The following is a 288,358-nucleotide window of genomic DNA, read 5'->3' as shown; positions in this document are numbered from 1 at the left end:
TCTTGGCCACCTGGGCACGCTGCTGGCTCATGTTCAGTTGGCTGTCAACCAACACCCCCAGGTCCCTCTCCTCCAGGCAGCTTTCTAGACAGACTTCTCCTAGTCTGTAGCACTGCACAGGGTTGTTGTGCCCCAAGTGCAGGACCTGGCATTTGGCCTTGTTAAACCTCATGCCATTGGACTCTGCCCAGCGGTCCAGCCTGTTCAGATCCCTTTGCAGAGCCTCCCGACCCTCCAGCAGATCGACACTTCCACCCAGTTTAGTGTCATCCGCAAACTTGCTAAGGGTGCACTCAATGCCTTCATCCAGGTCATTGATAAAGACATTGAACAGGGCTGGACCCAGCACTGAGCCCTGGGGAACCCCACTTGTCACTGGCCTCCAGCTGGATTTCACACCATTTCCCACCACTCTCTGGGCCCGGCCAGCCAACCAGTTTTCTACCCAGGAGAGTGTGCGCCTGTCCAGGCCAGAGGCTGACAGTTTCTCAAGCAGAACGCTGTGAGAAACTGTGTCAAAGGCTTTACTGAAGTCCAGGAAGACCACATCCACAGCCTTTCCCTCATCCAGTAGTCGAGTGACTTTGTCGTAGAAGGCGATCAGGTTAGTTTGGCAAGACCTGCCTTTTGTGAACCCGTGTTGACTGGGCCTGATCACCCACTTCTCTTGCATGTGCTCCATGATAGCACTCAAGATCACCTGTTCCATGACTTTCCCTGGCACTGAGGTCAGACTGACAGGCCTGTAATTCCCTGGATCCTCCCTGCGACCCTTCTTGTAGATGGGCACAACATCAGCCAGCCTCCAGTCCAGTGGAACTTCCCCAGTCAGCCAGGACTGTTGGAAGATGATGGAAAGAAGTGCTCTGGGGTTATAATAGAGCAGTCCAGATAATGCCAGCAGAGAGATGGACTCCAGCTTGGATTCCACAGATTCTTCCTCTATGTGTCCTCCTTTCCGATCCTGAAACAGCCTCCTTGGGCGGTACTAGAGATGCTTTTGAATACTCTGGAGTGATTAATCCCACCAAATGGTGACTGTCTGATTCTTTAACCCAAAGATTTTAGCAGAGGGGTGCCATATTAGTGAAGAACAATACGTAAATGTCAACCATGAGAACTATTGAGATGCAAGGAAGAATAGCAAGACCATTAATCACTTCATTTACACAGAAGAATATTTAGAAACCCCTCAAAGTAATTTGATAGCTATTTTGTGGCCTGTTCCCTATTTCTGCAGTATAATCTGTCTGTCTTTGAAGACTGGACTAGATTTGCCACCCTGAATAAAAAACTCTGCCTCATGTCTTCCTAATGTACAAGTTTTAGTTGAGTATAGACTTAGGTTTACAGTCCTGGCACCTACGTAGGGCATATCCTTACTCATGGGGACCTCTAGTTGGCTGTACAATATTAAACTAACTGTATGATGATAATAAAAGCAATTAGATAGCCTTAAGCTTTGCGGAAGACTATTTGACAATGGAAAATTTTGGAATTAAAAAAACCCCTACAAGTTAATTTCACATTCAGACACATTCAGAACTTCTCTACATGAGAGAATTTCCACCGAAATTAGAAGCTTCTTTTTAACTGCTTCACAATATCTGGTCTGGAAGAGGTAGAGATAAAGAAGCAGTGGGCTTTTATCCTGCTATAAGTCATTGTTTCATTGTAGTGTCGATTTCTTTCAAAGTACTCCCTCAGTGCTGCAAACTAGGATTTTGTGCTCCTTGGTGCTGGTGGAGGACCCAGTGCCTTTTGGGACTGTGCCACTGGAATTATCAGCATATTTTATTGATGGTCACTGTAAATCCACATTTTCCATACTCTTTCTCATAAGTGTAAAAATCATTTGTCTTTGGCCACAAGAGTTGCTGTCTGACTGTGAATTTGTAGCTTGGGATAAAATAGTGATTGATGTGGACAGATACAGGACACACTTCTCCTAGGTACCCTGGTCCTGAGCAGTCAGGAGGCGGCAGCAGCAGCTCCAAGCTTATCTGCAGTGGAGTTTACCACATCACAGGCCTGGAAGGAACTTCACAGCTCCCAGATTCAACTGTCCTATCCCAGTCTGTTCTCAAGCCTTCTGGAGTCCTGCATGGGGCAAAACTCCATAGCGGCAGAGTAAGAAAGCAAAGAAGCATCACTTGCCTCTGAAAAAATGTGTGTTGAGTGTGGCTCTTTGCAGGATTAGGAAATGCAAGAAGAGAGGCAATTCTGCAGTAGGGTAGGTCAAAGGTCTGGCTAACTCATTACTGAGTATCTAAAATGTACAAATAGGGCATATATGTTAAAAAATACCTTATAAGGAATTTCTCCAATGAAGGCTGTATTCAAACCATCTTACTTAATAACATTGATAGATATATTTTGCATTCTTTGTAATTATTTTTTTTTAATTTTTTATGCTTTTGAAGTGTACGGTGTCCTGTGCCATTAAAGTTTGTCATTCAATTCTGAGCTACATGGAAACAAGCACTTCATTTTCTTTATTTGAAATTAGAGTCCTGAAGTCCTTTGAATATTGAATTATGAAAAAATAGTGAAAGCCTGTTCCCTGGTTAACTGTCACAAACTATTTGGAAGCTGAAGATTCTCTCAGTATTTAGTCTGCTGTCATCTAGGAACCAGTCTACGCATTTATTTTTTTGAGATCTTCACCATTCCTTCCAGTGCTCAGAAAAACAGGTGATCAGAAATATCTGCTGTATTCAAGATGGAAATTCATGATAGATTTTTACAGTGGCGTGATAATTTTTACTGTTATTTACCTCTGCTCCTTTTCTAATAACACTTAATATGCAATTCGTGCATTTTTAACCAAGAAATTGCTCCAAGTCCACTCTCCTGAGTGATAATAGCTAATTTTTTCCCATCACAATGTATGTGTAGTTCATGTTATTTTTTTCCCATGTGTGTTAAATTGTTACACTGCATGTATTTGCACTGAGTTTCATCTGGTGAATTGTCACTGGTTAATAAAATACAGCAAGAATCTTTTTTGCACATCTTTGTAGTTAGCTTCACTATGAACATCTGTGCCATCTGCAAACACTGCAACTTCACTCTCTGCCTTTTTGCTGTGTAGCTTGAAAACATCTAGTACAGCACAAGCTCTAGCGTGGATGTCCATAGCAGCATTTGGGAACCAACCTTTGCTGTAAAATCCGGCCATTTATTCATGTCTTTTATGTCCCACCTTTTAAATGGTGAGTGTGACAGTTTATTAGGGCAACTTCTCTCTTTGCAAGAGACTTAGCTTTTTTTGGTGAAGTTTGTTGAAACTTAGACAATCAAAGTGTACTATATCAAATAAATCACTCATTCATGTTCTTATTGACTTTTAAAAAGACTCTAACAAACTGGTAACTAAAAAATTATATTTATAATAAGCATCTCAACCTTTTTCCCGGTGTGTCATATTTTGGCTTTATGCATGCTAAATGTGTTCATTATTTTAGTTTCTACTAGTTTGCTTTGTACAGGCAGAAGTGGAGATTGGCTGGAGGGGATTTTTCAGCAGAACTAGGGTGACCAGTGGTGGTTGAATGACTTCAGACTGTTAAAGGATATTTTCCTGGAAATAAGCATGTGGGAAACTCACAATGTCTAGTTGCTTCTAATTGATTACAAGGAGGTTGACACTGAACAGACCACTGTGGCTGTGTTGCATGCTGCCATGAAGAGGTATCTTCTCTGCCTATCATAAGGGTTGTCCAGCATTGGAAAGTTAGAGACAGCTCTGCAAAAATGCTGTTCGCTGTTTTCAGTTTGTCTCCATACAACCCACTGAGTTTAGAAACAAAGGCAATATTGCTCTGGTAACTCTTAAGCCTGACAGTAACGGCAATGTGAGTCTGTTTGGGAAAGACTGCGAGTATTCATAAACCATAATCTATTTTCCCCAAATGAAAACTAAAAAAAAACCCAACTCAAAAGGTTTTCCAACATGGTTACTAGTCTGAAAATGAATGCTATTACCATTTGCTTTCTTATCCCTCTACAAGCATGGCTAAGGGAACCCTTTAATGGGAAAAAACCAATCCCAATGTCACCATTATTGAAGAATCTGCAGTGTGACAATAGGTTTTCTCTTTAGGAGTTATGATCAAGTGCTATGCTGTGCATAACAGTAAAACCAAATGTTAGAGCTCAAGGTTGCTTGTCAGATGTTTAGAGACTTTCAGGACAGGTTGAACAGCCCACAAGCTGCCTTTCTGAAAAACACCTGCCAGCAGCACACAATTTGAAATGCCTGGAGCACCTGCTTCAGAGAAGGAATACATTGGTTTTGAAGTACTGCTTAGTAATTTTAAGTTGTAAAGCGTTCCCTTTTTGTGCTCTGCATGTCCATGTGAGTTTTAAAATGGGACAGTGTGCCTCAGCCTACCAGCTTCACTATGAAGGTGCGAGGGGCTCTGCGTGATAGATCAGAGGGACTATTTGGCAGCCTGTGTGTGTGTTTGTGAGTGTTGATTGTTGTTTACCTGTAGTGCAGAGTGGATGATCTATGTGAAAGCCCTCACTGACAGGCCCAGAAGGGTTTTCTGTGCATTGTCCAATTTTTTTCCCCTCAGTAAGATTTTACTCTTCTATTTCAAGCTGCATGCTCAGTGAAAATGCTTTGCCGTTCAGAATTAGCTGCTTCACTTTGTTGTGAATGGATTTGTTGTGAATTTTAGAAACAACTGATGAGAAAAAAACAGAAGATGCTTAATCAGTAAACAAGATATGGCTTCACTAAATAAATAAAATGAGACTGTTGTCCTTGATGTGCATCAAAACAAATATAACCAAAGGTGCATACACACATATTTGAGATAATTTTGAACTATGCAAAGAGGGAAATGAAGGGGCTAAGTTGTAGGACTATAGTGTTGTAGTTAAGGATGAGTTAAATTTGAACATAAAAAATTTTTGTGGGAATGCTTAGGGTCTTGATGAACAGTCTTTCTTATTGGGAATCACCTACATACTGAGGATCTGTATCAAATTCATAGCATCTTTGGGAGCTGTTTAGTCTCTGCCAGACTGAGCTATGCTGTGGCTGGGGAAGCCAAGTGCCTGCTGCTGGTAGAATAAGTACTAGGGAATAGTAGGATCTGGGCTTGCAAAGTTTTGTGATGTTTCTCAAAGTTTTGAGGTGTCTGAGGTAAGGAGAGGCAAAGGAATGGCAGCTTTGACAGGCAATTCATTACATTATTAGTAATGGCCTATTGATAATGCCCCTGTGCTGCCACATTGCCTCCATAGCCACTCGTTGACCTCTGTATTATGGCCGGACTGCGCTCTGTTATCTCAAGCCTGTTTTCTCATAGCTGCCAGGTCAGCTTGAAACCCTCTTTCTTTCTCTAGCACTTCTATGCATTCCATTTTTTGCTTCCACCCCTTTTAATTCCAGTTGTCCTCTTTGCTTTCTCTTGTCTGAGAAACTCTCTGTGTATCAGACAGCTGGAGACTCCCATGAAATCCCTGGATTTTGTTTCACTTTTAACTTTTCAGTTCACTTTAAACTGCGTGATGTTACGCCTGATGCCTCCAAGGGGTTTTATAGGTGCTGAATTGGTAAAACTATGGTGCTGTGTGAAATCTTGGGAAAGTTTGGAGGTATGCCTTTATCTCTGAGGTTTCTTAACACAGATACTCTTCTCTGACCCATGAAACTATTGAGGTTCATCCTGAGTCACAATAGGGAAGAGATGACCATACCTTACCATGAGGAACTTTGCTGCAGCATTTGTTCTTTGCTGTACCATTCTGACTGTTTTGCTCTTGGGAATGACCATGGGAGGTTTGTGCTTTGTACTTGTGCAAGGTATTGCTTGTATTTCAGATGTGACCACCACACAAAACTCTTAAAATGCATGGGTGAAAGCTCGGCTACTGCAGAAACCATCAGTAGCTACTTAAAATTCCTGCCAATCTAAGAAGGGAAAAAGAAGAAAAAATTAATTTTGGCTACTCTCAAGTAGAAGAAAAAAAACAATTTTAAAATAAATAAAATCATAAATTTGGTACAAGGAAGAAAACTGCTGAAAAAATTTAACAGGGACCATTTCTCACCACTGAACTAATAGATGCAAAGAAAGAGAATTAGTGATGCTTAAATGGAAGAATTATTTCTGTTGCTATAACGTTGCTCCCAAAACATTACTTAAATTTAACATGATGATGTAATAAGTCAGAATTTTGGTATTAATACCCTCCTCATCAAGTCAAACATAGGATAATCATACATGGTTGTTCTTGATAAACTTAAGTTAAGCAACTTAGAAAATAATTTCATAGAATCACTAGGTTGGAAAAGACCTCTGAGATCATCGAGTCCAAAAATCATTTGATATGATGAGAACCAGAATAAGTGGCATGGGGGACTGAGATCAAGGATAGCCTATACTGTTGAAAAACAAGAAGCCAGCTGAGTGGTAAATACATGTGATGTGATATGGGGCTTATTTGGTCAGGGAAATAGGAGTAAGCAGGGGATTTTCATGACTATGATGAAGAAGCATTTTGAAGACTCAGAGGGAAGCCATAACTTGAGGATGGTAAGGAGATGGAGAGAAATAAAACTCTCATCAGGACTGTTGGTGACCTGAATGCTCACGCAGCAGAGATGCAGGGCTGAGTGCCCAGGGTGATGTGAGAAGAAAGTGGCTCACTGTTTTGGGAGACAGAGAATTCCTGCATATACTGTTAGAAGGCATCACAGTCTCCTTGATGTCCTAAACTCTTGCCATGTCACTGCCAGAGCAGCACGTCAGGGAACTCTCTTTGTAGCCTGGCCGGGTGACATGAGAATTGCTGGGTTTGTTTGTGCTGTTACCAGGGGACTTCAAATCCAATGAATTTAAACAGTCCTGTAAATCATCCTTCTCATGCAATGTTCAGCTTGAAAATTATTCTCTATCTTCTACACTACCTTTTCCCATAAATCAAGAGGGTTCAAATTTGGAAGATGTGTCCATCAGAAACATGGTCTAGCACTGGAGTAGACAAAACACTCTGGTGGGCTAGCAAGGTGATGATTCAAGGATTTAGGAGGGCACAAAGGGAGAACAGATGAGCATAGACAGACCCATCTACACGCCAACATGTGAGAGCAGGATAAACGGAGAAGCCAGAGAGCAATAAGCATCAAAACACAGTGGTCACAGTGTCTTTTCTCTCTCTGTGCATGTGCCTCATTGCTCATTGGCTGTCAAGCAAGTACTATACAAACCCATTCAAATAACTAGAAAGGTAAACACAACCTGGTTAACTGTACCGTAAACTCAGTGCAGAGGGAATTCATTCCTGATGCATATGCCTGTTTGTTTTTACATTATTGATGTGGAAGACAATCCAGTATTAAGAAACCGAGTAAAGGATTTAGACAGTGACGGTCCTGAGATGATTTCTCCAAGTCAGTAATATCGGCTGAGCAGTAAAGAGTCCACCCCTCAGCTGCTGTAGACTGGTACAGCTCCACAGCCACTGAAGCTAACGTTAGCTAAGTTTCAGTATTTTTGCAATACAGAAGAAAAACAAGCAGTCAAAGAATCTGTATGAGGTAAGAGACTTCTTAAGGTTTGGTTTATTCATGTTGGTAGCACAGTTGATAATGTTTGCTTAGTCCACTGTATTACTGTTACATATATGCTTAATATGCAAAATAATACTACCAGGAACATTTGCAGGTGGTGGTAACAGTTCACTGGATTCAGAGGCTCAGTGTTCCAGCCAATACACAGCAGCAGTTGCTCATATTGTTCTAAGAAGTTTGCAGTGTTTTAAGTCCTGTTTCCACTGACTGGGATATCGCAGGATATCCCAGTAAGGGTGCACCGGCTGTGGTGCACTAGGTTGTACCACAGATACTGGTTAGTATTGCTTGTTTGGTGTAGGAAGTGAGAGCTTGCAGTACTGATGACAAAAGGTTGAGGCATCCAGCGCCAAGATACACTATCCTTGCTTTTACTGACAGCTCCTTTCTTCATTTCCAGAGAAGCATTTGCAAGACACAAGATTTGTGTCTCACTGCTACATGCTTTCTGCACACAGTGCTTAAGGGATAATCCCCAATGCACTGTAGTATACGAAGCAATAAATGGCTGCTGAGATTAATAGACTGAGCAAAGATGAAGCATTTAATCAATCTCCAGAAAGTACTCATTGCCAGAATATTACAGGCAAGAGAATTTATTCGTTGTGTACAATGAACCTTAATAGGGAACAGCAAAATTTCTATTCACTCGTAAGAACTTAAGCTGCTGACCTGTCCTCTTTCTTATCAGAAAGAGGTATAGGGTGGAGATGAGTGGACTGACTGCAGTCATAACCAAGCAGGGAACATGTAGAGGCTTAGATTTGACTGGATAAACATGATGCTGGTAAGATTTTCCATGCCTCACGTGGAAGGGATAATATCCTATTTCTCTGTGCTATCATGTCTTTATTTCAGAGAGAAGAATAATAACAAGTATTAGAGTCTTTTCTTGATGTAAGAAAGAGCAGAATACAAGGCAACTTTAGATCTTATTGATCCAGCCTAACTAAGATACAATGTACAGCAGCTGCCAGGCTGCTGCCATTTATAGTGCTACTTTAAAGTTCTTAAATGTGCAACAGGATTATGGAAATAAGGTTTACTCTGACGGACCTTGATGGACACCTTACAGTTTCTAGGTGCTAGAACACGAACACGACAGGCTCCCTGCCTGTCTGACAGGGAGCTCTTTTACGAACACAACCCACATATACCTTGCCAGCACAGAGATCAGCAACAGCTGTCAGGCTTCTTGTCTTCAAAAGTTGTCTATAGTCTCCTAGTTTCCCATAGAAACACATTCTTTGACCAGCCACAGAGGGCTTTATGCTATTCTTCATGGCCTGAGCCACCAAAATAATCCACAAAGAGTTCAGCAAATCTCTCTCAAAAGAAACACATTTTTCATGACAATGATTAATCTAAAGATGTAAGCTCTGAAGAGGCAGGAAGAAGATGGGAATAACTTTCCTTACATCTCCTCTCTTCACTCACGTGCTTTCTTCTGTACCCTTACATTATACATTTACCAATATCTCATCAAATGGAGAGATAGAATTTTCACTATGAAACCACTCACTTATTTAAATTGGCCTGGTACTGCATAGCATCTTACACTGCACTATTAACTCACCTCTGTTTGTACCTCTTCCCTAGTGGCCATATGTTTTTATCCTCTTCTCCTCCTCCAAACTATTGCTCCTGATTGTCCCAGCTGTATGTGTCCCCTGCTCCCATCTTTTCCAGCTCTTCTTTAAAATTTCCACCTCAGCACTTAACACTTCCAGAAAAGTCATACATTTTAAAGGAATATGTAATTGTTGGGCACTTTTGAAAACCTCCAGATTGATCAAATTGCATCAGATCTGACTCAGGGAGCTAAGACTCATCTTTTCTTTTCAGCTTCATAAAGAGGGGGAAACTATAAAAGCACAACAAAAAAGGTGATGGCTGTTTTATAAGCTTTGAGAACAAACAAACAGATAATAAGCAAAACCAGATTTACCTTGCCAGAAATCCAAGGTAATCTCCTTTCTCTAGTATCTTTGTAATGAATTCTCATTAGTTTACAGACGGTGTAGTGCCACATAAGTGGATAATGCTGCATACCATCATTTATCTTTTTTTCACTCATTTGATGGATGCCCAGAGTGTCTCAAGGATGTTCTTACTTTTGAACTCCATGGGACTGAAATATGTATCAACTTTCAGTCTTTCATAGAACATTTTAAAGTCATGATGATTTTTAATGAGTGCAATTAGGAAATAAGTTATTTGAACAATACACTGGGTAAGTTGAACTGAATGTTAATAGGGAATTGTCCTAGTAATTTAGATGGTGAAAAAGACTTTCTTGAGGCTTCACACTGGGTTTCATTTACACAGGCTTTACACTGAGGAGATTCTCCAAAATTATATTTACATCAGCATAAACTTGGAGTAAGCACAGCATCAGGTACTTTGTTTTCATTTGCAGAATAAGTTCTCCAGAAACATTTCCAAAGCAGAAGGAACTCTATATGTACTTATCTTTCGTGAATGTAGCACAGTAGGAATAGTTGCAAATGTTTTATTTCTTTCACATAAGAAACATATGAAAGCCTTCAGGAGATTTCTGCAGCCAATCAAGTTCATTAATACTTATCATTCCCAGTTCCAAGACTTTTGGAATGCCTTTTGGCGTTGCTAAGTATAAAATAATGGCCTAACATTACATTTTTTATTTTGTATTTCTGATAAATAGTTTAAGACAGTGTCAACATTTCAGACCTGTTCAGATGTGTATTTACTGAGTTTTCTGAAAAACTACCATAAAGATTGACATGTTCCCAGGAGAACTTAGGGACAGAAAATGTCATGCTAATGTAAAGAAATAGATTTTGACTGTGACAATCCATAACTAATTTGAAGGAATATTAGCAATTAATTTGAACTCAAAGCTTGACTTGCCTTAAAAATATTTTCCTATGACAAGAAATGTGGTTTTCATCTTAAAATCACATTTTAACCTTTTTCTTTTTTTAAAAAAAATTCACTGCTTTCTCTCTGAAAAACAAAATAAGCTCTAAGGAAGAAACCGTTTAAATGCATGATATTTGAAGTACTGTTGCAAAGAGAAGAGCTATTCATGTGGAGAAAACAAATTAACAAATGGGAATCCAGTCCAATTCTTCATTCTGTTGATGAGTAAAGATATTTAGATGAAACTGTACATCCTATTTCCAGAATACTGTTGACTTTACTGATTACACTGCAGATACTCATGACAAAAACCCCAAAATAAACCACATCGTATGCTTTTGGCATATGATCCATAGAAAGAACAGAAGGGCAAAACATTATCCCTATTTACTTCACGAGGAAGAGGACTTAGGTACTTGAAGGAATAGATAATAGTGTCAGAACTGAGGTCCCTCAGTCCTTTCCCTCATATTCAAAGGACAGTCCTGCCTTCTGACAAGGACATAATTTTTTTTCTGACTGATTTCTTTAAACTGTACTTAAATATCTGCAGCAGGAGATGTGGATCTGATATTAACATATGCAGAAATTTACAACATAGTAAAGTAAGTGTGAAGCTCACAGCAGCTGTAATCATGGCATTTTATTCTGACTATGCTATTAGCATTTTATAGCTACTTTGCAAAAGATGTAATACAGCAAGTATAGGGTGACACGAGCACCAGAGATATTTCCCTATTCGCTGCCTTTATCAATTCAATGACCTAAGAGCAAGTCCCATTCTGTGTTAATGCAGCTGATTTTCAGTAGGGGTTTGCTCTGACATAGTTACTCTAATGGGAAGTATTTAAAAATTGAAACACATCTTTCTCAACTTTTTTAGGTACGTATATGACCATATAATTGTTCTGTGAAGAGCTTTTTGTGATCCAAGATCTGTTCTTACCTTGAGGCTCTGAAACTAAATAATTCCCTTCTTTCATTTATGCTGTTGGCTTAACACTATTTATAAAGCCTGCTTGTTTCTCCCTTGAGATTTTACTACACCAGACAATACAAAGTTTACCTAATATATTTTCCCATGTAGTACAACTTATTTTTCAGGTCTAAATTAATTTTTGTTGCCCTGCACGATATTTTTTGGGTGTGTTTTATATGGCTGCACAGATTTTTACACTGTGTGAATTGGAACTGCTCATAATTCTAGGTGTGGCTGCTACTTGAGCCATGCTTAATCATCTTAACTCAAGATTTACATATAATCCTCTGCTTTGATATATAACTATGAATACCTTTGAACTTTGTTCTAATGGAGCTGCACTGCAAATTTTATTTGGTTTTTTACTGTTCAGGAAAGTCCTGATACAACCCCAAAGTCTCAATGTTAAAGCTACTTAGCTGGTTTCCTTAGCAAAACAGAAAACTGAGCTGTGCTGTAGTCAAAATAGCATAGATGTGCCAAAGAAAAGAAAGGAAACAAAATGTAAGGGAAATATGGAGAAGCAAAGTTAGAGGAATTTAAGGCAATTCCATCAAATGCTACCAGGTGAATGAGAGACTTCCTTACTGAGCAAATTCAAGGTTTCTCCACAGGACAGACCTTGCTGAATTTACCATCTCAGGGCTGGGAAGCAACAGTCTGCCTTGGCAAGCACCCTCCTGGAAGATAAAATAGTCAAGAATTGTAATCAAAATGTAGTGTATGGGGTAAAGGGAAGGACAGAGCAGCTGCGGGGTTCATCCTCTCCCCTTCCTTTATTCCCCAAGCAGTAGCTACTGCCTCAGACATCCTTCCACCACCCCTGTAACACCTGCACCAGGTCTAAAGCTTATGTTTGCAGGTATTTTGCCATCACCATTTTTCTAGCAACAGCTTCCTTTGCCTGGAGCTGGCCATGCTTCTTCATGCGTGAGAGCTCAGAATGGCAATACAGACACATTTGTGTTTGAACGTTCAGCAATATTTACATGGGAGATTTTGCAGGCTGCTCTTTATTTACCTGCTTCCTCTACTTGAGCTTGAAACACCCGTTTGAGTTGGCCATGCCCAAGCAGTGAACCTCCAGCCAAATACCCTTGCTACACATCAGGCTGGTTTGGTTTGTGTAGCTTACATAACCTTTTAGGAGAAGAACAAAAGGACAGTAAAATCTAAAATAATAAGTAGTAAAGTACTGCCAGCAATTTCTGTTGCTCAGTGGAGTTTCATATGCAGAAAAAATAGAGGTGGAGCTTGAGCACATGGCTGAGAGTCATTCTGCTCTTCTGTTCTGTGAAAAACAATTTGAAAGAAGATCATCTTTGACCTGTGGGTATGCAATGCATGCACTTTTACTAATTACTCCACCTTTGGTATTTCCTGCAAACCTTGCACTGAGATCCAGGCCTCACACAAACTGGGAGGAAGTGGCTACTTCTCCACTTACCCCATTGACAACAGAACAGCAGACCTCTGCAGAAGACAAATAGACACTCCTGGATAAAGTATTTCTAATGAGCATGACTGGAAATCACACAAAAAGTGTCCTAATGTTTGCACACTGCATTACAAAGGATGTAATTTTGGCACCAATTAAAAAAGAACTTATCAGGCTTTTTAAGATACAAACATTCTGCACACTGCAGAGAGATTTCTCCCTAAAAGACAGCAGGAGAAAATGCTCAGGTACAGATACAGCAATAGTCTAATAATTATGTTTCCTACTCCATACCCATCAAGGGTGTTACTTCGAGTAATTAGTTTTTGTCACAAGGCGTTATAGCTTCTTGCATATTTTCAAACCACAGAAACATTAAGCAACATAACATCTTTCACAGCTGGCTCATGGGGAGATCGATCTGTTCCCCTTGACCACTGAGCAATGTTTCTGTAAGAGCCCTCACCCCTGTGTCACTGCAGTTCTTTCCACATAACCCCTTCTGGAAGCTTATTTAGAAACCTGCTTGCAGGGCAGGTAGCAGTACACTTACCTATCTCAGCAGACCTCCAGTGTTTCTGGGTGTCCAATAGCCTTTTAATCCTTGAACCCTCAGCAGACGACAATTCAGCTGCTTCAGAGCAGATTCTCAAAATTGTCTCATTTAATCTTATTATTGTGTGCAAAGGTCCACTGATCTTTTACGGCCCAGACAGAGATTTCTGTAGCATATAGCAGCTCAGCTCAGCACCCTCTGTGGGGCAGACGTACAGGGAACAGAAATACATGGTGAATTACTGATATATGTTACTTGGTATTGTGTTTGCAAGGCTGCTGGCCATCCCTTTACAGCCTGCTACTGGCACAAATCAAGCTTGCCAATGTTATCTTTATCAGTCTAGAGAAAGCACAAAACCATCAGTCAGTTTTTCTAACCCACAAGGGCAAAAGAATACACATTAGATTTATCTCTAGCTAAGGATAGTTTCCAGGACCTGTCACAGCAAATATTGCAGTCCTCTTGGTAGTTATGTTACAGGTTTTTCCCTAAATTGGGTAGAGGGAGAGCTGCAGTTACAAATAGCAGCTCAGGCAATCAGTTCCAGCTAAAGGGTAATTCAGTGATTAACAAAACTCTAGGCATTACTGAGTTCCCATTTTGGTGAAAGAACAAAAATCAAACACCAAAACTTCCAAATATATGAGATACACTTAGATTATATAATTGCTATCAATTAGGAAACTCTGACAAAGCAGATCAAGCCTTTATTAGCTGAAGCAGCAGTTTGGCAGTGACTGGAGTTTTATTTCTCATTGATTAAGCAATAGATACAAGCTGAACCAGTAACCTCATGTGAAGGGTATTGGAGCTGAATGCGTAGCAGATTCATGTGAAGTCTTATGGCCATGGGACAGATAGATCTATATATGTTGTCTAGGGTAAAAAATGCATTAATGACTCTGAAAGGAGGAGGCTGCTGCATCATATCATGGCAAATAATTGTTAATTCAACTTAGTGTGAAATCTTTTTACACCTTATGTAAAACAGGCCACCTCTGTGGGAGGGTTGATGCAAGAATACTCCCCTTCAGTGAAAGAGTGAGGCTAAATGCCTTTGTGTGGAAAAGATGGACAGTTGTTCAGTGGACTTCAGAGGAAAACCTGCCCTTCCTTTGCTAATCCCCACTCTGCCAGAAATACTGAGCAGACAACTTAGAGAAGCCTCTTGCCACAGATGATAGCACCCAGTCCTGCACCCATCAGCTGCACAGCACCCACAGAGAAGCTCTGGAAAATCCATTCCTGTCGTCCCCAGATGTCAATCTTGTCCCGGTGTCTAGAAATAACATTTCTGTAGAGGAGTTGGAAGAAGAAAATGTTTGTTCATGGCCTAGTGTGGAAATGATGGTTTGAACCTCTGATGAAGATGAATTTACAGTAATACATCTGCTCTGGCATTGCAGCTGAGGTGCAAACATTTTATTGCTGACACTGCGGTGAAAGAACTAATCTGCAAAATAGAGCATCCTAAGCCACAGCAGCTCTTCGCCTCAGGGAACATGAGTCAGGGTGCTTAGATTGCACTGGTTTCTATTAATTGCCTACTTAACTCCAAAGAGCCAGACATGGCTATTTCATTTAAACTTACATCATCACAGAGTTAAAATTGAATAAAATATAGGTTATAGCAAGAGTTGCCTAAAAACTCATTAGACTTCATTTCCCCATGTTATGATGTGATAGGAGAATGAAATGATGGCAGACATGGAACCACATGTATAAAGGAACTTCTCTTTAACATTCCTTTTGCCCAGTATTCAGGCCTTACATTTGACATGACTGTCACGGTCTTCATGGAACAGCCTTTGACCCAGAAGTTCAAGCTCTGTCTTGCATAAGCATAAAAATATGTTATAGCTAACATGGCATAAACTCTTAAGCCAACACTGTATCCTGCTTAATTTTCCTGAAAAGCCAGGAGTGCAAATACCTCTCTGGATGTGAAGAGGGTTTGAAATGGCTACAGGAGAGATTTCCTGGGCAAACAGAGGCATGCTCTTTATTCGTGATCAGTGAGTTTTCCTCTTGGTTAAACCCTATAGCTGGGGCCAGCTATAACAGTTTTTAAAATGCACTTTGTATTTCAGAGAGTGCATGATCTTGGTCAGTAACACTTGGGACTTTAATTTATTGCATGCTGCAAAAGCAGCCTGGGATGCAAACAAACTGTTGAGGCAGAAAGCAGATATTTTCTCCATATCTGATTTATTGGTTGTAGCATGGCAGTTAGCGGATCACATTTTGCCTTATGATTTCTAAGTGAAAATCTTCTTGATTGGAGCCTAATCGATGCTTGGGTTAGCAACCTGTGCAAACACAGGCAGAATTTCACACTGCAATAAATAGCCTTCCATGAGCTTTTAAGAGATGCAGTTGTTGAAAACAAACACTGAAAGCAATTTTTAAATGCCCAAAGATGCATTATTCAAGCTTTAAAAGCCCTGCTTCACTACAATGTGATAGAGTCACCGACTGTTGCAGCGCTGTGTGAGAAAGCAGAACATTTTGATGCAAAAATCCCATTTCCTGGCCTGAGCAGGGGCTCTCCAGTGCACTTGTTTTACAGCGATTCAGGGATTGAGCCTGAGAGCTGCACAAGGTCTGTTTAACTTCATTTTCTGCAGGCAGAGACTGAAGAAGCAGACTGCACTGGCCTGTAGGAAACTCAGTGTTGAAGGTTTTTTTTTCCCCACCGCCTTCCGAAGTCCCTGACGTCCAACTTAACCCCAACAGGGAGACAGAGGAAGAAGAGGGAGATGTAATGGCAGATGGCAACCCGCAAGGAGGCGAGAACTGCATACTGCACTTTGGCACTCAGTGACAAGGACAACTTTACAGTAACCTAGTTTGGTTATAAATTGGATGAGGAATATTTGCCACCTTTCCGCTCCCCCAGTCTTCAGTCAGAGGCACGCTAAAAAACATTTACTTAATTCACTTAGCTCTGGGATGCTATATTTCTAATGCTGATGAGACATAAGAAAACTGATTTTAATATAGTTAAGCCAGACAGTTGTGTCATTTCAGGCTTTGATACAGTTACAATGTGTAGATGAGCTCTGGGACAAATTTCCTTACCCAGTAAAGCACCAATGAGTTTCTCAGCCATCACTGTTACCTAACCTGAATGCCCCAGAAATCTGCAGGAACTCAACAGAGGTTTTGCTGTGCTTTCTGCATGTCTTTGCCTTCCAACAAAAGCGTGTTCGATGGAGGCAGACAACAGGTAAGAGCAAAGGAAATTTTATTTTCTCATAGTTTTTCAAAAAATAGTTCTTGTGTCTGCTTCTATCTGTTAAAATTAACTTGCTATCTAAATGGATCTTGTCTGAATTAATCTTGCTGTCTCTGTGTTTCCCCAAGGAATGCACTGAAATACTGTTATGTCTTTTCCTGCTCTTGGCTGATTGTGATATTAATTAATTATATGAATAAGCCTATGAAAATGAAAGTCGCTTTCTTGATGCGTGACCTGGTCCACTTCTCTGTAATGCCCTGGTTGCTTGGGGCAGCTGCAAAGAAGAAATGGAGTTGTGCTGGGAGGTGAGATGAGTGTGTGGTGTGAGGCACCGCAACTGGCTCCCAGCAAGTGCCATGCAGGGACTGGTGCTGCGATGGGCACAGATACCCTCTCATGTCCTGGCTGCAGAGTCCTTCTCTTTGTACAGTGCTGCTCTGAGGTTAATTCAGCTTAGTTTTTCAAGAATCTGGGTTTAGTGCACTGATGCTGCTACCTCGCTTTTTGCTCAGGGCTTGCTCCCTAGGTGATCGGCTGGGGACCTCTGCCCTCCCTGAGGTAGTTACATCCCACACATGCCAGAGACTGGCAGAAAGACTTTGGACAAGTAGGGAGCCTCAGGGGCTGAAATGTTGCTTTATTTTTTTTAAACTCCTGGACAAACAAACAGGACCCCTTTTCTGATCCAGCAAATGGAAATGTGAATGCTTTGCAGTGCTAGCATATTCTTTACAGTCAAGACGGACACGATAGTTTTGTTTTCTCCTTAGTCGGTTGTTATTTGCTCTTTTTATGAGGCCTTTCCAGGATTTTTAGCTACAGGAAGAACTTCCTTATTGACAGCCCTGTTCTTCCCATGGTCTGGGAAGTGAACATCTGAATCCAGGTGCACCAATACAGGTTATGGGTTGACCAGCTGGAAAGCAGTTCTGTGGAGAAAGACCTGGGAGTTCTGGTAGACAACAAGCTGATGATGAGCCAGCAATGTGCCCTCCTGGCCAAGAAGGCTGATGGTACCCTGGGGTACATCAAGGACTGCGTGGCCAGCAGGCGAAGAGAGGTTATCCTCCCCCCACTATTCTACCCTAGTGAGTCCACATCTAGAGTACTGCGTCCTGTTCTGGGCTCCTCAGCTCAAAAAAGACAAGGAGCTACTGGAGAAAGCCCAGTGCAGGGCCACAAAGATGATCAGGGGACTGGAACAACTCTCTTATTAGAAAGGCTGAGTGAGCTTGGTCTGTTCAGCCTGGAGAAAATAAGACTGAGAGGAGATCTTAAAAATACTTATAAATATCTAAAGGGTGTGTGTCAAGAGGATGGAGCCAGACTTTTTTCAGTGGTGCCCAGTGACAGGATGAGGAGCAATGGGCACAAACTGGAGCACAGGGATTTCCACCAGAACATGAGGTAAAATTGATTGTGATGGAGCATTGAAATAGGCTGCCCGGGGAGTTTGTGGAGTCTCCTTCTCTGTAGGTATTAAAAATCCACCTGGACATGGTCCTGTGCAATCTGCTGTAGGTGAACCTGCTTTGACAGGGGGTTGGACTAGATGATCTCCAGAGATCCATTCCAACCCCAACCATTATGTGATTCTGTGATTCTGGGTATCGTGTAAGCTTAGCTTTGGTCTAAGCTGCGGGGACGAGAAAAATCATACATTTTCTCTGCCACTAGCTTACTTAGAACATTACATATCTACATATGAAATCATAAATATTTAGTTAGAACAAGAAATGAGTACTTAGTATTTTTAAAGAAGGCTAAACTTGTGTATTTAATAGTTGCAATGGCTATTTTATACTGCTCACCAGTGAATGCTTTCTGCTTTTGCAATATGCTATTTCCAGTGTGCCTATTAAAAAACAAAAAGCATTTAAACATTTGAAAAACAGAACTTTGTAATTTAGCTATGACCAGTAACATTTACATTTCAAAACTCAGAATTGATTTGAAAATAACCATGTTCCAGGAAAGCAGGTGTAAAATTGCTTCTACATTCAGTCCAAAACTTACTCTCTTTGTATGCTCTACAAGCTTGTGTAATTCATATTCAGACAAATACATCAAGAAGGGTTCAGGTGTTTGCTTCCCACAACAGGAGAAATTCTTTCAGACACAGATAGGATTTACCAGGTCCCTCTGTTTCCATCATAGGGTTGGTGGAGCCCGGAGCCCACAGGAGGAAGGCAGCACTGTTTGTAACAACCAAATGCCTCAGAAATGCTCAGGCTCTGCTGTTGGCTCCTCTGAATTAAATGCAGAGTAACTAATTGACTTTGATACTGCTGTTGCCTTGTAATGCCTCTGACTGACTGAGTGCCCAACCTGGTTCTGTGTAACCATCACCTTGCTGATTTCTCACAATCACTTTGCCTTAAACAATGAATAATGCCCAGGGAGCGTTAAGTTCCCTGGGGAACATAGCAGATGCCATCAACTCTGCCAGTGAAGCATCTGCAAAATCCTTTCCTTTACATAGTTTACAATTTAAGAACTTTGACACTTGATGACAAAGGAGTTTGCTTTAAGAGACTGCAAATTCCCAAAGACACACAGATAGCACTGAAGTTTTCTCAGAAAATAAATAATAGAGACTGAATAGACTTATGAACAGGAAGGATATTCTCCTGTCTGTAATCTACACAAGGGAAAAATAGATTCACCTCAGCATTAGCATTCAATGTCTATTTCTCATATGCCATCTATTGACTGTGGCAGGGAGATCCTACTCCCTGCCAGATATTGACATCCCACAAGCAGTTCTTATTTTTGTGAGTAGTAAAAACATTGAATCATAGAATTATAGAATCATTAGGTTGGAAAAGACCTCTAGGATCATCTAGTCCAACAATCCAACTATCCATATTCAACATATCAACATATTCAAGCCCTGATGACCCTGAAACTTTGCTTAAGAGTACAGTAATTAGATCTTGTGCCTCTTTACTTTAAGCTTCAAATCTGCTTAGCAAACCTGGAGGCTTGGCTCTAAAACCAGCATTTGTGTTAAGATGCTGTGCTTGGTACACTCTAGATTTGTCAAAGCAATCTAACAAACACTGATAGGAAGCTAGGAACAAGAAGGAAAAATCTGGCCAAATTCCTATTTCCAAACATTTTTACAGCATGAGAAATTGAACTAATAATGCTTCTGTCTGGTTAACAGCTGTCAAAGGATGAAAAATAAGCTACTGGGAACGTAGTCAATCACTCACTCCTTTTAATGTGGTGTGAAATCCATAAAGGCATTTATGCTGAATCTTAATGTATTTTGTAGAAAAATCACTCGTAGTTGTGTTGAAAAGATGCCAAATTTTAACAAGCAGCGTCTGGTGCTTTCCAGGCCACTCTACGCGTGTATGTTCTGTAGGGAGAGATGAGTTTGCACTCTGTTTGCCTCCAGGAATGTATGTTTAGTAATCTTCCCTCTCTTCCCCCTCTGCATGAGGTGCGTCACCAGGACAGAACCTTCATTCACAGAAACACATCTGAGCTTCATCCAATTCTTCTCTGTCGGCAGCTGCAGTTTTACCTGCATGCAGCATGGTGGCTCTTCTCCCAGCAAAGCACATATGCTGCAGTCCTAGAGACGTGCCAGCGCCCAGGGATATAACCATGACAAGTCCTACTGATTTTGCCAGACTATTTTTCTAAAAGCAGGTGCATCACTGTTTGCAGGGCTGTAGCCCTAACTTGTGTGCTCTATTCTTTAACCGGTGGGTAATGCTAACACTTCCCTGCATGACACAATCAGATATTAATGTGTGTGAAGAGCACAGTGTTGAACCACACGCAGAGCAGCATATATATAGTCCTAGACAGCAGCTTTTAAAATCAGAATGACAGTTTTTGTGACTGATAGCATTGGGAAATGTGCTCAGCAACTCTGCACAGAGACTGCATGGCTCAGGTTGTTGAAGGATTTGTGTTTCCCTGTGGCCCTGCCCTTCACTGGGGTTTGTTGGATGGATACAGCTGGATACAGCTGTGATGGTCACGGTCTGGGGCATCTTTCTCATGCTGCCCCAGAGGAGATAAACTGTATCAGGTGGTGCTAATGCATGGGCTAAAGCCCCCTCTGGCTCAGCAGACTCATGCCAGGTTTTAGGCCGGTGAGTCCTGAGTGACTACAGGGAAGCATGTCCCTCCCAAAGCACTCATCCACAAAAGGAGAGGCAATCCCAAAGTTTTGTGCCATTGTTTAAGGTGAAAACAGTATGTGAAACATAACTCACAACACTCCCTTCTTTATATCTCCACCAGTTCTTCCAACTATCAAAAGCAAGCTAGCCATTAAGGGCCAATCTTGATGGTAGCTTTACTCTATATAAATCAACAGTCCTATGGGCCTGAGTAGGTGACAGCTCATTTCCTATAAACTCACAATCACTTGAACCTCATTCCCCTTTCTCATGACACCGTATCATTTTGTAGTTTGAGGCTCAGCTGCTACGCTCAATCCAGGTGATGTTTTTAATTAATTTTATAGACAGACAGGAACAGAAACAAGAGGGTACCTCAGCTATAAACTGGCATATAACTTCCCTGAATGAGAACCGTAAAAAAATAGGAAAATACTAAATAGAGTCTTGCTGTTTGCTTTTCTGTTGGTTACTTTTACCTAGTGATCTACAGAAGTGAGCAGTTCCTCAAATCAATAATTTACTCAGTTTCATAATGTGTCTTTCATGTGTATTTAAGGCCCTGGTCCACACTTTCTCAGAGCTCTACAGAACAAATTATACAAATCGAGGCAATAGATATGCTTATTGGTGGGATCACACTCAGAATATCTTCCTGACATGTTGTCACATTGATTCTGCTTTCCAGATTGGGAGGGGCATGGGCATAGTCATAACAAGTCAGTCCAAAACAGAAAATAAGTGCCTCAGGATGGCTGTAGGGCTAACGCTGGTGTCATGGTTCTTGACCAGCCTGAAGACATCAGTATAATAAAAACCATGGTTTCAGCTAAGTTCTTTCCAGACATTAGTTCAGAATGCCAAAACTATCCAGCAGAACTAGGCACTGTGGAGGGAATGACCAGGGCTGAACAAGCACGATGGTTAACCTTATTCAAAGAGAAGGTCACCTGTATAAGGCAGATACACATTGTACAGCTGTCTGCAGCCTGCTAAGCCAGTGAACAAGTAGAAGCATTGGACTTTTAGTCCTTCAGCTCTTGGCAACATAACTATTCCTGCATTGTCTCTGAATTTAAGTAATGTGTAACACAGGACTACTAAATACATTATACCAAACCAACACTCACGCTTCCTTTGCTCTATTAATTAATTTTCCTCTCTTAACTTAGATCAGCTCCCAGCCTCCAGAAATTTGATCTTACAGTAACATTGTATATTCATGATATACAACATTTGGAGGCTTTCTTAATATAACCTTTGAGTTTCAGCGTGCTGCTTTTTTATTCAACTAAACATATTATGGCCCTGTGCTTCTCCCGTTCACTCCTGTTGGAAAAGACACATCATTTGTTTCATTAAGATCATACCTCGTAAAATGCTATCTTTCCTACTCGACGATAAGTTCCTGCAGCTTCCACTGAATTCAGTAGTGATGAGGGTTGCTTATGAGTCTGAGCCTGAATTCTTAGTTAAGTGAAGCATTTGGGATTTATTCAGTCCCACTGAAATCAGTAGGACATAAATATAATTTTAAACAAATACTTTAGCACTTTGCCAAACACAGCTAGACAGCTGAACATAGGTCTCAACAAGAAACTGTTTTGTATTTCTTACCATGATAACATATTTTGACATTCTGTTATGGCACTAAGACAGTCATATCATCTTTAACACATTACAACCAAGACAGAAGTCAGCCTGCTGTACTGAAATTCATGAATAAGAATTATCTTTGAGTTGTAGTTCCTGATTTTATATTAATAGTGCAATGCTCCTATTTCCCAAGATCACTTTCACTTGGATATCTCCGAGGAAGATCAAACCATGATTTAGGCAGCCACTGAAGATACCAGGCACACAGACTTCCAAACAGATGTTTTGCCCATGTGTGGAGAAGACAGTATTACACATGAGATGCCCATTAGGTGCCTGAGGGCGTGAGCATGCCTAAGGAGCACAGGGGCCCACTTACGCACCACTAAATCTCCAGAAGACCACTGTGGTGTTGACCAGAAGTTTTATACAGCCAAGTGTATCTTCTCCCAAATACATCCCTTATTGTTTGATTTTAATTATTCATTTCCTTTAACTTGAATCTTTGTATCCTTTACAGACTTACAGCTAAGGTACTGAACATTTTCTTGTTGTTCCTGCAGTTACTTTTGTCTTGCCAGCTTTGATTTATTTTTGGGATTTATGGTTTGTGGTCATAAGTCATTGTCTAGTTGTTAGTTTCTCCCCTCACATTCAGATGCTAAAGCAGAAGGTTTTCCAGAAATGACTGTGAAAGTAATACCTATGATGGTTATGGATACATGAAACAGTTTCCAGTGATCAGCAGCACAAGCTTGTGGCATGTAGGACAATTAAATTAATTCAATCCAATCATCTCCTTAGACACCTGAGATCCTTCCTGTATGCAGACACCTAGACCAGCAAGAGTTCCCAGACTCCTAAGCCTCAAAAAGACCTGTAAAGAGACAGCTTTATAGACAGCGACCAGCAGCAAGCCCATCTATGCACATTAAGGGTGAAATAGCATTCCACTACTAACTCTGAATAATCTCCTTCACCAGGCCATTGAGAATATCCCAGATATTAACTCTTGGTTCCCATGAAAGAAGGTTGTAGAGAGGAGGGTGCTGGCCTCTTCTCCCAAGTGACAGGGGACAGGACAAGAGGGAATGGCCTCAAGCTCCACTAGGGGAGGTTCAGGCTGGACATCAGGAAAAAAGTTTTTACAGAAAGGGTCATCGGGCACTGGCACAGGCTGCCCAGGGAGGTGGTTGAGTCACCTTCCCTGGAGGTGTTTAAAGGACAGGTGGATGAGGTGCTGAGGGGTATGGTTTAGTGATTGATAGGAGTGGTTGGACTCGATGATTCTGTGGGTCTTTTCCAACCTTGTGATTCTGTGTGACTCTGTGATTCCCCCAGTGTGAATTCACCGCAGCGACACAAACCCCTTTTCTCATGTCCCACCGTCTCTCCTCCATCCCTGAGGAGCTCCCACCGCCCAGCAAAGCTCAGTGCCGCGGTTTTGCAGAGGTACCCGTTGAGTCTCAACCCGAGTCCTCTCACCGCTGCCTCTGCCACCTTCATCTTCCACCGCGAAGCCTCCAAGGAGGAGGAGGGAGCGCAGCATCCCCGGCGGGCAGGGAAGAGCTTCCCTCCGCCGGTGCTTTGCCCTTTTTACCAGGAGAGGGAGCAGGTATCTGCACAGCACCCTCCCCCCCCGGAGCTTTTGTTCAGCCTCTCCACAGATCCGATTTTTAAAACTGCAGGGTCACATTAGTCTGTTTAGCGTTTCTCACACAGGCACAAATGGCTTTTAGGCGATTCTTAGCTGGCTGCGCAGTTTTGCATCTGTGAGTCATTAGACACAGTCCTGCCACCCTTACTCATAATCCCGAGTTTCACAACGGGTTTCCCTGGAACCTGGCGACGTAATTTTTAAAAAAGAAGAGTTCCTGGAATTAAAGAAGGCATGAGTGGGCTGTCCAGAGTATGGAAAGAAGAGTTACACAGCTTTGGTTCCAGCAAGCAGAAGTTAATGCACTCAATTCAGGAATGAAAGACAAAAAGAGAAATAGGAATAATTTTTAAAGATCATGGAAAAACAGCACTGCAAGAGGAACTAAGTAAGGTTTTCAATAAACATGTGAGGACAGCTGGGTTCAAATAGCAATGCAGCAACAAATGCCTGTGCTGCTGTTTATAGCAGCGAGTACTATGTTCTAAGACTCCAATTAAACTCAGATTTAAGCAAAGCACAATGTATTATTTGCCTTTTAGATGTAAGGCATATAAAGCTTTTCTTGCTTTAGATTCTAACTACAAAAAAATTGCACAGCAGACAGTGTCTCTGGAAGGAAAGCTGTTACGGCTCCCGCACAAGCAGGCAGGGCAGTGGTCACTGGTCAAGTCACTCCTAACTGCACACTGCAAAGTAATATTGTGAAAGACACTAAGTATAATTTGAACTTGAACAACTCTATGAGCCCCCACAACTGCATTTCATATTTACCTGTCCTGGGGAGCAAGTTCTCTCTGTATTGCACATTTACTATGTAAAAGCATCCAGTCTGTGTTTACACAGTTACCATTTCTGTTAGATTCATAGTCCGTTCAACATGATGGAAGATGCTGGCTTTATCATGCATCTTTTATATCTCGTGCCAGAGACAATATCACCTGCAAGTACTACAGGGCAGACTATTCCTAGCAGTCCAAAGAGGGGGCAGCTCCTCTCTCAGACTGTTTGTGCTTTTGGCAACTTCATGCCAGTGCCAAGAACCTGCAGGAGCAACCCCAGCACTGCTTCATGGTGGCTACCCTTGCTCCGGAGTGTTGCATTCCCCAAAAATAGCTGTTTTCCACAGCAAGCCATGAAGTGGGATCACCTGATGTCCCAGCCCACCTCAGACAAGTTAGACAGCACTGCAAGCGTAGGGAAACAGAGAGGCCTCTACTTCTCTGTCACAATTTCCTATCGATATAATGCTAGTTCTTCCACAGCTCTTTGGTTATTTTTCTGTATCTACACTTCCATCATCAGAAAACTTGGCTGTGCAGGATCTGCCAGAGCTAGAGACTATGAGATGTCTGTATGGCTTTTTGAAGGCTGATTTGCTCTGAGCTGAATGGAAATAATAATGCAGGTGCCATGCCTGTAGAAATAAAAGCAACCTGAAGAAATTCCTTGAGTCAATCCCAGTACTTAGAAACCAGAGACAAATGGAAAGCAAAGTGACTGCTACTGAAATAGGTCACGCAACAGTTGAGTGACAGCATTGTATTTTCTTCTTTTCTTCTTCATTGACTCAAGACTAGAACTGAGTTCAAGTGGCAGTCCTCATCCTGCCATTTCTGCCCACATTTGTGTCCACCTGTCCAACTTCCCAGTTTCACAGTAAGTCATGTCCAGGGATGAGAGAAGAAGACAATGTCAAGGTCAGTGGCTGTGAATATCTTCCTTAAACCCAACAGTTGTCCTAATTTCCTGGTTTCATGCTGTTGTTAGAAAGGAAAATCAAAGCTAGGTATTAAAGAAGTGTCAGCAAGCAAATCGGTTAAATCATGCCCAAAGCCCATGAATGCAGATGGGTGAGAGCAGAACCTGTTCATAAACTGCAGTGACTGCTGCCTGGAAATGGCTTCATGCCTCAAGAACTCCTGTAACCTTTTTCAATCAATACCTTTTTTTTTTTTTTCTCTTGCATGAATGTCATGAAGGCCACAAACTGCATGAATGAGAGAGATAGCTGCCCTAAAAATGTGCTTTCCTTTTACTTCTCTTTTCCTTCTTCCCTCAAAAGTGAGTCCTTCCTTTTTGCTGCATGTGAGCAAAACCAGGAATTGATGACAAAATCTAATCTTCAATCAAGTCCTCCTTTAATAGTAAAATTTTCAGAAGAGATAATAAGAAGACAGCTCTTTGCTGTGAAGATCACAGAGGAGTATCATGAAGACCAACCATCACTTTATCAAACTGTATCAATTTTCTAACCACCTTGATTAAACAACATCTTAGATTCTTTAGAATTGACCAGGCCAAAAATGTGCCACAGTGACATGCTGACATCTTCTCTTGCCTGGAAGCCTGATGACAGTTTCTTGCACGTTCTCCACAGAGGAGCCAGAAGCGGTAACACAGCAGTTAGCTCCAGTCTGACTTCTATGCTAAGGGCTTCACTGAACCGAGAGTTACCTCCAGTTAACCACCTTTCATTAATTCCTGAGTAGACAATCTTATTTCAGAGCAAGCTTACCTGCTTATGAACTGGCATAACTCATTTTGCATGCAGGTATAAAATAAATATTCCTTCCTGATATATGTGCAATGTCATATCACTTATGTATGCCTGTGTGTGAGGCAGTGGGTACAGATGGGACTGGGTACACGGTGAAATTTGGGCAGGCTGCTCAGGCTGAACAGGAGATATTTGAGGCTGGGCAGCATCTGCAGCTCCCTGGTATCCTCATTCCCACGTTCTTTGTAAAATTGGCTGAACAAGGAGGAGGGGAAGCATCTGGGTTCCAAGGCACTGCTTGCTCCCACGCTGCTTGCCCAGCCTTCTCTGTGCTTCTGCCACACTCGTGACTGCCTGGGCCCACTGCACAGTATTACAGGTGCTCCAGCCTCCTCCAGCCTCTCTGCTGGCTTTAGACTGTGGATGTCCTCCTGGGGTAAGGAGGGCTCCCACCACACTCTAACATCCCAGCAGGGCCTTGCTGCTGCCAAGGCATCCAGCAGATACTCAGCCCACCTATGAGTGTCTCACAAAAACTAGAATACATTGGAGCTATGAGCTAAAAAACTACCCTGGTTTAAGAAGACAGGTTTATTCCAAAGCATGAAATTCCCAGGCCATAAAATATTCAAAGCACCATTTCTGCTCATCCTTACAAACAGCCTTACCCAGGTGGGAAACATCCAATTCCACCACTTTCCCTGTAACTGGGTCGGCTGGTGGGCAGTGCCTTAAGACCCAAGTTGTCAGGCCCTCAGCATTTCTTTACCATCACCGTGACTAGTGAAGCATGTACCTGTTGTTGGGATAAAACCCTGAGGAGTTGGGCTATGGCACAGACGGGCACGGACAGATGGTCAGTGCCCAAATGAGGACCTTTATTCCACCGAATCAGGTGTGGGCAAAAATAGTAACATCTTTTCCTGTACCACCGCTAAGAGTGAATAACAGTCAGGAATAGGTTAAATACAGATGCGTTTTTTCTGGAGGCCTCAGTTTGACAGTCACTAAGGGAGCAGAAGGACTCCTGCTGTGTTTGCTGGTTGCTGGTGTCCCTCCCGGAGCATCTGCTGTGACCCCTGCCAGGATAGGGACCAGAGGGAAGCCTGAGAGGCTGTCCCCATGCTCTTCCCACAAAAGCCTGTGAGATATGTTCCTGAAATTATTATCTTTAATATTACCTAGTATCTTTATTATGTCTTTAATATTATCTAATATCTTTTAATATTATCTAGTATCTTTATTATATCTTGTTTATTATCTTTTAATATTATCTAGTATCTTTATTATATCTTGTTTATTATCTTTAATATTATCTAGTAATTGTGGGATATTTAAGTCTGTTTGCCCCTGCTTTACTCTGAAATAACTTCACCAGCAAATGCTGACCCAAGAAGTATTTAGAGATTGGCTTGACTGAAGACGGACTTTAAAAATGCACATTTTTGACCTCCTCTTTTAAATCCGATAGATAATTTAACTGACAATTCTGTGTCTCTCTCACATCATATACTACAATTTAATGCTTGAAAATAAAGAAAGCATAAGCTGCTCTGAGAGATTTCTAGGCCTCTTGACATGTCTATTTTCAAGATAATATTAGGAGACTACAGAAGGGATAATCATTGACTACCTGGTAGTGATGTCAGACCTTCTGTTCTCTTGGGTTAATGTATGATTTAGTCACTGCAAATGGAGATCTTCAAGATGCCCTTTAATGGGATTAAGTTCTGGTTACATTTTGACATCCATAAAGACTTCAAACAAACATTTATGTGTGATTTATATGCATAATATGCTAATTGTTATAACTTGAAATTGAGAAAGATATTGGTAATTATACATAGGAAAAATGGCTCATGTCAACCACCTGATAGCATTGCACGTTTCACTGATTAACAGCACTAGTTAATAAAACTCCTGATGACTTAAATCTTACCTGTGCCTTATCTTAAGATACAGAGAGGGAGTGAAAATTAAATACATTAATGTTTTATATTGCAAATGTGACACAGCTGGCTGTCATTTTTGGCATGATATATGTGCAGACACATCACAAAGCAGCCAAAATCAGCACAAAGCCCAGTGTTGCATATATTACAGACTAACAGTGAACCATTGCTTTATATTGTGACTCCAGGTCCCCTGAAAATAACTGTATTTTATCCTGATTTCCTTTCTTTAGCCCATCCTTACTTAAAGTATACTGTACTAAATGGGAACTGATTTCTCTTATTAACGATGCTCCAGAAAAATCACAGGAGAGAGAAACCCTGTGCAAATTTGCATTGCTTTGCTATTATTTTTATTTATACCAAAACGCGTCTCATGCTCTCGGAACCGATGGTGCTGGAGACCTATGTGAGCTCTGCAGCCTGCGACTGGCCCCACCAGACCCTCATTATCGGCTGAGAAGGCAGCTCACTCCCATCTACCATCTTCACTACTTTAGCTAATTGTGGTATAGATAGTTTTCAGCAGGACTTAAAGCAAAAGCATCAAGTCATTTCCTTAGGTTAGTGATTTACAAGCAGATAACAACTTATGGTCATTTTTGACAAGGATCAGAGCTGAAGAAGTGACCCAGAGTCAAACAGTAATGCATCCTATTACCAATATGCATCTGACTGCTGCCTTATAAGCCTCCCCTTGCACTCCCTAGGAGAAAGCAGATGTCTTATTAGCTGCCATCCTTAAGTGGCTTTTGTCATCATGTCAGCCTTGAAATAAGAAAGGGTGAAGAGGAGAAACAATGGCCCAAAGTGAGCTGCCAGACAGTTTAAACAGAGCAAGGAAAGACACTAGTGTTGAGAAAAAAAAAAAAAGGAAAACCGCACAGAAATATTTTTTTCTAGATTTGTGGATAATAAGGGAGTAAGACTTGCACCCGGCTATCACAAATCATTCTGATACTTAAAGTGGAAGATGCTTTTATTAAGGATGGACTAAAGAAAGCAAGTTGCAGGAAAATTGAGACTCAACACCTGTACATTTATGAAACGCATAGTTAGTGTAAAAGTCTATCCCACAGGTAACTTACCTTCTCTCTTAATATCTGATATAATTGATGTTTCAGGATTGTGGATGTTCATGCAGACTTTGACATGGCTGCTAGAAAGATATTCTTCATATCACTGAAAATCACTCTTTTAAACCAGGAGATTAATTTACTGGTGCTGAGGTAAAACCATTGATCCCTCTTTTCTGTCCAGGAGAAGAAAGGCAGGTGAAGCAGAGGCTGGATCCAAGCTAATCTCAGGCTCTCCTGCTGCCATGTGTATTTCAAAGCTGAGGAGGAGCATACTCAGCTTGTGGAAGAACATCAGGCACGGCGAGGGCCAACGGCTTCATGGTGAGGGACAATCTGGGAGATGAGGGCAGCCACAGACAGGACACTGGCCAACAGGGTCTGGACATGGTGAGCAGAGCTGGGTGCTGGTAACAAGGTCCAGTTGGGGAGGTCTGAGCACCTGGTCTGGCACTTGCCAGTTTCTTTTACCCACAGAAGTCGTTGCATTCACGCTGTTGTGTATGAGAGGAATGAGGTTCACAGTCACTGGACTGGTTATTCTTCTGGCTCCAGAGAGTGCGTTGGCCATGTGTGGTCTTGGAGGAGAAGCTATCAGCAAGGAAGGAAATTAGTGATGGAGAGGCTCTGGAATGAGACTTAATGCTGGCCTTGGTTTAGTGGTAGAAGTGCAAGGAGGGAGGTAAAGCAGAACACTGTTGTCACCAGACTAGGAGGCACTGCCAACAGAGCAAGGGCTGGTGTATGCAGGAGGACTGGTGGGGCAGAAATGGAAATTTATCTAATTGCAAGGTAATAGTCTCCATGTTTTAGGATTAGTCATGGAAATTTCTTTGAGTTCACCAGCTCTGAATGACAGAGGAGGAGTAAGTCTTGGTTTTATTAGTCACAAGGTGACAATTAGCCACTGAGGTGTGTTGGCTGTGAAACAAAAAAGGCGACTACAAAATCTATTAGGCAAGGTGCTTCCTACAGAGAGCAAGACTTATTAATGGTATCACAAAAATCTCTAGAGAGTTCTCATTCCTGCTGCTTTATACCAGTCGCTTTCAGTCAGGAAAGATGTGGCCAGACTGGAGCAGAGGCAAAAGTGATGGCTGGGGGCAGTCACTTTCCTGTGAGAGATATGCAGAAGAGTAATGAGCTCAGCAGAAGACTGAGAACTTATATGATTTCTCTTCATAAGTAATTCAGAAGAGTTGTAGGAGGAAGGGAAAAGGGCTATTTAATTTAAGCTAAAGAGCAGTTTTGGCACAAGAACGAGTGGTGTGAGAGGCTGCAGGGACTCCACCGTGCCAGCAAAGGAGCTGAAGGAAGTGAGAAACACCATTAACCTTCCTGGCCGTCCTTGGCTGAGGGCTGAGAAAACTGGCTTGGTGGCAGGGGACTTGGTGGGCTTTAAAATGGGACTGGGAGGTTAATGACAAGTTCATTGCAAGAGAGATCTCAGTTCTGGGTAACTAGGGGTTTTGAGCTGGGGTAATTAGTGGATAATATAAGCCGGTGTTTGCATTTCTAATAGGGTATAGCTATTTCGAGAAGCTCAGAAGTCTGAGATATTGAAAAGGGTGAAACTCAGTTTGGCCAGTGCTGAAGAATGAGGTCATAAAGCCGAAGGAGGTGTTGGCAGTAAGCACAACATCTCCTTATCTGGGACTAGGGTCTTCTGCCTCTGGGGCTTGTGAATGAATGTTGGAAAGGGTAGGGAAAATGCAAATGACGAATTGAGTATATATGTTACAAGCAAATATGTTAAGAGCAAAGAAGAACAGTTGTTCATTCACACTTTCAAGATAAAAATTACTGTGGACAAAGCACAGTTCAGCTATTGGTAACTTCAGGCATGAAGTTAGGCATGAATTCTTTCATCTTCCCTGTCAGAAACTAGCTGGACAGATCACTGCAAGAGCAGAAGTTGTGTTGTACAGCTACACAGGGTAAAACATGCACTCTAAAAACCTGTGTGCTATCTACAGATGTGTACACTTCACTTCCAGCCTCCAGAAGAACCATAGAATCATGGAATAACCAGGTTGGAAGAGACCCACCGGATCATCGAGTCCAACAATTCCTATCAAACACTAAACCATGCCCCTTAGCACCTCGTCCACCCGTGCCTTAAACACCTCCAGGGAAGGTGACTCAACCACCTCCCTGGGCAGCCTGTTCCAGTGCCCAATGACCCTTTCTGTGAAGAATTTTTTCCTAATGTCCAGCCTAAACCTCCCCTGGCAGAGCTTGAGGCCATTCCCTCTTGTCCTGTCCCCTGTCACTTGGGAGAAGAGGCCAGCACCCTCCTCGCTACAACCTCCTTTCAGGTAGTTGTAGAGAGCAATGAGGTCTCCCCTCAGCCTCCTCTTCTCCAGGCTAAACAACCCCAGCTCTCTCAGCCGTTCCTCATAAGGCCTGTTCTCCAGCCCCTTCACCAGCTTTGTTGCTCTTCTCTGGACGCGCTCCAGAGCCTCAACATCCTTCTTGTGGTGAGGGGCCCAGAACTGAACACAGTATTCAAAGAGCAGTCTCACGAGTGCAACCATTCCCTTTCCTTCTTATGTTGGCAAAGTCAGTGAAGAAGACATCATCAGCACCAAGCTGAGGGGTGTTTGTGGTGGGGAGTGTTGCACCTCTCCAAGCCGTGGTGATCTGAAACTGTGACATTGTTATAGGGTGAGCCCTGATGTCCCTGCACCCTTTTTGACTGATACTGTAATACCTCTTGAATACCTCCTTTTGGAAGTGCTCAGGGCAATATCTGTACTTACAGAAGTGTCCTCCAGGTGTGCACCACAGAATGAACACCAAATATATTAGCTTTTTCAAGCTCTCCACCATTACACACTCAGTACCATTCATGATTATAAGCAATGCTTTTCCAAATCCCCGTGCAGCTCCCTCCTAGGTGCTAAAAGCCTCCAAGCAGAAGGAAGCCTGTTCTCTCTACCAGCAGCACAGCTTCCACAGTGCAATGCAAAGCTGGTTTTCAAAAGTTTTGTTTGCTGCAGTGGAGGTGTGGTTATGGTGCAGGACACAAGCAGACAACTTTTCTCTGTGTTAATGGAGGGGTTCTTTTTGTCTTTGGCCAGTCTGAGAAAGAGCATGTCCACTGACTGTGCTCCTTGTGATGGCTACAATACAGTTCATACGACTCTGTGTGGGAAGGAGAGATCCCAGTGCTACCTTAGGAAAAAGAACCCCAACAAATCAGATACTTCCTAGCAACTCTCTCTCTTCTCCCCTCCTTGTCACACATTTATTTTTACAACAGAAAATCAAAAGTCAGGGAGCAAGACCTAGTGTAAAACTTTGTGGCACTAAATCACAGGAAGGCAGTAACTATCCTGGCATCTCTGGATGCCTTCTGAAAGCAAATACTTGCTCTTCTTAACACTACTAGCCTGAATATAAGATGTCAGTATTGAAGATTAGCTTGGTATGTTGACACAGAAGATGCCCTAACACAGCAAGACAGAAAGGGAGAGTGGCAGCAGGTGATCGAGGACAATCGCCCTGCTGAGTGAACAATAAGGGCTGATGGAGAAGCATGAACTCCATAGGGGTGGGGGAGGAAGGAGTTTGAAGAAACACTGATGGAGGTCAAGAAGATTTCCCTCTTAAAAGGAGGGAGACAGAGGAACATTAAACAGGTAATGACAAAGTAAATGGAGGAAAGCTGCTGCACAGTACAGGTGCATGATAATCAGAAGAGGTTATACATGTATTCACTAGCTATTTACACTGATCAGCCCAGGGATCTGGCGCAAGAAAGTATCTGAGCATACAACAATTAAAGGAGATTTCCCAGGTGATCATAGGCATGATCCAAAATGAACTGTCTTAGGGACAAATAACTTCCATTGAAGCCTGTGGGACCTAGTTACAAGGGGTCTGAACAGAAATCCTTTAAAATAAGTGGGAGACCAGAGCCCTATTTGCTTCAGCTTGCTTTGTTCTGTATTTTTTCTGAGTCAGGAAAACAAGATCTCTGTTATTTAGGTTTAGAGAGAAGTGATATTTGTATTTTTATTAGTGTTAAAAATGGCATTTTTCCTCTAGTGTAGAACAAAATCCTGGTCAGTTATATTTCAAAAATACTACCTTTTGGACTAGGCAGGACTAAGACAGACTTGTTAATACCATTGTTTGTAAAAGAACCCTTCCAGTGCTTACATGTGAGACTAGGCTCCCCTAGAATATCTATCTGTATCCTCTTATCTGCACCATCATACCACAGCCAACTCTGGCAAATTTAATTACCACACAGCATCCTGTTTTCTCCCAAAGAGAAGAAAAATTCATTTGCCTCTTGCCCTGGGCTTTCACATGTTGTTCGGAAAGCTCCCATGCACCAGCACGGTCTGGGTGAGAGCTCTGCGAACACAGGCCAGCTGCCAGGAGAGCTGCCTCCAGCTCTGCTGCTCTCATTCCTGAGCTGTCAGCCCTACGCTTCCAGGGGAGCAGAGCTGTCAGGGGCAGCTGGAGCTGCACCACTCTGCTGTCCTATTGTAATTACAGCACATCCAGCATGCAGGCTGGTAGGAATACCTTTATTAAACCAGTGTGCTGGTGGGGCTTTCCCTGCTAATGCGTAACACTGCTGATGCTTTAAACCTGAATGTTTCGGAAGCATCAGCAGTGGCTTAGCTGTTTCAATCACTGTTGCTGTTAGCAGTGCAGGTGGAAGGGTGGGAAAGAGCCTGAAGCTGATCCAGAAGAAGGCCTGCATTGATAGCGCTTTTCCTGTCTATGTGATGTGGGAATTGTCAGTCCGCCAACAATTCTGCTCCTTTTGAACATCTTCTAGCAAAAGAGACTTCTGGTTTCTGTTCCAATTGAAATGTTTCCACTGTTTTCTCTTGGTTCTACCTGAAAAATAGGCTTTAGAACAGAGCCTTTGGGCAACTGAATTTCTGGGGTTGTGGTTCACCTGCAGAAACTGTAGGAAGATTCCAGTGGAATGTCATCTGTGAAAGGTGAACTTGACCTGAAAATAGATTTCAGCTTCAAATATCAAAATTAACTATGATGGTTTAATTTCCTGGGCAGAGAATCTGTCTTTCTGATGGTTAAGAAAAAACAGCACAGCAGACACTAGCCAGAGCTTTTTATATCCTCAGAAACTGCCTCAATCTGCTGCCTTCTGCCCTTTAGTAGACCCGTGTCCAGCTGATGCCATCTGTCCATGGCCCTAATACAAATACATTTACACCAGCCATGGCTCAGAATGGGAATACGTGTATTTTCACAGCAGTGCCTCACATCAGGCAGCGCGTACAGATTAGCATGAGCCTTACAGTGCCCTTACATCTCCCGGAGGTTCTCCAGGGCTGAAGACTCTTCATGTGTTACATCAAGCAGATTCTACAGTTTGTTTACATATCATAAAGCACAGTACCATAACCAGGCCGGAGAATCTGCTCCCTACACCATACAGAGCCCCAGCCCACAATATTTCTGTTCACTATCCACTATATGGGACTGTGTCTCACTTATAAAATCAAGATGAAAATATTTCTAGTTAGTACAATTAGGATTCAAAGAATATTAAACTATTTTTCTGCAATAGTTTAGACTAAAAATTTTAATCCAACTAGAATAATAACAGCACTGATGAAATTTTAGCATACAAAACACCCTGTCAACTTCTGCTAAGAATCACCATGCTTCTCAAAGAAATCATTGCTGAATATCAGAAGCACAAATTACTTTACCATATAAAGGTAATAAGTGCATTTCATGATGGGTAGAAATGCCTGTAAGGACATTTCTAGTTCTAGGAATTTGCAGGCTAAGGAATTAGAAGATACAAAATGAAGGTGCTGGGTTAGAATAAGACACTAAAGTTACTTTTACCGATATGCAATGTGATGGACTCAGCAGTCACTTGAGCCTTTTTTAAACTGTAATTGATTCAATATGGGTTAAAGCTGCTTTCACTGCTCCAGTTTTAACAGTTAGTTTAGAGGGTGAGTGGTTTTTTTCAGAATGAGAAATTTGCTTTCACACGGACCAGGGTCAGTGCAGCTACTTCAACCTTTATGTCCAGTACAGCAGGCTGGGGCTATGCAGTATGACAGGGATGTACCAAAGACTGTTCTGTGTCCTATGCTATACCTTCTGCTTACACAGGAAGAAATTAGTCAGGATTTCTTTTCTAGGCTGGGACACATGTGAATGATCAAGTGAGCACCAAGCCCCTGTCCAAGAAGGCTGTATAGAGTGGCATTACCTCTGAGCATAGACCAGGGAGACTACAGTGTAGTTTGTTGCAGGCACAGTACCTGTACTTCTATTGTACAGAACAGAACAACTATTATTTAATTTGTTTAAGTGTCCTAAGAGTCTCTCAGAGCAGATGCTGGGTCTTCTTGTGGGCAGAACCGAAAGGAATCCCTTCACTGCAAGGGTTTTACCACACCAGGCTCCAGTCACGCCAGTAAACCTATGAAGTCAATGGGACAACTTACACATTCACAGCTATGGATGTATGCCTCTGTTTGTAGGATTTGGGCCTCCTTTTTTCCCCCCTTTCTTTCAACTTCCTGGGTCACTGGAAGTCTTTATGTGTGTGACAGGCTGATTTTCCTTACACTGTTACGATGAGACTCCTGAGATATCCATGAGTCTGGGAGCACAGTGACTTCAGGTGCTTCACTCTATACTTTGCCCAAGCATTGTTGATCACCTCTTAGGCAGCAGTGCTCTCCTTTAATTTCTGGCCTTTACCAGGGAAACCATTGATCTAACTGGCAGCTTAAATTTATCAGATACTGATCAGATGCGTATTTTTTTGAAAACAAAGGTCTTCTTGATCAATTGTATTGGGAATTTTACCTGGCATTCAATACACATATGGTCTCAGAAGGCAAAGATTTTCACAGAATCACAGAATAACCAGGTTGGAAGAGACCCACCGGATCATCGAGTCCAACCGTTCCCATCAAACACTAAACCATATCCCTCAGCACCTCATCCACCCGTGCCTTAAACACCTCCAGGGAAGGTGAATCAACCACCTCCCCGGGCAGCCTGTTCCAGTGCCCAATGACCCTTTCTGTAAAGATTTTTTTCCTAACGTCTAGCCTAAACCTCCCCTGGTGGAGCTTGAGGCCATTCCCTCTTGTCCTGTCCCCTGTCACTTGGGAGAAGAGGCCAGCACCCTCCTCTCTACAACCTCCTTTCAGGTAGTTGTAGAGAGCAATGAGGTCTCCCCTCAGCCTCCTCCTCTCCAGGCTAAAGAACCCCAGCTCTCTCAGCCACTCCTCATAAGGCCTGTTCTCCAGCCCCTTCACCAGCTTTGTTGCTCTTCTCTGGACACTGAGTTTTATCCTGAAGTATAAAAAGCCATTGACTATAATTGTTTTACTAATTTGCAGTCATGTCTTTTCCGTACAGACAAGATTTCTAAGTAAGGATATGTTATCAAGATCAGATTCAAGCAACGATAACGTTGCTGCTTACTTTCCTGCTTACAACACAGCTTCTTCTCTTCCCTCCTCAAAGGGATTTAGTTCTAATAGAGACCCTTCTGTACTGCAATAGTAATTATTCTGTCATCTGTAGTTCACCTATTAATGTTTTTACTTCTCTTCAGGTACATTTATTTCTTTTGGGTTGGTGCCTTAACACTTTGTTCTGTAATTTACTTGTTGTTTTCTCCAATCTTATTGCAAACTATAATATCAATCTTTGAGTTGAAGAATATAAAACCAACTTCTTCAAAGTAAAAAATGAGGGATTTTATAGTTTATTTGATATTTAGAGCTAAGAAATGCAAGTGACTGGAAAATGCATTTAATTTCTTAAAGCTAGGCTTTAAATTTCCTTCTTTGTGTTACAGGTAGTACAGAGATTTACTTGATTTTCTGGAAGTCTTTGCACCATATGCCTCAAAATGCTGCTAAATGTAAGTTACATACCCAGCGAAAAGGTGTGGGGGTCATACCTACAGAATAGATGGTCACACCTTAGGAATCAGCAGCATGGAAGAAGATATGAGGGTTCTAAGAAATGTGAAATGTAGTAAAAGCTACTAGTGACCTGCCTTGGCTATGGGCACTGTGTACAAACTGCCACCTTGTGAGGAGAAAGGATTTTACCACAAAATGGGACATTTCAATCACTATTACTGGAACAGTACATGTCATTCTGATGGTACTTTAAAAAAGAAAACATAGGAAACAAACATGAAAAGTCCAGAACTGAAAAGGACAAAGACAGTGCATGGCCGAATGCTTTGAAGGCTGGAGGAAATGCCTTGCATTGAGAGGCTTTGAGAACTGAGCTTGCTTAGCTCAGCAAAGAGAAGACAAAAAAATGACTTGGTATCACTGTAAAGAACTTTCACATAGGAGAAGCACAGATCCAAAAGGCAGTAACCTAGCTGAGAAGTCAGAAGGATGAGGCTGATGGAACAAGGGAAGCCAAAGACAGGCAAATCCAAACCCACGCATGTTTGCAACGTTGCAGAGAACAAACTGTGCCCAAGGAGCTAGGGGGCATGGCTGATTATTCATCTCTTTGTGTCTTCAGTCTTGCCTAGAAGGTAAGGTTCAGTCAAAGATCAGTAATTTTGTGCAGTACAGCCTTATTGGGTAACAGTTCATGTCCTCTGACATACCAAGGATTAGCCTGCAAACCACTTCTAGTGTTAAATGTCATGCTACTACAAATGAAGGGCTGCTTCAAGTGGAAGAGAGTCTCATAGAGTTGAGGTCTATTTTGTAATGTCCTACTGGCTCAAACAGAGATAACAGGCAATTTTTTTTCCCCCTCTATGCTTTTCCAGCTTTTCTATTTCTGAAATAGTGGATAAGTAACAAGTTTCAAGTCATATCTGGGAGACAGATTCGCTGTTTAAGTCCAGAGTGTTTTGACATCCTTGGATAAAGGGCTGAAGTATTAAAATGATAAAGGGGTACTTCTGCCTTGGATAAAAGCCCAAAGTTAAAAATTTCATATTTGCTCTGATACAAATTTATGTATATTTCCAGTTGTGGTTGAGCAGAAGAGAGACTGGAATATTTGCTTCTAGAAGTCTCCCAAATACCAGCAAGTTACAACTTGTGGGGAGAAGAGGTACCCATACCTATCTATACATCAGGTGATTATTTTCACCATAAGAATAATCATAAAACTGGGATAAGCCATCACTAAAACTGATTCCCTCACCGCTCTGTTCCAAGAGAATGCAGTTGTTTTATAAGTTTCTTTTTCAAAAAGTTCACATAGTATTAACTACCTGCTATAACTGCCATCTGAGACCATGGTTTCTCAGACGACAGCGACTAAGAGATCTCTGATCTGAGAACTGCCAGAACAGAGACTTGAGGTGCTCTGGAAGAGTAACCCATGACAGACTTGCAACTAAATTATCTTTGGCTGCTTACTCCAATCTCAAATACTGGTCTTGTATAAGCCCTAGCTAAAGGAAGAGCTGAGAGCTATGAAATTATTTTCTATTTCACTTGGATCATTTGTTGTTGAGAGGGCATATTCCCTAAAGAGAGGTGAAATCACGCCTACAGTTCATGGGTGGACATTTATTGGTTTTCATTTATTGTGGGTAGGAGTTCCCACCTACACTACAATCAAGCACGGAGAAGCTGCGGCATAGTAGGATACTGCTTGTAAAAAATGCTGTTGCTATTGAGTTCCAGCAAAAAGGCTTCTCTGGTAACAGCTGTTCTGAAGAAGAGTATTCCTGTGTTATTCTGTGAAAGGAAGATTGTTCTGGAGCCATCCTTGACAGGCTGCAGGCTGTGTTATTTTCTTATTTGCACACAGTGAACAACTTTGCTAGTGAGCCAGGGTGATTTTCATTACTTTCACAAGCGTAAGCTGGTCAGGTGACCCGCAGAACATGTTTTCTCCTTGTTTTTTTTTTTCCCCTGTGCACATAGATTTTAAAACAACTCAGGAAGCTTGAAAGTAGCATAAAATTTTTCATTGCCCACACACATGGTTAAAAACTTTGTGGACATGTTAGTAGTCAACTATGTTTAAAAGTTTCTTTAATCATCACTTTGAAGCTTGGGATATCAATGATGAATTGGGCTGCTCCTAGCTTTGTAAGGAGGAGTTTTCTCTGATGTGATGATGCATAAATATCAGAAAAAAAGTTAGGTCTAGCAGAAATGCATTGCAAGGTAGTTGACAGTAGTTTGAAAACCTAGCGCAGAGAAAAATCTAAGGTTGGGCCCTTCTTGTTTATATAATTAGTTTAGTATCATTTACTTCCTAAAGTCTAGTCCTTCTAATTTTAGCGCAGACAAGCATTGCATCAGTTTAGGTGCTTCAATGAAGTGTTTCTTAATGGCTCAGCTTTACCTCAGCAAATGCATGGAGGTGGTTGTGACTCACTGAGCAAAATGCTAGTGCATCCAGCAGAGAGAGAGTTGTGTGCTGAGCATGAAAGAAGGACAAATGAGAAATATTTGGCTGAGGCCAGTTCAACCATTCCTGGTAAGGCTTTAAATGCCTATTCGAAGTTAAGGGTGGATTTTGGATTTTATGATTAGGTCCCTATCATCATTTTGTAAGGCTAGGGAAGACTAGAAACATGTTACTAGTTTTTTTTCCCTATTTTATAGCATTTCAAAATATTCAAAAGAATCACATCTGAAACCTCCAAGACCTGTATTCTCAGTCTTTTGTTTCAGCTTTATTTTTCTAGTCAAAAGGACTGCAGACATATAAACATTTTTAAAACAGGTATGAAAATTGTCACTAAAAACAAATTGAGAATTTGAATGCTTTAGATGCTAGTTGTACCTCTGATGCATTAGTAGAAGGACTGGAAAGGTTACCTCTATTAATGCTTTGATACGTCAATAAACCTAATTTCCCTGCCTGTGAAATAAGCATTTACCTACCTCTTAGGCTGCTGTACAAATCAAGTTCACGCCTTTGAGAAGATGGCCTGGACATTTGCAAAGTGTGCTATAATTTACAGGCAGCATTCTTCCCCTCTTCCTCACTTATCCATTTCACAAAACAGGAACCACTTCAGCACCAGTAATACACCAGTTACTCAGTAGAAATCCTGTGACATCAGCTCCAAAAAGGGCAGAATAATCCAGTACCATTTGCTATGTAAGCATAAACCGTGACTGTCCAACCTTACAGCCTTGACTGTACCTTTCCATCCCCTTACAAAACTTTTGGTTGAATTTTTTGGATTTCCTGATAAGGAGCAGAAGCAGCCAAGCTGCACGAGAAGAGCCTTGGTAGCCAGTGGTACTTTATTAGCTTCTATTTGCCAAATATAGTTTTCAGCAAGTTGCCCTCTTCTATTACATGGAGTTTCCTGGAGATAATGTATGTGTATGCCAGATATATGGAAGAAGCATGTGAGCATACCAGCGGTTGAGACCATATTACTGGTGTGTCTATAAATTTGATTTTTCATTCTTCCATGACAAATATATGTTTTCCTCCCTCCAAGTCAGGTCGCTTGCAGTCTATACAGCCAGAGACGCTGCTAACAAAAACTAAGACACCAAGGAGTAATGGCAAACTTGGCAGGACAGTCTCAGTGAACCGCAGAAGGTGAATTTATTTCTCACTTGTTTACTGGAATTATGTAGGTTTTGTTGCACAGTTAATATTGACAAGTGATGTTGCCAAGGTCTGAAGTGGGGGTTTTTTGGGGTTCGTTTTTGTTTTTAAACAGGGCTGTTCTGTCCTTTAGGAAGAAAACACCTAGCAAGGGAGCCAGCCCAGAGCACATTGCTGGCTGTGCAAAGAGGGCTTGGGGATTAGCGTTCCCTCAGGCCACCTCACTGCTGGGCTTGGTGGCAGCTCCCACAAGGCAGCATCTGCTTCTCAAGCTGATGTAGTGTGGCCCAGCCTGACTTTTCTATATGGCACTTTTCTATGCCGTGCAAGCCGCTGGGACACTTAAAATAGCAAATATGAGCTTCTGAAAGGGAGAAAACATTAAGGAGAAAGCTATTTCCACAGACAACAAACACGAGAGTCATCTTGTGTGATCCACTTCCCTCTCTCACATTCGTACAAACACAGAAAGGGAGAAAACTCAGAAGAAGAAAAAAATAACCATTAAGACCACCAAAACTATCTGCTCTCAGACTTCTTATGTATGTCTATGTTTGTATACAATGACACATTAAGAGGAAGGATTTTGAGAAATGTGCATCCCCTGGCAGTGAGTGCCTGAAAAGCATTCGTGATGCCTAGTTTTTGTTTAGTACACGCTTTTGGGTTTGTGAATCTATCTAGACAAGACCACTACACTCTTACCATGCTCTTTTAATAGCCGGCAGAGATATGAGGTACACATCATGACTGATGCACAGATATATATATATTTTTTTCAAATAAGATATAAATCCCTTCTTACACTGGAAGTTGATCTCCTTTAGGGGATAGTTTTGAAATCCTGCTTCAACTCTTCTTTTTAATTTTCAAGCAGCATGGAACAGAAGTCTGCGGTATGAGGCTGGTGCTGCCCCCATGCTGTGGAGCATCCTCAAGGTAGCTAGTACTTTATGGCTTTGTCATTTAAAACAACTTTATTAATTGACCTTTAAGTTTTTAGAAAGTGTAGACTCAACATTCATTTAGGAAGTCAGTAAGGGAAGAGAGAATGGGGAAAAATAAAATCAAACCATATTGATTTCAAATAGATGATTATTGATGGTCTGTGGCCAAAAGAAAACTTAAATACTACTTTGCAGTATGAAAAATAACCAAGCAAATCTTGCAACTCACAGAAAGCTAAAAGTATTAAGGGCTACATATAGCAAATACTCTATAAATTTTTTTGACTGTATAAGCAGCTCTCAAAATTATCTGTTTAGATAGCTATAAGACTTTTATAACTTATTTTTTATATGAACTTGTGATACCTGCTGCTTACATAAAAGGCACAGGACTAAGGCAACCCCATTACTGAGCCAGAGTAATTTATTAGCTGCAAAGTGAATAATTAAAATTAACTTTGGGCTCTGCTGTAAATAAAACAGATGTACCTTTGGACTGAAAATCAGTAATATTTTCATCATTTGTATACGAGAAAACCAATCTGAGGCGCTGGGAAGACTAAGCATTGCCTCTTTGCAGCACCTTAGCATTTACTGCTTTCTCACTGCTTGTGCTTCACTCCTACCAAGAATGAGTGTTTTGCTGGATAAGCAAGAGGTGGTCCTTTAATTAGTTACTTTTTGAGAAGCGTGATATTATCAAGAAGAAAAAAATGCAAAATCTCTGTCTAGGTTTGTTTCTACTGGGTTTCAATCAAAACAATATTCCTTCTTCAGCACAGTTACCTTGGTGAGTTTGAATGGCAGTAACTCTGCAAAAATAGAAGTTTTGTAACACTAAATACAGGGCATAAGAAACCCAGGCAAGTTCCTGTACATGCACTAAAGCTATGGGTAGTATTTTAAAAAGTACAGTGATCACTTAGGAAAAAAAAATAAAAACTGCTATTGATTTCCAAAGGGATTTTCACCTGTAGGTCATTTAGAGAGATTTTCAAGATATATTTAAGCAGGCAAACATCTAACAGGATTGAGAGAAACAAGGAGGTTATATTCTCAAGGGCTCTTTGTTGTTTGCAGTGGCCAGCATCTAGTTGCCCTGCCATCCACCCCAGCGCTTGCCCAGGTTCAGGGCAACCCTGATTTGACTCATATTAACTTGGGGCACTTGTAAAGGAGCCTCAGAGATCAAAGAGTGAGGGGCAGTGTAAGCAAAGAAAGCACCTATCTGAAACACCCACGAGGTGCCCACCCATCCTCCTTCTTATCCATAAATCACTCAACTTCCTATGTAGAAATCAAGAACAATGGTATGAAAGACAAAAATATTTCCTTTTAAAACTACTTTTTAAGGTAATATTATTTCCTTAGAATATTTTCCAAGTGTACATTCATATCATCTTCAAATACAACTCAGTTATGCCTCAATTTATTGTGCAAAATGGTACTTAACATTAGTTGAAACATACATTAAACCCTCCTATAAAACTCACTGTACATAGAGCTAAAATTTATTTTTACCTGAGCTTCAAATTAAGGTTTAGCAGGCTTCTGTCATCTGTCCAACAATGTTCATAGAAGAAAAATACTCTTTCCGTGATGCATTTGAGGCTGGTCATAAATTCCACAACACTTAAACTGTGACAGAACTAAGGTTTGAAAACAGAACATGAGCTCATTTCCTAATGCAAGGCTCCTCAAGTATCCATTCACATCTCTTACTATATTTCCAGTTCACAAAGCCCTCAAATATACAAATACATTCATATCCAACTTTTCTTCAGTTTAATCACATCAGTAAGACTTAACATTTAAAAAAAAATCAGCATCTCATCTAGATAAAAAAAGGACTGAATCACAAGAAAGCTTCTTTGTTTTCTGAAGAAAAAAGGATGAAAACTTTTTCAGACTTGACTTAACTTGAGACATGGCCCTTTTTTGTCTCCTTTGCCATGTTGTGATTAAGGAATATGAAGTTTTTTATTGCATTTTAATGTTGGCAAAATAAAGTACCTCATGGAAATCCGATACAGCAGGCAAATAAGAAATTTGACACGACTTTCTAGATCAAATTACTCCTCTCTACAGTTGTTTACTGAATCATACAGCATATGATGAGCAGTCCCACATCAGGATTATCCAGCCCTTTCCAGCTTGTACTTCCCTAAATATTTTCAATGGAGGAATATTCTCAAAATAAAATGAAACAGAACAAGAAACATAATAATTCCTTTCCTAACTTATGGGTTTGGGATAGCCAAGTTATTCTGGCATTAGAGTGACTCTGGTTTTCATTCTTCTTTAGGTTAGCCACACAGTTCCCAATTTACCTCTTCACAGCTGTGAAAAACAATTTCTCCCCCAATCAGGGTGATACCCATCTTAGGGCCCCTGATTCTCAAGTTTAGGCTCAAACCTGGATGGGGAATCCCAGAAAGCTCAATCTATGCTTTGCTGGTGTAGAACTCAGTTTGTAGCCACACTAAAAGGTTTAGTCTACATCTGTTACTTACCTAGCCACTGAGAAAAAAATCCAATGTGTAAATGATCTTATTCAAAGTATTATTATTTAATTATTAATTATTTCCAAAAGTCTCCTTCCTTTCTTACTCTTTCATAATCTGGATTAAAAGTGTGACAAAAAATGTATAAGACTTCAGGGGGGAAGTCTTGAAAGTACAACCATATCTGTGATTTTTTTTTCAGATGGGCAATTCAGCACAGCTTTAAGGAGAAAACAAGAGCTTGGACATCAATAAAATTGAAAGCTGGGATCTTCAAAATAGAGTACAAGCCTTGTCAGTTCACCAAATCCAGGATGTGGAGTTGCACATCTGCATCTTTTAAATGAAACTGTCAATATTAATTACTACTAAATATCATAACAGAAAAACAAGGCAGAAAGGAACTACTTAGTCCCTCTCACTGTTTCAAGGCAGGATTAACTATACCAGTGAGCTTTTACTCATATCAGCCCCTAATCTTCCTTGCACAATTTAAAACCATTGCTCAGATCCACCACACCTGAAGAGATAGCCCCTATCTCTTTGAAACAATCTCTAAGTACTTGAAAATTGTAATAATTCCTTTACTCCCACTCCCAGATTTTTCTTTCTCCATTTAGATAATTTTTTTTTTTAAATCTTTTATTTCTAGATTATGTTCTGTACTAAGGAGAACATGTTATTCTCCTCTGGGTACTCTCCAAGTATGCCACATTGCTCTTAAAGTATAATATCCAACACCAGCCACAGTGCTCCAGCTGAGGCTTGATCAATGATGGGTGGGAAAAGGATCTTTCCATGTGTCTTATAATCTATATTTTTGTCTCCATCCCCTACTTTTATGAGATTTAGGGGGAGCGTTGGCAACAACACAGTTATGATTGATGTTTAGTCTACTCCCAAGGCTCTTTTCTTGAGGAAAAAAAAACCCAACAAACCAGGCCACCTAACCATTTATTTTTCATCCTCTATTGAGGAGTAATAGTCAACTAACCAATGCACTGCATCTTATTTATCTTTATTGAATCTCACCCAGCATTTTTCATCAATTTTTCCAGATATTTTAAGATTTTTTTTCCAGATATTTAAGTTTTCTAAGTAACCCTTGTGTGCATTTGCAATTCTTCCCACCTTGAGGCATCTTCAAGTATAACTCTCACTTCCACTGCCTAAGCCAGAGGCCAAACAGATCAGCACTGAAACAGCCAAGATGTCTCTGACACTTCACACCAGCTAAAAGCCCTGTTTCAGTGTCAGAGAAAGAAAGGTGGCCTGACATCTCCCTGAGGAAACAGCATAATCCTTTACTTATTTCTTTCTGATTCCCCCTGTTACTTTCAAGTCTTTTTATGTGTGCTCTTTCTAGGAATCAGCATCAGGCTGGCTGGTCTACGGCTACCACAATCCTCCGCTTTTCCCATTTTTTCCTGAGAAGGCTATCCCATTTGCCCTTTTCCAGAACTTCACACACCTTCAGAAATATTTGTGGTGTCCTAACACAACTTTCGTCTGGTTTTAAGTATTCAATCCCCAGCTGATTACAAAGAGCAATTAGCTATCCTTTCTCTTGGTGGAGATGAGTACTGCAACTAACATCTGCTTTTACCACACACTGAAGTTAGGAAAAAAACTATACACTAGCCAGGAAATTTGATGTTTGACTTTTGTAAACATACACCATATTTCCAGAAGTACATAAAACACTAGTGGGACTCTATGGCTTCACGTTTTAGATACATTCAGTAATTTATTAGTGAGTGGAATGCACAATATAGGATTGCTCAACAGAATTCCTAAGTTTTGATCAGAAGGAAGCTTGCAAGAATTAAGCTTCAGAATGAGCTGAACTCTGAAAGCAGAGATGCAGTTGTTTACCACCAAATCTATAGGCTATTGATGAGAGCAAAGAAATCTGTTACTCCAAAGCTAGTCCTCCCCCCATATTTATTGATCAGTATCTAACAGCTGTATTATCACTTAGACTTCTTGCTTTGCGAAATGACTAATATATCCTATCAATGGCTTTTATCGCAGTTACAAGGGAAAGGAGACAGAGTTGCTAACAAAACTCAAAGATAACGTCAAAATTCAATCTTCAGTTAAGTGTCATTTCTAAAAAGCTCTGCTTGACCCATTTATTAGGGCAAGGAGATGACCTTTGCACAGGTTTCTGACAACCATTACTACTACCTTGTTACATGACTACTCCAAATACCTCCCTGCAGGTGATCCTGTCACCAGCAACCAGACTAATAATGTCACAGCTGTAGAATGCTCCAGATCCAAGGAACAGACAGAGCAGACAGGACGTAAACGTGAGTATTAAGCAGTGCCATCTAGTGTAGTGCAGGCACTCATTCACGGAGAAGGCAACCGGCCTCCAGGCACTGTTTAGCCTTTAACTGGTAGAGAATCACAGGACTAAACCCATACACACCACAGAAGGGTTTTGATTGCAAACACAAGTAGAAGATGCCAGAGTGCTTCTGTGCATTTTAAGTTCTGCCCAATTTGCACCCTGGATACTCAGTTTGGGGTTTTTTTTTAATTTTGGGTTTTTTTGGATCTTTGCCTGAACTACGAAGGGGGGAAACATGTCTGCAGAAGCGTCTCTATAGATTTGAGCATTCATACTGCCAGATTAAGAGACCCGTTTGAGCACTGCAATGACAGATGGTAAGAACTTGGTTGGAGGGAGCTACCAAACCAATTTGTGTACAGCACCTGGTACTGCAAGGCTTTAAAGGCAGGCTCTAGCAAGATTTGAAGCCCCTGATGGTACAGATGCTTTGACTAGTGCATTAGAAGAACTCCTACAAGGAAGTTAACACTCTTCTGAGTTTAAGGAATTGCCCATCCTATACAGAGCTCTGCATTGCTTGGCAGTAAACTCTCCACATTCCTTATTAGAGCTTACAGTTTAGCCATAGTTCCTGAACAAAAATATAGATTAAATACTCTATGAAATCACATCAATTGCAGTTAAAAGACAATGGACGCATGACACAATCAGATCTCTCACACAGATTAGCAATGGTTGCTGTAGTAAAATAACCTTTCCTTCAGCTGTACATTTTCTACTCAGCAAGACTGTTCTCAACCCTGTTTCCCTTGAGCAAGCTGGCAGACTAGCTGAACTGAACTGAATACAGGCAACGACTCCTGAGACTTCCTAAAGGGACTAAATGAATCACAAGCATAACTCAGAGCAAGGTAAAATAGGTAAGCCAAATCTTACCACCTGACTCCTTCCAGCTCTCTATCTCAGATAGTAGACAGATCACTCAGTTTTGCATAACAGAGACTTATCCTTAACATGACCCAGGCTCCTTAGCTCCAGTGGGCTCCCTCCCTTAAGTAAGCTGCCTTATCACATCAGCTGGGCAACAGCTGATTAGTTACAGGTGGAGGCTAAACCCATCATCTGAAAGCCCCATCTCACATGTGACCTGATGAATATATTTTTTTTAAATGTGTAGAAAATGCCCACCTTACTAAGCACATACTTTGAGAGATACAGGTTACTAAGAAACCAGATGAAATTATATGACCCGTGCCATATGGAACAATGGAGTAGATAAGAAAGTGACTTCTTCCTTCTTAAAAACTATGAGTGCATTTTGGTTTGAGCAGTACAAGAAATACTTCAATTTGTGCCTGAGCTGTAAAACCGTGTGCTCTCCTACATGAGAGCATTATTATCACAACAAAACTGTCTCTTTAAAGGAAATAGTTTATTTATAAATTGTTATCTATAGAAATGGACAAATTAAAACTTTTGAAGTTTTCAGTTCTGAGTTTGGGTTTCTAAGGTAATCATCTCTGCAGATAAATATGTCCCTGCTGTTGCTCACAATAAAAGTATTTGGAAGTGTACTGAAAAGTAGAAAAAAGTGGGAGCACGGGACACAGGGATGGGAAGGGCGAAACATGCAATGGCTGAGCGCTCCCCACATCCTGCTTTGACCCAGCCCCACCTCTGCTCTTGCAAAGTAGGAAACTACAGGAGAGGTTTTTCCTTGATCCTCTGCTCTTCTGCTCCTCTATCCTAAATCTTTACAGATTTGCCTGGTATCCAGAAGGCCTGATCTCCACACTGGAAAATGCTGTGTTAACATTTCCCTGGCCTTGGGACATGGAATGACAATATCACCAGCCTTGGGAGAGGGAGTGGCTGGTGCGTGCGAGCTCTGCAGAGGTTTTTCCAGCAAGTTGTAGCTGTCAGTGTGTGACCTGCCTCCCTTTCCCCTCAGAGAAGGTGCATCCCTGCCTCTCTGCCTTATTCTGCTAGAAAACTGCGGGGGAGGAAGCTCCATGTGTCCCTCCAGCACCAGGCTCATTACACTCGTCTCTGGCTGAGGCTGGCAGCAATTATAAAAAAAAACCAGAAGAAAGTGACCTGACTATGCTGCCCACTCATTAAATCCTCTCTCCTTTACAGCAAGATCTTTGAAAAGCACATGTAGAGTCGGACTATGTGTGTCTCTTTGCCTTAATCATTTTGTCTGAGGACTACCCATTTGTGGCACCAGGTTGTCTGTAGGGCCAGGTTCAGCAGAAGGGCAGTGCAGGAGCAGGAACTGCTCTCCCTCACTTTGCTGAGATTGGGACACAGAGCTGGCCCTCTCTCTTTTTCTTTGTGTCCCCCTGGAGCTTGGAGCATCATCACCTGCACCGCAACCAAGCCAACCGCACATCGCTGGATTCGTGGTGGTGGTAATTAGCTGTGCCTCTACTGTTTTCTTGCTTAGGGATTCTGACTTCTCTTTCCTTTTCTCTCTGTCCTATCGCTGTTATCAGTTGTTCTAGAAAATAAAGCTCACAAGATTGTATGGCATCTGACCTCATTTGTGTCTTAATCTCACTCTTGGGATCGTCTAAGAACCCTCCCCAATATTGGATCGGGACAGCGCATGCCAAAATTTCTGGCTGTATGTCATTTACTGTGAAATCTGGAAAACATGTCCCACAGTATTCCATCACGGATCCTCCATCAAAAGTCTCATGATGAGGAAACAGAGTCGATTGTCTTACTGTGGGCTCTTAGAAGCTGCTGCTAAGAGCAGGCAGCTTTGGCCATCCTGATGCCTCAGGGACTGCCTGATGGACATGCCCTTAGATTTGGCCCTGTGCATAGACCCAAAGTGCAAGATAAATGTGGTGATGATTTCAACATTTTATTGCTGTGCGATTTCAAAATGCTTTTTCAGAGCCTGTGTGAAGCAGCTAGGCATAGCAGTCCCCTGAGAAACTCTGCTGTACAATAAGTGATTTTCACCTGTATTTGCTAGTGGCAATCCAGTTCCCAAAGCAGGTATGACAGTGGAGGTCTCAGAATAGGTCAATCCCTCATACCCAGTACATCTCTCACATGGTTCAATAAACCTAAAATGTAGTTTGTCTAGCAACAGTGATTCACATTAGAAACAGGAGCAAGCTTCAGGGTGGTGGTGATTGCAAAATTCCCATATTAAAAAAAATGTTTTTAGAAGTTAAGTGTGAAGCAGCTAAGTGTTAGCAGTGGTAGATTCCAGCCTAGCAGGGATCTTTCAGTACTGCCCTGCTTCCATGGTTTTTTTCCACTAACTGAAGAGTTCTGAGCATGTCTATCTTAAATATCCAGACCGCACTTATTGCATTGAGCACAGGGATGGTTGTCCCTTGCTATTAGCAACACTTCTGGCTAATTATTTAGCGATTGTTGTCATAAAAATTAGCTGGAGAAATAAAAGTTCAGGTAATAGTGGACAGTCTTAGCAAAATTATGCAAGATGTCACGTCAAAAGCAGGAACTACCCCAACAGCACCCTAATCTGTGCTCATGCTCTAATCACCTAATTGACTCAATATTGCAAATAAGTTAGATTCTGAGTGCTTTTTATTCCTCCAAAGTTGCTGTTACCTGTTAAACTGCAATATAGACAGGAGTAATTTTCCCTCCTCCCTCGTCCTCCAAAAATCTCTAATGCTTTACAATGCATCGCTACTTATTGCTCATTTTGCCACCCGAACGCTCGCATAGACCTCACTGACTAATCTCTGCTGTTAATGCACATCAGATCACTCATATCTGAATCATTCGTACCCTGTGCAAGCTGAGTCTCATTCAGGTGTTTAGCATGCTAGTCCAAGTGCAGCTCTACATTACAGTCATTTAGTAAATAAGTGATTCTTTTGGTCTCTAGAAAGGAAGGTGGGAGAAGGGAATATTTTTATTTTCTGTTACATTGTTGCTGCCACCTAAATTGCTCAGAAAACAAACATGATCCCTAGGGTCTAACTCTTCTTCCCCTACTTTTTGTTTGGTTAAAATTAAAGATATTTTATAATTGTCTTTATCGTATCTTGACATGAAGTTAAGAAAAGCAGTTATGAGTAGATTCTTCTTAGTCCACTTGATCATTCATAGAATTCATAGAAGGATCTATTCTGTGAAGTAAGTAACTGACATTAATAGTTCAGCCTGTGGATTCATTTAACTGTTTTTTTCACTGCTATTTCTACCCAAACCTAATGTGAAGGGAAAGGGCATTAGTTTTTTGAACAAATTTGTCATCCTATTTTGCTAAAAAAAACCCAAACAATAAGAATATCTAACAATTTGCTCACCTATGCATTAAAGTGCATGTTTTACTCTGTATGATCATAGAATTATAGAATGGTTTGGGTTGGAAGGCACTGCAAAGATCATCTAGTTCCAAGACCCCTGCCATGGGCAGAGACACCTCCCACCAGACCACACTGCTCAAGGCCCCATTGAACCTGGCCTTGAACAACTCCAGGGACAGGGCAGGCACAGCTTCCCTGGGCAACCTGTTCCATTGCCTTACCACTCTCATCGCAAAGAATTTCTTCCCAATGTCAAATCTAAATCTAAATCTAAATCTAAACCTAAATCTAAATCTTCCAATATAAAGCTGCTCCCCCTCGTCCTATTACTACATGCGCTTGTAAAAAGTCCCTCCCCAGCTTTGTTGTAGGCCCCTTCAGGTACTGGAAGGCTGCTATAAGGTCTCCCCGGAGCCTTCTTTTTTCCACTCTAAACAACCCCAACTCTCTCAGCCTGTCCTCATAGCAGAGGTGCTCCATTCCTCTGATCGTCTTCATAGCCCTCCTCTGGACCTGTTCCAACAGTTCCATATCCTTCTTATGCTGGGGATTCCAGAACTGGACACAGTACTCCAGGTGGGGTCTCATGACAGCAGAGTAGAGGGGGAGAACCACCTCCCTCAACCTGCTGGCCATGCTTCTTTGGATGCAGCCCAGGATATGGTTGGCCTTCTGGGCTGCAAGCATGCATTGCCAGCTCATGTTGAATTTCAAATCAACCAGCACCTCTAAGTCCTTCTCCACAGGTCTACTCTCAATCATGTTGTCCCCCAGCCTGCATTGAAACCACGGATTGCCCCAACCCAGGTGTAAAACCTTGCACTTGGCTTTGTTGAACCTCGTGAGGTTCACACAGGCTTGCTTCTCCAGCTTGTCCAGGTCCTTCTGGATGTCATCTTGTCCATCTGGTGTGACAACTACACCACTCAGCTTGGTGTCATCTGCAAACTCGATGAGGCTGCACTCAATCTCACCATATATATCATAGATTAAAACATTAAACAGCACCAGTCCCAGTACAGACCCCTGAGGGACACCGCTTGTCATGGATCTCCATGTGGACATTGAGCTATTGATCACTACTCTCTGAATGCGACCATCCAACCGATGATCACTGTTTTTGTTTTATTTCTCAAGTATTCTGCTGTATATGTAAAACCAGTTCTATTAACAACACTTTTCATGCAGAAAGAGTGATAGCATTGTACCTGTGGCAGTTCAAAGACAAAAAATTTGCAGGAAAAACTAACCTCTTTGATTAGAACAACTATTATCTTCATTTTTCCAGCTGTAATAGGAGACAGTCCCTCCTCTATCTTGACTTTTTTTGTATAGCAATGTATGTTGTAATGACTTCAGATGAACTATACAGAACTGCCCAGAGCTACACTTTGAAGTAATGTTTATTTACAGCTCTCTGTATAGTTGGTCTCCATGACTTACCATCAAAATATTGAAAGGCTTCTCCTGTTCCTTGTAAGCAGTAATTTTCTAGGTCAAGTAACATTTGCATTGAGCACCTCTCAGAGACAGACACTCTGCTGGATTTAGATGGTACAGTTTGATGCAGTGGCTAGGAAGACACTGAACAAGTGTTGAAACAAAAAATTCTCTGCCTATTTTAAAGTAAATACTTCCTTCTTATTTCATGCACCTCAGTGAAATGTGATCAGGAATAGAGAGGTTCTGGTCAGAGAGGTCCAACTGTGCCTTATTTTACATTTAGTTCTGCGTAATAAAATCCATGGACAACTGTTAATTGATATTTTGGCAAATGCAGTACCTTTGTGGCTCATCCAGTGGAATTCACTGAAACCCATGTCAAGGTGCCTGGTGGCTTGAGCTATGGCAGAACCTCATTCTTTAAATTGGATTTGGGGTGTAATTTACAAAAGAGGCTGGAAAAATCAGGAGCTCACATTCCACTGAGACAGAGAAGGAGTGAGACATCCAGCTTCCTCCTGCACCTCCGTGGCAAAATATAACCCACACATCCTTTGAAAGTGGCTGCCATGAATTAGATGATAGCTCCTCAAGTACTAGATGATGGTGGGGTAAGATGTGATGCTCTGTGCTGGAGGCACTCAGCCTAGTTGGTGACTAGGAATTTCCCAGCCTTAAAATCTTTGAATCCATATGACAAGCAGAACGTCCAATATGAACAGCAAACATGTATGAGGTTATAGTCCTTCACTGTAAATTTCTCAAGCAAATGAAAATACAGGGAAAAATGTTTGAATCATGCTTACTAGTTACAGTAGGAAAATATAAGACACAGACAGCTATGCATTAGCTATTTGATCCAAGTTTATAGATCATATATCTGGAAAGACAATTTGTGATCATCTATTTTTTTCCTGTATTACACAGGTAACACAACTTTCTCAAATTAACTCCTGAAGGAACTAGAGCAGTTCTCTGAGAAAATCAATCATTTTCAACTCCAAAATGGTTCATGATGGAGAATCCATTACAATCCTCGGTAAATTGTTCCAATAATTAATTACCTACCATGTTAAGATGTTTCTAGTTTCAAATTCACTGGTTCTTGTCAGACTTTTCCCCACTTGACTGAAATGCTATATATTATCAAATTTCTACTCCTGTATTCTACCTCTACAGGGAAATGAGACATTTATAAATTGTAACCAATTCTCCATTTAATCTTGTCTTTGTTAAGCTGAATAGATCGGTCTACCCAAGCCTCTCACTGAAAGATATCCCTTTCCCTCTTGTAGCCCTTCTCTGAACCCAACTCTATTGGCTACCAGTACCCAATGGTGGATGCAGAAGTGAACGCCACTTCAGTCACCACTGCACCTCTGACAATACAGAGCCAACACTGCTTGCTCTGAAAAAATCTGCAGCAGATATGGTGTGTTGACCCTTCGACTCACATCCCTGGATTGAATAGTTATGTTCAGCAGATTATTCACAATTACTTTTCATTTTTTTTTTTTTTAGAGCCTTTGTATACAAGGGGACAAGACCCTAGTACTATAATTATAGATATAGAGCCCTGACATGAGTCTGGAGAGCCTAAGCATAATTATGCTTCATCTGAAACAGGGCTGATAATCTCCCCCCAATAATGCAGGAGGAAGCAGTTAATGACCTGCTACAACACCTAGACACTCACAAGTCTATGGGGCTGCATGGGATACACTCAAAAGTACTGAGGGAGCTTGTGGAGGAGCTTGCCAAGCACTCTCCATCATTTATCAGCAGTCTTGGTTAACAGGGGAGGCCCCAGACAGCTGTAGGCTTGCCAGCGTGATGCCTATGTACAAGAAGGACCTTCTGGCTCAGGGGAGACCTTATAGCTCTCTAAAACTATCTGAAAGGAGGTTGTAGTGAGGCAGGTGTTGGTTTCTTCTCCCAAGTGACAAGCAATAAGACGAGAGGAAATGGCCTCAGGTTGTGCCAGGGGAAGTTTAGACTGGATACTAAGAAAAATTTACTTACTGAAAGAGTGGTCAAGCATTGGAACAGACTGCTTGTGGCAGTGATGGAGTCACCATCCCTGGAGGTGTTAGAAAATGTATAGATGTGGCACTTTAGGACATGGTTTAGTAGGCATGGTAGTGTTGAGCTGACAGTTGGACCTGACCTTACAGGTCTTTTCCAAACTTAATGATTCTATGATTCTTTGATCTGGCAGGAGTTGTGAGCAACAAGGAAATTGATTTCTTTGAAGAACTGCCTCAATAGATACACTAAACTGCGCCTCAGACACAGAGGAAAAAAAGAGCAGCAACTCCCTTAACAGACTATTTTCCTCATGTGCTCCAAGATCTATGATTGTTGCTTGGGTTCTCACACAGAATTAGAGATGTTGTGATTTTCTGCAGCACCCCAGGTATTCTTTTTGGATATGTCTCTTTTAAGTGAACAGCAAAGGAAGATAAAAATAACAGCAGTGATGATAATAATAAAAATATATACAATGCAAGTACTGCACTGTGCAATCACTCAGAACCTGGAAACTGATACCAAGCCAGTTCCCAAGCAGCAATCTCCATGCCCCCAACCCTGGCGAACTCCTCTGGTTATATCCTACTGTGCATGTCATCATGACAGGCTGCTCAGGGAGGTGGTTAAGTCACCTTCCCTGGAGGTGTTTAAGGGATGGGTGGACGAGGTGCTGATGGGCATGGTTTAGTATTTGATAGGAATGGTAGGACTTGATGATCCAGTAGGGTCTTTTCCAACCTGGTGATTCTATGATTCTGTGATATGGCATGAAATATCCTTTTGGCCAGTTTGGGTCAGCTGTCCTGGCTGTGTTGTCTCCAAGCTTGGTGTGCATTCCTTATCTTCTTGTGGGCAAGAAGGCCGTTATGAGAAGGTTAAGAAAATTAACTCTATCCTAGTCGAACTCAGGACGTTATCCTTTAGGATATATTCCAAGCTCACTTTTTAAAACAGTCTGATAAGGGAACTTCTGGTGTTGTGCCTGTACTCTGGGATAGGTTTGAGAACAAAAAATAAGTGATACAGTTTGTCTTCAACACACCATAATTATTCCTTGCAATATGTTTCCAAAACTGTTGTCTGTTCTCTAGGGATACTGAATCTACATATGGATTTATTGTATTTTAATTCATTCTTAGAGGCTTGTAGCAAGTCATAGGCTAAGAGATTGCTTCTTTGACGAATCCAGATATGTAAATAAAAATGACAGAAAAAAGCAAAGTGAACAATTGGGCCAGCCAGCATGAGCTAACGTATGATGGACAAGTTTTGGTCTAGCCTATGTTCTTTTTCTGTTTCCTCTGATTAATTAGCAAAATGAACACACAAAATAGAAAGTCAGTAATATGCCAACAGATAGCTTTCTGCCCATGCTAAGCACAACAACAGAGTGTGTGATTACAGTGGGGAGTCCTGCAAGCTTGGAGGCAAAGGTTGAAATTGCCTTTTCCTTCCCATAAGAGACTGAGAAATACCATGGCCATACTTGAACTTACACAGAGAGTAAATATCTTCTAAAAAACCAAAACCAAACAGTGGAAACAGTAGAATATCTTCTTAAGCTACGCTGCCTATGGCCATGAACATCTCGATCTCCCCAGTCTCTGGCATGACTGAGAGTAACGAAGGCGAGATGTTGCTTACGAAGTTGAGTGCATTACGCATGAGTAGAATTCCCCTACTGAGCCATCATTTCTGTAGCATGTAGTATCTGTATAACAAGTTGGCCAGAATTTCAACACCGCATATGGCTTTTTCACACATGAACACATTTTTTATTGCATATTTGTTTGAATGAGGATATCAACTTCAGAAAACAGAGTACACCTCTGGTTCAAAAAATGGCTGTGGGAAGCTTCAGTTTTACTTTCTTTCACAAGAACCATGATGCAAAGTTCAACTAGAAATGTATGAAAATACACAGAGCTTAACACTGCAAAGTTCAGATGTGTTAAACAGAGTAAGGATTTTGCTTCAACAGCATTATTCTCTATAGGCTAGTGGTCATAAATACAAACATTTGTGCAATCCTTCAGATTTCAAGCAGACTGCTGTCACTATTAAGGTTCTTCACTAATAATTCTTTTCTTTTTCAGAGCCTTGAAGCTTTATCCAACTGGCTGTTTTTTCAGATGGTCTTTTACTTTTGGGAAGACAGAAACCAAAATTTTATAAGAGATCATGCTGGTTCAGGTGAATTCCTCAGGCTTTAGCAGTGACGGGCGAGACCTTGGAAACGTGTAAGCATCCAAAAGATAAGGCATCAGGATTGATTTTGTTACAGCTGCTTTTACAATGCTTTATATACTAGAGAGTGGTCATTAAATGGCTGAGGACAGAAGGTGGAGAAATGTCACTGCTTAAAATAAGTCCTTCCTGAAACAAACCGGGCATTTTTGCTGCCTCATGCTCCATATCTACCTCTCTATTTCCCAGCTCAGCATGAGGGGCTCTATCAAAGGGCAGAGTGATCATGGTGATGTTTGGCTCCATCTACGCTGTTGTAAGACTCTGTGGATTTCATTCTGAGTAACAAGAATGTGAGAATAAGGAAACACACAGGCACACTGAGGTCTAAATAAACCTGCTTCTAACAGCAAATAACCCACAAGGTTTGGATAAATGCTGTGATTCTGGCAGATCTCCAGAGACAGAGCACAGAGGGGCAGTCCTGGCCTCCTATCTCGTTTAATTCCTGAGTGCTGTCATCTTTCATACTTAGTGCCTCCTTGCTGAGCTGCTTGTGGTATGGCACAGCTGGTTAGAAATCAGAAAGCCACGACTCTTTCACTCCCGTTGCAAATTACTGTGGATTTTTGTCTCTTTTTGCAGGTTTCCAGAAGACATCTGCTGGGAGAGCCCTGGAGTGTGGGGGAAACATGGAACAGGTCTTTTACATCCTAGACTAAATGTTGGAAGGTACTTGGAGTAGGTGGGACCAGTGAGGAGGTCCTGTCCAGGCCTGTATTCCTAAGCTGGGAGATATGCAGGACACAATGACAACTATCCCCAGCTCCCTATCCTGGGCATCATCTACATATAATGCCTCAAAATTCTCCACCTAATTGATTTGTGGTAGCATCTCATTGCCTTACAGGTGGCAGGGTCCATCCCAGGTCAGAGATCCTCTCCTCGCTCCTGAGGGATGAGGGATAACCCATTCAGGCAGAGCACACAGAGAGTAGAGGACTAACAAACAAACCAAACCAACCAGCCAGGGGAACACTCCAAATCAAACCTGCTTCTTGGGTCTGAACCAATCGTATTTGCCACAAACTAATGGCTATCTGCACCCCACTTCTACTTATAAATCCCTAGCTGTTCTGAGAATTTTTTATCTAATCAATTCAGTTGTTTGCATTTGCTGTTTAAAATTAATGACCTTTTTTCTGTTTTTATTGTTCAGAATGGGATTATTCTGAGCAAAATTTATTCAGTATTTTAACAGGAAGAAAGAGACCACTATAATGAGTGTGCAACAGATAAACAGCATTTGATGAGTGGGGCAAAGTCACACGAGGGCAGATCCTATTTATACTGTTCTGCTGCTTAAAGTTGATGCCAACGGCACTGACTTGGTGTTTTGATGATAACTTTATTCAGGATATTGAAACGGTGCACGAACATTACCAAGTCAAAAGCTACCAATAATGACAATTTCTGAAAGGGCAGTTCTTTAATGATCATTCTGGGACTCTACACATATTACTGCAAAATGTGCATGGTGTTTTCATTTAAAGAACACGGCTAGCTTATAGTAAAACTACAGTGGCAAAAATTTGAGAAGTATTTTAAGCAAATTTCACTTGTGAAGCAAGATCAATTAGGTTAAGGAGCTGAAACCCATAAAATATTCTAGGAAATGAGGAAATAATATCTGCAATGGGAGGTAACGCTTCTTCTGTTTCAGTCTTTAGCCAGCAGTCTCCTGAACTTTGTGAAGAGGCAGGAGGACCCCACGCTGCTTATACAGAAGCAAAATGTAGATTTTACTTTTACATCAGATGCAAAATTATACCAGGGAGGGATTAATGTTGTATTTTGCCAAGTATTTCAGATCGACTAATTCTCCTCCTCCTTTCTTCCCCTTCCTCCACAGTTTCCTCCTGTCGTAAGGACAGTGCCAGCCGGTTAGCCACACTCTGCTCGACTGCTGGCTCTGACTAATAGTGCCTGACGCTACTAGATGGCTGTAGAGCTGGATCTGGAACTTTCTGGAAAAATTTCCAATTATCACATTTTCCTCCATGGCAATAAAGTTAAGAACACTAACAGGGATAGGCTGTTAACATTTTCAGTACCGCCTTGTGAGTCCTGGCTTGGTTTAGACAAGACATCAGGTGATATTCCAGTAGCTGGTTTATTAGCGTTGCTCTGCTTGAGAAAGATACGCTGCTTGTAGAAAGAATAAGAAATCCTACATGCACACTCCAAAAAAATCCTTTGTGCACGCCTTCTCTTTGAAGATAAAAGCAAGAAAAGTTGAGTGCAAGGCATCATTATAACATTAAAAACCATCCAATGCCCATATGTAAACCTCAACACATTAGAAACATTCCCTTTTTTCCCACTGTATGTCACATATTTACTCCCTTTTCCTTTCTTTATTACTAAGGAAATGAGGACATTTGCATGAAAACAAGAACTTTGATTCTTAAAAGTTTCTCTATTCCTGCTTATATTTTCCTGCTCTGAAGGGATCAGACCCTTCTGTAGAGGGTCCTGTAATCGCTTCCAACCCAATGAGCTGTGATGAATAAGAAGCAGGGTCTTTTAAACAAAGATCCTGTTTTCATGCAAATATTCTTAGTAATAAAGCATAAAGTAAAAGAAATATGTGAAGTTATGGTTTGCAGAACTGCTACTTAAAGCAAAGCAGTTTTGTAGAATGAAGCCGAGACTGAATTTTTTTAACTGCAGTAAGGGAGAGTGAGTTTGAGTATTTTCCATAAGAGATTCCAAATGTCTCCAAACAAGATCGTTAAGAGGCAAAGATCGAATATATCCCAATATTATTCTCATCAGCATCACCAAGACCACTCTGTGTGAAAAGATCCTAACCAGAATTACGTCACTATGCTTCCACTTCTTTATAAATCCAGGAACATACAGCCTCTTTCCCCCCAAAGATTTAACAATCATCTAGTATGTTTCTGTAATCCATCTTTGAGTCATTGCCTTGGTCTACCCCTTCCTAATTTTCCAAACTTCAGCAGTAACTGACCAAAACGTAATGGAAAAAATAGAGAGGGAATATTGGAATTTGAAACAATAGAAACTTGCAGGAAACATTTGTATTCAACAAAAATGTAGAGTTTAGGCTTTGCTCCATGATAATTCACTCAGTAGATAAATCAAAAACCCGGAGGCATTAATTTGCTTGCAGTTTTCATACATTAATACTACCAAGTATCCACCTCTAGTTTGTGATCTTCACAGCACCTAATGCCTTGGAGTTAATGTTATTAAGAACAACTTTCTAGCGTGGTCCTTTGCCAGTAATACTAGTAGGTGGAATGGTGACTATTTTCTCTTCATGAAAGCTGTGTCGCAGCAGAATCGCACCTCCTCAAACATAATGAGGTGACTGATTACCCAGCCGCTCAGGGGATTTTGTCAAGCACGTGAGACCAAGGGAAGACAGCACAGACAAGCCCATGCAGTGCACGAACACTGACTTCTGTCTCTACCAGCATTAGGGCTGGCAGTACTCCTTGGTGCTGCCATCACAGGGCTGTAAAGAACGTGACAAGAGACCTCCACGGGAATTCTCTCCAGAAAGGAGGGAAAATGCTAGCAGAAACAGTTTAAAGTAAACCACCGGGAGCTGTGGTTTCTTTATTCCTAACCGCACCTTCTCTCAGTTCAGCAAGGAAGATTTGCAGTCTGCACTGAAAACGGACTTTCCATAGTAACTCATGCACATGGCAAATTAGAAGCGTCAAAATTATTTTTCTAACTATGTCAGTGAAAAAAAAGGCTAGTGACAGAAAATTCTTACCCTCAAAGGCTACTCTCAACCATCCAATAACTCTGTATCAAGCACTATGCTGAAATGCAGTGCATGTTTTCTCGATATTCTTCTATGCCAGAAGTTGAATGGTAGATTCCAGCCAAAATCCTTCTCTTTTTTTCAGCAAGTTTTAAAAACTTGAAAGTGTCTTCTCAGCTTTTTCTATGGACTCAGTGCTGTGTCACCAAAATACTGTCATTTCATCCAGGAGCACTAGTAACTTAACTTTAACGAGAGACATCAGGCCACATTCTGCCTAAGTCTTCGCTTTCTACTGACAGTGGACTTGTTAGAGCTGATAATTCCAAAAATACAATATTTATAACTTATTCATGATTTATTTTAAACCTCTTTCACAGCCTGATGCACATGAGGCAATTTAAATCGACAAAACTCTGTTTTGCAACTAACACTTCATTACACTGAATGGAAAAGTTCACACATCTGTTGGTGGTGTATTGTTTTGGGCTGGCTGCAGAGCAAACAGTCTAGCCAGGCACAGATTTGCCACAGGAAGGCTGTCTCCAAACTCGAGGACAGAAACTTTCATTTTCTGACAAAGGCAAGTGGGTTCTGCAGAATCCAGAACAAAAAAAAGAGTCTCAGTCCATGGCACTGAAGGACCGACACAGCCCCTTTCTCTAAGGATGGTAATGGAGTTTCTTCAAGTTCAGCTGAGTAATGGCGTGTCACTGGAAGTCTTTACAGAAGGAAGGTCTGTGCAAGGCTTTTTCAGCTCAAGGAGATTCCAGTCTGTGTAATTAAAACCTGTCAATTCTGATACCGAAAAAAGCCAGAGTGGTGAAGCATAACCTCATGCAATTTTCCTTATTGAAATATAATCTTATGCTACTAGTTTCGGAATCTCAGATAAATTAAAAGCTGGGGATTAAAAATCTGTATTCTAAACTCTCCATATAAATTCTGCTGAAACTACTGTATACACAGAAGACATATTTAATAAGTTACGTAGATATATCCTACAATGTACATTTATAGAAAAGCAAAGTTATGCACCACACAATCAAACTTATTTAGATGACCAATTCTTTATGGTGAGCATCACTTTTGTGTCCTGTGCTGATCCACGGCGGGGTTCCAGGATGCTCCTAGGACTTCTGGACAAGTGATTAACGGAAGCAATAATAAATGTCTGCACCTTTCACCAAAGCTAATAAAAAATCCTAACAGTAAAACAAAGAGACAAATCCAGCTGAGTTAAATATTATACTGATTTCTACTCTCCATCCGCACTCCCCGCCGCAGTTGGTTTTCATCCACTTTCCTTTCCTGTCATTAAATAGTTTGAAAAAACAATGAGTATTTCTGGGTTTTTTTAAGGCATGGTCCAAACTCTACTGAATTTAAGATTTTTTTCTCTGCTGAGAAGGGATATAGCTCTTTACAGGATCCAATGTGGTACTGCTGCATATGGAAATATTTTCTGAAAGACTAAAATGCTCCTGCCTATTTCAAGCATTTCACTCATCCATGCTAGAACTGTCTGGATCACCATTCCCAGCTACATCATGTCGTCCTTTCCCCCTCCTCGTTTTGTGGGCTTACTTTGGATGCACGCATAGCACGGTATCAGTGTGATATGGACGTGATGAAGACCCTCAGCGGGAGACTGGTTTGAAAACAATTATCTGACAGGATTGTTTAGCAGTGCAGCCCCATCTATGTTGTGACCCCTTTTCTAAATGTAGATATAATGGCACATTAAAGTAATGCTACATCTCACAAAGCCTGCTGGGTGAGGGTTCAGCAAGGTTCCCCTTGTTTCCCTTCTCCACAGCGGTTCCTTTGTTACTGCCTCTCCTCCAGATCCTGTGATGGACAGGAGTCCTGTGCTCCTCCAACACCAAAACGGAGCTGCCAAGATAATTTACGGACCCCGTGGCCAACAAAAAGTCTCAGACCTCCTTGGGTTATCGCTAGGTCCTACTTTTCTCAGCGCATTGTGCCAGCTTGTCCCCTCAGATTTTACAGATGCCGGGAAGGGTTTTGGCGGCACAAACATCCTTCAGCGGGCTGCTTTTAAACAACAGTCGTCACCCAGCTTCGCCTGCTTTTCCGCGCCTGTGTTTCTAGACAGAAAGCAGAAAAACAGAGAATAAACACGGGACCAGGGGGAGGGAGAAAGGCTGGAGAGGCGCAGAGCAGCGCGGCGGGGCGTGCGAGGCAGGGGTCAAGCAGGGAGACTGATGGAGGCCGGGTTGAGGTGTGGCCCGATGGAGCAGCCTTGTCTAGCCGGGATGGGCGAAGAAGGGCTCCTCCGAGCTCCCTTGGCACCTTCTCTTCTTGCCTCAGAAATCCGGGCTCGGCCAACACCGTTTTCTTGGCACCACAGCCCGCGACAGCCCGTTGCTGCGGGCTGCGAGGTGATGCGAGCGGAGGCTGCTCATCGCCGCCCAAGCCCGGGAAGCAAAAAACCCGCCGCAAAAACCCCTTCCAGGCCCCGAGCGGTCGGCAGCCCGGGCGCGGGCGAGATTTCTGCGGAGGACACCGAGCCGACGCCTGGGAACCCCGCATCCCGCTCGCTTCCAGCGCGGCGGGCGAGAAAAGGGCACGTGCCCAGGGTTTAAGCCCGGCCCGGCCTCCCGGTTCCAGCCGGAGCCTCCCGGGGCTGCGGGGGAGGCGGCGGAGCGGCTCCGCTCGCCCGTTTCCAAGGGGAAGCCCACACCGGCGGCGGCCACGTGTCCCCGCGGGGACCCCCGGTGCGGCGCCGAGGGCGGCGGGGACGCGCATCCCATCGCATCCCACCCCATCCCATCGCATCCCACCCCATCCCATCCCCCCCCCGCGCCGCGACCCCGCGCGCGCTTCTTGCTCCAATAAGCAATAATTAGGTCCTAAGCTAATGATGCGTCAGCTGATCCACTCGCTCCGTCTGCGCGCGGGGAGGAAGGGAAAAAGGGGGGTTGCGGGGTGTGTGTGTGTGTGCGCGGCGGTGGCGGTGGGGGTGCTGCTCCCGGAGCCATCGCCATGGAAACGCTGCCCTCGCCTCTTCTCGCCCCTCTCCCCCATCCCTCCCTCCGTCCCTCCCCCCCCGCAGCCCGCGGCGGGGTCCGCGCCCGCGGAGGCGGGGGCGCCCCGCGCGCCATCCCGACATGGGACAGCGCTGCCCGTCACCGCGCCGCCGCCGCCGCCGTCGCCACAGAAACTTTTGTCCCGGCGGCCAATCAGGGCTCGCGGGGCGGAGGGGGGGTGGGGGGGTGGGGGGGTGGCGGCGGTGTCGGGGCGGAGGGCCGGGTTGGGGTGGGGGGGGGTGCGGGGGTGTGCGTATCGCGGAGAAGGCGCCGGGGCCCGGCCCGGAGCGCGCCGCGGCCACCGCAGCGCAGAGCGCGGCGCCCCGGAGCGTGGGAGCGCGGAGCCGCGCACGGCGGAGGCGGCGCGGGCGGGCGCGGCCGCGGAGACCCGGCGAGGAGAAGCGGCGCGGCGGGAGGCGCCGGGGACGGCGCGGAGATCTCCGGCGTGAGCTGAAACTGACACCGGGAGGGGGACAAAAATCAAGATTGCCAATTTTTTTTTTTTCCTTCCTTTTCCCCCTTTTTATTTGGGGGGGAGGGGTTTGCTCAGCATCCGCACGCAAACTTACTTGAATGCGTTGTAGCCAGTTTAGCCCAGAGAGCAAAGGATACCCCGCACCCGAGGAGTCCTACATGTGTGAGCACCATCGTTACACGGGCAGAGCAGCCGAGAGCCGCCTCCTTCCCTTCACCAACATCCTCCTGGGGCTGATCTCTCTCTCCTCTGGTCCAATATCCGAGCCTGTCTCCTATAGAATCTGGTTTGGTGTTCCTTTTTTTTTTTCTTTTCGCTCCATCTGCTGGGATTGCCAAGTAAAAAAAAAAAAATAGAGGAAAAATCCTAAAAGGGCATCTGAAAATTCAATGGGACCGAATATGAGGAACTGAAATGCTCACAGACCGGGTTTTTTTTTCCCCTTATAATTAAAAAAAATGTCCTTAAACCGCGGATCGGATGTATTAGGCTTAGAAAATCGCAGGTAAGAACTTTCTTTCTCTCCAGTACCTTCATGCCCGGAGCGGGGATACCTAAAGCAGAGCCGCCCAGCCTTGGAATAAAGGGGGAGCAGGGAGACCCGTTTGCCCTTCAGTGCCTCCTCCATCCTGCGCGGAGAGGCGGCTTCGGGAAGAGGCGCAGCCCGCCAGGACAGAGACAGAGAAGCCTCCGGAGCAGGCAGCCGGGTCGAAGGAGGGGGAGCCTTTTTTCCCCTCTTTCCTTTCCTTTTTTCCCCCCACCGTCACCTGCACCATCTAGAGTGAATCCGGGTGCAGCTGATGTATGGAAAAGAAGAAGGATCCGAGTCGATGTTTTTCTTTTCTCTTCGCTAAGCCGAGGGATAGGATTTTAATTATTTATCCACCCGAACCCTCGCCGGGTAAGACGCTGCTGGAGCCAGCGGGATAGTCCTGCCTTGCACAATTATTAAAGGAGACTGATCACGTACAGTGGAAGGATAAGAGGAGCCTCTACCAGACCCGTTTTGCCTCCTGTGAAAAAAAAAACCAAACAAAAAAACCAAAAAAAAAAAAATGAAGGAGAACATTGCCACACTATTGAATTGATCGCTGCCCCCCTCATCCATCCCCCTCCCGCCCCCCGAACCCGCCCGAACCACCACCACAACAAAAAAAAAAAAAAAAAAATCCCACCAGAGCCGCTGGGATCTGCCTGCAGCGGGACCTCCTTCGCTCGGGCTGGGAGCTGGATGCATTTTTCATGAGCGCCGGGTGAACAGGTGCAAAGTGCGGCGGGGCGGCCCCCGGCCCCGCACCCGGGAGCGTGTGTCCGTGTGTCCGTGTGTCTGTGTGTCCGTGTGCGGGTGTGTGCGAGCGCGTGTGCATGTGTGCGTGCGGGTACTAGGGGATTATGGAGAGCGGCGACCGGGACATGTACCGCCAGTTTCAAGACTGGTGTCTCAGGACTTACGGGGACTCAGGAAAAACCAAGACGGTGACCCGTAAAAAATACGACCGGATCGTCCAGCTCCTGAACGGCTCCGAGTCGAGCTCCACGGATAACGCCAAATTCAAATTCTGGGTCAAATCTAAAGGCTTCCAGCTCGGCAACTCGGACGAGGTCAGTGGTGGTGCTGGAGGAGGGAAGCAAGTGCTGTACGTGCCAGTCAAAACCACGGTTAGTAGAGAATTGTCTTCCTTGTTCTATGTCGGCCGCCGCAGCCCCGCTCCGGGGGCGAGAGGCACCGGGGGAGCCGCAGCCACAGTTGGCTCCTTCCTCCCTCTTCCCCCGAGTCATCATCACCATGTCGCGTTTGCCTGTCACATTATACACCGCCGAGCTCTTTGTGGGTCCTTTCCATTTAAAGCGATCGTGCGCACAACACGCCCTGCCGGGGCCGTGTCGTTCTCCTCCTCGTCCCTGTGTGTCCCCCACCCCCGCATCTCCCCGTGTCTCCAGCGCGGGGCCGGGCGGGCTTTGTCCCGGCCTTTGTGCCGCTGCCCGGGCACCGCTCGGTCCCGCTCCGGGGGAGCCTCGCCTGGCGCCCGGCCAGCCCGGACACGGGCCGGCATCTCTCTCTCTCTCTCTTATGTGTGTGGATTTCCTCGGGATATCGGTTGTCTCCCTCCCCCTCTCCCGCTTTTAAGATGTATTTATTATTATTATTATTACGGTGCGGGCCGGCTGCGGTGGGAACGGCGGCGGGGAGGAGAGGATGCTCAACAAAGGGGGAGAGAGAGAGAGAGGGAGAGAGAGGGTTCCGCATGACCGAGGGAAACGGTGCGCTTGGTTCTTTCTGGGGATGCACCAGCCTCGCAGCCATAAGGCTGGGAACTCCATTTGATGGGCTGGGGCAGCGCGGCAGCCCCCCCGGCAGTAGCGGGGGAGCTCTGGTGCTTGGTGGTGGCAGGAGCGACAGATTTTTCCTATTTGAGAAGATGGGGACTGTTGGCCGCAAGTACGTTTTGCCTATTGAACTCTCTTCGTGCATCATTATTCTTACTTCTCCTGGTCTGGGTCACGCAAGCTAAGCTTCTTTTGTCTGTGCGTGGGGTGAGAGGGGAGGGGGAGCTGGGAAAGGAAACCCGGCAATTGAAAATATTCCTGCCTGGGCATTTGGCTTGGAGGAGAAACATTCCCCCCCCTTCTTTTTTAAAAAAAATTAATTATTTTTATTTCTTCTTATTATTATTTTTTGGATTGAAAGCTTATTCTGCCCATGGCAGGGGGGTTGGAACTGGATGATCTTTAAGGTCCCTTCCAACCCAAACTATTCTATGATTCTGACCTAACGGGAAGGTTCCTGGGTGGCGCAGCAAAAGGGGCTTCTTGGAAAGTATTCTGGGTTGGGTTGTGACGTAGGCTGCTGGGGAAATCTGCCTCCCTCTGCCTCGCTGAAGTCATAAACCTGGGCATTCCCGGGGGCCGCCTCGTATTTGCCCCCTTGTCATCACCACCACCGTGGCTGCAGGGAGGCAGAGGTTGGGGAATTAATTTTAAGGAATTTATGAATATGAAGATTGAAAGTTAAAGAGCAGCCCTGCATAGAGCTTGTTCCCTTCTCTATGTTTTTTATTCACTGGAGTGTTCTAGGTCTGCCTATAGGTTCAGGCTATACAGGTTATTTATTTGGGAGATTTCTCTTCTGCCGCTAGATGACCGATTGCTAATCTCTGACCCCAGAGGGTACTGTAGGTACAATTTATAATGAAAACGTAGTCTAAAGCAGAAGTTTCCAATGAGGTCGGTGTTTTTTAATATCTCTTCTGCTTACTGGAATAATAATTTTGGGGAGCCAGCAGGCAAGATCGTTCACCTCTAAAGGTATCCTTTTCACTTCAAGTTCAAAACCGTAAGCAAATTAAGTATTTTTTAGAATGACATTGACTACGCTACTAAATAAAAAGGCTAACCTTAATTTTGACATGATGGGATTTAAAAATTAAGTGCTGTTCTGGGCTCTGAAACACAAGATTCAGCGATGATGATCAGCTTATCTTGTGTTCTCTCACGTTTGCTAGGCCATGAAAGCCTGGAGTCCGACCTTGCATTCCCTCCTCAATTTTATTTTCAGACCAGATAATCAAAATTTCTCTCTCTCTCTCTTTTTTTTTTTTTACTTCAGAGATCAAGCTTTTTTTTTTTTTTAAACTTGCTAGCCTTACCTTTGTTCATTTGGGGGAGTCATACCCTCAACTGTGAATGTCTCTGTTTGTCCTTATATATGTATTTTTATTCATATAGAAGTAACTATCTTTAGCGTAAGCAACCAAACTGACATCCCAATAAAATAAGGATGTCTGCTAATAAAATCAAGAAAGGCAAGTTAGTATGATGTTATCTGTAAGCAATTCCTGAATATCTGTGCATTACTTGAACAATGACACGGAAACCCTTCCAGAATAGGTCCTGCACGTAGGTAAGATTTCCTTCTGCTGGCCAATATAAATCTGCTGTCTGACATAAATGAGAAAAAGCGATATTTAGCGTCTTTATACAACAGTCAGCTCTGAGAAACAAACGTTGGCCCCCTCTTAAACCTATGAATCTGGTGTCACTATCTCATCACAAAAGGCAGAGGAGTATTTAAGTAGACCTGCAGGGTGGCAAGGGCTTGTATGAGCCATTGCTAGGGCAGCGGCAGCACCTGCTGGGCTCTGAAATCACCTATTTGACAGAACAGGGATGCAGCCCCTGGCCTGGAGAAGGCCAGTGGCAAAGCTCCTGTTGACTTCAGGAAGCCTAGGAGTTCAACCAGAAAGGAAAGATAAGTTACAGGGAGAAGGCCTTAAAAGCCCATTATTTCATTTCTTTTTGCTAATTATTTAAGAGTTTCTTAATTTCTGACCGTTTAGAAATGTGCCCACTGTTGTTTTCTCTCTCTCTCTTGTTGTTATCCCATACTATTCAGCTCATCCAGTCCACAGAGAAAGCCACAAAAAATACCAGATACCCAAACTGTGAATCTCTCCCTCATCTTCCCCCTCTTCTTGTCCATCACTTGATCTCACCATAGGTAAAAGTAATTTCAATTTAAAATTAATCACTGCTGGCAGCATGAGCACTCTCTTTGCAGTAACAGGGCGGATGAAATTGCAAGTTGGACCCTATAGTCAGAAGCTGGTCAAAAATAAGCAAATATTCAAATACTTCATTAGGAATTATTCTCTCCTTGAAGCTTTAAGATTTGCTACTCAGCTTTGCTGTCAGCCAGAGAGATTTGCTCCTGATGGTGCTGTAATCCACTGCTGCTGGTAATTAGACATCATTACTGCTGCGTTAAAGGGAAAGAGAGAAGGAGAGAGGACAGGCTGGGGCTAATTAACTACTTGATTCTAATGAAAGAAAGAGAGCCTGATAGCAACTGGGAGGTTGCACTGGAACAGGATAGATGTACAACACAGACTTAATTGAAGCAGGGGTGTCTTGTAGTCTCGCAGTAGCTGAGGCTTGGTCTACTTTCATATTCTGTGGGCAGTAGCGCATGAGGCATTATTCTATTTTTCCCTTGCCTGGTTGGTAAGTAGCTCAAAATCACAGGCCTGTCTTCAATGTCTAGTTTAAGCATGCCAGCAAGGAGAATGCATAAATCATTATGTGCTGGTTTAATCTGTTTTATGGGTACGGTCTCCTCAAGAGCAACAGGAACAAATCAATTTCTGAATGTTCACATCCCTCTGTGGCCTAGGAGATGCACTTTTGGTCACCAAGCAACAACAGCCCCTGCAAACCAGCCATTTTAGGTCCAGAGTGGGACAACACACAGTAAGGTATTCCTATATGCAGCCCAGAGAATATCTCGCTTCTGCGGCTTTTCAGATTGCTGCGATTATCATCCTAAAGTCTTGTACTTTATAAAAGCAGTGAAATTATGCCTAACCTAGATGCACTGTAAAAACTTGTCAGGCCAAAAAATATGTCAAATGGCTGACAGTATTGACTTTTAATGGTTGGTGCTCACAATCCATAAGGATGAGTGGAACTAATATTTCTAGTATAATATCTTTTCCAATGATATACATGATTTGTATGGGGTTTTTTTTTGTATGTATTTTTTGCATAGTTCTTTAACTGGAACTCTTTATTGATTGGCAACTTGAAAACCAATTTCTTTCCACCACTTTTCTTTCTCTTGCTTGATGTTGTCTGTAGACACAAATGTGGCTCTTAAAATCGGTCTTGATTTAAAAATAAGTTATAAAATAATGGCCCAGGCTGTATCAGTGGATTGTGAGTAGAACTTTCTTTTACAAGAGAACTGCAGGATATGTCTCAAATATAGAATTTACACGGTATTAGCAAATTAATAGAATATAACCTCAAAGGCCAAGTTCACATTGCTTTCATGTCATTATTAATTTGGAATGACTCCCCTGACTTTAGTGAAATGACAAGCCTAATGTATGAATTTTCCTGTCTTCTCTTATATTGTCCAGCTATAGGCATAGAAGGAACTTCCATTCAGAAACCAAAATTTGTTCAGTTTAGTTAAATCTTTAGCTCCTCTATGAGGATCCAGTAGTTCTTGGATTGCCGCTAGCAGACCAGTGAGGCTTTCTGCAGGTGCAGGGCTGTACTACTGAATCTGATTACAGGATTTAGGGCTTAAAATTATAGGCCAGTCATTTCTATGGAACAGGCTATATCCCAGCCCACCTCTTGTTCTGTTAGTGATGAAGAACAGTAGATGGACATATGCATTTATGGTTAATTTGATTTTTATATAAATTATTTTATGAACAACAGAAGAAACATCCCGGTACATATAGCTTATATGTCAAAATATGGTGCTTTAAATTATCTTGTGTTTTAAATTGCTCAGTATTTTGGGGCATTTTATAGCAATCTGAAAATACGCAACTTTGCCTCACTGCATTTCTCCCCATTTTTGTAGCCGCCAGTATAAAAAATGAATTAAAGAGTTTGTCAAATGTATATTGGTAGTTCTGTAGCCTGCTGAACTGCCAACACATAATGGCATTAAGTACCACAGAAAGGTGATGATGAGGGTGAACTATAATTCATCTCAAGGTACAATTCTGTGGTAGTTTACAGACCCTTCAAATGCACCTTCGAGGCTCAGAGGTGGTATTCGAGCCCTGCCGTATCCATCTGTCTTAGCTGCCCACCACATTTTCCTTAACCCCTGTTCAGGTCTGCAGAGCTTCGTCTCCTCCCATCACTGGCAACCTCTGCCCTGCTGTTTGCAGACCTCCTGGTGGACTCCGTGAGGAGGGATGCTGGTGAATCAGAGAGATGATGCTGGAAAATGGTCACAGCAGATGGAACAAAACTGGTTTAGTTGGCAAGTCTTAATGCAGGCATTCAACAAAACATTCATGAATACAGAAGATAACTCTTGTCCTGAAATTAAAAAATGTTAAGGTGGCCATATGTAAAATGCCATCTCTACGCGCATGTGTGAGAGACAGGCAAAAGGAGAGGAGGATCTTGAGATTCTTGGTAACAATGTTGAGCTAGAATTTTCCAAAGGAACCTGAGCCAAAAAGAACAAATTTTTTAAAAGGGCACATTTAAAAGTGGTCCTCTGTAAAACTAGAAAATGTTATCATTACTTCAGAAACATTAAATAGGTGTAGCAATACCATAATAAAATTTACTACTGATAAATCCATCCCATATATACTCACATATAGTGAGAAACAGGATGACAGATTCAGTAGTAAAGGCTGGGCTTGTAGCTTGAAAGCCTGAATCTTTCCAGTGATCCAACATAAAACCTCCCCCTTTCATTTTTGTGCTGCTGGGAAGCTTTGCTGAGAATACTGAGGTGAGAGTGAACTTGGTTCTCCAATGCCTTACCCTCAGCCTCTTGTGAGTGAAGCTGTGCTGTATTCCATCATGATGCAGCATGGTAGGGACTCCTGCTCAGACATTTCAGCTCTGATTTTCGTCAAAGGTACTGAGTGTTGTTTCTGTGGCTGCACAGCTATGTGATCAGTGAGAAGTACACAGGCATTTGCTAGCAGGTTACTGCTATATGCCGATAGGCTGATATACTTCAATGCAGCATAATGGGACTTTTTCTGATCTTTTTACAGAGATAGTTTCTTTTCCTAACTTTTGAGATGATCACCATTGCTCTTGCTCAACACTCAATGTGTGCTTGCAGCCCAGAACATCAACTGTATCCTGGGCTGCATTAAAAGAAATGTAACCAGCAGGTTGAGGGAGATGATTCTGCCCCTTTATTCTGCTCTTGTGAGACCCTACCTGGAGTACTGTCCAGTTCTGGAGTCCTCAGCACAGGAAGGACAGGGATCTGTTAGAGAGAATCCAGAGGAGGGCCACAATGATGATCAGGAGTCTGAGACAATTGGGGTTGTTCAGCCTATAAAAGAGAAGGCTTCAGGAGGACCTTACAGCAGCCTTCCAGTACTTAAAGCACGCCCACGTCATGCCTACCTGTCTTTGGGTACCAGCATCCACAAAGGGGGGTAGAAGGATCACCAAAAAAGAGCTCTGTACACCATGGCAACCAAAAGCAACAGAGGTTCCTTTGGAGTTTCTCAAAAGGGCGATTCTGCCCCTCTACTTTGCTCTTGCGAGACCTCACCTAGAGTATTGTGGTCAGCTCTGGAGTCGTCAGCACAGGAAGGACACAGATCTGTTAAAGTGAGTCCAGAGGAGGGCCAGAAAGATAAAGAGAGGGCTGGAGCACAGGCTGAGAGAGCTGGAATTGTTCAGCCTGGAGAAGAGAAGGCTCCAGGGAGACCTTATAGCAGCCTGCCAGTACTTAAAGGGGGCCTACAGGAAGGCTGGGGAGGGGCTCTTTATCAGGGAATGCAGTGATACTACGAGGGGGAATGGTTTTAAGCTGAAAGAAGGTAGATTTAGATGAGATATGAAGAAGAAATGTTTTACTGTGTGGGTGTTGAGTCACTGGAACAGGTTGCTCAGAGAAGTCGTGGATGCCCTATCTCTGGAGATGTTCAAGGCCGGGTTGGATGATGCTTTGAGCGACCTGATCTAGTGGGAGGTGTCCCTGCCCATGGCAGGGGGATTGGAACTAGGTGATCTTGAAGGTCCCTTTCAACTCAAACCATTCTATGATTCTATGAAAGGAGACACAATCTGGAGAGACTATGCACACAAAAACTCTTCAGTAGAGAGGGTTTACCATGAACCCAGGCCTTTGGGGCACAAGGGCTAGTGTTTTTGCTAGATGAATGTGGGAGTTAATGATTCAAATTTCATTTTATGCTACAGAAATAAATTAAAAGTGGCTGACGTTGAACCATGAGGTCTGTTGTTGAGAGGATGCAACCAGCAGCTGTTGGGTTTGGTCTGAAGGAATCTATTTAGGTCCTGGTCTTTCCAAATATGCAGGATACACCTGCTGAGAGATTGCTGGTAAGAGAGGAACAAAACAGGCAGGGCAAATGTTGATGAGAGGCATCAATGAGGCAGATATGGAGAAAGATTATGAGACAGTGTGTCAGGAAACACTGTCCAGGAGGATCCCACCAAACTCTGCAGAGCATCACCGGAATCTTATATTCCTTATTGAGTAGGTTGATCCTGATCAACACAGCCTCCAAAATAAGTAGAGCTTTGTAGGATGTAAAAGATGTTATTATCTTGTAGATGCTATTTTAAACCTACCTGAAGCCTCTCTGACTTTACAAAACTCAGGAGAAGTTAGCTGGTGCATGACAGTTGTTTGCATTGTCCTGCAGGAGTACTGAAAGTGCTTTCTTAAATTGGCTTTTTGTTCTATTTAAATAGATGAGCCTCAAAACCTTGCATTTCCACTAGTGAGGTATTTTTAAATGTTTTATAAACCTTAAATATCCAGACAGGCATTGCTGTAGCAAGAAAGACTTGCTGCAAGTCACGGTGTTGAGCATTCTTCTGTATGCAAAGGGGTTTTCTTAGCGATGGTCAGCTTTATCACAGGTAGTTGTACAGGTTTCTAACTGCTTATTCGATAACACTGCAAGCTGCAAAGCCTGACAGTTACTATGTGCATCTGCAGGGATTAAAGCTAGTTGTTGAAATTGAATCGTAGGGGTTGAACGATTTAGTTGTATATGTGGGTTCTCTTCATCTTAAGGGGCTATCTATAGTGAACGTTTTAGTTAATAAATCTGATCTGTGTTACAGTTAACCTCAAGGAAAGACTTTTTCAGAAATAAATATTCTGTATAGACTTGGTAGGACAAGTTTTATTAAATGACCTACTTGAGCCTAGGATGAAATGCATTCAACCTTTTTCACTGGAGGGCCTGTAATTAAGCTCCTCCGGGAAATGAGAGGTTATATATATTATATTGCTGCTAAGATGTGTGTATCTGGAAGCTTTGTAAATTTTGTTACCCCAAAGTTTTTAATACAACAAGAGATGGATACGATAACGTTTTGCTTGTATTTTAAAAAAATTAGGGGATGAGATCACTTGCATTTGAACAATTTATGACTCTAACTCACTGTACAATTTTAAATGAGTACATCTTCTGAATTCTTTCTTTGTTGCCCCTTTACTCACCCATACCACTACCAATACTGCTAGGTGGACTGTAGAAATTAAAGGAAGATCCAGAACTGAAGTAGCTGCTGCTAAATTGTGACCTGTTTGTCAGGTAAAGCGGCATTGTATTGGCATGTGGGAAATCAAGCTCTTGAATGGACTAATGCTCACTTCCCCAAGCTGATAGAAGATAAGTAACAAGCAAACCATTATTAAAATACATAAAGAGAACAGCTGAAGTACGGCCAAAGGTTTCAGCAGACAGGAAAGATCAAGGCGTATAAAAAGGTTCCACAGATTTTGTTTTTCAACATGTATTTTCTCTGTTGTGGGCGATGAGGAAATACCCATCCTGGCCTTACATTTTTCAGGTGATGAAACTGAAGAATGGTCCTGTCCCTGCATAGGACAACCCCCAAATTCACACCATGTGTCTGAATGCATTTTCCAAATGCTTCTTGAATACTGTTAGGCCTGGCTCCATGACCACTCCCCTGGGGAGTTTCAATACTGGATGGAAATGCAAATTAATCAGGTTAAGCAACTCAAGGAAGAATTGGGAGGGAAAATAGAAATATCATAACAATATCATAACAAAAGAAAAAAGGAGAAATCATGGCAGGCAGAATTCCTGCAGACCATTGCCAGATAATTTACATTTTATGCCATTGTGACATTAGCTTTTTGAAAGGAAAGGAATAATTCAAGCTTTTCCATCATGTTTAAAATGTATAGAATTAGTATAACATCTCAAGGGAAACATCTAGGAATAATTTCAAACAAATCAATAAGTGTATCTTCAATAAGGATAGCGGGGGTAATAACAATCATCATTTGGAAAAGTATAGAGAATAATATTGAAAACTTATCCTTCTCATTAATTAAATGCTATGTCCTTTCCTTTAATAACATGCTTAGAGTATTTACCTCCTCTCTAAAAGGTCACGACAGATGAAAGGTCCAGGGAAGGTAACTGAGCTAATTAAAGAGAAGGGGGTACTTAAATGAAAAATAGATTTTAATGGTTCTATCACCCAGAAAGATGAATGTTAAGAGAAAATGCACAGTAGAAAACAGACATATAAAGAGGTAGAAAGAAGCTGGGAGAAATGATGTGGTGTAAATACTGGTGAACAGCAGAGAGAGAATACTGAGCAGCCACCCGTTTTAATCATATTCCATCTTCTAAGATATGTTTGACAACCATCTCAAAAGGTAAATTCAAAGCTAGGCCATTGTTTTATAACTTGTAGTGTTGGGAATGTAAAGTCTGCATTGCAGCCCCTAGAGAAACTCTGATTGATTCAGCCAAAATTTCTGCCAAGGATTTTACAAGAGAATGATAGCTCTGTGGCTCTCCTAAGGATGTAGTATGCTCTTTACATCAGTCCAGCTTTGCTGGCTGGAGCATAAGTGAGGACAAGGTCAAATTCCTGCCCTTCCTGCTCTATGCCCCTGGGAGCATGGGCATTGGTGATAGCACTTACCTGCCTTGCTGTTACCTGTTTTCTTGCAGCATCTCCCCAGGTACTTTCCCATAAAGCATCTGTCAGGCTTATTCACGTTCCAGCCCATACAGTCAATGCAGGGAAAGACTTGTGGAGCATGGTGAAATCCCAGCATCTTCCCTTCCCCTCTGTACTGAATTTTAGGTTTGCTGGTGGTCTTAGTTTCATGCTCTTGTTTCATAAATAGATTATAAAGTTTTAGGTATGCATTCTTAGGTTGGCTAAAGCTAGCAGAGGAAAATAATTTGGTCATTATTGAACCATGCACCTGGATGCACCATATTTTGTTTAGAGATTTGTTTTGTTTAATTACTGACTTCTGAAACATGTTTTGCAGACTCTGAAACATGTTTTGGAGACTGGGGCTAGATGGATTGTTGGTCAGTTTGACTGTAGCACTTTCTGTGGCTCATTGCTGTAGTGAGATTACTAGTCTGGAGGAAGGAAGGATACCATTATGATTCTGAGCTCTGTGGAACGGTGTATGAGATTACGGTGATTTACATGGGAAGGTTGTGATGAACCACTTCTGTTCTCCAATTTACTCCTCTAGCAATGACAAGAAATGTGCTGTTTTCACCTCCATATTTTTGTCTACTTGTGCAAGGATTGTAATTTTTTTTTTTTGGTGCTTGTTGCAACTATTACCAATCTCTTGCTGTGGTGAGAAGAAAAGAAAAATAGAGCAGGATTATTAGAGAATTAATTGCAAATAGGAGAGGAAATTAGTTCACTGAAATAATGACAATTTCTGGAAGACTTAGCTTTTGTCCAATCTGACCAGCAAAGGTAGCATATATTTAATTCGATGACTTGTCCCATTACATTTCTCGAGAAACAGCAGTGGAAAACAGGAAAGAATGTAACTTGTTCTTTTCTCCCTTAAGCTAGACATAGTCATATTTTTTTTTTATGATCTCTTGTGATAACCTTTATCTTTTTATATTCTGCGAGTTCAGCAAAGCCCAATGGCCATCGTTGCCATATTTCATTTGTAGCAAGCAAACAGCTCATCTTTCTTTTAATAAGTGCTTATAATCCAATTCCAGGCATCTGTCTAAAACCTCTAGTTCAGACAGACCACATGTATTTACCTGGTTTTCATTTCAATTTGGGCTTATCCAGCAAGAAGATGGGATAATAAGTTCTGTATGGATGCAGCAGCAAACCCCAGAACTTCTCAAAAGGACATATATCGCAAACTCACTGGACTTCGACCTCGCTTTTTTAGAAAACCTTCACAAATCCTTGGCTTTTTACCAGTGCAAAAGGCCTGGTTATCATTGTTTTGGTGCAACTGAGAGCTGAATTGGGCATATGGTGAGCTTCCAGTGAGTTAAACATGAACCAAAACAATATAAATAAACCTAGGTCTAGTGGCAAATAAAGCTGGTTAAAATAAAACTACTTTATTCCCTTTTAAACTGCCTTTTTGCGTAGCAAATGCTAATATTATTCAAATCAGCCCAATTTTGGCAAGATACATAGGACTTTGAGGAGACTGTGGAACTGAAAAGATTGTTTTACCTGTGTTCCTGATTGAACCCCTACCTTTTCAACCTGAATGAAAGGGACTGTTTTCAAAATCTGAGTAGGAAAAAAAGCATTCTTAAATAGGTGAAAGCGGGTCAAATTTTATTAATCTTAATAATAAGTAGAACAATTTAATTAATAGAAGTCTAATGAACTATGTCTTTTCTGCTACTTATCATTGGTAATTACCAGATTTTTTAAAATTTAATTCTTAATAAATGTAAAGTCAGGAAAATTTTCACATATACAGACTTGAAAAAAATTCACTAATTTGCATTACAATTCTTGCTGTAATTTCAAGGAAATAAAGTACAATATAGATGGTTCTGTGGACATATTTTAAACTGATTTGTTAACTTGTCTAATAGATACAAAAAGTAAACTAACAGATCTACAAAAGAGATGAAAAACTAGCTGTAGGAAGTTGCAGCGAGTCAAGCTCGTGAAACCTGTGAGACTTTGAAGGACCAGTTCTGTCATCCTAATTTGTGCTGGATGAAGTCCCTTCCTGGGATGGGACCAGCAGAAGGTCCGAGAATCATTTTTTGGGACAGATTATGCCCCTATTTTGAAGACATAATGCAGTCCTTGGGTGATGCTCAGGCTGTATAATGACCAGTGCCCAGGTGAGGAGTCCACCCACAAAGTATCTGCCATGCGTACTCAATACCCCGACCAGTTCGTGTCAGTTTACAGGGTGGCAATAACAGAGTTCTCGATAGGATACATTCAGAAAAAGTTCTCTTATTTGTAAAGAATAATATACCTGTAACTGCTATCTGGTTTTGCCACAGTGTATTCCAGTATAGACATGTTTATAAAATGTGCGGGAATATCTAGAAAGGTTTTATTACAGCAAGGACAAATTCAGCTGTAAAATAATACTAGGAGCGTACTGCTCCCACCTCTTTGGTTATAATCTTCTGCAGTGGCAGAGCTGCAGTCATCACAATGCACTGTACAGACAGCTAGCTTCCCATTGTAGAAATCCCCATATTCTGATTGTTTAGGGAGGGAAAAACCAAGCTGCAGAAAGAACCTGATCTTAGTCCTTTAAACTCTCTGTATGTTTAAGTCAACTAAAAGTGCATCTCTCATCCTTTCCCCTTCCCAACAAAACATACACAACATATACGCTTGTCCTCAGTTACACTCTGGAGGTTATTTTTTGCTTGTTTTTAAGTATTCTTCCCTGCATTAGGACAGCTGCTATGGGGAGAATTCAGAACTCTTTCCCTTTTCCCTATCTCTTTGAACTGTATTTGCATTAGAGCAATCCTGCTTCTAATAGGAGTGGAAGTGAGATGAGAGAAGAACTGGAGTGAAGTGTTAAAGCCAATCAAGTATAAACAAACTTTGCCTTAACTGCTCCCTGTGAGCTCATCCTGAAGTAAGAAAGTAAGCTTTGGGAGAGGTGGAGGCTAGGGAAAGTAAAATAAGCACAGAAAACAGATACTACCTGTTTCATAATAATAAAAGTAATGGTGTAAACCAGGTAAAAGAACGCTGATGTTTCCTGTTAATTTGGAAAGAAAACTCCTATTGATCTTCAAAACCAGCATCTATGCAGCTAAGCATATTTTTTGGCCACCTATAAACACAGAACAACCTTTAGATATTAACTACCTAACAATTAAAACTGCATGGAAAATGTGAGGAAGATGAAATGTGATGGTTTAATTTCATTTTGCTGAATTTAATTGCAGCAAAATTTTCAACAAATTCTATGTATATTCCCCAGCATTTATTTCAAATTGGAGTTTATTCGTCAACACTTAATTTGTGTGTCATGCCATGATATAGTAGAAAGTAGCTAAGCAGAATCCTGATAGACACTAAAAATCTTGTCTTTATACATATTTGCAAGCAATTGATATAGGTGCTGGATACACCTTGCAATTTGAATTTGAATATGTTTGCCGGTGTGTCATAGCCCCAATATCTGTTTGCAGTCCACAGCACTATGCATTTTCCTCGATCCTTGTCTTTGCTGCTGGAGATTATTAATTACTAATAGGCACAGAAGAGGATTTTTTCTTAGTGTTGCCTTTATTTCCAGACCTTGTTTCTCGTTTTGAATTCCAGTCCAATGGCAGGTGCCAAGATTCAAATGTATATTATCTATGGGCAGTAGGATCAGCCTGCTTGCGTAATATTGGTTGAACTGAACCACTCACTGTGCTGGCTGCATTTTAATATATCTAGTCTTTCTTTGGATAGGCATGCTATTTTGGTGAGCAACCAAATGCAGTCTAAGCTGCACACAAGAGGAGATCCACAAATGATTTCTAAATGTAGGCTTCTGTAAAATTAAAAAGAAAAAAAGCCCTGCAAACAAACAAAAAAACCCCTTAAAAACATGAAACTGGAGAATGTATTCGGTACAATCCACCCACAACCATCCAGAGAAGTAAGTTATCTATCATATTTATCCAAACAAAACTTGGGACACAACACGAGCAGAAATGCGGTGAATAAGTTGAGCTGAAATAATTTATACATTAATCTTTAAAATGTCCAAGGCTAAGAAGGCTGATTTTGACATTACCATAATAATGTGAAATAGACCATTTGAACGGCAAAAAAACCTCTTCCCACAGAAGTCAACAGCAGAATCCCGACAACTACAATAATAGTGGGATTGGTCTGCTAAGTAGCAAACCATGCTTTAAAAAAATCAATACTTCCATTTTACAAGGTAATATGGATAGCAGGGTAGTTGCCTATTATCAAGACCCATGGTCTCTGGATTTTCTCTCTCTAATAATACCGAGGTTCAGCACCCATCTTATGAATCATTGAGAGGAAAGGCATAAGCCCGTTCAAAGCATTTCCCCTGCCTCTCGCCGAGAAAGCTCTCTAGAGGCCGGACGCGCTGCATGGAACGTGCCTTCATCAGCACCGCGCAGCAAGGATTATTCTGAAATGAACGGCTGCCTCACTCGGAAAAAAAAATAAAATAGCATTAATCGCGGTGGATCTCGCCATAGCGTTTGATGCCCGGAACTTCAATTCCAGCTCTTAATACATGTCAACAATAAATAGAACGTGCCCTGAAAGGGGTCATGTTTTCATCTGAAACCAAATGACAAAAAATAGCGGTGACGCGTCTTTTTCTTTCGTATTTTCCTTTTCTGTTTGATTTGCCATAGAGATATATTCCATATATTGCTCGTTACACAAAGGATATACATAGATTTTATCAGGGATGGACTCGAGGGAAGGGGCTGTCTTTTTCCTAGGGGATCCAGGCCTCTCTTTATTTCCTGGAGCCCAACCCCCCCCACCCCGGCAATGAGGCCCTTTCGGGCGCGGTGGGAGCCGAGGCGCGGGGTGCGGCGCGTGTCCCGCGGACACAATGAGCATCGCCTCCTCCCCTCCCCCCGCCGCCATATGGTGCCGTAAACAACCGCGGCGCCTGGCGGGGAGGCCGTTCCGGCGTTTCCCCCCCCCCCCCCCCACCTCCTCCCCGGCGTCTCCCGGGGCGGCCCCGCTGCGGCTCCCGCCAGGGATGCGGGGCCGAGGAGCGTGCCCCCCCCCCGATCGTTCCCATGGGGACCGGGCAGAGCCGGCGCGGGGGCGCGCACACGCAGGCACCGGCGCTCACGCACCCACGCCCAGGCGCACGCGTGTACCCCCCCACCCCCCCCGCACACGGACGCACAGCCTGCGCGCGCGCACGTGCACGCTCCCGGTCGCGGGGTGGGGGTGCGCGCCCCCGGCACCGCCGCCCCCGCCGCGCCGTTCCCATGGCGACAAGGGATGCGGTTGCACCTGTCCGGCCACCGCCTCCTTCCCCCACTAAACTGTGCTCCTCAGCACCTCATCCACCCATCTCTTAAACACCTCCAGGGAAGGTGACTCAACCACCTCCCTGGGCAGCCTGTTCCAGTGCCCAATGACCCTTTCTGTGAAAAATTTTTTCCTGATGTCCAGCCTGAACCTCCCCAGGTGGAGCTTGAGGCCATTCCCTCTTGTCCTGTCCCCTGTCACTTGGGAGAAGAGGCCATCACCCTCCTCTCTACAACCTCCTTTCAGGTAGTTCTAGAGAGCAATGAGGTCTCCCCTCAGCCTCCTCTTCTCCAAGCTGAACAACCCCAGCTCTCTCAGCCGTTCCTCATAAGGCCTGTTCTCCAGCCCCCTCACCGGCTTTGTTGCTTTTCTCTGGACTTGCTCCAGAGCCTCAACATCCTTCTTGTGGTGAGGGGCCCAGAACTGAACACAGGATTCGAGGAGCGGTCTCACCAGTGCTGAGTATAGAGGGAGAATAACCTCCCTGGACCTGCTGGTCACGCCGTTTCTGATACAAGCCAAGATGCCATTGGCCTTGGCCACCTGGGCACACTGCTGGCTCATGTTCAGTCGGCTGTCAACCAACACCCCCAGGTCCCTCTCCTCCAGGCAGTTTTCCAGCCAGACTTCTCCTAGTCTGTAGCACTGCACGGGGTTGTTGTGCCCCAAGTGCAGGACCCGGCATTTGGCCTTGTTAAACCTCATGCCATTGGTCTCAGCCCATAATAGGAGCTCCGGTGTATTGTAAAAATGTGTAATGTAATGTAAAAATAGGAGCTCCAGTGTATTTTCAATGCAGCAAATGCTCTGCCTGCCCATCGTGGTGGTTACTGCTGACACTGGTAGCACTGAGAACGATGCTAGTGCTGGAGATAGATGGGGACACCCTGCCCTAGCTGGAGCGGTTGGGTGGGCAGCTGTGGGTGGATTTCAACCCCAGTCTGCTCTGTTCCAGGTAGAGGGATCTGGACAGGCAGGATTGATGGGCCAAGGCCAATTGCATGACATTCAGAAAGGTCAAGAGCAGGGTTCTGCACTTCGGTCGCAACAACCCTGTGTAGAGCTAAAGGTCTGGGGATGAAAGGAAAGGGCTGGAAAGCTGCCCTCTGGAAAAGGACCTGGGATGCTGTTTGACAGCTGGCTGAACATGAGCCGTCAGTGTGCCCAGGTGGCCAAGAAGGCCAACAGCATCTGGGCTTATATCAGAAATTTTGTGACCAGCAGGAGCAGGGAAGTGATCGTGCCCCTGTACGTGGCGCTGGTGGGGCCTCACCTTGAATACTGTTTTCAGTTTTGGGCCCCTCACTACCTGGAAGACATTGAGCTGCTGGAGCATGTCCGGAGGACAACAACAAAGCTGGTGAAGGGTCTGGAGCACAAGTCTCACACGGAGCAGCTGAGGCTGTTTAGTCTGGAGGAGGCTAAGGGGAGGCCTCATTGCTCTCTACAACTACCTGAAAGGAGGTTGTATTGAAGTGGATGTCAGTCTCTTTTCTGAAGTAATAAGTGATAGGATGAGAGGGAATGGCCTCAAGTTGTGCCAAGGGAGTTTTAGATTGGATATTAGAAAAAAATTCTTTACCAAGAGAGTGGTCAGGCATTGGCCCAGCCTGTCCAGGGAAGTGGTGGAGTCTCCTTTCCTAGGGCTTTAAAGAAAATACGTAGATTTGGCACAGGGCTGACAGTTGGACTTTATTTTAGAGATCTTTTCCAACCTTCTGTGATTACAGAGATTGCATGCTGGTGTGTGTATGTGTGATAAGGCTGGTACGTGTTTCATCAGGGCAGTCCCAGATGCCTGCAGCACGCTTGCCCTATGGCCTTACAGCCCATGGATATCACAGACCTCCAGGAATTAATGGTTTAACTTAGGGAAGTCCTTATCTTTGGAAACAACTCTTAAATAAATTCACTGTACCGTGTCGTGATGCCACATGAGACCCTGCTAGGAGATGTAGGTCTGCCCAACAGCATGGCAGCTACAAACACATGCTGTAAATAGTGACATGCCATGGTTGGCAGGACTTGGGAGTGCAAGGATGGAAATAAAATCTTGTGCCACTGCTATTGTTCACCCTTGCTTTCTGCTTTTGCCGGAACCCAGCAGTTGAGACACCTCTTGTTTACCAGCCCTGGCACTCTGTTACCGTGTGCAGGTAGCTATATGATATGTAGTGTAGTATATAGGAATAACTATCGCTGAAAGGTAGTGTGGCTCAACTTTTGGCCTTCAATGTGCCTAACTGGCTATTACAGGCAATACAAATATTTGCATATAGTTATGGAAAGGTATTCTTGGGTCCCTGGAGTGCAAATATTAATCTGATGTATTTTGAAGCTGGGTCTGTCCCTCTGAAGAAGGCTTGTGAGCCCCTTCCTCCAAGTAGACTAATGGGGCAGCACAGGAAGTGGGAAGAAAGGGTAAATGGCAGGAATGTCCTTGGCCCCAGGTACCAGAAGAGGTTTCTCTTTTAGCTGTAATATGAGAAAACTGTTCCTTATCAGCTTCACTAAATGCTGGATTGAATGACATCACATCACATCATGACATTGCATGTCATGTCATGCACATCATTGCATGTGGTTCTGTGATTCTGTGATTCATCCAATACAGCTGTTCAATAAAACACAGCTGAAACCTAAAAAACCAGTAAAATAAGCAATAATAACATCATCCATGAAAATAAAAAATGAATTCCTTTGTGAAAAACTAACCACAAAACTGCATCTGTATCTGTGCTGTTAATGTAAAAAAAAAAAAAAAGAGCAGGAAGCTTTCTCTTTCTTTATAGATGTTCAAATAGCTTAAAAATGGAGTGTTATCAACTGTTACAATTTCATTGTCAGTCTCATGGTGTTTGTCATATTTTCTTGAAAAGTCCCTTCTCCAGTCAAACGCTTGTGAAAATTCTGCTTTTGTGCTAAAAAAATCAGACAAAAATCATTTAGTAATCCCTATCACTGTACAGAATAGATTGTCAGTTTTAGCAACAGCTCCCTGTCAGTTCTCAAAAATTTCTCAAGGACCATGGTATGTAACTACCAGCCTTTTGACTGCTAAGTGTGTAAAATTCTAGTGGTTAGTGTGGTTCTAGGGACTGATACTGCTGATTTATAAACTCTGAATGGTCTTGCAGGCTGCTGCTTGAAAACTTTTACTTTAAACTCTGCAAACATCCCAAGTAGAACCTGTAGACTTAGAAAGCAGGAAACAAAGCAAGTGTGCTTTTTTTCCCCCCCTAAAACATATGATTTTACATACCCTATTTCATGAATTCAAATATCAGTTGAACAATTATTCTTAAAAGCTGTAAATAAAATATGAGAAAACAAAGGACGAAATGTCAGTAGAATCCATTCAATGCCTGGTAAGGACTTTGAAAAAAATTTCAGATGGTGTTCAAAGCAACAAAAACAATCTAAAATTTTATTACAGAGATAGGAGCACTGAGTACATTTCAAATTAAATAAAGCTCAGCTTTATAACAGGGGAATCTAGAAGCTTCAGTTTCTCAGGTTTACAAATCAGATTGTAAAAGCTTAATACGAAAAGAACTGTATGAGTATGCTGCACCAAAATGTAAGCTCTGGAGAAGGAGAGCGTTCTAGTAAATGGCTGGCTGAAGACCGTATTTCCCAGGTGCCGTCTCACCACAACCAGGAAGCTTTCTTTCTGCTGCAACACAGAAATGCAGGAGGATAAAATGTGAAAGCAACATCAATGCTGTTATTTCTTGGCCCCATGATTCAACCCATAGATTGACTTCTGTGGGACCAAAAAATGTAAAATAAATTGCTACAATACCTACAGCATCAATAACTTGCAAGAATTAATTCGGAGAATTTGTATGGCTTGAGTTATACATAGCATCAGTTAAGTTGATCATAATATGTCTTTCTAAACTATTATAATCATCACCACCATAAAAAGAAGTGTGGTCAGAAGGTCAGGGCAGGTGATTCTCCTACTTTACTTCGCACTCCACCTGGAGTACTGTGTCCAGCTCTGGGGTCCCCAGTACAAGGAGGACATGAACCTGTTTGAGCAAGTCTAGAGGAGGGCCACAAAAATGATAAGAGGGATGGAGCATCTCTCCTGTGGAGATGAGCTGAGAGAGCTGTGCTTGTTCAGGTTGTAGAGGACAAGGCTCCAGGGAGACATTATTGCAGCATTTCAATATATAAAGGAGGCTTTTAAGAAACATGGGGAGAGTCTTTTTACCAAGGCGTATAGTGACAGGACAAGGGGCAACAGTTTTAAACTGAAAGGGGGAAGGTTTAGATGGGGCATTCGGAAGAATATTTTGTGATGAGGGTGGTCGTACTCTGACACAGGTTGCCCAGAGAAGTTGTGGTTACCCCATCACTGGAAGTGTTCAAAGTCGGGTTGGACAGCGCTTTGAGCAATGTGACCTAGTGGAAAGTGTCCCTGCCCATGGCATCGGTGTTGGACTAGGTTATCTTTAAAGGTCCCTTCTAACCCAAACCATTCTATAGTTCTAGAGTCTTTCTCTGTAACTCATGATAACAAATATAACTGAGGTCTGGGAATCATAGAATAGATTCATAATATCATTAAGGTTGTAAAAGACCTCTAAGAACATAAAAGTCCAACTGTCAGCCCGACAACACCATGCCTACTAAACCATGTCCCCAGGTGCCATGTTGGCACACTTCTTGATCACCTTCAGGGATGGTGACACCACCACTTTTCTGAGCAGCCAGTTTCAGTGCTTGACCACTCTTTCAGTAATTAATTTTTTCCTAATATCCAATCTAAACCTCCTCTGATGCAACTTGACTCCATTTCCTCTCATCCTGTCACTTGTCGCTTGGGAGAAGAGACCAATACCTGCCGCACTGCAACCTCCTTTCAGGTAGTTGTAGAGAGCGATAAGGTCTCCCCTCAGCCTTCTCCTCTCCAGACTGATCAACTCCTATTCCTTCAGCTGCTCTTTAGCCAGCTTGTCATGCCAGTAGAGTGCTATTGAATCAAATTGAATTTAATTTCATACAAGCTCATATGTAAAAAACAAATACACTTATTTACCAGATGTGCATCTGTTCTTGGTGCCTCCCCAGAAAGTGAATTCCAGGATACATGCAGAATATCCCCAATGCAAAGTTATTGTAGAAGTTATTTGATTTAATAGGAAATGGCTGCGTCGTTTCCTTTTAAAGACTGTAGAACACAAAATACAGCACTGTAATAGGCTATTGGCACATAACAGGGCTTGTCTGTGTAGTCTTCATAACATGTTTTTGGTGATCCATGCTGATTTGGCAACTGTAGACATAGGGTGTTGAACTTAGAATTTTCCTAGCGAGAGAGAACTGGCCTTATGTATGGTTTGCTTCACAGGTGTGATTCATCAATGAAGTAATAGCATACTTATCTTGGGCTGCATAAAAAGAATGGTGGGCAGCAGGTTGAGGGAGGTGATTCTGCCTCTCTAGTTTACCCTGGTAAGGCCTCACCTGGAGTACTGTGTCCGGCTATGGAGCCCGCAGGGCAGGAAAGACATGGACCTGTTGGAGTGAGGCTACAAAAATAATCAAAGGGATGGGAAACCTCTCCTATGAAGAAATGTGGAGACAGTTGGAGTTGTTCAGCCTGGAGAAGAGAAGGCTACGGAGGGACTTTGTTGCAGCCCTTCTGTACCTAAAGGGGGTTGTAAGAGTGATGGGAACGAAAACTTCAATGGAGTCTTTTGTGACAGAAAAGAGGTAATGGTTTTAAACTGAAAGAGGGTAGATTTAGACTACATAAAAAGAAGAAATTTTTTGCTGTGTGGGTGGTGAAACTCTGGCACAGGTTGCCCAGAGTGGTGGTAGAAATCCCGTGTGTGGAAACATTCAAGGTCAGGCTGGACTGGGCTCTGAGAAACCTGATCTAGTTTAAGATGTCCCTGCTCACTGCAGGGTGATTGGACATTAAAAATCCCTTCTGACCCAATGTGTTCTATGATTCTATTTCTCTTAGAGCAGACAGGGTTTAAATGATGTAGATAAAGTACATATTCAGTCCACGTAGCTGACACCATCTCTTGGTGAAAGCGCTGCAAAGCCTTTTAGGTTATTTGGAGATAGCGGTTGCCATAAAGTGCAAGCAAATGAGTGGCTGCAATGTATTTACAAAGAGGGGAGAAATGATACAAGGATTCCTACTCTGTTGCCATCCTTGATTTTACTAAATGCTTAACACAAGATCTCCTTCTGCAGTGTGTCTTAGGAAATGTAGTCCAGGAAGAATCAAGCCTAATGTAAAGAAAAGGTGAAGGTTTGAGAAAACAAATTGTAACTTCCTGTAGGCACAGCAGCATCTTAGAAGATACCGTTTAATGTTAAATTGATGCAGAAAATAAACAAAATACTGCATTTTCAGATTCTGTCCTTGTTGATATTTTGTTCAGCAGAATAAAAATGTTGTTGTTCCTGTTGTAAGCAAGGAAAAAATAGATGTTGGCTGTCCTTGTCACATGGATTTGAAGCTTTATACCCTCAGCCATCTTTAACGTGTATGTAAAACTTACCTCCATATCTGTATCAGCTTTGCTGTGGAACTGAAGTTGATGGTGGCGTGTCCCTAGTCCTTTGCAGGCAGAGCATAATTTTAGAGAGAAAAGGACAATTTGGGAGGTTAAGCTGTAGCTTATTAAAATCAATGTGAGTCTTCAGTGGGATTTTTAATTATGTTATTATTTGTTAAGGAAAATTTTGTTGAAGCCCTTGCAAGGGAAGCTGGTTTTGGCAGGAGCAGAGCGGGAATTGGTAGCTGTGCTGGAAACAAGGCAGTGATCTGCCAAAGCTTTAGGGAAGTGATCACCTATTTCTCACTGCCACTGAGAGGCCCTTGCTAACTCTTTCTCAGCAGACGTTATCTAGTACAGCAGAGAGACTCTGTTCCCCAAATGAGTCCCAGGCTGTTAGTATCAAGTCTGTCTTCCAAGTGAACATAACTAAAGAACAGTAGCACAGCACTCTGAAAACCTTTTGCACCAGGTGGTTGGCATAGATTCTGCATTTACCTCTACTAGTCTGTAAAATAGTCTCTCAAAGGCAGTGGTGGAAGCTACCTCAGAAGAGTCATTTAAGACAAGACTGAAGGAGTATGTCATGAGCAACAGAAGACAGTACCTGTACTGTCAGGGATTGGGCTAATTGACCACTCGATTCTTGAGAGATCCAATAGCACATTGCAAGCTAAACCATGACTTAGAACTAGCTCTGCGTTGGATGGCTGTATCCATCAGTCAAACTGTACACAGCATGTGTATGTAATGAGAGAAACATCGTTGTTATTATTACTGAAGACATTGGAGTGCTGTATTTTAATACAGACAGTACACACAGTGAAGCGAGAAAATATGCTTAATATTGGTGAATTATAGCTTTGCTGCAGTTTGCACGCACTAGTTTAAACTAAGATATTAGAAGACAGAGCACCAGATTGTAGTAAACTAGTTGTATAATATAGTCTGTCTGCTGTATTTAATACACAATTGAATTCTAATGTTATGTTTCAACTTTTCTTCCTGTTCCGGTAAACAACTGTGAAATTTAATATTTTATTCTTTTTATATAAAGAGAGAAAGTGCAACAAGGATACGTATTCAAAGGACAAAAATGTTAGAGTGCTTGGTTTGTGTTTTGAACACAGAATTGTACTGATAATTACAAAGAATCATATCGTTTTCACATTAACTGTTGCAGATATGAGAGAATAATCATGAACTTTAATTATACAGAGTGGACTATTTCATAGAATCATAGAATGATTTCCTCTTCATCTTTCATTTTCTTTCATCAACTGTGCTTTACATATACTAATATTAGCATGCAAAACAATACTATGTGGTGGTAAATTTATGGGCATGCCTAGATTAAGTCAGAGACTTGCAAACATCTAATTAATAGGGAGTCTAACTTGCAAATACTCTGATTTCCTATCTTCTGTCATACATTTGATGTTGGGTAAATCTGGTTACCTACTAATTCAAAACATCTGTTTTTTGCAGTGCTGTTGAGGAAGCAGTTTTCCTTGTTATTTGACTGGTTTTTAGGTTCTGTTAAAAAAGAGAAAAGGGATGGTGGATAGCATCATTAGTGATCAGAACTGGGGTGTACTTTTTACTTTCACTAAAAGTTTAGAAGCTGATATTTATAAAAATTAAGAAGCCAAATTTACCTGGAAAAAACAGCATTTCCAAAATCAATATAGTAATTTACAATTACCATTGTTTTGAACTGTTTTCTGCTCCAGATTTGATGCAGAGAATGAGTAAATGCCTTTCTCCTAGGAGTTCAGGACTCAGATATCCATGTCCATTTCAGCTTCAAAGGAACATAATCATAGACTCATAGACTCATAGAATTGTTTGGGTTGGAAGGGAGCTTAAAGATCATCCAGTTCCAAACCCCCTGCCATGGGCAGGGCCACTACCAGACCAGGTTGCCCAAGGACCCATCCAACCTGTCCCAGGGAAGGGGCATCCACAATATCCCTGGGCAACCTGTTCCACCGTCTCACCACCCTCATAGTGAAGAATTTCTTCCTAATGTCTAATCTAAATCTCCCTCCCTCCAGTTTAAAGCCACTCCCCCTCATCTTATCACTACTTGCCCTTGTAAAAAGTCCCTCCCTAGCTAGTTCACCCCCTTCAGGTACAGGAGGGGTAGGAAAATACTTAGGTTTATGCTCCTGTTTTGTAATCAGTGATACATGTACACGATAGGCAAGACTGTAATACATTTAAAGAAAATTCATATATGTTTTACGCATAGGCTTTAAGTACAGGCCAATATTTTAAGTATAGGCTTTTGAAGAAGGGGTTCTCTATGAAGTAAAGGCCTGAATGAAGAACACAAGAGGCATGAACCCACTGAATTTCATTGCCAGTGGCAGAACAGACACAGATTTTGATTTCCAGCCCTCAGCTGTGTGGTGCCTGAACATGCCTGAAAGAACATGCACGCAGTCCCTGTGGAAATTGCTAACCATAAATCTGTTTAAGCCCTGAAAAAAATTATTTGGACTGCATGAGGAGTTGCAGATAGACTGAGAGAGGAGCAGGGTGTAGAAAAAAAAAAGTAGTGGGGAAAACGCGTTTTGTCTTACTGCTTTTGTAAGAAGAACCAATATTGCTCACACAGGCATTTAAATAGAATATTCTCACTGCTTTCAGAAGAGTATTAATTAAAAAGAAAAGCGCACACTCTTATTGTGCATTTTGAAATTATTTAGAAAAAACCTGAGTCTACTGAGCCTTAAAAGAAGCTCAGGCAACTGTTTTAGGTGGTTATATTCTCTTTGTGCCTAAACATACAGTCCAAGTAGAGATTGGTGGGCTTTTATGAAGGTTCATCATGTGTTACAGTAGCAAGTGTTTTCTGTCACATAAGCAGCTTCAATCTAGTATTTCGTACGGAATTATTTTCCTCCTAAAGGAGATTAGATTCATAAAGGTTCCCTGTTTAAAAAAAACACCGCTATTTCTCTCTTAGCTTCTTTTTAGATATGTTTCATTTACGGCACTGTAGCAAAGATTAATTGGCAAGGTGAAACTGCAGCCCAGTGTTGAAAATTTCTCCTAAGCAAAGTCTGGCTAATATTGACTTCAGTGTACAGTAGCAGCATGTTTGTGCTGAATGGTAACATGAACTCTCCATCTGCAGATGTCAGCCTCCTAACTATCATGCCGGTCAGGACTGAACATATGGTTGAGCAGTGTTTTTCAAAACTTGGTTCTGCTGGCAAGGATTGGCCTCTTCATGCTGTGGACTTTGTTTATGGTTGGAGAAGGGAGGAAAAAAGGAGAAAAAAGGAGAAAAAAAATTGTGTAAATGATACTAACTACCTGTAAGAGTGCTTCCTCACAGAAATGCAGGTTTTTGCATCTGGCACTTGCTCTTACCCAGCTTGCTTAGGAGGGAAAAGTACTGTTGTAGAGTAAAAAAAAAATAGAAACGGGAAAACGTAATTTAATTGTAGAAAAAGGCTACAAATAAGTTGTTAAATAGCCCCACATGAGTATGCTCAGGTAATTTTATTTTGTAAAACTTGGTCTATGTGCGCACAAGTATTAACAAAAGTGATAGAAAAAGGGCAATATTCTTTGTTTACCAGCTAATTTAGTTTGATGGTACTTTTGAAGGCATAAGCCTTCCCACAGGTCTGAGATTGGATAAAAACTCTGTTTTTTTAATATATTTTTAAAAGGATAACCTTGACACCCCTCATAGTGAGTTTTCCTGAAGGACATGGTTAGATACCTGGTTCGTGGCATTTGCTGGCTACACTAATGACTTATTGCCAACACCTGACATGACATTTTCTGTTTCTGTTTCAGACCTGGTGGAGAGATTGTGCATTCAGTGTTTTGCCTTTTGATGTGATACTGCTTCATCTGAGAACAGACCCTAATTGTCTGTACAGTTCCTACTTTGCTTCTGTTCATATATCGTCAGGGCTGTAACACCACTACTGCTAAAACTGCTTGCAGACAGAAGTCTGTTTGCCAAGCATATACCTATGCATTTAGTTTTGTACTAATCTGACCCTGTATCTGTGGTCAGGTAGCATTAGCTGTGCAACGACAGCGAGTCCCTTTGTAATCCCTGTCTGTTTGTCCTTGTGGAAGCCTAGAGGGTTCTCCTTTAGAGGCTCTTAGTTTATGCTTCAGGAGTATTTAGTTTTGGAAGTGCCTCTTTGTCCCCTGCAACAAACAGGTTTCTTCCAACGTGGGAGGTACATTGGTACCGTGGTCAGAGAGGCAGGCCATGTGTGGAGAACAGGGTGCCTTGGAGACTCCCATCCCTTTTGGCACCGGAGCTGGGGACAGTTGTTGTTATTCTATGCTTTGCCTTGCAAGCAAGGTTGCTGAACCAGCACATGGATTATATCAGCACCGAGGTTTAGTACGGGTGATGCAAAGCTACTAATGTTTTCTCATCTGTCCCTGCCATAAGCTGCCGGTACAGCACCAGTGCAGCTTAACATCTGATCCCCAGTGTCTTTACTGATGTTGCTAATGAGGTTACCAATTAATGGCACCTAATGGTCTGTTGTAGCAGTGGTTTTGGTGATGGAGACAGCTGTCCTCTGGGAACTGTGCTGAGACCATGAACTCATTTTGTATAAGCAAGTGAACAGCTGTTGCAGAAACATCGATGGGAGAGATTAAGTCACACACTTCATCTCCCTGCCATCCCGGGGCTCTTCCTTGCAGTATGCAGCAGGTGGAAGGTGTAAGCAACTTTAAGGGACAAAAGCCCTTGCTCGAGCTGGAACGAGAGATCTAGGCACAACACCATGATGTCGCACTAGCAGTCTCCTAATTCATCCTGTCCCCTGACTTTTTGAAGTTTTTTACCAATTACCTAGAATTTTGAGATAGTTTATTAGTTTTTTAGGAGTTTTGTCATTAAGCTGTGCTGATCCATGGTGCGGCATCTTCTTGGAACTTGATTATAATTTGTAACTCTTAGCACTTGCATATCATGCTATTTATTAAAAATGTTCCCTTCTGCGACCTCACTTGCATCAGAGGCTTATGATTATTTGGAAAACAACTTAAAAATATACGTTTAATTTCACAAGCAGCACTTTGGGGTAATGAGTTCTCATCGTTTAAGCTTCACTTTAGTCCTAGGTTACTTTTGGCATAGAGTAGTTGCATTTCATCGGTCTGAAAAAAGGTGGCATTATAGATCTACGTTGCATTCCCTAGTGCGTGAATACCTGTGTAGCACACGTAAAATATAATTGTGAAATTGTTCATTTTTGGAACATGACAGGAATGTTAAGAGTTAACATTTAGTTAGTAGCTTACCCATTTCTTTTTGCTGAACTGATGACTATACTAAATATTATAATTTAGGAAAAAAGCCCAAACAGGTCCACTCTAGGATTGACACTTGCTCATTTTAAAATCCCCTGCAGTCATAAGTATTTGAAGAGAAGTTGTTTTATCCTGCTAATCTTATTTGAGAAAAGCATATCTTTTCATGCTCACCAAAGTGCTATATAGATACAAAGAACTGTCTATTTTGAGATGAAAGTAAAACTAACTAACTAACTAATGCATTGTCATTGCTAGTAACTTTTAGAAACAGAGTTTAATGGAAATGAACGTACAGTGTGCTGAGCTGTCAGAGTGGGCAGCTGAAGTCTCCTTCCCTTCAAAATACTCAGCAGGAGATTACTTGTGAGACTGAAAAGGCAGTTCCCTTGCTAAGCATTTAGCTTGGCATTGCAATCTTCTCTGGAAAAGTCTTGTTCAAAGCTTGGCAGATACAGTTATCTTCTAAAATATATGAAGAGTAGAAAGACACGAAAAAGTATTTAAAGGGAATGTAATTCAGTATTTGTACGCTTAGTAGTCACTTGTGCTTCACTGAGTTGTTACCCTTCTGTTTTGTGGCTTGATGGTGTGTTTAGGATTTTTTGAACAACTAAAGAAATCTGTACACAGAAAGGTTACGAGCAGCACCAGAATCTCTACTTTGAACTTTTCTGTGTGTCTTAGTTAGGAGAAACTTATCTATCCTCGTACTTATCTCTGTGTTCCCTAGAGGAATAACATGTTACTTTAACAGAATGGATTTTCACACACTTTTGTCCCGTTTCCTGATAGAACTGTAGTCTCAGCAGTTTTGTAAGTTTAAAAAGTGCAGTTTCTTAGAATTCACACAATTACAGAAAATTCTGGTAGAAATTCTTCATACCTTGATGAATCCTCTAATGAGTCATCCAAAAGGAAAAAATGCATTAAAACTTTGGTCATTAATGTGAGCTCAAACAAAAACTTCAGTTAAATTTGGCTATGTTGCATTACTCCTCTGTTCAGTTATCCTTCATGCCCTGGCTAGGTTTATTAGCTGTGCTGAATATTTCTGGAACTTTAGTGGATATTTTCAAAAAAATAAACTTCAAAGTGAAAACTTAATTATTTCTAATAGAAAACTAACTCACTAGAAAAGAGACAGCATCCTTCAGGGAATGCGAAATATTACAATCTGGTTATAAAAAAAAGAGAAATAATTATTGTGCTTATCTTTTAAAATATAGACTTCTGAAAAAACTAGTCAGAAATGGCCTAAAATCAAGAAATTTTTTTATATTTTTTTAAATGATGAATTTTAATTGGTAAATTATAACTAAGTTCAAATGAATCACAAAAAAATGCAATTTGCTGAATTATTTTAGGGATTTGGTGTTAGAAATTGACCTGCAGGTTTTATGTGTGCTTTTCCTTTCTCTCTGTCCAATTCTAGCTTTGGTTCAATTGGAATTTCTCATACTTTGTGTTTAATGCCTGGGGTGGTTGTTCCTATTAAATATACCAACCTAACATACTTTTGTAGACAGAGCATAGCATTAATTTGAAAAAAAACCCCAAAACCAAAAAAAACCCCAAAAAACAAAAGCAAAGAAAGGCCAGCTGTAAAAAGACTGTGCATTTAATGATGGAAACATCATCTATCATGGTAACAGGTGAAGTAGGCAGGAATTTCTGGAGAGGAAGGCAGGTAGAGGGTGTAATGTGGCATATATGGTTTTCTTGTCAAACAGTGTTTGTTCGGCTTCTTTCTGCTCTCCACAGTCACATAACACAGTGTGTGTCCCTGAGCTGGATACCTAAGTATCATCCTCATTGTTTTGGATAATGCTCATCCCACTGTGCATATGTAAAAAATTCCATCTCTTTGCCTTACTAAGGAAACTGTGACTACATCTACACTGAGATTCTAGTTTGGAAAAGGAATGTTGCTTTGAACCAAGGCTCCTGCCATGCTCACTATGCTCTGTTTCATGTTGCAGTGTTTTTTTAGTGCATGAACTGAATTCTTTTTGGTGGAACAAAACTGGAATTTCAGGTGCACACCTACTGGATTGCAACCAGAAGTGGGTGCCCAATGGAGGGGATGAGGTTAGGACCAGCCTGAAATACGTGTAATGTGGAATCAGCTCCCTGATATCAACTCCTCTGCCCTACGTATCCGCTGCTCCTGTGGTGCCCCAGTTGCTCATGTAGATGCAGCTCATGGTGTTGGGTTAGCCTGCAGACACAAGCTTCACAAATAGTGAAATGTGTTTTGTCTTGTGACCAGTTTTTTTTTGGAATGGTTGTGTAAGTGTTTAAACACCTAAGGAAAAAAAATAATCAGGTATTAGTGTGCAGAGGGAAAACAGTATTGAAACCTCAGTTACAAAGTGACTCTTGGCTATGAAGAGTGAACTGCAGCCAGGGCTCTGCCTGTCTTGTACGCCTCACTGGGGTCTTCCCTGCCATTCTTTCAGGGCTCTGAGTGCATTTGATCTTGAGGTAGCTTTTTAAAGTTGTCTCTTGCCTCCCACATCCATGCTTATTTTCAATAGGAGAAGGTAAGAGGTAGTAGACATGTTCCATGTTTCATTTCAAAGCTCTTAACCTGCACTGATGCTGATGATGACAGATCTGCCTATCTGTGCACACTTCTCAGGAAGATTGGAAAGTGTTCGCTCTATGCAATATGGCAAGAGGTTTAACTATTATCTCAGAGACCACTGGCTAGGTTATCCTGCTCATGCCAAAGGGGCCTCTGATGGGGCTTCTAAAAGAGTCTTGTCGAACATGAAATAATTTCCAGGCCCACTTTACAAGGAAAGAAGGCTGACAGACATTCCCTTTGCAGTCTGGCAAGTGAGTTTCACAACCTGTTCTCTTGAATTCCTTGAGCTTAATGTAATGGAGCTAAGGATTCACACCAGGTGATGGCCTCTCCTGAAATGACTCAGTAGGACACTTGTTTTAGGCAGGATCTTGTAAACTTACATGGCAGTGAGCATTCATCTCTTACTGTTTGTGGACAGAGATTTTGCTTTGGTGCTTTCTCATCATCTGGGCAGGTCCAGGAGATACCGGAGAAAGGGACTTGTCAGCTGGAAATGGTTCTGATGTGTATTTCTCTGCCTTAGTATAACTGATTTTTCCTATCTCCATCTGCTGGTAAAAGATGAGATTTGCTCTTCAAACATCATATGAGTAGCAGAAACTATAAATATCAAATAATTAATGCCTCTTTTGTTGTTACATACATTTTTCCATTAGAAACTGGATAGAAATGATCTATTTATTTTTAGGCAGCTTAATAATAGCTATCAAATGCTAGTAACTTTTGATCAACTATGGATTTGTACTGTACTGACAGGAATTAGATATTGAAATTGATGTACTAATAACCTGGGAATTCAAATCAGTCTGCTGATGAAAATAAACTTATTCATTACTATAGGAGTAAAAGACATTCTAAAATGGTCGTCCCTCTTCTAAAATATTAATATTTTACAGTTACTGACACAAGCAGATAAAGGAAATAATGTATAATGGGATTTTCGATCTGATAATTTATTTTAACTTACTTTTGTGGACAGGTATATAAGGCTTATGTTATGCACAAGCTACCATTGGTTACTCCTAATAGTTGCAATACAAAATTTTCCATTGTTGAATCCAAAAGGAGTAAAGCGTCTTTGTACAATTGTGTTGGGAGCTCACTGTGTATAAGCTAACAAAGCGAGGGTTTACATGCAAACCTTTTTGTAAGAATATAGTTAATTCAGAGCCCACTGTTTAAGTCAGCAAAAGACTTTGCTTCCCATCCAGGGGAAATGCATCGTCAGGACAGCAAAAGGCAATACTAGTCAGCAGAGGTGTGGTGACGTAAATGTGCTGTACCTCTGCCGTAGTCTGAACTAGTGTATATCAGAAGGTTATTACATATTGTATTTCTGCATTCAAAGCAGTCTTACATTTCTGTGTGATTTATGTTATGTAATGAAATATTTAGGTTCAGTGTTATATCCATCTACTCCTAATGTTTTGTGGATGCTTTTGGCTTTGATGTTTTCATGACAGAGGTTTTTATAGACCTGAACATTTTCTATAAAGCCACCGACCAAACCTTTACTTTTATTTTCTGTTTCCATCTGTCGCATGTTTATAGGAATATTTTTCAAACACTGTAAGTATGCTGATAGCTATATTCATTCATGAATCAAGAGAGTGTCTTATGAGACCTGTTTCCCCCAAGAAATTTCAACATGAGATGGTATAGGTGTTCTCAAGAAACAAACTGCAAGCACTTCTGTTTCAGTGGATTTAATTTTAAAGGCTTGTATTATTTTTTTCTCCAAAATAACTATAAAAATGACAGGCTTCCATTTAATAGATCTTTTCACTGTCTTGACTAAGAATTTTATCTGTTCGCTTCACTGGCAAACTTTTTCCCGTCTTTACTCCCACTAGCCCTTTAGATTCCTCCTCATTATAAGAAACTGACTCTCTCCTCAGCAGTCCTTGTTCAAAGGGATCCTTAGCACTTTCTGAGAGGTGCAGAACTCTGTAAAAAGGTAGTTTCTGTTCAGAAATTTATTCTTTGTGTACATATCTGAAAACAATCAAACAACTTTAATCTCAGAGTACCAATGAAATTTGTATGGCTGAAAATGAACAGAAACATGTATTTATTTGTATCCTAAGAACAGCAGAACACTGAATAAACATGAAACCAAGTGTAAACAGGAAAACTTGCAATGCAAATAGTAAAAATAAGAAACTTCTTTCTGGTGGAGATTGAAACCATTCCTGTGGCTCTAAGGATGACTTGTTTTTTTGGCAGTACCAGTCTTTGTGCTGACCAGGGAGCAATCTGAGACAACTGGTTTAGGATAAGGGCATACCTCTGTGATGGCTGGAACAAGGGGGGTGAAACTTAGACTATATAAAATAACTTAGACTATATAAAATAACTTAGATTCTGAAAGAGTCTAAGTCCCGTTTTTGAAGTGAAACATTCAGTGAGGCTTCCATTCCTAACTTATTTTTGAAAGTGGAGCTTAGACTCTTGTCATGATGAATGAAAGTCCTAAAAATGCTCCAGTGATGTATAAATATCCTCCTTGCTATTCCAGAGTTCTTAGTACCCAAGTTGCTTTCAAAGTGTCATTTAAGCTTTTCAGTCATAGAGTTATCAAAAAGGAACTCAATATCAAGTCTGTCCAAGACAGGATTTACTCAAACTGCCCCTGACAGATATTTGCTTAGCCTGGTCTCAAAATCCTGCTGTGGCAGAGATGCCACAGCCTCCCCAGGCAAACTATTACTGTACTTGACTATCTACATCAATAGTAAGTTTTTCCTAATGTATAATGTAAATCTCCTATGCTGTGGTTTAAGCCTATTATGTGTCCTGTCCCTTGTGGACATTTCATAGCCTTTCAGACATCTGAATAGCATTATCATGTATTCCCTCATTCGTCTCTTTTTAGCCTTAGTTGAGGCTAAAAAAATATACCCTTAGGCACTGTGAAAATTTTTACCCAAAGCCGGCTTATAAAGTAGAGCTACTTTGTTGATGCCTTTATCGAATAGAAATTTCAAGGTAAAAGTGTAATGTAATGACATATGGCCAGAAAGGCTGATAAAACTGTCCACTTCACAGACTTTATGATTTAAATGGAGATTTGGGGTTGTATCACTTGCCCAGCATTTTACTTATTGGGATGTCTGTATTGGAATATCAAGTGTCTCAGTAAGTAGCTACCTTATTCAAGTTACTTATCTAGTTATTGCTTTTGCTGCTAAGGCTTTATATCTCTGAGCAGCGCTGCGTGTTGCCAGATGAGCTGAACAGTTTACTCACAGCAACTCAGTAGCTTCTGCAGCGCTGTAGGCTTTCTGAAACATGGTCTGCCTTGTTGGCTTATGCAACAACAAGCAGAACAGAGCCCTCCCTAGTCAGGTTCAGGCCCACACGTAAAGTTATGATGAAGTATGGATGTTACAGAATAGTACTGTCTTCCTCTGGAACAGTTTCCACTCAGTTTAAACCATTTTTTCCTTCCCTTTTTGACTGAGAAGATTTGGAAAGTTTATATTCAGTTTTTGGCACTTCAATTAGGAGACATGACAGAGAGTTTGTGCAGGTTTTGCTTTCTTGTATTTTCAGACGTAATAGCAATGCTTACTGTTACATTCAGATGGATAGAGAAGTGCAGCTTCATGAACGCACCCACATCATGCCTACCTGTCTTTGGGTACCAGCATCCACAAAGGGGGGTAGAAGGATCACCAAAAAAGAGCTCTGCACACAATGGCAACCAAAAGCAACAGAGGTTCCTTTGGAGTTTCTCAAAAGGGCGATTCTGCCCCTCTACTTTGCTCTTGCGAGACCTCACCTGGAGTGTTGTGGTCAGTTCTGGAGTCCTCAGCACAGGAAAGACACAGGTCTGTTAGAGCAAATCCAGAGGAGGGCCAGAGAGATGAAGAGAGGTCTGGAGCACAGGCTGAGAGCTGGGATTGTTCAGCCTGGAGAATCCTCCAGGGAGACCTTATAACAGCCTGCCAGTACTTAAAGGGGGCTGTACAAGAAAGCTTGGGAGGGGCTTTTTATCAGGGAATGCAGTGATAGGACGAGGGGGAATGGTTTTAAGCTGAAAGAAGGTAGATTTAGATGGGATATGAAGAAGAAATGTTTTACTGTGTGGGTGTTGAGTCACTGGAACAGGTTGCTCAGAGAAGTCGTGGATGCCTTATCTCTGGAGATGTTCAAGGCCAGGTTGGATGATGCTTTGAGCAACCTGATCTAGTGGGAGGTGTCCCTGCCCATGGCAGGGGGATTGGAACTGGATAGTCTTGAAGGTCCTTTTCAACTCAAACCATTCTATGATTCTGTGGTTCTTGAACGTGTACCTAATGCTTACACGTGTCAGCTCTGCTGAGGTGGCATCTCAGGTTTTAAATAAATGTTGTTGTAATGCATTGAAACAAGAGTGCTCCCCTGTAGGAAATCTCCTAAACCAAAACTCATTAGTAATAAACAGATTAAATCTTTATCAGTTAATCAACGCTATAAACTTCTGAGTGTTCAGAGAGCAGCGTGAGATATCACTGTCATCACCATAAGAGTGTTTGAAGTCATTAAGAATCCCACCGTGCCGTTTGGGTGCTGAGAAAATAATGAGTGAAGATGCCCCCCTGCCACCCCCCTGAGCTCACGTAAATTCCCCTACCCTAAAGATTAAAACTGCAAAGATCTGGATTTCATGTTGGACCCATCTCTAAATCATTTCTTAAAATAGTGGGCATTGGTGGTGGGCAATACCAAGTAAATTATTAATGATGCTGATTGCAGAACCTGTCATGATGCCACAAAATTTTTGAGCTGGTGGTTAGTGAAATTTTGGGGACTATTCATGGGATGGGAGACTCAGCACCTTCTCAGAGCATCTGTTCTCAGCTGAACTCTTTGAGGGTTTAACCTGAAGTGGAGACTGCATTGCAAGTTCCTCACCTTCCTCCACCCTGAATCCTCAACATGGTTACTTCCATCATGACTGTGGCAAGTCCTCTGACCACACGTGTGGGAGTTCTGCTCTGGTCCAGCTGTCTCCTGGGGATAAAGAGCACAACCTGTGCAGGTGGAAGGGTCCACAGAGCTTTGGGGAGGGAACTGCCTGGAAAAGGTTGGGCATAGTGGAGCTGGACAGGATGAAACTCCTCTGGCTGGTGGTGTATCAACACCTCCTAGCCCGATATAATTTGGGGTCATGAACATTTAGAAAGTGACGCTATAGAGGCACTGACATTTTCTCCATCACTACTGGGAATGTGTCAGAGCTCCTCTGTGTCACCCTGGGGCATTCTTTGGAATCATTGGTATTATTTGGGTTCTTTCCGGTAAGTGGGTTGAAATAAAAATAGGGGCAGTGAGAAAAATTGTTTGTTTGTTAGCATCCAATAAATGTGCTGGAATGGGTTAGCAAGAAATTGTGGGCAGGGGCATGGCAACTAGGAGTCATACATCATTATTTTCTTCTTATTTTTTATATTTTGTCTTTATTTGGTTAACGCAGCCTTAATTGCATGCATTTTGTCACAAAAGGGTCAGTGTAAATCAGTTTTGTTGTGGCACAAATTACAGCAGCAGTAATGGTATATCAAACGCGTTAAGTTTAGAGTGCCCTTATTGCTTAAAATAAATATTGAAGGTTAGGTGGCACTGCTGCCTCCAGAGGTCTAAATTCAAATACTATGTTGGAGTACCAGTGAATTTGCCATTCTTATCTTATTCTTCATATACTTATGTTGTATTACTAAACACAGCCTGCTTGATAGGTGCCTGGTTCCTGCACCTTCATTAGAACTGAATCCATAGACAGCTATAAAACACCTTCCCCCGCTGCCCCCCATAGAGATGATCCTGTTTAAAAGGCAGGAAGTGAACAGCACTGATTCATTTCAAAGACATTGGGGACTGTCTCTCTTTGTAAGTCTTTAGCTAGCATGGCACTATCACTTTTGAAAATCAGATGGTAAGTGTCCTCAGTGTTCTGTCACTTGTTCCAACTGGACATCTGCATGCAAAAATCACAAATCTTAAAACCACTCTTTTCTTTTATTCATGTAGTGTATTTTCAAGCAGGTTTTGCAGGGGTAAATTGTTTATATCGACTTCCTTTGTATTCTTTATTACAGTCAGCTCTGTCACCTGTGAATTAAAACCTTTTATTAAATACTTTTATTGTATGCTAGGTACAGATTTACTTATGCAAGGATAGAAGAACTGTTGCATTGTTATTGACAACTGCATAATGCATTTCTATGCCATGTGCTTGGGGCTGCTTTTGCCTTTGAGTCTTGTTTGTGCATTTGGAGAAAGAAAGAGACATGTTTTATTTTTTAAACACTAGAGTGAATGACCACTTTCTGTCAGGAGACCAAATGCCCTGGCTTGTCAAAATGAACTGCTTGCAAGGGTCCATGGGATCCATATGATCAGACAGCTTTCCTACAATACTGTTTTTGTCATTCACAGGGTGGTTGACCTTCAGGTCTCAGTGGAAAGGTCTTTAACTCCCTGCTAAAAAAGGAGAATGCGTCTCATGGTTGTCATCATTTATGTGTCCATCCTGTCCTCCTTACTTTTCTCTCTTTTTTTTTTTTTGTCTTTTCAGGATGGAGTAGGTGTAGATGAGAAGCTGTCCTTACGGCGGGTAGCCGTCGTAGAAGATTTCTTTGACATTATCTATTCCATGCATGTTGAAACTGGGCCTAATGGAGAACAAATCAGAAAACATGCTGGACAAAAGAGAACATATAAAGCAGTAAGTAAAAAAACAATTGAATAACTAAAAGTGAACATCAGTCTCAGAAAGTGTAAATTATTTGGCTTAGTCACATGTCATGCTATTTATGTTTTTTTTTTCCCCAGCTGATTAGTACTGTAATCCTCACCTGCAAACTTAGTTCAGAGATTTTTCAGTAATGCATGAAAACATACAGTTTATAATTCACATTTTTTGTGTAATAACGGCCAGATCCTTTGACAAGCAGAGAATTTATTATTTCTATAATGGTTTGTCACTTTCTTTAATAACTCTGTATTGATTAATTGTTATTAAAAGGGTGGAGTCTTAAAGAAGACTTAGAAAGTATTGCCACAATTTTGCTAAACAAGGTGCCATACTTCAGCATATGAAGTTGGCTTAAAGTTTGTTGCTGGAGGCGAAATGTACTTGAAGATTTAATGGTATGAAAACTTGTGAATATCCTAAATTCAAAAGGCCAGAAGGCTACTGGGTACAATGAGAGAAGTTCTGAGAGGACACTTCTCACACCTGCATAAACCAGCTAAGTAGAGAGACATGATTATTTCTAAGATTTTTAATTACACATTGTTGCTTGACATAACCAGTTCAGCCACTGCCTTAATATAGTTATAAATAGCTTTTGTGGTTAATTGCACAAAGATAACACTTTTTCTATGGAGAACTAATGAAACATTTACTGCACTTCCCAAAGTTGCTTAAAATACATCTGCTTGCTTGGATCTGGAGGGTGAAACTTCCATATGCAGCACTGTGATAGTGCCAGGCATGCTCAGCAGCTGATCCTGATCCACCTGCCCAGCTGTTTCCAGCTGCTGAAGCACTGAGGGCTCCCCCAGGGCAGTAGGGCAGGGGCTCCCAGCCAGGGCCCATCCCACTACCCCATCCAGGGAGCAGGACACTTGGGGCACCTCTCCCCATGGCCCCAGCAGGACATGTCCAGTGGAGGGCACCAGGGCCCTGAGGTGACCCATCACCCTGAACAGTGTTTTTCACCCTAAAAACAACCAGTAGGTGTATCAGGCATTTTTCATTAGAGGTCACCAAAATGTGTGGAAACTCAAGGTTTCTGGTACCCACACCTGCAATTTTAGCCATAAGAAATAGTTGGTTTTCCATGGCTTGCTTTTTTTTTTGTTTTTTTCAGGTATATTGCAGCCTTTACTGTGTATCTATGAATCCCTTCATGGGTATTTTATTTATAGGCTATTTGAGATGGTTTGTTGTGGGATAAGCTCTTGGCAAAATTTCTTATAATTTGTTCCTGATGGTATTGAGCATAAGATAGATGTATGAAGGAAGACACCAGTCATCTGAATGTGCTTTGTAAGGCTTGGAGTAATATTTCAGGGACAACAAACACAAACTGTCTAAATTAATTTAGTCTGTCATCATGGCCATTTTGATACTTGGTCTTCTCTTCTAGAAAGCGTTAGGAAAGCAAAATTTTCATTGATCTTTTTGTTTTGTTTTACTTCAGCAAGCTGTTCAAAGGTATAGGTCACAAACTTTGTAGAATAATACGCCAACTATAAATACAGTACTTCATGTCATCATCCTACAAGTATGTGCCAAGTATAATATTTACTACTGTAAAAATCCCATGATTCCAGGTCAGATAATAAATTTGTTTATTGTAAACATCATGAAAGACAACTGGTGTCACTTCTGTGAGGACAACTATTGGTGCAGATTCAATAGCCTACTTGGTAGTTTCATTTGATGCTAACTTTTATTGCAGTTGAGACCTGAGCTTATTACGTTGTTATGAGCAGAAGGTAAAGAGGCCCAAATATAAGTTTGTGTCATTACCAGTGTCTGCAATATTTGTGCATTTGTCTAATTGCATATTTGTTTGTGAAGGGCATTGAGTCAAATTTCCCAAGGACAGGATTCACATATATAATTTTTAAATATTTCTGTAGATTAAAAAAAGGATCATAGAGCAAAATCATAGAAGCACTAAGGTTTTAAAAGACCTCTGTATCATTCAGTCCAACTGTCAGCCCAACATCACCACGCCTACCTGAAGTGCCATGTCTACATGCTTTTTGAACGCCTCCAGGGATGGAGACTTGACTGCTTCCCTAGGCAGCCTGTTTCAATGCTTGGCCACTCTTTTGGTAAAGAAACTTTTTCCAATATCCAGTCTAAACCTCCCCTGGCATAACCTGAGGCCGTTTCTTCTTGTCCTGTTGTTTCTTACTTGGGAGAAGGAAAAGTTAAAACCGCACCAGAATAAACAAATATCAACTCCTGCTCACTATCTCAACCTGACAATTATGTTGAATAAACTGGCCTCAAACTCTACTAGACTAACTGGGGAAATGCATGCTCATTTACTGGACCTGCCCGTGAAAATACCTTCACTAGAAATGATGAGCTGTGTTATTGGTCTGTTCCAGCAAGCCACTAAGTATCTATCTCCTCTGTGGCACTGCAGAAGGAAAGAGGTAGTGTCTTGGGTAACTGTCTCACAAAATGTTATACTCTAAAAGCTTTATAAATCAAACTGAAGTACTTTGGTGGAGTTTAATTTTATTAAGTGAATTGAGAACAAGATTAATTTAGCCTTGTTCTTTAGTCACATGTCAAAAGTGAATCATCCTTGAGATCTGTGAATGTATTTGTCATGCATAAATATTCACCAAATAGTATGAGTGAATAATTTTTACAGGAAGAATGGTTCACAAACTGTATGCTACAACTCCTATTTGTTATTCATAAATCGTGGCATGTGATGATCACTTTGCTTCTGCTCTCTGACTGGATAACCAAAACATTTTAATAGAGAAATAATAGGGAGAAACCCACAACAATTTTGGTACAAAATGGCTAAATTTTTGAAGTTCATAAATATTGTAATCGATTTTCTGTAACTTAGTACTAAAAAAATAATGCTACATCCCTACGAATTGCAACACATTGATTTCAAGTAATTAATTTGCTTATCTACGTGTTAGTCTCTATTTTCAGTAGTGAACCTGCTGCACTTAAAATTCTGAATAGCGCTCAAGCATGATTAGAAGGGCAATGAAATTGTCAAAGGTGGTTTAATTAACTACTGTTTGCATTTATATGGAGTAATAAACTTGGAATAGGTAGGATTTTTTAAATTTTTGATTGAGTCTCCCCAGATGCTGGAGTGCTAAAATACATCAGTGTGCCTCTCTGAAAGCATGTACAGAACAGCTTGCAAACTGAACTGGTGAATCTGTAATCTGCACTGACTTGTTTCTATTAACTATGTGGAAATGAAAGGCATTTTTACAACTGATTTCTGTGGGACTTCCCACAGTGGTGCTGCACAGGAAAACAAATAGGATGTTGTACTTGGTACCTCTTAAAGAGCAGCATATTGGAAGCAAGCCTTTATATTTTGATTGAGACAGCAGTGTACCAAATTCAAACTCAAACTTTACGATTTCTTGTCACTAGCCCTCTAGATTAATTAGGAAAGCATCTGTGCTTCAATGTTTAAGTTTAGTATAACGTTCCATTTTCTTGTTGTCTGCTCACTAACAAATGAGATGGGAATTGCATAAAGTCTATGTAGATTATTTGGGAGAGTAACCTTGAAAATATGCAAAAAAAGAGAGAGCTTCCTGTTTACCTGGGAGGTTTTGTGCTCACTTCAAGTGACCGACTTGTATGCAGTACAAGATTGATGGGCTGTGTTCCTTGCCAGCATAACTGTAGGTAGATCTTAAATAAAAAAAAAAAAAGACCTGGCTTAAATATATAAAATGGAAACAAGAACTTTAAATCATATCTGGAGTGTTGCAGCACTGACATACAAATATGGCAGACTGATGGAATGCTTAATATGATGTTTTTAATCCCAGCTGGTTCCCAGGGAAGTTTACAAACAAGGGAAACATTGAGGGCCATGATCTGGGAGCTAATTTCTTCACGAAGGCAGGATGTCTGCAACAGAGCCCAGCTGAGTTGGTTGCTCAGCAGGGGCACAAGTGACTAGGAAGGTGCAGAAGGGGAAAAGAGCATGTTCCTTGGTTCCAAGGAAAGCAGCAGTGCCCAAACAGGTCCGTGTTCATCCTGCTTTCCTCCTGGGTCCTCTGCTGGCCTCCACAGGAGATGGGGTGAAATACGCTGATGCAAGGAATTGGTTAAGTGGTTAGGAGAAAGTACCAAGGATCCCGGTGGAGGTGACTGATAGCACTTGCTGGTACAGCTCCGTGTCCTAGAGGAACCGCTTTGCTTTGGGATAGTAGTTTTCACTCTCTGTCCTAAAGGATTTGTTTTTAAATAGGCATCCCACCCCAAAAGGAGAACTGTGGTATCAAAGTGCAGACCGATTCATGGGAGAGAAGTGTTCAGGAGAAGAATCGGTCTGGTCTATTAGGAAAGATGTTCAACAAGTGCATAGCTGGCTCTCTGTGCCTTTGCAGAGTTGCATTTCTCAGTTTAAACTGTTCATCTGTGTCTAAAATTTAAATTCAAGTGCTCAGAGATGTATCAGAAGTGGGAGTAACTGAGAAAAGTTGTGGCTACAGCAGCAGCATAATGCAACAGGCTCAAGCTGTTAGGGCAACTCTTTGTGATTCAGTGCAAATCAAAAAAAACAAAATTAGCCTTAGTACATTTTTCAAGAACCTCAAATGGTCTGTGATGAGGCTGAAGATGGAAAACATCTGTCTCTTCTCAGGCCCAGCTGTGGGTACAGGTAGGCCAGATATTGTAATCAAGCCATGTATTTCAGAGTAGATTTTATTTTCCTGTAACAGTCTTAAAAAAAAATGTTAGTTTTTCATTCATTTAAATAACAGACTAGGAAGAGTAAGTACCCCACCTTTGCAAGCTGTATCTGGACAAAGTTGCTGATAACTAGTGAATCACCTGTCTGAGAAGTCTTTGTGTAAATTCTGTAGCCAGCCTTAAACACCTTAAATTGTATATGGATATTCTACTTGAATACTTTTACTTTTGAAAGATGATCTAATATCTACCTGTTGAGCCTGTGTATCTGCTGTGCAAAACCTTGAATGTTATAGCTGTGAACTTGAATTGTGAGTGAGGTTTGTGATGTCTGAGCAGGAGAAATGGGTCAGTTAATAAAACTCCCAATCCATGAATGAAAAAAGAGCACTGGGCTGATGAGCTGGAAGAGAAGCAGGCTTGTAAAACATGAGGGAGATATTGATGTGTCAAGGGAAAGTAGCTTGAGGCAAGACTCTGATCAGATAGGTAGTACATAAATATATAACATCTGAGGCATAACAGGAGTCTGTTAGGTGTAAGGTAGTATCTGGGGCCCTGTGCTTCATCCAGCTATTACAGTAGGGAACGTTTCTTGGTTTGGGACCAGGCTGTTGAATCACCTGTCGTTCCTGTTACCTTAAGAGAAGCCTTGTTCAGATTATGATACATGCTGTGATGTTTTTACCCTCCCAAAACAAGAATGTGCAAGTCCTCTCTGAGCATCACAGTGAATGTGTTTTCCTTGGTGAAGAATTTTTTGACAGGTTGCACTGTGCAATAGTATTGTCTCCTTCCAGTACAACTTCTCTGATCAAACAGGGTTAAAGTGGGTTTGGGGTCTGGCTGGTTTCCATCTAAGGCAGATCTTGTCCTTGTGGAAGTAGAAGAATATGAGATTTTTACAAGGTCTTATCATGCTTAAATACTTGCATCTGCGGTGTTCCCTTGTGCGTGGCGAAACAGCCAAGTCCTGTGCACTTCTACTCTTCGGACTTGTTCTTGCTTCTTTGCAAAGGGCGAGCATTGAGTGTTCTGGTGCTGGTCCCACTAGCAGGAGCTCCCCATCGCTTCCCCTGCAGAAAGCAGCTTCTGCTATGCAGGAGGGAAGGGAAGGAAGGAGAGCTGCGAAGCACAAGTTTAGCACAAGAGAGAACAGCGTTTTCCTCAGTGTAGCAGGGTAGCAAGCTCTTGATAAAACTCCCAGCAATAACGTATCTACTTTCCCATGTCAGCCTTCTATTTTGACCTCTTACTGAGGGAAGAAGAGGACTTTCCTTGGCTGGTTTGCCCTCCTGTCATCAGGAAACCAATTTCTGCCACCTGGTTTGATGGCTCTGGGCCCACGACAGATTACCATCTTCACGCTCTCTCCCTGTCTCTCTCCCTCATCTTGGAAGTCTTCTCTGGATCATCTCCTCATCCCTCCCTCCCCCACCCCATTAATTAAAAAAATTTACACACACAACAAAAAAATATCTCTATTCTGACACATTATATCTTCCAGACTAGACATCCTCCATGTTAATGCTTTAGGGGTTAATAGGTTCACTTGCAAAATTTCACTCCCTTTCCTCACACTTGTCTTTCCTGCTTTGCCATATGTGTCTTAAAATCTGCCTTTCAGTTTAAAGCTTGTTAATTTTCCACACAAAAACGTGGCTCTGAAAGCTACACCTTCACAATACCCTAAACTTAAATCATCTGAATATTTGAGAGCATAAAGGAGACTTTGTTTTCTCTGCCTGCAGTGATGCAATAGGAATGCAATACGCTTCTCATAGACAATTAGGAAATGCATCCCTTAGCTCCAATGTAAATCAGATGACATGCTTAGGTACTGGATTAATTGCCTTGTGGTAGTTGTGCTCTTCGTGGGATCCAGTAAACAGCATGTAGGTTATTAATAGTTCTGGAAGGCCTTTGTTGTTAGGCAATGTTATGGATGGTTTGATATGTGTTAAATTCTATTATATTGTAGACTTTTTGTGAATGGTGAAATAAGACCATTAAAGTTTTGACTTTGAAACTGCTGAAGTCAACCCTGTTTCTATTTTCCTCTGAGTTCACAGTTTAAACAAAGTATGCGTAGGTGCACGTGGAAATGTTCTGCTTCTTAACCTGTGACTTTTGGGACTAAAACAAACCCCTTATGATTTTGGCACACATTGATTAATGCTGCAGATATTTAGTTTCTTCTTAATATAATTTTTTCCCTTTATAATGTAAAAAGCATTCAGCTGTAAGAGCTATACATAGTACAAGATGCCTGAACACCATTCTACTAGAATCTGTTTATTTTGTGGTTTGTTCATGGTACAGAATACATCCAGATACAAGATAACACACTTCTACAAGCAACAGAAGTTATACTAAGGTGCAGTAAAACTACTGGTAAGAATAAGGAATCACATAAGGATACTTATAAAGCATTGTAGTTGAAAAAGACCATAGATCTAAATTTTTAAAGCAATCAGAGTAATTTTATCAATATGGTAAATCTACAGTGATTTTCCTTAAATTAGAGTAGGCATGTGCATGAGTTTTTTTTAGGTCATGCATTTTTTTGTAAGTCGTGCCATGCATTGTCAGTGTGTGGATGTAAATAATGCAGTATCCCCCACTCAACTCACTTTTCTGGTTTTATTTTTTCTTAACATCTAGAGGTGTGTGGGATTGGCTTTGGGTTTTTTTGTGTGTGTGGAATTGCAGTAAGAAATATTCTTTTATTGCAGCACATTGCTAAATGAAATGATCTGGCTATATTTTTTGTTAGTTCAGGTTCTTGAGAAGATAGCTAGGAGCAGAGCTGTTGAAGGCAGCGTGAATAGACAGTGTCAGTGATGACTGAGTTGTAATTACTTGCTTTCAGATAGAATAGATACAGAAACAAATTTTCCTGATGAAGTCAGTCCACTGTCAAAGGTATTTCTGTACAGTTACTTAGAAAGTGCCATAAACATCAAAATTGTGCTCTGAAATACTCACATGCAAGCCAGCTCCATATGCAGCATCAGTCCAATCTTGCATACAAGCTGATGGTAGGATATTGTGTTCAGCCTTGTGCTTATTTGGTTAATGAGCTTCTCAGCTACAGTTGTTGCTAAGCCAGCAGGTTCGGAGCATGGCCAGAGTAAGCAAGCGGCTACCTGTATGCTATAAAGTAGATGTTCCCCTCTTCCATGAGAAAGGCAAACACGAGTCTGCAGTGTTGGGGGTGTGAGGTTTGAGGTGGGGCTTGTAAGGTTTCTGGCACTAAAAATTGGGAAAAACTTTTTGTATATATTCAAGGAGCAAGAGTAAGGAAAGCTGGGAGTTACGTCCTCTACATATCTCTTCTAACTTGATGCTACTTGTGTTATCCCAATTTTTAAAAGCTGAAGTCTTGGACTATAAATGATTGATTCAAATGACAAAGTAAACAGGGGAGGAATTTGACAGAAACTGGTGTTATTTAGGGAAGGGCATCCTTAAAACTGTATTGCAGTGGGAGGTTGCAGACACAAGCATCTGCTATGTAGACAAATTTAGGTATAAAACCTGGTTCCCTTATAGTCAGTGGAGCATATCTATCAAACCTGGGACCTGGCTCACTTCCTTTCCATGGAGGATTTTTCATTTTTTTGAGCAGAAGTGAAATTCTGACAGAGGTGCTTGATTAGAATAAATGGAGCATTCCTATCAAATGTAGGCAACTAATGAATCCATGGGAAAGCTCCATTAATTTCAATACAATATTAAATGCATAAAACATTATGAGAGAGAGGTTGCTGTGTATGTGCACTTAGCAATTTTATTAATGCTAAATTCTAGCTGCTTTTAAGTTCTTTTTTTTTTAAGATTCCTTGAAAAAATGAATATAGCCAGTGTTTTCATATTTATAAAGGTAAATGAGCATATGTTCTGTGGTATAAAACCCAGGAAAAATAATCTGAAAATGCTTTTTTTAATAAGATCTTCCATTCAAAAGTGGCTTTATTAGTGCCTTCATTTTCAGGTAAATTATTTCAGGCCCAGAAAAAAATCTTTCATCACGGAAAAAAATTTACTTTTCTACTAATCCCTGTCTCCTCCCCCAGTAAGATTTTTGTTGTATATGAAATCAACAATAAACACCCTAAACAACAAAGCCATAAGCAGGTTGATATAATTTGCATTGTTGTTTTACAATGCATCGTTGTCTGTGTATTTCCATAACTGATGTCACATCAAAACCTTAACTTAAACTTCACCTATTTTCACAAAAATTGCTACTGATAAATTTGGTCCATGGAGTTTTAGGAACTGTAAGTTTCATCGCACAAAAGGTAGGTGATAGGCCAAGGAGAAGAGCGTAAGAGAATTATAAAAGGCATTTGCCCTCCTTTTAATATTCTTGGGAGGAGCACAAGAGATTTGTACAATATTTAATGCCACTTAACACCCAGTTAAAGAAAGGAATCTCTTCCTTTCTATGTCTACACTTTCATACACCCCACCTCCAGCTTTCTGCATGTCGTACAGGAAGTTGCATCAACACTTCATAGGAAATCAAATCCTGCTGCAGATTTTACAAGCAGGTGTCAGTTGACTCTTCTTTTAGCCCCTTTTGCTGGGACTTCATCTTTCTTTGGGGATTATCTCCATTGCAAGACAACCACCTTGACTGGGGAAAGAAGTGCTAGATGTTCCTCACATATTGTGCTGTTCACTATATATACATAAACTTATATAATGAATCACAGAAAAGCCATGGCTTTGCTTTGTAATGACTTGACAACACTCAGGTTTTGAGATTCTTCCATCCATCTGGTAAACCCAGTCCAGTGCATTGGCTTCCTAGAGAGGTTATTACTGATGTCCAGTTTGAACGTCCCAGCCCGCTGTTGGTAGCTGTTGTCTCTGATTATACCCTCTGAAGATTCTCTCTCCACAGATTTTGTAACTCACCTTCAGGCAGTGGCAGGCTGCAATTAGATCTTTCCCTGCCTCGTAACCCATCACATGAAACAAATCCAGCTTCCTTAAGCACTCCTGCAAGTCATCTGCTTTAGGCTCCAGCTGCCGTGATGGCCTGCCACAGAGCCTCCTCCTGCTTCTCATCGGCCTTCTTGAACTATGGAGGGAAAAGCCAAGCACATTCTTCCAGCCTCTTACCAGTACAGAGCAGAGAGGGATAATAACTTTTTTTGATCTACTCTCTCTACACTTAAGGTAGCCGGTATGAGATTTGCTTTATCTATGATCAGAGGGTACACTATTGGCTCATTTTCAGCTTGCCACCAATTCCAGGTCCTTTTCAGCAAGGCAAAAATGTCTATAATGACAGATGCATCCTTGATGAGGGGAGGAGGAATCCAGTCTCTAAACTCAGCAATAACTGCTTCCTCCTCTCCCCTTTCAAAAAAACCAAAAAACCCCTCTGATGCTTTCTTCCGAGTATGCGGTTGGGAAGACTGATAATGGCGAAAGAAGAAAACAGCCAGAATCTCTTGTTTCATGGTATCTCCAGATAAAGCAGTGTGTCTAAAATCAAGCAACTCCTAAATTCCGTAACTGTTGGTAAAAATAACTTATTTACCCTACAGTTTTAAATCCCAAGCTTTCAAAGATAACTTCTGCAAAACATTCAAATACAGAGTTAAAATATTATAGCAAGGAGACTCTCTTCACTGCTAATGCACTGAATTCCATATTTGTCTATGTATTGTTACAATAAAAATAAATAGAGCACGTAAGCCAAGGACTTGCTTTTTTCTGGTATTGGTTATGAGAAAAAAGTCACTTTTCAAGTTTTTCTAGTAACACCCCTCAGTGGGATGCCTGTTATATATTAGTCTTTTTGCTGAAAGGAAATTGAAAAAAAAATAAACAGAAAATGAAACTCCTTTTGATATAAGTGAAATTTTGTTCAATACCAAGTTTTATTAGCCATTAGATGATAAGTAGGCAGATTGGATAGATGTTTCTTGAAATCCTACATAGTATGGAGAACATACTTTCATTGTGCTTCTTGACATTATAAGATAATATGCCTTATTTGGAAATGTAATGACCAGTTCTGTTAAATCATGTTCAATCAGCTTATATAGTAACACTCATATTTTGTTATTCATTTCAGATTTCAGAAACCTATGCCTTCCTACCGAGAGAAGCGGTGACACGATTTCTAATGAGCTGCTCAGAGTGCCAGAAAAGAATGCATTTAAACCCAGATGGAGCGGATCATAAAGGTAGTTTTAGTGTCAAATAGCAGGATGTAAAGTAATTTTATTCCTAAAACCCATTTATATTTTCCTAGCTTAAGTAAGGGTTCATAAAAATTTGGTAGACTGGAACAGTTCAATAAGTCAGACTATCGCATTTACTTAAGATGGAAGGTAGTGAATCTTACACTTTCGCCTAAGAATGGAGTGTAATATCATATGGACCCTCAATAGAAAGATGGTTTTATCTGGAGGAAATAATTTATTTTGCTATGGAAATGTTTATATGGGGTTTAAACATAAGGAATAGATACCGTGCATGTGCTGTAGTCATTTAGGACAGAAGAACTCATCACTTTTCAGAGTTTGAACCTGATTTTCGTTTTTCTTTGGGAAACTTCTATCTGTACAGCTTACAGGCAATTGAAAATGCCAAAGTTAGGACTAAATGACATAACTATCTGACTTTGACTGCAGAATAGGCTGAAGTAGCCTCCACAATTAACATATAATGCATAATAAATATTTTTATTGCAGATAATGGAAAACCTCCGACTTTGGTGACCAGTATGATTGATTATAACATGCCAATTACTATGGCTTATATGAAACACATGAAGCTGCAGCTACTAAATTCACAACAAGATGAGGTAAAACCTGAAATGTTTTAAAGTTTGTTTTTCTGTTCTCCTGTGTTCTTAGGTGTTTGTCTTTGCAGTAGCCAGGAAGCTGATGTGAAGATGCGTCTTGATCCCATCTTTATAATTTAATTTTTAAAATAGTGAGCCTGAAATCAAACCATGGTTGTGTGCAAGTAATCAGGTTAAGAGAAAATGTCATGACTTACCACCCTTCCATGTTTTGGGGTAATATGTTATACTGCTTTGAATTACTTGAAGGTGCCCTTTTACTGTCTGGGCAAGTGGAAAGGTTAAGGGGGACAGCACGTTCACCTGAGACTTAGTGCTGTGCTCAGCAGTGACTTTCATTGTCTGCTTCTAGAAAGCAGTACTATCAGCAGTTGAAATGAATTCCATGGTGTTCTCAAGGTAGCAGCCAGGATGCAACACATTGTAGTGAGATAGATGGAAGTCCTGGCAACTTCAGTTGAAATCTTTATGGCAAAAAGCTTGATAAATAAAGAGAAGAGATTGGTTTGGAAACAATGGATAAAAAGATAGAAAAAAAAGGGAAAATAAGTAGGCTGAGAATCAAGCTTCTTCAGGCAGTATTGGCATTGAATTGCATTTATTTCTTATAAAAAAATATTTTCTATCTGTAATTTATTCTGAGTTTTCCCAGATCTTAAGAAGTGCTTCAGCAATTGGATAGCACCTCAAATTATTTGTAATAAACTCATTTTGCTAGAAATGTGTTCATTTACCATTTGAGCTGCCAAATATTTAGAAGGCTGGCTATGTACTAGCCAAAAAGCAGTCCTACATGCTGTGTCCCTCTGCCTGAGTACAAGTTTTTTCTTATAAAGCAAGCTCTCAAAAACAACCTTAGCAGCTGGGTTATGTCAAAGACCCTGTCTGACTCCTGACTTCTGTGAGTCAGCCAGATTTGGTTCTATAATAAGTGGATATGGGCTATTCGTGGAGATGCATGAATTTTTCAACGCCCTGCAAAATGGGGATTTCATCACTATTTTAGAAATATTAGGATCCTTGTTCTGCATCTGCCTCTTTATTTAGTTGTGGAAGGTGTGGGGAGAGATTCTTGACTCTGAGTTTTTCATGCACAAATACAGCCTGGTTGTCTTTCCTGCCTGGTTGTCTGGTTGCCTGCCCCCTTTGTGCTGCCCCTTTTCAGGAATATGGCAGCAGGGTTTCAAGAAGCGGGAGAGAAGAGGCTTTATCCCTGCAGTAGTCTTAGGAATTAAAGGACTCTCTGGTTTTCCCACTTCTTTTCTTTAAGAATTACTCCCCCCACAACAGGGGCAAGAGCTCGTGCTGGCTCAGGGCCACCTGTCACAGTGCTTCTACAGCCTAGAATGTTTTGGTATAGTCTTTTTGGTCTGACGATGGAAATTTGTTAAACCAGTTTTTCATCTAGCTGAACTAGTAGCAACAATGTGGTGGCAGCAGGAAGCACTGTTGCTCAGTATATCCCTGCCCAGCTCTGTTTTGCAGCTCTAACATTGCTGTGTATGAAATGTTTGCAGCACGAGATCTATGAAGAGTAGTTTTTGGTATGTTTTAGTAATAATGTGTTTGCTAGGGCAGAGTGGGCACAAGGAAAGTTCTCAAGATAATCTTTATGTTTTTTTCTCAAAGCAGAGATTTGCTGAGGATTTTTTTCTCTCCAGGCAGTACATTTCATAGAATCATAGAATAACCAGGTTGGAAGAGACCCACCGGATCATCGAGTCCAACCATTCCTATCAAACACTAAACCATGCCCCTTAGCACCTTGTCCACCTGTGCCTTAAACACCTCCAGGGAAGGTGAATCAACCACCTCCCTGGGCAGCCTGTTCCAGTGCCCAATGACCCTTTCTGTGAAGAATTTTTTCCTAATGTTCAGCCTAAATCTCCCCTGGCAGAGCTTGAGGCCATTCCCTCTTGTCCTGTCCCCTGTCACTTGGGAGAAGAGGCCAGCACCCTCCTCTCTACAACCTCCTTTCAGGTAGTTATAGAGAGCAATGAGGTAAGAAGAAAATGGCAGTGAAAATGTTGTAGTACAAAGCAGAAGAATTTCAGGGGCATGCATTCAGACTATTTCATGCACTTTAAAAACATACTTGGGTTTGTAGGAAGGCTTTGTTTCCAAGGTTTCATCAGTCATATCTGTATTTTTGTGGAGGGGGTGGAATTGAGACAGAAGTAAACTTGGATCCCACAACTAGTTAGCACAGTGACTGAAAGCCTCCTCTCAGCTTCAATTATAATTTTGAAGCCGAGGTCATCAATGAAAGGGAAAAACAGAGGACTCATCACTGTGTGGGTATTTACAGCTATGCTGCCACTGGTACAAAGATACTCGTGGCTCTGAGCTCCTCTCCCCATGCTTGTGTGTCCACATCGATCCAAATAAAAGGTTGCATAGTTTGAGGAGTGAGGTGGAGATATTCTGCAGAGTGCCACAGACAAACACAGACATCCTATGTGTGTTGTTTTTCACTTATGCAAGGAGCCCGTACAGAGTGCCTAACCTCAGAATTGGAAAATGTAAGCTGCTGCTTGCTGGTTCCTGCAGGGATCAATGAGAAGTACCACTGTGCCTTAACAGAGGCACAGCCTTCCAGAAAGCCTGTCAGAGTCCGTGTTCTGATACTGCTCTTTGAGAAAGCTGTGTGTGTTTTTCCAAAACCTCAGAACCAGCTCAGCATGTGCCTTGGCCCCATCTGTCCAGGGCATCTGTCCTCTTGTGTGAGGGCAGTGTTGGTGTATTTGCTGCTGCTGTAACTGGGGTGCTCCCACCTTGTCTGGGCAAGGTAGACAGGTGCCCACTTGAGAAACCCTCATCCCTCCGTTTCATTTTTTATAAAACTTTGATAAGAAGGTATGTTCCTTTCATTATTTGTCATTGCCCTGGTGTAACACTGCAGAATAACATCACCTTACATGTTGTCCCACTCTCATTCCTGAATGGCATTTGGCAGTACTTCCTCCCCATTCAGCAAGAGCTGTGACTGCAGGCAACTTCCCTTTGAAAAAAGAGAAAAACACCCATGCAAGCTGGAAACGTCACTGAAAACCAAGAGAGGAAGTGATTTAAGGACCAAGTGCTCAGAAAGAAGAAAGTAGCTGTATTAGCATCTGTAGAAACCGGTTTATAACAAATACACAGTAAATCATATAAAACCATAAATCATAAAATAGTCAGTATTATGTTGCTTAAAGTTCTGGAGATATATATATATATATATATATATAAATTGGAAAAGTATTTTAAAATAATCTTCAGGGTGCACAGAGTTAACTGCCTGTATGTTCTTTAAATGTCTCTTCTTCATAACAGGAGTAATTCTCTCAGAAAAGTTGTTTCTGAAAATGTGTCACCATAGATTTGTGTGGTGCCTCTTGCTCTGCTTTACATAGCAAGACTTGTGGATGCATGAGTTTTAATCCATGAGGGCACACATGAACTTCAGTGGGACTAATAAAAGTAAAGTTAAACAATGTGTGATCATTTCCTGGACTAGGTCCAAAACTGTTTTGTTTTTTGTAACTGGGGACAAAATATTTGATTTGATCAGGACTTTTCTTTTTGCCCCACCCTCCCCCATCATCCCTAGTAAAGAATCTGTAAATAGACTTGATGCATAAATCATATTAAAGATGTACGAGGTACAATACATCTGAAGTGGTTCTTATATGATTGTATTACTTCGGTTTGCCTTTGACTGTTATTTGAGCATGCTCACAACTTTTATAAGCTTTATCATTTTAACAGATGCTTCTTCAAACACAGTAGCAGTGTAAAGGTGACATCATGTCAAGGGAAGTTGGTTGTGGAGACTTATTAGGTCAAGTTGCCATTTGGAAATCGTACTGTGAGTGGTCATCACCACATTACAGACCTCATTTGGGAAAGGTACAGAATTTAGGCAAAGAATGTGGAGAGCTCTCCTCAACCAAATTTGAATAACAAGGGCTTGGTATGGGGTCTCCAGCTACTAGCTCTCTTTTGCAAAATACTATGGAAACAGTTACAAGTGAACAAATTGCATTTGTCAGATTACCATATCATACAAACACTGTGTTTTCCTGGCTCTTCTTTATGTGCTCTGTTCGTTTGCTTATGTACACAAAGATTTATCATGTTTGCACTCCATGCCAAGTGTGAGAGAATGGAGTGGGAATGAGTGAACTGCCCATATAATATGAACAGTGTTTTCTGACACGTCTCCGAAACTTTCAATTTGCAGGATGAAAGCTCTATAGAAAGCGATGAATTTGATATGAGTGACTCCACTAGAATGTCAGCTGTGAACTCCGACCTCAGCTCAAATCTGGAAGAGAGAATGCAAAGCCCTCAGAACCTTCAGGGCCAACAGGATGGTAAGGCTCTCGTTTCATACAGAAAATGCAGTATCGCCTTGTCTTTCTCCCATTCTGTGCCTTCATTTAGTACCTGCTGTGTCCTTTTCTTCCTAGTGTGTTTCATTAGGTAATTTGAAATATACATTCCCTATATCACAGCATGAAGAGGATGAAGTTGGATTTTTTGTAGGTTAATTTATTTGTTGCTTAGGCAACAGGCGAGTGCCTGGACCGCTATATGATAAGTATTAACGGTTGGACTCGGTGATCCGGTGGGTCTCTTCCAACCTGGTTATTCTGTGATTCTGTGATTATTATTTTACTATTTTAAATGTGTAGTGTGATCATACACAGGCATAAAAGGAAATGAAACTCAAGCCTTTCTGAGGCAACCCAAGAGTCCAATAGAGTTGTTCTTACTGGTTGAAATGAGGGAGAGGGGTGTGACAGAAACATGGTTGTTTGAGATCTAGGAATTGGTATATGATGTTCAGAGAAAAAAAGGATGAGAAAGACAGCCTCTGATAGGGGAATAGAGATAAAAGAAGAGAAAACAGAATGAGCATTGTGGTAAATATGGATGTTATTTATTTATAAGTCAGTTATAACACAAAGTTAACTTGTTGGTGAAATAGATGGAAGTTGTACTTTGCATAGAAGATGCGTAGATGTGTGTTCTTTGATTTCAGACCTTGTTACAGAATGAGTTAGATGAGCTGGATTTGCAGCGAACATTCTCCTTGGCTGTGGAGCACACACAAAGCCTGTCGACTACAAACAGTGACAGTGGCTCATGAGTGGCAAATGAATGTGAAACGCCCAAAGTGCAGGTCTATTCTATCTCTTTTGGAAGAAACATAATGGTATTCTGTATTTGTTACTCTCTAATTTTCTGATCATGTGTGCCAATTCAGAAGTGCTTCATATATTTCTCTTGAACACTAAATATATGGAATTTGACAGTTAAGCCAGACTCTTTTCACTTTATGCATCATTGTTAATTGCTAGCTGGTAAGCTGTTTGGGTCAGAATGGATGGGCTGCATATTGTGGCTGATAGGATCTGGTGACAGGCAGGACCTTCTGCTGTATTTCTCTATGGGCAAATAAAGGAGGAGGATGTCTGTGACAGTTTGGTAGGGCAGATTCTAACCACAGCTGCCTTTTTTCTGAGTGTCCTCAAGCTATCACAAAATTTGTGCAACTTTTGATTTAATTTCTATCTACATATGTTCTCTAAAGGAGCAGTTCTGCTGCACAAGATGTAGGGAAAGCCAGTTCACTTCGCTGTTGAAGTTTGACTTTTCAGGGCTAATACTGTAATACTGCCAAGTTAAAGCTTTATGAATACTTTGAAAGGTGCCATTTTTAAGTATCTGTCTTTCAGTGCAAAACTTGCTTTAGAAGTATTTATTTACCTATATACACTCAATCTCTTTCACATATGTAGAGTGTTGAATAGTAATTGTGTGCATGTGTATGTCTGAAATAAAAATTATAGCTCAGTACAGTAACCTGTGAAGAAATGCCTGTCATGCATGTCTTAATACCTGCCACAGCAAGATTCATGTGCCACATCTAATCATATTAGAACATAAGTACAAATGCTGAAGTTCTGGAGATCTGTCACTTGCTATTTAAAATGAATGGGAAATAAATGCACTGTGGTCTTTGAACTGCAGGTAGTGTGATGTTACAGAATTGTTTTAAATCTCTCAGCTTTCCTTCCCTTCCTCCCAGATGGTACTTGCTCACCTTCCTAAGGCAATTCTATTTTTTTGCTTCATCTTCTGGCATCTGCTAATAGAGAGATGTGAAATAGCAGCTCCTCCTGCTTTATGGTTTTCCTATGCTTGCTGTTGTAAACCTAAGTGTGGCCAGTTACAGTGACACCGTCTCTTCAGATATAGAAAAGGAGGCTGAAGGAGGAAGTGAAAGACTTAGAGAAGGAAGAGGAAAGAAGAGTGTTAGGGAGAGGGCAGGAAAAAAGAAGACTGGAAGGAAATAATGAACACAGGGATAGAGAGATGGAAGCAGGAATGGGAAGTAGGTAAGTCAAAAGAGAACTTAGTGGACTTAGCAGTACAATCCCTTTTGCCATCACAGACCACTGTAAAATTTTAATAACTTAATATTTATTTATAACGTATGCACACATGCAGACCAAAAGTATCTTGTAAGCATGAACATGTGTCTCTAAAGTGATTCCTGCCCCCTCCCCTCAAGCTATTTCATGTCAGCCACCACATTCAGTCTGCAGATAGACGTTTGGTGTTTGGCTCACCTGGAATGTGTTTGCTGCGTTCTGGCAGGTGTTAACTCATTGCTGTGTTAGGTTGCCTGTGCACACATGGTTGGGAACGGTGTCTGTGGTGTGTTGGAATGGGACAGCACAGGTCTGCTGCTATCCCAAGCATGCCCTCAACTGGGAGAATGATTGGCTTATGGGAATCATTAGGAAAACTGCTACCTAGAGTGGATTAGTGGCAGGGCCGGCATAGGGGTGATGTGTTGTGTCACTATGCTTACCTGGCTTTCCATACAAGGAGGAATGAGAATATTTTGAGACATGTGTTGTTTTTTTACTTCCATGGATTTGAACTGATTTGGTACTAGGTTATAAAAAGAGTCTGTGTACCCTAGAGGAACACAGTAGTAAGCTTGGCAGTGCCACAGAGGGATAGATGGAGATGTCTCTTCCAGTCCAGTTCAGTTTTTCTGAGAATAGTGGAATGCTGACATTGCTTATGTAGAAGGAATAAAATACTTTCATACCCTTTTCCCTTGGGGCTATACCTGCATCATATTCAGATGGGCATTTGCCTTTGGAATTCCATTGCAGAGCTCACACTAGAAAATTTGACCTGAGGTTTCCCAATGTCTTCCAGGCCAGTACTCTGCATGCGGCGTCTGATGGTTAAGTTGTTTGAACCTAAGTAGAATATAGGCAAATATGAGAGCAACACACAGTATCAGCTGAAAGCAATAGACTTCTTCATCCAGAAATGTCATGGTAGGTAGGAAAAAGGCTGTGAAGGAGGGCACAGAGAGATAAGGTGTATGTTTGCTCACAGCTGATGTGTGCTGGTACTGCACAAAAGTCTTGGGCTCTGCAAATATACTGAGGCTTCATAAGATTCCTTGTATAAAGTGTATTAGATTGAAAGTGAATAGGGAATCGAGGAAGAAATGAGAAATGAGGAGAGTTGGTGTACTGTATCCATAGTACCGGAGTTGCCACAATACTAGGAAGGACAGTTCCCACTTTAAATTACCCTTTCTGCAATTTTAAATAACAAGGCCTTGAGTCACACCTGCTGGTGAATGGCTGAAAATAGCATCCTGAGCACCTGCAGGGCTGCTGCAAGGTTGGGGGTGGAGTTGGAAAGGAGCTGCTGCTCTTCCCTGGGGAGTTAGAAAAGGAAAGCAGCTCTAATTTGCAATAGGTTCATTCCCCAGCTGGAAATGGAGTAGGGCTATCTGGTTACTAGCACCTCAGAGCTGCTTTCCCTAGCAGCCAGCTGGATAATAGGGCTGCAAATTGCTCAAATGTTCCTTTCTCTTTTGCACCCTGTCCCCTTGCTTGCCCCTGTTTTCTTGCTTCCCTATACATGCTACGGCTCCCTTCTCCTAAGCTGGTTCTTTGAAGCACGCCCTGGGTACCACTTATCTAAGGGTGAAGCTCCCACTCGAGAGCTGTCTTTAATTCTCCTTTCTCCTAATAACGCTCTAGGGACTCTGATGTTGCTGGATCAAACCCTTTTGCCCTTATCTCAAACCACAGGCAGGCAAGGTTTGCAAACTGAGTTGGAAATAAAGGAGCTTGTCTATGTTTTTAATTAGTGCTTCAACCTGTACAAAAATGATTTTTGTAGTGAAAACTGACCTCTAGATAGGTCTGTCAGAGGGGCAACAAGAGCTTCTACCCTGAGGAAAAATGGGACTCTTGTTGCCCTTGCCTGTTTAGCTGGAGCCCTGTGTAGAACAGCTGAGTATGTTTGCTCCCTCATTAGTTACTGAGGCTTGAGAAAGGTGTAGGAGAATGCTCTGTGTGGAGGAAATTAAGAACATGCACAACTCTAGTATTAACATGATTTAGGTATAAATTTTAATAAATGTTGATTTCTTTTTTGGTTTTCATTATGTTAGCTGTAAAATAAAAATTGAGGATGAGACTATTTGGCTGTAACTCAGTGCAAGATCCAGAATTAATTTATTTTCAGTATATCTTGCTGTACTGAGGTACTCCAAAACATCTCAATGCTTTGTCTGGATTTGGGTGGAGGGACTATGCTCTCTTCAATCTAGTTTTTAGAAAATGATCGTTACATGCTTATCCATATTTTTATAGAAATTCCCCCTGCAGGCACTGTATGGAGTCTGTGCTTAGAGCAGCTAGCTGTCACAAACTATGTCACAATTCAACCTTTCACATGAGTTGTGCTATCTTCTGAGACATGGAGATTACTTATAACTCTTCCTGCTTGTATTTTTTTCAGTTTCTAGAAAAATGGACAATAGTGCTGTAATACAACGGAGGATTATACCTTCAAGTAGTTTGTGGTCATTTGGATGGTGCCAGTTCTCTTTCCCTGGCATTTTCAAATTGCCAGGCTTTCCACAGTATTGGTATAAGAGACCTGATCGTTCATATTAGGTATTCCCTTCACTCATTTGGTTTGTGGTACATGTGAATATTGGAGTCAATCATCTAAATACTTGTTCTCTGTATCAAAGTTATAGTCTTCCTTTATTCAACAGATTCACCTGAAACAAGTAACACTAGCCGATCGAGCCGTCAAAACTGTGTGTGAGAATGCACAGTTTGCTGTACCCATGCTTACTGTTGGTTTGTTCTCCCTGAACTGAGTCCAAGACAAGTGTGTAACCCATTCTCAACCAGCTGTACTGCTGTAATTCTTTCTGCTTTTTTCTTTATTCCACTAAAACCTGGGCTCCCTGTCTTAAAACACTGACTTTTCTTTTTCCACAAAGTAACTTAAGTGAGATGTATGAGTTCAAATGCTAACTGCCCGCCAAAATGAAAACAGATTGGTGAAGGAGCATATTGGAGTAAATTATCTTTGATATTGCCTATGTTTTGGCCCTGCTCTTGATTTGAGTAAAGCAAGTGGTAACAAAGCCAACATGACAGCAGACGATTGCCAGCACTAAACCCATGGCAACCTTTTTGCTGCTAATTAAGAATTTTCAGTGGAAATGCTATTTTGCGTTAATTTACAAAATTAATTTACATTAATGAGTATCGTGCCTTTAATTTCTGTTTGGGCACTGAAAGGTTTCACGAATATGCTTGTTTCATGTGAGTTCTAAGCTTGTTTAACCTAAGTAAAGGCCCACTAAAGATTAGCTGAAATGTTTGTGGACTTCGGGTGTCCTTTACTTAAAAGCCTGAGTTCTTTAGGCTTCAAAACAAAGCACTGACATTTCTGTGGTATATGGGATGGAGTGAAATTACCAGATGAAGTCATGAAGCTTTAATAACAACATTAAAAATAAAATAAAAAGCAGCCTGCCACTTTTCCTACACGCAACCTCATATACTTTTAGAAAGCCTTATAATTTGGGGGATTTTCTGTGGTTTGACTGGTTTTATTTGCAATTTGTACATCCATACTAACACAGCCATAATGCTATAAAAGTTGCTTATTATGCTTTTATGTTATACAAGACATTGGACATGTAAAGCTAATAAGCATTGTACTCTAAAGCAATAGGTAATTTTTGCTTAATAGTGAAGGTTTGGGCTGATTAAGTATGAAGGAAGTAGCACTAGAGGCTTATAAAGAGTATAGAGAAACAATTGATGCTCTCTTTTTTTTTTTTTTTGTGAAATGGCAGACTGTTTAAAATTGCATTGAAGCTAAGATCAGGAATGCTGACTGTATTTTGTGATACATTAAGATCTTCCAGTCTTGCTCAAGACAGTGAAACTTGCAACATTTTGGGCCATAATCTTACTTCTTACAACTAAAAGAGAAACAGTAAATACTAGTTTTCTGAAAGACGTCTAAGATACCTGCCTGTCTCATGGCAATGGAAAAGAAGAGTACATAACATCCAGGCAATGCTAGCAACACATCACCTCATGCAGTCTTTTATGATCTTGCTCTGTTTTCTCTGAAGAGGAAAGCCCACCTGTACGAACAGGTTTTGTTTCCCCTGTTCTGGGAGGCAGAGCAGAGGCAGTAGGGGCTGAATGAGGGCAACAACCACATCCTGAAGTTGAGGGCTGAGACAAGCTGGCAAGAGAAAATGAGGAAGGTCTCTGCTTCGGCTGCTCAGCAATCTGTTCTGAGGATAAGCAAAGGTCTGCTGTCTCTGCAGCTGTCGATCTGCCACCTTTTCTAAGCACCAGCTTCATTACTGAATAAAGTAAAAGACAGCACAGTCACATATGCATGTTTCTTGAGTCTATGGGCTGCACTGAAGTGTTACCTTACATGTGTCAAAATCATAAAGGTTTCTTTAGACAGGGGGTTAGTTATAATGTATTGCTCTATCTGGGAAAATTAGTTTCCTCTTCACCTAAGCAGAGTTAAATCAGACCTGAGAACCTGGCACACAGTACTAGTATTATTTTGCTTCAGTGGAGCTGCACCTGGGGTGATTTGGCCCATCAGATTTGCTTTGAACTGGCATTACTTGCATTAGCCAATACATTTAAGAAAGAGAAAGAAAATGATCAAACAAGAACAGAAGGCCAGTGAGTTGTGCAAATCTAGTTCCAGTGGCATTTTAATGGCTTCTTTAGAGATGATACCCTATCAGTGCAAAAGACACTACGGGTGACACTGTAATGAGACTTGAGCAGTGTTACAATGTCAGTGATAATGCATTGTACTGAGCCTGGGCAAGAGCTTGAAATGTTGGTGCAGCTGCATTAGAAACTTTCAGTTCTTAACATCATTAAGGAGAACTGGGTGGAATTTTCAGCAAATCAAATATTTTAATGCACTGGCTGCTGACGAAGCAGCTGGCGTGTGCACTGTTATCAGAATACTGAGATGATGTATGAGGCACTCCTATTGTGTGATAGGTGAAAACCTTCCTTTGACTCTCTGTACAACTTAAATTTGGTAAGAATTAAGCATCTGTGTCTCTCCACAGAGAGTACTTCCTCCTTCCTCCAGATTAATGGAAAGAACTTTCAGAGCTTCACTAATTCATTGGACCTCCCTAGACAGACAAGGGTCTCAAAGCAGGATTTGGACGTGGGCACCCCTCTCACTTAACTGTAGCAAATTAATTACTTCTACATCTGATTCTCTTAATATGTAGAGTTACTGTATTTTTCATTTGTTGGTTGCCAGCATCTTGTGAGTTGGTTGTGCTGAATGTCTCCCCCAGCTCCATTTTGCTTCTGTGAGTCTTCTCTCATCTTTTAATAACTTGTGTTCTTTTCTTTTTTTTGACAAGTCTTTGTTTGTTTTTTGTCTTCTACTGTAATTTGCTTTAGAGACTAAAATATTATTAAACATGAATTATGCATTGAGCAGACTCTCTGCTAGAGTCTGACTGGTCTATTGCAACCAGAGACAATCCCTTTTCCCATAGCACCCTCCCAGCTGCACAACTGTCACTTTCTATTATGCTTGCCTTGGACAATTGAGTGTGGCTTGCAATGACAATAATTGCTTCAAAATTGTTTGTCATGTTTGCCTTGTTAGCAACAAACTACTAACTGTTGGCTACAATCAAGTTCTCAGCTATTACTCCATAATTACATCAGGGAATACTTGCAGCCAATAATAGCTGAGAAATTAGTATTATCTTTTCACAAGTAATGCTAAAATGCTTGCAGACCATTCACTCTATTCATCGCCATTCTTTTTTTACATCAGCGGTCTACTGGTAAGTGAAGCCTACCCCTGTGTAATAGGCCAGCCGCAGACCTGTATCCGTTTGCACCTCCAAAACAGGTTTGTGGGTTGCATTGGTGTTGTACAGATTCTTTCTCAATAGATATTTCACTTTGGTAATAATACCAGACAACCAAGCTGTCTCTTCCTTAACCCGATACCGAAGGGAGCCAATTTGCTTTTGATTTCAGTGTGCAAGCCCTTTAACTAAGCTTAGCAGATTGTTGATTTGGTTTTGGTTGAGTTTCTTTGTTCTTTTCCCTTATGTTAGCATTGCTCAGCCTTTTCCCTCCCATTTCTTTGTAACATCAAAATTGAGGAGAGGCATTCTGGTATTGGGATTTAGTTTTGCTTTCCAGTACACACACTTTACCCAGTATATCCTTTTATATATACCAGTTGACTTCAGCAGGGGCTATGTGCACAGACTGCTTTATTTAAATTAATCTATTTCTTTACAGCATAGGTAGAGGTTTTCTCATAACTGCCATTAAAATGCATGCTAGGCATTGAGTCTCCTTTTTTTACCCCCCTCTTATGTTTAATATAGAATAATATATTAGAGCATATTTTTTACAGTAAAATTAATGTAAAACAATGTACTTTAAAGAAAACTAAATTTAGCCATTAATTCTTCACTGTGTTATAGTTTAATTAAGGAAGCTATTAATTTTTTTTTTCTGAGCAAGAAATTCCCTGGAGACATTGGGCTGTCTTGTGAAAGATATTTTTTAAATGGAAATTTCTTTAAAGTGCTTCTGGTTCAATAAAATATTTGTAATGCTGAATATTTAAAATTAGTAGTCATTTTTTAACCAAATGCAAATACTTTGCTTACAAAAAGAGAGTAGTACTTTTTCTGCACAATGGAGTTTTAAAATATTTAACCCATAAGAAATATTTTCCTGAGATCTGAGGAGCAATGTTTTCAAATAATTGATTTAATATTGCCAAATAGTAACCATATTTATTATTCTGAGGCAGAGGGCTGAGCCATCTCTGGTCATTCTTAATGACTGGATGGAAGAAATGACATCCCCATTCTGAAAGTTTAAGGATAGGGTGAACTCTGGTGTTGTCCTCCAAGTGTTCTGAATGCTGATAGCCTGCTTATTGTGTGTAAGATAGAAGTGATGGTTTGCAAGTTGAATGGAGACAGAAGGATACAAGAAAAAAATGTATTTAGCACCAACACAGATTAAAATGCAGTCTGGCTCTTTTACAAGTTTGTTTAGCACTTGATGGGTTAACAGCTTGCTGGGGAACTCCTGAGGCTCAAGCAATCTCTCCACTGCTGCATGCCAGGTGGACACTGAGCAGTCCCGCTTGCTAAAGGAACAACCTTCCAGAGAGACAAGCAGATTTTAGCAGCAACTGAAACCCGCTCTGGGAAAAGATGTGGAGAAGCACACCCTATGTAGTTCCCTTTTTGGGTTACACTCTGTGTGATGCTGAAAAGCCAATCTCAATCTTAGAATCGAGGTTCTCTCAGTTGTAAGAGTTTGCATTACTGTTAGAATCAATTCATATAAAAGGTAACGTAAAGGAAGAATCCCAACTTATATGCAAATTTCAAATTTAGGTGCACAGAAATGAAGAGAAATAGTTGCTTTAGGTCAGCTCCATGGAGGTTTTGTCCATTTCCATCAGATAAAAAAATCATTAGTGCACTAGTCTTGCAGCTGGAATGGGGTTTTCCAACAGAAATATGTTCCCTGAGATCTGTTGCTACTGCAGAACCTCCTGGTTACAAGGTTAGCTGCTTCTTTGTATCGTAAGTACTTCCTCGGTGCTTCAGTTTAACTTCAGAGTTCTTACAAATCTGATTTCTTATGAAATCAATCAAGGAGTCAGCTTAATGATCTCTGAGAGAGCTAGTGACTGCTTCCATTGAACTTCTAATAGTCTTGATGTCCCATGTGCTTTACTGAGTAGAGTTGTTCCCTAAGCAGAAAGTAATCTTGTTAATAACTGCCCTGAATCCCTGGTATAAACAAATTATTAAACTTGTGTAAACCACATAGTTCTGACTGAACAGTGGAGTTCGCACCTTTGTGTTTAGTTTTTCATACTCTGAAACTTGGATTTCACATAAACATAGACATTGGTGAGGAGATTTAAATGAGCTCATAAACCAGAATAAAGCATCTGGTTCTCTACTGGCTTTTAAATAAGACAACAGTAGTAGGTACTTTGAGGCAATAATTGATTAGAAAATTTAATTTTGTGCTTTGAGAAACACTGTGATAAAACCATGATATTCTTTGGAGTGATAATTGCTCTTGCTGGTTTGATGGGAAAAGAAATTAGGAGTTTTAGACAGGGAATATTTTTTTTCCTGCAAAAACAAAATAGTGAGACGACATTTTGGTTACACAAAGTTACTGTTCCAAGAAGAACCAAAATATGAAGCCTACTGAAATTTTAATGACTTAATTGGCAAAGATAGGCAGTGAGTTTGTTACATCACACTGTTTAAGTGTTTCTTTGATGGTTATTCTGAAGGGAGCTGATGCTGCAGCCTGTCAAAGACAGGATGAAGAGACAGAACTACAACATGTGGGAATTCTTAACGTGAATTACCTGCAGTGGGAGAAGCGGGCCCTCTTAAAAAGGAGATGGTGCAAATAGTGAGAGCAGCTGGCTGGTCTAGAAAGGTAGAAAGTAAATAGAAGCAAACAGTGCTGTCAAATCCCTTTTAAAAAGGTCTCCCTGTATGCGTATAAAGAACCTACAGATCATCTTTGAATGGTCCGCAGTTCTGCATAGTTCTAGGATTTCTGTCTGCCTAAAATCAATTGTTAACTTTGTAAAGATAAATCACCAAGGGCCATATTTTTATCAAAAGTTTGAAAGAACTTTGACTTGTAGTGACTTGGGATTTAGAACTTCTGTCCAGCATGTTCATGTCCAGAATATGAGTGCAATTAAAATCTTACTAAAATCAATGACAGGAATTTCTAGAAACTCTAGTGGAGACAAGGTTTCATCCTGCATGTTTCTGTAACTGTTTCTGAGTAGCTGAATGGATCCTTAACTAGTTAATGTGAGTGCTGAAATTGATACTGGTTATTTAATTAAAGTATCAGTGCAGTTTATGCAGATATAATAAACTTTAATTCAGTGAGTTAGCCAGGATGTCTGTGTTCCTGTATCCTCCTTTTGTCTTTCTGCTATGTTGTTGCAATTATGTGTGCTGTCTAGGAATAGCGCATCTTCAGTTCCTGGAGCAGACTATAATTCCTGGTTATTCCTGTATGTCTGTAGTCACAGACATTTAGTTGCACATATGGTTACATGTTCTGCAAATATGACCTATTTTAATTAAAAGGATGGATGTTGTAAAGCCTGTTAGCAAGGACAGATATTTTTCTGTTTTCTGAATCAGCTACTCGGCAGCATGCTTCCATTCACTCCCTGGAAAAAAAGGGCTAAAATAATTGCTTTTTCAAGAAGATGCGGTAATGATGGTGACAGCATTAAAAGGCATGTGGCATGAGTAGATTTCAAAGAGTAGGATGACAACCTGGCCAAGTTTTCCACAGTGATTTAAGAAAGAGAGTTCTGTGGTGATTCCTGAAGTCAATTCTTTCTTTTGCCATTGTAAATTGTTGATTTCAATAGAAGCTTACTGAAATGCTGCTTTGCAAAGGAGAGGGTGGACGTGGTAGAACTGTTATTTTTCTGAGAAATAATTGTTCACCACTGTGAAGAAACCATGTACACTTCCATCCTTTTAGCCATTTTCAGGCAGCTCTAACACCGCTATGGCTATGTGGAAGATATTATTTTTGGAAGAGCTTCCACTGTACGGATAATTGACTTGGGTGGGTAGTGGTACCCTATCAGTCTTTCTTCTGTTTCTTTAACCCCTAGCCTGGTTTTGAGTAGTCCAGTTGGTAGTCTGAGGGGCAGTTCTGTTCAGTCTATGACTTTGATGTGTTCCTGGGCATTTGCTGTTTTTTTTGTAGATGCTTGGTATGAGCCTCTGGTAGTAGAAGAGGATGCTGAAGAATGACTTTGGGGAGGAGGACAACAGGGGTATCCTGAATCAGGCATGTGGCCAACTAAACAAGCATATTGTAATAGAACAATAACCATTGCTTCTTAGCTGTAGTAGTTTGTAGAGCCTCCTGTTATGTGTGATCTGTCTAACGTGTGGGCATGAACAGACCCCAAACCTAACTGAACATCAAGTACACACGTATGATGGAGAGAACAGATGTTATGACTACTAATATCTGGGATTTTTAATTTGTATGCAGGTAGAAGGGAAATAACTATTTGGTTTTTAAACTGTTCCTGCCTTGCAGAATGAATTTCCCTGAATAATACTGAGTTTCTTTAAAGATATTCCTGTTCTGTGGGTCAGGAAGAAATCTTGTCTCCCATGCTATCTCACTACCTAGTGGGAATACTGCAATTAGTTACAGTTTGAACCTGAATGAAAAAATGAGCAGAAAACTGCTACCTGCTCAGAGTGAAAACTGTCCCCCATCAGCACCCTTCAAGGCAGGAAAATTTTACTTCTGCTTTCCTCTGTGAGTATGTGGTGGATGTCTTACGATTTGTTTCTCCCTGGCCGTACACACAGATGTGAACAGAAATCAGTTTTGAGGAAAAATCCAGAGAGTAGAGGGTTAGGAAGGCTAGTTAGGGAGTAGCAGAGATTGAGCTTGCCAGCTTAACAAGGTTGGTTTTCCAGCAGCTTTTATTAAAAATAAGGTTAACATTGATTTGTTTGTTGGCCCTGGTTTATATTTCATTACACATATGGAACAAACACGATGCTAATTCAGGTGTACAAAGAATTATCTATTACTATGAATAGATTTTCTATTTGTAGGTTTTGTAACCATATTCAAAGTGTTTTCCTGATACAGGACAGTGCCAATCTTGAAGGCTTTCTTTCAGAGCTTTTCCAGTGGCATGTGGCAGGGCAGGTCACAGGCTGAGTGGAGAACCTAAGACTGATGTGGACTTGACAAATAGTGACTAAATGGCCTCATGAAGGCTCTTCTTTAGGTGGTTGTATTCTTAAAGGCAATCACTGACCACGTCCAAAGAGTTAGAGTCAACGGCTCAATGTCTAAGTGGAAACCAGTAACAACTAGTGTCTCTCAAGAGTCCATGCTTAGACGAATAATGTTTAATATTTTCATGAATGACAATGGGATTGAATGTGCCCTTGGCGAGGTTGCAGATGACCTCAGGTTGAGTGATGCAGTTGACTTTGCTAGAGGGAAGGGATGTCATCCAGGCTTGAGAAGGGGGTGCATGCAAGCCTCATGAAATTTAGCAAGGTCAAGTGTAAGATCCTGCACCTGGATTGAAATAATTCCCAGCATCAATATAGGCTGGGGATGAATGGGTTGGGAGTGGAGAAGGACTTGGAGATACCGGTGAATGAAAAATTGGGCATGAGCTGGCAATGTTTGATGGCAGCCCGGAAAGCCAGCTGTAACCTGGGTTGCATAGAAAGAAGCGTGGCTGACAGATCCTCCTTCTCTGTTCTTGTGACAAACCACCTGAATTAGTGTCCGGCTCTGGAGCCATTTATACAAGAAAGACACTTTTAGAATGGGTTGAGAGGAGAACTGCAACAATGATCAGAGGAATGTAAGACCTCTCCTATGAAGAAAGGCTGAGAGAGTTGGGGTTGTTCAGCCTGGAGAAGAGAAGACTTTGGGGGGACCTTACAGCAGCCTTTCAATATTTAAAGGGGGCTTGAAGGAAAGATGGAGAGAGACATTTTACCAAGACCTGTTGTGACAGGACAGTGGACAGTGGTTTTAAACTGAAAGAAGGTAGGTTTTAGATTGGACGTAAGGAAGACAGTTTTTTATGATGAGAGTGGTGAGACACTGGCACAGGTTGTGCAGAGAAGTTGCAGTTGTCTCATCATTGGAAGTGTTCAGTGCCAGGCTGGATGTGGCTTTTAGCAACCTGGTCTAGTATGTCCCTGTCCACAGCAGAGGAGTTGGACTAGGTGATCTTTATAGGTCCCTTTCAACCCAAACCACCCTATGATTCTGTGATTACTGTAATCAAGGTGAGAGCTCACACACTCCAGCTTCTAAAGTCTGTGTCAAAAAAGATTTCTTGGTTATTACACGTGGAAAATTAGTTATTTTGCTGCCTTGGCTGTTTGGGCAGCCAATAACATAGCATCTTGAAATGTCTTAAATTGAAGAGTGGATTGAATAATTTAAAGCTGGATATTCTTGTTAGTTGAAGATGATGATGAGGCACTTCTTCCTACTACCGCGTTTCATTTGTCTGCCTTCATTGTTAAAAGGCTGTTTTTTCTATCATCATCTAAACATCAAGTCAAGTGGAGAAGGAGATGGATTGCTGTGTGAAAATCTTTATACATTGATGTCAAAGTGGTAAGGAACAGTTTTACCTACAGGTTCGTGTAGTTACTGGGGAAGAATGCCGGGTTTGTTTTATTTTTGTGTCGATGTTGTGAGTTTTGACAGGAGAGAAACATAGTAATCCTTAGTTCTCAGTCTAAGGAAGTCTGAAATATTTCCCCTCCATACCTCATATTTGGTTATTTGCCAGCTGAATCTATGTCATATCAGAGGAGAACAGTAGCAAAGGAAGTGGTGCCAGTGGTTGAAAGGCGTGTAATTCCATGAAAACAGACTGGGGTAGAACAAGTATAAAGGTAAGCTATCTTCATGGTGATTTCTGGCTTGGATTCTGAGTATGAGAAGAGAAAGTCGAGTTGTCTAGCAGATAGGAAGAGAGGCAGTAGTGAGGGGCTTGGCAGAGGATAAGTGGTAGTTAGACCTCTAGCTTCAGCAGAGAGGTAGCAGGAGAGAGAGCACTCTCCTGCCATTCATGCCTTTGAAAGTGCTGTTCTTGGTGAAGGTTTGCAAGTTCTCTTCTTGAGTGCTATCATAAAGCACATGAAAAAGAACTGAGTGATCAGGTCCAGTCAACACGGGTTCATGAAAGGCAGGTCCTTCTAAACTAACCTGATCGCCTTCTATGATAAAGTGACTCGCCTATTGGATGAGGGAAATGCTGTGGATGTATCTTCTTGGACTTCAGTAAAGCCTTTGACACAGTTTCTCACAGCATTCTGCTTAGGAAGCTGTCAGCCTCTGGCCTGGACAGGCGCACACTCTCCTGGGTGGAAACCTGGTTGGATGGCCGGGCCCAGAGAGTGGTGGGAAATGGTGTGAAATCCAGCTGGAGGCCAGTGACAAGTGGTGTTCCCCAGGGCTCAGTGCTGGGTCCAGCCCTGTTCAATGTCTTTATCAATGACCTGGATGAAGGCATCGAGTGCACCCTTAGCAAGTTTGCAGATGACACTAAGCTGGGTGGAAGTGTCGATCTGCTGGAGGGTCGGGAGGCTCTGCAAAGGGATCTGAACAGGCTGGACCACTGGGCTGAGTCCAATGGCATGAGGTTTAACAAGGCCAAATGCCAGGTCCTGCACTTGGGGCACAACAACCCTGTGCAGTGCTACAGACTAGGGGAAGTCTGTCTAGAAAGCTGCGTGGAGGAGAAGGACCTGGGCGTGTTGGTTGACAGCGACTGAACATGAGCCAGCAGTGTGCCCAGGTGGCCAAGAAGGCCAACGGCGTCTTGGCTTGTATCAGAAACGGTGTGACCAGCAGGTCCAGGGAGGTTATTCTCCCTCTGTACTCGGCACTGGTGAGACCGCTTCTTGAGTACTGTGTTCAGTTCTGGGCCCCTCACCACAAGAAGGATGTTGAAGTTCTGGAGTGTGTCCAGAGAAGAGCAACAAAGCTGGTGAAGGGGCTGGAGAACAGGCCTTATGAGGAGCGGCTGAGAGAGCTGGGGTTGTTTAGCCTGGAGAAGAGGAGGCTGAGGGGGGACCTCATTGCTCTCTATAACTTCTTGAAAGGAGGTTGTAGAGAGGAGGGTGCTGGCCTCTTCTCCCAAGTGACAGGGGACAGGACAAGAGGGAATGGCCTCGAGCTCCGCCAGGGGAGAATCAGGCTGGACATTAGAGAAAAATTTTTCACAGAAAGGGTCATTGGGCACTGGAAGAGGCTGCCCAGGAAGGTAGTTGAGTCACCTTCCCTGGAGGTGTTTAAAATATGGGTGGATGAGGTGCTCAGGGACATGGTTTAACGGTTGATAGGAATGGTTGGACTCGATGATCCTGGAGGTCTTTTCCAACCTAGTGGTTCTGTGATTCTGTGATTCTAGTCACTCCAGAAAGAAGCTGTTTAAAAGAGTATCACTTGCCAGTATGTGAGAGGGAAGTGTCAGTGCAGGAGAATTTAGATGTCTTGCATCATATTCTCCGTGGGCCTAGACTGGTTTATAGCAAATGAGGTTCTGACCTTGTTTAAAAACACCTATTATTTTCTGTCTGCAGTATTGATTTCTGTGATAGTTGATAGTTGTCAGTGCATCCTTGTAAGTATGAAAAATACTATCTTAACTTCATTCTTTATTAGGCACAATTTGTAAGTCCAAAGTGCAGTGGTAATAAAACCTGCTGATGTCCATCTCCTATCCATTCTCGTGTTCAAATGGTGAAGTAAACACATAGATGTTTGTGTTAAACGCCTGCCTAATTTCAGTACAACAAAATCTGTTTTGGAATACCAGCGAGTCAGTAACATGCCATAGATGGTATGCTGTATTATGTTGTCTACGTTCCAGAAGAGACACTGTCACCTCTTCCACCCACTCTCTGCATGTGGAGTATCTTTTCAAAGCATTCTGAGGGTGTTTGCCTGTGCATTTAAATTGAAGGCCTGATTCAGTAGTTTTATTGTTCTAAGTAGTAATACTAAAGGAAGCATTTTCAATTGGGAGCATTTGGAAGAATACTACCATTTTTGTTAAATGTGCCTGTCCATACGACAAGAGTGACAGCCATTTCCAGTGAATCAGAGCATCATTAATCTAGAATGTTTAAAGCCATTAGCAGAGATAGCAGAGCTTGGAAAGGCTTCTCCCTAGTTAAATCAGATGACTAGTGGAGCTGGGGAATTGAAGCAAGGATGGTTCTTTGACAGAAGAATGTCCGTTGCCTTGATTTGCAGCAATATATGTTATTTAAAAGCTGGATGTGTCAGAAATTGCCAGCAATATTGACTGAAGGCCAGAACATAGCTTGCAGACTATGAAATAAAGAAAAAAAATAGTCCAAAAGAGATGGTTTAATGAATTTGAGTTATCAAGTTTGTGATTGATGCTGGAATTTATTGATGGCTGTAAATAATGTGTCCAGGAACTCTGGTGAATGGGTAAACAAGAGGGAGGATGATGCTTTCATGTTCCTCCCATGGGAGTGAATGGAAGTAATGGGGCTTTTTTTTGGCAACTACAAGCTCTAATGGGAGGGAGCTGTAGAGTCAGTGGAAAAAATTCCACCTTAAGTTAAATCTGCACTATGCTTTAATGAAATGTGAACAGCCTTTGGAAGAAAAGGATGGTTTTTTTGGCTCTGAACACTGAAAATGATTTGTATTTTTTTTTTCCTGGATGTTCACACTGATTCAGCACTGACTATATATAGAACTTTATTCTTTCAACAAATCCATTCCTTTGATATTCAAGAGGAGCAGCTTTTACACTAGGCCAGAAATCAGGAGGTTATTTTAAGAACCACCTACATCCTGTGAGATAATCTTTACTACTCTAAATTAGATTCCTTAAACATGCCAGTTATGAGAATGAGTAGAACATATGGATTGGTCAAAGGTATCCTAAGTAGGAGCCTTTTCTTTCTGCGTGCAGCAGCTCAGCTCAGCCTAAAGTGTGACAGGAACTTTTTAGTGACACGTTCATGCAGGAAAAGAGGATAGCTGTGAATATAAGCCAGAAGCTTCCTCTCTGGTAAGAGCTTTGCTGGCTGCATGACATGATTATGTGAAAAATTGTAGGGAAGCTGTGAGATACTAACATTTTTCAAGGTAGGTCTGAGGCCTTGCTTTTGCATTTTGGATCATAACATGTTTCTCCTTATGTCTATATAGATCCTGTGCAAGCAAGCTTTGGCAAAACCACGAAACACCAGAGATTTCCTTTGTTCGTTGCTTTTAACATGGTTATCAATGAACCCTTTAAAGTCCTCATTTTAAAAAATAAATGTCTGTGATGTTTAAGTTTGAACCCAGGTTCAAGGTCTTTATTAGCTAGTGTTGTAGTCTCACCCATTTGACATCCATATCTTTAGCCCAAACTAGTTTTATGTAACTGAAAAGTAACAAGGAACCCTGCCACAAACAGGATTTTGGTTACAGAATTTGTAGTTGACAGTTTCACCAAGTACTCTGATTCCAGATCTTCAGTCTGCCACAGAGTCTTCCTTGGGCTGCAGTCCCCTCAGAACCAGCTGAGCCCAGAAAATGCCTCGAAGAACAGGTTTTCGTTATTAGCTCTCAAATAGGAGCTGCTGGCACTCTGACCCTTATTCCATTTCAGGACAAATTCAAACACCTGTGGAAGGGGATGCAAACCTTATTTCCTTTGAGTTTACTACTCAATATTGACGTAACACAAAGGTAGAGGCACTTGTCTGCTCATTTTCAATGAGAGGAACTCAGTTAAATGAAGCTGTGTTCCCTCCTGTGCAGCTTCCCACTGTTCTATTTCCAAAGAGACTGTAAGCAGGAATGTACAGGAAGAGCTGGAAGTTGTTGGCTCTGCCCGGCTTCTGGCTCTGAGAAGGCTTTGAAGGAGCAGGGTAAGGAACAGGAATTTTAGCTGTTTGGAGGAACGTTTGCCTTGGCAGGTTGTATCAAGAATTAGCTGAGTTGTAAACTCATCTCATTTACACACAGTATAGTTTCTTGGTTTGGAGGAGAAAGGAAAATACTGCTTTAATAGAGATTAAAGAATAATAAACAGTGCACTTCCACAGTATGTTCAGATCCTGAGAAGTGTTCCATACTGGGAACTAACATACTTCTTAGTTTCCAATTTGTAGCTGTTTGCTCAGCAGTGCAAAGAATCCTTGTAAATAAATAAACCAAATCACCTGAGGCTCTTTTTGTATTTGAAAAAAATATGTAACACTTCTTGTTGTATCGCATAACTAGCCTTGCAATGGCAGGTTGTCTCTGCTGGCACACAGACGAAAGTTTCTGCAGAGTAATATTGCTTCCAGTGTTATCCAGGTTGTTCAGCCAAACTTATCATTAACAAGTTTGGCAACACCCTTAGGCAAAGAGATGATTTGATAATGAACAGCCATCATCCTATCTGAATAGACAGCTATTGGACAGGGACTGCCAAGAGATCATCTGCTGAACTCTTTGAAAGTATGAATGACTAGCTGCAAATATTTTAAACTCTTTCTTTTTGAACTGCTCAGGCTACCATAATCAGCCAAGAATAGCTTCAATGAGTGTGTGCTGGCAGTTCTTCCTGGAGGGAGAGATTTTGCTCTGGCACACACATTTTACATCACTGTTCTTCCCTGTATGTGCTCAGGTCTGTTTGGACTAATTTCCACAGTTTTTCTTTTATCCAAATAATTTGTCCTTGATTATTTAGGCCTTCCATTCTTTTTAAAAATCCCGTGGCATTGTAAAGGTTCAGCCTTTTGAGACTGTTGTGTTTTCTGTCTTTGTGTATATAAACATGTTCAAGATTATGTATAGGAAATATTTTATAGATACTGTTTGGGTTATAAACCTACACAGGTGGTACATAATTTCGTTTTTGTGTTATTTTTAGGTTGTGGAAGTCACCTAGGCACAAAGTTCCATCAGAAGGCAGTAGATTCCGTATATAGGTGCATATGATTGTCATTTAAATAAGAATTTACTTTTCTTCACCAGCATGTGAAGGACGTCACACCAAAAGTCTGTTGACCAATTTTGACTTGGCAGAGTTCCTTAGATTTAGTGGTTTTGTCAAGATGCAACAATATGTGAGGAAGACAAAAAGATAGCTACTTTGAATCTAAAATCTTAGTATCATAGAATTACTGAAGTTGGAAAAGACCTCTAAGATCATCAGGTCCAACTCTCTGCCCAACACAACTGTGCCTACTAAACCATGTCCCAAAGTGCTGCATCTACATGTTTTTTAAACACCTCCAGGGATGGTGACTTCAGCACTTCCCTGGGTAGTCTGTTCCAGTTCTTCACCACTCTTTCAGTAAAGAGATTTTTTTCTATTATCCTACCTAAACCTCCTTTGAAACAACTTGAGTCCCTTTGCTTCTCCTCCTATCACTAGTCACTTCAGAGAAAACCCAATATCTGCTGTACCACAACCTCCTTTCAGGTAGTTGTTGAGGGCAATAAGGTCTCCCCTTAGCCTCTTTTTCTCCACACTAAACAGCTCCAGTTCCCTCAGCCGCTTTGCATAAGACTTGTGCTCCAGACCCTTCACCAGCTTCGTTGCTTTTCTCTGGACATGCTCCAGCAACTCAATGTCCTCCTTGTAATGAGGGGCCTAAAACTGAACACAGTGTTTGAGATGCAGCCTCACCAGTGCTAAGTACAGGGGCACAACCACTTCCCTGGTTCTACTGGCCACCATTTCTGATACAAGCCAGGATACTACTGGCCTTCTTGGCCACCTGGGCACGCTACTGGTTCATGGTCGGTTGGCTATTCACCACCCCCCCCAGGTCCTTCTCCTCCAGGCAGCGTTCCAGCCACTGTTCCCCAGTCCTGTAGTGTTGCATGGTGGTGTTGTGGCCCAAGTACAGGACTTGGCTCTTGGCCTTGTTGAATCGCATGCAACTGGCCTCGTCACATCAACCCAGCCTGTCCAGATCCTTCCTGCCCTCAAGCAGATAAACACTCCTGCTCAGTTTGTTGTCATCTGCAAACTTACTGTGGGAACACTCAATCATAGAATCACGGAATTGTTAAGGTTGGAAAAGACATCGAAGATCATCAAGTCCAACCATCAATCCCCTCAACCAGATTATACATATATATATTTATGAAAGAAATAGTTTGTGCAAACCAACTAAGATGGAGCTTCTTAAATGGGCAGATGGGAGGACCTTAGTCAAAGAGAATTTAATTTTCATACTACTTTCTTACTAATACTGTATGATTCCAAGTGTATCTCCTTCAGAGATAAAATCCTAGTTACCCTTGGTTTCCCTGAGAGAAAGAGAGTTAATACCATCTGACAAAGCCATTAAGTATTTGTTAGGCCTAAATATCACCAAAGCCTTTTAACTAGTCACATGGCAAGAATAAGATAGCCAATATTCAGATTTGTTCATATAGATTGTCCTTTTATTCTCTTTGCCTTTCTGCATCTTGTTCAAAGTCTAACCCTTCTTTTTGAGAAGTGTGGGAAAGAAAAAGATTTTAAATTTGTACCTAGGGCCCTGAGACATATTTCAGATAATGTAGGGAGATGTCATGTCATGACAATACTCTTAAAAAACCAAAATGAGCATAGGCTTACACTTTGTGTTGAGTGTCCTGTATTCAGGCATCAAATCTATGTCTTTGATATTGCATTAAGCTAATGTAGCCTGATTTTTCAAAGGTCATCAAGGCCTGGCATTCACTGGTTCCCTGACTAAGTCATCACAGGGAATCTTATCTGTTTCATACCTGCTGACAGGCACTGAAATATGACAGTTCAGACAAAATGAATGAAGGATCATTAAAATGGATGTTCTACCAAATACCGACAGTATCTAATTCTAGCTATGGTTAGCTTAGAGCCATGTCTCAGGACAATGTTCTGTCCCACAGCTCCCAGTCCAGACTGGGGACTGTTCGGAGCCTTCTGCAGACCACTTCTGACTTGCTGGTCTGAGGTCCTTCCCGCTGGCAAGCAGAATGAGGAGGAATGGTGCACATGCAGGGAGAGGGCATGTGCCCTGGCTGAGAAGCAAGCAAGTGCTTTCCTGTCCCTTTTAAGACTCAACCTGTAAATAACTCCCTCAGAGTGTTCGGCAAATATTTTTGAGATAATCTCAGGAAGTTTTGACACATCCATTGCTGACTCAGATTTGGGTTTTGACGTCTAGTTTTTTAAAAGTATTTATCTGTATAATTTTATTAGAACTAATGCGAACTGAGCTTCTCAATACTTGTTGGATAACAGTTGTGACGTAAGACATTTATTATGTTTTTTGTAGTCTAATAACATTTTGCTGTGGTTTTCCCTCTGTTTTTTTTTTCCTGTTTTCCTTTCTAAAGAGAGTATTAAAAAAAAACCTAATGCAATCATCAATTACTGTAATAGCCACTAGAGGTCTACTGATATCAAAATTCTGCCAACATCAGTTATTTCTGCAAGTACTAAAAATATTTCATTCAAAAGAAAGTACTTCTTATTAAACATTAATTGTTTGCTTTGTGAGGTGTATCATTTTAATTCTCTGAATATTTAACCTTTTAGTGTTGTTTTTAATTAAATAGTATTTAACTGAAGTAGGGATGAGTTGCAATGAAAAACTAACAACTGTGACATAAAAGCTTGCATACTCTATTCACCAAGTGAGTATACTATAATGTGATTCACTGGATAGAATAAATTTCTTAGTGGTTAACCTTGTGGCAAACAATGTTTTAATGAAATTGTTCTACAATTAATGGCTTCTTATGGCATTGTTGAATTCCATCTGCCTTTGAGGAATTTTTTTTATTTCTCAAAAAATAAAACGATCTTCAAACCCTCTTTTAAATTACCTTAGTATCATGCTTTTTAAATTTTTCAAAACAACTGGGAATTAGATTACTGTGTTTCCTATAGGCCTAGTTATTCATCACAAGAACAGGAATGTATTCATTGTGACAAGAGGGACAACATTACATTAATGACTTTTTTTCCAGAGGCTTCTTTGTAGTCAGTTGGCAAATACTGCTTCTTGGTCAAAACAAACACAAAACAAACCAACAAACCAAAATGGGTAAGTCACGGTTGCCCTGTGATTCATGCTCTCCTTACATGGAGTTTGTAGGGAATTAGGCTAAGGCATGTGAAGATCCATTTGAGACCTGGCTGATGGTTGGAGTTAACCAAGGCTTTATCTGTTTCTGCTCAAAAAAAATTTTTTAAATCCTCTTTGTCATGGCCTACCAGGTCATGAAACAGTAGTCTTTGGGTGTCGTAAGAAGTGTTAGAGTCCTCAGATTTCATCTGGCGGTGCTTCCTACTTGGTGTCTTGATAAGTGGGGACGCTTCTTTATTCTTTTTTCTTTTCTCTTTTTTTTTTCTTTTTCTTTTTTTTTTCTTTCATCTTTTTCTTTTTTCTGTTTTTGGAAAGAGGGTGGTGTCACAGTGTCACAGGTATTGTTACTGAAATTAGCTGCTCTACTAACATACAAATGAGGCCTCGTTCAACACACTTGCAAAACTTTCCTGGTGTGTACTTAGCTGAATTGAGGGCTTTACTGAACTGGGATGGATTTCAGTGGAAATACTGATTTTCTATTGTGTCTTGGGTCTTGTAATGTTTTTAGCCTAACACTAACTGTTATCTTATGCATAGTTTTCTTCACTTACTGAAGGATGAGGGCTGTGACAGTGTGGTGACTTCAGTTAGTTGTGCGTGTGAAGTCACTAGCCAATGGCTGGCAGCTAAAGAAAAGGAAAATCAATAAAATCTGTCTTTTTTTCAGACTGTTTATTATAATGGAAAAATTCTGATGGCCACATCTGTCAACCTTAATATTTATGCAGGTATCCAGACATGCCTCCTTCTGATCAGAGTGCTTGGTATGAGTACATCTCTTTAATAAGAGAGGAAATAATTAGTGTGATAGCAGAACAACTCAGGGTAAGTCATCATACTAAGGGATTTGGTAAATCCATATATAAATGGCCTCTGTGTTCTTAAGGCGTGCCAAAATAGTTCTCACTTATTGCCCTTTATGGAAATATTTAATTTTTCTCCTTCTTAATTTTAAAGAGAAAATGCCACATGAGGAGGGCAATCCTTTCCATAAGAAAAGACCTGTGAAATCAGTTCTTTTAAGAATATCCTTGTTTTCTTCATTGAACAGCTGAAGAATCACTTAGGTCCTTTGTGCAAAAGGCAAAAGAACAGATTCAGTCAAGGAGGTGCTGTGAGACATAATCCTGTCTCCCTGCTCTGGTCTGTATCCAGCATCCCAACAAGGATTGCCCTCTAGGGAGAGCAGGTGGTGGAGCTGCTCTGCCCTGCCGGGGGTTTCAGGGGAAGGGTAATTTTGAATTGCTGTCAGGGCTTGCCGTTGAAGCTGGATAGAGCAAAACAGGTATAGCCAGAGTAGCTGAGAAAAGTGAGGACAAAGGGCATATTCTCTAGCCATTTGTCTATTGTATTCATTAACGTCCATTCACCATCTCATATCTCACCTCCTGAATGAAGAATTATTTTATCTATTTTCATCTACTGTTGAGAGACTTGATTGGAAAAATGCCATAGATTATTAGTATTTATTATTATTATTGTTTCTATCATCATCATCTGTCTCTTAACAGTCTCAAGAAATTGTTCTGGTGCTAGAACACCAACAGCCCCCCAGACAGACTTAGTGATGACTGTAGCTTCTGTAGAACCCCGAGTTCTTCTTAATGCACTGGGCAGCAGGCAAAATGCTGGAACTGTCTGGCTTTCTTCCTGAACATCCCATACTTGAGAGGAACGAGTACTGAAAGTTATTAGTGTGAGGGACAGAAAAGATACATCATGAGCATGGGCTACTATATTTTCCATGTTTAACTAAAAGCAGATGCAAGTTATGTGAGGCTAATGGGGCATTACTTACAGAGTCTCAATTTAGCAGAAGTAATGGAAAAATTTTTCTTTTTAGCTCTAAAATATAATGTTTTAATGGAATTATATGGCAGAAGGGGTGGAGCAAGCATGGGATTTTTTGCAGGCACTTGAATTCCTAGTTATCTTTGCCCTGGAACTGGTAAGTCACCTCTTCAAAGCTTTATTCTCTCTATCTCTGTCAGCAGTATGGGAGCACCTTCAACGCTTCTTTTTTCTTTCTGGAAGTTTAAGGGCAAAGGGGATATCTGGACTAGGAAAAGTTGCTTTTGTGGGCAGAATGTGGCAAATTTCCATCCTCTGCCTTCCTTTCCCGGAGAGGAGAGGATGAGAAGTCAAATGATGGTTTATTATCACTCACTATGCTCACCACTGTCTCAGGTTGGGACCTCAGCCAGAAACACAATTCAGGCATTAGGAGTAAATGAGAGGAATGTTGTTCATTACAAGATTCCCAGCCCTTTTTCAGGCTCGTAGATATATCCAACAGATTTGACTGAATTCACAGTGAAAGATCCTTAGGACAATAAAAGCTTTTTTGTTTCTTTTTTTTTTGTTTGTTTCAGTTTTCTAGAAAAAGAAGTTGGCTTTTAGGAGAGTTGTAAGCAGAAATGTTTATTCAAGCAAGACCCAAAGAAACACCTAGATGAAATGCAAAAATCCATTTTGCTAAACAAAATGCAAATTTCAGGTTATATCTATACCTACATATATATGTATTATTTCTCTAATAATTTTGAGAAGTTTGGGCTTCTGATTTGGGGTACTTGTCACGAAACTGAAACATGGATAAATAACTCAAGTTTCTGGACTCAGTGAACTGAATATGGATGCTATGCTGAAGAAAGCCATCTATGGTGCTGGTTTTATTAACTGAGTTGACATACTGTGTTTTTTACTTAGGGCTAGGGTTTCTATAAATAGAATGGCCTCAGGCCTGTGGCTTAGAGACAGGACCTGGGGTTGTGTGCTGCAAGTTGGGTGACAGAAAGCCTTGGAAAGGGTTTCTTTCTGGTATTGAGTAATATACATATAAATATGTGCAGGGAAAAGGTGGTTTTCATGTGTAGCATAGATTCAGTGACTGGAACACTAGTATCCGAAGCCTTTACTTCCTGTGACAGCCTAATAAGACACTGACAGTGGCTGTCTGCTTGTCCTGAGTGAATGTCCTGCATTATGTTGTTTGTGTTGTACTGAAGGATGCTGAAGTCAGGTTGTCTGACTGCTGTCCCCTTGGGAAGCTCAGGAAGAGATATACTGAATCTCCCATGAGGCTATCCTCAGAAACAGTTTTCTTCCTAAATAAACACTGTCTCATGGGGATCTTCTGTTATAGTAACCATGGTATGACTGCCAGTGTCTTTTCATAGTGTGAAAATCTGGAGCCTGAACAATAGCATCCTTAATATGAAGGCACAGTTAATATGTGTCCCCCTTTTGATGCTTTGTCATTTACTGACTGAACAGCATTGGCTTCCTCCCTGTTTCTATGTGTAACTTCAGTTGTATGCACTTCATTATGCTTGGGAATAGGCTTTTTTAGTGACTTCTGTTCACCTTGTTTACTATACAAAAGCTGAGGCCGTCTGTGGTCTCTGTTTATAGAGGTGTGTGCTGAACAGGTGAGGGAGGAGTTTAAAGCAAACTGCTGTATCCCTGTGTGGTATTTCTTAGCTGGAAATACATTTGTGTATCCTAAAAGTCCGTAGTGTGCATCCAGCCCATCAGACCCACTGATGTGCCCCTGTACTTGGCACTGGTGAGGCCGCAACTCAAATACTGTGTTCAGTTATGGGCCTCTCACTACAAGAAGGACATTGAGGTGCTTGAGCGTGTCCAGGGAAGGGGCTGGAGAACAAGCCTTATGGGAGGTGGCTGAGGGAACTGGGGTTGTTTAACCTGGAGAAAAGGAAGCCAAGGGAAGACCTTATCTCAAAAGGCGATAGGATGAGAGGAAATGGCTTGAAGTTGCACCAGGGGGCATTCAGATTAGAAATCAGGAAAAAATTCTTCTCTGAAAGGGAGGGTTATCAGGCACTGGAACAGGCTGCCCAGGGAGGTGGTTGAGTCAACATCCCTGGAGGTGTTTAAAAGACGGGCACATGAGGTGCTCAGGAATATGATTTAGTAGTGGACAGGTACAGGTGGTCTTGATGATCTTAAAGGTCTTTTCCAACCAAATGATTCTATGATTCTTCTGCAGAATAATCTTCGTAGGAACCACTTTTGTTTGATAGCTTTATGTGGAGGAGTAGCAGATTTGAACTTCCCAATCTACCGTTCCTAAATCTTTTACACATAAATTGATCTCATTTTTGTACACTTAGGAAGAAATGCTAGCTAAAAATCTGTGCTTCTTCTTCAAACTATTTAAATGCTACAAAAATTTATGTACAGAATACAAATTCATTATCAAATTATGATTTGTGTTTCCTTGAACTTTATTGCATTATTGCACCTTGAAACCTGATGTTAAAAACCAATTACTAGCACAAGATAATCTAGGCTTAGAGAACCTATAATGAAGAGAGATCAGCATAGAAATTAATGTGGAATGAAAAGACATTAGATAAACTCTTGGACTCCTCAGTTTGAAAAAAAAAAAAAGGCGGGAAGGGGGTATGACAAGGCTGTAAGAGGTGTATAGTGGTAAACATGCTAATATTCAACACTATTTCTCATACTGTAGAAAACTGGGATACTTATTAAAATGACTGGGCAGTAAGACTGCAAGAATCATAAGCCATTTTTTGCACACATGAAATCATTAAGTTGTGGTATTATTGTCACAGAATGTTGCAGAAGCTGAAAAAATGAACAGTTCAAAAGTGGAGTGAACATAGTCCTGAAGCATAGATCAACTGGTGGCTATTCAAGCAGTTTTTGAAAATTTTTATTCAGAGATGGTCATAAAGTATTGATTGCTGGAAGCTGCAAGTAGTTATTAGGGAAAGAAACATCATATTTTACTTTTCCTATGCTCTTTTGCTCAACATTTGCTTAGAATTGTGATACTTGATAAGATGAATCTGTTTGACCCACTGTGATTATTTGTACTTGTTTTTAAGTTTCCACATATCACGTCTGTATGTCAAATACCTGATGGTATACACTTCATAGTATCAAGCAAGCAAAGTCCTGTGGATAAAGGCAGTGAGGGGTTTCCCTTCACCTAACAGAGCATCAGAAAGACAATCTGTAGCAGAACAGGAAGAAAAGACAGTGTTGAGTTGCATGCTGCATTGTGACCCTGCTGTTTGGGTTTTGGTCTACATGGTGCTAATTGTCATCATGAACGAACATAAAGGCTGAGTGTTACCTGAATCTCTGTCTTCTCTTCCCTAATTGCCTAATATACTTTTTGCCATCAGGTGAAGAAAAATTAATCACTGAAAAGTATCTGATCATTTTGTAAAAACACGCTCAGTTCAGCCGTCCTGAGGCCTTTTAGAGTTTGTTACTGCTGACAATTAGCTACTCTTTTTATTTTTTTTTCTTTTGAGGAGAGAATATTATTATTTTACAAAGAGACAAGTAGGTGAGACAAAAATGAAGTACCTCTGAAAAGATTAACCTTTATGAGGTGGTAGAAGAAAATGGCTAGGCAGCAAAAATAGCACTGTGGAAGCTACCAGTTTGCCTGCCCTGCTCTGGTCATGATATGGAGGGATGCAGAATTGGGATTCAGTGAGTTTGCATTTCTTTCCCAGTTACCTTTGCCCTGGTCAGTTCTCTTGATTTCTCTTTGTCTTACTTTCTGTCTGGAGAGTGGAGGGGATCATAGTGCTTTAAATCTATCTATTTTCTGTCTTGCTTGATTAAGCAGTAAGATTTTAGGCCAGGATGCTTATTACTATGTACAATGGGTAGGATGGCTGGCATAATGGTGACCCAGTACAAATTAGAGCATGTAAGTGCTAGTGCAATTACATGTGTATGTACATTAAGCAGAAAAACTTAAAAAACCAAACCAACCAAAAGAAAAACTACTTGAGGGCAAAGAATAGGCAAGTCCTTGGCTCTTTACTTCTGCCCATTTCTTGCTCTTTACCTCCCCTCTTGTACTGTGCCGACACGCTCTCACTTTATTTTCTTTTCTCAGATGGCAAGAAGAGTCTCTCTAAAACAAAAGCCTGACTCTCTTTCATGGTGTTCTTTAAAAAAAAAAATAAACTGTTAGGGAATCACTGCCTGAACTGCATGTGTCTACCTCCTCCACACATGCACTTAGGCACGGTCCTTATCGTGTGCTCTGTGCTGCATATGGACCCACTGCCTTGACTGCTTGTGCCACCCTTGTCTCCTTCTTCTTTGCAAAGGATGTCACACTCATACATGTTTGGAGGCAGACCTCAGTGGAGACGCAGGTGTTGCAGGCAGCCCTGCAAGACATGCCTACTGGCAATGTCAAACCAGTGTACCGGCTTTGCATAAACAATCCAGGAGCACATATCCATCCTTTTCACTGGGAAACCAGTACCCCAGGACTCTGGCTCTCGAAAGCAATTCTCTGTGCATCCACGACCTTTTAGTTGCTTGGTGTCAAGAAATGTGAAGAAAAATTAAAAAATAAAATAAAGGGGACTTGATTCTTTCAGTGAAAATCTTTAGGCCTGAGATGTAGAGGAAAAATGTTGCCATTCTCATTTTGATGTAATCAAAGCCTTTATGAAATCTGAGTGTTGGAGGGGAACGGTCTTCCTGAATCATCTTTACCAGTGGGAGTGTCAAAACTGATGTATAGGTGGAAACTAGCAGTAACACCCCACATATCTCACTGCTGCGCTGCATGAATGGGGCTAGGCTGGTACCAAGCCTAGCCAGCAATGTCAGCCTCACTTAATTTGACTTGCAAAGGGGACATTAGACTTGCTAGCTTTTCTGTTTCAGGGGCAGCAGCTATGTGATTGAGAAGGAAGTAGCTCTTGAATTCCTCAAGATTTGACTTCTTCCCCCCCACCCAATGCATTTAATATAGCTTTGCATATTTTTGATTTCTTACACTGGAAGGTTGTAGTACCAGTAAAGTCACGCATTGGAGGCAGGACTCACATGACCTGTGATGCATAACTGGAATTTCAACCCCTAGTCCTGGCCATACAGTTCTCACTGAAATCAGTTTTGCGCCATGGGACCCCCAAATTGTTTTGGCACTGCTTGGTTAGGCTTTGAGCAATTCTTTTGTTGTTGTTTGTCCAAACATCCTAGTGCAGTTCGTAAATCTCAGCCCAGTCATCCTTTATATTGAATGTCGATTGATTGTCCACCTCTGTAACCGAAGCACTTGAACCCTGGTGCAAACCTTCATGACGTCAGTGATCAGTGGACTAGATACTCAGTAAGCAAGGTTAATCAAGGTATTCAAGGATCTCATACACAGAATTTATTTATGTTGTTGTGACTACAGAATACAATTAAGAGCATGTCTTTCCCTTTTTCATGGTGAGCCAACTGTGCCAGTTAAAGCATTAATGTTGCAAGATGTACCGTATCCAAAAACTGCTGAAATCTCTGCAGTAATTTCCCACAGATTGAAATGGATTTTGCTAGAGGGCTTTTTCTTATTATAAAAGTAGTGCCTAATATCAAAGAGTACTTCAGACCAATTGTGCACCATCATTAGGAAAAAGCAATAGGGGAAGTTTTCACTTGAGCTGAAACTATAATGCTACTTAATTTTTTCATTTGATGTTTTAGGGTAGACAGTAAACAGAATTTCATCCAGGTAGTGCTATTCCTCCATTTTGTGCAACATATTGGAGTTTTATTTTCACAAATTTACTGATTACATTTGTTTTTCTTAAATCAGAAGCTAGAAGAAGATATCAATCACTGTCTTGACATGGTTGTTTTTCCTGTTACCTTACTAGGCACATGGAGCGCTTTGGTTTGAGTATTAGCATACTCTGTAGATAGGATATCCCTTTCCCCCTACTTTCCTCATATAACAGTGAATACTCTGAGATAATTTTTATGGTGCCATCTGCGCTTTGTCCCTATAAAGTGTTCCTCAACTTTAATGTCTGTCTGTAAGCCTTAGCTAGCAGGTAGAGTAAGCAGCCAATGTTATGACCCAGGTAATGCACTCAAGTCCCAGCTTCTGTTTATTTGTTTTTCTTACCTGTAGTGCATGAATGATTTACTGCAGGGTAGGTGTCCTTGGAATATTTTCTTCATATAATTCTTTGAGACTAATGCCAGCTGAGATACTGAATCAGTCAACCACTGTCTCTTCTGGTGAGAATGTAATATAACAATTTAAATGACAGTTTCATAATTCCATTCTGTAAACTGAGTTTAGCAGTTGCTCTTACCAGGGACAAAGAATTAATCTTTTTATACCTGCTGATGAAACCTGCCAGATCTTTGCAACTAGGTGGAGACAGCATGAGAAAGTAAAGTTTTTGTCATACTCCCCCTCATGTCCTCTTGGCATGCAGTTGCTTCGGCATCTTTTACAAGTCTTCTGGAGGTGCACCTCATAGCACAACAAAACTGGTGCAGCTGTTGTGATACAGATCAGCTAAGCTTAAAGTGTCTTAGATCTATCTGTCTAATGGTGTTTTTGGAAAGCCTGTTTTCCAGCTTGCACATTCTTTATCTCCACATTATTCTCTTCCCCATTTATCATTCTATCAGTCATGGGATAAAATGGGTAAATTTCTTACAAATATACTGATGTATGCTGAACCAGAATGAAAATTTGAACAATCAGCTCTTTTCTCATACAGTGTGTTCCTCAATTATGATGCTTTGCCTAGCCAGAGCTGGCTAGTCTATCTCTCTTGGACAAGGCCAAATGCCGGGTCCTGCACTTGGGGCACAACAACCCTGTGCAGTGCTACAGACTAGGGGAAGTCTGTCTAGAAAGCTGCCTGGAGGAGAAGGACCTGGGCGTGTTGGTTGACAGTGACTGAACATGAGCCAGCAGTGTGCCCAGGTGGCCAAGAAGGCCAGTGGCATCTTGGCTTGTATCAGAAACGGCGTGACTAGCAGGTCCAGGGAGGTTATTCTCCCTCTGTACTCGGCACTGGTGAGACCGCTCCTCGAGTACTGTGTTCAGTTCTGGGCCCCTCACCACAAGAAGGATGTTGAGGCTCTGGAGTGAGTCCAGAGAAGAGCAACAAAGCTGGTGAAGGGGCTGGAGAACAGGCTTTACGAGGAACGGCTGAGAGAGCTGGGGTTGTTTAGCCTGGAGAAGAGGAGGCTGAGGGGAGACCTCATTGCTCTCTATAACTACCTGAAAGGAGGTTGTAGAGAGGAGGGTGCTGGCCTCTTCTCCCAAGTGACAGGGGACAGGACAAGAGGGAATGGCCTCAAGATCCGCCAGGGGAGATTTAGGCTGGACATTAGGAAAAAATTTTTCACCAAAAGGGTCATTGGGCACTGGCAGAGGCTGCCCAGGGAGGTGGTTGATTCACCTTCCCTGGAGGTGTTTAAGGCACGGGTGGATGAGGTGCTAAAGGGCATGGTTTAGTGTTTGATAGGAATGGTTGGACTCGATGATCCGGTGGGTCTCTTCCAACCTGGTTATTCTATGATTCTTTCCTCTTTTTATAGTTATGAAAGTAAAAGAACATAAACCGCTTCACTTTTGATTTTGGTACTCTTGGTCTTATCCCAAATATTTTTCCATAGATTTTAAGAGATAAATATCTGGGATACTTTTCATCGCTTTGCTAGCTGTTAGCATGGTGTCATTTTCCTTGTTCCCTCATCCTGATTTCTCTGTGTGTCTGTCATAAGTGGCAGCTCCTGGAGAAGCATCATCAGCCAATATGGTTTATGTAAGCGTCTTTATTTTATATGATCTTTCTTTAAGATAGAAATTACCTAAAATATTTTCTCCTGCTCTGAATTAATAACGCTATTCAGGGAACATTAAATAGAACTTCCTGCCTGACATGATTAGAAAACAGGCATTTTTGTTCTATCAAAGATGCTTGTTTACAGACCTTTCAGTCATCTCGCTATGTTTTATTGCATCCTATTTCCAGCTTTTTTAAATTTCAGTATCTTTCTCCTTAATTGTAACTTAAATTGATATATTGAAAAAAGAAGCTGTAAAAGTCTAAAAAGACCAAATACTATGTCAGGGAAGATCAGCCTTCATGTTACATTGAGAACAGACTTAAACACATTCAAACACAGAAATGCACTGTAGGTCATCTAAAGTACGGTAGTGACATGATTTAGAGTAATAGGAAGGAAATTCGATGCAGCTTCTAAAATTAATTTCATTTGAAACCATGAGCACTATAAAAAGCATTTATCATACTGATAACATCTATTGCAATTGCATTATGCTGTAGGGTGTGGGTTTGTTTTTTTTTTTAAGGTAGTGGAAAAGAATTTATGCATTTAAAGGATCTGTTCCAGTAGAGCAATTTCTGCCCCTGGATAGGAAATAAACAGGTGGGAAATATGCACAGAAGAGTGAGACAGGAGGAGTAAGCCCCAGCGTATTTACTGGTAATGCTTAAAATTAATCGATATCCCATAATATCATAAATATCATCAGTAAAGCAGAAATTCCTTCTATAATGCTAATTTAGATTAGGTTTTCTTTTCTTAACTAAAGGTAGTATTTGAATTTCTTCAGTGCTTGAATAATAAATATTGGGATTTCCTGGATTTTTAAAATCAGCTGGAGAAGCTAGTCTGAATCATGTGGCATAGACATGCTGCTTTCTGACTGAAATTATGAACAATAAAAGTATAAAGCAGTAAATACACTGGTCATCTTTTTGGTCATGCTTTTATCTGACAAGCCCACCTTAATGTTAGCCTGGCCCATTTGGATAGATTACGCTAAAAGACAGAAGGTTGTAGAGCAAAATTTACATGAATAAACCGAAAGCAATTAGCTTCTTTAAGAGCATTAAATGTAAATATTAGAAGTAACAGACACAGAAAGGAAATAAATCTAGAGAGTATACTTGAACACCGTAAAACAGGAATGACAGTGAGCTCGAAAAACATAGAACATTTGGAAATTAGCTCAGCTATCTCAGAGCGTGAACAGGTTTTATATTACTGAATATTTTCATTTGTCCAAATTTACATGGTGCTAAATGCAACCTTTTTGAGATAATACCTAGATAATATTTAAGTGTTTCAAGTGCCTGTGCCTTGAATTTCCTGTTTGGGAAACGTATAGTTTAATGCTCACACTTGTAAAATAAAGTAGATAAAAATGATCTGACCTTCAAAGCATCTTGCATTAAAATGGAAGGTAGCAAATGTGATTCTTGCACTGTTGCAGCTGGTATTCAGGGAACTGCAGATGAAAAAATCAGAGGTCTTCACTGGTCACATCACTAAAAACTGCCCTGAAGAAGAGCATTTCTGTGCAGAAACATAATATCACAATGTAGAAAAACAACCTACGGAGAAAGAATCAGGAGCTCAAACCTGTTAAGAGTCAAAACTGTTAGTGTGTAAAAGAGTCACTGCACTTGTGGCTGGTGTAGGGTACATCTGTGTGCTGTTCAGAAAAAGGTCAGGGTCTGCAAGCTTGGGCACTGGAACACCCAGACATTCACTCAGTGTAGTTATAAGCTCTCTCCAAGGTCTGTGCCCGGCCATTTCAACTTGCTTGCCGAGAAGAAACTCTTTAACTGGAAAAAGGATGATTTAAGAGGACATGTCTGACATTTGTAAAGTCATGAGTGGCATGGAGAAGATGAAGAAGGACAAATTATAATTTTTATAGTACAAAATGTATGGGCCATCAAAAGGAATCAACAGAAGTCATGACCAGAATAAGTAAAAGAGGATGCTTTTCATGCATTACAGAAGGATGTTATAGATGCCAAATGGTTGTTTCAGTTAAAAGAAAATACAAAAAATAATTGAGGGAAAATCCTTAAAGAGCTTTTAAAAACAAGAATGAGTCTTTAAGGTATTCATTGGCTTTCTGTGTTTTTCAGACCGAGGTCTGAGACCCAGATGACATACACCATATCCATGCAGTTCACATTCAGGCTCTTCCTGGGAACAAGACAACCAAGTCTTTCCTAGGAGTTGGACCTTGCAGTGCTATGCCGTTGTTGTGCTTTTACAACCACTGTGTGGAGGGCTGTGCTATGTCTATCTCATCAACTGGTTAATTTGGGGTTGCCATGCAGCCGAGATGGGTTAAGAGTTATGCAGTATGGACAAAGCTAGTCCTGCCCTTATCAGTGTGGGCACAAGTCAATGTACTCTTGTTGACCTCAAGGCCGAACCTACTTCCTAGTGTGGTCCACAAAGCTGATGATGTAGCCAAGATATGTAAGGTCAGGTTTAGGAAATGTCTGACCTGAAGGTCCCTGGGTGGTTAGAAGGTAAGCAAGGGAAGCATGCTTGCTCTGTTCTCAGTCTCTGACTGTTGAATCATGTCAGAGTCAGGAGACTATATCTGTTCTTGTCCTCTTGCAGGAGGGTGATAAGGGCTTCTTGCTGAAAATAACAACACATATTTTAAAGTCATTCTTATTTTCTAGTTATCCTCTTTTTGAATAAGAATGTCTATCAGATGTAAGTGCGATGTGAATGTTGGTCTCACTCAGTAGAGGCTGTACTGCCACAAGTAGCCTGTGTAACTCACAGAATCACAGAAGAGTTGAATTTGGAAGGGACCTCTGGAGTCCAGTCCCATTGCCTGTATAAGAAAGATATGAAATTTAGTATTTAGAAGATGTATAAGCAACGTATGTTTGAAAGAGTGTATTTATCTTTGCTATGCCTCTCCACTCCTCCCAGTCTGATAAACTAAACTTAGAGATCTAGAAAAAAGAACATCTTACCGAGAACATATGATCTCATCTTGGGTTTATGATTTCAGTGGAGAAATAATTCAGTTTAATGTTGTTTAATGTTGCCCATGTCTCACAATGGGGTAGCTTATCTCTTCAGTGAGTACTTTGGCAGTCCATTCTCAAAATGCAAAGCATTTGCTTAAGAAGACAAAATTATATTATAAATTTACAAGTATAGGCTGCTTTAGTTTTTCTATATAAATTACTTTGGCTATTAGAATGAGAACATAGTAATTTTTACTGTTTTGCATAAAAAAAAATATGTCCTGAAAAGTGTCATCACTTACAAAATAATTTTATTCAAAATTCCTGAACACTGATTCTGCTAATACCTTACCTACTCATATTTATAAAATTTGAGTTAAGTCAGTGAATTGAGAGGGACCCCCAGGTGCATAAAAAATAGTCTAAGAGCTACAAGAAATAAGCCCTGATTGCCCATGGGATCTAGTGGATAAAATTACAGGAGAAAAATTCTTAATTATATGACACATTTCCAAAAATCACAGAATCACAGAATCACAGAATAACCAGGTTGGAAGAGACCCACCGGATCATCGAGTCCAACCGTTCCTATCAAACACTAAACCATATCCCTCAGCACCTCATCCACCCGTGCCTTAAACACCTCCAGGGAAGGTGAATCAACCACCTCCCTGGGCAGCCTGTTCCAGTGCCCAATGACCCTTTTGGTGAAAAATTTTTTCCTAATGTCCAGCCTAAACCTCCCCTGTAAAGTAAGTTTGATTTTAAGATCAAATCTGTTACACTCTTGAAGCACAAAAGCAAAAATTTTCTTTCTCATTTACTTATTTAGGTATATTTTGTTTATTAGTTCTGCACCATTACTTCTGTTCTGACTGTGTGTGCAGTCAGAAGGTGGTGGTACAGCTTGCACTGATGTAGGCTGCTTCTTGATTTATCTCTGCACTAGGACTGAAGGTCACTCAGAATTTCATATGAGGAATTCATATGACAAAAGCAGGATCTGAGTTACCAAGATATGTTTAAAAAGAGAAAGGAAAGGATAGAGAATTAGAGGGCTTAAACCCCCAAATCACAGGTTTGATCCTGTAAAGTACTGGGCACTGTTGCTCTATTTCAGCAAGACTTACACATGCTTAAACATTTTTGTTCAGGGCTCAGCATTTAGCACTGTTTAATCTCAAATGAATGGTTCTTAAAAAGAAGATTGATATTTCCTTTCATCCACAGATTTCAGAGGACACAATGAACATCTATGTAGAGAAACTATGTAATGAAAATGAAAATTCGATGGTGATTTCACAGTTAAGCATGGTAAAAAAAAAAAGGCTGGAAATCAAAACAGAGACCCTCACTTTCTTGTGTCAGCTTTTCATGTTGAACCTATATATAGTTTTATTTTCCTGTCTTTTTTCCTGAAATGAAGTCCTCAGACTCCTCATTTGTGTCTAAAGCTGTGAATTCATGCAGAAACGTAGGACAGTATGTGTCTTCTGAGCTCCCATGTCTTGTCTTTAAACTGTGGGTGTCCTGTTGAGAGGAAAAGTGGCTGCTGTGTATTCACCTCTCATCCTCCCCCCAAGCAGAAGGGTTGACAAATAGCAAAATTCAAACTCCAGCCTTGGTAAAGGTAAATTGTACCTTTTAAAAACGCAGAGCAGATTTATGAGAGCAGTGAGAGCGCCTTGTTTCTGCTAAGGACCTAGAGGTGGTTACTCTACTTGAGCCTAAGAAATGTGCTTCTTTGCTCCTAGTATGCTACACATATGCTTTGTTCCTTAGCTGAAATATGTGGCTTAAATAAATGTCATCACCTTTCATTTTATCTTGTTCCTTGTTCTGGCAAGCTCTGCTTGTGTTTAGTAAAACAGTTTCCTTTCCCTGGGTATACCTTGGGATATACGTATGCAATAGGGATACCTGTGAGCTTTTGGATGTTCCAGGTCTCTGAACTTTGCACATTTAAAGTGCTTCTGTTTCTCCACGTGTGTATGAAAGAGTGGGTTCCTGCTAAGGGAATAATTGGGGTGTTCATCTGAAATAAAACCCAATAGGTTTCAGCCAAAATGGGAAGAGGTAGTTAGGGGTAATTTGGAGCTGTTTTAGCAACTGGATGCTAATTGTTTAGCATGCTGGCAGGGGAATCCATTTCTTCTCCGATAACTAAAGGAACATTGTACTTATATTTTGTATTTGGCTGAAAGGCTGAACTTCCAGGAACACAAGATTCAGTAGTATTATATGGAAGTTCTGCACATGAGTGTTAAGAAATGAATGTTTGCTTTGTAAAGGCAATATTTACTTATTTCTACAGTCATAGTTTGTGAAACAAAAAACCCCAGAATTTCACTTTCATTAACCATAATAGTAGTCTAGCTATTTTCACAGCATTAATCTTCCTGTTAACTGTTCTTTTCACAATGTGAGGAGACAGCATATGACAGGAAAAATCTGTAACATCGTTCAAGATCTGATTATATGCCCTTCTTCCTCAAAACCATTTTGCATGCCTACAAATATCAGTGTTTCCCAGTGGAATTGAAGGTGTAAAATATTGTCTCTCAAGCTGCAAATTTTTTAGTCAAAGATTTTTCAGTATTTTAAATTTTGGATGGATGAATTCAAAAGCAAAACCATATGTGGCTTACATGATTTGGCATTTCTCCAACTGCATAGAACATGAGTGGAAAAGTGAATATAGAAGCCCTGAACTCAAACAAAATCCTAAGACTAATTAGATGATAATAAATACAGGTGTTATACTGTGTGGTATAATTCATCATCATAGCATGAATCAGAGCCAGCAGATTTGAAGGGATACTGTTTTGTGCATATATATTCCTGATATATGCTAAGATCCAAATTAAGGTAAAACTGAAAGGGTTGTGTAATGTCGAGATACTATTCAAGTTTACAGAAGTGCAACATTGCCTAACTATGGAAAATAAATTGTATAGGTTTCGTTTGGTTGGATTTTGCCTGAGAGCTTCTCACAGTAAATGCAATTAATGTAGTACCAGGAAAAATACAGTGATTTGATTATAGTTTGGCGATACAGTCTGGCCTCCCCATACCCCATCCCTCCAGACTTCCCCACAGTTTCCTTACTTATTCCAGGCAGTGAAGTGCACTGAGAGGGCACCTTCCCTCTCCAACCAAAGCCTTATTCCTGGCCTTACGTGGTTTGCTGAGACTGTTAGTTGAGACTAACCTGGCAACTACGCTGTGTAACCTGCTGTACAGGGAAAGCTGTTGTACATCTGCCCACTCTTACGCTTCTTCCCCACACTCCGTCCCCGCCTAACTGCAGCCACTGGGCTCTTTCTCTTCCATGTGTCAGAGATGTCATGGAGGTTCTTTTCTTTTAAAATTTCCAGAGAGAGGAGTGGGTTCAGGTGGTATAGATTTGGCTCATCTATGGCTCTTTCAGCACTCAGATGGGGCAGACTGTTACAGGCACCGGGGGGACTGGTGTATCTTGCCTTCTGATGGAGTGTTGTGTATGTAGCCACACGTTACACACTTGGGAGCAAAGGCACAGAGGAGGAAGAAATCTGTTCTGTGCAAATGGATGGTTAAAAACATAATTAGATACTGGCCTTACATTCTCAGTTGCTGCTTCTTTAATGTGAAAGCTCACTGGGACATGCTTGTGTCTGAAATAGCAGGAGAAGACACAGTCGTGCACTAGCCTCCAAGAATTTATCACAATATGTTGTGTAGTTTTGTAAGAGGAATTAAAGCACAAAGAAAAAGTCTTTACAGTAAAATTTGATTGAATAGGTAAAAATGTGTAAATAAATGAAATGCGAGGACTATAAAGTATTTTTATTTTTGAGAAAAAAGTGTTTAAACTGTAGGATCCAGACATTCTTGGGTGGTAAATAGCTGATATTTACAGTATGAATTACACAGTTTCCTTTTGCCCGATGAGCAAGGCTCCCAAAGCTTATTGTGGCTGTTTTGTCGTTTATATGAGACACGTGGCCACTGTGATTTGCTTTTCTCCGTATCCCCTCCCCCATCAGCAGAAACCTTTGAGCTTCAAACACAGATGTTATACTGTGCTCTTTGTGTCCATGCCTGTGTACAAATGTAAAACCATTAAAGAAAGACCGCGTGGCTAATATGCTGGAAAACCAAAGCTAAAGCACAGAACTCAGCTTGTGACTTTATTTCTTTACCTTTATTACTGTGAGATGTTAGCATGGACTAAGTGTAGGACTAATGCGTATGAACAAGTAGTGTTTTAAAAGCAGCCACTCTGCTTATAAAATCAGTGATTTCACATAAGCAGGAATGGCAGTTTCATTAAATAATGCTATGATCTCTCAACCATATTCTTAACTAGTAATCTCCCCCTAGCAGAATACATAGCTAATCAACCTCCTAGCCTGTCAGTAAACTTGCAGGGGAATTAAATCCTGGAGGAAGAAGCCCGTAGCCCCGGAGGAAGGCTGAGTGCATGTTTCACTGTCGTCTTTTCAGCTCATCTCAGTGGTCCCACTGCTAGAATGTGCTCTGTTGTCATGGCAACCCCATCTCCTGCTTCCTACAGGAAAGATTAGCTCGTACTGTGCACTGGAGAGAATTTAGGGGAAGTCAAGCTAATCCCTGGGTGCACTGCGAGAGAAAGGTTGGACCTCGCCTGAGGGATGCTGTATCTGCAGTGATAGAATTGGCCTGCCACAGACACTGGTATTTAAGTTGAAGAGCAGAATTCACAGTAAGTGTCAGATCCTCCAGAGAGGAATATTGAATGAGGTTTTCTAAGTCTTGGTGAAGACTGTCCCATGCCAACAGTGGAATGACAGCAGGAGGCTGTGTGTGGAATACCAATATGTTTCACCCGTTCAGGTGGTATTTCAAATATAGATTCAAAGCCTCAGTTCCCTGGAACCTAGGTGATAAAATTTTAAAACATCATTGTGAGATGCGCACTTAGAAACCTGAAGCGTGTCTCATTTGGTGCATAAAGCTGAACAAGTAACGATGAGCGTGCCTTACGAATTGTGTATGCACTGTGCAGCGTGCTTAAGAATTCCTGTGTGCTGAAAAATAAGCGGGAAAGCATGAGGAAACTGATCTGTGTGTGCTGCAAACTCAACTGCAAAAGTGCTGAACTATCAAATTAAGCGTGAAAATTTACAACTCCTGATTTGACTTTGTTTTTTTCTTCATATTAAAACCCAAACAGAGAAAACATGAGCTTTTTAAAGGTATAGTCAAGCTTTTCTTTGAGGAAAACTCATTTTAATGTAGCTCCGTTAAGGTGGTGTGTGTGACATGATGCTGTGTGTGTAATGTGTGTTTGTTTTGTTGCTGGCAGAGTTGAACAGAGGGCATTCTAACTATTCCATTTCTGTTGATTTTAATGCTCTGGCTTTCTTTGATATGGTCCTGTATTTCACTTTAATAGATGCTCAAGACTCCCAGCTTTAAACTAGACTGTTTGCAGTAAGATTTTAACTGTCTGCTTTTTATTACTCTCAGCTTTATCTTATTTTTTTTTCAGCGGAGTTTATATGTTCAGCCTATGCGTTTTTATATTTTTAGTATACATGCTTTTTCTGTTGAGGTTTTGATAAAGAAATAACTTTATCATTATTTAATGGTTATTTACTATGTAGCAATATTCTCTGACGTATATCTGTTTATGCATATATGTGTTTTACATGTGTGTATGTGTGCATGTGTGTTTCTGCAATACATACATTCATATACATGCCCAGACAAATGGATGGAGTCTTTGTTTTAATGAGGCCCGTCAGTAATTCAGGATAACAGTGAGAAAGTAAGAGACCTGTTTTCACCTTGAAGGGTGGGTATTTTTTTCCTGTCTAAAATGTTTATTGCAAAAAGCTAATAAACACACTTCAGTCCACTTAAAGAAACAACATATATTCTATTTCTGTTTGTATTTATAGAGCAAAAAAGGGAAGGCATCTTGACTGATATTTGCCTTTCCAGACACGTGGGTCCGTGGAATAGGTAGTGAAGGGACAGTTGCTTTTTTTCTCCTCCCTCCCAGGGTAGCTCACAAAGGGTCACACAAAAGCTCCAAATTGGTTAGTGTAAGAGCTGTCTTCCCTGAAAACTTCCTTTTTTTTTGGCTGATTTACCAAATAACAAGAGAACTGATAATCAATGATAATGTCTTTCTTTGTAGTTAAAAAGTGTTCATCTGTTATATGAAGGACAATAGAAATAAACAAAAGATATGGAAGCTTTAAGCCAGTGTTCAGGCTGGCCCTTGAGTCTGTGGTAGATATATGGGTGACAGGGAATCCACAGAAGTGCGAAGCGTAGCAGTGGTTGGGGGAGGGAAAATTCATTGAATGTCTTTCATTAGAATGAGCACTAAGGAATTATTGTTTGTGATTCGTCAAATTAAATTACTGATTAAAAAGTCCCTTCTGTGATAGAAAAACACATGGAAATATGTGTCGCAGAATTCATTGCATATTTTCAGCACCCATGGGAGGCTGTGTGTTGGAGTGACACCTTTCAACATGGCTGTATACATATTTTAAATTTTTTTAGACAGTTAACTGCACATTTTTTCTATCTTGTCTACCTTTTTATTAAATTAATTAACAAAGAAGTTAGATTTTTTCATCTGAAGGTCATGACTTGTTTCCTTTTTTCTCTTTGCAGTTTAACTTGTGTATCGAATACTGTTGGATGGTCAAACATTGTCTGAGCTTTTTTTGTCTTTGACAAAATATATGATTTTAGGAAGCTGGTCCAGTTTTTACTAGGGCTGAGTTTTCACAGAGGAACTTGGATTCCTTATCTGCATTTCTAGACAACTTCAAGCATCAACTGCAAACAGGGCTAACTGCATATGAGGAAGTGCAGTGAGGTTCAAAGCACCTGCCCAAACCCATAACCTGTGTTCTCTTCTCTTCTGAGAAAAGAGTGTGAATGTTCCTTGTAGCAGTGGGATCGTTCTACAGCAGACTGAGTCTAACTGGCAGAGAATGCTCACACTCAGGAGTCAGGCCTCTAAACTCAAGGGATTTTCTGTGTAAGCCCTGTTTTGATTAAATAAAATTAATTTCCTTGAGTTAACAGAACCTAAAAAGCAGAGGTGACTCTGGTGACTGTATACAAAAGATCAGAGTTCCTAAACTCTTAAAAATAATAGGTGTAGCATGTTCTGCCAAGGCTCCTCTACAGCACTCCCCTGTTGTGGAAATTGTTGGTTTCCCCACAGCAGTGGGTCGCTCCTCTGCCGAGGCTTTTCTTTTTATTCTCTTTCTGCCCCACATTCCTGCACCCTGTACTCCCAGGCTCTCTTCCTGAACTGCCTTCTCCTTGTGCCACTGTGTCCTAGTGTTCAGGCTGTCTGCTGGCTAGGTGTTGAACTGGTGAACATGATGCTCTCTAATGCATCTTTTCCATGCATAAAAATAGGTAGGGTGATTTAATGTATGCAATGTTTCACCAGATCAAGGTTTTGAATTATGACACCGATCAGAAAGCTATTGTTAATAGTGTGTCACTCTACTTCCTTGAAACATTTCTCACTGTTACAAATCACCACCCCCAAAAAGCCCCTTGTACAGCATCACTGCTGCCTTCATCGTCCATTTGAAATTCATGACTCGCAGTTTGTACCTCTTTCACTGAGATATGCATTCAGGGAGAAAGAGGTAAGATGTATTTCCCATGTGGTACGTTGCACCTCACGGGTCCTGGCCATCTTTTAATGTCCACGTCTGTTCTTTCCCAGCAGGGATCTTGCTGCTGGTATTCTTAATAAATCAGTAACAGAAACCAAATTTATACTACGTACAAACTTTACACAAAATGTATGTGTCTGTCCACATCAGAAATTTATCCTTCACAATTTAGTAAGAAAACAGTAATATTGATGATTTTTTTTCTTGGTTGCAGGGCATTTTTTTTCCTGAGGTGTCTTTAATTCCTTTAAAATGTATGTATATATGTCATGTTTCCAAAGAGGCTATGAATGACTGATTTGAAGTGTGGATTTGAAGGTAAAATGTGGACCCCAAAGAAAGAAGGTTATCTTCAGTTGAAATAGGAAGTTTCAATCTATTGAGACTTTTTTGTATTTAAACATAAGCTCAAATATTTTGATTAATATTTGTATTTTTCTTTTGTTTAAAAAAGCCTGCAGGTATGTAAAAAAATATCTTTTGAGTTGACAGTTTACTCTAATTTGAAACAGTAATAGCCAGCCGCATGAGAATGTTTTAATTATTTTAAACCTCCTTTATCTTCCTTTTCTTCTCAAAAGTAAAACTCTGAAGCCACTAATTGTATGTAAATTACATGAATTTAGTGGACTAAATTATTTCCCAGGCTGCACACACTGGCTTCTGCGGACTCAAGTGAGATTAAGATCATATACATCCAAAGGTAGATTTCAGCCCTGTGCATGGTGTTCTTCTGGACAGCTTTGTAGCAGTTAATTAAAAAGTGCTTTCTCAGTGCTGTGCTGCTGGCTTTGTGGCTTTCTGTGTAATAAGTTCTAAGTAATAAGTTTAAATTCGCTGAATAGCTAAGCAAAACAGCAAAGTTCATTTTCAGCAGGGCCAAATACAAAGGGAGAGAAACGAAGATTTCCTGAGCAAATTCTCTGTTTATAGTGGTAGCTGAGGTACTACGTGCTATCTGGATGACAGCCCCAATATTAAAAGGAGTGGAATGCTTCTTGTTGCAGCTCCATTATTTTAGTTTGCATGCTTCTAGCCATAGAAAACGGAATTTTTTTAGTCTTCTCCAGAGGTCAGTTGTGAGGCTGTGACAGCAGGTGGCTACAAAGAACATGACGGGCGTACATGCATCCTCTAGGGCAATGCTGAGGTTTGTCTTAGGTTCCAAATATCAAAATATCAAATGTTAATACCAGCAATATCGAAATTGCAATTTAGTAGAAAGTTTTACAGTTGGAGTCCAGGGTTTCTGTTGATCTGTTGCCAGAAGAGTCCACCGGGAGTTCTACAGGGGATAGGAGAATGAATGTGAGCTCAGGATTTGAATGATCAGTCTTTTCACATGTAGTGCGTTTTAATTTCTCATTGCAAATTTATGCTTGACAGTAGATTAATTATTGTATTCTGGTGTGAGCCCCTTTAATGGGCTGTCTTTAAGTGGATAATCAGTCATTTCTTGTTTGTCGTTTCTCTAGTCATTATGGTTGAAATTATTTTCTGAAACATACTGAGAAGATAACTACTGTATGTGTGGGTTGATGGCAACAACAGCAACAATCCTGACTGACTGTGATTTGTGAATGCTTTCAGCTAGCAGCAAACCAAATGGGATCCGATCAAAACTATGTTTTAGGTATTCAAGTCCAAGGGCAAGAGTGCCATGATATTCACTAATGTCCTTCCATTCCGCTCTTTGCTACTACATAAACTACTGAAGATTGTTTTTGATGGCTTATCCTTTGGTTACCGTGATGTAGAAATTGCATTAACAGTACCAGTCCTTTTACTGTTTGCAAATGTGCTGTCAGCATTAAGTCCACTTCCAATAGAAAAGCTGAGCCTCTACTCCATGTATTTTATCTTAATTTCCTGGAGCAGCAGGTGAGGTGTTGAATTTGGGAAGGACTCGTAGTGTAGGAAACTCCAGAAACTGCAGATTTCATGGCTGAAGTTCTAAAGAAATGCATTTGGGCATCTTTTATACAGTATGATTAGTCGTTTTGTGTCAGTATTTTTCTGTATGTTGCAGCCTGTCACACTCACTTAATCAGGGTTAATAGAATTATGCTTTCCCTAGATTGTTTTGTAATTTTTGAACCAGTCAAATATCTAGCTCTGAAGTTTGCTGTTGATTCCTGTATGCACAATAAGGAACAGTCTCAGAAGCTGTCATACCTCTAGGTGCCATTCGCCACAAGCTTTCCCACCTGAATTTGTGTTTGAAGTGCAATTAATTGATTTGCTCAGAGTGCATTTGCCAGTGCAAACTTGCACTTAGGTTATATATTTTTTGTTGTTGTTTGTATTATTTCTTCTGATGACAGTTATTTGCATTTGCGGAAAAGGAAAAATCTGCTGTGAAAGAGGGAAGAGTAGGCATTTCATGCTACTGAATAGCGGTATTATTGTTTGCTTTTGCACTATATGTGAAAGGTAACAGCCCACAAACTTTTTAATAGTTATTGTAAGTAACATTCTATTCATGGTCAAGATCGATGCCACATGTTTACTGTCACTATGCATAACTTCTCTGCTTGATCGAATGATATCAGCTTTCTACCTAAAAGTCATAAACTTATTCTGTTCTCAAACTCAGCTTCAGATCCATGTCTGGCTTCTAAAAAATTTAAGCTAAACTTCTGGACAACACATTGCCTTCACAATTGATACATAATTGTTATTTAGGACAGAGGATGATCAGTTTATGTAAGTGATGCTAAGAATTGCAAAACGAACCTGGATTTGACAGAATTTCCCAGGATTCTGTTGTTTTGATGGACATTTACATATTATTTAAGCAGGAGAAAGACTATAAGTATGTGTTGCTTATTCCCTGCATTGTTTTTTGCAAACACTCTATGTTTTCTAACTTCTCTTGAAGTTTGGGAACAGGTTTGCCATACAGCTGCTTCTGTGTCTAATGTCCATTTTGATTACATCAAAGTAGCTATACGGTGATGATCCCTTCAAAGTACAGAATCAATTGTGGGTCATTTAATCTTGTTTACAGATTTTAGAGAGAAAGCAAATTATATAGCAGATTTTGCAGTATCACTGTCCTTTATATTGTTATTTAAAATAACATCAAGCATTTCTGTGCATGCTCTTGTCCTAAGCTCCTTCTTCCTCCCCTACCTAGCTTTGCAATAGGAGAGCAGTATCTCTTGAGCAGGATGCTTGTTTTACCAGGAACAGCCTGCTGATTTCCACACATAGTTCTGTTCAGCCAGCTCAGCAAATGTCGTGTCTCTCATCATTTTATGCTGCTCTTCACTCTTAGCCAATCCATATTATAAGGAAGCCAAGTATGTATTACAGCTGAATTCTTTGTTATGGTTTTATTTGTTCCCTTTCTAGTGTTCTGCCCTTTAACAACAATCTGTACATAAGTAGTTGTTGGAATTTTAGTGAGAATACAACTGATTGACTGTGATTAAAACATTCTTACATTTCATGGATAGTGGTAACTCATTAATACTGTAAAGCGCGGGAAAGGTGCGTCCTGCAGATACTCAGCGCGTGGACTGCCCCACTGCTGAATCCTGCCGGGCTACCAGAAGCCTTTATGTGAATTAGAAGCATGGACTAGTTACATTATCTCTTAAGAAATCTCTCCAATCTGCAAAGAACTACAAAACAGTTCATGGATTCTCTCCATTTGCTCTGCTTTCTGGCCTTGTTGAGTGATCTGGTTTTGAGACTAGCTCTTGGTGATGTTTCAGTGAGGGCAAGCTGACTGACTTTAATGAGAAGTTAATTTTTGGAAGTTAGCAAAATAATATTGTGTCCAAGAACTTGTAGTGTTTCTGTTTGCTTTATGTTCTCAGAAAGGAACTGTAAAATGGTAGTCTTCCAGCAAAAGTTTTCAAGTGTGAATAGTTTTTGAGTTTTCCCATCTTTCATTTACACTTATATTACCCTCTCATACTTGCTCTGTTCCCTACCCACGTGCAGTCCACTGCATTGCAGTAAGGGGGAATGTTCCAAAAGAGATGCATTACTTAGTCAGGTGGCTTGATAGTGAAGATTTCAAGTCCATGGCCCTGGTGAGGAATAGCAGTAGATATGCCAGAAATATCTATCACACACTTTGGGCTTTTTGAAGTTTCTGGGCATTGAATGATAGCTACTTGGTTTGCCAGAGATGATGTGCTGACAGACCATCTAGCAAAATCATTCTTTTTTGTCTTCAGATATCTCTTATTCAAGTCCATTTTTATATAATCTGTGACCAAATGCTCAGCTATATTTTGGGTATTGTAAAAAATTTATTGACTTCCATGCCTGTGCTGAAAATAATCTCTGATAATGAAAGAGCATGTTTTATTTTTGCTGAAAATTTCTGAAAAGGAAAGAGCATGTTTTAATTTTGCAAGTCAGATTGGAAATCGGCATGTCTGTCTGTAGTGTTACGAGGCAGTTGGTATTTCAAAGTGGTGAGTTTAATGAAGGAAGAAGACCCCTTTCTGTGGTATTAATACCTCATGGGAAGTCTGCTGTCTTCTGGCTGAGATCACCCAATTGGTGGCAAAGACCTCAAATCATGGATGTTTGTTGATGGGATTTGCAAAGTTGCTGTTTTTCAACTGAAGTTATATTGTAGGATTCAGGATTCTGCTTTCTTGGGCTATGCAATTTTTTTAATAGGAAAAAATATTAATTGTTATAAACTTCTAAACTAATTCTAGTGCCTTGTGTTTGATCACGCTGTCACGGTTTAGCCCCTGCCTGGCCAATTTTGGCAGCTAAACCCAGGTACTTGGACTCCTGTGCCCAACCAGAACAAATGCTTGGATGTCTCTCCCGGCAGTTCTAGTGTTCACTATGTGAGATAGATTTTTCAGCCTGATCCAAGGGAGGCCAATCATCAGTGCTATTTATTTTTCTTCCTTTTGTTTGTTGTTTACAATTGTAATTAACATGATAGGAAGACTCCCAATATGCTTATGTCCTTTACGTCAGTGATAATATTTTTGTGTTTAGGTAAAGCTTCCTTAGCATTGATGACTGTTACACCTTTTGCATTCTTCTGCTGGTGTTTGGGCTGGTGCTCAGCCTTTGTAGAAGCTGAATCTTTTTAACTTTCACTTAATATAGTGTAAAATAAAATTACGAAAGCGTAATGGATGTAACATTCAAAGATGATGATTGCTTGCCAGATGGCAAAAGGCCATAAAGTTTGTCATCTTCAGTTGAAATAGGTAGTTTAAATCTATGGAGATTTTGTTAGTAACAAAACCAGAATATTGTTTCACTTAAGCAGTGAGGAGATCACTTACTGTAGTTACCAAACACATGTTCAAATCAGGAAACAGTGATGTATATGCTGCTATGGACATCCTTAAATATTTTAAAGTGGCAGAATTGAATAGGGACATATAATTTATATCACTCAAGCACACTTACATACTCAAGTTTTTAATAGCAACTTTCAAAGCTCTGGAATACTTCATTGACTTTCTAAACTTACAAAACAGAGTCATACACTTGACTCACTGAGATGCTGTCTCAGCAAAACCAATGATTACGTCACAGTAATTAAATAAGGAAACAGCATCCTTACTGGAGTCTTAAACTTGGATATTTTAGTGTCAGAGATGTGGACAGTGGGATTGAGTGCACCCTCAGCAAATCTGCCAGTGACACCAAGCTGTGTGGTGCAGTGGACACACTGGAGGGAAGAGAGAGGGACCTAGACAGGCTTGAGACATGGGCACATGCAAACCTCATGAAGTTCAACAAGGCCAGGTGCAAGGTCTTGCACATGGGTAGGGACAATCCTCAGTATCAATACACGCTGAGGGATGAAGGAAATGAGAGCAGCCCTGAGGAGAAGGACTTGGGGGTACTTGTGGATGAAAAGCTGGACAGGAGCTGACAATGTGTGCTGGCAGCCAAGAAGACCAGCTCTATCTTGGGCTGCATCAAAAGAAGTGTGGCCAGCAGGTCAGGCGAGGTGATTCTGCCAGTGATAGGCAAAATGTTAACAGATATGATTTTTTTCATATTTCAGGAGGCCACTTCTGCTCAGTTTTCTGCTTGGAATATAGCAGGCAGGCAAACCCAGCAATTTGTGCCGAGGGCCCCAAGTGGAAGTTTGTGAGCAAGAGGAGTTTAGGTTAAATGTGTCTAAGGATGTATGAAGCTCAAAGCAGCCATTTCTGTTTGCTGTTAAGGCTTATCCCCTCTTTCTCTCCCAGTTTTACTGATGGAGGGTGTATAATGAGTCAAAGGTCATCCTCCTCCATAGCCTTGGTGCCTTTATAGAAGAGCAGGCAGAAGTTTGCTTAGGGAGTGCAGAGCTGTTAAGCAATGATTTGTCTTGATTGTGCTCAGAGCTTCACTCTTCTGGAAGAAAGAAGTACAGTTTCATACCACCGTTTAAACCCACTCGACACGCCAAAGCTGGTAGGCTAAATCTTAGACTTTAAAGGGCTTTATTAAAAATGCCAGTATCTGGGGTATCCAGTCTGGGGAGAATTTTCTTTGCTGACTCCAATTTGATCTTTCCTCTTTGGTTTTTTCTTCTGTCAGATCCTGGTGCAGTAAAATAAGACATCACACGTATACACTAGGTCCAAGCAGCGGTTAATTTTAATGTAATTCCTTTCAGCCCCATTTGCATTGATGTTTAGAGGCCAAACATTAACCTCATGTTACTCTTTTGTCTATTGCTGGCACAGCACCAGTTTTTTCTTGCTGCCAGGGTTGGCGGCAGCTGCTGCTGCCCCCAGCAGCCTTTAGCTAGAGCAGCATGAGCCCCTTCCAGGCTGGGCAAGGGAGAGAAGAGGGTAAGGTGTCTTAGATTTTCCTCTTTTTGATTTAAGGAAAAGGCTCCACATTTCTCTTTCTCTTAATGTGTTACTATCCCAAATGTCTTGGTTGCTGTTGTATTCCGTACACGGCTGGAATTTCAGTGATTCTCAAAAATTAGAGTTAATTTGTCCTGAACCCTGCTTGCTTTCATGACTCCCAGCCTTCCTTAGTTCCTAGCTTCATATCAATAAACTGGTCTAAAGTCTGGAGTCCTGTTTGGGATGAGTGTAAGACAATATCTCTGGCATCACTCATATGTTTTTGGGCTAAGAACTTGTACAGAGATGGAGCTCTAAGCTACCATTCTTAAAACCAGATAACATTGAGACATTCAGATATGATCCCAAATGCAGTGTAAAAACTTACTGAAGAATTGCAGGTTTTCTATATACAGAACTGCTTGATAGAGCCTTTGCCATATAAAGTGCCCTAGAGGTTTCTCCAGAGTAGAGAGAAAACCAGAGATTTTTCTCCCCAGAGGCTGTGAAGGGTATGTCTTTTGAAGTGGAAATGCTAAAGCACAAGTACACACTAGATACTTGGTGATAAGAAGACTACTGTGCACCCAGTGAGCTATTCATTGGGTTATTTACATGTGCAGTACCCCCCTAATAGCCATTCTGCTTCATCTCCTTGTTGTGTATGTGCTGGGACAGCAGCTCTGCAGGCAAAATAAGCATGCAATTACTCGCAAAGCTTTATAAATGAGCCCTTCTATAACACTGTGACTGACAGGGCAGTATCATTTTTCTGATAGTTGCTGATATCTTGGAGTGGCAGTTGTACACTCTACTGTTATTTAATGTTATAATTGAATAAAATATCCGTCTGTTTCGTGCCTCCAACAAGAAGAGACGTTTATCCATTGAACAATTGTGAATTACTCCGAGGTTTGTTTAATAATGAAGATTTACAGCCTGGCTAATGCTGATTCCACTGTGTATGTGCATGTGTATATCAAACCTGTAAAATTTACTGTACTCTTGTTGACAGTGCTAGGAATTAGTTTTGCAGTTTGCTTTGTTCCTTTTTCTTTTCATAAACACATGCAGTGAGTGATCATATGCAGTAGCTGCTGACCTATTCCTCCACCACTGAAAACAGCAGTGAGGGATTCATTGATTGGCATTGCACTGAAGCAGATGGACATTCCAGGTTCAAATTTCAGTGCAGTGAGTTCCACAACTGAATTCGCAGAAGACAACCACATCAGGAAGTCTATGTGTATCAAAAGGAGAATAGAAATTGTTAATATTAGTAAGCTTAGCTGAAGAGGACAATTAATACATATTCTTGTAATGAAGCAAATGCAGTTTCGCTGCGAATGAAGGGACTGAGCTCTATGCTCATTGTCCTGCTCTTGTCCTCTGGAAAGGCTCTTGTCTACCTCTTAGTTCCTGTTCCTTGTTTCCTCCACACAGTACTGCCATTTTAGTAGAAACAGAAATTTTTGGAGGCATAGAGAAGGGTGCTTGAAGTTTACACAGGTTCAATGAGAGACTGCGTGTTTGAATGGAAAATAAATCTGTTGAGCATCAGTATGTTGCTAGACACCACATCCATCTCTAAAAGACCTTGACTTGGAACTTACTAAGGGCTTAGCAAGCCGTAGGAGGAAGAATTGTACATGCTTGCCTTATTCTCTTCCCTAGACATCTCCTAATAGCCACTGCTGCAGATAGGATATTGGACTAAATGGGTTTTTGATCTGACCAACTGTGGACATTGTTATGCATTATGAAAATGGGAATAATACATGGTCTGAAATCACCTTTGTACCTCCATTAATTCAACTCCTGTTCTTTATCATAAGACGAAGGGGAATGAAGAAGATGGATAGAGATAGTTGATTTTGATTGGCTTTTAACTTATGTATTGAACTTGTGCTTGAAACATGACTTGTGATGTAAATGAAGCATAACTGCATACATAACTGTGACAAATTGGTATTAAATGGTCATTGTGAAAAGTGGTGGGAGTAAAGTGTGACCTTATCTTGTTTATCAGTTCTTTCGGAAAAGTCCCTATAATTATTTCATACTGCAGAAGCTTTTCTGAGTTAGTGTTCCACGGCACCTTTTGTCTGATTCATGATGTTTCTTTCCCAAAACTGCCTGCTGTCAATTGCCACCAGTAGAGCAGTTTTTTTTTAACAGCTTATGTTAGGAAGGTTTGCTATCATGCCCTAGGTTTATGGAACTAGGGAAGGAATGTAACTAATTTAATTTTAAATGTTTGCTTATGTAGTATCATTTTCATTAAAGGTATATTTTAACACAGAAAAAATAAAGGAGGTGCAATATTGAAGCCAAAGGTTAAAGAGAATAGCATAGTAACTCATAACTGGTATGGAGTCAGTCACTCTTTGGTCTGCGATAATGTCTTCTGCAATTGATCCTGTTCAAATGAATCTGATGACTAAAGGTGTAAGTCTGTTTAGCATGACCTGGACTGGTGTTGTCTGGCCCAAAGAGTTTAAAACATCCTTCATTGTACAGGACTTTGGTAGACAATCTTTAAAAATGGGTTTTATGATAGCCTGCACTTGCACAGCCAGCAGTTTCAGTCTCACCCATCCCACTCAACTCATTCATATCCAACCTCTTCCTTTTAGGAAGAAGTTACCCATCTTAAGTAACTGCAGCTCTCGGGATGCTCTGTCAACAGGCATCTCACTCAAAGTGTTTGTTTAACCTGTGTGCAACGCTACCTTGGAGTCTGTAGGCATCAGTGTCTGTTTGGGCTGCATATGTGCCTCTGCCATCTCAACAACTTAGAGCAAGATGAACAAAAATTGCCTTTTTCGTTTGGTGTGATTAATCAGACTCATTACCACCAGGAATGGGTTTGGCTTGTGGGATGCCTTCTTGTAGTCAGAATGTCTCAGAAGAGCCAAAGGTGCTGTAAGGTTAATTGCCTTTCCCTTGTTTATTGTCTGCTTCCTAAGTAGGCTCTCTGTCTTGCTTCATGGCAAAAAAAGGGAGCTGTGTTAGAGCTGCTTAGGTATCGTGGGGCTCTTGCTTCATTCTTCGTGTTAATGAGAGAGTTCCTTAGCTCACTGACCTACCACCACATCTATACTTTCAGCAGATCTGAGCTTCTGTGCGGCTGTATGGTCGTTGGACTGTGCTGCACTACTGCTGTTAGACCTGAAAGCCAACACTATGGATTACTGACTAGTAAAATATGCAGCAAGCTTCAGGAGGCTGAAATCTCAGCAGTATAAACTGTTTAAACATACTCTTAATATTCATTGAATTATAGCTTGAGAAATAATTTGAGAAAATGAGAAGATTTATTCAGAGATCTGTCTTTATGTAGAATGGCTTGTTGACTCCTTTCCTACTTATCTGAAAGGAATATGAACATTCTGGATGATTTACAGTATGAAAGTGATTGCTAAGAGTAGTGCAAGAGATCCTTTAAAACACCTGGAGATTTTTCTCTAAAGGAGACAACTGAGAGTTTTATATATATACCTTGGATTGCGAGTCACAGTACTCGAGGTGCTGGAGTGTGTCCAGAGGAGGTCAACAAAAGTGGTGAAGGGTTTAGAGCAGAAGCCTTAGGAGGAGTGTCTGAGGGAGCTGGGGTTGTTTAGTCTGGAGAAAAGGAGACTGAGGGGTGACCTTATTGCCCTCTACAGCTACCTAAAAAGAGATTGTAGTAGGGTAGAGTTTAGTCTCTTCTCCCTGATAGCTAGTGACAGGACAAGGGGAAGTGGCCTCAAGATGAGCCAGGGGAGATTTAGGTTGGATATCAGGAGGAATTTCTTCACTGAAAGGGTTGTCAAGCATTGGAATAGGCTGCCCAGGAAGGTGGTGAGTCGCCATCCTTGGAGGTGTTTAAAAGATGAGTAGATGTACTTGGGGACATGGTCTAGCAGTGGACTTAGCAGGGCTGGACTGATGGTTGGACTCGATCATCTTAAAGGTCTTTACCAACTGAAACCATTCTGTGATTCAGTTACGCTTATATCGAAATTCAAATCTTAAATTTGTGCTCTCAGAAAACTAATGTTTGAGGGACTTGTTATTCCAGCAAGATTTGGTGCTTTCCTTTTAGAAAGATTCTTGCTAAGACTGTTGTGGAGCTTTTGACATATCTGCTCTGAAGATAGTTCTTTCTGGCTTCAAGGACTGTATTTTAACCTGTAACAGAAGAATCTCTAATTCTACTATAGCAATATATGTTGTTTGCCCATTCATAAATCGAGGCATTGTTTGATAGAAGAAAATAAACCTGTAAATTAGGGCCTGGTTTCCTACTCTGCATCAGAGTGCTCTTAAACTATAACCTGTCATGTAAATCACCTTGCAGAATCCAACATGTTAAATACAGAGAAACTGGATTTTGGCAGAAGTTTAGACCACGATAAGATGAATGTCTATGGCAGATAATTGAAGTATGCAACAGTTCTGAGAATCAAAACTCATATTCAGAGCATCTGTTTGTTTGAGCTTTCTTTGGCATTGTCTTTGCTTCCACCATTTCCAAGTTTCCGTCAGAAGCAGGGAGAGAAGCTAACCCAGTGGTGACTGCAATAAGCCTGGAAAGTTCTTAGGCAGGAGCCTGGACTTCTCTAGTCTGAAAAAAACAAAGCTGGTGTCACTTTGTGTCTAGTTGGTCTCAAGGTGATGTAGAAGGATGAGCTGAATGCTCTAATGCAATGTGATGAATAATAGCAAACTAACTTGAAGTAGGTAAATTACTGCAGTTCTTGTTTTGAGAACTATCCCTAACATGGAGAGTAGTTGGACTGAAGATTCCCAAAGGGTGTTGGGCAGGGGATCAGTGTGGAGCTTTGTTCAAAGTGGGAGAAAAGAGATCTTGGAATCAGGAGATTTAAGAAATATCAGTCTGTGAATGAGAAGTCCATGCTGAAGCTTGGACAATGCTCCTGGCTTCAGAAAAAGAAGGCTGCTGCCAAATTCAAAAGTACTTTCCTTCTGCTCTTGGAGTTTTTCTCTGAGGGATGATGCTCTTTAGTCCCCGGAGAAGGATCTCTGTATAGGTGAAGCACCAGCTGGCTGTTTTTGAGAAGTGAAACCGATACATGTTTTGCAGTCAGACTCTTCTTTTTCAGGCTTAGGTAACAAAACCAGTTGTAGATGTGCTTCCAGTCTTGCAGTGTGCTGGGGTAAGAGTTTGAAGAGTGTACAGTCCCTAAGATATGTCCTGCCCTGAGCAAGCAGCAGCATTTGATGAGGCCATCATTCACTGTCACAGATGATGCTTGTGGAGAGCAGTGATCCTGGGAAGTGGTAAATATGTGAGCTCATCCCACAGCCTCTTTTGTGACTGCCCCTACGCTCAACGCAGGGCAGGGAAGCCCTCTGCACGTCCCCTCTCAGCTCCCAGACTCTGTGTTATGCTTTCCTGGAGGTCTTCCCATAAAACCTGCCCTGCGGCGGCAGTTCAGACAAGAGGCTTGTTTTGAAAACACCCAGTCCTTCCATCAGTGGTGTGATCAGTACCAAGTATCCAGCTGTAGGCTGTTCGGGGTGGGGTTTTCTTTCCTCCCTTATCAGCCAGCTGTGGGAAGGGAGCCCGGAGTGCGTGCTGACCAGCAGTGGTGCCAGCCTTAGTGAGGAGGTGAGATCTCACCTCCCACCCCCTTGGAGAGGCAGTTGCCACCAGGGTGCTCTGGGTCCAGACCTTCCTGCCCTTTTCCCCCAAACCAGTTATTCCTGATGTGGTCTGTGTAACATCTGTAAGGAATTGCTAGGTCTAACCCACTATTTTTTTCTTGATCTCTTTTATGGCAATACATATGTATATTTAGTTGGCAAAAGTGTGATTTATAACCATTGTAGCATTCTTCTGAATGTTATTGTAACAGACAATAGTTACTGGTTTTAAGCAGCAAGGTTAAATGACTGTAAATGCAGGTATTTGACTTTATAGTAGAAACTGAGATTTGCCATTAAGTAACGAAGGTTTTGCTAAGCAAAGCCAAGGTAATGTAAATACAATATTGTTGTTTCAAAGTATAATGCTTGATAACATCTACTCAGCATAGGAATTTTTCAATGGTTATATTTTAGAACAAATATTAAAAAAAGTTTGTTTTTTAAATTTTGCATTGTAACATTCTCACACGAGTAAGTTTTAGTTGTCAACCATTCGTTGTTCGTGGGGGAAAAAAAAAGCATTATTGCTTATGATTATAAGCAAAACCTAACAGCCTTACTTTGGATTTGGTTGTTCCTGGATCTGCCTTTAGGCAGAGCTGTTTTCTTACTCCATCATTCCCATTTATCTGTCTATGCCTGGTAGGGGCTTCTCTGCACTGTGCTACCTGTGATACTTTAAGTGCTAGCACACAGAAGTTTCCTAGAGATCAGACTTGCGTGCTGCAAAGTAGGCAGTGCCTTCAGCTTTTAGGTGGCTCTTCGCATCTTCTGGCTACTCACGTGTTTTTCTCTTCCCAACAGCAGGGAATTTTGTGAGCCCTTCAAAGGGAGGAGTATCTCTCAGTCAATGAGCGATTCAGTGATTTATTTAATTACTTTGAAACTAAATATTACTTGTTAAACTGATAATCAAGAAGGCAATTATCTATTAACAGTCCTACAGATGACTCAGCAGTAATGAAAGTGTTTCTGTCTTCAATAAAGAAATCTGGATTCCTTTCTGATACCTCAGAGCTTTTAAAATGAATTGTAAATTTGACTAAAAATGAAGACCCTAGATTAGAATGCCATTTTCTAGTTGAGAATAATGAAATTACATATTTATTTTGGAAACTGCATTTAGAATTTTAATCTTTTTAATTTGTTATGCCCTGTAAGAGATAAATCTCAGGGCATAGTAGAAAGTTTATTATGGATAAAATCTGCTCACCTCATTCATTTATGTAGCTGAAATCCTCAAGTATCCTCATTTTTTTTTATATCAGAACATTTCCATTGCTCTGTTTCAAATTGGCTTGGTGCACTTAAAAATGTCGTGTTATAGGAATATTGTATCTTTTATTGTATATGCATTCATATTTGTAAGAGGTAATATAAAAGTTGAAGATATGAAAATATAATTTTATTTTTCATTGCAGCCATTAATCATAAAGCATTTTGTAAAAACCAAAAAAATGTTCCTTAAATAAAAGCTTTTAAATTATGCTTTTTATTTTGTATTTTCATTAAACTTGATTTTTTAACAGGTTTACAAAACAAAGCAATTAAAAAACCCAACAACTATGTTCAGAGTGTGAGCTCAGTCCTGTGTACTTTATAACATAAAAGTGTTGGATGAGTACAGTGAGCAAACCACTGACATATGATGGCTTGTCTCTGGCTCTCTAAGACCATCATAGAACTAGATCATTACCCATTTATACAGTACTTTCCGCAATTTTAAAATTCTAATCTGAAGGTGGTGAATAGTTGGTTTTTACTGTGTTACTAATGGAGAGTCAATAATTTGATTAATCAGGTAGTTTCAAGCATGAGTGTTTCTGAGCACATCCTTTAAAGAATGGGTCCTGATTTTTTTTTACTATTCTGCATGTATGAAAATGTGTTTATTTCTTTTCCATGGAAGTTGTCTAGAAGGGTCTGAAAGCAGATGGTATATCAAGGTACTAGTATATGAAGGTCCGTCTCATTCCATATCTCCAGTTTCAACATGTACAGATTTCTGTTAACACCCCAGTTTTGCTTCCAGGTTCACTGTCTGCAATAAGTGCAGGCTTGTAGAGCCCTTGGCAGGTACTTGCACCAATGGCAAAACCACATTAGTCACCAAAACAGAGGTGCTTTACAGACCAAGAAGTAAGGAAATTGAGGGCTGAATTCTGTTGCCATTTAATCCATTGAAGGATGAATTGTTTTACTAGATAGCCTATTAGCCAAAAGATTGTTTAGAAGTCAGAAAGGGCTGAGTAGTAGCACAGGTGGCAAATTCCAGTGCTGACAAGCACAGGACATACAAACCTATAAGCACATGAAGACAGATGCATTTTCAGCTCTAAAATCCACAGTTTTCAGATGTAACATTTAAGTTTATAATGTAATCCTTTATTGCACAGTATTTTTAAATATATTATGGTGTATTATGACATATGATGAATGACCAAGGTGAATGAGCATCTGAACAAAATGAAGAGAGGATCTTTCTTTGTGTAGTCAGCTTTTCCAGTATAAACTCTACTGCCAGCAGTAAATACATCAGATGTATTTGCACCATTATCTGTGCAAGGGGATGTTTATGTATATGACATACACTGCTCTGCACCCTGAAACCTGAGAACTAGATTTTCTGTCAGTACCATGTGCATCTCCTTTTGATTTCTGAAATATGCGATACTGCAGCAATGAGCATGGTATAAGAATCTAAATAGATCCGTAAACACATGGACAAATAGATGGATTATGGCAGACTTTTGTCACTTTGTCCCTAAAAATCCTTTATGATACTTATCTTTTGTGTACACAGTGACACTAAGGTGTCAGCCCAGATAATTTCCATTAATTTAGGAATATGTTGTGAATTTAGAAAAAGTTTTTACTTGAAAACATGGATTGTGTGTGTACGTTTTGCCAAAGTGTACGGATGCTAGTAATATAAACTATTTTCATCCTCTTTTGAAAAACATTGTGACGGTGTAAATTATGTTTGAACTGGACAGAGATGATGATGTGGCATGTGACTGAAAATATATATTTTTTAATAGATGATTCAGCCGCAGAGAGTTTTAATGGCAATGAGACCGTGGGACACAGTTCCAATGCTTCAGGGGGAACACACTGCAGGGAGATGGCAGAAACCAACAGTAATGGCAAAACAAATCTGGAGCAGGATGAGCAGCCTCTGAACCTGAGTGACAGTCCCCTCTCTGCTCAGCTGACTTCAGAATACAGACTAGATGATCACAGCAGTAATGGAAAGAACAAATACAAGACTCTCCTAATTTCTGATCTCAAGATGGAACGGGAGGCAAGAGAAAATGGAAGCAAGGTAAGATGCTTCCTCTTGCTCCACATATGAAGTGTGTAGCTTAGAAAAGGAAAAGATTTGTGAGGCCAAACAAAAGGTTATTCCCAGCTAAACACTTAATGCAATGTGTCTAATGTTTGTCACATCATTTCTCAAATGCTATACATAGGTTTGTATGCTCTGATACACTTATATGATGCATATGTACATGAAGTGTATGTGGATGTTCATGGGTGAATACATATATATATAGGGATATATTTTATTCTTACACACTGACAAAGACCGGCACAGTTCTCCATCAGGCATGAATTTTATCAGTCCATTTATTGAGAACTGTCTGCATTACCCATTTGAAATATATATATATATAAAATATGTATATAATGTAATACATATATATGTGTATATATACTGGGCTGCATATATCTATGTGTATTTATAGATGACCATCTCATTATGTATATTATGTATCTGTAGAATGAATCCGTATGAATGTTAAGTGTGTATGCCTGAGCAAATTACTACATGGGAATTATCAACAACTGAAAGGAACTGATTTGCTTCCTTCTTGATTGTTAGTGTTATACAGGCAACTAACCTGAATTAAAACTGACAAGTTTGCTTTAAGAAGCTGTAGTTCCCTGAGGGCTTTTCTCTGTATTTTCTATTATGTGGACAAGGAGAAGCAGGGGTGGTTGTATTATAGAGGAAGACCGATCCTGTAGATGTGATATCTAGATTTATAGGAATGTGTTTGTCATGAGGGCATACTGTAGGTAGGGTAAATAAATGTCATGGTATTTGTCTATTGATCTTATTGATGACAAGTTCCTGGGTTTTATCTGATAACTCCAAACTGGATCACCACTTTTACAGCAGCAATAACAGGATGTTAGTACTGAATCCAAATACTACTCATATTAGTCACTAGCTTTCAGTAGCCCACTGCAAAATAACCTGACAACATAGATACACTTTGAATGGCCATGTTTTTTTGCAGGGCTTTAAAATAGAAGAGAGATGGAATATCCAAAAAGGGACTGCACACAACTGATGTCTATAGAACAACGTTTATTTATGCTAAAGTTTTAAGTCGTGTCTTCATTGCCAGCAGAGTAAAAATAAAAACTTTGAAACATTTTTTTAACTCAAATGTCTGGTTTTGGTGGATGGAAGAGAGGGAGACCAAATGGGAGATTGTTAATCTTCACAGAATCACTAGGTTGGAAAGGACCTCCAGGATCATCGAGTCCAACCATTCCTATCAAACACTAAACCATGCCCCTAGGCACCTCATCCACCCATCTTTTAAATACCTCCAGTGATGGTGACTCAACCACCTCCCTGGGCAGCCTCTGCCAGTGCCCAGTGACCCTTTCCGTGAAAAATTTTTCTCTAATGTCACGCCTGAACCTCCCCTGGCAGAGCTTGAGGCCATTCCCTCTTGTCCTGTCCCCTGCCACTTGGGAGAAGAGGCCAGCTCCCTCTTCTCTACAACCTTCTTCCAAGTAGTTGTAGAGAGCAAAAAGGTCTCCCCTCAGCCTTCTCTTCTCCAGGCTAAACAACCCCAGCTCCCTCAGCCACTCCTCGTAAGACTTGTTCTCCAGACCCCTCACTGGCTTCGTTGCTCTTCTTTGGACACACTCCAGAGCCTCAACATCCTTCTTGTGGTGAGGGGCCCAGAACTGAACGCAGTATTCGAGGTGCGGTCTCACCGGTGCTGAGTACAGAGGGAGAATAACCTCCCTGGACCTTCTGGCCACACCGTTTCTTTCTCCTTCTTGGCCACCTGGGCACACTGCTGGCTCACGTTTAGTCGGCTGTCAATCAACAAGCCCAGGTCCTTCTCCTCCAGGCGGCTTTCTAGCCACTCTTCTCCTAGCCTGTAGCACTGCACAGGGTTGTTGTGCCCCAAGTGCAGGACCTGGCATTTGGCCTTGTTAAACCTCATGCATCTTTCTTCCTCTTTCTTGGCCATTCCAGTTTATCCAATCATCCCAAAATGTTCTCTGTAAAATCTTAATGAAAAGCTGCTTATTAGCATGGAATACTTTTGTTTCCACAAATTTTCATTTTATTGAAAATGTTCTGAATAGCTCTAGTCTTAGAGTGTGTATACACTCCAGGGCTGGATTTACTCAGTATTTTGACTGTTGCACAGTGATTCCCAAATTGGTTAATATGAATGGTATCTTAATTTGCTCCCGGGCACATTGTTCCACTGAACCTTTTATAAGCCAGTCACCCAAATATTGATAGACTCACAGGCTTTTTTGCCCGAGGTACATTGCAGCTTCTGCCATTGCTCTTACAAATATACAAATAAGATCAGATAAGAAAAGAAGTATTAATGTGGAACTCATTTATAGCTAGGACAAGAACATACTTTAATGTTACATTTCCAATTTTAATCAGTTCCAACTCAGATGCAAAAATTATGTCAAAAATGTGTTTAGAATCTGTTTTTAATGAACTGAGATGACAATCAAAGCCATCTTATTCTTTGTTATTTTACAAATTTTAAGAGGCCTGAATCATCCCCCCACACTGATTTATTCTTTCATCACTGTCATTCTACCCACTCTATACTGCCAACAATATGCAGATTTTTCTCCCCTTTTTGTCCTAGTGAAACTCGTGTTTATGTTTACAGTTCCTTTAAGTATAATATGTATTAGATATTTGGTAAAGATTACTAAGTATGGAGTGAAGCCTTCAGGAACAATACGCTCCTGGGACAAACAAAAATCTGTTAGAATTTCGTAAGCTGAGTATAGATTAAAAATATGTTTTTGTGGCAAATTTTGTATTTTACAGATTAATTCTACTCTTACTTTAAAAATTTTAAAAAAAGTTACAGAATAATTTTAGAAGAAACATACCCCATGAATGTATTAGAATTGAACGGGGCTGTACAGCACCTCAGTGTGCATATATTTGCTCTCATGCGAATCATTACTGCTGTGTTACCTTAAGCGGTATCTTACATGCTAAAGAGTCGTAGTACAAGCCCTAGATCTGATAACGGAGATCCTCTTGCCTTCCTTGGTGATTCAGGTTACTGGGCCCTTTCAGAAGAGTGTTCCGGCCATTTTTGAGCTGATGAGTTTTAAGCAATGCAGATTGAACTCTTAGTTGTGTGCAGTACCCACTGGATGTACTTGGGCAAGGGTGTCACAAGAAATGTGCCACAACTCTAATTCTTTGCCAAAAAAGAAACAAAATAAAGAACAAATACGGTTAACAGAGTACTGTAATTTACTCAAGCCACCTCACATGTATTCTTTTCACCAGAATATGTCAAGTATGTGGGCTGGTTTTTGAAGCTGTTTAGGAATTCTCCCAGCACTCTTGCAGTATCCACCCATTCACAGTTATATAGTTATCAGACATGATTAGACGTGACTAATGGCATCATTAGTAGTGATGGGTAAGCAAATGTGTTCAGCGTAACCTCTAATCACGTTTCCATGAGAAAAATCATCTGCAGTGTTCACCAAGTATCAAACCGATGTGCTGCTTCCTATAATGTAGTATTCTTAAGGTATCTTTATGCGACAAAGAATTGAGAAAAGTTATGTGAGAAGTTAATGAAGAAAATAGCTGGTTTCTAAATGAAGGTAAATACATTTTAATTATTGGGCTAGCATCACAGGAAGTAATACAATATACTTCCTCCAGCTTCTACAATGGCCCATTCAGCCTGCAGAAGATGTTACTTGCTTGAAATGGCCAGGCATCTGTGAAACCCACAGGCAAAGGGCTGGAGCTGGGAAGATCTGTTTTGTCAGATTGGCTGACGTGTTCCCTACCTGCTCCATCTGAATCTCCTTTTTAGATACGGCAACCTATATGTTTTATTAAATTCGAAGCCACAGTTTCTCTGGTCAGCTTGCATCCATTCCAATAACTTTTAAGGTTTTAAAGGTAATGCATCATATCTGAATCTAGCCACAAAAAGCCACAAGATTACAGTTTTTTTGGTTGAAAATGATCAACACGTTATACTTCCTCCACCAAACTGTGAGTTTTTTAAGGGATTTTGTTTTTTTCTGGAAACAAGCAGTTTTGTTAAACTATGTTATGGGTATTTGCTTGTATATCACTGTTTACAAGACGAATACTATCTTCACATGTGGTGATGGGCTCCACTATTGGACTATACAGTTCTGACTGTTGATTTTGTACATGCTGCAGAAACATGATCAGAAGAAAAAGCTGAGATAAAACTAGCAGTTTTCCTAACGTTTTTTTCTTTGAAAACCTGACAACTGATAGACAAATGTTTTTTGAAAATGGTTACTCGTTTGTGGAATGTTTAGAATGTATGTCTTGTCAATGCCTATTTGATGCAATTATATTCTTATGTTATGTGGAAAGTTTGCTAGATAGTGGCCTTATTCTGTGAAAGAGTCTCGGATGTCGAAACAGGGGCACTTAACGTTTCCTGAAATCAGGCCTCTCTAATGTACACAGAGTAAGCTATTAGTGCTTTGTAAGAAATATAGTTGTGGGGAATAATGAATCAAGTTTTCTTGTTTGAAAAGACTCTGATGAATCTGGAGATCAAATAACACTGTGAATGAATTCAATTCAACTTTTCAATCTACTAGAGTATACAGCCATACCTCACTTTATTGCACTTTGCAGAGATTGTATTTTCATTTTGCTGTTTTTTACCAATATAGTATTTTTACATTGAGCTGTGTGCATTGGCTTTTTTTGGACATAATGCTGTTGCACACTTAGTAGGCTGCAGTACAGTGTAAACATGACTTTTATAAGTACTGCGAAATCAAAAAATTCATGTGACTTGCTCTATTGTGATATTCACTTTATTGCAGCAGTCTGGAACCAAACCCACAATATTGCTGAGGTATGCCTGTATTACTTAAAGAATACTCTGTTCAGTCACTTCAGAATATGACTTTTTAAATTGATGTTAATACTTTTTAATCAAGAATCACGTTTCAGTGGACAGTGTAACTTTGTTCTTTGAAACCTCAGTTTCGTGTAGTGAGTATTTGTGGTAACTTTTCTGTAAAAGTGCAAATGATGAATGCAGTGGAGGGAGTTACCGAAGTATAACATAACCTTAAGTTCTGGTCCAAAATTTTTTGCCATCCACTGAAAAAAATGTTACACAAGAAAGAAGTTGGTTTTCATAGTATTAAGTGTATATATATGTAAGTATGTATATAAATATGTGTATGTATGCTTTTATTAAATGTATATTAGGAAACTGATCCTCCAGTAAGATTCAGATGTTCACAACAGTAGACCTTTTGTACAGTCATTTAGGGCTAAACTGAGGTTAATGAAATTTTGCATAGCTGCGAAAATATATACATTAATTTACCTTAACAGGGCTGGGTCTTTGTGCTATGAAAGACTTATAAAGTCCTCATCTGTAAATGCTCTGCAAATGCAGTTCTGTGAATTTAAATAGTTAAGTGCACATATAAATTATTTTAGATCGTCATATACTCACATGTGAGACTGCTGGGTTCCTGTATGAAGTCGGTGTAGCACTGAGGTTGATTTTTGATTCTTGTGCTATTGCTTTTTTTCCTAGACAATATATTTTATTTTGGGAACTCATTACATAGCTTTATCTCTTCCATAGAATTTATTTCATGAAATATAGCAAGCCCACTTTGTTTAAATGATTTTGTCTCTTCTGCATTTTGATAACAATGTTATTGTGGTATAGTATGGGAAAGCCATTTTTTGAGCTTATCAGCCGTATTTATACTGTATTTTACTTGGATTAATAAATAGTTTATTATGTCTGTATTGCAAAGGGCATTCCTAATATGTAAAACTTTTCTTTGGAATTTCCCAGATAGAAACATGTGCTACTAATCATGAACGCTTAAGAGATGCATTAAAAGTGAGGCAACAAGGAGGACACATACCCTATGTCCATTTTGTCCAGATACCTACTAATTGTGGACAGTTGGTGAATATCTTCTTTCTTTCTACCAGAAAAAAATTCTAATAGAAAAATTGGGCACCTCCAGGCCCTTTGGATGTATGGTAGGCTAAGTTAATATGCTTTATGTTTAGCTGGACTGTGCAATTGGCTGCATGGAGAAGTGCACAAGATAAGTATTTTTTCTCTAAGTCTGAAAAAAAAAAGCAGTTTTAAAGGAGAGAACAATAAATAATGATTGCTGCATACCACAATCTTTAATTATAATGCTACATTCTAATGTACGTGTCATAATTACAGTGGTTCACAAGGCAGAGCTTTCATGTAGGTTCTAAAAAGAAGGTTTTGCTTTCTGTCACTGCTTTGCTGCTGCGATTTTGAAGTGTTTCTCAGGCATTCCTCTTCAGCCTAAAGTAAAAAAAAAAACATTAATGCTTTGGGCCACTACCACGGACTGTTTGCTCCCAACTAGTGCAGCTCCAAACTAGCATCATAAAGCACTTACTCTAGGGCAGTTTAGCCTGGCAGGTTGTCCACTTGTAAGACAGGTACCACTCTAAGAAGGTCTTGTAAGACTATAGCCCTGCATGGGGTCTGAAAGCCGGAGCGTATGCAAGATCATGGGTGAAGAGTCATTTGAAGCTCGTATGTGCTGCTCTACTTAAAGCTTTCATCATCTTCAGTGGTTAGTCTAGATCTAGAGTCTTGTAATATCTGCTCTGCTGGAGCTCATCGTTAGTGAAGGAAACTAAGCACGACCATCCAAGCAGCCTGCCTTGAATAAACAAATATACAGATAAGCCTGTTGTAATCTGATTGTGCATCATGAATCCAGCTGATTTCCAAAAGCACATGTGAATTTAGCCGCAGATAGACAGCATCTCTGAGGAGTGAGGTAGAGTTTCAATGTGTTTCTTTCTCACTCTCTTTCCTTTTTAAAGATATGATTGTACCTGAGTAAAATTTGAAAGGTCATTCCTAATGTCCAGTGAATATCATCACATCTGACATTGTGTCTCTGAGGCATGTGAAGTCACTGTCTGGTTCCTCTCTGCCTGTGTTTTTGTTTGCAGGTTTGCTAGGTGAAATGCTCAGAATATATGGGAGCATATAGCTTTTTCAAAGCAAGCGGAGTCCACAAGATTTACAGTGAGAAGTAATTTATTTAAAGTTTTTCTTAACAAAATATGAGAAAGGTGTGCATTGAAGTGAGAGGTGAAATGCAGACAGTGGGAATTCAACATGTTGGAGAACAGTATTGGAGGCATTATTTACTTTTTTTCTTTCTTTTCTTCATAACTAAAACATTTCTCATTTGTTTTTTTCTTTCATCATCATTCATTATTAATATTTAAGTGGCATAGGTTTCAGCTGAATTGGAGCATTGCCATATGGTACTTATATGATATGGCTACCTTAGCTCTGAGGAGGAAGGAAAGCAGAAAAGAGTAAAACATAGTTGTCTCCTCCCTTTAGAGGTTACCCTTCTGTAGGATGGCTGTTTTGGTAGGAAGAAAATACCCTTTTTGCCCTTCTAGTTTATGCTGTCAAGCGCTCAAGTTACAGCTAACTTGGAGTTACTTAAGCCTTGGATTAGGAGTTAGTTAAACCTTTCAGAAGGGAGTTTTTTGACACCAGTGCGTGCTCTCCACAGAACTTCTTACTGCTCTCTCTTGCTTGAAGTTTGATCTTACTACCTAGGTATGGCACAAGAGGAAAACAGATGTATTTTTGTTTAAATTGTTGTATTTCATTTCTTTTCCATGGTCAGGTATAAAGTATTAAAGCAACAGCATATTTAACTGACTGCTGTTTTGTTAATGCACGTATCTTAAGAGCCTGCAGTCCAGGTGTTTGACAGCCTTATTTTATGGCTTAATTATTAAGACTAGGAAGATGCTTATCATGAAATTCGGTTTGCTGCTGTAATGAATAACATAAGAGGAGAGAAGCAAAGTCTGGTGAAAGGCATGGGCAGGACATGTTACAATACTTAGTGCCATAACACATCTTGAGCAAACAACAACATAAGAGTGGAGTAGAATTCACAGCCAGCCCCCTAGCTTTGATTTGTACCCTTTGAATTAGTGAGACAGCACAGACTGAGCCTGCAGCTCCACAAGGGTCCAGCCATCTCGTACCATTCCAACCACAGCACCAAGGAGAGGACAATCACTTTTTCCAGCTGTGCCTTAATTGTTCTCCAATGGAATTCCATCATTGCTGCTTTTCACTAGTCATTGGAAATAGTTTGTACTGAAATTCAAAAGTGAAAATGATGAAAGAAGTGAACTGAAGGTGAAATCCAGCCCTGCTGCCATCATGTGCAGGTGGTACAAGGCTACAACATCTTTTGAATTGCATCTTGTATCTTTGATGTAGGAAGGCAAGCTCAAATGTTCTGTTGAATTGTGCATCTTTTTCTTTCTCTGCCATACTCAGGTTTGTGCAAAGGCAGCAGGCATGCCACTATTTTCCACATCTCCTTGCGAGATGGATACACTACAATGGAAGCAGACAGGCCCCTTCTCTTCTCCTGTGCATGGAAACATTAATGAAAGGAGTATAAAAAGTGTATGCCAGGAATTTTGTGATCTTCTCATTTTTTCCTACCCTCTCACCTACAGAAGAGTGAGACAACCTGTCCTGTTTTCTCTTTCCCTAGTAATTCCTACTTCATACATAGGATTTTTATAGGATGGTGTTGTTGTGAAGACTGATTCCTAAATATTTGCTTTACCATTTTATCAGACACCTTGGCTTTACTTTTACCTACTTTTAGAAAATCAGAAAGCTGAGAAAATTGCGATTAGAAGTCCAGTTGGTTGTTTGGGGAAAGCGGTATAGTTCTGTGGAGACAAAAAGGTATTTCTTTTTTACTGCTTTTTATAGGGGAATTGTTACAGGCAACTGAGAAGATTTTTGGTTCCAAAAAATTTGATATTATTTAATGGTTTAATAAGCCTTTTCATTGAAAAAGAAGTTGAATTTTTAAAGCACTGTTTTTTTCCACACTTAACTCTTCTGATTTGGGGAGGTTACCCCTAATAAACGGCTAAATAGAATGTTCTTATGGAATAAGAAAGCTACAGATGCATAAAAAAAAAATCTCCGCAGTGTTCATCACAAAATATGAATGCTGTAGCATTAGCTCTAACAGATTCATCAGAGCCTTTTGTCTATGGTAACGTCAGTTCTATGTCTAATTCCTTCCACTGGAAGTACATTTAGTAGCAGGTTTTCTTGTTTAGTGAAAACTCTTGAAAATGAAATTGGCTTCCTGCAGGGCATTCATTACAGTGATATAAATCCAGAACAATTAAACTGAAGTTGATGATGCTACTCCAGATTTACATATGTGTATTGGAGAACACAATCTGGCTCCATATGCACATGAAATCCCAGCTAATGTAAAACTGACATGGAAGAGAATAACTGTTAATGTGACCTTTTATAAAATTTTTCAGAAGTTTTTTTTAAAGGAGCAAGTGCACATTGGTCAAATATCACACAGTGGTGCTGTCGATTCCAGACTACATATGTATTACTCACAGATCCAGCTGTCTGTCCTCATTCACACTGACATTTGGAGTCATTGGTCCCTCATACTGAAACAGAAGCAGCTGTACCTGCAAGGATGCAGGACTTTGTCCAACTTGGTTTTAGTGGCTGGACATCTGTTCAGACAAGAGAGAGAGCTGTCAAGCGCATCTGCAGTCAGTGAGGTAAGGTGAACGAAATTACCACTTCCCTCCCTGTTTACTGCCAAGAACTTTTTATAACTCAGACGCTTGGAAACCCAAGTCTGTACCTTTCAGGCAGATTCCTGTTGACTTTAGCCAGGGTTTGATCCTGACAGATATTGCAAGGCTGGACCTTGTATACAATGAATATCTTCAATCCCTAACTCTTGCTTTTTTTGTTTTGTATTTGTTTTTCTTAGGAATGAAATGGAATTTGCGTTGAAGTCCTACTAGGTCAAATGTTTCACTGCAGCGTTTTCTTCTTCTGTTATCACAAATACTCTTCCACTAACTAGAAAAAGAGTGAGAGCAAATCTTGCTCTTGGAAGATTAAATACATTTTGATGGTAAATTGAGCAAGATATAATGGGGCAGCAATAATTGCTACCTACTGCAATTGTAGTTAGTCTTAATAATATTTACAGCTAATGAACTGTCCCTTTTTTATTTTTCAGATGTAGAGGCTGAAGAACTGATCCTCAAAACTAATCTGTGATGAATGGCTTGATAATTGGCCACTTTCTACACACATTATACTCCTCCAAAACTATATTGTTATTTAAGAAGTTGATAATCCTGAAATGTTACCCCTAATTTTTTCCTCTGGTATTGAATTACGTTTCATATACCAAGTTAGCTGCTGAAGAAAAGGAGGAAAGACGTCAAAGACTTTATTTCTTTAATGACTTTTATAACAACATATTGCTGAGGTTTTAAAATAAATATAATTTTTATTGGTTGTCTTACCGACATGTCCCTTTCTAGTCATTTTTTTATTGAATGAATGCTGGTAGTCAAATGTCTTGCTGAATACTTGATATACCTTCAAACTGTGTTTTTGTGTGTTTTCTATTTTCACTCTATAGCAGTTTCTGGGAATAATTAGCTACACTAGAACACTGAATGCTTTTTTGGATACTTGCTTATTCACATAACTGGATTTGCAAGGTGATATGAGAGAAGTGAGTAGGTAAATTTTCTAACAGAGGAAGAAAGGAGAAGTACAATTCAACTTTAAAACTAACTATTTTTTTCTCTTTCATCTTTCTTTTCGCTTTTAGTCTTTTAACCCTCCTTTTGCTGTTTCAGCTTTTTCTGTTAATTCTTCTCTGTTCTCCATTTATCTCCAGAGACTCCTTGGAAGACCTAGCTGAAATTTTGTTTCAGGGAACAAAATAATAGATGTAGCTAATAGCATCAATTACCAGAAAAGAGAATTATAAAGAATCACCTGGATTACTGAGTCCAGTCCTCTGGAAATGGCAGCTAAGGTAATAGGCATTTACTCCAAGAGGAGCTGCAATAGCTCAGCTTGCTAAATGTCACAGCATCCATGAAGTTCTGATTAATAAACTTCAGCCTTATAGGAAAGAACAATGGTGCAGCTGTAATATGCCACAGAAAAAAAAGTGAAGTACTGGGATCATTGTTTATGTCCTAGATCTGTGCAACAACAAGGGATTTGCTAGGTGGATTTCCCAGATGGTCTCTAGCACTATCTTATTCCCTGCAGAAGAGGGAGTGGAAAAGAACAACCTCCAATAATCCCTATCAATCTGCTTGAGGTTTTGTTTGCCATATGTTGCATCAAAATATCCTGCGTTATATTTCACCACTAACAGTGTCTGTACTTCAAAGAAACATTGGAAAAAGCAGCATCAATACTAGTTATTGAAGCAGAGAGGGGATGGTGATAGCATTGAAAGCTGTAAAATGTGTGCTATGTTTGTTAAACATAGTCAAAAAACAGTGATCAAATAATTCTGGTAAGCATGTCGTAATGAATAAGCCACTGACTGTTACAAATATTACAGAACAGTATTCTTGCGCAAAGCAGCACAAGATTCTGGAAACTGGGATTTGAGAACTGTGTGAACAGTCAACATTTACTTTTTACTGGGCACCAATGAAAGAATATGAAAACATGAGCAAGTATGAAAATATGCAGCCAGAGTTAGGGGTCTGCAACTGATGTGAGTTTTCATTCCACTCATTTAAGTGTGGCATATCATGAAACATTTTAATACTGGATGAATTCCATGTGCATCTGTAGAGTTTTTACTAAGCTGCTGCTGCTTGGAGCTCACAATGAAATGCTTCAGCTGCTTGGATCTTGGCATGTTACATCTGAATATTTCCCACATGGATGCTTCTTATCAGCTCTGTTGGTCACAGACCAACAGTCATTCTCAGTGTCCTTTCACACCTTTTCAGCCTGTGTTTTTTATCTCTTCTCATCATAAATATGCCAAGAGCTACTCCCAGGATCTGATGGGTAATGATACATGCTGTTCTCCTCACATACCTACACACACACACACACACATATATATATTTATGTATGTATTTCTTTTTTCCCCTTGTCTGATGAAAACGGTCCTATCCAGTGGCCATGACCTAGTGTTGATGGAATCATACAGAGGAATCAGGAGCATATGAAGAGCTCATATCTATTGCTGAGGCACCTGCAATGACATACACCTAACCTTTGTGTACAGGTGCTTCACTAGACAACAGTGTGTGATTGACTTTCATGTGCGTTTTAAATAATATCAAGATGATATCTTGTATGTTGCTTCTAACTCTGATTTATATTTGGGTAGAAGTCATGAAGTAATGTGTTTCCTCCTCTTGTGTTTCCCGTGGCATTTGGGAACTGGCTCTGTCAGGAAGATCTCTTGCAGAACTATTCAGAATTTCTGCCCTGTACCTTCTGCCTTTGAGCTCTTGGGCTGTGTGCTCTCAGGATGGATGAGAAAATCAGCACAAAAAGCAGGGAAAGGTGAGTTAATTTCTTTAGGAGTTAACACAAATGCCCCCAGTCTGGCCTATCTTCAGTCCTTGGCATTATACTTCGTGCGCTATATAAGCTGCTAAAGAGATACATGGATATTCTTTGGGCCTTTTGTACCGAATCAGTATCACATAAGGGGTTTTTGGCCGTCTTGAATGCATGTATCTTTGTCTCACTTTGTGCAGTTAGTCATATGCTCTTAAAAAATCTTTTGCAGATGGAACCCCGTGGGACTGCACCCATATCAAAAACTGTATTAAATTACTAAAATAAAGGTTTTTTTAATTCCTGTTTCTCATGGTGTGTTGTTTAGAGGGAGCAGCTGTGTCAGATGAATGTGGGGCACGTGTGCCACTTCGTACCCTCTTAGTTCAGCTGAGAGATGGAGGGGCAGAGGAATGAGAGAACAGGTGTATTTTGGAATGCATTTCTTTTGTTTATTGCGCCTTGAAGATGACTGTCTCACAAGGTTAATGCTTCTGTGTGCTTCATTGGATGCTTTTTTAAATCCACCTCTATACATAATTGTTCAAACAAGTGTCCATTCTGCCTTCAGGAAACATGCAATATACAGGTATATGTAATATTGGAAAAATCTATTGGAAGCCATAGTGGATTTGAATAAATGACAAAACATTGAGGAGCTGAAAAACTTGCTGCACATACACAAAGAGGGAATTATCTTGTTAGAGATAAAGCAGTGACAACTTCATCACAGATCTCACTGGTTCTTACTGATTAATAGATTATGTTTTATTTTAGAAGATGAAGTTATTAAAAGACTCGGCAGATTAAATTTTTCTTTTTAAAGTTAGATTGGAATTGAGAGAAAACATTTTTACAGTGATTGTAACCACACATTCATATGGAAGTAGGTAATTATCGCACAAAATTTTCTGCCTAAGGTAGTTGTTCTTTTTATAAATATTGGTTAGAATTAATCTGCAAGTTATTTGGCATGATTATGTTATATAGGGAAACAGTGACAACTACTCCTTCCAGTTCAGGTGATGTTTTACAGTGCAGGAGTTCTCTTCTGATCTTAGCAGCTATGAATCTGTGTTTTGAATGCTTAAAGAGCCAAAAAGGCTTTTAGCCTCTCAGGCTGCCAGTTCTCTAGCACAAGCTTTTGAAAAAAAAAAAAAACTGGACTAGATGCCTGTATTTGACAGTCTTTAGTACTTAGCCCTTTGTACATCTGGTTGGGGTATAAAACCCATGTCAGGATATTAATTCTTACTGCACTTGCTATGTCAGTTGAAGATCATTCTGGAGGTAAGTAGTTATTAAGACTATCTCTAAACTCTGTTGAGATCACTTTTTTTCTTCCTTAATTTTCTGAGGTTTTTTTTAGAGGAAATTGGCAGGGAGTCTGCTGCTTTGGTTTTGTTCTCCTTCTGTGTTGAGACTTTTTTTTTTCATCTTTAATGCTTACATTATAATGATGTTTACGGTACCAAGAGCTTATATCTATGGCTACGTATGCCAAATAACTAATACAAAGAATTAATTTAGTCTCTGTGAATCTACTGTTTGACTGCGAGAAACTACATTCTCTCTGCTTGAACCATTCTGCCAATGTAAGGTAGGCAGTGTCAGTGGTGGCAGGACCTTCAAAACTTTTGCTATACCTTTTGTTATCTTTTCCTAGTTGAGAGATATGTCCTTTAACTGTATATAGTGCTGTAAGGTTACTTTTTACATTTGTCATTTAATATCTGTAATTCATATGGTTAATTCACATTTTAGGATATACTGTTTCTAATAAGATAATTCTGTGCATAATTACTTGATCCAGCATGAATGAGATATTTATACCTTCACCAATATGTTAATTGATAGAGGTTCCTATATCTTATTTTTTTTGGATTAACATAGCTTGTTTGGGATTCTGAAAACATCAATAAAAATAAATCAGCTTAACTTTGGATCCGTCCCATGAGGCAGTCATATTCCATCACTGTGTATTGATTAGTAAATACAGGCATGACATAACTCATTGAGTTTCCCAAAGCCAAACAATCTATAGGAAAGCTGGAGAAGTATTTGTTTCCTGCATGCTATACCTGAACAGTAATCACAGTACTAATCCTTGTCTCCAGACATTAAATTTCAGTCAGTTAGCCATTGGAAAGTTTCCTCTGTCTTTATTAGCATAGCTAGAATTCAAAGCAATTTAAAAAAAGTTTGGTTTGGTTTGTGCTTTGCTGGATCCGTGAGGGTGACAATTTCACTGATTCTTTTGATAAATCTACCCAGCCCTCATCAACTTGATAACGTGTATGTGTATACACAGGAGATCCTGTGGACTGCATTGTTAATACCTATGTGAGTAAAGCTGTTTCCTTGAAGCTAGGTGCTTAGTTCAGCTTTAGTCAGACAGCTTCCCAGAGTAATGTACAGAAGTTAGCAACTGTGGCAGTTCATCCTCATTTTAGATAGCAGAATGGGATTCAGTTACATAGAGATGGGTATTTGGTACCTTTATAGGGGTAGTCTGTGCCCAGCACACATCTCTCTGGATGGATCTGTCTTTTGCACTCCCTTGAGTGCATAGTTTCCAGCACTGTACAGTGCTTCTATTCCATTCTAAAATAGCCGCAGGGCTCAGTTGCCGTTCACTTAGACATCTATTTCGCCTTTAGAATGTCTTCTACATCCATACTATCTTGACAGTTGAGTAAATTCAGAATGCTTTGGTACAAACTGCAGTTAATTCCACTTGCATTGATGCTGTAGTCCTTTCTTTTTTCATTCCTGAAGATAGGAGACCAACATTTAGCCTCTGAACTTCTTTAAATGTGTCTGAAAACGTGGTCCTGGCCTTGCAGAGTTGGAACGGATAAAGCTGTTAATTTGCCAATTGGATCATTGATTGAACTAAGTAATAATACATAGCCAAAACTGCGAACTGCAGGATAATGAGACTGCAGGAGTGTCAGAATAGCTCTCTGAAGCTGTACAGCAGTGTGGTTATTTCTGCTTAATTATGAAAAAAAGAGTCAAAATTAAAATAATACTTCAAATCATTGAGGTGTTGGACTTTAAATTGAGATTTTCAATTTATGTACAAAATACGAGTGTGACTGTGCATTTGTGTACCTGTATCAAGCAAGTTGGTTGACTTCATCCTTAAATATTACTTCTTGCCACACAATCCTGTCTCAGTGCTGGTATATACAGCTTCCTTGGCTGAGAGCTCTTACAGTTGCTAAATTTATGTCATACTTAATCATCTATGTACTTTTGATGTGTTTCTGGCAAGTGCTTTTGACAGTGTGACTTTATACACACTTCTGAATTACAGATTCTTTTTCCGGCAGCTCATTTTCTGAAGCTTATATGCTTTAGCCAGCAAAGCCACATGACTAATGCTGACACCACCAGATCCTGCAGTAGCTTACACACACCGCTTACAGCTGTTAGAGCAGCTGGGCACCATGTTTGCAATTCAGTGGGTTTTGGGCAAGTGTTAAATGAAACATGTAACATAGAAAACATAAAAAGATTTAAAAACTAAGAACTTTTTTACTTTAAATAGTAGTTGATTTTATCATCAGCGTTGTTGGAGAGTGGCAGAAGTGAGGCTTCTCCACAAGGGAGGGCAATCAGGGAGCTGAGGACAGCCATGACCTAAGGGCAGTGTCCTCCCCCATGCAGTTATAGACCAGCAGCAGATCCCACCGACAGCCCAGCGACCAGCAGACAAGCAGGAGGGGAAGGGCAAGTCCCTGCTCAGTGTCGGGAGGGCAGGCAGCAAGCCAGAACAGCCTGCAACAGCATTGGCCCCCACCTCTTGCAGCACAGCTCAGCTTCAATGGGGCTCCTGGAAAGGGGCACAGAGATGGAGGTCCTGGGAAAGGTGGCTTGAAAAAATAAGGCTTGATGGTGTATTCAAGGTCCTGATGAGAGTATGGATTAATGACAGAAAATGTAAGAAGGTTTTTAAGTGGCAGTGGTAAAAAAATGACATGTTAGCTTCAGACCTCATTCCAGTCTCCCATGGGAGGACTTGTATGAACTCTGCAAGGGCGGATTTCCATAGGCTGGGCTCGGGCTACAGCCAGCTGTCTTACACAATAGAGATGTTTACTTCTGCCTTTGGTGGAAATACAGATTCCAAGATATGGGAAAGCAAAAGGACAGCATTTAATTAAAAAAATTAATGGGCCTCACTAATCCTACCCTAAAGCCTTTCATCCTTCCAGAAAAAAAAAAAGTGTTCTTACCTTGAATTAGGTAATTGGAGGCAGTGCAGTTTTCAGTGATCAGATCAAGTGAAACACTAACCAAGGTAAACCATTTCTTGCACACAAAGTTAGGGAATAAAGAGTGTTTCCATAGCTCCAGTTATTTAAAGCCTATGAAACATGAGCTCTGCAAAACAAAATCAGCGAAGGTTTAAGTTTGGTCCCATGGTCCTCCTGTCAGCTGTAGATATCCAGAGATGTGCCAAATCATGGATATACCTGTGGTCATTAGGACAGATCCCTGCTGCTTTTTTTTTGAGGGGGCGGGGGGCAGGATCAAAATAATAGAAAATACAAAAATGAGTTGTAGAAGCATTACTTAAGAAGTGTCAGGTTGGAGATTGATTTACTTGTCCAAAAGAGTAGAAGAAAAGAGAAGATTAATAACCTTCAGATTTGTTTCAAAGCTTTTTATAAAGCAGCTACTGAAATGCTGACCTTGGAATAAATCATAGAATCATAGAATAGTTAGGGTTGGAAGGGACTGCAAAGATCATCTAGTTCCAACACCCCTGCTATGGGCAGGGACATCCCACTAAATCAGGTTACCCAAGGCCTCATCCAACCTGGCCTTAAAAACCTCCAGGGATGGGGCAGCCACAGTCTCCCTGAGCAACCTGTGCCTGTGTCTCACCACCCTCATCGTGGAGAAATTCTTCCTAATGTCTAGTCTAAATCTGCCTTTCTCCAGTTTATACCCGTTCCCACTTGTCCTATCACCACAAGTCTTTATGAATAGTCCTTCTCCAGCTTTCTTGTAGGCTCCTTCCAGGTACTGGAGGGTTGCTATAAGATCTTCTCGGAGCCTTCTCTTCTCCAGGCTGAACAAGCCCAACTGCCAGCCTGTCCTCATAGGGAAGGTGCTCCAGCCCTCTGATCATCTTTGTAGCCCTCCTCTGGACCCATTCCAACAGTTCCATATCCTTCTTACGTTGAGGATTCCAGAACTGGACATAGGACTCCAGATGAGGTCTCACAAGAGAGGAATAGAGGGGCAGAATCACTTCTCTTGGCCTGCTGGCCATGCTTCTGATGCAGCCCAGGATACAGTTGGCCTTCTGGGCTGCAAGCGCACACTGCTGGCTCATGTTGAGTTTCTCGTTGACTAGCACCCCCAAGTCCACAAAGAAATACCAAGTCATGTAGTGTTTCCTCTTGAGAAGAGTTTTCCAACACTTAAACGTCCTTCGTGGTGTATGTGTGATTACACTATTTTTGCTACACTATTTTTGCTTCTTAATTTTAACAAGATGATAAATAAGGATTGTTTTCTTGTTTAAGATATTAGCATAAACATATTAGAAAATGTTTGTGCAAAAAGTTTCTTGTGTTTGGTTTACAATGAGAAGCCTCTAGTAAGGAGTAGTGAGAGGTTGAAACAGAAGCTTTTCCAAGTGATTGAAATATTGTGGCTGGATGATTTTGCTCCATCCTTTGCAAGATGAGGGTAGACCTGCCAAACTCCAGTGATATTTTTTGTAATCCCACTTTTGACAAAGCATCATGAGCAGAAATGTTGAAGAGAAAATAGCTTCCTTCATCCTCCTTCTGGAGTTGGTCTGAGGGATGGTTTGCAGGGAATTCTTTAGCAAATCAAGAAATCTGAGATAGTAAAAAGGGAGTGGTTTAGCAAAAAAAGGCTGTGAGCTCTGTAGTTTTCTCGTACTGATAAAGACATTAAGGAGAGTGGTTTGTGTATATTTTTCCCTGACATTTGAAAGGCTGAACGGTAAATAGAATTTTTGCCTTCAGCTTATAAACTTGAATTTTTCTGGTTTTAAAGAAAGCCAGAGTTGTCCTAAAATTCATGTGGAACTTCGATTAAGCGTATCATACAGAATTTTTTAGCAATTAAATACTACTGGCTGGTCCATTTGTCACACATAGTATCCTAAGGGCAGGGCCTTGGGAGGCAATGCATCAAGAGGAACGTGGCGGTGCACAAGCATATTGCTTTATACATTAGTTGACCTTTCACAGGTTTGTTAAATAAAAGTAGTTACTAAGAAATTTGAATCTTTTTAAGAACATCACCTTGTCAAATTATTTTCATAAAAAGTATTTCATGCCTTCAACAGATTTTGTGTAACCATCACTTTATATTTCTTGCCTTCAGTCTCACTGTGAGGTTAAATTGTATTAAATATATTTTAAAAAAGATTCTCTCACAGTCGTATTCGGTAGTGTGAACTGCATAATAATGCCACAGAACAGATTCATACTTGTACATATATCCAGAAAAATAATAGTACTTGCTCAAAGTGCTATGGAAGTGGCTAATAAATATGGGGCTCTTCTGTATATGGATACCTCCCACACACAACTTAGAAATTCATTCTACCTAGAGCAAGAATTTACAATATACTTGCTAGATCTTTTTGAAGTACAACTTTCCATAAAATACATTTAGATGCAAAGTGTTATTTAGGGATTTTATGCCAAAATGTTCCTGGTTTTCTCCTATCCCAGGTAAGAAATGTTTGTTAAAATCTTGGTTACAATTAGTTTTATCTGGAGAAAATAGCAGTTTCTTATCCATATGGTGCAATTTGTTTTATCAGTGTGAAAAGATGTTTGTTGTGGTGCTGATTTTGTTTCCTAAGGAGGTGGTTTGTGCTCTGTCAGTTTACCTGTCCTTGCCTGATCTTTGAAACTATTGACCTTTTTCAATCTAATTTGATAAGGTAGGAATCCTGACAATGTTGAGTTGCTACAAGTTCTGTGAAAAGTCTGCTTTTGACTCAAGTAGAAAGACCCAGGTTACTGCCTTCAAGAGGGCCTTTCATTTTGAGAGGCAAAATCTCGTTGGGCAATGAATACTTTCCCAGCTGTCAATAAACCATGATATCTTGCTCTTTAAGCAGAGGGAGAGATGTGGAGTGAAATCAAGAAGTCAAGCTGGTGAGGACTTGAGAATCTAGGACAGAAGTCAATAGGATGTCAGGTTTCCTCAGTTCGACTTTTTGAAGATAAACCTGTTTATGTGTAATATAGGAATCCATGATACTAAAGCTACTCCTTTACAGGACTTGCAGAGATGGGCCATGACTGCCAGAGTGAGTTGCATCTCTCTATTTTGTTTGTTGCTTGTGGCACTGTTGAAAACACTTGCTGCATAGAAAAATTCAAGAGCTTGAATCCATATCACTACATTCATATGCACTGGAGTTGCAAAATTTCTTGACAAGACTGAAGAGGTTGTATTTACCAGAAAAAACCAGTTCCTGTGTACTTTCATTGACTGCATGGTGTTACTTTTTAATAATGGAAAACAGAGCTGTTAGTGTTCCAAGCTACATGCGAACATATCCTTGTGTTCAAATAGAGCCCTTCTGCAGGGGTTGTAGGCCCAGGATCTACAAGAGGAAATCCTGTCATATTTACTTTGTTGCCTAGAAGATTGACTGGTAGTTTAGCAAGTTGGAATGGAAAGAAAAATACGGAAAGTAATATTACAGATGTTGCCTTACAGACAAATAGACATTGCTGGTTTATCAGTTTTAGCATTCCAAATCTTGATGGTGTGTATACCTTTAAAAATCACACCAGTACATAAGTGTGTCAGGAAACCTTCTATCTAGGAACAATTTTCTGAGTCAGAAAGTTCTTATTTGTATTTTAGAAAATCTGCCTATAATCCCTTAGCTACAAAATAAATATACTATACCCTTTTCAGACCCCCTACGAATTCCTTCTGGTGAGATGCATCACAGTTTCATTGAGAAATCTTATATATTTAGAGACTCATGGCTCTTCATGTCCAGAGCCTATCTAGGTAACCAGCTGAGATGCTTTCTTGATGCACATGAGGGGATTGCAAAAACTCTGACGTGCAAAAATCAGTAAGATAAGAAGACCAGATGAGTTTGGTTTCCGTTTTGTCTAACTATCTTTAAATCCACAGAATCTTGACTATACTTTAAGCCTTAGCACACACACTGTTGACTAAATAGATCATAAGGACCCAGTAAAGATCCAGCACTGTGGATTGAGTGTGGTTTCTGGAGGAAGTGGAGTTTTGCCAGACATGATTTTCTAGTCTACTGGAGAATTCTTCATTGCTAGGTAGTGAGAAGAGTTAAGCCTTGTGCACTGGTTTAGTAAGCTAAAGTGAACATATAACAAAGTGGTCCCTAGAATTTCCAAGTGAAAATAACTCTCCTAGTAGAAGATAAAAATATTGTTTGTTGTAAATGGGTTTGAGCTTTTACTGACAAAATCTATTAGATCATCTTGGAAACTTCTTTGCTGCTTAGTGGCTGTGTGGTTCCCTCTATGTGAGCTCTGAGTACCAATGCAACAGAAATGTTTTACAGTAAACAAAGGTTATGCAACTACAAGAAATCACAGAGAATACTGGAGCACAGAGTAAAGTTTGGAAATGCAGTTCCCTTTCCACACAGCAGCTGTTCTGGGAGCTTACAGTATGCTGTGCTATTCCAGAGCAAGAAGGACAATTCTCTTCTCAGAAGTCTGAGAGTTTAAAAGGCTGCATAAAATCTCAGGGCTCATTTATAACCAGGCCATCAAAATTCTAGCTTATTTTTATATCAAATATGTACTATTGTTTGTACAAGACAGGAAGTGCTGTACTATCTTGCGTAGGCAAACATGGATTACAGTGAGAGTTTCTGGTTTCTTCAGAGAGGAACCATGATCCAGTAGAGATACTTGGTGACATTGGGAGGGATTCAGGAGGCTACTGTGACCACTCTAGTTCTTACGGGGAAGAGCATTTGCTCTTCAACACAGCAGTGTTGTTTACTAGAATTGGTTCCCTGAACAGTCTGATCAGGAATTGCCTTTTCCTCTTGGGACTCATCGTAATGCTTTTTGTAATACTGTCCTCCATCCCCCCACTCTCAAAATGTTAGAATGTGTTTTTAGCAAGAGCACAGCCAGCATGGCTCGAGGACTTAAAGGTTCTTCTGTTAGTTCTGTTTCTTGGTACTCTTTCTACATCAATACTAAGAATGCATTGGTCTGGAGGACTAATGGATAGTGATTGCCTTTCTAAGGAAATCTGCAGTATTTTTATGGTTGTCATGAGCAAACCTCAAGCGATATATCTAGCTTACTTAGGTGATAGTTGGTTCATTTCTCTTTCCCTAAACAAGGAGGGTCAAACTACCAGCACTTCTTAAGGATCACTCTACAGATTTATTTGTGGTAGATAAGTAGAGAAGTAATCAGTAATCTGTTCCATCAGCTTCAGCTAAGATATTTCACCTGATCCCCTGTCACTCAGCCTATTGCAAACCAGGAGCAGTCCCCCCTCCTTCTCCAAGTTCAGGGGCTCTGTCTTCATCTCTCCCCTCTTGACTGGTTTCAATTTCTAAATCTCTCCACCTGGCCCTTAAGCAATAATTAAGGCAATTAGCAACTTGCTCTCAGAAGCAGAGGCTAACACAATCCAGCTGATCTACCTCAGGAGACATTTCATAAAGCTCAGAAAGAAAAAAAAAAAAAAAAGGTTGCTGCTACAAGCACATAGAGGCAAAAGACAGAAAGAAAGAGCAAGCTAGTCTTTCATTCTCTAGTTATACCCCTATAGTTTTCTGTAAGGAATGTGCTCTTTTCTTGCATATGCAATGGATTTATGTGGTGCTTCTGTTGTATTCCTGGCTTCCTCCAGCAGAACTCAGTCTTTATTACATCATCTCATTATTTGGATCAGTTGTAAGTGGTTGTTCAGTAATAAACAGATTATTTTGGGTTACATGCACGTAATCAATTGGCTGTGGATTTTGGGCTTTTTTGTTGTTGTTTTTTTTTTTTTTCCATGAGTCTGTTTCTCAATATGTTGCCATTACTGTCTTTTCCCCTCTAATATGTATTTCTGAAGATTTAAATGATCAGTCAGACTCTCATGATCAGAAGAGAAGGAGTGACAGAACTGTCTCCTCTCACCTATTCTGGCATATGACTATAGTGACTGAGCAACACAACTGAAAGAGGGAGAGCCTAAATTTGTTTCAAACGATGGACACAGGTGAGTTGTAGTTCCCTCCTCTGCTGCTTCCACGAATTGTTTTTTTAATCTCCTTGCACTTCTGCTGAGCTCAGACTGGAAAGAGAAAGGTGGGAGAACCTCTGAAATGTGGTTGTGTAGGGATGAAGTAGGAAGAGGAAATCACTCAGGGAGGACCTTTTGATAAATTCAGAAAGAGCATGAATTCCTCTCTTGTCCTGATCATCATTTTTAGTTCATCATTATTTCCCCCTTTTGTTCTGTGCACTTTGTTGTTCTTACTCATGTGAGTTAAGATAAAATATGCTGTGCCTCCTTCCTTATTAGAAAATACAGCTCCATAGCTCAGAATATGTTTTTAGTAAGTCCAGTTGCTGTGTAGCGTTAAACAGACTTTATAGGGAGTTGGTGAGTTCCTGGACCTTAAACAGCACACTTTGGCTGAAGTCCTCACAAGAATAGGACAGAACCTTCATCTTCATTGCTTTCTTTCTCTTTACCTAGTGAAAAAAAATTCTCCACTCCTTCACTGCGGTGCTGTTGTGACACACAAACTCTCCTGTGCTATTGTATTATTATCAATACATCTGTCTCTGCTGTTTCTCTCTGGAAGTTTCTTTTGAGCGTTTTTACAGCCTAGAAGCCTCTTGCATAGCTTCCATCTTTCCTGGGAAACACAGAGACAGGGGAGCAGGATGGAAGTAAGTGTAAATCATATCTCCCGTCTTCCTGATATAGCTTAAACTCTTTTGCCTGTGAATGTGTTTGCTCCTTGGGAACTTTACTCTGCAGACAGAAAAAGCTTGCCTATACCTGAGCTGCTATGGAGGATTAGAAAACTGTCATAGTATAGAGTAAGAGGAAGAAAAAATGTGATGGAATAAAGGGGCAGGTAAAAAGTTTTTAGGTTCTCTTTTCTTGTAGTTCTGTTGGCAAGGGCTTCACCTGTAGCTGACAGTTGTAGACTGAAGGGATGTTATTAAAAAATAAGTACATAATTTCTGCATGTAGATTCATGCTTTGGGACTTGAGAAAATAGCCTTACATTTCATGTTTGTAATTGAAGAAGAAAACAGGCTATTGAACCATTTTGGTGCCATAAGTTGAATTTATGTCAAGAGGGAGCAGAGAGAAATTGAGGGAGGATGTGAAAAAAATAGTATGACAGTCAAGAGAATCATAGAATAACCAGGTTGGAAGAGACCCACCGGATCATTGAGTCCAACCATTCCTATCAAACACTAAACCATGCCCCTCAGCACCTCGTCCACCCGTGCCTTAAACACCTCCAGGGAAGGTGAGTCAACCACCTCCCTGGGTAGCCTGTTCCAGTGCCCAATGACCCTTTCTGTGAAAAAACTTTTCCTAATGTACAGCCTAAATCTCCTCTGGTGGAGCTTGAGGCGAAGAAATAACAACTAAGGTATGATGAGTTCAAAGCGAAAAAAATTGAAAGATTTAAGGAGAAAATTGCTTGGAAAAAATGGTTTACATTGAATCAAGGTGCATTAATGGAAGGAATAGCAAAGGAGGAAAAAAAAGAACAAAGATTGTGACAATTTTCTGGTTCATTGTGGATGTTTGACAAGGGGCCCGTGACTAAACTGGTGAATTGCATGTTGTTTGTATTCCTTACTGCTAAACTGAGGAGGGGGATTATTCTACATAAGTTTTCCAGCAGCAATTTTCTCAAGATAAGAATAGAGCATGTGATGAAGCCATGTTGATAAGAAACCCTTCCATTCTGTAGTTACTATAACATTATTTCCCACCTACCCCATAGAAATTAAAATCCTGGAAATAAAACAGTAACCTTTGGACACTTAAACTACTGCTCAAAAAAAACGTTTCACTCCTGTATTTAATTTCCTGCTTTTTTTCTGAAAGTAACTGCACACCCAAGTCACACTTCAGAGGCCCCAACCACAGTTGTAGCATTCAGCAACTGTTTTTTGTTTGGTTTTTTTTTTGAAAGCTAACAGCAGCTTGGGTTATTTTCTGACAATTGCGGTAGCACTGTTGGCCAGTAAAAGGGCTCTTTGAAGGACAGAGTGAGTTTTGTGAGGGATTTCGCTGCAGGAGAGCTCCTATGAAGTGCAACTGCTTGTTGTACCTCTGATGTGCCCAGTTATGCCTTACTCCTCTGTCACTTAAATGACAAAAGGCTGCAGAGACAGGAGTGAGAGTCTTGAGGCTTGCATTCTGATTGTCATTGTGGTGTTCAGGTTTATACAGATCATCTCCTTAGTTAATTCCTAAGTGTCTTTTCCAGTAGAAGCTTTTGATTGTTGCATTTTTACAAAAGCACAAGGACTACATGGGACCCAAGCTTTTGGCTTCATAGAGATATGGTAGAACCTGCGTAACTACACTATTGCTGTCCTTAGGAGACCACTCATGAAGTTTCCTTACCTTTAATAATAAGATAGGTTTGGTTTTTTGTTTGTTTTTTTTTTTTTTTTTTAAGGTAGGCTCTTAAAAGAGTATAACATCTTCATTCACATACATTGGTTTCATTGTGGGTGAACTATAAGGAACATTTAAATCCTCTATTGGATTATGGTTTGCAGAAATCCAGAAGTGTGTGATGGAGCTTTCCCATGTGCCAGCCTCTGTTTCTCAAATTCACAGAAATTCTGTCAGATCCTCTTAAAGCTTCGAAATAGCGGTGTGTGTGATGCAAAAAATAATTTAGGCTTTTATTTGAGTCTGTCACTTTTTAGCTTTGACTTTTTAACTCCCTCTAAGGACACTCTATTTTTTTCCAGAAAGACAGTAGCCACATTTTGCAATATGACCAATTATTTGGGCTTATATAACTAGGCTTTTTTTAGCATTTGGTTGAAAATGTCCATCTTCCTACATCAGTGACAGGGTTCTAGAAGTCTGTAATAAAACAACTTTATAAAATAAAAGCTGTGAGGGGTAGGCAAGTCTCCTGTTCTGTTAAATCAGTAATCTTGACAATAGGAGGCTAGGGAGGTTTGGATACGCTTATTCTGATCTGCCAAGAATTCTCCTCCTCTACAACGGCTGGGGAAGGAGCAGGAGCCTTCCTGAAGGTGCTGAATCGAGTAAGAAGAGATTAGTTGTGGATGAATTAGAAAGAAACTCATTAAACGGTTGCCTCTAAACATACTTTGCTCTTCCACTTGATTGAGAGTTTTCAGGTGCCTCTGTTTTTACCATCTACTTTATTTCTGAGGTTGTTTCTGTTAGGGCATAGTGATGCATTTCAGTAATGTCAGTCAATACCATTAGGAATACACCTAGGGTAAACTATATTTTATCTAAAAGGAGAAAATATACCACAGGAATACCTATGTTGCAGAGGATCTTTAAATTATTTCTTATCTTTCAATTATCCAAACTTCTGGCTATCCCGATAAATCCTGCTGGAATAGAAGTGTCTGGGTAATTTACCTTTCACTTATTACTAATAAACGTGTTTCTGTTGAAAGGAATATTAAGCAAACAGATAATACAATATAGACTGGCTAATTACTGAGAAGAGATGAGAAGGTAGCCTTAGGAACAGTAACTGTTCTCTCAGTGACTCTGGAGAAAAGACAATGTCGAAGATAATTCAGGAGAAAAATTCATTCCTTCTTGGTTCCTATTGTAAATAGCTGCGCAGTTGTCTTCCTGGAGCTCACACTGTTAACACAGAGCAAACAGAAGAGATCTTCTAATACTTCAGTGTGATTCAAATTTTGTGTAAAAATGTCTTATACAATCTACTTAGCAACACTTTACATATTAGGTAACATTTTTATAGAGTCAAGCCTATGGAACCCTAGATTTTAGCTCTTCATTCTTCCAGTAAAAATGCTGTATCCTCATTCTCCAAACAGCGGAATTACAGGCAGCGACACCTCCACATTGTTAAGGGTGACATTTTATGAAGGAGCTGGAAAGGCTAGTTGTGTTGGAACAAGGGGAGCAAACTGGTCATAGTTAGATGCAAAGATACGGGTAGGATGAGCAAATGTGAGGCATGTTTATAAAAATGAGGTTAATTGGATCTTGAAATAAATAGTAAGATAGTGGAATTGTATTTGAGTTTTGGCAGTCTTCTGTAATGAGGAAAAAAAGATGAGTGGTGAAGTTCCACACACATGACAATATGAAGGTTTAAAGGAGCCATGTACAAATGATAATAGTAAAGTCTGGAAGAGAGAAAGGTGTAGGATTTAAGAGGGGTTGTGTCAAAAATGGCTTATTAATGAAAAATAATAGAGAGGTGGTCTTCCATCAAAACTGAAAGAGCATTGCTTGGGATAATAGCTGAATCTTATTTTTTGAGCTATGCCTCCTGCTTTACTGTTTGAATTGAGGAGAAAAAGATAGGACTGTTTGAATTCATAGTTTCATTTACATTAATACCAAAAGGGTACATATGTGCTAAATGTATTTTATTTTTCTTAATGTGTTGTTTATATTGCATATGTTATAGATTGAATGTAAAAAAACACTGCTACCTCTTCTAGGCAAGTTCCATGCAATATGGAAAACTCACAGTTTGTATGGGAAGAAAGTGGAACTCTGAAGAATCCAATATGCATTTCAAAAATAATTTTAAGGTGAAGATATAGGACATAATTTTTCCCTTAACCTGACAAGCTTAACCTTTTCATTTTGTTTATATGTCAAATAAAATGCACGTTTCTTATTCACAGCCTGTTCACCCAGAAAGTGTTAAACTTTTCAAAAGCCTTGTATATGTAGAATTAGTTAAAAATGTAAATGTGATATAAAAAAATTAAAATCAAGTTCTAATATTATTGAGAGTTTGGGAAAAAGTAAGTCTTCAAAGCAATCAAATCTAGTGTCATCAGAATATTCTAATCCTTTTCTGTGTCACAGGAATGGTTTCTATAAAACTATGTATATACATCAGCACGGGGAAAATAAGTGGAAAAGCACATGTCATATGCAAAAGCAATTGCTGAAATGATAGACTTCTGTGGTACAGAGTGAAAGAGTGAGGTGTGGAAAGAGAAAGAAAAAAGGGGTGGAGGTACAACATAAAGGATGAGCAGAACTCTGTCAATTTTAGATTATAGTTATATTTATTCATGACAAAATTCTATTTAGTAACTCCGGAGGCAGATTTCTAGAAGAAAATTATGTATAGCCAGTAAAGTGTTTTCGTCTCTGCCTACTCCACAACTCCTTTCCTTTCCATACACCATAGGAACCTGTGCTACTGTCTTACCAGCTCTTCAAATCTCCAGATCTCTTTAGCTTGCAGGAGTGAACTGTGGTTTACGAGTGTCTAATGTAACAACTGACAGAATTGCACAATGTCCAGCTAAATGTAAAACTGTCCAACTAAATGTAAATATAAAATATAAAATTAAAATTAATTAAATTAAAATAAAATAGAAAATATAAAATGTAATGTAAATGTGAAAAATGATGCTTCATTTTAAAAAGAAAATCTGCTATGCTTACTTCAGAGCCTTTTTTCCCCTGAAAAGCTGGTTTTAGGGTTTTTTTTCCCCCCTTTTGGCATTTTTAGTAAAGTTACAAAGCCCTGACTTTTCCAGGTTTTGGTTGTTACAAGTAACTTGTCGATTGTTGGGAGAAGCCTTTTGCAATGAGTTCATGTGGCTTCATCCTCCAGACCATGTCTGATGGCCACGCACCGGTGTCTGAGACTACCAGGCTTTGGGTCTCTATGATAGACTTTGTTTTTATTAATGTTCTGGATGGATTACTTCTGCTTTATTTCTCATAAAATAACAGTGTAACTTCTGCTGGCAATTGTAGGGTTTCTGTATTACTGTCTTTTGCATGTATGGAACATTCTTTTATCTTACAAATAAAGTGATAAGCTGTTTCTCCTGCAAGCATATTGGAAATCAGTCAGGCAATAAAGGAATATGTTTTCCATGGAAAGGCCTCATATAGAACGCACTTGGAGTTTTGGAGTCGCTCTTTGAGAGAGTTTCAGATCAAATGCAGAACATACTGAGCAGACCAGTAGGAATTACTATGAATCTGGAAAACGGAAGTTTCATAGCATGAATGAATTTATTGGGAAGAGAAGATTGAGGGAAGGGGACATGATAAGAGTCTTCAAATGTCTGAAACAACCTTGTAAAGAGGCAAGAGAATGCACTCTTCTCCGGGTACACCTGTACTCCATTGCAATATGTGGTAGATGAGTAAAAAAGAAATAGGCTTAGTACTGGTTTTGAAAGTCAAAGGTGGGTATTCAGAATTTTTTTTCAATTCTGAAGACAGTGAAACAGTGTTGCAGATTGTCTGGGGGATGCAGAGCATCTTTGTCACTGGAAGTCTTAACAACCAGACAAACAGAGGCTAGGAATGAACTACTGACCTTGTTCTGTGGCAGCAAGATGAACTACGCGACACTGTGATGTCCTCCTAGTACTTTTATTGTATGATTTGACACTTACTTCAGGTGACTTTTGTTGCTGACTTTTAATGTATTGAAAAGATGTTGATATTTCATGTCACAAGCTCCTGACAGCAGGTTGTTAGGCAAGAACCTTTACTTTCAATTTTATAAGCCTCAAGCATTTAATACTTATTATTGCAAGGAAGAGATTAAAATAATGAACTTGCAACCTTCAGAAAAGGGCAAGGACAAAGTTGCCAAAATATATCAACATCTCAGCCTTCTTAAGACAACTTTATAATTATCTAAGTGTTTGAGGGAGGCAATACTCTTGGCCTTAGCCTTGGCTTAGTTGGTTCTCCTTGAATAATTTCTCATTTTACATTGCTGTCACTTTCTTTTCCAGCCCACATTTGTTAAGCACAAAGGTTTAATGTGTGAAACGTCTTGTGTCTAGTAATGCTTACACTTGATAATTGCTTTAATCTTGCATTGCTGTCAGGAGAAACGTGTATGCTTCCCCTGTCCCTTCCATGCTCACACTCTCCTGTCAGCACAAAGGTTTGTTATGTCGGTTCGTGAACTGCAGCCAAGAACTGATCCCAGTGTTGAACAGACTGGCAAAAGGTAAAAAAAAAAAAACAACAAAACAAACCAAAACCAAGCTGAAACATTTTTACTGGAATCACTTCTCCAGTCTAGTTCACTGCAGGATCATGAAAATGTATGTGTTGAAGGGTGTAGAGGTCTCTGAGTGAGTACGTTCCCGTCTTGCAAAGGTGGGAATAGACTTTTGAAGGGAAAGAACTAAAACTGGGAATGTGTACTAAGGAAAAGTGGCCCTGTGCTGTCCCACTCTGTGTTTGTTAGGCCCTGCAGCTGCTTAAGAGAGTAGCAAAAGAAATGCTTGTCAGCTTTTGCACGAATGCAGACTCAGCACAAATGAGAGAAATGGTTTGTTCCTTCTGTGCCTCAGCAGTCACCTGTGTAGGAATATAAACAGGTGTAAATTTTATTCTTAACTGAGCTTTTGTAGCTTGTTCCCTCAATTTGCCAGTGTAACAGCTGGGAAAAAAAAACCCAACCCACAATTTTTTCCTGGTACTGTATACAGTCTTCAAATCCATGATTAATAAATATGGATTCCTGTCATGCAGCTTTCTCAGAATATGTTATTCTCCACAGTTCACTTAAGATGCCAAAGTTATTCTTGAAATAAATATTTTGGAGAGGACATTGGACAAGGTTCACTTTGCAATGCTTTCTTTAGAAAAAGCAAACAAACAAACCAAAAAAAAAAAACCAAAATGAAAAACTTGCTTTTTTGAGAGATACTGATAATCCATTTTGGCCTGAATGACTTTCCTTCACAAAAGCAAATATCAGTCCTGGTAAATAATTTACAATCTTGACAGCCAGCCCAAACACATCTACATACTGCATCTGTTTAACTTTATACGCATGAGTAGTCTAATTGGGTTTTATCTGATGTAATGACTCATATGAAATCAAATGTTTGCAGAACAAGGGTTTCAGACCGTACGGTTCTTCAGGGCAGTAGCTTCTACAACTTTATATGGTGTCTAGCAATCAAAATGTCTTTTGATTATCTAGAAGCTCTCTGCATACTGTATATCTGTAGTACAAGGTAAAACAAAAAGTCTTGTAGCCCAGATCAGGTCTTCTGTATAGCACCTGGACACAATTTCAGTAATTGTAGAAATTAATTAATTGTAACTTTCTTTTTGAAAAATTTTCTCTGGGAATCTCTTCAGGATCAAGGAAAACCACTCTTCTTATTCCTTCATAACAGGCTACAAGGCTGTTGGCCTTCTGGTAGCAATACTGTTGCTTAGATGTGCTAGACAATGGCAAGTTATAGTCATCATCTCCTATGAGGATGCAACTATATTCTTCTGGAGCCTAATAATTCAATGAATTCAGCATCTCCTCTAAGAAGAGTTCTCTGAATGGGCAGCAGTGTAGATATTCATCATCTTCCTGGAACAAAATAATCTTTTGTGCTCCCCCAAGTCTTCCCATGCCATTTCATATCTGCTGTTCTGAATCCTGGCTAGTTTCTTACCCAGTAACAGTGTAGTTGTGGGCTGTAGGAAGAGAAGAGGTGATACTGAGCTTGTTAATTGTTGAAGGTGTTTGTATCTAGAGGCTGGGTCCTCTGCTTTCTTTTGATGTTTTCTCATTCTCTGTACATCTGCTATAAGGGTCTTGGGAATGGAGAGTGGTCTAGAGAGTAAAGACACTCAAGGAAGGGAATGAGGCTGCAAGATCTGGTGTTAGGAGCATTAGGGATTAAAAAGTGGAATTCTGGGGGATTTGTAATGTGAGAATATGGTCTGTGGAGGATGGATGAAAAAGGAAGGTTGGTCTGTGAATGCTTGCAAGGCAAAACAAGGAAATGTATGGGTGTGACTCCAAAACTGATGATGTACAGAGGACAAAAGTAAGATGGAGGTGAAAATATGGAAAGAAAAGAAGTTGGAGTAAGAACGTGAAGCAAGAAGTATGCCTTAAAGACAAATGGTGTTACTTGCCTTTCCCTCCTAACTCACTGTCCAGCTACATTCTGTGATTGGTGGAAACATCCTCAAATAAAGACAATTTCAGGAAGCTCAGAATGCAGATCAAGATGTGATTTTAAGTATTGGAAATGTGGTTTTGGTTCAGGCATAATGTTCCTGATTTCTGGTGACATTTAGGCAGAAGGTACCTAAGAAAACTTTGTATAAGTTCATTGTGTAGCACCTGATTCAGAGCTCTCTAATAGGCTACAGTATGCTTTGAAGCAAGAGAGGAAAATATTGAAATATTACAGGATTAAAATATTATAGAATTAAGTTGTGATCTGAATTACTTAAATATGAATCTGATTTCTCTGGTGAAGATACTTTCTGATACTTTTTCATACTTTTTCATGATGGGGGAAAGCTTTGATCCTAAAATGTTAAGTCATTTTATTACTGATGTGTTTTTATGGCCTGAAGTGGAAACAAGTACCTGAACTGTGATATTGCAAGGAAAAATGCACAGTATTGATGTTTGATAATTGAAAACTTTTTGATCCTGAAGTGGATACACTTTAATGAGATGGTCATCTATTTTATCCAGCAAGCTGAATCTCTGTTCAGGGGAAAAGTTCTGAATGCTGATAAGCAAAGACAAAATGGTTTTACTATATGATTATCAGAAGAGCATTCAAAATGTTAACAGACCTACATATCTCTAATTATTTCTGGGGTTTTGCAAGTGAAACTAGGGCATAATCATCTCCATGTTTTGAATAACTTATTGCAGTTCTTGATAATATTTTATATTGATTGGATGAATTTTGATGTTTCCTTTTTAAACCTCTTTGCCTTAAAAGGTCTAATTTTTAATCCTTTAGAGCTTTGTGCAAATCCACTGCCTCTTAGTTACATCATGGCTAACACAAAGTTGGTATTTGTAAGAAACTTCTATATGTAGTACTTAAACAAGGCTGTATGGCAAAGGTCTCATGTTAATTGTATTTTTCATAGATAATTCATCTGTTAACTGATATACTGAATTTGCAGCTGGTCACAATGAAATGTTTGCTCTGACAATGATTATGAACACCTTATGTTGAACAAAGGATAAAAAGAAATCATAGCATTCTTTAAATATTTATAAAGTATTTTTGATGAGTAGACCTAATTTCCATGGTGAATTTTTACAAGCATGTGTTTTTTTGTCTATTTTCAGTCCCCTGCACATAGCTATTCAAGTTATGACTCGGGTAAGAATGAGAGTGTAGACAGAGGTGCTGAAGATCTGTCTCTGAATCGAGGAGATGAGGATGAGGATGACCATGATGAGCAGGAAGATCCTGAGAAGGTTAATGAATCAGATGGGGTAGAAGCTGAGCGACTGAAAGCTTTTAATGTAAGTCCTCTTGAACTCATTCTCTTGTTTACTTCTACTATTCCTTTTACACTATTATTTATGGGTAAGTTTGACAATATTAAAGGCATGTTAATTTAATTTGCAAGATTTATTTCAATTATTTTTTTAATGCACATTAAACTCTTGCTAACAGATGACAGATTTACTGTGTTTTATTAGAATTTTAAGGCAGAGTGCCATCTTTACCAGTGAGGAAAATAAAGCTTTTTTCTGTATGTGTGTGTGCACCTGTGTGTGTGGATAGGGGTGTGTGTATGTGCATGTTCTCTCATTGAATGGAAAGGGGCTGTAGTTAGTTTATCAAAAGACCATTCCAGTGGTCACCTGTTCTCTATTGCTATCCAAATGATTGTAATTATGCATGAAAAAACAAGCAATTGTTCAAACAAATACAAAGTGAGAGTCAGTTCAATACAAGGATTAGCAATCACAGCTTATTGTTAATAATGGAACTTAAGTAGTGCCTGTTTTCACAATCTGTTCTGGTTTATCTCACAAGTTCTGTGTCCTATAGACTATTCTTTTCTTGTCTTTTTTTTTTTTTTGATCAGCCCCCCTCAAAATAACCCTTTAAAGAACTGTTTGCTTAATATTTCTGGCTCCCCATTACAAAACTCTTCAGAGGATAGAAAAAGTGTCTTCCTATCAGTAATCAAGACAGGAAGCTAGGAAGAGAAGAGAGCCGCCCTCCAAACCCATCTCCTCTGTCTCCCTCTTGCCAACAGATGTTTGTCAGGCTGTTTGTAGATGAAAACTTGGACCGAATGGTCCCAATCTCTAAGCAGCCCAAAGAAAAGATCCAGGCTATCATTGACTCATGCAGGCGACAATTCCCTGAGTATCAAGAGCGTGCCAGAAAACGCATACGTACTTACCTCAAGTCCTGCAGGCGGATGAAAAGAAGTGGTTTTGAGATGGTGAGTTTTGATTTAAAACCCAGCCCTAGTTTCCATCAAAAACCCATATGTAAATCCATGGCACTATTTTGTTTTCATCTTAGTGTCTTCTTTTTGTTTGTGGTTTTTTGGTTTTTTTTTTGGTAATACAAGGTCAGAGGTTTCTTTTTCACTCCTCCATTCTTCTTAAATTTATTCCCTTTGTTCACTGGTTTAAAAATGCTTTGAAACACTAGAGTTCACAAGATGAGCTAGGGTGGATGTATAGGAAAAGAAGAATAAAACAAGGTATAAGGGAACCCAAATGATGGCATGTAGAGTGATTTCTTTCCTACTTTAGGTTACCATTAGAGATTTTTGCCTTGCAAAAATCTTGCAGTGAGGTGGATTTTTCTTTAAAATGTCTGCTAACTCTATTTCTGTGAGCTCTGTAAAAACTAGATCCTGCTAAAGAAATGCTATTCCCAAGAATATGCCCAGTGTGGTAGCATCACACTGACAATGGCTTTGGCTTTGGGGTTTTTTTTCTTGTACATTTTAGCCTGTTACCGATCAGTAAAAGTTAGTCCTTTGAAATCTTTCAGTTCATATACAGGTGTACAAAACACATTCAATGTTTTTAAGACACAGATGTCAAGATTACTGGTCGCGCATCCCAATGCTTTCATAATTGTAATAGAACAAAAATCCATGAAAATTTTGATGGTATGCAACTGTCATTGTTTTCAGACATTAATATTTTAGTATTACTCAGTAACACAGAAATGGGTAAATAATAAGTCTTCTTACTAACTTCATTATCTCTAAAAAACATTTATATTTCCAAAACCCAGGAAAGTCAGAGGAAACTAGGTGTCTACACAGTTTATGTTTGATGTGTCTGAGCTATCTCTCATCTCTCTGGCCTTTAGGTGACAATAATATGACCTTATCATTACAAATAGATATCATTCAGTGATTAAACATATCATTTTTTTTTAATTAATCATCTGCAAACCCATTGATTACCTCAAAGAATTACTGGAGATTATTGAATTTTACTGTTTTTCTCTTTCTCTCTGTCTTTCTCTTTCCTGCAGTCTTAGCAGAATACTTATGATTTCCATATGTTAAGATGTTAGCTGAGCGTTTTAAGAACAAAGTATCATATTTATTTGTAGGGTAAGGCCACCATTGGTTAACACAAAAAGCAAACACAGAAACTAAATTTTTGTGTGCGTTTGTGATTTTAATTGACTGAATGATTTTATTAATTAAAACATTGGAATAACACTGTTTCTGAACAATGGAAACTCAGATGAAGAGTGACAGGTCAAATAAAGGACACCTGTACAGATAAAAGTGCCAAAAATTGACTGGTGGTGTACATATCAGATTGTATAGCCTTCCAAACTAATAGAAGGAAAACCAGAAAGTAAATATTTTCTATGATACACTAAATAGCATCAAATTGCATCTACTCACTCTAGCTGAAAATAATTCAGCAACATCAAGTTCAGCTTTTGTGATGCCAAATATTTTTATTTTGCTGTACTTTCAATTGAAAATACTTACAAAATTAGCTGATTCTAGCAAGTCTCCTCGCTATTCCAGTTTCTGGCCTCATCACTGTCATTATTCACAGTGATGAGCAGTTATGTAAACTGGCTCATTTTGTCATCTGAAAGACTTGGACAATTGTTTTGCAATATGAATATGGCACTTACAGTCTGACCCTCAAGAGCTAGGTTGGCGTGACTTCAATGCACATTTGCAAATGTTACTTTCATAGGAATAAATGTTGCAGGATTAAATTTATTCCTGGAACAGGAAAAGGAGCCAAGATTACCAGGAACATGATCCAAATGCGTGATCTTTATAGTTCAGAAATATCCCTGTTTTTATAAGGTTCCACGACAGTTTGTGATGGTCTTTATTTCTTTTAAAATGAAAAAAATACCCTTTAAAATATTAACTTTGCTGCCCATGAATGAAAGTGACAGGGCACTGGAGCTCATGCCAATGATTTCAGCCCTCTAGGGCCTGAAGAGAAACGTGTCCTGCTTCACCGTTTGCAGGTAGGAGCATGAGCCAAAGAGTATCCAAAGTCTTTTTAGGAGCTCCCATTAACTTCCTAAGAGATTAAGTGGTGTTTTATGTTTATGTCTTGAAGAGTTCTGAAATATAATAGATACCCATTTGTTGGTTTTAATTATTTTCTGGTTTCCATATTACTGTATCAGCATCTTCTGATTATAAGCAGTTTTTAAAAATGCTACCATGGACAGAGGTGCTTGACTGTATAATTATTTTAAATGTGAGAGTGAAAAAGAATCACTTTATCTAGTTGTTTGTTCAAACAATAACAGAGGGACATGTTGATGTTGATTTTAAGAAGGTGCTACCCTCAAATATAGCAGAAAAGCATAATGTTCTCCTCAGGAGCAAAAGTGCTACCTATGTTACATTAAATAGGATGTCAGACGGTAGTCTTCACAGGAGATGTCTTTTGCTATAAACATATTAAACACAAGTTTTTTTTATTTTATTCAGGTTCAAAATACTACATTTGGAGCATTTAGTTGCGAGAGGAAAAGAGAATAATCTCATTTATGGCATATGACAGTTCAGACTGTGCGTGGAACAGTGCAGCTATCACAGTGAAATGTAGAGAATATGTAAACACTAAGTTAAATTAGTGTAAGGCTGCATGGTAAAGATGAAAAAGGATGCCTGAAGCCTGCTTCTGTCAGTTATTTGCCATCTGTAATCCAAATGACAGTTCTTGCTGCATAACAGACCAGTTATAGCTCTGAGGCAATGGGAAAGGCTCAGTCTCATGAGTGTTCATATTGTTAATTAATGTGTTTCTTAGTATTAATACTTTTAAGAGATTGCTTGTAGTTATTCTGCTTCTACTTATGACAGATAGTTGTCCATGGACTCCAAGGCAGCTTGCATATCTTCTTGTTACAAATATTCCTTTAGGGAGTTTCCTTTCTAGATTGGAAATGCTTTCCCCTTTTGACTTTTCAGCCTGCAATTGTGCTGTTTTCATTCTGACACAAGCGTATCCCTCAGCAAGTCACTGCTAAAGTTTTTTCTCATAAATTGTAAGATTGTTTTTCTCCTCCCATTTGCCTCTTGCTTTCAGACTGTTGAGAATATTCTCTTACTAAATTCTATGATCTTCCTCAGAATCTTTTGTTGGGAGGGAAGTTTGTCGTGTCATGAAATCACTGGCTTTTGGGTGGAATCTCTAGCTTGTGCTTCCACCTCTGTTATGATGCAGCATTTTTTAACTTCTTAAAGTTCTTGAGATTCTTAAAAAAAATCTTTCTTTTTCTCTTCATTAGCACATAGGCAAAATATAAAAAATATATAACTACTGCATTTTTTTCAAGGACTGACATTAACGAGGATTCCTTTATAGACATTAGATGTTTGTGACCTGTATATGTGACATTAGAGGAATTTTCTCCCTGAAATGATCAAATGAAATTTTTCAATGGTGTTCCATTCTACCATTTTAGAAAGTATTTCTAGTTATTTCTTTGAATAACTCAGTAGGTGTTACAATTGAGTATTTGTCGCAAGACTGCAAGACTGAGCAAAATATATCAAAACTCCATCTGAAATGCAGTGTTACAAGCATTAAAATGCCAGTCTGGTTGTTCATATTTGACTATTTTGTACTAATTAACAATTATAAAAGTACATCCAACAGAGTGCAGTGCTGTACTTCAGTCTATAAATTTAAAGCACTCTGTGGAAAGGTATCTCAGTCCTTTGTGATTATGCTGTGTAGGAAAGTTCTGTGTAATACTGCATTACAGTGACTAAAAAAATCTCATTTGAAGATAACGTATACCCTGTTTTTTAAAGTATTTTGTGTGTTTTCTATGAAAAATTGTTATTTAGGTGTGGCATACTATTATAAATATACTGGGGATTTTAATTAATAGTGTTAGATCTTAATGAGTTATTATGAAAGAGTTGTGTCATGCTTGCAATATTTCTTTTTGTACATGAACTGGTCTTGGGATACCTGAAGAAAAACTGCCATGCAGGAGAGTACTAGGGAATATCATGTTGTTAAGAGCCCAACATGCAAAGAAGAGCTTAGTGATACCTCTGGGAGAACTTGGTCACTGTCAGCAAGGCATCTTAGGCATTCGCCTTCACCTTCGGGTGCCTGATCACTTTGGAAAATAAGGAACTATTTTTATTTTCAAATTTGAGTTAAGTAATAACTTTAACTTAATAGTTAAAATATTTTCTCCTTCATGGATTCATATTGAAGTTCATACATTCATAGTAGGGGCTCTATGAACAAAATGAAGTAGCTTGTATGTTTATGTGGCTTGCAACTGTCTTATACTGAAAGATTTCCTTTTCAGTGTTAATTGGCCTAAACTAGAAGCTAGCATCTATGCACAAATGTCAAGTTAAGAAGTTTGGCAGTTTAGCAAGAGTGTATGTGTGCCCATTGTCTGACATAATAGAGAGCCATACATTTTCAGAACTGAGTTAAACTTGTGTAATGTGTAAGAGTATCAAGACTAAGCTTCTTTATAACAATTTTGGCTTTTATTTATAAGTAATTAATGGATCTCACAAAAAATGCCAAGATACCAATAAATGATAGGTTTATTTAAAAAAAAAAGCACATTTGAAATTAGAATGTAGAAGGTTTTTAGGTTCCATATAGAAATACAGAAACTGTGAGAATATGCCAAAAAGGATATTTTATGTTTCCCATGAAGATACTGCAAAGGTACCTCGCTTTAAACAGAAGACCTGATGATGCTACACTTAGTGTGCTGCATACACTATACGTACACCATATTGAAAGTGCTAGTTTGTTTTATATTAAGGAATTGTAGATTATACTAATAGAGCTAATTTCTAGAGAATAACTCTAGAAGTCTTTTTATAAAACACTTTTTTGAGAGGCAGACCAAAGATGTGGAAAGATCTTTATTTGCTTTAATGTTCTTCAAAGCAGACCGACAGATATTTGATCACAAAGAAGTATCGGCTAATTTGATTTTTCATTAAGAAATCTACAAAAGTGTATCTGTCAAAAATTTGTACACTCTTCAGAAATAGATAAGGGGATGAGTGTATAAAGTCTTTGTAGCAATTTGCACAAAAATAATTTCTCTTAAACCCATGCAAATGTTCCTGTCCCGTATGCTAGTTAAGTGTGGTTGTTGCTTTGTCATCATCATCATCTACAGGCTCTGTGATGGTCTGAAGAGTCAGGTTTAAATTGCCTTGAAGTGCAGTTTCAAATATGAGAGGACTGGAGGTGCTTGGCCACTGAGGGAACTTAAACCACTTCTTTCAAAAGATTTTAAGACCAGAGGAATCTGCATGTACATGAAATCTAGCAGGTTTCCCTTACATCTTTTGTCAAAATACTCTTCGCCTACATCATATTAGAAGGTGAACATTAGTTGTGTTCAGGTGAAGAGATGTTCCAAAAGACAGAATATGTGTTCAAAATGTGGCTGCCGTTTTAGTGTTGTGTTTCCAAGTAAATATGAAGGAATTCTGTGTACTGCTGCTATGTGATGGACAGAGGCATGTAGTCTTCTCAGAAGATCTGTATTAAGCTATTTACCAGATTCTCTCAAAATTTTATTTATATCTTCACCTGAAAGTTACTGTAAAATTTTCATATGCTTCTTTTCTATCTGTGATTGTTTCAAACCAACAAAAATGATACCCTGCCTTCTAATTTTGCCATGTGAATTGCTTGTTTTGGTAGACTGAAGTTTAGAAGCTTGCTTCTTTTCTGTTGTTCTACACACAAGTAGTTCCAGCATAGTTATTTCCTGCTTTACATCACTATAAAGTGAAAGTAATACCAGGCTGGGGCTGTGAAAGTTGTGTATCAAACAGCACTAGGTGCATTCTACCAGTTAAAGCTAGTGAAAATTTTTTTGATAATTTTTCTCGCCTTTAAGAAATGTTAATTTGTAAAAGTTTTTCTATTCTGTCATACTGCAGTAAAATGAAACCTGGCTTTCTGCTAGTCCAGTGAGCAGGTCGTGAACCCGGGGATTATGGGGGGAGCCTAGGAGCCCTTGGAAATAAGGATTCCTTGGCTACAACATTTCCTGCTCTAATCATCCAGGAATCAGCACTCTGCTTTGTAGAAGGGATCATGGGAACCTAGAAAACGTTGGTTTGATCCTCTTCTACAGAACTGAAACATTGGTTTTACAATGTTTCCCAAGGCCTTTGTGTCTCGCCCTCAGATAGAGAGTTGAGAAATGTTCAGAACCCTACAAGGAGTGGGATGCTTGAGCTTCTTATGGACATGGTCTTATAGCAGGTAGTTATGATAGAGATCATGAATAAGAAATATAGAACATGAAGAAGTTAAGCTAAGCCAGAAGGGTCCTCTGAGCTTAGAAGACAAGGCTATTAATTCAGTTTATTTTAAAACAGATTTTAAAAAGTGGTTATTTCAAAGCATTTTTTTTCCTCTTAGGCAAGGCTTTTCAAAGTTGATCTTTTTGACATTTCAGAGATTCCATTTCATGGAACAGAAAATCTTCTTTTTAACAGCTTTGCTGCTATTGACAGAGGACTCTGTGTGTCTTCTCAGTCAATGTCAAACTAGTGCTCTGCCTCAGTTAACCTGATAGAACCTGAACCTTAATCACATGATTTTTCTTTTGTGCTTTGTTATACTATTTTACTCCCTCCCAGGTGACTCAAGTGTGCACTCATTACGTTCTTCCTATGATTCATTTTATATAGTTCTTGCTGTATCAGCAGCCATGAGTGAGAGAAATTATGGGTTAACATATATTTCAGGAGGAAGGTGCTCCATTAACTTGGAGATTTCCTCATTTCTGAATTCGGTATTTCAACAGTGAACGCAATTGCTGCACCTATTTTCAGAGAAAAGCATGTGACTGCTTACTTTTTATGGTAACTTTTATTTCATGAAACACTTAAATAAACCTGTTCTCTCACAGAAGCAAAGAAGCTGGAGGAACTTGGGTTGGTTTTACTTCTTGTTCAGAACGTTTTTTTTTTTTTTGGCTCATATGTAATATTCTAAAAATCCATTGATGTATTGGTATGGTTATAGCTCTAATTAAAGCCCCCAGCTGGAGGAACTATGTAGGTGTTTGCTCACCATTTTTCAAGAACATCATTGTGTGGCCACTGCTAGAGGACTATGCTGAGACTTCAATACGGCCGACATAGTCAATGTACCTTGAACATAAATAAACTAGTAGCCCATACAGCGATACTTGGCCACCACATACAGGGAGGAATCAAGTGTGGCTAAGTTATGCAAAAATCTGTTCAGATTAACATCATCATTCTAGGGAGGCAGAAGAATAAATATAATGCTTTGTCAGTGAAAACCTTCTGCAAAGACATACTTCCTCCTCTGGAGCCTAAAGAAGGTATCTGCTTGTACTGTACTGATAACCTCTATAATGACACCAGGGTTTAGCATCAGTGTCCTTGTCTCCTAGACTGATTTATTTTCAAAAGTGCATGGGAATGCGTTGTTGTGTGAACTGGAAAGTATCCAAGTGTATTTTATTATAGTATGGCCACCTCTGATTGTCTTTCTTCAGACGTTCTTCAGTCTTCTTCGGCTGTTAGATTGATGCCAGTTAACTTGCTTTTGGATGACTGGGGAGAAATGCCTATTGCACTAGCGAGGGAGACCTGTAAATCCCTGTCTATTTCTAAAAGCTAATTCAGCTTCTGATCCCAGACAGACTGTGGTCCTGTGCATTAGGGAAAGTACAGTGTCAGATAAAAAAAAATGGCATTCTGCAGAAAACATCCAAAGTCAATAAATGGACTTCAGTTTTTAAAGGTAAAAGTGTCATTTTAGTAATGATTGGCTCCTCAGTTTCTGGAATGTTATGAAAACATTCAAAACATTCATTGAGACGATATAATGTATCTGTTCTAGGGTAGTCTAAGAATTGAATAGGAATATTTCAAAGCTTGCTTCCAAATCTCAGTGACGTTTTATAGCAGGTTCATAGTCACGCTTTTAGGACTAAGCAGATATCTCTTAAAAAACACCAAAAAATCCCAGACAACAAAACCCCAAAAACCAACAAAAACCAAAAGCAAAACCAAACCTCCTCCCACCATTATGGCCAATTCCTCCGTAGGCAGAAATTTACATAGTACTTTTGGGTTCAGTGAAGCTTTGAAAATGTGTGAAAGTCCAGAACTGGTTCAGTGAATTGCAGCCTCTGGAATGGGCTTATATGTCTATTGGTATGTGTTACTATCCCCGTTTTTTTTATTGTCTTGGTATTTCAGATATGTCTTTGTATATCAATAAAGAAGATTCATCTTTCAGAACTTAATCTTACAGAAAGATTGTTTTGTGTGTAGAGAGGAAAAAAGTGTGCAAATATTCTTCTTAAATAACTGGCTGAGAAGACCATATTGGAGTTCATAACCACTGAATTTTAGCATTCCCTTTAGCCTAAAACATGTAAAGGCAATGAAATTAATAGTGAGAGATTTTCATTCGGGAAAAAAACCCACCCCATATCTAGCTGAGCCAGAAAATATCTACATTGTTGGAAGGCTGACATTATCAGAAGAAAAACAGATTTTTTGGAAGTCATTTTAATCACATCAGTCATGTTGTAGCAAGGAATGCAAATATTCATATACTACAGATTGAGACTGCTCTGAAATGTCCTGACAAGCTGTTATGTTTTGAGTGATGTTTCAATCCTATCACTTGGGGTTTTTTTGTTTTGTTTATTTATAGTCATAAAAAACCACTATGCATCTCTGTCACATGCTGTGCAGGATAAAAAGCCTTTCAGTTTTCTTAACAATAATCAGACGGCCAGGGTGCTGTTGGAACACAGAGAATATGCCACTGTCTGTTCAAAGTACAGCTTAATGAGCTAGACTAAATACACTGGACAATAGAGCTGTGGGGAGGAAAGGGCTTCTCATGGATCTCTGGATCATCTGCAGCTTTAACATCTAACTAGTTTTGTTTTTCATCTTTACAAGTTCCATTTCCCTGTTTTGTTGATATAAACTACATTTCAATGAGCGGACTTTCCTGCCTAGGTGATGGTATTGTGTACTATGAAAAAGGATATCGTGGATTATGCTAGAAATTAAATTCTGTGTTTCTTTTTTCTCTCATAGTCACGACCTATTCCCTCACACCTTACTTCAGCAGTTGCAGAGAGTATCCTGGCTTCTGCCTGTGAGAGTGAAAGCAGAAATGCTGCAAAAAGGATGCGGTTGGATAGACAGCAGGTACTGTGTTGCTTGGGGGTCTCCACATCCATATTTATAAATGCACTGGACTCATTTACGTAGGATGCCATGCAGAAGGGTGGTGCAGTCCCTTATATGTTTCTTTATAGCAAGAATAATTAAAATACAAAAGCTGTTGCTCTTTAAATGAATGCACAAGTATGTTTCTGTCTATATTTACATAAGCTGTATGAGGGTGTCTACTATATATGAGGGTGTCCTGTTGTATAAAGCTGTATGTTTGCTTTTTAGTGGCTGTAGATTTTGAGGGCACAGTGTGTAATCTGCATTACTAGAATTAAAAGGAACAGAACTTACAGTATTTATAATTTACATAAGTAAGAGAAATGGTGTGTGTATCCATGAGTCAGTGTGTTTACCTATGCACATATTCTCTTTCAAAATTTGTATGCATTTGTAAATGTAAGGTGAACTAGTCTAAGTTTCTGAAAATACCTGTTTGCCTGAAACAGAAAAGTTATTGTGATATATAGCAACATGCTCTAAATTAACTTACTAGTGAGTTTTTAAAGCTCATATCAATATTTATTCTGTTTTTTCTTATGTGATTATTCATCTACTATAGCGCATGTTAGGATTTAATTATTTTAATTTTGCATAGAATTGCATATTTTCTTTCAGTTTTTTTAAAATCAGACTGTTAGATTATTTAGTGATTCCACAGATGCAGTGAACGTGTAACATTCTTATGGCAAAAATTATTATGCTTTGTTTCTCTTCATGGTTATCACAAAGTCAGATTTTAGTAATATCTCAGTTGTTCCAAAATATGCCTCTGTCATAGTAGATGAACAGTTTGTAGAAAAGAACATTTTTTAAAAGTATATTTTCCTTTTATATGTAGTCCATTAAGTTCCTCCAGGTTGTACCCTAACCAGATAAAGGATTCCTACTACTGTCTCTAGAACATTCATAGTTTAGGATCTGAGAGTGGATATTGCTATTTCTTTTGCTGGTTTTTTTTTTTTTTGCTAATATTTGCATTATTGCAGTACATTTGCCTTAAGATTTACAAATCACATGTGATATCAAAACACTGTAATGTTAAGTATGGCTTAGTTTAGAAGTTGTGCTTGTTCAGGTTGCGCAAGTTTTACATTCCCGCATTTGTTCTCTGATTTTTCAGTGACAATTAAAAAAAAGACAAAGTTGACATGCTTACACCAAGGAGAATTAGGAAAGGCTTGTGCGAACTTAAGGTTCCTTGCATTGCACAAAACTGGTGGGTCAATTCTTTAGTCTAGCCAGGGTGAGGCAGAATTTTTGAGTGATGTAAATGAGGATCCCATAGAATTCTCCAGGTAGCCAGTGAGCTGTTGAAACATGATCAGTGTAGACAGAACTTGAAAAGCATATTAATAGGAATATTCTCCTTTTATTTGTGATGTTACTATCACAGAAGTATTTGGTAATAGTTATTATTGAGAGGAGAGGTATTTCTATACTTTCATTACAGAATTAAAAATCTGTAGGCAAAATGGCTCCAAACTGGTCACGTTAATTACAACTGTGATGTTAAAATAGCAAATCTGCCTATGAAGAATAGGTGTTGGGTTCTGCTTCCTTCAGCTCTGCCCTTTTATTTTTCGGCAGTGAGTTCTTGGAACACTGTGGAGACAGTTTCAATTAGCACCATCCATTTGATTCAGCAAGCAGTAAATTAGCTGGGTTGATGTCGTTTTGGAGCCTGCAAAACTATTTGTGAATTCGGGTTATATTTGCTGAATAGCTTTTGCTGGAAGAAATTATGGGAATATGTGTTAAGTAGCTTCATAAAACTTATATTGAGAAATTTACCCTACAGGGCAGAATAGTTAAGTCATTAGAGAAGCAGAAAAACCTTGGTTCTAGCTGCAGTTCTATTGAAATTTAATTATTTATTCCAAGAATGTGACATTAACAAACTAGACTGAGAACAAAGCATTCCAGAATATTTCCGAGTAGGGCATTTAACGCACTACCGTGTTTGGTTCTTATGCTGAGATGGGAAGTGGACCTTAGTATCCTTAAATCCAGCAAAAGTCCCTCATAGGTAAAAGGACTCTAGCCTTCTTCTCTTCCTATTTATTTTCCTTTTACTTAATTTTAAATTTCCTTCACTTTTCTTACATATATCCAAAATGAAATATTTTCATTGGATATTTTTCTTAAACAGAGTAAGGTTGAATAAGCTCAGTTCAGTATGTGTTTTTACTGTTACATAGCTCTAAAAAAAAAAAAAAATTCTTCTTAACAAGTCCCTACTTTTACTTTAAATGTAAATTTACAAAATTGAACATTGTACCAATGGGTAGACCCAGGCTTTGAGGGCCCTTCAGTGGAAATTTGGGAGGACAAAAGGGGAAATAAGATTTGGAAAATGGAAATTGCCACTTCATAAATTATATCAAGAGATTTCCTAATGGAGGACAAGCATTAGATAGTCCTGGAAAATAGATTGATTAGAGGACCTCGTAAGAGCCCTCATTCAGCAGTTTCCCTCAAAGCTGAATGAAAACATTGCATTAAAGCTGCTTTATTTTTGCATGCTGCACAGTGAAGGTCTGCCTTTTGTTCTCCAGAGGGTGGTCTGCTACAAAATGGTGGGTAATTTGCATCCCTTCCACCATCTTTTTCAGAATATTACCCCTGGAACATGAGTGTATTAAGAACAAAATGAGTGTTTGCCCAATCCTGAAGCTAAGACAAAACTTTGGCAACTTTCTGAGCACTTTTTCTTGTCTTGCTTATATTCTTTCCTCCATTTCTCTTCCTCTCCCTGACATAACACAGTCTCTGAGCATGTTGCATGTGCGTCCGTAATGGAAATCTGTACTTTGGTCAAATAATATGAATTTCTAAATTAAATATGGTTTTGCCTATAGTGTTAATTTTAGCAGCGGCTTGATGAAAGCCACTTTCAATTATTGCTCAGCAAAAAGAACCAGCTTATAGGTCAAAACCACAGAAACGTCTAAGAGCTTGTTTTTAATTTTGAACAGATAGGATATTGGCCATGCTTATAACTATTTGCCGTTTCTTTCGCAAGTATTAAATGTGAAAGATTTGCTTTACATTCTTATAATCCTGTGTACAGTTTTGTTCAGGAGATACTTCGCCAATTGTGTCTGTGTGTCTGCATGCATTCAAATACCACATTTTATGAATGATCTTCTAGAATTATTTCTAATAGCAGCAGTGCTTAATATAGCCCTGACATAGCAATATTTTTAAGTCTACTAAAGCTAAGTCAGCAGCAGGACAAAAATCATTCTACCTATATGCTTCAAATTCCACTCACATGATCTTTCTGTTTCTCGCATAAATTTTAAAAGTAAGTTAATGAAAACTGGTTTCACTGGTATCAATTACTCATTTTCAAAATTAGATTTTTTTCATGGCAATAATTTATTTCATAATGGGAATTTCAATGTAATTTTGTCTGTCAGGAAAAGAGTACCTTCCTGTAATTTTTGAAACTGTAACAATAAAAACATTGTCAGTTTCTGAGACTCCTCTGTAAGAAATATAAATGTGTTTACTAGGTCATGGTAGCTTGAACTGTAATGCATGGCTGTCTGACTCTGTTAGATTTTACTCAAGTACTCTCTTTAGCTTCAGTGCATTTTCATTATTTTGAGATCAAGCTCTATTGGTTGGCCTGTGGCTTAAGTACCGAGAAGTTACATATTTGATACCTATTACCTGACTGAGGCGTTCTGTTGCTTCCATTTTTAAATTCTGCCTGATATTAAAAATAATTTATTCCCCTGCACAGATTTTGTAGATTTATATATTGAAATTCTGTAGGTTTACTAATACACTGCCCAAACATTGGGCTGGATTTGTTTGACCTTTCCGCAGTCCAGATCAGGCACTGGGTACAGAGGCAATGCAGAGCTTTTGTGTTGAGTCTGGATACTGAAAAAGGGTGACTCCAGTCCTGGATTTTGAGGACGTTTTACATCACAGTTAATTAAAAAATGTAGAAACAATAACCAGATCAACCTTCTACAACTTGCTTCAGTCAGAAGAGACATTATCTGAATCCTTAAGTTTTCTTGTGCTTCTGAGTGAATCTTGGCATTCTCTCCTGAGATAATCCTTCAAGATCCTTGTTACACCTATATCAATATACTGTGTGAAGCTGTTGCACTGAAATGGAGGTTTTGGACTGCTATCAACAAGGGAGTAATGAAATAAATTAAGTAGAGCTGAAATACAGCCCTTGTCACATGCATTCATTACACATAGTGAACAGGATAAATTCTTTTGTTGTGTCCTTCACTTTAAAAACCAAATTGTATCTTGATTGGGTGAAAGAATAATGGTTAAATAAGTAGGAAAATCTGGAAAAAGTCATCCCGTCATTACTGTCCTGGGCAGTGAACAGAGTTTGGGATGCTTTTGTGGGCTGCGGCTGCATACGTTCTGTGGCTCTGCTTGCCAGTCACAGAAAACGAAGTGTCATTTTAAGAATTTGCCTCTCGTCAGTCTCTTCTTCTTCTGAACAGGTATACATGTGGTGTAGTTTTCATAAAACCTCACCATAAAACAGCCTGGGGAATTGCTCTGTGGAAAGTGGAAATGGATTAGTCTTACCGTCCTGTCTGAAATCAAGGAGACCAATAAAAATTCTTCAAGGGAAGACCTGGGAGGAAATACTGGTTTATATAATCAGTATGAGAGAAGACCTGCCCCTTTATTTTTACTAAGGAAGATGAAAAGGTGAAATCTTCCTTCTGAAAAACAAATAAGAAAGATAAAAAGAAAAAATTGCCTTCACCCTTATTTAGACTCAAGTGGCTTTTACAACAGCTGCCTTTTGTTTCATTGTTTAGTTGTTTAGAATTATGGAAATAAGGGAAAGCAGAACTAAATCACAGAATACAATGTCTGTAGAAGTGTATAAAACTATTTTATAGACGTGTTGTGTATCATTATCATTTTTGATAGGAATGGTTGGACTCGATGATCCAGTGGGTCTCTTCCAACCTGGTCATTCTATGATTCTATGATTAGCCAGATCATTTAGAAAATTGGTGAAGCTTCATTGGCACCATGTTGTTTTGTACTAGTTAGGAATTTGGTCCTTTGAGAACTTATCATTATATTTGTAGATAGGAGAGTCATGATCTCATTTGCTTGCAAAACCACTGGACTGGATTCTCTCCTGGACTCAGTCAAAATTATTTTAGCAATTTGACCTCCATTTCAGTGAGTAGTATCATTGACGGGCTACTATAGCATGCACAGGCATTTGGGTAGTCAAAGGAATGAGATGTATACACTTGTTTCATCTTTATGCCCCAAGTAATCAGACATGCAACGTATGATTCTTTTGTACTTACGTAAGCAAATGACAAGTTGAGCCCAAAGACATCTTAAGCTCCAGAGGAAAATGAAAGTTATCTTGCATATCTCCCAGGCTAAAAAAGGCATTTCTCAGCCAGAGCTGGTGCTTTGAAATTAGTAGACTCTTCACAGAATGCTTGTTTTATAGAATACAACTGATAGGAAAAAGACTTTCTGCATTTTCATTCTTTTAAAAAATGTGAATTTAAAAAGTACAGTTTCTTTACATTCCAGACACTAGATGAAAATAACAAGTCAGATGACTGTAGAGCCTGACAAAGGTGTTCTCCTTATACCTTCACTGCACAGACATCAGAATAATACTTTTCTTGTAACATTTGTAATTGATTTAATTCAGCTGTTCTTTATCACTATTTACAAGGCAAATGGGAGTAATACAATGAAACTGTTAGAATAGGAAGCGTGTATGTCTTCAGACAATTTCCCTTTCACTGAACAAACTAGTTATGCGCAGAATGACTTTGATTCTTCACATGTGATAGTGTTTAGAGAAGGCTGTAAGGCAACTTTGCAGCTGTGAGAGTATTACTTCATTTCTCACTCTGCGTCAAGCATTTCACTTTCTGCTAGACACCTCAAAAAGGTTCCTTCAATATAAATGTTGAATGTCTTTTTTTAAAAAAAAATCATGAGCTTAAAATATGTGATGTATGATTAGGACAAATAGGATTAGTATGAATGTGTAGATTATATTTCTGAATCTTGTGGAAGCTTCCAGTTTATTTAATTATAAAAGTTAAACTCAAAAAAAGAATCTTTGATTATTTGATCTTTTCAAGGTGATAAGATATCATACACTACAATGCTATGAAGCAGCCCTTTATGACAAACACTTGAATGCATTTTTTAAGAAACCTTTCATCAAAATGCCAGCTATAATTTTTTTCCATGCTGTGATTTGTAACCAGGCAAATTAAATACCAATAATCATCATGGTGGAGTGAAAGATAGTATCTAACCCCCAAGAAAGAGAAAGTTTAACGATGCCAGGTTTATACTGAAAGATAAATGAACACGAATTTGCAAGTAGTCACTTTAAATACACTTGTAACCCTTGTTCTTGTTTGGGGGATAAAACGAAGGCAAATCTGAAGTTTTCAGTGCTTTAGTAGCATATGAACAGGGTGTTAATGATATTGCAGCATTTAATAGTTTTAACAATATTGCTTTTAGCTGTTAGAGGAGTAGGAGTAGGTGGCTATTAGGTTTCTGACAAAGCAATTATGGCCTAGATGCATATGCTGGGAGCTGACCTGACATTTGCCTCTGGATTGTTGTCATAGCAGCAACCTGAATAGAGCAGCTTGATACAAGTGCTGGTTGCAGATAGGATACAGGTTCTGTGCTGATGTGAGCACACGTACTGCCACTTGGAAATCACCACTACTCTGTTTCCTTCCATTTATATCTAATTCTTAAATGTTCATATTTAAAGAAATTGATCTGTAAGATGTTAATGATCTACTCCCATATGCCATTTCTCTGCCTGTAACGAGAAGGTTGACCTAAAGAAAGACTCTTCAAACGCACTTTTGGTAAAAAAAATCCCAAATGTCTGGGTGTTTCAGACCAGGCGCAGTTTGTATGTCTGTTAAGAAGAAAGGAAATTACTGGTGGACAAATTACAGGTAATTGGAAAACTGTTTTGGAAGAAATTAATTAAAAATCTGAATTGCAGTGAGGGCATGGACCTCCATGTCAGGATCACTGTATCTGGCTCTCGGCAGTGTGGGGGAAGAGACCTTTAAACTTTTGTATCTGAGGAGTGATAATTTGTGTTTCAGCTATGCCAGTAATGCACGGCCTCTAAATCTTGACAGTGAGCGGTGATTTCCTCTATTATCCTTCATACACAGCAGGAAAGAAGGATATGTATTTGTGTCCGCATGTGTTTATTATTCTCTTTCCTGATCAATGCGTGCTGCAGCTCTCAGGAGGAAGGAGAGACAAATTGTAGGGTTCTTAAATGGTCTCTTTATTCTGTTAATTATATTTTCTGGGTTTGTATCAAGGGCAGATTTGGACAATATTGGTTACAGTAAAGGGAGTTATGCATAAATACCTCCTAGCGGACACTAAAGAATGACCTACTGAGGTAGCAGTTCTGTGGCAGAAAGCTTAGAATTCAGAGGGAGTATGAAGAAGCAGTTTTGTTTCAGGTAGATGGAGTCCTTGCCACAGCTGTTCACTATGCAGGAAGAGCACGTCACCTATACAACCTTGTTAGAGGTGAAGGAGGAAGCATCAGGAGTTCCCTTCCCCTGGGGTTTAATGGAGGCTAATTTGCTCTAGAGGATGAAAAAGAAAAGGCACTTTGTCCATGCTGACCACAAGTGGCAGCAGTGCAGAGGGATGGGGCCGTGTCCTCTCTCTGCTCTATATTTACATAAGACCTGAAAAATTCCAGCTCAAAAGCAATTTTCGCTTCAGAATGGGAGGCTTGCAGAGTCTTAGATAATAGTAAAGAGCCAAGGGTAGCAAATAGTTCACTTAACACGAGGCAAACAATAGAAATTGGAGTCCCAAAAACCACAAGAGGCAAAAGTCACTTTAACTTTCAGAGCACAATGCCTGTTACACTGCAGAAACTTTATTAATAATAGCTTTTTGTATTCAGACATCTCTTTGTGAGTTGATATTTAATAGGATCAGAGTAATTTCTGTACTTTGGTACTTTATCCTCTTTTATCTCTGTTCAAAATGATCACTGATGACTGTAATGTCCTTGGATACCCACATGCTAGTTTGCATTGCAGGCCTTGTTCACTTCCATCATTTCTCCACCTAATGACTATTTTACTTCTGAGTTAGTCTTTGGTTTGCTTTTATGGTTCCAAATGATATGCTTTAACCACTGAAGCACAAAATGTTGTGCAGGCACTGTTTAACTGCATGTGGATTATTGTCAAGAGATCAAATTATATACTAGTATTGGGAAACTTAGCTTCCTACCCAGAATGCACTGGCTATATTGTCAAGGGGAAGAAAAGAAGTGGTATGCATTGTAATTTTAAATCCTGCTACCTTTCAAGTCAGTGGCAAAATTCCTGATTTCAGCAGTGCTGGATAGGGTTCTGTTATTAGCGGATGCAGCTGGAAGGGACTGTGGAGTATCAAAGGGCAACACTCTCCCTCCACACTCCAGCCCAGCTTACATTAAATTTGCTACATATGTTGGAAAGGAATAATGTCCAAGGCATGCAATTGCAAATAATTTCATGCCTTGGATTTACAGTGAGGCCTTAAGGTGAGCAGCTAATTTTTCACCTCAACACAGGGATCGTTAAATCAGAAAATGCTTTAATTTTCCAGGCTCTTTGTGCTGAGCATACGTGGTTGAATTTCAAGCTGCTGATTTCAGAGAACACTTTAAACACCTCAAGCTGCAATAAAGTCTTGAATGTGAAGTAAACTTGATGCCAATATAAGTTTTCTGTTCTAGAGCTTGCTTAAACTGAAGGCTTGGAAGTGGATTCTGAGTTTGTTTTTGGTTGGGAACTTCCCCCTCCTATCATGGTGGTTGAGTCACCTTCCCTGGAGGTGTTTAAAAGACGGGTGGAAGAGGTGCTGACGGGCATGGTTTAGTGACTGATGGGAATGGTTGGACTCGATGATCCAGTGGGTCCTTTCCAACCTAGTGATTTTAAGATTCTGTAGGGGGAATGAAAATGAATAGGGACCAGAACAGCCTTTCCCCCTGTGTCTTTAATATCCATCTCCTGTCAAGGAGGTGAGAGAGGAAAGGCTGGTGGAAATGTAGATACAAAAATTCTCTCCTCAGACCCAACGATGGAGGCTTTGGAGTCAGGGGTTTGGAGCAGTCTTCCTGCTCCCATATTGAAAGCCAGGAATAGAGAGCTTTTTTCTTATCCTTCCCTTTCCTATGGCAAGAAGGTATTAAATGTGAAGCATTTTCTTGTCCATCAGGTGTTTCTAGCATAGAGACAAGTATGCTAAGATCATGAGTTTGTTTCACCTTTCCTGTGTTTAACTAGTGATTTCATTGCACATACCCACCCTCCTGCCTACAGCATAGGCAGGGAATAATGTTTCTGGTGAGTAAATCCCTCTTGTCATGCAGAGTTTGGGCCAGTTTAATAAAATCAATGCAAACACAGCATGCAAGTGCAAACTTTTATTTTCCAAGAGTGGCATATTTTGGTTTTTTGTTAATGAGTTAGTAGATTTAGAAGACTTTAAACAATCATGACTTACTCCTAAATTCAAAGCATCACAAAGGGTTCAGATGTATTGCTTGGTTACAACAGTGCGATTCTCTATGCAGAAAATAGATGTAGAAACGTGTGCACAGAATGCTTATGTTTGGTGGCAGGAACATGTTTGCGATTCAACAGTTGGCTTGATGTCCCTAAACTAAATTTAGAAACATATTTTTCTAAGAAAAAAACATATAATAAGCTGTGAAAGCAGGAGCTGGGAGCAGCACCAGCTGCTAAAGAGGCTAGGCACAGGGCAAGGCAGCCAAACAGGCTGTGGCCAACAGACCAGGCATTGTGCCAGGAGAATCCTCCCCTGAAATGAGAATATTTGGGGAACAGATTTGTGATGCAGTGCACAAACTTAATGCTTATTGCTCATGGTACTTAATATTAAGCTTCAGTTTTACTGTCTCCATTAATGAAGCAAACCAGAAAGTGCATCCTCCAAATGCCAGTTGAAGTTCATTTCTTTGTTTCTTCCAATGGCTTATGCTACTCCGGTTTGATTATTGTAGAATCAAGAGGCCGTAACCCAAAGCATCACTTCTTCTTTGCTGAATCTTTTCAAATATAGAACCCTCATGGTACTAAAGTTAAAGGATGTGCACCAAATTCTGTCAAAAATGTAGAGATGCTCTTCAGTAGCAAAACATTTTTTTTCTACTCAATAGTTTGAGACAGGGCATGGAGGTTGAGGGTTTTTTTTAAAAATACCTTTTATTTTTAAAAGATTTTTTCTTTTAAACCATAAAAGTCAACTTGTACCTGAGGCAGTGTTCAAAACCAGACATCCTGCATTGAATTCCTAAAAAGAATTTTGGTTTTCACAAATGCACAGTTCAAGTTTTAATGCAGATTTGAAATAAAGTAATTAGTAATCAAATGTATCAAACACTGGGTAAAGTGGCTTTAAAATATCTCAACCCACGGTTGTAACAAAGCACCAGTCATTAAGTGCATGAAATAGAGTAATTGCTCACTCTCAAAAAGACAAGAAACTGTTGTGGTTTTTTTTTTAAAGACAGCTATCTATAACTCTCACTAGAATTTACCTGTGGAAGAGACACCATACTGTAAATACAGCAATATGCCGGAAACTCCAGTGTACTTATTTTTTTTCCTTTTCAAAGCAAAACACACAGACATTTTTAATTAGTTGAAAATAAGGAAGTTATTCAACATTGACCTCAAAGGCTTCATATTTAGGCTATTGTATTCTGTTTCTAAATGAAGAAGAATTTCATCTAGAATCTAATATGACATGCTTTGGTTCATTCCCCCCTGCCATGGAGTCTGATATATGTAATGTTAGAAGAAAATGTAAAGCAGAAGAGAAACACGAAAAAAACACTCAGAAATCCAAGTTATCTCCCGTAACTTTCCAATAACATCTTTTTGAATACTTGCATCTCCATACCCCAGAGCTAGCAGGTGTATGGAAAGCTGTTTTGAGTCAAGAGAATATGCTGTTAGTGGTGGGAGTGATATCAATTGTAATGCAGTAGACGAAGAGACCTGTAGTGGGAGGTTTAATTATGTTGACCGTGATGATATTGTAGTAATAAATCTGCTAAGCTGGCACAAGTATTGCTCCAGTACTCCCACACACTTTCCTCTGTGTGCTCTCTAAACATTTGATTCACTAGTTGAAAAATTTTCTCTGTTGGTGCTCTGGTGCCACAGTCCTCCAGCACTGAATGGAGTAATGCTGATCTAGCCCGTCATAGTCACTAAAATATGGCATGTTGGCAAGGGGAAACAGAAATGTCTCTCACTGTACGAGTCCCTCACTGACATAATTTCTTGAGGACAGTACATGTAAGTATGAGAAATGCAGAGAAAAATGTTTGATTGTTGTCATAAAAGTGGAGCTGCCTGAGGAATAGCAGGGCTAGTTCTGAATGAGAGGCATATGCTGCAATGGAGGAATTTTTCTTTGCATCCTTCTGGTTCAGCAGTAAGTACTGCTACACCTTTGTCATCATGCATCAGTTTCAGCAATACATTGATTCATTCAGCACCATTAGGTGCAGGCAAAACTGCTCTTGGGATGGGAAAAGATGACATTGTTTTCTTGCAGTTTACATTGTTTCTGTTTGGAGGAAAGGTCAGATATGCAGACTTCTTCATTTGTACCTTCCATCAATGAGGAAGCAGCAAAAATGGTCAGTAGCCGTGTTCTTCTGTAAGGTGCTGGCCTCTGCAATGAAATTGGCTTTGAAAGGACTAGAGGGGATCTGCAGCAATGCAAGAATAAGCATGACATGACCTGTACTTCATTTCTACTGAAGTTTCACCTTTGTTTTCTTCAGATTTTCAGCTAATCTAATTTCAGCGGTGACATCCTGGGTCCTGGTGTTCATTATGCAGTGCTTCACTTTTGGGATCACACATGTTTCAAATGAGCTCTCTTAGGAGCAGGCTTGCTGTTCCATGGTCCTGTGCCTTGAGCTTTCTTAGGCTCAGATCTGTGGAGGTGGCACAGGGAAGGAAAGGATCCTTCCATTTTCTCTCTGGTCCCATCCTCTGTGGCAGGCTGAGGGAGTTGGTTGTGCAGTCTCCCAAGGGAAAGTGGCTTTCTTTTGAAAGAAAATGTAAGCTGAGAGGGGGTGGGGATGTGCAGATAGAGGCGGGGTTTATTCTCAAGATTGACTCCTGAAACAAAGCCTAAATCAGTAATTTATTGTAAAGTCCAAGGCAAAGACCTTGTTTCTGCCTATGCTGAGTAGAAGGAATTCTCTGTGAGGCCTGGGCCCAAACAAATCTCTTCTCTCTGTTGATACAACAGGGAGGAGCAGAAGTTCCACCTGCCCCCTCTCCTCTCATGTTTCTCTGCAAGGCAGAAAATGGTGGCCTTGAAGGCTTTTCTGCTCTTTGCATGGCACTGTTGTCTGAATTTGTACCACTTCCTCCACAGGAAATGTCACGTGTATTTTGGGAAGTACGCCATGAGCTCATAGAGTTTTGCCAAGACTTAAAGGCATTGGTGCAATTCATGTATTCAAACCAGGTCCAGTTCCGCCTTTTAACATACCTTTAGCTGTTTGTAATCTGGTACTGGCCATGGTTGGTTTCGTTATTTAAAATTGCACTAAGGAAGACATTGCTGTGCATATCACAGAATCACAGAATAACCAGGTTGGAAGAGACCCACCAGATCATCGAGTCCAACCGTTCCTATCAAACACTAAACCATATCCCTCAGCACCTCGTCCACCCGTGCCTTAAACACCTCCACGGAAGGTGAATCAACCACCTCCCTGGGCAGCCTGTTCCAGTGCCCAGTGACCCTTTCTGTAAAGAATTTTTTCCTAATGTCCAGCCTAAATCTCCCCTGGCTGAGCTTGAGGCCATTCCCTCTTGTCCTGTCCCCTGTCACTTGGGAGAAGAGGCCAGCACCCTCCTCTCTACAACCTCCTTTCAGGTAGTTGTAGAGAGCAATGAGGTCTCCCCTCAGCCTCCTCTTCTCCAGGCTAAACAACCCCAGCTCCCTTAGCCGCTCCTCATAAGGCCTGTTCTCCAGCCCCTTCACCAGCTTTGTTGCTCTTCTCTGGACTCGTTCCAGAGCTTCAACATCCTTCTTGTGGTGAGGGGCCCAGAACTGAACACAGGATTCGAGGAACGGTCTCACCAGTGCCGAGTACAGAGGGAGAATAACCTCCCTGGACCTGCTGGTCACGCCGTTTCTGATACAAGCCAAGATGCCATTGGCCTTCTTGGCCACCTGGGCACACTGCTGGCTCATGTTCAGTCGGCTGTCAACCAACACACCCAGGTCCCTCTCCTCCAGGCAGCTTTCTAGACAGACTTCCCCTAGTCTGTAGCACTGCATAGGGTTGTTGTGCCCCAAGTGCAGGACCCGGCATTTGGCCTTGTTAAACCTCATGCCATTGGACTCGGCCCAGCGGTCCAGCCTGTCCAGATCCCTTTGCAGAGCTTCTCTACCCTCCAGCAGATCGACACTTCCACCCAGCTTAGTGTCGTCCGCAAACTTGCTAAGGGTGCACTCGATGCCTTCATCCAGGTCATTGATGAAGACATTGAACAGGGCTGGACCCAGCACTGCTGCAATACACTGTGCAGTCTTGGACTACACACCAATCTTGTATGTTGAGACAACTTTCAATTAATAGTGGTGAAGCCATTAGCTAACTAAACTTTTTTCATACACTGAAATTCTCTAGAAAAATAAAGAGAGTGACCATGTCCAAGTTAACTTTGGAATAGCTTATGAAAGGTAATTACTGTCACCTAAGACAAGAACAGCAGGAACTATAGAGAAAGTTAACTTGCTGGACACTTTCTGTTATTATGCCACAAATATGGTTGCTACGTTGCGTTACAGTTTTAAATATTCCTTTGTCCCTGTTGGAAAAAGAAGTACATTCAAAAATCAACCGTCTAGAACGTCAGTAAAGAACAGTAAGTTTATCTCAGGCACCACAGAAAAAGATAAATGCTAGCCTTTTCCATTTGGACAGAGGGAGTCACGATCCTTTAGGGAAAACCCGATTTCTCTTTCCCCAGTGAATTTGCGTCACAGTTACCTAAACTGTAGGAGTAGCTCATTTGTGTATCTGTGCTCAACCAGCAGCACTGGTGACCTCTGAAAGCTCATGTTGCTGTTTTGCTACACAGTGGATGATGAACTGGCTAAAGCTGATAGGGTATGGAAAATGGTCCCTCTGCTTTGCTATTCCTCCAACAAAAGTGATTCTCTGACAACTCCTTGCAACAGCTATATGAGTACTTCTTCCAAAAATGTTTTCTGTTTTGTAGGTGAAGTGGCAGTGGTAAGAAAACACTAACCTTTTATTTAAGGTTAACATAACCATTCTAGTCTACAAATAATGTGTCATTCTATCAGAAATGTGGAAGAATGAGGTTCATTTTTCTCTCTTCTACAGAACAGCAGCTTTTTATTTTGATCTGCTTTTCCCATGTCAGTCTCGTGCTTTCATTTGCTGTGAATGCTGGCTTGTGTCATTTTTGATGGCTGGTAACAGCACTGATGCTGACAGTTCATTTCAGTATTAATAACCTGAAAGCAAAAAAGTGAAGCACAATGCTTTCTTTTTTTCACATTATACTCTATGTCAGGAGAACAGTTTGGAGGTCTTTGAAATTTTGGCAGCTAATGTAACATTTTGATAAACACTCTTCAATTTCTCACAGAACTACTGACATTACAGGGAGTTTAGATGCTTAAGTGGACTCTGTATTACACCTGATTTAGTTCAATTGGACTGTATCAATATTTTCTCACCATGTAAAAAAAGACATTTAGCATTTTTTATCTAAAATATGAAAACCATTTTTATACTGGATTTCCCAGCAAAACTGTTATTAATACATAGACTTTAGGCAGTAACATGTTCAATACAGTTGTGTCTGCATGCTGCGAGCATTGTTGTAATGTTATGTCTATGCCAGAAAATTCTGTGCTGAGACTGATGTGCTGTTCTTGTAATGATGAGATGACAGCAGCAAGGAGAGCAGGGTACAGGCTATGCATTACTGGGTCACAGGCAAGGGAATGGCAGCTATCTCTAAGTGTTAAGAAGAGGACACCTTCCAGATCCTGCAATGGGACCAACAAATCCCATGGTTTATCTTCCATTGAACACATTGCTCTGTGCAGATGGTCATGGCTGCTTACTCTGCCAGCTACTTCTTTGTGCAGGAGTCAGGAAACGCTAAGCTGAGACTGATGACTCTCCATGTAATGATGAGATGATAGACTCAGCTAAAGGATGAATGTTCAGCTTAGCTGGAATGCCTAGCTCCAACTGAGCTACAAATTGAGTAGTATATCACGCAAGAACAGGCTTTGACATTTTTTAACATACTTGATTTAAGTAAGTAAAAGTGAAGAAAATAATGCAGAGAGAGTAGCAAAGAAAAATATGGTTTAGATCTGATAAGAGAGAGTGGGAAATAGAATCTGTAGTCCCCCAGATGTTCCTTACAAGAGATGAATTAGTGTGCATGCCCAAGGACAGCAGTTATGGCCTTGTTGATCTCACTGCCATGTCCAGTCCTGAGTTATTGAAACACTTCCCAATCTAAAGAATATCTGGCATGAGTTCTGTGGTATTATTTGAACTTGACTTTGTGTTGAATTTTAACTAGTGTGCTCAAATACAACCTTAGTACTTCTGGGGGAAACCTCAGGGGTGTCTCTGGTGGTGCATAGTCCTCATCTTGTGCCTTATCCTCTGACAAAGATCTGGAATTTTGTTTATGAAAGAGATCTAAATTTAAAGGAGAGCAATCTGTCCAGATGTGCAATTATTTTTTTGATCTATCTTTCCTGATGATTTTGAACAACAGGTTATGGGACTGTCAATGGATGCATCATTTTAAAGAATAATGTGACTAGCCTGAGAGGTGAAGTACTCAAGTTTGGGGGGGGAAGTGTGTGTGTGTGTATATATATATTTGTTTGTTTGTTTATTTATTTTATATTTATACACACAAATATATGTAAAAAAATCATAGATATCTGTCTTGGAAAGTTATCAGAGAATAACTGTGTCCCTTGGGTAAAACATATCTGTGGGATGTTTTAAATATTTTCCTAAAAAGACTATGAAGGTTTTAGCAATTCACTTTTCAGGTTTTGGCTGTGGGTATGGTGTGCTGAGTTGAAATCTCGAGTAGTGTTAATTTTGGACTAATAATCCCTTAGTATAGGAACTGGAAATTTTTTAGAATTTTATTCAAAATTTTGAGAGATGAAAACATGATGTAGCCTGGCAAAACAGTAGCACAAATTACATTTTCTGTGCAAAATTCATCAGGGAACCTGTAGCAGATGTTTGATTTTTCTCATCATGAGTACTGAAACTGCTGTCTTCAACTGAAAATCTGGCTTTTACTCATTGTGTTGTAAGAGAAATAAGGGAAACAGATATTTTATTAGATGAGATTTTGGGCATGGAAGTTCTTCTTCTGGTCTAAGAAGTATTAGCTTTTTCTACAAACTTTGCCTTACCCCCATGCTTAACATCTCAACTCAAAGAGCTCCTCTTAAAATATTGTCTTCTTAAAGGACTATAAATATTCAATACTTTAAATATGAATGTCAGCCAGTGCAAAGGACTGCTGTGAAGCTTCATTTGGTTTTCAAACTCAGTGAATTATGTAGGTCTATTTCATTTTGTTCAGGCCTCCCTAGTGTTGAACAGGTTTTATTTAGTGAATAGTAATCTCAACACAAACCTTAGCAACTGGAGCAAGGAGAAGGAATGTGCAATGGATACCAAAGATAAAATGAAAACTTACATCCATCATTCACAAAAATACCATTTCCACTATTGCTAAACACACTGGCTCAACAGCCTTACTGTGGTGTTAAAGGAAAATTTAGCCTCCCGTGTGATGTGCCAAAATAAACTTTAGCTGTCTAGGCTTCCAGGATATTGGTAATAAAATTGAAAGCTGGATTAAAGACTAGAGAGTTGATTTAATGTAATTAAAGCTCATAAAAAAGAGCCAGTGTTCTGTCAGAACAATGTGTGTCATCCAAGCAGTTGGTAGTATCACTTATTAATATCACCCAACACTTCCCATTATAATACTAGGCACGCAGTTTGGTGACATATTCATGACCTTCAGCCATCAGGGATTACATTTACTGGTTGTTGTGCCTTACATCTATTGAACTCTTTCAGAGAAAACTTCAGCTGTTGTCAAGAATGAGGAAAAATTTGTTCTGTAAGAATAGTTTGATCGTTTAATGTATTTACTATTCTTTTTAAAAAAAAAAGCCCAACCAGGCTCTGGGTTTGGTCATCACAATATAGTGGTGTCACTTATGCCAGCAATGTGACACTGGATGCATGTGCTTACATAGTCAAAACATTTTAGTTGCTAAATTCCCAGATTATTCAAATTTCAGAGGGTGTGACTAAGAATCTGATATCACTGCAGAAAGGAGAGGAAGAATGTTGGACAGTGAACCATGACAGGAGCAGAGATAACAAGGGATGAAGGAAAAGTGAGATTGTGAGATGGGATTGCACGAGGAAGTGAGTAATTGGGGCTGGTGGTGTGAAAGAAACAGGTCAGGTGAGTTAAAGAACTAGTGGTGAAAGAGGATCAGATACTACTAGTGAAAAATAATGAAGGTTGATAGAAGGAGCTGCCCTGACTAATTGTGGAAACTAGTTTTGCTCCCTGTGGGTCAGGATTTTTGGGGATTAGGAGGCTACCAGAACCCTGAGGATGGAGAGGAAATCTCAGATGGGATCATCAGTGTATGTGACACAGATTAAATATTAATTAGGAAGCAAAAGAGCTTGAATTGCCAAAGCTGCTCAAGTGTTAGGCATCAAAAGACTTATTTGGAAATGAAACATTAGGATTTGCTAGGCAAGAGGAAAGAAACTGAGATGGAAGGTAGGAGTTAAAACTAAAGAAGCAAAGAAAAGAGGATGAGGAGTCCGGAATTTTTAAGGGAGACTATGGAATAAGCTTGAAGAGATAGAGCATAAAGTGTACATGAGCAGTTCACAGGCCCTGTAATGATGGTCTCCAGGTGATTAAGAAGGGCCTACCTTCTGTGCCCTGCAGTGGGACCCAGGAATCGTGTGGCTTATCCTTGTTTAAACACCTTGCTCCATGCAGACAGTGATCGCCACTTAGCCCTGTAGCTGCTTTTCTGCAAGATCTGAGATGGGCAGAGCTCCCAGCCCTACAGTCCCCTGTGGAATCAGCAGGGTGATATAACTTATGAGTCTCTTCCCAGCATTTTAAAAATTAAGTTACACAAAGAGAACCCCGTTATGTTGTTGTGGTTGCTGAACTCAAACACTTTACATATTGGGTAATGCTAGCTTAAGGTTTTCTTTGTTGCCAGTATCTCACCATCTGAAAAGCAGTGATAAAAGTCCTGTCTAACAGGAGTACTGCGAGGATTAATTGGGTGTGCTTTGAAAAGTGCTACAAGGTTTTATCATGTGTTTCTATTTATTTTACTTTTGATTCAAGAATTGTAAAAATAAATTGGTGAGTTACAAATGGAAAAATACATGAAACATTATCTACTTTCTTCTAAAGCCATACTACAAGCTACTGAGGCTAAAAAAATAAATGAAACACATGAAAGCATGTTTGGTTTTTTTCATGTGAATGAATTCTTTTTTCATGTGCTGGAAAAATGGAAGACCATATGCAAATATTGGATCCTTCGCTTGCCTATTTGTTCAAAAACTAATCTGCATTTGAGTTTTCCTAACCTCAAAGTAGTATTCCAAGAGAAGTATTTATTGACAGGAACAACAAGCAATCCACATTTTTCCATTTAACGCATTAAACAAGAAAGTATCAAGATGAGGCAAAAATGTGTTTGCCTTTTTGTCTTTTTGTTTAATAGAGTGGGAAAAAATCACCTTAACATAGGGGCAGTTAAAAGCTGTCATTCTCAGCGTTGTTAATTTGTCAGCCTGGCAGACACTGCATTTCATGAAAGCAGTAATTAAATGTATGTTGCCATCTTTGCTGGTTTTTGGTTTTACCATTTATATTCTTGTTGCAGAAGTTTTGTTAGCTTTATCATCAGCTAGTATTGTCCTTGTGAGTTGATCTGCACGCACATTCTGTTTTCTGATATACATTTACATGCTAGTAGTGCCTATTGCTAACAGCGGAGCCAAGGTGATAGCACTGCTCTCTCTTAATGGGAATACACAGAATTTCCAACACTTGTGTATATATAGGGTCAAAACTCAATGTGGCACGGATTTACCAGGGCTTTTTATTTTAACAAGCTATATTATTATTATTATTGTTGTTGTTGTTGTTGTTGTTATTATTATTATTTTGGTGGTGGTGAAGGAGATGTTGAACTGAAAGGAGCAATGGCATTGTTAGAGTTGCTTCCACAAAGGACAGACTTTTTGAAAAGAAATGTGAAACCTGTGCCTTCACTGGCGTGGGGAGCAGGAGTCTGGGACACTGCCGGTGAGCCTCACTCTTTGTACCACACTTGTGACATTCTGCACTAGCATCTCTGTTGCTGTGGATGGTATTACTTTTTAAACTATTAATTAGCTGCTCAGAATATCAGTCAGAAAGAGCAGGATTTATTCAATATGCAGGTTATGCAATACTTAATGCAATCTTTTCTTGGTATGTACTGTCCTTAAGGGTTTACTTAATGGCTTTCATGACTAAAAATCAAATAAAATAAATGTCTCTTTTAAGGAAAAAAAATGTGTGCTAGTATAGACCTGGGCATAAAACTGAGACATAGGTATCTCTGATATATAGCAAGTTGAGGATCAAAGTATGTATTTCATGCTTCTACTTTTTCAAGCGAACAGACAGCTTTGTAATTTAGCATGCTTTTGTACCTAAAAGGTATTTTGGCATTTCTGTGATATCCGTCATTTTCCAGAGGATACACTCATGACCTAAATTACTTCTTCTCCTAAATAAATTCAGGAGAGATTGTTAGAAGGATGACTTATTTCCATTGCCATATACAAAATGAAGCTGGATAAGTCAATTTCTAGATGGGCACATGTTTTATCCACATCTTGTTCATGCTTCTTATTAAAGGTAAATTATAAATAGTTTTAAAAATGGTTAGTTAATACTGCACAGGTTTTATAAGTTTGTTACAAATTACAACAGTATATGTTCCAGGTACTCAGATCAAACATATTAACAAATGGTTAGCTAATTGTCTCTGGTTATTTTTTTTTTTAAGTCACATTTTTAATAAATTATTAAGCCTTTCCAGTTTAAACATAATATAAAGGGAAACAAGAATTGCTGAATGACTAACACAGAGTATTAAAAGAAATCTCAGTTCTGAAACAACGCTGTTTGTTTAATTTCTACATTACTTTAAAAGCAAAGGCAATTAAGCTGAAGATAAATACAATGAATCTGTATGGAATAAATCTCAGGTATACAAAAGTGAGTATGATATTCATGATGTCTCTGTGCTCCCCTCCCCCAAAAGAGACCCTGACTTCTTTATCCTCATTGTGGCTGCAAGGCAAAAAGACACAGTTTGCTTTTTGAAGTACAAAACATTCCTGAAAAATGCTTAAATCCCAGGGGAATGTGTGAGATGTAAGACCAATCCCCTGGGACCAGGCTAATGGTTCATAATCCTACCAGTAGGGCTGGCTGGCACCTGAGCCTGCTCAGAAAATGCTTATCCAAAATCCTGCCCTGCTTCTGCATGTAGTCATCCTGAGGCACCAAGCTAGGTGCTTAGGGGAGGTGTATATTTCATGTCTGAAATGTATGGCAACTTATTCATCATTTGGACTCGATGATCCGATGGGTCTCTTCCAACCTGGTTATTCTATGATTCTATGATTTAGGTACGAGTGATTGCTCTGTGCTATAAAAATATATGCAGTATTTAGAGGAAGCCGCCTTTTGTATAGTGGCTGAGAGGTTAGAGTTCATAAGCAGGACCAGAAGTCCTAGGCTTAGCATCCTCTTCAGCCTCTTTCACCCCTCCTAGAGGTGCCGGTCCCCACTAGGATGTCTGGGCTGCACCCCAAGCAGCAGCTGATGGGGCACCATGGCTGTGATTCTTTTGATACAAAGATCCCTATTTGGCAGCACAGCCGCAGCTTCGGATTCCCAACCTCAGAGCAGCTTCTGAATTTTGTATAAGGGCATAGCTGGAAGGGAGCAAGGCTGGAAGCCTCCCAGGGCTGCCCTTCTCTGAAAAGGAACTGAGTCATACTCCGTTTCTGTTTGCTATCTCTGTAGCCCTATGAATTGTGCATTTCTCTCCACACAGTGGCACAGCTTCAGCTGTGACTCCCACCACATTTTGAGCCTGCTTTGAGCCTGGTTGCTAGGAGATAGCAGCTCTGAGTTCGGGTCTGCCGCTCACCACAGCTAGCAAAGACCTTGCATCCCAAATTTTCCGCCTCTTCACCTGGTATTGCAACAAGAAGCGAGTATTTGGTCTCTCACTTCTCGGCTGTGTGCTCTGATGCACGGGCTGGTACGTGTCAGGGTGCATCCAGCACCCTTGCTGTGCCCTCTGGGCCGGCACTGCTCGCTATGCTCTGCTAGAAGATCAGTGGATCAGCTCTGCAAAAAACACTTAGTTAGGTTTTCAGTACATTGACTTAGAGAGGCTCTGGAGAATGTGTAAGTGAACTTGTGGTTCCCAGGCAGTAGGGATAAGCAGACAGGCCCTGAGTTACTCTGCTCAGCTATAGGAGTTAGTCCTCTTTGCGCTGCACCCCTTGAACACAGTGTGATCCTTGTTAAATTTGCAGGAGATCCCTTACTGATATTTGTGAGAATAAAATGACGCTCTGACTGAGTCTATGGCAGGAAGTATCATCTGTTTTATATATAAGGATACAGAACATCTCAGCCTTGTCAATGTTCAAGATTTGGATGATGAGTTAAGCTTTGTTGCCAAGATAGAGCTTTACTGTATGGCTTACGAATATTTTCTCAGTGAAAATAATACATTTTCTCTTATAAGAGACAGCAATGACCTTTGGAGATAAAAGGTAAATGATACCAAAGTTAAATTCCTGGCAAAAATATATTGCCATTTTGGCCCTTTGTTTAAGGCTATGATTACTTAAGAAAATGCATAGGAGAGGAGTTTAGCCAGCTCTCTTGAAAATGCAAAGCTTTGCCTCAGCTCATATTAATGCCCAAGAGGCCCCATTCTGATTGTTTATGGAATTAATTATCTGATGGTTCAGTGTTCTGTATTAAATATTAAAAAATTATTAATAATATATATACCTTCTCCTGAGTCATCTCAGTTTTGCTGAAGTTTCTTTCACCAATAAGTATCTACAAGACAGGGATGTCTTCATCTCAGAGGAGTTGGTGGTGTCTTATTTAAGAGGCAGAACTGGCAATTGTTTCTAATGCAGATAGGAAGGCTGCTTCAGAATCCTTTTTGCTTCAACACGGAGAGACTGAACACTTAACTATTTGATCCCTCTGACCTGCTGCATGTATTCTTATTTTTAAGTCAACATTGTAAAAAAAGATTTGAGATAATTTATAGCATTCTTAATAAATTTGTTGTATTTAGTGGCCATAAAATGGTTGTGCAGAAGAGAAAGGCATTAAAATGGGCAAAACTTTACACAAATGGGAGGTAATTCAAACAGATAATTTTTAAGTTAACTGCTCTGAAGAGGTCTGCCAACCATCTCGCCTCTGTTTTTTTCAATACTGATCTTCCATAGATCCAGTTTATTTGAAATGATGAAACATATTTTCATCGGATAGGAGTGTAAAATCGAGCCCATTAAATAAGACTACAATTTAAAAGAAACAAAGGAAAAGTTCAAATACATTTGTAGTCTAAATGAGAAATTCTGGCACTCTGGTCCCTGTGGTGGGCTGAGCAGTTGCACATTGGTAGTTTTCCTTGTTTCCAAACACTAAAATGTATTGAATCTCTTCATGCATTTCTTTTTTTCACCTGTCATTACTAATGTGGCCACATGGGCATTCTGTGCTCATGAGTGGAGGTGAGATGCTCTAAGCAGTAGCTACAGTAAATGCAGATGAGGAAAATACAATTTCACCTGGAACATGACCTCCTTTAGCAGAAAGTTGGAGGGCTGCTGCATTAAAGCCTGTTCAATATTATGTGAGCATCTAAGAGGCAAACAGGGGGCATGAAGGGAATTGATCATAGAATCATAGAATCACTAGATTAGAAAGGACCCACTGGATCATCGAGTCCAACCATTCCCATCAATCACTAAACCATGCCCCTCAGCACCTCATCCACCCGTCCTTTAAACACCTCCAGGGAAGGTGACTCAAGCACCTCCCTGGGCAGCCTGTTCCAGTGCCCAATGATGATGTATAAACAGTCACTTGTCATACACAGATAACAAATCCTTTCAAGTCACATTTGTAGTGGCATTCTTACCACTTGGGTCTTGTGTGGATGGGCACTCACTCAGCCCTCTGCAAACGTAGGAAGTACTGGTTTATTTCATTGCTCTGTTTCTTCTCTTATTGCTGAGGCTGATGCATCAAAAGTAGTTGGTGCATTCTGTATTTGTTTGTCTTATTGAGAAAGATATGATTCTCTGGTTTGGAAGAGCCATTCCTGCACTCAGAAAGTAATGGTTTTTTTCCTATCCTTTCCCATGCTGTTTCTGGACAGAGTTGGGTTTTGCAAGAGACTGAGCTCTTCAGGGTGAGAGGAAGGCTTGTAGTGATAGGACAAGGGTATAAACTGGAGAGGAGCAGATCTGGACTAGACAAAAGGAAGAATTTCTTCACTATGAGAGTGGTGAGGCACTGGAACAGGTTGCTCAGGGAAGCTGTGGCTGCCCCATCCCTGGAGTTGTTCAAAGCCAGGTTTGATGGGGCCTTGGGCAGCCTGATCTAGTGGGAGATGTCTCTGCCCATGGCAGGGGGGTTGGAACTAGATGATCTTTAAGGTCCCTTGCAATGCAAACTATTCTATGATTCTATGATTCTCCTTTGAGAAACAGTATGGCTGTCTTGTGTAGCACAAAGAAACAAGTATTCTCAGATTTGTAGGAAACCTGTATTCTTGCTTATTTCCATTATTCCTTTTCAGCTGGTATGTGATCAATCAGAAACATGTCTGTGCTTGTTTAACATGTATTATACTTTTCTAAAACCAATAGATGTAGAATCTTAACAATGGAAAAGACCCTATCATGGAAAGTAAAATGTAAAAAGAATTCAAAACCTTTCACTGTGTTTGCAGGATGAGGCTACTGCAACTGACAAACAGTACAAACAGGAGCCAGCCCAGGTCACTTACTCAACATCAGCTGTTTCCAGCACACAGGAGGTGTTGTACATCAATGGAAATGGGACCTACAGTTACCATAGTTACAGAGGACTCGGAGGTGGGCTGCTAAATCTCAATGATGCTTCTAGCAGTGGTGAGTTTCCTTACAAAATGTGCCTGTGTGTATATGTGCTCATGTGTACATTTACCCCTGCTGTAGAGAAAGCTAGTTCAAGGGGTTCAATATCCATAGGCTATTATCAGATAATGAGCAAGAACAGAATGCCGCGAACAGCTACTGCTGAGCAAAATACTTGCTCACTGCATGCTAGTCTCCTTTCAGTTTCAAAGGACTAATTCACAACAGGGTGAAACTGAACCTGGAGTCTCTAACAAAGCTGAGTGAAAAAATGCTGGGTTGGATCTTCAGTCGATTTACGTGACTTTATGAAGACCTGCCCTGTCATTGTTGTCCTCTACTATACTGATCACAAAATGAGGCCATTAGTAGCTTTGTGGTTGGAGTTTGAAAACACTGAACTACATATTTATGATAGAAATGAATTGACCTAGATATCTCAAATGCTCTCTAGCCACTTTAATTTACTGCAGATAAGGATCTGGCATAACAAGTGTTAAATGAGAAATCAGCACATCTGTCTAAACTCAAAATGATGCAGGCAATTATCGCTATAAGGTTGTATGCCCCTGTGAAAAAAATCAGTGCTGTCATTTGTTTAGACAGCATTCCTTTCTTCTTACATTAGCAAGCATCTGTAACTAACAAATGTAAGTTAATTGTATTCTTTGTTTTAAATAGTCCCCCATATTGACTACAAATTCAGAGTAAAGGAAATGGTTTGCCCATGCTGGTAACAAGGGTATTGTCTGTCTGTCAGAGAGAAGTGATTACTCTGGAAGGCTGAGGGTCTCTTGCCTCCAAGAATGGTATTTTAAAAATGTTTCAGAGGGCAGAGAAATCCCTGGGTATTTGTCCTGGCTGATCCCTCTCTGGCACAGCAGAATGGTTTGGATACATGGGCTGACTTAGGCAAGACAGTAATTGTTTAGCTACAGCCTCTATTTTCAATCCACTAAGCAATTTCAAAATGCTGTCAGGGCTGTAGCCTGCAAGGAGTTACTGGTATGTGGTGTCCTGGCAACCTTCAGTCATGTCTGCTTCCTCATCTCCCCATGAAAATCCTCAAAGATCTGTGAATTATTTGCATTAAGTTTTCAAAAGGCTTTAAAAAGATAATATTTTAGTTGTCAAAAGTCTCTGACTTAAAGAGGGCGAGTGATGATTACAATTGTTTCTATATGCAGGAAAAAACACATCTGAGATACTGAACACAATCCCTGATCAAATATTTTCATAAGAGAAAGACAGGCTATGGAAATCTGGTTTCTTGGGAAAACGCACAAAATCTTTAAAATTGTCTTTTACATTGTGGCCAGAAAAGATCCAAGCCAGTTCCCACTGAAAACAGTTGGCATTTGCTCTTTCGCTCAAGTAAGAGTAGGATTAAACTCCCCATGTGTTATTTGTTAGCAGAAGCCATCAGAGTTGTCCTGTTTTACATAATCCTAAACTGTGAGGAATCACAACTGTTTTGTGTACTTGTTATACCCTTCAAACCTCTTGTAATAGGATACATTTTTGTAATTCCCATTTTTCAGTGAATTGTGGAATTTAGGCCAATGTATTCTATGTCACTTTAGCATGCAAGATTAAAAGATGAGGTACAAATTCAACATCATGAATCAGTGTTACTTTCTCATTAGAAGCAGCATTTTCTTTGTACCTCTAACATAGAGGACTCCAATATTATTTCACAATTAAAGCTCAAGATGGGTTTTGTAGGACAAAGTGCTGGATGCTGCACAGCTAACACAGCCAGGGAAATGTGCAGTATTGCACCCATTGCTGGGTTTCCTGGGGGTCATTTGGTGTTGTTTCTTCTGTGCCATTGCCTGGTTTTCTAGATAGAAACTGCCTTTGTGCATGTAAAAAAGGGAGGGTGTTTCAGACTCAATGGCAGACTGGCTGTGCAGGACATGCCTTCATGTCGGGGTAAGACAAAAGAGCTGTTGTGTCTCCATTTCTCTGCACAGATCTGCAGCCCACCTCCACCACAGCCACGACTCAGCACTGCATCCCAGGCACTACAAACGTCCAGTCCCCTTCCAGCTCAGGTGAGTCCTCCTGCCAGATCCAAATGTCTTCATGTTGCAAGCAAACCCTGAGCCCTGGTAGGCTTCTCTTTCAACCTCCTCACCCATGGGTGGGCCTGCTGACCGTGACTGACAGCCGCGTGGGCCAGCCAGTAGCTTCCAGACCCCCACCAAACCTCTCACCAGCTGCACTCTCCCAGCTGTTCCTTGTTTAGCAGGGCCTCTTGCCCACATGCAAATCAGCCTTCCTGGTTCTTCAGCCTCCTGGTCCTTCAGGCAGTGAAGCCCTGCTGAGGATGAAGGAGTAGCTGGGGGAAGCTCCCTGAGACGATGCTGCTGAACCCCAGTAACTGATATGGTCAAGCTGTTCTGAGGCAAGGAGAGAAGGATGGAGCACTCGTGTCCACTGTTGCATTTGGCAGTAGGGAGGGTGCCTCATTTCCTCACCCTCAAATGTGGTGAAGTTTTTAGCTTCTCCTTTCCTTCTCCTCTTCTTTCCTTTTCTTCAAATTGTCAGACACATGGTATATGCAAGTATTAGTCTGGTCCCACCGTAGGGATGGAGATGGAATGTCTGTGGATATATTGGGTAGTATCCTACTTTTCTACCTTTGCTTGAAGCTCAGGAGTCTGCCTTTAAGGCAAGATAGGTGGATGCCACGTAATTAACCTCCTGTGGTGGATAGGAAACATTACTGGAGGACCTCGTGTGATCTTTTCATCACAAACCAGTTTGTTTGGTGATTGTTTTAAAGGCATGATGTTCGCTGGCTATAGGCATTTCTGTGTTTTCACATCTCTTTCCTCAGGCAATACAGCAGTTTTTTCTGCTGTCTGAATTAGCTGAATGTATGTTTCCCAGAGGGATAGGAGTAGAAGGGAGAAAGAAGCTTAAAAGGTTCAATTCATTAGTCCCTGTTTTCTTGATCTGACATCTCCTGGCACTTGAAACAAAAGTTTTAGGTGCATCTGTTCTCTGTTTGAAGACAGGAGGAAAAAGAAACATTAACAGATGCGTAATATCACAATGAAACATTCTTGCAATAGTAAATACATCTGATTTGGAAAAAGCAGTACACTTTGTTAGTTCTTTCTATTTAGTTTTATTGGAGTGTATGAAAATCTAGTACATACTTCTGAAGCCACTTATGGTGAAAAAAAGGGGAGAGGAGAGTAACTGCAATAGAAAAGGCACATGAGAGATTTCAAAGCATGGGCGAATGCATTTTGCTATAAATAAGTGGCACCTCTTTTTGCATCTTTGCTTATGAAAAAGGTTGCTTAACTGTTAATGAAAATGTTCAAGCAAAGATGCTTAAATACATACGGCTTTTAAAAGTTTTTTCTCTAAATTATTATGTGCAGTAGTGATAACCATTCTGAGAGTCATTGACACATTTATTATTCTTTCAGTAGTTGTTAATTATAAGATTGGTGGTTACCCAGTGACAGCATACAATTCTTAAGGGATTTTTGCTGAGACAGTTGGTAGTATCTAAGCAATCAGCAGCAGCACATCTACATCTGACCCATATTTTGGAATTTGATATAAATCTTGTTGCTAATGAGTAGCGTGTGAGGCAATAACTAGTTCCATTTAAGTCTAGCAATTTACAGAAAAGCCATTTTTCCCACAGTGTATTTAATGGCAGGTATTCCCAGCAGCTAATTTGATAAATGATTGTCTAGAACATGAAGAGTAGGTTTTCAGAGTTGTTGTATTCAGCTTGATGTGGTTCCAGCAAGAAACATTTCACCTCACAGGAGAAATTAGGTCTATGTAACTGGACTGAGGTGGTAAATAAAAAACATTCCCGTGTTAAAGTGTCAATCAGGTGGCCTCAGCAAGAATACTTCAGACTTCTGAAAGAGTACAAAAGAAAGGATCTGTATCAACAATTTAACTTACTGCTTAAAAGAATGTTGTGCTGTTATAAAAACATGAGAGGTAATGATTGTGAATTATAATAGTATGCACAAGAAAAACAAATAAATAAGAAGTATCCTGTCTTCATCTCTGAGCTATGTGCTTAATCTTTGCTTGCACACTGTCACAGTCAGCGTGAAACCCGATAATGTTTTCAGTCAAGATTTTTAATTGTCCTGAAGTACTCTAGGATAGGAAGCAATATGCTCAAATGTGAAGTATCACCTTGGAGAGGAACCTGACACTGCAAAATTCATTGCAAAAATATTCAGATTTCCCTCTGGATAATGCTGCATTTCTTTCTTCATGTGAAGACTGGCAGCTTAATAAATAATGCTAAGTACACAAAGGAGATAGTTCTATTTAAATTAAGGACAGTTATTAAAAGAAATATGGGTGAAGCTGTTCAATTTTCTCCATATTTACCCGTCTGTAGTGATAGCTTCTGGAGATAGAGGCGCATGAAGTGTCTACCTTAACCGGCTGTTTTAAGCCTTCAGAATATTAGTGATTTACTTGTCTGGTTAAAGAAGTGTGGTGGATATTTATTAGTAAGGTTTAAGTCTCTGTGTTTCAAGAGCTGTTTTGCATAAAAATACACAGGAAAAATTTACACTATAAGAATGAGATGCATTTATTCTTTATCATATAAATGACCAGGTATGACTGGTGAACCTACAGGTAAGTTATGTTGCATGCACTTTTAGCATACAACAGCCTCAGCTATCTTTAAGAATCAGTAACACTGCCAGTGAGTGTCTGTCATAGCTATCAAAAGATAAGATCAGTATAATACATCCTGGGGATAGTCTCCGAGTGAGGCATTCTCCTAGATGTAAAGCTTGAGCTGTCATAGGAAAGCTTTGGAGATGAGGTGTAGGGGTCACATAATTAAAAGAACTGAAAAACTTATCCCCTGCATCAATCATGGCTTGTTCTCTTTCTGTTTTGCTCTCTGCCAGCACATGCAGCTTCCATTCCTCAAAAGGCAAGGGTGTACTCAGTGACCTGAACCTGTTGCCATGAATGCTGTTCCGTGTATCTGGATTTCTTTGCTTTTTTGGTCAGAGGGCTTTTCTTTGAGGGCAAGGACAGCACTGTTACTTGTTAAGTACAAGGCAGGAGTCTGGGACTGAAGGAAAATCCTATTTTCCTACTATATAGAAATTAAAGTGAAATGTGAGGTTTCTTCTTTCTTCTGTATGCAAGAATTCTATACAACAGAAGTCTCCCAGACCAAGAGGAGTTCTGAGTCCTGATGGTTCCCTGTGTGTGCAGGCTGCAGTTTTGAACTCCCACAAAAACTTATTTCCAGTGCATTCAAGGATTCAAAGATATATATGCTGAAGGGTTAAAGAACTTGCCTCATGATATCTGATCAGGACAGCTAGAAATACAGGACCAGATCTTCAGTTTGTGTAAATCACTGTGACTGCAGAGACTTGTGAGGAGTTACACCAGTTTATGCATGCTAGACATCTGGTCTTCTATTTTTTCTTTCAAAGTGATGCTTTTACTTTGTGCCATTATTTTTTTTAAGGAAAACCTCAGAGATGTAAGCAAGCATGTGTCTACGTATTTTCTACTTATCAGCAAAATAAACAACATCACTTAAAAATTTGTATCACCAATGAGAAAAGCCCATCAGTTTCATTTCAGAAAAAGATGTGCTCTGCTGCAGAAGCTCTGTTCTGCTGTATAGTGTGTTTGTGGTTTTAGCTGCGATATGAATGAGAGTCAAGGAAAGAACATAAAAGTTAAAGTAGGTTCATGTGGAGCACAATGCCCTCAATATGTCAGTGATAGCGTTTTTACTACCGCCTCAGTAAATATAGAATTCTTTAATGGCTTCTTATAGCCATTCAGTTCAGCTAGCTTAATGATTTGTATACCATTCTTCTCTGTGCTGGGTTAAGATTTTACTTAGAAAATATCCTCTGAGTATCTTCACAGTATGATTGTTTCCCTGCAGCATACAGTCACACTGAAAAAAATCCAGTGAGCTAATTGTCCTTTTATTTATCTTTTGTACACTGAAAGTCATTTAAAAGTTCATTTATACCAGTGTAGAACTGGAAATACAGTTATAAGGCTAAGTGCTGTTCATGCTAGTTGTGTAGTAGGAAATAAGGTCGATTAGGACCTTTTCTGTTGGAGTAGTTTCTTTTCATAGTCCCAGCTCTGCTTTCTTTCACTCAAGGGGAGATTTTCATTAACTTCACTGAGTGTGAGGACATGGCAATCTCCACAGCCTTTGTGCTCTCAGCTGTATCTCTGCATAAACATAAAAGACAGAAAAATAAGTAAGGTTTATGTCCAAATCTTCAGCTTGTGGAAATGAGTACAAGTCTTTCCATTAGTCCTTAAGATAGTGAGTCTGGCTTTGAATCTTGTGATTTTTGGTGGGATTATTTAGGAGAAGCTCTAGACTATGAATTGTTGTGTTCTGTCTACTATAGTTGACTATACTAAATTTTGCAATCATTCCAGTCTTTCTAGGAAGCAAAGTCCATCCAGTGAGCCCATGCTGAGAAAGTTTTGGCATTAACGTACATTGTCCAGATGGAATTGAACAGTGCATTTTTCTTGTTGGAAAGCAAGATACATTGCCTTGGATAACTTGATCCCAATTTCCAGGAGAGTATTAAGATTAAAATCAGGCTAGGCTGATGATCTGCCTGCCAGAAGTAGAGATTTGCTCCACTGTCAAAATAAGCAAACAATATTTTTTCAGATTTGTGCATAACAAAATGCTTGATGGGTATAGGTGCTGTCTGTATCATCTACTTTTAAAAAACTGAGTCCCATGTACCTGTACAAAGCTACACTCCAGGCAGAAAAAAAAGTATTGCATTAGGTGGAAAATGCAAACACCATTGAGGCACCATACATCTTAGCTGGCTAATAACTATGGTGAAACAACCAAATAACTATGGTGAAATTCCACACAAAGCCATACTTGATGATGGCGGATGGTTTTGCTGACTGTGGTAACCTGCAAACTGCCCTCAGGAGTGCTGTCGTCTTCACACAGCATACGTGGCTTTGAGACTATTCTTTGTTGAAAAGTGCTGAGCATATTAGCTGCCACCGCGATACAGTGATTGCTGAAGATTCTCTTGTCAGTGTCCAGGCCTTACAAGTTCCTTACTGTCTATTGCCAGCTGTATGCAGCCCCCACAGATGATAATTTATTCCCCACTGTAGCAGCCAGATTGTCACCAGCCAAATCTCATTCACGACCAGCTATTTGTATAAGAGATTACGTGGCACCAGGGCTGGCCAAGTGAATGACCATTTATCTGTATCTGTAAGGGATTCACAATCTGGCCACATGCTGATTGAAACATAAAATGTGAAAATAGATACCTAGACAACATAAGTTTGATATTCTGTGATAAAAACTGTAAGTGTACTGATTGCCATAAGGGCTACGATGGCAGCTGGAGCTGGGGGAGGCAGAGGAAATGAACCTTCTGCCTGCTCACCAGCATCAGATCCCACAGCAGTGTAGGGCTACAAGGAGCTTACACTGTTGGGATATCCTCCAGAGGCTAATGTTCTGCTGGCAATGGAATTGCCCCTCATGTTACATAAGTAGAACTTACAGGGCATCTGTCGTACATAAATATAAAACAAAGTGGTTCCTGTCAAGGCGGCTGGTAGCTGAACAGTTACTGCTTCTCACTGGCACTCTGCTCAGAGCAGATTTTGCTACTCTGCATTTGTAGCTAGAAACCTGTGAAACATCTCTGACAGCGGATCTGAAGCTTCTTTTCTTTTCCTTTTTATCTGCAGGTCCAACAGATCTCAGTATGAAGAGGCAGTTAGCAACCAGCTCTGGATCCTCCAGTAGTTCAAGCTCTAGACCCCAGCTGAGTCCAACTGAAATAAATGCAGTGAGGCAGCTTGTGGCAGGGTATCGAGAATCAGCTGCATTTTTATTGCGTTCTGCAGATGAACTGGAAAACCTTATTTTGCAGCAGAACTGAGTCACGTGACCTTCACACTGGCCTGGTCTTATCTCAGAGTTTCCACTAATGACATTTTGATTTCCCAGAGCACACACTTCAGTTACTGCACTGTCTTTTAGGAGAGTTAATTACCATAATGCCACACTGTTCTTGATCCATAAAGTGATGTGTTAAGGTGCTTCAAGTGAACTTCGACCTCTGGTATTTCGGAGGTACTTTACTGTGTCCAGCCTATTGCTTTTGTTTTAGTGTGTCAGCATAAATATCGAAAAAAAGTGGCTAGAAATTAACTCATTCTAACAAGTGGAGGAAACAGAAGATGCTGTGGTGGCTTAAAAAAATCGTTCAAGATCCAAGTGCAATATTAGTGGAATGTGATACTGACTCATTGGACTTAAAGCTGCAGTATATGGCAAAACATTGCCAAATGTCCTGTTGCTACAGGGCACAATTGCAATTAAAAGGATCTTGTATTTTAAAAAAATGTAATTTTTATAAAAAACAAAACAAAAAGATTTTTGTTTTCATTCAAGATTTTTCATTTTTACTTTGGTAAACTTTTTCACTGGTCCTGAAAATGTTTTGAGGAGATATTGTAAGTCCCCCCTTCCTCTCTTGAACCCCTGACTGTGCCCTCCTCCCCAACTTCATATTCTTTCTACAACGAGTAACTCTTGATGCTGGATAATTCTTCCCCCGTGTACTGTAAATTGTCATCGATGGAATACCTTCCAAAGGAAGCATGCATTTCCTGCATTCATGCCATTCTCAACTCCATTCTGTAATATATTGCAGCTTTATTAGCAATTAATAAAGAGTTGAGGGTTTTTTAAAAAGACATATCACTGAGAAAAAAAAAAGATAAATTGATTTCTTACGGTGAGCTCATCTTACTCCATGACACTGCTGCTGTCCTATACAAGTCCCTCTAGTTGTGATTGGATGTAGATGATGAATGTTAAGAGGTTGCAAGTGACAATCTGAGAATTTGCACTCTTGTGTGTATTTATTTTGTTTTCCTTAATTTAAACAAAATTCTTACAGAGGAAGGTCATCGACGCTTCTGGTATGATTTGTATAATTCCCAGGCCTAGCTAAAACCTGTACAAAACTGTAAACGGATGCAGCTGCAACTATAATAAAACTCTTCTCTCCCCTCCCCACTCTTCCCAACCCCTCTATTTCTTATTTTATAATATTGATTACACATTAATGGTGTTTTCTTTGTGCACTACGGCAGGCTTATTTTTAAGTATATAGAAAAAAAGTACTTTAGTTTATGCTTACTGTACTATCTGTTCTGTTGTTTAGCTTTTGTTGAATAACAAGTTTCTTGTGCATTCCTAAATTTGCCTTATTTCATGTACAAAATTTTATGTAATTCTGTTTTTGACAATGAGTTTAAGGCATCAGTGATATTTTATATCTACTTGTTACATATAGTTTTCCAAGTAATGACTGTGATTGTGACCAAGTAATGTGCACTTTTTCTTGTAACTGTGGACATTGCTATGCTTTTTTTTCTCTAGTGTTTCTAGGATTACTGTTGCTTACAGTTATGTAAAAGAAAAAGAACTTTTGTGATACTGTTGGTGAATATTAATGTGAAAAAGCCTATGAAATATGAGTATTTTGGAGGTACATAGATACACAAACATCTCTAAGTTGTGGACTGGTGTTCACATATTTAAATGAGAATTCAAAACCTGAGGGCTGGAATCATTTCCTCTGTTTTGTTTGGGTAAATAAACAGATTTCTGTGTTTAAATACATGATTGTGAAACATTCTAACATTTAAATTCATATAGCACTTAAAGCTATAAATATTATTGTCTTTAAATGAGAAAAAAAGGGCCTTCCAGCACAATTCATGCAGACATACAAACCTCATTTCTCAAAATTATTGACTACATCCAGTAGACTGATCTAGCTGGAGCTTTGTATTAATGAAGAATTTCCTCAATAAGAGCAGAGGCAGGTGGTCCATAAATCATGAGATCTGCATCACAAGCATTTTATGATTTTAAGTTGGCTGGAGGCAACACCATTTTGCTACACTACATTTAGTCTTAAAAACATGTTGAATGTCTTTTTAAAGGCACTTATTCTTGTATTTGTGAATATTGTTGCAAATTCTTACTAGCTGCTACCAATCACTTGTGAGCTGCATTTGCTTCTAACATCTCATCTGCTTCTATCATCACAAGCTTGTGAGAGGCTATAGCTTGTCTCTACCATAGAAGTGCAGTTGCCTCAGCTTCTCTCTCAGCAGGCATTTAAAAGCCTGTTAGGAACCAACTGCCTCTTTCCTCTCTTCAGCTTTTGAGTATCTACGCCGCCTTCTGCCTTTTGCATGCCAGGAGGGGATGAAGCGAGTACCTTATGCAAGATCACTATCTTGTCTTCATCCAAAGAAAAGCTCTGGTGTACATCTTCTGCAGAGAAGAGGAGTGACAGCTATGCCTAGGATTCAAAGTTTCCTTAGCCCTGTTGTGCAGGTCAGTATGCCTCAAACTGCCAACTACATAGCAACCAGCAGTTTGTCTAAGGGGCTGTTTGCCAGCTAGGGATCCTTGCTGCTTCTCGCAGTCTTGCTAAATCCAGATAAGGACAAGAGGCTAGAGGATAAAAGGTAAGAGATCTACTTCAGTGTTTACCCTCTGACTCCTCTTGCCTCTCCCCAGTTACTGCTTCTCTTGAGGGAGAAGTAGGAACATTGCAAGTCACTATATGACCTTCAAGACCTATAGCTTGTCACCCCTTTCTCCTGTTCCACTCCCAGCCTACTTTGATAGTTTTCCAAGTATGTCTTCTGCAGCAAACACATCCTTTTCTTCTAGCTGCTTTCTCTGAAATATCTAGGACCTTCTTCAGTTATAGGAGCACTTGATGTCCTTCTCTAAAAGCTCATACGGATACTTAACTTTGAGTCCTCAAGTGGTGCCAAATTCCAGCAACCTGGTGGGGATTTTGCTCCATAGCTGTTTCCTCCTCCAAGTACTGGGGTTTTTTCATCTCTTCTTTGGAACAACCATAGATTCAACTACAGTTTTAACTTCCTGTTCTTCGAAGAGGGTACTGAAATTCAGACCCATCCTGTGAAGGAGAGACTACAAATCTCAGTCCACCTTTGTGTGTGCAAATCTAGATCCAAGCATTGCAATTAAATTGGCCTTCTTGGATCCAGTATAGATCTCAACCACGTACTCTGCCTGCTTTGAACCTCTTAAGGAAATAAAGGCACAAGTGGAGAAGATCTTTCTCCAGTTATAAACTGAGTTGGGTATCATTAAATAAAGTCATAATTATTTCTTTCTTTTATCCACGTCTTCTGTAATCAATGCCTGATCACCACAGCCTAAATATTGCTGTTAGGATAAGGCATGTCCCTTCCAGTATGGGTATGTCCCCTGATAATGACTGTTTAAGGCTGACTTCAGAAAAGCGATGTCCTTATTTCCAATATCTTTATTAAACTAGTACTTTAAACAGGTGGATGTCTCACTACAAAACCTCATCAGTGCAGAATGGCAGGTGCGGTTCTTCCCTGAGACAGCCTCTTGTCTTCCCAGCTATATGGAAGTTTCCTTGGAAGTCCTGTAAGATCTTCAGTCTTTGGGATGTTGCTGGAAAGGGAAGGATGGTGGAAGAATGACATATAATGTCCCTGAATTCCCATCCAGAGTTACATACCAAACTTGACTGTAGTCTCAGTGGACTGAGTTTCTTTAGGCTTACTTCTACACTGGGAAGGTAAGTCATTTATCCATTCTTTTCTCCCTGATTTCCAGAGTAGTTTTCTACAGGCAACTGTGAGTGACAGATTTAGATGCAATCTTATGTTGTGAAAGTGGACAATTCAAACAGTTTTGCAACTTTTCTGCTTCCAGTGTCAGCTGGGAAACTGGATTCAGAACACACAAAAAGAGGTCTGGAGTCAAAATTTTATATTCAGATTGGCACCTTGGTGCCTGTCGTTGAGGGAGAAAACCACTGTATCAGCTGTTGTGAGCGTCAAGAGCTACAGAAAGACAATGCGTAGGTAAGCAAGTATTTGACAATGTAAAAGCTGCCCATCCTGTATGGAGGATGGATTTTCTGAATTTTGAAAAGCAGGTTAGCATTACATAGCATTGCCTTAATACTGATTGGAGAACAGAGTTATACTGAAGGGATTGGATGTTCTTGCTGTAATGACTTGAGTCCTTGCTGAATACAGTTTAAGTGGAGGTAACTTTGTTAGTAAAACTCAATTGAAATAAGGAACAATTTCATTTCTCTCAAGTTCCTAGCACTGTGTTAAAAACTTCACATGAATTTGTTGAAACTCCTTGAATTTGGCTTTGAGTGGTTTGTGAGGCATTCAAAAGAAAGATGTGGGTTTTTTCTGTATAAAGAAAAGCTCTTCTCAGTGGATCCTGGGGTGAAGATCTAGCCCTGACTCCAACCACTGCAAAAACAGTTACCAGCCTATGAAAATGGTTTGTGAAATAGTGGCACAACTCAAGCAGTGCCACACAGATGGTTACTAGAGTAAGTCTGTAAGAATATAAAATAGCTGTACTGGCCAGGACAATTGATTGGGCATAAAAAGCAAATTAATTGATTGAGGCCATGCAATCTGTGAATGCCCAACCCAGGTATACTGACTTCTTTCCAATGTCCTGTGCCAGTAAATTGCACTCCAGATGTGCCAAGTGCAGTATGCGAAGTCCAAAACCTAGATTCTTTTTTTCTGCTGAGCTGTCCTGACGACTGGATCAACTGTTGGGGAAGAGAGTGCAGAAATGTTTTTTCACTCTAACCCAAATAACCTGATAAAATCTTTTCATCACTGAAAAAAAGAAGAGTACAAAGGAGCTGGAAAAGCTGTATAATTAGTAACTGCTTTATGAAGAGAAACTATATTGTGCCCCCTAATTCAATTAATTTCTTTGAAGCTGGACAAAGACTTTTTTGTGCAAAGTTTTTTTGTCCCCTCTACTAATAATGATTGGTAACACAGTGGAAAAGAGTTCTAACTATTGTGAAAAAAAATATATATATAAAATTTGGTTTGTAAGTTCACCTTTGCTGTGGTAAGCCAACTATAATATTATGGTGTAAGGAGCACCTGGTAGGACTCAGCAGGAAGATGGATCACAGTAGCTAATTAAAAAGAGAGTGTTTTTCTGAATTTTCAGGGTTTTCTAGAAAATAATTTTGATAGAAGTTTTTCCCAACACTCCCCTGGAAACTTAAATCAGATAATGTTTCCCTTTTTTCTGCAAGGCTGCTGTTTTGTTATTGTAGGGATGGCAATCAGATCTTGATGCTCGTTTCTTTTTTTACATTCAGTCACAACATAGTGAGGCACTCAGAGCAGGGAAAGCACTAGGAAAAAGTGGAAAAAAATAGAAAGGGTAAGTATTACTAATTTTTCAAACATGTCTGTTTAACTGTTTTAAATTAATTTTGTGTTTGCAAACTCAGTGCTTTAGCACTGCAAGCTTGATCTATTTATTTCCTCTTATGTTTTATTATAGGAAGGGAAGGATTTGCTATATGGGGAATAGCTTCTCGCTGAGAAAAGCTCTTAGTGCCCTAGCCAGCAGGCAGCCTTATCTGTGTTCATTGCTGCCACTGATATTTGAAAACTACAAATTACAAGGCATGCTTAACTTGTAGATCTGTTCTCTAATAATTAGAGGCACAGGCTAATTTTTTAAAATGTCTTTGTCCAATCCTATTTTTTCTTTTCAATGTAAACAATAATGAAAAACAAAGAAAAGGAAATCTGTACATTTAATATATCTTTTAGTATCCAGCATACAGTTGATGTCCACAGTCAGAAAATCCTAATAGTCAGTGCTAAAGTACAATATCATATGATTGCTCTTTTTTAATATTATTATTAATAGTATTTGTTTACAGTATATAGAGTACAGATTTCTTCTGCTATATGGGGAAATATCTGCAGTGGAAATTCACCCTCTTCCTTAGACTATAGTGTCAAAGAAGGCAACACACCGCTATGTATTCTCCCTGCCAAGTTCTTTGTCACTCTGTTTCCTTACAAACGTTGCTGGTGAAGGGCTTGAATTCACGCTCAACTGAAAAATTATCACATGGTTATTGAGTAAAGTTTAGTGGTTAGAATATCAAATCTTTTAGATCCTGGTAGAATCATAGAATGGCTTGGGTTGCAAGGGACCTTTAAAGATCATCTAGTCCAACCTCCCTGCCATGGGTAAGGACATCATTCACTAGATCAGAGCCTCATCCAACCTGAACTTGAACACTTCCAGGGATGGGGCATCCACGATTTCTCTGAGTAACCTTTACCAGTGCCCCACTACCCTCATTGTAAAAAATTGTAAAATCTTTCAGTTAAAAAGTAAACGCCCCTTCTCTGGACCTGCACCAACAGGTCCATGTCTTTCCTGTGCTTAGGACTCCAGAGCTAGATGCAATACTCCAAGTGGGGTCTGGTGACAGCAGAGCAGAGCAGAGGGGGAGAATCTCCACTCTCAGCCTGCTGGCCACATTGCTTCTTATGCAGCCCAGGATATGATTGGCTTTCTGGGCTGCAAGTGCACATTGCTGGCTCACATCCAATTTCTCATCCTCCACTGTCCCCATGTTTTTCTCCAGTCTTGATCTATTCAGGTCCCTGTCTGTATTGACATTGGGGATTGCTCTGACCCAGTTGCAAGACTGCTCTTGACCTTGTTGCATTTCATAATTTTCACACTGGCCCTTTTCTCCAACCTGTCAAGATACCTCTGGATGTCATCACAGAGGTATCAATGTCTTGACCCATTACTTCAGTATGTGTAGAAGTGTGCTATTATGAGTCCTGTATGATACTATACAAAAATCTCTCATTCCTGATGGCCTTTTAGGTGGCCATTGCATGCCTAATATTTTTCATCTAAACAGTTTGTGGGAAATCTCCATGAGGTGCTAGAGCTCAGGTATTGTGGGCAGTTTGGGGATGTTTCGGTAACAGTTTAAAAAAACCTTCCAGTGGCACTTTCTTGTATCACTGTCACTGGGGCGTCATACTAATATTTTTGATCTTAAAAAAGAGTTTTATTGTAAAGAAATTGAGAGAGAAATGTGTCTATTAGCTGTCACTTTGTACATCATGCTAGATGGTACATTTTTATGATGTAAAGAAATGAAAATGAATTTTCTTTGGTTAGAAAGGGCTATCTGCCCATCCTAGTCACTGTAAAAGACTATGAAGTCTTCTTTTCTTTAGCAGGGAGAATGAGAATACTAAAAAGAATACTGACTTTTTATTAGCCTTCTATTGCTCCCTACCAATATGAGAATGTTATTGTTATGGTAATACAGTGTGAATGACACAATACAATGAAAGAAATCTGTAGGCTTTAGGTGCCCTGATGAGCACCAAGCCCTGAAAGGACTCCGTGAATCCAGATCTAGTTGTCTTAAGTTACTTGAGTCAAGACTAAACTCAACACATTTTGAGTGGGCTCAGTTTACCTGTCAATATTTTATTCACTGCATATATATTGGTGAACTGTTAAGAAGTTTTACCTACAGCTGAAACATTACAGATCTTGTCCCAGGCTGTGAAGAGCAACTATTGGGGCCTCTCTAGAAGGGGAAAAGAGATGGCGCTTGTTGAACAGAGAGAAGCTCTCAGGCTAAGAGCTTAGAAAGTGTTTATAAAAAAGAGAAGTATTTATCTACACCATAGCTTTACCCAGTTCAGGCTTTGGCAGACTTCACTGACCGGATGCTCTTACAACACAGTGCAACTTCAGTCATTACTGCAGCTAAAACAGTAAGAAAGATATTCAATTAAACCAATCACATCATTTACCTGGATGAAGTGCAGTGTTGATTAAGCATCTCTCATTATAATGGTTCTAACAGCGACCGCAGCCACGCTGGGAGGCCTGTAACAAATACTCTGACTGTACATTGCTTTCTAGAAAGCTGATAGCTCTAAGATGGAGGTAAAAAGCTCATCACTGACTGATTTCTCCTCTAATTTGAAAACAAGGGCAAGGGTGTGGTTTGAGTGACCAAGACCCTGTGTTCATCCACTGAAACTTGCTACCTAATTTGCTAATGCTCACTTGTAAAATTTAGTTCACAAGCAACAGACTCCACGTGAACACAAATAAAGCGGTTGCTGTTTGTGACCAGCAGGTATGCTGTGGTAGCTTCTCCTTGTGAATATTTCACTGTTGGGTTTTTGTGAGAATATTGCTTTGAAACTGAGGCCAAAGCAAGTAGAAACAAGTGAAAAACTGGCCCAATCTGGCATCAAAGAACAAAATCTGTTTTTTTGCAAGCTGCTGAACAGCTTTGAAAAATCAATCCCTGGAAAGGTACCCAGAAGATGGTAGTTGCTTTTCTCTCTGAGAAACACTTGGGTAATTAGAAATAGTAGTTAAAGTAAGTATTGCCAAGATTGATTCTTTCTTCACTGCCTTCTATTTTCCCGAAGTGTCATTAAGGTAAGTGTATTTATTGTAGGAATTCAACAGACACTGAACTTCTCTTCAAAGTAGTATGATACCAAAATAACGCAGTGATCTTGTCTCTTTTCCTTCAAGAAAGACAAAAAGACATTTTTAAGGTGTGCTGTGTAAAACCCACACTTGTCAAACTAAAGAAGTTTTATTAACAGCTTATAAGCAGTTTCAGTTCTGTTCTGCAGATGGCAGTGCTTATTGCAGTGCTGTGTTACATCCAATGTTCAAATAAGATTTGGGTGATCAGCCTCTCCAAGTCAGAGATGCAGGAGGATTTCTATGTGGGTAGGTAGTGAGTATGAACTGAAGAGTTCAGTCAAATTCTTGCCTTACTAGAGGTCACTGATGGGCTCCTTGAGGTTAACCCTGTACATTCACGTGGTGCCTTCTTAACCTCATTTGATAATTGTTCTTACCCTCTCATTTGGCTCATTTACTGGATTCGTAGGGTTGGGGTATTTGCTAAAAGGACATGTATATTCTTAAATGTTTTTCCTTCCCTCAGCCCTTAGGAATCCATTGAATCAGACTCCATTTTCTCATATTAACCCTTCAAGAATCTAGAAATTCTGTTGTAAACACAGTAGTAGCTACAAAACATGATTTGCAAAAATAATTTAAAATACTTAGAATGGATTTATATGATCTTTGGATCTTAAAGCATGGACTTTGCTGAGAACATGAGGCAAGGGTAGAAAAAGGAGGATTTATACATTTCTAATAAGATATTACACTCCAGTTTTTCTTCCCTCACTGAACAGTAACAGGTCCTTTCATGTAACATAGTAGTTTTTTATTATGCAGGGTTTGGGGATTTTTTGTTTTGGTCTTGGGTTTGGGGTTTTTTTGTGACCAGTCTTTAAAGGGCTAAGACAAATACGAAACAAAGAGAAAAAAAAACACCAAACAAAGAGAAAAAAACCACCAAACAAACTCAAAATTGGATCAAACTTAAAAACATCGCTACTTTATTCCTCTTGAACTGCAACATGTGTGTACAGGCAAAGAAATAAAAACTAAACACGCAGTCTGCAATTCCTACTTATTGCTTGCTTGGACATTCATGAGAGCTGAGAGTGCCTGCTGCTTGGCTGGTTTGGTATGGGAAAGGTGAAAGAAACCAGATGTCATACTGTAATTTGCAGCAGCTCACCTCTATGAATGCAGGTTTACCTGTGCTAAAATATTTCCTCCACTCACTGGTCATTTACTGCACTGTGCAATGGAGACATTGATATGACATTCTTTCACACTTTTAAAAGTATTTTTATTTTTTTGTCATCCTCATAACAGGAGCAAATAGCAGTGAAAAGGTGTGACATACAGTTATAGTCATGCTTTGCTGGTATGGTTTTAGATTTGTAGCTGCTACTTCAGTGGGATGCAGGAACATGGGATGATCCTAGTTAGCCCAGGCACCTGATTGACTATCTGACATATTACCCTTACTTTTAACTTATTTCTCACACTAGAAAGCTTTGTTGTTGTTATTGTTTCCATAGAGATGAAACCAGCATCATCACAAAAATGGACATGATTTTATGTGTGACAAAAAGATCTAAGCAGACTGTTCTTAGATGTAGCGAATGCGTGTGGCATTCGTTTTGAATCTCTTTCTTCAAAGAAGAGGTTATAATGAATTTCTTCAGAGGATGTCACTTCTCCATCATTTATCCACCCCATTGTTAGTTTGTCCCACTAAAGGGCAGGTACTGTTCCTGGAACAAGGGAAATGGGTATATTGCACAGGCATCCAAAAGAAAATTTTGAGGCAGTAACAGAGGTTTTCATTTGCAGTGCACCCACAACAAGAAGACTAATATCTGGGTGATAGCAGATAGCAAAACTAAACAACCTTTCAACCACTCACATACAATAATTTAAATAAAATTCCATAATTATTAGTGGTTATTTAACTACTTTATCTCCTGCTACGCCAAGAATTTTCACATGTTGCTGTATCATGACACCTACTGGTAGAGATAACCAAAATAAATAGATGTAGCTCTTCTGAATGATGAAATAGATGTTTCTGTCTATATTGGTATTTTTATTTCACATTGAAAGGATTATCAATGTATAGACATTCACATGAGCAGCTCAATCACCGTGGCTTGGAAAAGGAGTGATGAGGAAAGGAGGGTGGTGTGTTTAAACATGACAGTGTCTTCAAGAGGCAGGTGCACCCCAGACTGGTGTATCAGGTATGTATTGCTTATTCAGCTCTTGTGCCCTGGAGTCTAGACAAGCCACTTTACTTTTGAGTTTTAGCTTCAGTTGAAGCTGTATTTAATTTCTCGTTTGTCCAAGTTAAAAAAGCAGGGCAATCATGTGAAATAAACCATCCCTACCTGAAAATTATAGCTGCCAGCTCGGGCTAGGTTTTTGGAAAGCAGTAGCTGATCCCTGTTAAAACAGCTTTAACAAACTTATTCTACATGGGCTGCCATAGGTAAGCTTGAATTTCTTTTTACTGAGGAAATGTAACAGGTGATGGACTATTGTGAAGATACTATGACTGGATTGAAGTTGCTGTGAAGAGAAGAAGTAGAACTAAGCTTTAAACCCTTTCATATGGCTGTCACCGTTGAGTTGGGGATTTTTTTTTTTCAACCTACTCCAACAAATAACTTTCTGGCATGTTTGCATAAACGAAGCATCTTTCTGTTCCTCAGTGCTAACTCCATTGGATTCCGACCCTTTAAAACATTTTATTCCAACTGAGACCCTCGCTCATACTTCTGTTACCACCTTGAAAGCCACCTGGTTCCCTAAGGTTTCTTGTGTCATTATTGAATAGATTTTCCCTGTTTGACAGTACACAGGCAGAGCTTTCATTCCTTAGGATATGGTTTACCAGTCAGCTATTATCTATGTCTACTCAAGCTTTTGAGGTCCAGGCTAGGTTTTCTCCTCTTATTAAATTACTGTAACAATGCCAGTTATCAAGTTGTCATCCCTGTTAAGTTCTTCCACTGTGCATAAATCCATTTTCACACTGCACAAGGCAAGATCAAGCACTTTTTACAGCAGTATATAAGCAGGATGTCTGGTCAATACTTCAGCTGCATAAATCATCTGGTGTCACACAAATGTGAATGGGAGCTGAGGTATACGGAAAGAGAGAGGAGAAAAAGATGGTAAGGATGCCAGCATTTCTCATTTGTGTTTTGGTCTTTCCTTCTGGGAAGAAGGAGCACAACAAAAGAAATGTTCTCCTATTGCAGGTTCCAAAGCAGTAAAACAGATGGCACAGTTTCCCAGTAAGAAATGTACTTTTTGCTTTAACCACTTTTGAAAGCTCTAGTTTGAGATGTCAAAATATTTTTTCCCACATGACCATCCCTTCAAAAGCTGTGATTGCATTTTGGCTCTGTTCAGTTGGATTTCACCTGGAACAATTCTTCAGTGTGTATTTTCTTATTAGTTAGAAAGGCTCCTAAGCAGATACCTCATATTTTTTTCAGGAAGGAAAGGACAGACCTGAATTTTGTGGTCGGAACCCTTTTTACTGCAGCCCTGTGGCCTCACTGGTTTGTGCGTGGGAAAAAGAAAACCACTTTCTGCATTTATATTTTCTTTTTGCAAATGAGGATTTGCTCTTGGATGTTCCTTCCAACGGCAAATTGCCTCTCACCTGAGATAAGACAGTGGCAGGAACCTTTGGTTTAGATCAACCTCTCCTGAGACCTTTAACTGATGTATTTACCATGCATTGCAGCCAACAGAGGCTGAGCCAGGAAATTTGCCTCCTAAATCCTTGCAGAATGAGATTGTTCTTTTCGCCATTAATTTATAGCAGGTAAGGTGATATCTAAGATATGTTTTTCCTTGAAAAAAAAAAGCTTAATTGGGCAATTAGAACTGCAATGCCACTTCCATTGTCATCTTTCCTTGTGGGTAGAATTTTGTGCCAATTCACACGGACAAGTTACTTAAAAGGGAGCACCTCTCCAAGAACCAGATTTTCAGCTATTTTACAGTTAGGAGGAATCTTTTCCCAGTGCTATGTCCTACTGTGGTGCTATTTACAAGCTCAGCGGATGGCTTGCAAACTCAGTGAGCTGAATGTTCAACACCATCCACATCCCCACACAAAGGTATTATACTACTAAGCCTTAGCCAAAAAAAACCCCAAAAAACCAGCAGCCACTTTGGATCTCTTGAGGGTCTTCTGAATATGAAGCAGAACATCTGCCTGCCTTGATGGTGGAAATGGATCTAGGTATTAACAGTTACTACACACACAATAAAAGGAAAACAAATTCCGTTTACACGTCTACATTTAACTGCGTTGAGTTTATATTTGATTCACTAATCCTCTCTCTTCTTAGTAGGGTATTCTCTTTTTTAAAGGTTGTGATGTAGTGGCCCAAATCCAACAAAGCATTATTACTGTGATGCCCTTCAGCTTTTGCCCCCCATGTCTGATGGGAAAGGAATCTCAGGAGGGACGTTCAGTTCTGGGCCTCCAAACACAGAGCAGCCCCACCTGCTTTTTCCGCGCACGTGGAAAATGTGCCCTCAGGCATCTCAGGCTCCTGATATAGCAACTAATTTTTCACCTCTGCCCAGGCAATCAAAATCTTAAGCTTATCCTGAACACACAAAATCTGGCGTTTCTTTTCTTCATGTGCCATTGTATGTATGAGAGGAGAGAGTATGGATCAACAGCTGCCTTTAGTCAACACAGTCAATCGGCTTAAGAATGTAATCATCTGGAAAAAGGAAGGGAGGCTAAACTGCTGTCACTTGCTGCTAATAAAAGTTGCAGCATTAAGCAACAGCGGGAGACAGGCTTTTGTTCACTCTAAGTGAGCATTTGGCTCTCTGTGCGCCTCATACTGTGGCAACACTGTATATTGAGAAGGACTCTTACAATGGAGCAAACTTGGAGGAGACATTCAACGTGCTACTTACTCTGCCATTCATTTTTAGTGTCCCTGCTAGTTTGGTGAACATTAGTGCCTGAATAAAGCTTCCCTGTCCTCCACCATCCAGTTCTGCATTGTTACGCACAGTCCAGAGGGCTTGTTTCTTGGGTTTTGGGGGGTTTCTTTTTTAAACAGCAGCTGGTCGGGCTTGGCACAGTAATTAATGTTGTGTCGTAAATTCAGCATAAAAGCTGCACTGCAGGACCAAGCAGACAAGCTGTGAGGCAGCAAGCCCTTGCTTAAACAAAAGAGAGCTTTGATAAATAGTAATATTGGCCAGGAAAATGATTAAAAAATATTTGTAACAAAGCATGGTCTCAGTGACCTGACACATACCATATTTACACATGCCCTTCCTTTAAAATTGATTATTCCTCTTAGTTTACTTCAGATTGTGGGGTTGGGGTGGGTCAGGGCTAGTTGAGTTTACTTCTCACATAGCAAGCACTAGGAAGGATGCTAGAATCCTACTCACCCACAGAACAGAGGAACGTTATTTCAGACTTCTGCATTTCCCAACATGAGTAAGGACTGATGTGGAAATTCAGATAACTTGGAGCTAGGTACCTACCTCATGATTCAGGTGGCTTTGTCCTTTCTGAGACCTTCAAGGAGGTTGCCAGTGTTGCCAGTAACTGTGATGTCCACTGTAAACTGCAAAAAGAGAGTAAAATCACTTTGGGCAGTTACTGAATAGTTTCCGGAAAGTTATTCCCTTTCCTGGTATTTCTGATGTGCTGAGATGAAGCACGAAGACCAAGGCTAAGACAACTGATCAAGCCATGAATAAAACAGAAGTTCAATATCCCAGTAGAAGACACGAAAAAGCCAACATGCAAAAATGAAAAGTATTTCTAACTAAACCAACAGCTCTTGTTCAGCTGCTGGCTACCACTAGTTGTTTCTGGGGGGAATCCCACATTTAATGGGTTCTTTACATACTTTATAAAATAAGCAAATATAAAAACAGTGCTCTAACCATTTATATTGTAGAAATTGTGATTGCGCCAAAGCTCTTGACTTGGGAGAAAAAAAAAAGGCTCCCTTTCCTATGCTGAATGTAAAAGAGGAGAAACATTTTAGTCTGTCAGTGGATAAAGTAAGACTCCTAGACTTTAGTTTATAATTCTCGTTCCTTTTTTCTCCAATACTATTCTCGGTAATCATAAATAATTGGGGAGCTTGGGATGACAACCTATTAAGATTCAGTTATGCATCTGTTTCTCCGAACCAAATCCTGCACTCCACTCTATATACACTGCACTTGGGATTATTAAAAGCATTTTACAACAAGCATTTAATGCAAACCAGCATTGAATATATCCAAGATGATGGGATCAGCCTTGAAAAAAAACTAGGTGTGGTATTTCTGATAATGTGAGATGCTAACAGTGGGTGAACGTGGACTAATTGTAACTCACTGCAGTTTGCTGCCCTGAATGGTTAGAAATTCTGATCTGTGCAAGTCAGAAGCCACAGTAAGCCTCAAATACCCAAAGGGTAATTGGAAAAGCAGCAACCAAAACCTTCTCTTTTGAGTTATTGCTCACCACTCAGTGCTGGCCAGGTTAACAGCGCCGGAGACCTTTCTGCCAGCAGAGAATGACAGGCAATGCACCCACCAATAATACTATGCTGTAGTTCATCCAGGAAAGAACACAACAAAACTGATGGCTTGCAGAGACTTAGGGAAGAAACAAAGGCATCACAGTTACCCTTGTTAGGCCTTGAGTTTTCTTACCTGTGTGCTGAGTTGGTAATATCTTGCTGGGTAAGGAATGCAAGTTAAGGGGTTCAGCAGCAGTTGGATGTAAGGCATTGTTCAGCCCAGAAATTTGGCTCCTAGCCTGGAATCCTGAACTGGAAGTGACAGCCTGAGTCCGCAGAGTCATTCAAGGAAGGAACGAAGAGCAGCCTCTAAGCCTTACAGTTACGTGCCTCCCTGGTACAGTAATACCAGAAACATGTCATGGGAAGATTTAAATAGAAAATGTTCCATTTAATGGGATTTTGGTCACACTACTGTGGATCTTTTTAGTAGCATAAAATGTAAATTTGAAGCACTGCCCCTTTGCCTTAAACTTCTGGCTCATTTTTCTTTGCTAGTGCCTTAATGATGGGCACTTTTTTTCAAAGGGAGAAATGATCTGCAGCACATAGACAATTTGATGGCTTAACATATTGCACTGCAGCTGCTGAAGGCAAAATACCAACCACTGCCTCTATGCTTTATCTGTGTTACATGCTAATTGATGTAACTGCAAGAGAAAGGAATTAATTATGGGAATGTACAGTTAATTTCATTAAACAAGAACACTACAGAAGATAACGAATACGGCATTCCTCTTTCAATTGAATATTTTTTCTCTGATTCGTCTTTTGCTTCTTCAAATCCCTTGTTACTCCAATCTCTTCTTACTATACTGAAGATGAAACTTCATGTGTGAGACTCGAGAGGGGGACAACTGAGGAGGTAAAATAGATGAGAGAGTATCTGGATAAGAGGACAAAGGAAGGGAAGGCTGGTGAGAAGGGAAGAAGCAAAAGAGTGAATATATGTGCCTACATTTTACATCAGAGCATCCTTTGCTATCACAAGCCCCAGTTCGCAGTGGGAAATAACATAGTTCATGAAGGAGCTGCTCAGTTCCACTGGAGATAACCATGTTCAACAACTTGCTCTCTTTTCTGACCAAGAGTGGATACTGCTTTCATCAGTGCTGCAAAATTAAAACAAAAAATCTGTTTGAATAAATTCAGGGTATGTGGTTCTACAACCACAAATATACAATTCTTGATCGAGTCCCACCTACGATCTAGAGCTCTGTGAAGGCTCTTCCACCCCTCAGCTCAGTTGTGCACTCCCTCTCCACACAAAAGTCAGTGATAATGTTTTCATTTGCTTTTGGCGGGCTGGTCATCATCCTCATAAGCAGAAATCAGTCTTCCTTACCCTACTCTGCTCCCTGTTTCCTCTCCAGAGGTGAAGCTCTTTTTTTCTTGTGTCTTCTCCTACTTCTGTACAACCTTTAAACATCTGCTAATATTCCTGTCATTAACAAAAAATGTGTGTGGTCCCATGATTAAATGATGTTTTTAGTGATACTAGTAGTTACTAAACATTCAATATTTGCTTATAGCTGCAGCATATCCAAAATTTTTAAATGTGGGATTTGTGTGTAAATAAGTAACATAGTGCAAATATGATAAGCAAATTAAAAAGATCTTTATAAAAATTGTGGAATTGACCCATAAATGATATATAAACACAAACCCAGACATCTGAGGTTAATGGTAGGGAAAGTTCCAAGTGGCCCATATGGTCTGAGAAGAGAAATTGTCGCCATAGTTACCACTTTACTTTTTATTCTTGTCTAACTTCCACCATCTTGCTTTTTCTACTTCTCACGCTGTATCTATTTCACTTTCTCTCCTTTCTCCTTACTGCTGAGTCACAAAGGCCACTATAAATGGTTTCCATCTCAATGCATCATTGTGCACAATCTCAGCATAAAGCACATCTCCAGCCCATCTCTCACCAGCAGCACTGAGTGAGGTCAGGCTCCACGTGCCTGCCCAAGTGCAGCAGAAGGCATTTAAACTATAGTTCAGCATGGACCTGTCAGGTCCCAGCTACACCTCAAGTCTTACAGATGATCACATCCTCTTAGTCAACTTTCGTTTGTTCTCCTCTTTTCTTCAGCTCAGCATCATAGAATGTGTCCATCCACTCAACATATATTAACACTCCTGTGGAATAGGTTAAGAGCTAGGTATCAACTTTCTTGGGAGTCCTGAGCTACTGCTTCCTTCCACCCTTGCAGCCATCCACCTTCCAGCAGAGGGGATGGGTCACTCTGTAAAGCTGGAGTTAATTTTTTGTCAGTAAAGTGAGCAGGAAAAAATAAAATCCTGCATATAAAGGTGCTTCTCTGTATACAAAGGTCCTTCTTCTTTGGTTTCTTGGTTCAACTGCAATTTATGCCACCATATTCCTGAAAACTCTTTTCTTACAATGCATTCTCACATCCTAACCTTGATTCTGTGCTCTGGTGTCCATATATCATAGAACTACATTGCTAAATAACTGAAATAAATATTGTTACTTGAAGCTGAAATAACATTAGGTTCTCTGTATTCTGCTGACTGAACAAGTGATTGTGCTTTCAGCCTCTATGCAGGTATATTAGTGCTGCATTCCACTTTGACGTGTAGATAAGCCTCCTGTTTTCCCATTCCTTTTGACGTCTCTCCTTGCAAGACAGCCAGACACAACTGTATACCAAAGCCTTTTGCATGCTTGCAATGAGCTGCCCTACATACCTCCTCATCTCCCACTGGGGTTCCAGAACTCGGTCCAGCTCCTTTGGCAACTGCATGTCTGAAAAAGGGGGCATTCCCGTGAGTCTTGCACAGCTAAGCTGCATGTGCTCTGTGTTGGTAACAGTTTTCCAGCTCTTCTGTCTGATCAACGAAGCCCCAGCAGGTGACACTTGCCGTTTCCTGTTGTGATGCTGCTTAGGTTCTTCGTAGGTTCAGTTCTGCATCTGTTGAAATCTTTGTACTCACTTCAGTGGATGTACTTTTGATGATCAGAAAAGGCATGACTATACTTGGTATATTTAATGATTCAAAGACCTCCTTGTCTGTGATATGTATTTTACCCAAAAAAACTTTCACTTGAGACTTCCTGATTGCTTTTCCTATTCTACTTTAATCTTCTTTTTCATAGACCTCTGTTGTTCTTTGCTTTGATACATCATCCACTTCCACAGTTTCTCTCTCCTGTTACCTATTTTATTTTTGTCTTTTATCTCATGTCAGCAATGGCATTTGCTTGACCTGTACATATAAGCTCATCTGAGGACTCTATTTCAGAATGTTCCCTTGTATTTTGTTTAAAGAAAAAGAAAAAAATAGTCACAATTCACAGCATTTGTTAACAGTTACTACTATGTGGTATTAACATAATACAGATATTTCTCCCCTTAAGAAGAGCTACCAGCAATGGACCTTACTGTCCCAATGAGTCACTGACTTTTTACAAGTTAGCTTATTTGATCCATCTCAATGGATGCCCCATCTTTCAGCTGAAAACTTACAGAATCATAGAATCACCAGGTTGGAAGAGACCCACCGGATCATCAAGTCCAACCATTCCTATCAAACACTAAACCATGCCCCTCAGCACCTCGTCCACCCGTGCCTTAAACACCTCCACGGAAGGTGAATCAACCACCTCCCTGGGCAGCCTGTTCCAGTGCCCAATGACCCTTTCGGTGAAAAATTTTTTCCTAATGTCCAGCCTAAACCTCCCCTGGCGGAGCTTGAGGCCATTCCCTCTTGTCCTGTCCCCTGTCACTTGGGAGAAGAGACCAGCACCCTCCTCTCTACAACCTCCTTCCAGGTAGTTGTAGAGAGCAATGAGGTCTCCCCTCAGCCTCCTCTTCTCCAGGCTAAACAACCCCAGCCCTCTCAGCCGCTCCTTGTAAGACTTGTTCTCCAGCCCCTTCACCAGCTTTGTTGCTCTTCTCTGGACTCACTCCAGAGCCTCAACATCCTTCTTGTGGTGAGGGGCCCAGAACTGAACACAGGATTCGAGGAGCGGTCTCACCAGTACCGAGTACAGAGGGAGAATAACCTCCCTGGACCTGCTGGTCACGCCGTTTCTGATACAAGCCAAGATGCCATTGGCCTTCTTGGCCACCTGGGCACACTGCTGGCTCATGTTCAGTCGGCTGTCAACCAACACCCTCAGGTCCCTCTCCTCCAGGCAGCTTTCTAGACAGACTTCTCCTAGTCTGTAGCACTGCACAAGGTTGTTGTGCCCCAAGTGCAGGACCTGGCATTTGGCCTTGTTAAACCTCATCCCATTGGTCTCAGCCCAGCGGTCCAGCCTGTTCAGATCCCTTTGTAGAGCCTCCCTACCCTCCAGCAGATCGACACTTCCACCCAGCTTAGTGTCATCCACAAACTTGCTAAGGGTGCACTCAATGCCTTCATCCAGGTCGTTGATAAAGACATTGAACAGGGCTGGACCCAGCACAAACTTGTCTCTTTGCCCACCTTCCTGCCACAGCAAATGAAGAGAGTATATGTTAGAGGGAAGTTGTAGGCATGTTTTTTCTAAACTAAAAATTATGGAGTAATTCAGGAAGTCTTTTTTTATTATCTTAAGCATTTTTTTTAGAAGAACACTAGAAAGCTGAATTTGATGGACTAGCAACTGGGCAGCTTTTCTGAAGTGCATTAATCTACACGTTATCCTGTGATGGTCCTGTAAGTGCTACCTTAATCACAAATTGCACATATTGATGAAGGTCCTCATGAGATGAAAGAGAATGCAGCTTGATGGAATTGATACAACCAACTTTGAGTTGTGCTTAGATTGAGTCACACAGCTTCTAGCTACATTTCTGCAAGAGGGGGAGGGGGAAATTCCAAAGTGACAGATGCTGTGTAGAGCAAAGCCCTTTCTAAAGAAAGAAATAAATCATTTATGTACAGTATTTACTAAAAACTGCAGGGGGCAAGAGACTGCTGGTTTTCCTTTCAGTACAGAAGAAAAATGCATATATAATAATTGGTGTTGCAAACATACATAGTGCACAGAAAGTGAGTCCAGGTAAGAGTCATTCCCTTCCCCATGAAGAAACATGCCTAAGTCACTCCTGGTGTGCTCATCTGCTAATAGCACTAAGATTCTTTTGTTGCAAAACTAAAGGAATCTCTAACATTATCTATTAAATTTGTGAATTTCTATTGTTAAATTGAATAATCCAAAATGCACAATTACCCGTACTAACAGCTACACACAGACATAAGAAGTGGTCGCAGAGCGTGCACAGAGTTGCAAACAGAAGTGTTGGATGGGTTTGCAGGAAGGGGAGTAGGTTGTTGTGCTGCCACGCAGTCCCTTTTGTTGAACTTGTTAATTCAGCAAGGTCAGCAATGTAAGCAACTGTTGCCACTACCATATTCTGAGTGAGCTTTTTGATTTTCTTTTCAAAACAAAACACAATTCTGAACAGCAATCCAGCGCCTGTTTAAAACTTCATAAAGCAGACCACAAATATATGCACTTAAGCACACAGGAAAAATAAACTCTTATGGATGAATGCATGGCAGTGAATTGAAGTGTTCTGTGTATCGATTGCCTCTCCTCGTGTTATTATTGTTATCATTTACAGAATCACAGAATAACCAGGTTTGCTGTATTTCTGTAAGCCACAGGACCCTCTCTTCAGCCAGAGAAGCTTCCCAGTGCAGGGGCTTCCCCGCAGACCAGGTGCTCAGCATCGCTAACGCCCAGCCCTCCCTCCCTCTACTCCAGCATCTCTCCTGCACCTTTCCTGCACCCATAGTGGGTGCCACAGGAGCCTAATTGCTGCTGTGATCCAGCCCTTTCTGGCTAGTTGATGATCCCAGGGGGGCTATTAGCCACAGACGTCGTGTAGAGGAGCTCTGATAGTCTACTGTGGATATCTGGCTGAGCCATTTCAAATAAGAAACAGCCTATAACTCTATTTTTGGCCTCTTTCTCTGAGTTATGCACTCAGAGGATGACGGCAGCAGAATATCCGAGGGTCTCGTACACCAAAGTAACAGAAGAACTATTCATCATATGCATTCTCAGAAGTATATTAATGTTTGTAAGATATGGTTTTAATACATCAAAAATATGACTTTTTCAGTAGTAGCATCTGTACTTTTCCAGGGGAAGTTTGTGGCTAATGACAGCAATTGTACCCATCTCAGTTAACAGAGTGGCGATCATCCATCCACTTGCAAATCAATTAAGTGGCAAACTTATATGCCTGCCTGCCATATAGTGGAGGTAAGAAAGTCCAGCCAAATCCCAAGCGCCCGGGGGAAAAACAACGATGCTGTGTTTGGCAGCGCTGGTCCAGATTAGAGCTCCACCACACGTATTATACCTTTCTCCTGCTGTCAGCAGCACAGAACCAGTTCACCCCACTTACAGACTGAGCCCTGTGTGTTTGAAAGGGTAAAATCAGAAGCAGTTGATGATGTTTTTCAAACACCTTGGCCCCACATCTGTTGGAGGTAAAGGAAACACTGGCACACCTTATCTCTTCAGGCCCTTGTTGCAGTAGTTGGTGTGCACATGTTGCTGACAGCTAAACCCACAAATGGCTTAATGGCAAGTACATAATAGCCCGTTAGTACAGGTTTGCCTGGGATGCTGGCAGGTGTTTGCATGAAATTTTGCCCTGCTTGTCACAGCATATGGGACAGCCGGCACCTGGCAACCTCCTACTGAACAACATATTTTTTAATTGCTCCGAAGCAGGAGCAGCAGCTGCCACCAACCTTGTTAAATAAACAACAGGTTCTGCACCTGCCTGAGCAAAATCCTGACCCAGCTCTCAGCCAGACAGTGGGTGTGCAGGTAACCTTGCCTCCTCCCCCTAACAGTGGCCTCAGGGATTAGTGGGAGTCTATCAGTATTGATCTGTCCTTCGGCTGCAGAGGTTTGACCTGCCCTTTTTCTTGTATTTTACTGAGCTGGGAGACGTGAAAAATTTTCTAATTAGATTCCTGGTGTATGGATGATTCTCATCACGCACACGCACACACAGCCCCACAGCTCCCCCCAAGATATACAGGCACAATAGTAACAAGAAAAAATGACTATGGCATGATAGCCAAATGTGTGTCACTTATGGAGAGCTTTGGTATGGTACAGAACAATTCTGACTGGTTTCTTGGGATCTAAAGGCTTGGTACAGGATGAGTGTCTTTATTCTCCAAGGAATTAGGCTGTGCAAAAAGCCTGATTTTTGTTAGGTATAGCCAGCAAAGACTAGAGAACTATGTATCCTGACTTGTAACGGGTGAGTTTATACTCTCAAAGCCATGTGATTATTTTATCATTCCCTTTTCTATCAATTTTAATTAAATCTTGGCATTTTATTTGATTCTACAGTAAATACAGTAAGACATCCTGGTTCCACAAACTTACCAGATCTAGAATAATAGTGGGGAGGAGGAGTTAGTTACCTGCTGCCAGGACACTTCCCCTCTGGCTTTATATTCCCTCCCCTTCATGCTGTTCAACACAGCATACTCTGAGGGACACCATAATGTCTCTTCCAGCCTCCAGCCAGCAGCAGGTGCCTGAAGAGGCTGCATGTGAAGCACAAGTGAGTAAAAAGGAATAAATACAAGGCCCTTGCTGTTCATGCATAAGACAAAAGCCACAGTAAAACAGAAGTGATTATAGCAAAGAGAGTGGAATTCCAGGTGAATGCTAGGAAAAAATATAAAATAAAAGCAAACAAAATAACTGCCCCTCCAAAACAGGTGACAAAAGATCGAGATGGTCCATTTAAAATTTGTATGGGACCTAGTTTGGGACAGCATTCTGAGAGCAGAGAGTCATGCTAATTGGACTCCATTCTTATGATCATAGAACAGTATTTCCTTCATTTACATGTCTTCTTGAAAATTGAAAGGCAGAAAATACTTAGTGGCAGCTTTTACACTACAGTTTTTGCACAGAGACACAGAAAGGACCATCTGTTGGGTCTCTCACCTACGAGAGAGATGAAAGGAAAAAGGTGAAACAGAAGCATTGCATTTATTTTTTATTTGTATATCCACTCAGACATACGAATATATTAACTATGCTTTGGCAGCATTAAGTTCTTGACAGGAGTATGTTAGTTACTCCTTACAGTCCACAAAAGCAAGTTGGCACAGCAAATCCCCTTCGCACAGTCATATAGAGGTAAGAAACCATTAATGATTACCGAAAGACTATTATTTGCATTCCACTATTTTCTAATTTATTGCCATGAGCCTGCTTTGCAAATGCAGCTGATTATGAATACTGTAAATGCTGTTAAAGCACAAGGCTGAAATGCCTGTGTGCTAGCAGTGACCATCATCTCTTCTCATGGTCTGCCTTTCAAATGCCACGGCGCTACAGCCACTACCCAAGAAAAATGCTGTATTTTCAACAGAACCCCTACTAATTACACATGCAAGTGACAAAGGTGATTTTATTGAGCAGAAGTGCAAGTTTCATCTTGAGTAGCTCCGAGGGAATACTACCTTTGGCTGTTTGTGGGATCACGTTGCCTTCTAGTGGCTGGCCCAACCTCCCTCATGCCAGAAAGGTTTCAGGGTACTCCTCCATAAACATATCCAGAGTGCAGGATATTTTCTTAATTCCTTCTAGGGGAAAAACAACTGTATGATGAGACTTATGGTTTGTATTCCTTAGGAGGCAAGAAAGAATGGTCACAAGAGAAGTCCCTTTTTTGACACACTGTTTACTTTGAGTGTCTTCTAGGAGAAAAGTTGAATAATCTCACAATCCGCAGCAAGCCAAAGCAACAAAAGTTTATCAACCCATGATGCTGAATAGGACTTTTTCTACTGCATGAACACAGAGAAAGGAAGAAATATCAAAAAATCAGGAAAAGCTAAGTAATTTCTTTCAAAATACAGATTGCACAACACCCATGAGAACTGATGCTGAAGGAGAGCTTCAGAATGAGGTGTGCTTATTGGAGTCTGAGAACCAGGGCAGTGTCCATCTTAGCAAGAAGGGGAAAACCAGGTACTGCTGAAAAGTAGAAATAGATTATGAAAATATTTAAGTCAGTAGATTCAGGAATATGGAAAGCAGGAGAGAAAGAGACGCAACAAAGCCAAATGAGGCAGTCTGCCCTCCCAGATCTGCTAAAGGCAGAATCCACTAGTGAGGCAGTTAACTAAAGCTCTTTTTATCTGCTTTGAAAAACATTTTTGTCTGAAGCAGCTGCACTTGAAAGGTGTTGGCTGCTTCAACAAAATATTTCCTATCAGCTTGATGCTGGTGGTCCATATTGCCTCAAGGATCATCTGCAGGGCTGGATCCTAAAATGTTTATTGGCAAATGCAAGAGAAGTCATTACAAGAAGAGGAATAAGAAATGACTGCAAGAAAAAAGTGAATCAGCTACATAACATGAAAATGGCCAAAGTTGTGGACTATTTAAAGAAACACAGATATGGAAGACAATTTTTTTCCTCCTTTGATGTATAAAACTAAGGCTGGGCAGGGGGCAGGGAAGGGGGAATAGAAGTTGGACACGAAGAACAGGGAGAGAGAAAACAGAATTACAGCTGAAAATTAGAAGCAGAAACCAAATCAGTGAAGGAGTAAAGACTGGATTGTCAGCTCAGAGGGTGAAAGAAAATGTGACAGTAAGTATAATGTAAGGGGCCTGTTACAAGAGAGTAGAAGAAAATTAAAACAAAATGGCAAGAAATTTGAGGGGAAGACTTCCAATTGCACAGGCTACAAAGAACGAAGAGTAACAGATATGTGGGCCTGGAGAAAAATCCAGTCATTGATGAGGTGGGCATTTTTTAAAATTCAACACCCCACCACTTCCCTCTTGCTTCAACAAATAAAGAGTTTATTATCTCAGGGGAAATAAAGTCTTAAGTATTGAGGACTACTGATTAACATAGCTAAGGAAATAAATGCTTAAATCAAAACAGGATGTTTCTCCTCAAACTCTTACATGCATGTGAAGAACAGCATTACATCAGAAGTGAGATTAGACTGTTGCAGTCCTCCCTCTTGGCTTCTTAATCTATGAATTTATTCACAACACATGGCTGTATCATTCCCAACTGTTCTCCAAAACTCTGCTTATGCACACATTGCATACTTAGTGGGGAAAAAAACAATGCATATGTGAGTAGCAACTGCTTTCAGTGCAGTCTGCATGAGATAACCATGACAGAGATGAGTTTAACACATGAATATACCATGGAAAATCCAAGACTGTTTCTTCGATTCAGTCTTCTAAGTACTCACTCCTGGGGAACTACCAGTTTGAAGACTGCAGCTAATCTGCCTTAAATATCCAAGCAACAAGATTGCTAGAAACACAGGTTTCCTCTTCTCTAATCTATTTGTTTTATGATTGAAACTCTCAATCTCCTGCAAACTATAGGCGCATTAGTTGGTATAATTTGGTACAACTCTTTCTTAAAACCCAATAATCAAAAATAGGAGGCACTTCACAACTGTAGATTTATACACAGTATCTCATGACTTATTATGATCCCTTTCCCAAAGAGCTTGCCATATTAATAAGTTTTGTAGAATATTCCTTTCTATTGGTCCAGTGAAGGAATAGATGCATACAAGACTGACTTTAGCCTTCCAATTGCCATTTTTTTTTAATTACACTGAAGTCCATCAGACACCTATTTTCTGTCTTGTTAGATTCTTGGGTGACATCTCCCTGCAAGACAAATGCAGAATGACTTCTAACACACAGACACAGTCTTCTGAAGTGTTACCAGCAAACTCACATCACAAAAGGAAGAGAAGGAGAAGGAGAAGGAGAAGGAGAAGGAGAAGGAGAAGGAGAAGGAGAAGGAGAAGGAGAAGGAGAAGGAGAAGGAGAAGGAGAAGGAGAAGGAGAAGGAGAAGGAGAAGGAGAAGGAGAAGGAGAAGGAGAAGGAGAAGGAGAAGGAGAAGGAGTGTTTAAAAAAGGTTACTAGCAATTGCTTTATCCTTTAGGTGCTTTGAGGAAGCTGTGGCTCAAGTTTTGATACAATTTTCTAATAAAATGTCACCTAAAGTATTCAGAAGACTACCTCGTGGAAAGAAAAAAATACCGCAGACTACTGTGATCACTGTGTTATCTAATGAGATGATCCTGAAGGTAATATGGACCATCATCATCAAGCTTGTAGAAAGTATTTTGTTGAAGCAGCCACCACCTTTCCAATGCAGCTACTTCAGGTGAAATTATTTTATACGTGGATAGTAAGAGTTTGGCTATAGTAAAAAAAGGAAATCATTTAATATAACATAACTAAACACTGTAACAGTCTGCCACTAAGTGGAATTCCAGCTCTCTTTAAAAACAATAAACTTACTCATAAACTTGAGAAAAACATCCCACTTTAAAAATAGTAATTCTTATTTCTTCAAGAAAGATAAAAGAACTTCCCATCCAGTATGCTGATAAGCCTGGTGAGGCAAAGGTACTTCTATTTAATAATTCTACAATAATGACTTTTCCATAAAGTCATAGTATAGGTAAAATGAATGGTATTCATGAGGCACATTGAAGATAGAAAAGAAAGTGGAGTTTTTAGATATAAAAGTGGGGATTTTAGACATAAAATCATTGGGATTCAATTGGATGAAGTAATGCCAAGGGAGTATTTGAGATGCCTTCAATATTCTTCAGGTTCATCATTGCACATTGAATAAAGATCAAAATGTCTGTTCCTTAATCTTCCAGAAAGGATTGATAATGAAGGTAGGCTATGTATTAGTGCTTGTTTCTATGAATTTAGATATTCATACATACTGCCATTCTGCATTTCTAACTTCATTTATTTAATCAGAGATAAAAATAAAGGCTGGGAGCCCTTATAGCAGCATCATAGGGAAAGTCATGGAGCAGGTGATCTTGAGTGCTATCATGAAGCACATGCAAGAGAACCAGGTGATCAGGCCCAGTCAACACAGGTTCATGAAAGGCAGGTCTTGCCAAACTAACTTGATTGCCTTCTATGACAAGGTGACTCGGCTGCTGGATGAGGGAAAGGCTGTGGATGTATCTTCCTGGACTTCAGTAAAGCCTTTGACACAGTTTCTCACAGCATTCTGCTTGAGAAACTGTCAGCCTCTGGCCTGGACAGGCGCACACTCTCCTGGGTGGAAAACTGGTTGGATGGCCGGGCCCAGAGAGTGGTGGGAAATGGTGTGAAATCCAGCTGGAGGCCAGTGACAAGTGGGGTTCCCCAGGGCTCAGTGCTGGGTCCAGCCCTGTTCAATGTCTTTATCAATGACCTGGATGAAGGCATCGAGTGCACCCTTAGCAAGTTTGCAGATGACACTAAGCTGGGTGGAAGCGTCGATCTGCTGGAGGGTCGGGAGGCTCTGCAAAGGGATCTGAACAGGCTGGACCGCTGGGCTGAGTCCAATGGCATGAGGTTTAACAAGGCCAAATGCCGGGTCCTGCACTTGGGGCACAACAACCTTGTGCAGTGCCACAGACAAGGAGAAGTCTGTCTAGAAAGCTGCCTGGAGGAGAGGGACCTGGGTGTGTTGGTTGACAGCGACTGAACATGAGCCAGCAGTGTGCCCAGGTAGCCAAGAAGGCCAATGGCATCTTGGCTTGTATCAGAACTGGTGTGACCAGCAGGTCCAGGGAGGTTATCCTCCCTCTGTACTCAGCACTGGTGAGACCACTCCTGGAATCCTGTGTTCAGTTCTGGGCCCCTCACCACAAGAAGGATGTTGAGGCTCTGAAGTGTGTCCAAAGAAGAGCAACAAAGCTGGTGAAGGGGCTGGAGAACAAGTCTTACGAGGAGCGGCTGAGAGAGCTGGGGTTGTTTAGCCTGGAGAAGAGGAGGCTGAGGGGAGACCTCATTGCTCGGTACAACTACCTGAAAGGAGGTTGTAGAGAGAAGGGTGATGGCCTCTTCTCCCAAGTGACAGGGGACAGGACAAGAGGGAATGGCCTCAAGCTCAGCCAGGGGAGATTTAGGCTGGACATTAGGAAGAAATTTTTCACCGAAAGGGTCATTGGGCACTGGAACAGGCTGCCCAGGGAGGTGGTTGAGTCACATTCCCTGGAGGTGTTTAAGGCACGGGTGGACGAGGTGCTAAGGTGCATGGTTTAGTGTTTGATAGGAATGGTTGGACTTGATGATCCGGTGGGTCTCTTCCAACCTGGTTATTCTATGATTCTATGATTCTATGATCTCCAGCTATGCTTCACAGGGGCAAGCTTCCGTCCCATTGTGGATGGAGGCAAAAGCTTTTTGTTCCCAAGCAGGTAGTTCTTATTTTTCAGTGCAAACCTGGCTACAGCCACTATGTAGCTTAGTGTTTATATAGCACTTCATTATTATTCTTCACATATTTCCATCAAGATAAAAAAGCAGTCTCCTGGTACTCTGTGCCCGAAATCATATTAGCCTCTCCATTTGCAAGCAATGAGAAATTAATCTCAAGACCAAGAAATGCTACCTTAGGTGCAGAAAAAGTGACAGCATGTGGATGACTGATTTCACATGAGGTGCCCTAAAATATAAACCAAGCAGCTTTTCTAGGAGGAATCCCATTCTAAACAGGGAGAGATGATTCATTGGTTTACTTCCTTTTAACATAATCATTCACTCTTAACGTCAGCTGTTAAAAGAACATCATGTTTTTAAAAGCCATGAGGAACTCAACAATGTCTACATGGTATTTTCTCTACTGACATTATCTTATTCTTCCCACATTTGGAGTTAGTTAGAAGCAAGAAAGCTCTGAATAAAAGCTAGACAGCCATTCTTGCATCAAGCTGGGCTCAAACTAATAAGCCTTTCAGAGTATCAGGTTTTTGGGTTTTTTTTGTTGCTCTGTGTTGGCAACACATTAACATGGTTAGGTAACTTCCATGGCTATAACATCAGTGAAGTAAGTTCATTTCTGCTCAGGATATGTGCAGACAATATTCACAGGCTGGGGGTGGAAGAGAAGCAAAACAGAGGGGTTTACTTGTTACAAACAGCAAACAGTGCCCGTATTGCAGTGATCCCCAGTGCATCAGTCAGCACAATCAGCTTGCTGTTATCAAGGAAGCACTGACTAATCCTTCTAAGTCATGTCTTGTGGAGCATGGAACCATATGACAGCTTCCAGAGTCACAACTCCACCCCTAGTCTGCTCCCCAGGCAGCCCAGCTGTACCCCATAACTGCTGCAGAGACCATATTATAAAGCTAACAATTGGCTTATGATTAATCTTAATTCTCTCCTACCAGCCATAGATTTGGTCTCTTCTTTTGCAAATATTGTAATTAAGGTGATGTGAATGCTTAGTAATCCTGATTTGCAATAATGACATGTTATGCATTCCTAATTGCTATTCAATCCTAATTGTCTCCTTTCAACCTGTACCTGATTAGAACAAATTTCAAAGGGAACAACCAGAGCAACAGTTTGGGAGCTCAGACCACTGACGGCAGGGCAGGAGAAGGTCCATCAAAGTTAGAGGAGGTAGCAGTGTGAGACAGTAGAGTATAGCTAGAAGAGACACTCCAGAGTGCCTCTTTTTCTGCCTTGAGTCTCCATAGCTGTAACATTAGCTCCGTATCTGACGTTAAAAAAAAAGAAGTCACTCTGGAGTGTGAGACACCACATGTCATAAGTGTACTGTGAAACATATGTTCATGTTTTCCCTTTAAGACAGAGTATTTCACATTTCGATTTTTATATATACTTTAGATTACAGATGAATCTATTGTACCAAAATATTGGCAGCTGCTTTCCAACATGGGAGACTGCCTTTCACGTTCAGCAAACTCTCCATGCTTTTGACTATAAAACATTTGAGCAGACTCTTGTATATTGATATTCATTACCTGTACAGTTTGCATAACAGACATGCAAACAGTGCAATCAATAATATCAGCTCATATTGACTATCTATTTCTACCCTGAAATAGGAATGTCAAGCTTCAATTGATTCACATTCATGCACTGTGTAAACATAATTTAAAATTAACATGTATGAGAGAGCACATACTATTTTACCATGTGGAGTAACCCGGAGGATGCAACATAGCACAAAGCTGGTGTACTAGACAGAACTAGTCAAAAAGGTGAATGTTGTAATTTGCAATCTAAATATCCCATAAACTCCAACCGCTGTTGACAACAAAGCTATAGCAACAGTCCATTCTTGGGCTAGCACTGGTAACTCCCCACAAGCTGCAGAAGATGCAGTGAAAGTATGAAATGCAACAAGCCAAGATGGAGCTGCCCAGGAGGAGGTGCTGTAGCTGCAGCCAGAAGAAGTATGAGAAGGGACAGTGCCTGGGATAAAGGGATGCTCTGTGTACCAAAATACCTCTCCCTTTGCTCTACATCACACTGAAGAAACAGGCTCCCACCCCCGCAGCACAACTGAGTTGAAGAAAGTTAGCTTACATGATGTGTTCTAAATACTTGTACAACTTCACGTTATAATTGGTTTCTCTGGGTGCACATACTGGCTTTCGCGTACATTACCTATAGGAACATGTCTCAGTTTGGGCAAGTACCAGCTTCCAGTTCAAACAAGCAAGCACCAAAAATGCAGGAAGACTCCGCTCACCCTCCTTCTAAAGACCACTTGTACCACCCTTTACTCTTTCCTTCCTGGGCACCTGCTGCTGTCTGTTACCATTGTCTTTTGATCACCCCAAGGAGAGGAAAAGAGAGGTGTGTGATCCCTTACTTGCTTCTGGACAACTGAGGCACAGAGGTTTCCCCAACACAGAAGAAAAAAATGTGGCTAAGTAGTGCAATCCTGACTTAATAAGTAGACCCTAATACTCCTTAAACACAGACACACTTCTAAACATCCACAGAACTTTCAGTGCCTGTGCTGTTCAGTGATTCACGGCTCACACTTAGTAAGGCTTTGAATTTCTTGTTTCAGCAATCACGGCTGAACAAAACATACAAGAGATGTTTTTCTGTCAATTTGTACCCTGCCTAGAGTTGGCTGTCCTGGTCCTCATATCACTTTGCCCTTTCCCTGCTGCCTCAGCAGTGAGTTCCCGAACTTCTGTATTCATAAGGGGGCCCAAGGAGGGATGTTGCAGAACAGACAGCCGGTGTTTAGTTCGACATAGAGATAAAAAGATACATCATTCTCTTTCAACTAAGCTACTATCAATTAACTGCTGGGAGAGGAGTGAACGGGCAAAAGTCTCAATCTCTAGAGATAATAAAATAGATTAAATTAAATCCTACCTACAGGGGGTCACTATTTGGTACTAAAACACATTTTGAATCACAGGGCAGTCACTAAGTAGCTTTTTTTCCAAGTCCCAGGGAACAATAACAAATTAAAAAATCAGGATAGTATTCTCAAACTCCTCTAGAGTTTTCTGCCTCCCTCCTTCAGTAGCACCAAAGAACCTCTAATAAGATTTTCCAGGTGTCTTCAAATCTGAGTTTGCTTTTTAACAATGAAAGACCCATAAAAAACCAAAGGCAAACTGCTCAGCACAAACACTATCTTCAATGATATATAACAACAGCCTGAATGAAACAATAAAAGAAAATGAAAGAAATAAGTAATATATTTTACAAAAGGAAAAAAAAAAAAAGGAGTTTCTTTGGTAGGAGAGAAAAAGGCATTCACCTGCTTTCTTGTCAAGCTTGGACTAGACCCTCATCCTGCAGCTCTCCAGTTCTATGAACAAGTTGCACTGACACTCTGCATGGGTGATGAGAGGGACCATATTTTATCCACCAGCACCCTGATGCTGTAAGATCTCTGTGCCCTACATATTTATCTATTGAGTGTTCATCATCTAATGTTTTCAAGGAAAAAAATGAAGCTCAATGATGAGAAGAAAAAGAAACCATAGAGCAGCTGCAGCTGCAATTGGCTGAAGGGCTAACAAATGACCCAATATTCATCTAGCCAGGGTTTATCCAGCTGCTCACTGTTTTGATTAAATAGGACTAATCTGTCAGAAGAAAATTGCTTTGCTGATTCAAGAAATAAACTTACCTATTTCTTAATTTTTTCTTAATTTTATTATTTGAAGATAAAACTCTACTTCTCCAAATCTAATGCTTGTTCTAAATTATTCATGGATAATTTGTGGAATTAACACCTAAACCTACTCCCACAGATGTCTCTTATGAAGCTACTGTATCTGATCTTTATTTAAATCTGTGAATTAAAACAAAGCACAAGATTAACCACTAAAACTCCCAGACTTCTCTGTCAGTGAATATATTTCATACAAGGTAGAGAATTTTTTCATCGCATTTGAACAGTTACTGCAGTTATAATTAGCATTTGATTGATTGAAATATATACATATCATTGCTTCACTTCTGATAAATATTTTGCATTCCAAGATAAATATGCCCAATTAAATTGTAATCAATATGATTTTTTTTGGAATCATTCAGTCCCGATCATCAGGAATAATATAGAACAAATGTTAAAAATGATTGAACCTTTGACAGTAACCTTATTGCAGTCCTCTCTCCTGATTCAACATCTCAGCATCCTGCTTTTAAATCCTGGCTGGCAGACAGGCTCCCTTTTCCCCTGAACACCTCAGTGTGAATGCTTCAGCCACAGACCAGCACCTTTTGGTATTCTGCTACTGCAGTAATGGAGCATTTTCCGTATCATCATCTCTGCCTTAACCCTCTTCAAACAGAGAAGAATGATTCAAAACCCTGAGCGTGCTACTGTCATAAAAACTAAAACTTTTAGTATCTGATAATGCGCTACAGTATATCATACAATTTTGGCTAATGTTATTGTGCTTCAACAAACCTTATAGGTTTCGTGCTAGTAAACATCACTTGATCTGCTATAAGTCCTGACAGCAGAATTAAAAAAAAAAAGACAGAAAAGAAAAGGACAAGAAAGGGAGAAAATATGAACACAGAAAAGTACAGAAGCTTCCACTTAAAGGAGAAACTTGTTATGAATTCATTTAATGAGCAGAATGTTCCTTTTCCAGAGATGTTTGTAAAAGCATCCAATACTGCATGTCTTTTTGCACTGAAATATGTGACAAATCTTCCCTATGCAGTAATTCAAAAGCTTAGCATGTGTGCAAACAAAGAAACTAAAAAATATTGACTGGGGCAGCATTTTCTTTCCCCCATTGCTCAGGTCACCTCCATCTATATCATGTTTCACATCTGCTCCGTATGGCTGTGGTTAATATTTCACGATCTTACTCCCCCCCCATCAGTGCCGAGATTGGTCTGGCTTCAGTTTTGGGGCAGCTTTGCTACAGAGATGAGGAACAAGAATTGAAATGCTGCAAGGTTCTTCAGATGGGACTGCTGGAATGGACCCTTGAAAGAAATAAAAGACCAAAGACTGAAGAGTTTATGAATGGAAGATCCAACTTCCAAATCCCTCTTAATTTACAATAAACAACATGGTTTAGCTACGAGAGAAATGGAACAACAGTCACACTGGCATATCACTGAATGGCAGTATCAGAAATAGCCTTTACAAGATCTAACTGTCCAGGTGAAAGATCAGGTTTGGATGGAATTCTGTTTTATGGATCTGAAAGAATACCTTTGACAAGGTGCATGTCTCAGCATTAGGAGAGCTGACTGTTTAACTCTTTTTAAATCAATATTTGCAAACTCACTAAAAAATGATTGCTTGTACATATACAAAAAAAATCAAAAGAAGCAAAGGAAAGAGTATCAAAATGTTTACTCTTAAATTTAATTCATAGTTTTGTTAATGAATCAAAAGTGTGAATTTTGAAAAAACACAAACCCAAACCTGCTACCTTGCTTGCTCTGATTAACCATCTGTTCAAAAAAAAAAAAAAAGGGAAAAAAAAGAAGACAGCATTAACAAAAGGTACAAAAGGTACTACATGTTAAGTGCAAGTGAATATTATTACTGAAAGAGAGATATGATCCTTTATCAAGAAACTTAGACTTAAGCAATCCACTGTCTTGCCTGAGGGACCCACTTACCAGCCACTGGTTCATTTTAACATTTCTGACATTTGGTCCTTAAGTCTGTCTGACATCTGGGAGCCCCTTGGGACTGAGCCCTCCTGGCAGAACGAGAGAGACGGCAGCAGTTCCAGGGAATGGGCTCCTCCTGGGTAGAGTGAGCATTTTCTGCTGCTAAAATTTGTAGTAGTCAGCTGCCTGCTATCACTCCCCATCTCCCATTGTCATCTTGAAGCTCACATGAAACCTATGCTCTATATAAGGTTCTGAGAAGCTGAACTGAAAAGAAATGCCAAGGCTTTTAACCATCATTAGAAACAGAGCTTCATAAAATTCTGATTGTTAAGTCTCCTCAGTCAAGTGAAACAGGGAAAAAAAATATCTAATGGTTTTGGTAAACACATCTGAATTTGCCATCTTGAATAAGCAAGAACTACAATAAAGTGCCAAGTACAGACTAATACATATTTTCATGCTACTAATTTCATGGTTGCAATAAATCCAATATAATAAAATTGACAGATGCTGTTTTACCTACTCAAGTGATTCATGAAGGGCCTGGAACTGTAATGCTGCAACAAGATATGCCATCTGTGCTAGGGTTTGTTTTTTTTAAATAAAAAGAACTGACTGGCTGAAGAGTGGTGACAGCACATGATTTGCCTTGCACAAAGTGAGAAGCTTGCCACCTTTACCTACAGAGGTAAGAGAATTACTGGAATTGTCTACTACTTTCCCATCCATTGTCTTGCCAGAGTGTTGTTTTGCAAATGCTAAAAGAAAGAGAAATAAATCAAAGAAATCATTGAAATGTAAAGAAAAATTAGATATTTTTTCATGTCTCCTCTTAATATTATGTTATTTGGCATGCATTTTTAATGCCAATATTAGCAGCAAGTAATAAAAAGTCAGCAGGATCTACACTCAGATAAATAATTACACACTAACAATAACCACATAAACCTTCAGTGTACTGACATGTGGGCCAGGAATTGAATTTGCACTAAAATTAAACCATCTATAAGGTTCCCACATCATCAGGAACAAATGCCACTGTTCAGTTTCATTCTCCCATATTCAGAGTGCTGTCAGTTCTGTTTCTTAATATCCAATGAAACATAATGTTTCAAGGCTGAATCTTGACACCTAATGGTACTTAATGGGAGTGTTGATTGCAAAAGGGTAGCAATATTTGAGTTTCAGAAAAGTACTTCCTTTGGAAACTTAGAGAATGTAATTGCTGCTTTATATTTAGGTACTTAGAACAGACATTCTGATAGAAAAGGGATCAACTTAAGTACGTGTGTTTATAGTTATATACTAGCATAATTGCCTTGTTGATATGGGACATTTTTTTTTCAATGGGTTACTTTAACAGTGAAGATTTAAAGGCTCAGCAAAGAGTTTTTGAATTACTGAGATCAGGCCAAGTAAGCAAGGATTAAAGTAAAATGGAAAGGTTGCTTTTAGTTTCAGAGAAATTACACATTTTTACATCCTTTTTTTCAACACAATGGGATATACTTTCTTGTCATTACAGAGCAGGCCTAAAAAGTAGCTGGAAATAATTCTTATAAGATTAGTAGAACATGGTGCTTCCAAGCAGGACTTTATTCTGTAGTATCAGGAAGCATTCAGCAGAATAAGTCACATAACATGGGCTGTTTGGAAACCCTGAAAAAGACAGCTACTCTGATGCACGGAGGAGTCCAGTTTAGCTTTCAACCACTAGATTTTGTTACACCTTCAACAAATAGAGTGAGCTATTATAATCCATGTTCAAGTAACTTCTTTAACTACCTTCAGTATTTAGATACTTTGAACTTTTAAATTCTTTTATCTTTGCATTGTCTAGTTTTTAAATCATTCTACAGTTATTTGGCAAACTTACCAAGTTTGCAGAGTTATTCATT

General features: G+C 40.2%; 1 protein-coding gene across 5 annotated transcripts; it reads left to right on the top strand.

Moving 5' to 3' along the window:
• Positions 1 to 65,283: 65,283 nt before the first annotated feature.
• On the top strand, positions 65,284 to 254,552 carry NOL4 (nucleolar protein 4). 5 transcript variants are annotated; one of them, XM_069854043.1, is made up of 12 exons: positions 65,284 to 65,850; positions 102,053 to 102,202; positions 113,022 to 113,133; positions 113,644 to 113,756; positions 117,982 to 118,114; positions 176,643 to 176,926; positions 209,716 to 209,895; positions 210,642 to 210,833; positions 219,975 to 220,088; positions 244,407 to 244,587; positions 246,549 to 246,629; positions 252,334 to 254,552. In XM_069854043.1, the coding sequence occupies exons 1-12, from the start codon at positions 65,641 to 65,643 to the stop codon at positions 252,525 to 252,527; spliced, it is 1,944 nt and encodes a 647-aa protein (XP_069710144.1). In that variant the 5' UTR covers positions 65,284 to 65,640; the 3' UTR covers positions 252,528 to 254,552. The 5 variants fall into 5 exon arrangements, with proteins under 5 accessions (XP_069710144.1, XP_069710145.1, XP_069710143.1 ...); XM_069854042.1 differs by having other exon boundaries at positions 65,285 to 65,907; positions 252,334 to 254,507; XM_069854046.1 differs by having other exon boundaries at positions 65,285 to 65,577; positions 252,334 to 254,505.
• Positions 254,553 to 288,358: the final 33,806 nt, after the last annotated feature.

Source organism: Phaenicophaeus curvirostris, chromosome 3, assembly GCF_032191515.1.
Source record: "Phaenicophaeus curvirostris isolate KB17595 chromosome 3, BPBGC_Pcur_1.0, whole genome shotgun sequence".
Taxonomy (NCBI): Eukaryota; Metazoa; Chordata; class Aves; order Cuculiformes; family Cuculidae; genus Phaenicophaeus; species Phaenicophaeus curvirostris.
This window is presented reverse-complemented; position numbering and strand designations above follow the sequence as displayed.

Excerpts from the sequence above, each read along its gene's own strand:
- NOL4 (XM_069854042.1), top strand. The coding sequence starts at position 65,641 with ATGGAGAGCGGCGACCGGGACATGTACCGCCAGTTTCAAGACTGGTGT. Across the intron at positions 113,134-113,643 it reads AGATGGAGCGGATCATAAAG|ATAATGGAAAACCTCCGACT; the intron begins GTAGTTTTAGTG and ends TTTTTATTGCAG. Across the intron at positions 118,115-176,642 it reads CCTTCAGGGCCAACAGGATG|ATGATTCAGCCGCAGAGAGT; the intron begins GTAAGGCTCTCG and ends ATTTTTTAATAG.